Consider the following 237,570-nt stretch of genomic DNA (forward strand, 5'->3'; position numbering starts at 1 on the left):
CACTCTTGGTGTGGTCTCTGCCTGTCTCGAAAGTTGTCAATGCTGCCAATTCAATTCAGACTCAAGCCTCAATGCATGTTCCCTTGTTATCTTCAAAGTTTCCACTTCTTCTTGATCACCTGGGCATCTGTGATGGCTTTTACTCACACACACCACCCTCCACTCACACCACACAATGGTGCAGTTTCAGATAAAATCAATAATTATGAAATTGTTGTAAAGCAGGCTTTTTCTGTCCACGGCCTTCGCGTATAGCCCATCCTGCCACACAAGGCCCCTCACACAAAACCCAGATACTCAGAGGAGCATGGGCAGCACAATGCAGTTTTGTGAATGGAATTTGATCTTATAGGCATTCTGGGACTCACAGGCGCCAAGAAAATAGGGAGGTAAGCATAACTAGATAACGCCTAGCTGAATTTACAGATAAGCCTCATTTGACTGTAGCTTGACCAGTCTTAGGAGCAAGGGAAAAAGTAAACATAGGGTAATAAAACATAATTGTCTTACACTAACTATGCCCCATCTGGTCCTGTCCACGAGGGGATCACGCATACATCACGAAAATTTCTATAGGGCAGTATTGTCATACTACCTCATCACTAGCCTATCAGACCCTGCCAAATGCAGACCCTAGCATGGCATCAGACACCGAATTTTTGTATAAAAGACCCTCAATCCCTTTGTTCGACGGAGATTCCGTGTATTGAGGGCATGTGTCTTTTTTTTTGCCCGGCTAAAGGATTGATCACCCTGAGGCTGCCTCCCCACCCTTCGAATCAAACATAGGGGTGCACGAGTCCTGAGCATGCTCCAAGTTCTAGTGTGTCTTTGTGTTATCATTTCTGGATTTGTAAGTATTGCTTTAAATGTATTAGTTATTGGTTTAATTAATAGTCAAATTGTGTTAATTTCACTGTGTAATTCTGTAAAGTGTATCTAAGTTCTGTTAACCACACTGTGTAAATTGTATAATTTTGTGTTGAGTAGTAATCTTGTATTTAGGTTAAGTATAAGTGTTAGAAATAGAAGCCCCGGAGTTGTTAAGTTGTAAAAGTAGATTTATGACTAACTCCACCAGCTGTCCTAAAATAACCATAGAGGGGCTGGCTTTGGACTGTTCTTTTATTATCATTACTTTGGCTTTGTTTTTTGTATTTTTTATTTGTATGCTGCGTTGTCTTAGGCGAATTAGGGATAGTGATTTGATATAAGTGAATTGTAATCAAAGAATTGTAATCAGTTGGGTATAATTGTGCCCAAGCTTTTCTACACTGTAAAAGTACTAAGCAATTGCTAGTTTAAACACCTACTTGTTAATTGCTGGTTTTGACCACTTAATAAATATCATTTGTTTCACCATCATCCAGTAGTTTTCACTGGGTAGTCGGTTTTAACCCTTGAGGCTCCCATCACATCACCGAACCAAGGTGTAACAGAAATGACACAACTTAGTTTGTGATGCAGATAAGGGGTACAACTTAATCTGTAATGTTAACAGCTCTGCATTCGGCAGACTGTTGACCAAAGTGTGGGACCGCCGTGGAATAAGCCTTGCTACAAAGCTTAAAGTCTATCGAGCAGTAGTGTTAACTACCCTGATGTACGCCAGTGAGACTTGGACTGTATACAGGAGGCACACTAGGCAACTGAACCACTTCCACACGATTTGCCTCCGCAGACTTCTGAGGATCCGGTGGCAGGATAAGGTGCCAGACACAGAAGTCCTTTCTAGAGCAGGTCTGCCGTCAGTTTACACCCTGCTGATGAAAGCTCAGACACGCTGGGCAGGCCATGTTGCAAGGATGCCAGATCATCGCATCCCTAGACAGCTCTTCTATGGTGAGCTGTTTCAAGGGAAGCGATCGCACGGGGGACAAAAGAAGCGATACAAAGATACGCTTAAAGCCTCTCTCAAGTCCCTGGATATTGACACGACCTCCTGGGAGACCCTGGCACAAGACCAATCAACATGGCGCACGCTGATCTACCAAGGCTGTCAAACATCTGAAGCCAGAAGGACAACCATAGCACAAGAGAAGCAAGCACTCCGTAAAGCCAGAGTTGCAAAAGCTGCAACAGTGGTGCCCACACATGTCTGCCCGACATGTGGTAGAACATTCCGTGCCCGTATCGGCCTTATCAGCCATTTGCGGACACACCATGAACAGTCCATAACCCGTTAGATGTCAAGGTCCTCTTCGAATACGATGGACGAACAACAACAATGTTAACAGGGAGCAAGACCTTATAGTAACATTATCTAATCATGAGAGATAGAGAGAGAGAGAACTAGAAGCAGACAGAACTTATAAACAAGTCATTATACATCAAATCATTATATATCATACCTAGTCTTATAACCAATACTAAAATTTACATTTTTGCTACATGACAATTCAAAGTACAAGAATCTTCAGTGCTATACTGGGCATTTTTTAGTTGCAATCTCTCAGGATTAGTTTTCCTCAGACTACAGCATGTCAGCATTAATTGTTCATGTTCAAAACTGGATCAGCTAACATGTGGAGAATAATACAGCCTACATCAAAGATTTACATCATACTGCATTCATCATGAATAATATCCTTCAAGAAGTGAAATTTCAGTCCATGAATTATAGAACCTGTTGGAACAAACAGAAGCTACATTTTTCCAATCCACCATCTAGGTTTTCTCAGTCCCATTGTCAGTATGATTTATTACAATGTTACCACTTACTATATGAATTCCTATAGGTATCCTAACTAAAGGTATAATCCTAAAGTCTTTACACATGCAACTTTCACAGAAATAACAGTTTTCAGACAGGTAACTGGTGGTGTCCCACAGGGGTCCATACTGCAACTAATTCTTTTCAACATATTCATAATAGGGGTGTAAGTGACTAATTGACTATCCAATAAGCAAAAGCTTATCAGATAGTCGACACACTGACTAGTCGCTTCACTCCCCACCCTTGCTGCTTCTATCAGAAAAAGGAAAGGGGGGGGAGGAGGTGCTGGGGGGAGCCAGCTTAAAAGCCTGTTTGCCCCAGCTCTAGTTCCATGGGAGGGGGCAGGGGAACAGCAGTAGCGTTCCACCTTTGAAATGTACAAGAGTCCCTGATGGGGCTCTTGTACATTTCAAAGCAGAAGCACCAGGTGGAGCCTGGGGACAGCTGGGGTTTTTGTATATTTCAAAGGCGAAATGCTGCCACTTCTGCCTTTGAAATGTCGCAACAGCCGGGTGGACTCTTGCTACATTTCAAAGTGGAAGCGCTCATATCGACTAATCAAATAGTCGATGGAAATTCCAATTCTAAAATCTAATTTTAACATTCCTAGTTCATAAATGATCTGGAGAAAGGGGTAAGCAGTGAGGTTGCAAAATCTGCAGATGATACTAACTGCTCAAGATACTTAAGACTAAAGCAGACTGTGAAGAGCTTCTAAAGGATCTCATTAAACTAGGTGACTGGGCAACAAAGTGGCAAATTAATTTTAATGTTGATAAATGCTAAAAAATGCATTTTGGAAAATGTAATCCCAACTATACATATACAATGATGAGGGCTAAATTAGCTATTACCACTCAAGAGATTTTGAAGCCATTGTGGATAGTTCTCTGAAAACATCCACTAATGTGCAGCAGCAGTCATTAAAAGCAAATAAAATGTTAGGAATCACTAATAAAGGGATAGAGAAGAAAGACAGAGACCATCTTATTGCCTCTGTATAAATCCATGGTATGCCCTCATGTTGAATACTGTGTACCGCTGTGGTCACCTCATCTTGATATCTTAGCATCGGAAAAAGTTCAGAAGAGGGCAACAAAAATGAGTAGGCGGTTGGAATAGCTGCCATATGAAAAGAGATTAAAAAGACTGGAAGTTTTCATCTTAGAAAAGAGGAGACTAAGGGGGATATGATAGAGGTCTATAAAGTCATGATTGGTGTAGAGAATGTGAATAAAGAAAGTTATTTACTTGCTCCCATAACATAAGAACAAGGAGTCACCAAATGACATTAATAGGTAGCAGGTTTAAAACAAACAAAAGGAAATATTTCTTCACACAGTGCAGTCAACCCATGGAACTCCTTGCCAGAAGATGTTGTGAAGACCAGAACTTTAACAGGGTTAAAAAAAGAACTAGATACATTCACGGAGAATAGGTCCATCAATGTTTATTAGCCAGAAGGTAGGAATGGTGTCCCTAGCCTCTGTTTAGCAGAGGCTGAGAATGGGTAACAAAGGAAGAGATCATTTGATGATTACCTGTTCTGTTCATTCCCTCTGGGGCACCTGGCATTGACCATTGTTGGAAGACAGGATACTGGGCTAGAGGACCTTTGGTCTGACTCAGTATGGCCGTTCTTACGCACATAAATTATAACATCAGATTCAATGACTCATCAGTTCTTCAAACTGTTTTCCTTTTGAGATATCAACACGCTTCTTCACCTCACATTTTGCCTTTTTCATACTTAAAATTGTTAAATGACAAGAGACAGGATTTTCTCATTTCAGACTGATTCTCTTGGAAATCTAATCTTTGTACAAAGACATTTAAGCAGATATTCTTTCTTTAAAAACATATCTTGTCTTACTAACTTATTCCCATCCTTTGAGATAAAAATACTGCCTGATCATTTTCAGCCTCAGGAAACATGCATTTTCATATATACTGCATTATATAGCAAACACAGAAAAACACTCATACAGCTTAGTCCCTGGTTGTGCAAGGACTTATCCACATGCTTAACCTTTTGCACCATGAGAAGTCATTTGACTTAATCAGGAGGACTATTCACAGCATGTAAATTAAGCCCTTGTGTCAATGTTTGTAGGATCAGGGCCTTAGTCTGTTTTATATTGACAAAGATACCAAAAATATATTTTACTGGTGCATGCCTGACATAAATGGCAAATAATTCTCAAAATTGCTTTTGAGAGAATAGACACAGAAAAAGAACACAACTTTTCACTTGATTTATATATTTCTAAAACCTAACCTATTATAATAATGATCACTTATTATACAGATTTAAAAAAATGTGAATAGAAATGTTTTAATTATTTCGTATTTCTTTGAAAACTTAAATGTACCTGCAGTGTTAGAAACAGACACATAAAATGGTGTGAAGCACATTTCAACAGTATATAAGCTTTAAGCCATATTCACCCTCCCATGTACTGAAGCACAGCAAAAACTACAGCTGTAGTCAATAAACACTTTAAACTTCCCATGGCTTCCTGATCAACTGAACTCAGAGAAGTGTTGAAATCTTTGTTCAATTTATTTTTATTTGTATTAATTACGTTATTTAGAATGTGAAAGTATCTTAGGATCAAATATAAACAAAAAATCTTAACCTTATCTAAAAATAGCCATCTTGCAAAGAAAAACAAAGCAGTAAAAATAGGGTTTCCTTCTCAAAGCTACTAGAAATGCAATTACCACAGTGAAAAATAAATTCACTTCAGAGTTCACAGCAGAAATCCATGGAGGAACCACTTGTTACATAGAAATTGGGGGAAAACTACTTTTTTCACATATTTTTGTACAATTCAAATAAAAACGTTTGCAGTTTCACTTTTTGGCTTCTCATGCTGCATCTGTGTTGTTGATGCCGACCTGGTTTCCTCACACTTGTTAGAACAGTCCTTTCAAACTAGGCCGTGGTACAGCAATGCCATGAATCAACCTTAGCTGAATATCTGGCAAACCTGCAAAATCCTTTTCCTGTCCTATGTGGATGGGGACATATTTGTGCTGTTGTCGGTGAATGCTTTTTGAAGGAGGAGGATGGGTAGAGGTCAGGTCTAGAATACCTGCTTGGTTCATACTCCAGGAACTATAAATATCTTTCTTTGGCTTCACATGCTGAGAACCTGCCATCATGAGTTTTCGCTCTAGTAAAAGATTCATCAGATCTTTCTTGAATATTTTCCAGTGGTTTTGTTCCAGAAAGCTTTGACACAGCTCATCGTCACTGAAAGGATCAAAGACAATTGGTGAAAGCCTTACTCCATTTCAATTCAATGGCAAAACTCTCACTGATTTCATCAGAAACAAAATTTCACCCTTGAATTCTAATTAAATGAGAATGAGCTTGGGTAAATGGTAGTCAACAAGCTCTTTTATTTTTTAAGTGCTAGTTCATAGGTACATTTATCTACCCAGTCATGTTCATTTCACTTACCTGGGATACATCGTCTGTTTTTTGTGTAATTTCATTAGTGTTATATGATCTGCTAACTTCTCAAACTTCTCCTTTTTCAACCGAATGACCTCAGCTCCCTGACTGACCAAAACCATACTCCGATTATCTTGCTTATCTTCAGGTAGAAGATGCTGGCTTATCCCCTGAGGGGTAAATGAAACAATAAAAAGCTATCTGCACATCATCATATACCTATGCACATCTGAGTGTTACTGTTATGTTGAGGAGTCCAGAATTTGACAGTTAAGTTTTTTTTTAAATCATTTAGGGGGCAGTTTGAGAATTTGTAATTTTGGAAATTCTTTCTGGCTATTAGTGACATTTTCTTGCAGGCAATTTTGCTACTGTATAAACATTGTTTAGAAGAACCACCCAAGCCAGGGCAGGGAGGTCCCAATTACCACATCTGTGCACCACCCTGGACTACCAGAGGAAATTCAACTTGAGGAAGAGCAATTGACATATTATCACTTGCTGCTCTTCCTCATGGTTTCTGTCAGAAGGGAAGCAGATGTAAGTTTTGGCCTGTATTCCATAGGATTTCTGTCAGCAGAGATAGCCAAGGCAAGTAGAGGTCACTGAGTCAGAGTATGTCTCTTCCCTGGCTACCTTAATAAATGCAACACAAAATCCAGAGATTGTGGTTATGTTGAAACTGTTTTCTATGAGGTCGTCTGGCATCATCCCTCACTGTGCTCTGTAAGTATGAGACAATATCACAACACTCATCTTATGTCAGCTCTTATGTAAGATAACAAACATATGGCCTTGAGTTAACAGGCAACAGCTTCTACAGCAGCCAACCTTGGAAATGTTGAGGGTTTTCTGTGATCTACAGATCTGGAGAATACATATGATTCTTTGGGACAATGTGTTCTCTTCAGCAGGTGCAGAATTTCTCAAAGCATTCCATGTCGTCTCCTTCCCACAGAAGTCTCCTACTACAGGAATGATTGCTAAATATATGGACCATGGACATGAAGAGCTGATCTACACAAGTTCTCTGCTTCACATCATTTGGAGGAACAGGAATATGTGGCCTTTCAGAGTTTGTGAGACTGTGAGGTCCAAAGAATTTTTGCTGCTAGATAAGTTTATTAGAGCAACTTGCCTTTCTCCTACTCACCAGGAGTTCCCCTTTGTGCACTTCATCAACCTTAGTGTAAATTGCTGTAGCAACTGCAGTGGGTATCTCTCCATATGGTGTGAGAAGAATTAGTTTATTCTGGAACAACCCTAATATTTCTTTCTGAACTACTTCTCTCTCATCATCACTGAAGTCATCATATCTACAAAAACATTAACTTATTTTGAACTATCTTTTACGGGTATTTATTGTGATATCATCTCAAGCAATATAACTGTTTTTCTCTAGCTTGGTACATTCTTGCTTTTCGTCTTATCCTTCTAACTGTTCTGGGAGCAACTTTCTAGAGGCTCTACCTCCTCCCTCCCTTTCCCTGTTTAAGTCTCCAAGTGCTCTGCACTCCCTCTTCTCATTCTAGAGCAGTTTTTCTTACACTGTGTTCCGTGGCACACCAGTGTGCTGCAAGGCAGCTGGAGGTGTGCCACGGAGAACAACAGAATTCAAAATGGCCACCCTTAAAGGACGATCTTTTTTTCCTCTCAATAACTCCAACCCCCCCCTTTATCCCCCTGACTTTTTTTTCCCCCCCTCAAAAAAAAAACTTTCGTATTCCCCATTAAAAAAATTGTTTGGTGTTTCTTAATCTTAAAACGTTTAAGAAACACTGTTCTAGAGTCTCTCCATGGGTCAACATATTCCTTAACATACCTTTAACTGCTACTTCTATGCTGGCAACTCTCTCTCTCTAACCCCAACTTTCAGCCTTGTGTGCAGTCAATGATTTCCACCTGTCTATCTCTTGGATGTCTCTCTATCACACTCAATGTATATGAAAACGATCTGGTTATTAGCTACTTGAATCCTGTTTCCCTTTTTCTATTACTGTCACCAACACCACAATTATATTCCTCTTTCCCTTTTCTCTGAATAGTCAGTTCATTGGTATCCAAGTTTTTATGCCAGTCTCCTTACAATGAAACACACTGCAGACATATATAATAGGGAGTAGATTTTTTTCTATGTAAAAGATGTTCTGTGCATGCAACATTGGGCCTGATTTCAATCTCAGTTTACATCAAAATAATTACATTTGCTTCAATGAAATGCTCCTTCTACCAGCATTTTAAGCAGAATTGATTGAAACATTAAAACTTGCTAGTGATAAATTTTTAAGTTCTCATGTTGAAGTGTTCAAAAATGACCCATTTTTCTTATTTCTTAATTCTCCCCAATATTTGTAATAAAAAATTGATTTTTTTGTTGCATTAAATAAAAATGCAATATATTTGATGTTTTTAATTAATATTTCCAAAGTTTAAAAAGCAGAAAATTGTTTAAAAGAGAAAAGAAATGAACATTGACAATTTACCAACACAAAGAATCACATGTGAAAAAGGCTATTTAAAAAAAACAAAACTCTTTTTATTCAAGTGCCTTTGGCCAACTTTAAGCATTAGTGAGATGGGAAGTGGGTCCATTATATGGATCTGAGAAATATTTTGGGAAATATAACTTCATTTAATTTACTTAATATCCTGGTGTATAAAGCAAACCTGGCACATCTACTTTTATTGCTGTGGCTCAGTTATCAGTGGAGGGACCTGTAACTTATCCTACCTTATGCTGTCACCTCTGTCCTGTTTCTCCAGCTTTCTGGATGTATTTTTATATTTCCTATTAAAAGCCACATCCTGCTTTTCCAAATTTTCATCCTTCTGATGATTAAAAGGCAGAACATACATTGATTTTAGATTACTCAGATCCTGTACAGGAAAGGACTTCCACATAAAATTATTGAATCTTTTTCTGCCTGTGATGCCTGTGAAGAAAAGTAATGAAAACTCTTTTATAACTATTCAAAGCAAAATTATTCAGTTTTATAAAGTGATCCAGCAGCATGGGCCCTTATACCTGCTGAAGTCAATAGAACATGGTGTGGGCCCTAGGGATTTCAACGTGTAGATGACTACACAATTAATCAATTAACCGATAAGCCTCAGCTTATTGGTTAATCCTGTTGATTACACACATTTCCCACCCCCCGCTTGCTGCCTCTTTCAGAGGCAAGGGAAGGGGGTGTTGAGTGCTGGCTTTCATGGAGCTGCCTGCTTCACCCACCTCCATGCTGCTGCCTCTGATAGAGAAGCAGCAGTGCGCAGGGTGAGGGGAACAGGCGGGATCCGATACATGCGCAGAGCCAGCTCTACGGACTCACCTGCCCCCCTCCTTGTTGCCTTCTACAGAGGCACCAGGGGAGGGCAAGGGCGAGGGAGGCAGGAGCCAGTACTGGGGGGAGCTAGCTTAAAAGCTGGTTCCTTCCAGCATAGGCTCTGTGATGCCGCCTCCCCCTTCCTGCCTCTATCAAAGGCAGCAGTGGGGGATGGGGACAGGGGAGGCTGCTGCAAAGCAGCCTCCATCCACGGCGGGCCCCTATCCATAGTGAGCAAGTCCAAGTTCCCCACAGACACAGGCTCTTCTGGCATCCCAGGGAGCAGCCTCTCTCTGCGGCGAGTCTGGGCCTGCAACAGACAGAGGCTGCTCGGACCCCCCATGGACAGGGGCTGCTGCTGCCCTGTACTGCTGCCTGACAGCGCAGCAGGCGGGAGCTGGTCTGCGCAGGAACCTGGTTTTAAAACTGACTCCCCTCGGGTACCAGCTCCTGCCTGCTGGAGGCGGCAGCAGCACAGGGTGGCAGAGGACTCCCTGGGAGTAGGCCTGGAGTACCCTGACTGCCGGTCCCACCCCAGTGGACAAAGAATCTTGTAACTGCTAACATTTCATGCGGTTACATGACTGTTCAGATACATGCTATCTAACATCCTGAGTGGGCACTAGAGTGGTCACAGGCAGCTCTCTTTGCGGGACTGTGACTTGGCAAGCTATTTAATTATAAAATGTTGATAATACCTTGATCACCAATGCAGCTGTCAAACTAGAGGCCAATGAAACCAGTGTGAATTGTCAACTCCCCAGCAAAGGCACTGACACAATTTAAAACAAACTAAAACAAAACAAAAAACCACCAAACTCTTTGCTGATACAAATACGATTTTCAAGAATGGGAGCTGAGAAAACTAGGTTTTGACCAACTGCATTGTATCATAGAATCATAGAACCATGGAGCTGGAAGAGACCTCAGAAGGTCATCAAGACCAGCTCCCTGCTCTAGGCAGGACCAATCCAAACTAAATCAACCCGGCCAGGGCTTTGTCAAGCCGAGACTTAAACACCTCTAGGGATGGAGACTCCACTACTTCCCTAGGTAACCCATTCCAATGCTTCACCACTCTCCTAGTGAAATAGTTTTTCCTAATAGCCAACCTGGACCTCACCCACCACCACTTGAGACCATTGCTCCTTGTTCTACCATCTGTCACTACTGAGAACAGCCTCTCTCCATCCTCTTTGGAACCTCTCTTCAGGAAGTGAAGGCTGCTCTCAAATCCCCCTCACTCTACACTTCTGCAGACTAAACAGACCCAACTCCCTCAGCCTCTTCTCATAGGTCATATGCTCCAGCCCCCTAATTATTTTGGTTGCCCTCCGCTGGACCCTCTCCAATGCGTCCACATAATTTTTGAAGTGGGGGGCCCAGAACTGGACACAATACTCCAGATGTGGCCTCACCAGAGTCGAATAAAGGGGAATAATGACATCTCTGGATCTGCTGGCAATGCTCCTCCTAATGCAACCTAATATGCCATTAGCCTTCTTGGTATGCCTTGGAGACAGCTGTAACTACAGGTGCTGGCTTCCTCATTACCCCAAGGGTGCTTCAAAGCTGCTCTGTCCCAAGCCCCACTCCTACCCCTGCCTATCCCATCCCTGCTCCACCTTTTCCCACCCCTGATTCACCATTCCGTGACTCTTCCTGTCCCATTTTGCTCCTTCCCTCAAGCATGCCCTGCCCTTGCTCCTGCACACCACTGAACAGCTGATCTTGGTGACAGTAGACAATGGGAAGGTGGGGAGGGGCTGATCTGCAGGGCTGCCGGTGGGTATTGAGCACCCATAATTTTCTCCTATGTGTTCTCCAGCCCCTGAGCACCTGTGGAGTCAGGGTCTTACATCCTTACAAAGGACGTAACTCTGAAAAGTGTAGAATTAGGGCTAGATTCTATTTTGGGAGCATCTGCAACTCCCCTTTCTCCCTCTCCCACTGCTGTGTTCTAACTTGGCCAGTGTCATACAGGAAGCCAGAGCAGAATCAGATAATGATAGTCTCTTTTGTCTTTAAAACCTATGAAGTTATAACAAAACTACAGATAAGAACACCACAGAGTTATGAGTCACTAACTAATAAGTTACAGGCTGGTAATGCTGAAGTTTTCCATATTATATATGTCTGGAAATTAGTATAACACACCAGTCTCCATAGAGTAATGTGGACTGGGTTTGGGAAAATCCATTTGCTGACTGATCCACTTGTGATAGGATGGGCAAGTAGTGAGATCAACCAGACGTAAAACTTCACATTTCCCCTAGTAAAAGAGATGGAGAGGAAATAGTCAACACTGCAGCATTGCCTCTGATTTGTCATGTGACTTAGATATTATATTAGCCGTAGGCTTTCATTCAATAATAATACTTAATGCTTGTGGAACTTTTAGGTCTCCAAAATGTTGTGCAAGCATTGTTTACATAATCCTTGCAACCTCTTTCTCCCAAAGGTAGGCAACAAAGTAAATATTTTAATTTGACAAATGGAAAAATTGAGGCACAGAAAAGCTGTGTGGCCTTGGACAAATTACTTATTAATTCATTGTCAGTGCCAAGATAAGAACCGAGTTCCCCATGCTCAATCCATCAGAGCCTCTCAGAAGTCTCAATCCCATCTCTGGAAAAGGGTCTTTTCCCTATACAGATTATTGTACTGCTCATACTGTAAATTATATAGCAAACATGTCTGCTTGCAGGAACCAATCCTATAGCCCCTTAGTCAAATGAGCAGTTCCACTGAGGATAGTAGGGCTGCTTGTGAAATCAGAGAACACTTATTGTCAGAAACAAAAACCAGGACTATGTAGCACTTTAAAGACTAACAAGATGGTTTATTAGGCGATGAGCTTTCGTGGGCCAGACCCACTTCCTCAGATCAAATAGTGGAAGAAAATTGTCACAACCATATATACCAAAGGATACAATTTAAAAAAATGAACACATATGAAAAAGACAAATCAAATTTCAGAACAGAAGGGGGATGGGAGGAGGGGGGAAGGTAAATGTCTGTGAGCTAATGATATTAGATGTGATAATTAGGGAAGCTGTCTTTGTAATGGGTAAGATAATTAATGTCTTTGTTTAATCTTAGGCATAAAGTGTCAGACTAACACAGCTACATTTCTATCATTATTGTCAGAAGGTTCTTGTAACTGGGAATCTTTCCATCAACTTTAACAGGCTTTACATTAGACCTTTATAATGCAACTGTTCAGTAGTAATACATTGAACAAGGACAATCAAGCCTCTGGAATCTAGAATGGCCTTCCAAATTATTTTATATATGATTTTTTGTTGCCAAGTGACAATATATTAGGGATGTTAGATATCGTGAAATTGAATAGTCACGTAACCGTATCAAATTTTAGCAGTTACACGACTATATCTCTGGGGGCTGTGTTCCTGGCCCCACTCCTTGGGAGCCTCTTGCCACCTAGAGCTGCTGCCTCTCTATCAGAGGCAGCAGTATGGGGTGGCAGGCAGGAGCCGGTCCGTGAGGGGAGCCAGTTTAAAAACCAGCTCCCCACGCAGACCCGCTCCCGCCGTGCTGCTACCTCTATCAGGCAGGGGTGGCAGCAGCCCTTTCTGTGGGGGGGTCCGAGCTCCCTGAAGACAGAGGCTGCTCTGGTAATCCCCCTCGCACTGAACAAACCTCCAGGTTTGCTTCCAGGCTTTTTCCCAGCAGTTAATTCCCTCTTCTTCAGCTCTCCCAATAACCTGACTCCCCCAAGTGTTTGCACTGCTTCTGAAAGATGCGGGAAATATATTTCTCTATTGTACTTTAAATTACTCAAGGTTCTCTATTAATATGCCTAGTAAGGCATCTATTTGTCAAACAACATTTTCTGATTTTTGTTGTTGTTGTCTGTGTTATTACAGAGATATTTGCTGACAGGTATGAAATAAATTACCAAAATAATTGAAATAGGTGTGATTATATTGTGTCATTTTGACAAAACATACAGAATTTAAAATATTGTGCACAGAATTTTTAATTTTGCATGGCAGAATTTTTAATATTTGGCACAAAATTTCCCCAGAAACCTATATTAGGGCAAACAAGTGCACCTATCAAGGCAACAGAAATTAATCCATTCCATAGGGAAGGATCAAGAATAGGAACAGATAAAGCATTCATGGCAAAACAGTTTTCTTTCCTCTAGCATGTTTTGATAACTACCATTAAAATAAACTAGACGGTTTACCAAAAAAAAGTTACAGGAAATAGCGTATGCCTCTATGCATTTAGACACTTGCATCTGGCCTGTGCTACCTGACTCAAGCTCAAGCTAAGGGGCTGTTTAATTGAAGTGTAGATGTTTGGAAAACAGACTGAGTTATAGAACCCTCCCACTTTGCAGGGTCCTAGAGCTCAGTTATTTAGCCTGAGCCCAAACATCTATGCTGGAATTAAACAGATCCCTAGCCCAAGCCCTGCAAACCCAAGTCAACCTGCATGGGCCAGCAGTGGGATTTTAGCTGCAGTGTAGACATACCACAAAAGCTCATGATGCCATCTACATGTTTTGTTAATCTATAAAGTGCTACCAGACCATTTGTTGTTTTTTAAGTTTCCTGTATAGACTAACTTGGTTACCCCCTGAAGCCTACATCCTTCTGTTTGCTAGGATAGGTTCTGACAGCCTTATTCACGCTGAGTAATAGCTTACTCTGTACAAAATCAGTGGGACTATTAGTGAAGTAAGGTACCATGCACTGTGAGCAAAGGTTTCAGAATCTTGCCCTACATGACACAATTGGCAGAAAAAGAATCACCAAGGGGAATGTATCTGGAGAAGTGCTTCAATCCTCACTTTCACCTGTAATGGCCTCTGGTCACTATTTTAATCTGCTGGCCCAAGATGAACATAATTAGGATAGATGGATCATACCTTAGTAACAAATATTATGCTGGCTGACTCTGAGATGTCCTTGACTATCACTTGTCCATAGTGAAAATTCTCAGCTTTGCAGTAATTAGCAATTTTTTCTACTAAGTAATTAGGCCATGTTGCAAAGAGATCTAGTCCTCTGAAAATGAAATAATGCAAACATCTTTTCATATGACCACTTAAATCCAACTAGAAGACTCATGGAAAAACTTATTTTATAAAGGAAAATTTTATTTTATTTTTTACTGTTCCAGCTAATAGGAGGGAGGTGCTTTTTCTGGTTTAGTGTAACTTGCAGAAACAGGGCCTGTGTAGCTAGACTCCTGCAAATCCATAGATACACCCACTCTGTAACTTGCTTTAGATTGCTCTAAACTTGTTTATAAAGTAAATATAAAAAGCAGGATTAGGTTTTTAGAATGGAATAAAAGCACAAACATGAACTTCGGCAGACTTTAGTGCTCTAGGCCATTCATAATGGTTTTCTCCCTCTGATTTCATTCAAGATAAAATGAAACTGTACTCATCAGAATATTCCTTCAATACAACTGTATGCAAGTCTCTGCACTACATGAGATCAAGCTGTAAAACTGCAACAGCCACAAAAAACCAGCATCCATTAACCTATGTCCCTCTACAATGACTGCTATTTCATTTGCAGTAATATCTTCAGTGAAACAACAAATAGTCCTGTGGCACATTAGAGACTAACAAATATATTAGATATGAGCTTTTGTGAGTAAAATCCACTTCTCATGTGATCAAGTGGGTTTTACCCACAACAGTTCAAGATCTAATATGTTTGTTAAGATGCCACAGGACTACTCATTTTAAAATATTCAGTGAAGGCAGGGAATCGTTGCATACAACCGAAGTCACCATATTGTTTGGGCACTTGTTAAAATTAGAATGGCTTATACTGTAGGTGAGTAGCCAAACAATTCTGCAAGTAAAAAAGAAGTGGCAGAGGTAGGTGTGAGTGATCTCAATGGAAGAAATTACTTAAAAAAGCTGAAACGATACTGTGATTCTTTCCGAAGCTCCTCATCTAATTTATTAGCAAAAAAGTCCTCTTTATCCACCACCAATAGTTCCGTTTCCTCCATGCAGACAACTGTAGCAATTCTCCGCCTGGCCTTTAAAAGAGCAACTTCCTATATAAATAGAAAAAGGAAAAATTGAGCTATTGCTGGGAGATCATCCTCCAACTTTATAGTCCAAACATTAACTTTATTGATAGATGTTATATAATTATCTAACCTAGCACCTGTCACCAACAGGAAACTCTGGAGAATGTGGTATGAAATATTCTACTCCCAAGGAAAGTTTCCTCCAAGCCCTCCAATAGTTAGCTTACTGTAAGTCTTGAAACATGAGAGCGTATCTTCTTTCCAGAACTCTTGATTATTATATTTCATTGTTTAGTAAGCATGTAACTCCCCTTCCACACTTAGACAAAAGAAGTTTTACTATCAGCATCACTCACTCCAAATCCAGCACCTTTACGAAGCAAAGTTGGATCCGGATCAGTAAAGGCACTGCTCCCATCCTCATCTTCAGTAATGGCAACAGTACCAAAGTAGATGAAGTAGAAACTCTGGCCACAGTGCCCCTTCTTTACGATGACTCTTCTGCGTCCAAACCTAGAAAACAGAAACACTGATTCTATTCCCACCTTACAGAAAGGGGCCTGGCTTGAGGCTTCTCCAGGTTAGACTCCCTTGCCAGCATTGCTAATCTTTCAGGGAGTTTGGATCCATCTGGTAGCGAGGGTCTCTCCCTCTCAAGAGCAGGAATGAACTGGAACCCCAGAACTCTGGGGAACTTAAGATCGGAACTCCAGAGTGCTCAGTTTTCTAACTCAAAATGGTTTATGTGGCAGCTTTCTGTTGAAATCTGTTTTATGTACATGAAAATTTCCCCAGAAACCTATATTAGGGCAAACAAGTGCCACCAGGAGCATAACTGCTTGCACAGGTCAAAGAGCATTCTTGGTATTGCCTCTGCAACTTGAGTTCAGTTCATGCTCTCTGTCAGTCACTCCTCAGGACAGACCCTGCAGAAGAGGTGTGTCCAGCTTCTGGGAAGGAGTGCCTCCGCTTACTCTACTGGCGGGGTTCTCAATCTTCATGGCACTGTGACCCTTTCTTACAACAAAAATTATTACATGACATCAGGAGGGGGGATTGAAGCCTGAGCCCAGCTGCCCCAGGTGGCAGGGCCAAAGCCAGAGCTCACTCCACCATCCAGGGTGAGGAGGACTGAAACCCCAGGGCTTAACCCCCGCATTGGGTGGCCATGGTCTGAGTCCCACCACTCAGGGCAGAAGCCCTTGAACTTTGGCTTTGGGGTTTGGGCTTTGGCCCCAGCCCCAAACAAGTCTGAGCCCGCACTAGAAACGATCCTGACCCCCAGTTTGAGAACCATTGTTCTTCTATGAACAGTGTTAATAAAGCTGCTGCAGAAACAGTCCAATCCAGACCTCCATTAATGAGAAGGCTGGCAGTTGAGCTGTCAAGGCTTGTAGAGAAGCTGACATTGAATTGGGAGAAATGAAAGGAGTTTTAGAATTATGAGAACAGTGGAGCCCAATCCCTTCCAGTGCCACACCCCTCATAGAAACATACATCATTACATCTTTTATAATGCAGTCAAACAATGAAATAAAAGCACCATAACACGAGTCCCCTCACAGCGAGGCACACTATGAGGGAACCCATCACTTAATGAGACCCTGATTATCCTATGGAAGAATTCACTGTACAGAGGAAACTCCTCTGTTCTTCCAGGTGGGAGAAGAGAGTGATGGCCAAAAGAGGGGGAAGTAGCAAATGAAACTAGGGCTGAAGAACATGAGTGACATTTTCTGAAGGCACTGCAATGAAATGCAGAAGTCACTGGGGCAAATTCTCTATTCTATCTGTGATGGGGGAACTCATCCCCACACTCCTGGCCTTGGGAGCCAAGGCACCGCGCCCTGCGCAGAGGGTGAGCTGGCACCGGGGGTCCGGCTCGGAGGCACAAGCTGCGGAGCCGGGGGAAACTGGCGCGGTCTGCACGCAGGTGCTGGTCGGCCTGGGTACTAGCCGGCGGGCACTAGGACCCAGGAGTCCAGGGGCGGCCCAAGGAGAGACGAGGACCAGCAGGACACCGAGCGGGGAATTCAAAAGGGCAGAAGGAAGGGCGCGAGAGGGAGAAGGCCAGGGGAAAGCAGGGGAGATTCTGCTCTCAGCCTCCTCCACAGGACCCGCGAGGAACCCTGCCGAAGGCAGTGCAGCACCAGGAGCCGGAGGGGAATCAACCGACGCGGGCGGCTGACCCTCGGAGGAGGGGGACTGGGTGGAGAAACCCAGTGGCGGTGGCTTTCGGCAGACAGACAGTTCCGAGCGGCGACGTGGAGATCCGGGCGCCAATCGAAGCGGCCGACTGGGCCAACGAGCTCGCTGGGAGCCGATCGCAGGGAGTGGACCGTGGGAACGGAGAGGTAGAGGCCGGGAACAGGGGCGACTCGGGGCCGATCGGAGCAGTGGCCCATGAACTGGGGGCACCCCGTGACCACTGATGGACAACCCGGTTACACTGTCCTCCAACATAATCTAGCTACACCACTGATTCAGTGGAATTTAACAGAGATGTAGCCGTGTTAGTCTAGTCTAGCTGAAACAAAAAACAGGACTATGTAGCACTTTAAAGACTAACAAGAAAGCTCATCACCTAATAAACCATCTTGTTAGTCTTTAAAGTGCTACATAGTCCTGTCTTTTGTTTCAATGGAATTTAAGGTCTTGAAGGGAATACAAAGCCATGAAATCTGTGAGGCCATCAAAATACTAAATACTCAACATCATCCTCCAGGAATAAACATGTGCTCCAGTGCTGTGAAGACAGGCCTGTTTAGCTCGGGGTGGTCAGGCAGGAGAAGCTGGCTTTCTCTATCCTCATTGAGCGCTGGCTGGCCTGAGAGTTGACCTCTAATTCCTGCTGCCAACTTTCCTCCAACTCGAGAGGTTGGGGAGAGGGGGCAAGGTGTCAGCCAAGGAGGAGCTGTAAGAGCTGCAGGAGAGGCACATGCTGTACTGCAAGAATCCCAAAGGGAACTGATGCGCTGGATCATGCTTACAGGGAAGCCCGAGTGCATGAGCCTGCACCACATATAAGAATCAGCCACTGCCCAATGGGAGGAGGGTGCCTTAATTTAGGGCTAAAATGAGTTAAGGATGGAGGGATGTGTCCTGCTTTGCCCCAACAAGAGTTAAAACTAACCTAGAGCGGCTGAGTGAGACAGCCATAGGTGGGGCTACAGATAATTAGCTGAACCTGGTAAAAGGGCAGGGGAGGTCTGCTACAAGGAGCACAAGGGGGAAGACTGGCTGGCTTCCTACCTAGAGGGCTCCACAGCTAGCACTGGGAATGGCTTTGCAAAGTCTGGCAGACTTGAGGCTCTGAGAGGAAAGCACTTCTTGCGGGAACCAAAGGTGCTGGGGAAGTGACCCAGGGAAGCAGGCAGTAGTACAGTTATATGAGGGGCAGTGAGAGACTGCCACTAAAGGGCCCTTGGGTCAGGATCCAGGGTAGTGGGTGGGCCTGTCCCCCTTTTCTTTCCCGTACACTTGCTAGTGATGAAGATGGGCAGGACAGATTGCAGTTTGCCTCTGGAGTGAGCAGAGTCCACAGATTAAGATGGACTCAGGTCCTGACAGGGCATGGAACAGAAGTAACAGGGGTGAGACATCACTAGTAGAGGGCTCACTGGGGGGTTGGTTCTGCTAATTCCCAGCATGATCAGCAGGACGTGCTGTGGTGGTGGGTTGAACCCTGTGAGAAGGGGTCACTAAGACTCTTTGTAACAGATAGAATTCCTTTTAGACCTGTCTCATACTCCCATGGACTAATTACTTTTGCAATGACACTGAGGCTTTCTACATGCTGGTAAAGGCTCTGTAATAGACCTGTGTGTTGGAGTGATTCCTCAGTGAGTTCCTATCTTCTCAAAGTCTGGAAAAACAATCATAGCGGGAGGGGAGCCTCCACCACAAATACATTCTAAGGGCCAAATTCAGAGGTAAGTGCACACAGGAAGAGAGGTGCACAAGGAGTCAGATCCACTCAAAGGTAGCATGGTGTTCATGTTTGGCTCCAGAGCCATGGAGAATGATTTCCAGCATAAAGGTAATGGGACATAGTTAACACATTTTACTGTGTTCACTCCCTGACCTTGGCACCCCATGCTTTGTGGAGATCAGTCTCCTACCTCTGGCAGGAATAAATTCAGGTTGAAGGAGTTCCACATGGGAACACCATTATTCTGTTTGCAGCATTAATGTACCCCCTTTAATACAGCACATGTGAAAACCTCTAACAGAAAGGCAAGAAGGACCAAAGAGCAAGAAGTGGAGACAGATACAATTTAAACCTGGAAAAGCTCTTAACCTAAACATTTTTGGTTGAAGTCTCAAATTTCTCTAGGAGATCTGAATGCCCAATTCCTACTCATATTTATGAGAATTGAATATCCACATTCTTTAATTAGTGCTGAAAAATCTTACTCTAGAGTGTAAGTGAGATTAATGTGTCACTCACTACACAGATAAACTTAAACAACAAATGGTCTGGTAGCACTTTATACACTAACAAAACATGTAGATGGTATCATGAGTTTTCGTGGGCACAGCCCACTTCTTCAGATGAAGACAGCAAAAACACAGTCATCATTCAGGCTAATGTACATACAAGAGACTGAGGATAAATGGAGATTTATCAGTGTAATTGTTCTAATTTTTGCTTAAAAGGGATCATTTGAAAGCTTGAAATCCATACAATTCTAAAAACAGCTTTAAAAGAAATAGTACACAAAAACAATTACCGTTCAAAGCGAATCACTTTAGCCAGAAGCAGCTGCAGTGTCAGGCTATATCTTCGGTAGCTTTCCACAAACTGCAACCAGCTTTGTAATAACTTTATTTCCTTCTCAGTTCTCCATTCCGGTTTCTTCTTGGTTATCTGGATTGCCCGAAGAGGAAAGCGATCCTGGCAAAAAATAATATACCCATTAAATTAAGGCATTTAAAATCAAGGGGAAAAAAAAGACAAAAAGAAGCTGCAACTTCCGAAGACTGAACATCGTCAAGAGACATAACAGAATCCCAAATTGTGTTTCATTTCACTTGAAACTCAGCCAGTAGTGTCCAAAAACCGATGTATTTCTTCCAATGCAAAGCCCAAGCAGAGACAAGGAAAACAACTGTTTACAGTGGCTAAGTGATCCATGCCACCACTGCCATTGGCTACACAAAGTCTATGCAGGCACAGTATTTTCTGAAGAATGTTTCTGATTAAACTGCTTATGTTTGTGTCACACTCAAAGTCTATATATTTGTTAAGATTTGTGAAATGGTTTCTTTGGAATTATTCAGAATGACATCAGATGACAAACAAGGTTTAATAGATGGACAATTGGAAGTGTTCTTCATGGCAGGAGGGAGTTCCTCACTGCGTTTGCTGTAACTCACAAATTCCTGCTCCTGTCACATAGGGACCTTTACAATATTTCAGTGTCTTGCACTATAGATTAAAGGAGACCCAGCTGTAAAACAAGAGAAAGTGCATTCAGACCTTTCTGATCTGGAACGTATTGTGATCGAAGGACAGTTTGGTACACTTCTTATCCTGAATAAAAGAGGAATGGGCAAAAGGTTAGACATTGCGTTAGAAGTGTCACTGAGCTAGTGAAATGCACAAACATTTCAGTGATAAGGCAAGCTTCTGTAAAACTGTTGTACACACATATTCTAACTTTAGTTCAATAAAAACCATACGAAAAAGGATTTAAAATAAAATTCCATCAGATTTACTGTGAAAAACTATTTATTTACATATATTTGTACACATAGTGGGCAATGCAGGGTTAATTGTATGCCACTAGTCTCTAAAATGGAGCTTTTTCTGTGTTGGCAATTGGTCAGGTTTTAATGCTCACAGAAGCCTGGGTAACTGGTACATTTGAACAGAAGATAATGAAAAATCATATAAAAAAGAAAGAGGATAATTTAATTCTATGTTGTAAAATCCCTTACTTCTTCCATACCAAAGGTCAGGGATTCTTGGGCAGCCATATCAATGAACTGAAATCCTCTGAACCCCATCAATCCCTGCCGGAAAATCTTGCACACCCTGTTCATGACCACCATCTCCAAAGCAAACCTGTAGAAAGTCTTAAAAGAACAAGCACAGGAAATCATTAAATCCAAATAAAAGTATAAGCATTTGTATTTATAATGAGAGGCATTATGGTCTAGGACAGGTGATAGACTGGGCATTAGAAAACCTAAGCTCTGTCACTGCGGTGTTTTGTAACCTTAGGCAAGTCACTACACTTCTCTACGATTCTTTTTCCTCTCCCTGTCCTTTGTCTGTCTTGCCCTTTAGATTGTAAGCTCTTTGGTCTCTCATTATGTGTGACTCCTGCAACCTTGCCCCTTGAGGGCCCAATCTCAGAGCCACAAGTGCTACTAAAATACAAATAAGGTCTTTAAGGTTACCATTTAATTTAACTAAGGCCTTGTCTGCATTGGCGATGGCATCCATGGCAGAGTTATATTCAGCAGTGTACAGCCTTTCCCTGCAGCCTCCTCCCTGTGGCAGGGAAAGGTTCCAGCAGAAGGGAGACTGCGGGATGCTGCACTGTTAAAAACAGCAGCAAAGGTGGGGAGGCAACGCTTGCGCCAATAGAGAGCCACATAGGGTATACACCCAAAGGGACGGGTTGGTTGTTACTTTACTTGGCTAAGTAGTGCCTACCTTTACACTTAAAAAATAAATACTCTAGTAGCACCTTAAAGACTAAAGGCATCATAAGCTTTCGTGGGCACAACCTACTTCTTCAGATGACTGGAGTGTTAGAAGTTCTGATCCCAGAATAAAGAAGGGAAGGAGGAGGGGGAAGGAGAAAAGGAAAAAAAAGAGGGGAGGAAGAAAAAGAGAGACACAGTGAGTACATAAGCTTCAGAAGGGCAGACGAGTTAGTCTGTAACAGGAAAAACTTTAAAAACAACAAATAGTCTAGTAGCACCTTAAAGACTAAATAGTTACAAGAGGTTGATAAGGACCATTAGGCACCTTAATTGGTTGGTTAAGTCATTAAGATAATGTGTGAGCCAGCTGATATCCCAGTTCAAACCATTTGCATAAGAATTAAACTTGTGAATGAAGTTAACTTCCAAACCTTCTCTGTGTATTTGGCTTGAGAAATTGGTCTGAAACAAAACAGCGACTTGGTGATCCTTTAATGAGTGTTCAGGCAGATTAAAGTGTTCTCCAACAGGTTTTTGTGTATTGCCTTTTCGTATATCTCATTTGTATCCAATTCTTTCCCATAGAGACTATCCAAGTTTGGCCAATATATATCGCAGTGGGGCATTGCTGGCATTTGATGGCTTAGATCGCATTAGTGGACGTGCAATTAAATGTGCTTCTGATTTGGTGGCTGATGTGGTTGGGTCCAGTGATGAAATAGCTGGTATTTACGTGTGGGCAGAGTTGGCACCAGAGCTGATTGCAGGGGTGGGTTCCTGGATGATTATGATGGAGGTGTGTTGCATGGTTACTGGAAAGAATTTGTTTCAGGTTAGGGGGTTGTCTGTAAACGAGAATTGGCCTTTCCCCCAAGGCTTCAGAGTGAGGGGTCGTTTTCCAGGATAGGTTCTAGATTGTGGATAATGTGTTGGAGGGGTTTAAGTTGGGGGCTGTAGGTGATGAGAAGTAGTAGGAGTTCTGTAGTTTTCTCCTTTGGGCTTGTCTTGAAGTAGTTCGTGTCTGGGGACTTTTTTGGCTCGGTCGATCTGTTTTTTCACTTCTCCAGGTGGGCATTTCAGTTTTAAGAATGTTCCATATAGATCCAGTAGGTGTTTGTCTCTGTCTGTGGGATTGGAGCAAATCCAGTTGTATCTTAGGGCTTGGCTGTTGACAATAGATTGAGAAATGTATCTGAGAAGTACACTAGCTATTTATACCCATGTTAGGGGGATGTGCAGTGTAAGTACTCTTAATATTCCTGTCAGTGTAGGTGGCCTACAAATCCGGTACAATTATACTTTATTGACATGAGAAGCTTACACTACAGCAACAGTTGTATAAGACACAGATCCCATAAGTACCTTTGGAAACATGACTAAAGATTAGATCTGGAGATCCACTATTGTTTAGGTTTTTATTTTCCAATGCCTTTCTATCTGGTACCTCAAAGTTGAGGGATCACAAACCTCCGCCTCCAAGCCTTGTCACTGTTCATTAGATAAGGGCTTGGGGAGAGAGAGAGGTTTAATTAGCTTAGGCAAATGTGTTGTTTAACAATCACAGAATGAAAGTTTGTGCTCAGTTAGCTGTCAGTAAAGCTGGAGGATGGATGCCAAGGGAAAGCAGACATTGACTTCTGATGTGGTTACACACACTTTTGGGGAGACCAAAAAGTGCATTCTATTAACATTACCACTGTTATATCAGACAGGTGAAAATAGGCTTTTAACATTCTAAGCCGCTATTTGGATGGTGATGCAGAGTGTTCTGCCTTTTTTAGGCCAGCAGCAACCAATCTCCCTCACCCAACTGGGAACAAAATGTCTCCTTATGCAAAGCAAAAAAGAGTCATTCTGAGAAACTAGAGAAGCCCAATTAGCCGAACACATGCTGAATGATTCACAACCACACTGTAAGCAGAACACTGAAGACATCTGAAATGTAACAAACTTGGCTAAATAATATGAATTGCAAACAGTTCAGACAGCTCCAACTCATTAAAAAAATAGACCTTGACACAAATAGGAACACAAGAATGTCCACATTAGGTCAGATCACAGCCCAGGATCCTGTCCTCCAGTCATGACCAATGCCAGTGAATAGAACAGATAAACTTCAAGTGATTCATCCTCTGGTGCCCATTCCTGTTGTTTGTGGCAAACAGAGGCTAGGGACACTGACTCTGCCCATCCTGGCTAATAACCCTGATAGACCCACCCTCCATCAATGTATCTACAGATTGAACGTCCCTGGTTTGGCACCCTTGGGACTCTACTCCCAGCTGCCAGGTTCTGCTCTCTCCCTTTCGCCAGCAGCCCTTAGCTTCCAACCCTGACTGCCAGCATGAGCCCCTGGGCTGTACCCCCCACTGACCCTGACCCCAGTCCTGGCTGCTGAGCTTGACTCCTAGCCGGCAGCCCTCCACTCCCGGCTTCTAGCTGCCTATCCCAGGCAGGCTCTGGCCCTGTTTACTGAGCTCCAAGGTCAGCCTGGCCCTGGGACTCCTCTCCCAGATGCTGGCCTGGGTCTCTAGTCCAGCAACAACTAAGGTCCTGCTGCAATGTTTTTCCTCCATGAATGCTCCAGTCCCAGAGCACCAATAGGGTCACTGACAATGCTGGACCAGAGCCCCAAACTAGAGCGGTTCAATCTGTGGTTCTTTGTTGATCTCTGCTATAGTCTTGGCCTTCACAACAAATACATCTACAGCTGTATTGCCTCACTGCACTCCATATAAATGGCCTGGAAATCTAGGCAACCTATACCATAAATCCAAACATCTAGCTAGTTTTTAATATACAAGTTTAGACTAAAAGCAGCAATGGCTTCTAGATGCAAAGATAGTGAGGGCTCAGGATGGAAAAGATATTCGATGAGTGGCTTTTCTTTAAATAAAACCAAAAATCTCAATGTGGAAGGGATATCATCTCCCCTGCTTCAGGACTTAAGTTTTCTTTTTACTATGGGAGGTTAAAGGAAGAACTGTAACTGCCTATTAAGGGATTCTTGCACTTTCCTCTGAAGTATCCGATACAGATCATTGTCGGCGGTAGTATACAAAAACAGCTCTACCACTGGCCTAGTCCGGTGTGTTCCTAACTCTGCCAACACCCCTTGCCTGCTGAGAGTTCCCAGCATGATAGGGAAGCCCTCAGCTATTATCGTTATGGCAACTTTCCATTCACAGAATCATAGAATCAAAGAGTCTCAGAGCTGGAAGAAACCTCAGGAGGTCATCAAGTCCAGCTCCCTGTGCAAGGCAGGACCAATCCCAACTAAATCAACCCAGCCAGGACTTTGTCAAGCCGAGACTTAAAAACTTCTAGGGATGGAGATTCCACCACTTCCCTAGGTAACCCATTCAGTGCTTCACCACCCTCCTAGTGAAATAGCTTTTCCTAATATCCAACCTAGACCTCTCCCACTGTAACTTGATACCATTGCTCCTTGTTCTGCCATCCATCACTGCTGTGAACAGCCTTTCTCCAGTCTCTTTGAACTCCCTTCAGGAAGTTAAAGGCTGCTATCAAATCCCCCCTCACTCTTCTCTTCTGCAGACTAAACAAACCCAAATCCCTCAGCCTCTCTTCATAGGTCATATGCACCAGCCCCCTAATCATTTTGGTTGCCCTCCGCTGGACCCTCTCCAATGCGTCTACATCCTTCCTGTAGTTGGGGGCCCAGAACTGGACACAATACTCCAGATGTGGCCTCACCAGAGCTGAATAAAGGGAAATAATCACTTCTCTGGATCTGCTAGCAATGCTCTTCTTAATGCACCCTAATATGCCATTAGCCTTCTTGGCTACAAGGGCACACTGTGGACTCATATCCAGCTTCTCATACACTGTAATCCCCAGGTCCTTTTCTGCAGAACTGCTACTTAGCCATTTAGTCCCCAACCTATAACAATACTTGGGATTCTTCTGCCCCAAGTGCAGGACTCTACACTTGTCCTTGTTGAACCTCATCGGATTTTTTTTTTGGCCCAATCGTCCAATTTGTCTAGGTCACTCTGGACCGTATCCCTGCACTCCAGTCTATCTACATCTCCCCCTAGCTTAGTGTCATCCGCAAACTTGCTGAGGGTGCAATCCATCCCCTCATCCAGGTCATTAATAAAGATGTTGAACAAAACCGGTCCTAGAACCGATCCTTGGGGCACTCCACTAGAAACTGACTGCCAACCTGACATCGAGCCATTGATCACTACCCGTTGGCCCTGACCTTCTAACCAGCTTTCTATCCATCTTCTCTTCTGCAATTTATGCAATCCATATTCCCTTAACTTGTTGGCAAGAATATTGTGGGAGACCGTATCAAAAGCTTTGCTAAAGTCAAGATATATCTTATCCACAGAGCCAGTTACCTCATCATAGAAGCTAATAAGATTGGTCAGGCATGACTTGCCCTTTGTGAATCCATGCTAACTATTCCTGATCACTTTCTCCTCTTCCAAGTGCCTCAAAATGGATTCCTTGAGGATCCCCTCCATGATTTTTCCAGAGACTGAGGTAAGACTGACCAGTCTATAGTTCCCTGGATCATCCATCTTCCCTTTTTTGAAGATGGGCACTACATTTGCCTTTTTCCAATCATCTGGGATCTCACCCGATCTTCAAGACTTTTCAAAGATAATGGCCAAAGGTTCCTCAATGACATTTGCCAACTCCCTCAGTACCCTTGGATGCATTAAATCCGGACCCATGGATTTGTGTACATTTAGTTCCTAACCTATTCTTTCCCCCACCAAGGGCTGTCCACCTTCTTCCCATATTGTGTCACCTAGTGCATTTGTCTGGGAGCTGACCCTGTCCATGAAGAAAGAGGCAAAGAAAGCATTAAGTACTTCAGCTTTCCCCACATCATCTGTCACTAGGTTACTGCCCTCATCCAGTAAGGACCCCACACACTCTCTGATCAGCTTCTTCTTGCTAACATGCCTGTAGAAACCTTTCTTGCTACCCTTCAAATCCCTTGCTATTTGCAATTCCAATTGCACTTTCGCCTTCCTGATAACTCCCTTGCATTCTCAAGCTATACACTTATATACCTCCCCAGTCATTTGTCCAAGTTTCCACTTCTTGTAAGCTTCCTTTTTGTGCTTCAGCTCACCAAGAATTTCCCTAGTAAGCCAATCTGGTCTCCTACCATATTTGCATCTCTTGCTGCGCATCGGGATGGTTTCTTCCTGTGCCTTCAATAAGGCTTCTTTAAAATACTGCCAGCTCTCCTGGATTCCTTTCCTCTTCGTGTTAGCATCCCAGGGGATTCTGCCCATCAGGTCTCTGAGGGAGTCGAAGTCTGCTTTTCTGAAGTCCAAGGTGTGTATTTTACTACTCTCTTTTCTTCGTTTGGTCAGGATCCTGAGATCTACCATCTCATGATCACTGCTTCCCAGGTTGTCACCCACCTCTATTTCCCTTACTAGTTCTTCCCTGTTTGTGAGCAGCAGGTCAAGCTGCGCACAGCCCCTGGTCGGATCCTGCAGCACTTGTACCAAGAAGTTATCCCCAACATTCTCCAAAAACTTCCTGGATTGTCCATGTACTGCTGTATTGGTCTCCCAACAGGTGTCAGGGTGATTAAAGTCCCCCATGAGAACCAGGGCCTGCGATCTGGAAACTTCTCTCAGTTGTCTGAAGAAAGCCTCATCTACCTTATCCACCTGATTTGGTGGCCTGTAGTAGACACCAGCCACAATGTGAGTCATCCCACCAAGTCTCTATTATCCCAATCAAATCATAGTTCTTGGACTGAGCCAGGACCTCTAATTTTTCCTGTTTGTTACCCAGGCTTCTTGCGTTCATGTACAAACAGCTCAGATAACCAGCTGTTCGCCCTACCTTCTCCATTAGAATCAGGGGTCCTCCTTTGTTGCTCATTCCTCTTTGCATTTCTTCCCGGTATCCAACTTTCCCACTCACCTCAGGGCTTTGGTCAACACCCCCCAAAGAACCTCCTTTAAAGCCCTCTTCACTAGGTTTGCAAGCCTGCTTGTGAAGATGCTCCTTTCTCTCTTGGTTAGGTGGATCCTATCTCTTCCTAACTATCCTTGTGCCCTGAACAGAGTCCCATGGTCGAAGAAACCAAAGCCCTATCTCCGACACCACCTGCGCAACCATGCATTTACTTCCTCAATTCGATCTCTACCTAGACCTTTCCCTTCAACAGGGAGAATGGATGAGAACACAACTTGAGCTTAAAATTCTTTGATCCTTTTTCCCAGCGCTACATAATCCGCAGTAACCTGCTCAAGGTCATTCTTAGCTGTATCGTTAGTTCCCACATGGAAAAGCTGGAAGGGATAGCAATCCGAAGGTTTGATCAGTTTTGTAAGACTCTCAGTCACATCCTGAATTCAAGCTCCCGGTAAGCAGCACACCTCTCGAGATTCCAGGTCTGGACGGCAGATGGATGATTCAGTCCCTCTTAGGAGGGAGTCCCCAATCACCATCACCCGTCTTTGTTGAAGTTGAGGCTGCTATCAAATCCCCCTCACTCTTCTCTTCTGCAGCCTTAACAAACCCAAATCCCTCAGTCTCTCCTTATAGGTCATGTGCTCCAGTCCCCTAATCATTTTGGTTGCCCTCTTCTGGACCCTCTCCAATGCGTCTTTAACAATATGGCTTTTCTGTAGCCATGTTGGAAGGCCTGTGCTAGGCCTGAACCAAAGCCACCTTCTGTAGCCAGACTGAAGAAAACAGCAGCTGTTAAAGGTAAGCCCTGGAGTCACATACCCACATTGTCCACCAAATTTGTTACCTGCACAAATTTCTCTAACCCTTCCACGCTATAGGGACACACACCTTTACCCCAGTTCCTAGGGCTCAAGGAATGTTAATTTACATGCCCACCCTTATCCAGTTCCTCACCCGTTACCATAACATAACTGGTGGGCTGTCACCAGAAGCTCCATCACAATCTAAGTTGTCATTAATGACTGGATACTCTAACACAATGGAGGGGAATTGTATGGGACCACAATATATAACATTGACTGCCTTAAGCTCACTCAGAAACAAGAAGTCGATTCACTTAGGATCCCAGTGTTCTCTCCAAAATATGGGATACTGAAGGTTATGGGGTTTGCAAGGCAGCCAGGAGGGGACACTGACATTAGGATACTAATAGGGTTTCACTTGCTTCAAATCTGGGAATCAAGGCCCAGCACCCTGACTAGTCCATCAGGGAAACTACTGCAAATATCAGGAAACTGCACTAACACACTGTGGCAGGTGGATACCCAGGAGAACTGGGACCCCCAGAATGGATTAAAGAAACACAGGGCGGTAATTGTGCTGAAAAGCAACCTAAAGTTCAATTACAATATCAGTGTCTAATTAGTTTTCCTTGACATCCCTGCTGAAGTAGGTGAATATGTATTGCAAAGCCTCTGGGTAATATTACATTTTAAAATAATTGCCACTGAGTCTGATATGCAAAAAACCAAGACGACACCCGCTGAACGGTCCATATGTGGTAAAACTGGATCACGGAGAGTAAGTCATATCACCAATACAATCTCTAAAGCAAATTGAGCTGGACCTTACTGGGTTAAATGTGTCCAAGGTCATACCTCAATGCGCCCCATACGTACAGACATTCCATAAGGGATTGGCAGTTTGGCTACAATTATGGTATATTGACAAACCCATCAGAAGAACCACCCCCAGAGGTATATTGGATACTGTTTTGGGTGGAACTGAATTAGGAGTTGGAGTACTGGATGCCGCTAACATAGCAGTATTGGAAAACAAATTGAGTTATGTGACAGATGAAATACAAGAGCTGGTGTAGCCAGACAGACTGCCCCATCTTAAACAATTTTGCTTGCAAGAAACCCCGGTCTCAGCAATTAAAGTCTCAAGTGTATAGTATACACACACACACCACTCACTGCCCTAACCATCAGTTGGCAAAATTGGGGCACTCGTCAACCTCCTCCAGGTTGCCCGCTGCAAGGAACCCCGGTCTCAGCAGTTAAAGTCTCGGGTGTATAGCACACACACACACACACACACACTGCCCTAACCATCGGCTAACAGCTGGGAAAGCCTGTCAGTGCATCCTTATCAAAATTAGGAATGGGACAACAATTATTTTCTAGAATATTGCCAGTATGACAACAGCAAGGGGAAAAGGATTTGTTATTGTTAGCAGGAACTATGGGATCAATACAAGAAAATGTATCTCTAGCATTAGCCTGTACTCAGGCTCAGGAAATAAGTCAGCAATTGGTCATTCAAATAATCCGGGAAGCTATGTAAGGAAATTTTCCTTTGGAAATAAGAAAACTGTTGTGGGAAAATGTTACAGAAGGGGAGAGACAATTAATCGCTTGGTGGAAGTTGGTAAATTTTACCCTAAACAAAGATCAAATAGTTTTAAAAGCATTTGTAGTAATTGTACACCCTAGCCTAACTATTGATATTTATCCAGTGGTGCCTATGGAAATACAACTCACAAAAAATTTGATTATGTATTCCACTGATCATCATTCCTGGGCATATAAGGAAAACCAACAATGGAAAACCATTGACATGTTTAAATGCGTGCCCCATGACAATTTGGGATGTGTGTGAAGATCAAAATGTACAAGAAAGGGATGAATGTTTCTATGTAAAAGACAAAGGAACCCAAAGATGTATGTTTGATATATTCACTGAACAAAAATCAGCTGTTGTATATGCAGGAAAGGAATGTGTATGTGTGAGAAGTCATTGTCCAACTGTAGTAACAGATTATAAGGAATTGTATTTTATGACTCATTTAGTTCATAGCTGTTTTTGTAACATTACAAAGATTAAGAGTTGTGATTTTGAATACTATGTACCTGTATGGACTGTAAATTACTTGAAGTTTAAACCACAACTGTATCACAATGTAACACCTGTAATCTTAGGTATGAACATAGGCGTGCGCCGTATACCCGGCACACCCTAATGTCTCCGTCCGGCTAGCGGCTGCTGGAGCAGGAGAGTGATTTGTGATGGAACGCTGCAAACCCTCACTTTAAATTCCTCGCGGCCATCTATGGGGCACTGTGGGGCAGAGAAAGTGCATGAAACGCCAGGCAACAGGTGACACTGGAGAGGCCTGGCCGTGGTGTGACGTCATGACCCGGGACTTTCATAAGAACATAAGAACGGCTGTACTGGGTCAGACCAAAGGTCCATCTAGCCCAGTATCCTGTCTACCGACACTGGCCAGCACCAGGTGCCCCAGAGAGGGTGGACTGAAGATAATGATCAAGCGATTTGTCTCCTGCCATCCCTCTCCAGCCTCTGACAAACAGAGGCCAAGGACACCATTTTATCTCCTGGCTAATAGCCTTTTATGGACCTAACTTCCATGAATTTATCCAGCTTCTCTTTAAACTCTATTATAGTCCTAGCCTTCACAGCCTCCTCTGGCAAGGAGTTCCACAGGTTGACTACACACTGTGTGAAGAAGAACTTTCTTTTATTAGTTTTAAACCTGCTACCCATTAATTTCATTTGGTGTCCTCTAGTTCTTCTATTATGGGAACTAATAACTTTTCTTTATCAGCCCTCTCCACACCACTCATGATTTTATAGACCTCTATCATATCCCCCCTCAGTCTCCTCTTTTCTAAACTGAAAAGTCCCAGTCGCTTTAACCTCTCCTCATATGGGACCCATTCCAAACCCCTAATCATTTTAGTTGCCCTTTTCTGAACCCTTTCCAAGGCCAAAATATCTTTTTTGAGGTGAGGAGACCACATCTGTACACAGTATTCAAGATGTGGGCATACCATAGTTTTATACAGGGGCAGTAAGATATTCTGGGTCTTATTTTCTATCCCTTTCCTAATAATTCCTAGCATCCTATTTGCCTTTTTGACCGCAGCTGCACTCTGTGTGGAAGTTTTCAGAGAACTGTCCACGATAACTCCAAGATCTCTTTCTTGATTTGTCGTAGACAAATTAGCCCCCATCATACTGTACGTATAGTTGGGGTTATTTTTCCCCGATGTGCATTACTTTACACTTATCCACATTAAATTTCATTTGCCATTTTGTTGCCCAATCACTCAGTTTGGTGAGATCTTCTTGGAATCCCTCACAGTCTGCTTCTGTCTTGACTATCCTAAACAGTTTGGTATCAGCTGCAAACTTTACTACCTCACTGCTTGCCCCTTTCTCCAGATCATTTATGAATAAGTTGAAAAGGATTGGTCCCAGGACTGACCCTTGGGGTACACCACTAGTTACCCCTCTCCAATCTGAAAATTTACCATTTATTCCTACCCTTTGTTTCCTGTCTTTTAACCAGTTCGCAATCCAAGAAAGGACCTTCCCTCTTATCCCATGGCCATGTAATTTACACAAGATCCTTTGGTGAGGGACCTTGTCAAAGGCTTTCTGAAAATCCAAGTATACTATATCTACTGGATCCCCCTTGTCCGCATGTTTGTTAACCCCTTCAAAGAACTCTAACAGATTAGTAAGACAGGATTTCCCTTTACAGAAACCATGTTGACTTTTGTCCAACAAATTATGTTCTTCTACATGCTTCACAATTTTATTCTTTACTATTGTTTCGACTAATTTGCCCGGTACTGAAGTTAGACTTACCAGTCTGTAATTGCCAGGGTCGCCTCTAGAGCCCTTTTTAAATATTGGTGTCACGTTGGCTACCTTCCAGTCATTAGGTACGGAAGCCGATTTAAAGGATAGGTTACAAACCACAGATAATAGCTCAGCAATTTCCCATTTAAGTTCTTCTAGAACCTTGGATGAATGCCATTCGGTCCCAGAGATTTGTTAACATTAAGTTTTTCTATTTGTTCCAAAACCTCCTCTAATGACACTTCAATCCGGGACAGTTCCTCAGATTCATCACCCACAAAGGACGGTGCAGATTCAGGAATCTCCCCAACGTCCTCAGCCATGAAGCAAAGAAATCATTTAGTTTCTCCGCAATGGCTTTATCGTCCTTGATTGCTCCTTTTATAGCTCGATCATCTAGGGGACCTACAGGTTTTTTAGCAAGCTTCCTGCTTCTAATGTACTTAAAAAACATTTTGTTATTTCTTTTTGAGTTTTTGGCTAGCTGTTCCTCAAAATCTTTTTTTGCTTTTCTTATTACATGTTTACACTTGATTTGACAGTGTTTATGTTCCTTTCTATTTATCTCACTAGGATTGAACTTCCACTTCTTAAAAGATAACTTTTTGTCCCTCACTGCTTCTTTTACATGGTGGTTAAGCCACGGTGACTCTTTTTTAGGTCTCTTGCTATGTTTTTTAATTTGGGGTATACATTTAAGTTGGGCCTCTATTATGGTGTCTTAAAAAGTTTCCATGCAGCTTTCAGGGATTTGGCTCTAGTCACTGTGCCTTTTAATTTCTGTTTAACTAACCTCTTCATTTTTGTGTAATTCCCCTTTTTGAAATTAAATGCCAGGGTGCTGGACTGCTGAGGTGTTCTTCCCACCACAGGAATGTTGAATGTTATTATATTATGGTCACTATTCCCAAGCGGTCCTGTAACTGTTATATCCTGGACCTGATCCTGCATTCCACTCAGGACTAAATCGAGAATTGCCTCTCCCCTTGTGGGTTCCTGCACTAGCTGCTCCAAGAAGCAGTCATTTAAGCCATTGAGAAATTTTATCTCCGCTTCTTTTCCTGAGGTGACATGTATCCAGTCAATATGGGGGTAATTAAAATCCCCCATTATTATAGAGTTCTTTATTTTGGTAGCCTCTCTAATCTCCCTCAGCATTTCTATGTCAGTATCGCTGTCCTGGTCAGGTGGTCGGTAATATATCCCTACTGCTAATTTCTTATTATTGGAGCATGGAATTTCTATCTATAGCGATTCCATGGAACATGTTGATTCACTTAATATTTTTATTTCATTTGATTCTACATTATCTTTCACATACAGTGCCACTCGGCCACCCACCCGGCCTGCTCTATCCTTTCTATATATTTTATATCCCGGTATGATTGTCCCCCACAGATTTTCCTCATTCCACCAGGTTTCAGTGATGCCTATTATGTCTATCTCCTCATTTAATACAAGGTACTCTAGGTCACCCATCTTATTAGTCAGACTCCTAGCATTTGTGTACAAGCACTTTAAAAATTTGCCACTGGTTATTTGTCTGCCCTTCCCGGATGCATTGGATTCCTTTGTATGCAGTTGTTTGTCAGCTCTGGCCCATGTTTTGCCCTCTCCCCTCCTCTATTTCCGACTACAGCTTAGAGAATCTCTATCAACAGATTCTCCTCTAAGAGAAGTCTCTCTCCGATTTACGTGCATCTCCGCACCAATCGGCTTTCCCCCATCTCTTAGTTTAAAAACTGCTCTACGGCCTTATTAATGTTTAGTGCCAGCAGTCTGGTTCCACCCTGGTTTAGGTGGAGCCCATCCTTCCAGTATAGGCTCCCCCTCTCCCAAAAGTGTCCCCAGTTTCTAATAAATCTAAACCCCTCTTCCCTACACCATCGTCTCATCCACGCATTGAGACTCTGAAGCTCTGCCTGCCTACCTGGCCCTGCGCGTGGAACTGGAAGCATTTCCGAGAATGCCACCATAGAGGTCCTGGACTTTCACACTGTGCAGCCCAGCTCCACAAGCAGCTGAGGCTCGACTACACACGCTGGCCGGCCCGAGCTGTTTTTGCACTCTGGGCCCCGCAGCACCACCCCTTATGGACCTGGGGGCGCCCCTGCCCGGCCCAGCCGCACCGCATGGCTCCCAAGGTGCCCCCCCAGCCCGGCAGCACTGCACAGCCCCCCTGAGGTGCCCCCCCTGCCCGGCCCGGCAGCACCGCCTAGCACCCTGGGGATGCCGCCCCTCTCGCCCAGCAGCACCATGCGGCACCCCGGGGAGGCCCCCGCCCAGCCTGGCAGCACTGCGCGGTGTCCCAGCTAGGGCCTGGCCGGCCTATAGCTTGGGCCAGCTCTGACTCCAGCCCCACGAATTGGAAGGCAGAAGCCAAAGGTAAGGAAGGGAAAGGGAGGAGAGGAGGGGGGGGAAATAAGAGGAAGGGGCTTGTGCTGAGGGGGCGGCAGGTCAGGAGAAGAAAGGGGGAGGCACCAAGGGACAGGGTGGAGGATAGACAAATGCCAGGGGGCCAAGTGGAGACAATGAGGAAAAGGGCAGGAGGGCAGGTGTCAATGGGGGCGGGGGAGGACAGGGTGATGCTGGGAGAGGAGAGGGTAAGGGCATTGGGAGTTAGAGGGAGGAGAGAGAGGTGCTGGGAGAATGCTTGAAAGAAGGAGTGGGCATAAGGAAGGCAGGGATGGAACAAGGCATGTGTGAGGGCACAGGGGCATGAAGGGAATGGGGGCAGAGGGTGGTGAGGAGGTGAGCATCAGGGAAAAAGAGGGCAGAGGCAGTGAGGGAAGGGGAAGGCACCAGGAGGGTGCAGGGGTAAGGGAAGGTGCAGGTGCCAGGGGATTCTGGGGGTGAAGCAGAAGGGCAGACACCTGCAGGGGAGGGACCAGCACCAGAGGAGAGAGGCAGGGCAGGTGTGTAGAGGGAGGTGTTAGAAGAGGCGTAGCTCACATGATCAGAGTGGGGCTACTGGGGGAGTGGGCCCGGGGGGGAGAGAAGGGCTGGTGGAGGGGGGCAGGTCTCAGGAAGGTTGAGGGCAGTGAGAAGGGCAGGAGTAAGGACAGCAGAGGAGGGTGAGGGGTTGGGGATAGCAGGTACCAGGGGAGCTGATGGAGCAATGGGAGGACATGGCAGCAGAGGGAAAAGGGAGAGGTTTATGAGATATTTATTAATAACTTGGGTGCCACAGTGACACATCCAAACAAGCCACATGAACTCACTACTGGTGCACAACACGAAATTCATTCTGCTCATGGGAGGAAACTCTTAGGGTACGTCTAGACTACAGGATTTTGTCGACAGAAGTTTTGTCGACAGATACTGTCGATAAAGCTTCTATCGACAAAGAGTGTCTACACTACATTCAGTTCTGTCGACAAAGCAAGGTGCTTTGTCGACATGGCAGTGTAGATGCAAGGACAGTTTACATGCAATAACACATTCTGTCGACAGAAGACGTTATGCCTCGTAAAATGAGGTTTACCAGCGTCGACAAAACTGCTGAGTTCTGTCGACGTTATGTCAACAGAACTCAGCGGTAGTGTAGACGCAGGTATAGTTTGGTCAACAAAAGTCCACTTTTGTTGACAAAACTCTGTAGTCAAGACACACCCTTAGAGGGAACACTTCCTCCAGCCTCTCCGCCCCCAAGTTAATGTCACACACATTGGGGTAATGCAACTGCAGGATAGTTGCATGAGGAGAGTTGGGGGGGGGGCAAACTAATCCCTATTGGTAGGAGGATAGTAGGAAAAGTCCTGGGGGAGGGAGTCACATGACACCTTTTGGTCATGTGTCCATCTTGCCCAGAGAGTGTTACCTCCAGAGGTGTGGCTAATGGGAGTCAGGGGCATGGTTAACAGGGTCAGGGGTATGGCTAATGGGGGGGGGAGGTCAAAGTACACTTTTTAAAAATTCTTTGGGTTCACAACCTAATGAAATGTGCTGCGCATGCCTATGGGTATGAATATGACTATGATAAGAAAACTGTTAATCCACCCTATGTTACATTCACATTTACAGTATAGTGCACAGACAGGAGAACAAATACGTGTTGAAGTGCAGCATAACAATGCAGAAATTACTCGTGTACTTAAAACTATTGCAGATGCAGGACATCACTCCTGGTGGGAAATGCTATTAGGTTGGTCATCTTCTGTAACAGGTGTGCTAAATATAATGGTTCACCCCATTGTGGTGATCATTGGAATCCAATTGGCTTTATGAGTATGATCGCTTTGGCATTCTGGGTGAAGAAAAGAAGAGGTTACTTACCTCGTAACTGTAGTTCTTCGAGATGTGTTGCTCATGTCCATTGTGATTAGGTGTACGCGTGCCGCGTGCACAGATTCCGGAGCTTTTTTCCCTTAGCAGTATCCATAGGGCCAGCAGGGAGCCCCCTGGAGTGGCGCCGGTATACCGGTGCATATATATCCCTGCTGGCCCCTCTACCCCCTCAGTTCCTTCTTGCCAGCTCCTTCCGACACGGGGAGGTGGGTGGGATGCAGAATGGACATGAGCAACACATCTCGAAGAACTACAGTTATGAGGTAAGTAACCTCTTCTTCTTCGAGTGCTTGCTCATGTCCATTCTGATTAGGTGAGTCCCTAGCCGTGTCCCCCCTCTGGAGGCGGGGTCGGAAGGTGACTAACTACTCCATTATCATTCTGCAGAGCCCAGAACTGCCCTCCCGATGGCAGCATCCTCCCTGGCCAGTTGCGTAATTGCATAAATGCTCTGCAAAAGTGTGTACCGATGACCAGGTTGCTGCCCTGCAGATTTCCAAGATCGGCACGCAGGCCAGGAACGCTGCCGACGTTGCCTGGGCTCTAGTGGAATGTGCTGTTATGCGCGGCGGTGGTCTACCCGTGCCCTCGTAGCACAGTCGAATGCAGGAAGTAATCCACGAGGATATACGCTGCGCCGAGACTGGCTGACCACACATCCTTTCTGCCACTGAAATAAACAATTGAGTTGACTTACGGAACTCTTGTGTCCTATCTATATAAAAAGCCAACGCCCTCCTAACGTCCAGGCACTGCAGAGCCTGTTCCCTGGGCGACGCGTGTGGCTTGGGGTAAAACACTGGCAGGTAAATATCCTGGGACATATGGAAGTGCAAGACAACCTTAGGAAGAAACCCCGGGTTGGACGCAACCTCACCTTATCTTTAAAAAACACCGTGTAGGGTGGTTCTGAGGTGAGAGCCCTAAGCTCTGACACCATCCTGGCCGAGGTAATGGCCACGAGGAAAGCTACCTTATAGGACAGGTGCATCAAATAGCATGAAGCCAGAGGCTTGAACGGGGGCTTCATAAGGGCAGTCAGGACCAGGTTAAGGTCCCAAGCCGGGACCGGAGGTCTCTCATATGGCATCACTCTGTCAATTCCCTTTAGAAATCTTTTAACCAAGGGATTGGCAAAGATAGACCTTTGGCCCCCCCCCGGCGTGGAAAGCCGCTATGGCCGCCAGGTATACCCTTAGGGAGGCTGTGGCCAGGCCCTGTTTCCACAGGTGGAGAAGGAATTCCAAGAAGTCGGAACCGCCCCTTCACCTGGAGCGAGTGTCCTGCCCTCCAGCCACGAAGTAATCCTCTTCCACTTAGCCTCGTAAAGGGCTCTAGTGGACGGCTTTCTGCTTTCTAGGAGGACCTCCTGGACTGCTCTGGAGCAGGCTCGCTCCGTCACTAAGAGCCACTGAGGAACCACACTGTTAGGTGCAGAGATGGTAGGCTCGGGTGGAGTGCTACCCCGGCCTCGCAGCTCTGAGTGATTAGATCTGGCATTAGGGGTAGCCTGAGCGGGCTCTCCACAGTCAGATCCAGCAGGGTGGTGAACCAGTACTGCCGAGGCCATACTGGCGCTATCAGGATGATCTGGGCCCTGAACCTCTGCACTCTGAGGAGTGTGTCGTGGATCAGAGGGAACGGGGGGGGGAAGGCATAGAGTAGGCTTCTGGGCCAGCTGACCTGCAATGCATTGCCCCGAGAGCCCAGACCGTACCCCATGTACGAACAGAACTCCCTGCACTTGGCGTTGCTCAGAGTTGCAAACAGGTCCAGGCGGGGAAACCCCCACCTTTGGAAGACCCCGTGACGTACATCCCACCTTAGCACCCACTCATGTGCCTGGATCGAACGGCTGAGCCTGTCCGCTAGCCCGTTCCTGGTTCCCGGAAGGTGAGATGCCTCCAGGTAAATACCGTGGGCTATACACAGTTCCCATAGATCTAGGGCTTCCCGGCACAGGGGAGAGGAACGCGCCCCACCCTGCTTGTTGATATAAAACATGGCTGTAGTGTTGTCTGTCAGCACCGCCACCACTCTGTCCTGCAAGTGGGGAAGGAACGCCCTGCAGGCCAACCTGACCGCCCGCAGCTCCTTGATATTTATATGGAGGTGAACCTCCTCTGTTGACCACGTACCTTGCGTCCTGAGGTTGCCTAGGTGAGCGCCCCATCCCACGTCCGAAGCGTCCGTGACCAGCCGCACTGACGGGGACGGTTTGGTGAATCGGACCCCCACACACACCGTGCCCTCGTCCTTCTACCAGACCAGCGAACGAAGAATGTCCTGAGGGATAGTCACTACCGCATCTAGCAGCGACCTCAAGGGGTTGTGCGCTACCCTGAGCCACCCCTGCAATGGGCGCATGCACAGCCTGGCGTGTTGGACCACGTAAGTGCACGCCGCCATGTGGCCTAGGAGCTTCATACAGATCCTTGCCGTCGTAGTCGGGAACTCCTGCAGCCCCACTACCAGCGAGTGAATAGCCATGAACCTGTCTCTCGGTAGGGATGCCTTGCCCAAAGGCGAGTCCAGATGGGCCTCCACAAAGTCTATGTCTTGCATGGGATCTAGCAATGATTTGGCCTCATTTATGAGGAGGCTGAGACTCTCGAACAAAACCCTGGCCCTTGAGACATGATCCAACACCTGTTCTCGAGACTTGCCCCTTATGAACCAATCGTCCAGATATGGAAACACTTGGACCCTGTGCCACCGCAGAAACGCGGCTACCACCGTCATACATTTGGTAAAGACTCTTGGGGCTGTACACAGTCCAAAAGGGAGGACCGTAAACTGCAAGTGGTCCTGTCCCACCATGAACCGTAGGAATTTTCTGTGACTTGGAAAAATTTAAATGTGGAAGTACGCATCCTTCAAATCGAGAACAGCGTACCTTTAAAATGAGGGCTTAGTTTGGTGACCGGGTGACGGGCCTGAGCCTCTCTCAGAGTCTGACCGAGGGCCCCTACGCCTGCCTCTGAAGAGGTCAGGGTGGCTATTGTTACGGCCCCTCCTGCGACCCCTGTCATTGTTTTGCCCCCTTCTAGGGTAGGGTCTAGTCTGGAAGGAGCGCCTCTGAGGCACCGGGGTATGTATCCCTAGCAACTTCAGGGTCGCTCTTGAGTCCTTCAAGCTATGAAGCTTGGCATCAGTTTGCTCCGAGAACAAGGCTGGCCCCTCAAAGGGCAGGTCCTGAATGGTGGCCTGCACCTCGGGTGGGATGCCAGACACCTGCAGCCATGCACTACACCTCATAACAACCCTTGTGGCCATAGTGTGGGTTGCCGAATCGGCCGCGTCCAAGGCCGCCTGGAGAGAGTTACGCGCCACTGCTCATCCCTCGTCCATCAGGGCCCCGAATTCCTGGCGGGATTCAGGGGGAAGCTGGCTGGCAAATTTCTGCATAGATGCCCATATGTTAAAGGCATAACGCCCCAGCATTAGTTGCTGGTTAGCTATATGTAGCTGGAGGCCCCCCGTGGCATAGGCCTTCCGACCAAGTAGGTCCAATCTCCTGGGCTCCTTTGCCTTCGGAGTAGGACCTGGAGGCCCTTGGCGCTCCTTCTGCCCTGCAGCCTGAACCACTATGGATCCCGGAGCCGGGTGGTTAAAAAGATGCTCGTGCCCTGCTTGGGGTACGTAGTACCTTCTCTCGACCCCCTTTTGGGTCAGTGCAATAGAAGCCGGCGTCAGCCACAGAGTTTTGGACTGTTTGTCCACCGTTTTATTTACTCGACCAGGGCCTGCTGCTGCTATTATGTCCACCATAGGATCTTGGTCCTCGTGAACCTCCTCGTGCTGGACCGCAAGGTTGACCGCCAGCCTCGGAGCAGCTCTTGGTGTGCCCTGGAGTCCATTGACGGGGGCTGGGGCGCGGGGTTGGCCAGGGCCTCATCTGGTGAAGATGACGAGAACTCCCTTGAGGGGACTGCCTCCTCCTTGCCGAGCTGTGCCTCTGGTTCCCCCTGGGCAGAGATGCCCATATAGGCTGAGCCCGGCTGGGACATAGCCTCCTGCCCCTGACCAATAACTGGGGGTCTTAGCATCGCCACTATAGACGAGCTGTCTCCAGGCGGGGGGGCTGTCAAGGGGGTGGCAGACGGAGTGCTGCTCCTTCGGGACGACTCCGTCGCCGGCCCCGTAGGGGGAGGACCCTGGGCCTCGTGGTATGCCCAGGGCGTCCAGAATGACCACTGAGATTGCCCCTGCCACTGCTACTGGTCCACCGGCTCCCGGTGAGATGATCTGACCAATGAGCGAGACCTATGACGGGGCCGTGACCTGTATGATGACCTGGCCGATGCCACCGATTCGGCCTCAGACTCCAAAGAGTACTCTGATGCTGACCAGGGAGGGGCCGATGAAGCCTGCACCCTTCGCTGTGCTGCCATGGCCGATGGCTTGCCCCTGTGCACCGCACGTGGTGCTGGTAGGGGCATAAGTGGAGGTCCATGCTGTAGCGGTACCGTGCCCAGCTGCATCTGATAGGCCGGTAAGTAACCCACCGGTGCCGCCATGTGCTGCAGTACCACGGCCTGCTGCTGGGTTGGTGCTCCCAAGGTGTGAGCAGGGATCGGTGCCGGGAGAGGCATCAGCGTCGATGCCATGCGGGGCACCTGCTGTGGCACCGCGGATGGCGCATAGTACGGTGCAAGGCCCTGCACCGCCCAAGGGGCCGTCTGCGGCACCAGACCCTGCACAGGTGCCATCGGCGCTGCAAGCGCACTCGCTCCCGGTGCCGCCGCCGCCGGGAAGGGGCCCGGGGTCGGTGCTGGCGTTCGTCACGGCTCCGGTGCCGGTGTTCTTCCCGGCACCGGGAAAAACTGCTTCTGGGCCAAGGCCTGCCCTTCGCCCAGAGGGTCCCACAACCCGGCCATAGCCTGCTGGGGGGCACTTAAGGCCAGTGCTGGCGCGGTCCGCTCCTGCAGCACCGGGCCCTCTCCTTCATCCACAGCCATGTGAATGAGGTCCCGGGCCGCCTCAAAGGTTTCTGGGGTGGAGGGCCGACGGACCTCTCCTAGCCCCACGGGCTGCCCCAGGCTCTTGCCCTTGTCCGGGCTGCGCCTCTTTTTGGAGGTCTTAGAAGAAAGGTGCCCCTCCTTAGGGCGCACCTTCTGGGCACTCCTCTCTGCTGAGCGTCCCCTCGAGCTCTTGGGGGCCCTCAGCACCGGGGACTGCAATCTGTGCCTCAGTGCCTTGTCGGTCTAAGGACGGTGTTTGTCTGACGGGGGTGTCGCCGACGGTGCGCTGCGGGCAGAATGAGGCCGCTCCTCGCTCTGAGGCTGTAGTGCCGACTCCATTAGTAGGAGTTTCAGCCGGGAGTCCCCCTCCTTTTTGGTCCGGGGCTTAAAGCTCTTACAGATAGAGCAGCTTTCAGCTCGATGGGCCTCACCCAGACCCTTTAGGCAGTCGGAGTGGGGATCTCCGCAGGGCATAGGTTTGGAGCAGGAAGCACAGGGTTTAAAGCCCTGGGGCCCTGGCATGCCCTCCCCTCACGGGAGGGTTCCGCTGCTCCCCTAGCTAAATATTTACAACACTTAACAACTACTTAACTAGATAAAAACTTGTAGCCAGACACAAACCCCATCTTGTTTTTCCACAAACCCCATCTTGTTCCCCCCCCCCCCAGAGAGCAAGAGAAAGGCAGTCAGCCTTTGATGCCCTGGGAACACAGGTGTGCTGCCTGTCCCTGACTCTACCATAAACAGAAACCAGACAGTAAATGGGCTAGCTGACGACCCGGGACCTCCCGTTGCCCTGATGGCTAGTACCAGTAATTGACACGCCTGCACTGTCCCAGGAGAGGAATCTTCGCCCATCACATACCAGAGGTGCCCATTGTCTGCATTTTTCCCAGGTGTAAATTATGCTTTGCACCCTTCGTGGGAAACTTGGTGTTCAAAGCCATTTTTCCTAATTGGCCACTTGAAACCAGGAAGAAGCCTACATGACCCAAGGGGTATAAAAGAGGTTCAGCAGCCCACCCCATTTGAGCTCCAATCATCTATACCTGCTGGCAGGTATTGATTGTCTCCCGAGGTCTGTGGGACGCCCAACCTCGCCCTACTTCTTCCCGAGGGATTGAGAGAAAGACGCTGGCCAAGCCAAGTCTGGAACACTGGGGTGAGAATATATACCTGCTATGTGTCTATTTTGCATGCATTTAATAAGAGCTCAGAGAACCAAAGGGTTTCATGGTACCTGTAAGTGACTTATTAGTGTAATTTCTGTCCTGTCCTTTGTAGTGTCTGTGTTATCTGTAACACGGTAGTAGCATTTAACAGCTAAGTTTACCCTGTAACAATAAAATAGTAACTGTTTAAGCTTTAACCTGACTCCTTCAGTTGCTGTAACAGAACCAAGCACAATTTAAAAGAACTTCAGCCGGTCATAAGGGACTCACTGCCCTGACCGTCGGCTGACAAAACTTCAACTAGAACTATAATACAACAGATAAGAAATAAGCTGCTAAGAGATAGGCTATCAGCCTGAAGCATGCTCCAGCTACCGTCATGGGTGGTAAGAAGGAACTGAGGGAGTGGAGGGGCCAGCAGGGATATATATGCACCGGTATACCGGCACCACTCCAGGGGGCTCCCTGCTGGCCCTATGGATACTGCTAAGGGAAAAAAGCTCCAGAATCCGTGCACGCGGCGCACATACACCTAGTCAGAATGGACATGAGCAAGCACTCGAAGAAGAATTGTTCGAAAGATACAGGAAGCTGGCATGCAAAGTCAAATGAAGCTCTTGTTAATGGTACCCAACAGGCAAGACCAAGCTCAGCCTGTCTGAGTATTGGACTCCTGAAATAGTAATGACAGCTTTGGTAAAAGCATCATTAAAGAAGGGACTGTAACAATATGGCTTTTCTGTAGCCATGTTGGAAGGCCTGTGCTAGGCCTCAACCAAAGCCGCCTTCTGCAGCCAGACTGAAGAGCAGCAGCCATTAAATGTAAGGCCTGGAAACACATACTCACAGTCCATCTATTTTGTATTAAAAAGTGTCACATCAGGCTGTGACTTTGCCCTGATAGCTCCCCCCCAGTCACCATGTAAAGAAAAAGATCTCAAGATGGGTAAAGAAAACTTAAGTAACACCATTCTGTCTGGCAAGAAACTGCTTATCAATAGAGAATGTTGTGGAATCCTCATTATATGATCATTGTCATTACACTTTCCTATTGTTTGTCTGTGTGATCTCTGTTTGGTTTGTAACTGTTTCTGTCTGTTGTATAATTATTTTTGCTAGGTGTAAATCAATTAAGATGGTGGGGTATGATTAGTTAGGTAATTTTGTTATGATTGGTTAGTAAAATTATACTAAAATAATTGGTTAAGGTCTAGCTAAGCAAGACTCAGGTTTCATTATATAAACTGGGGTCCAAGAAGGAGATCAGGAAGAAGAAGAAGATCGGAAGTAACAGAAGCAGAAAGAAGGAAGCAAAAGGCTGGAAGAAAGTCAAAGGGAGACAAGGAACCCCAAGAAGAAGAACTCACCTCCAAGACCCAGCCTAAGATAAGAGCTGCCAGGACTCTCCTGCACAACCATCAGGGGCGGCCCGTGACTATAGGCAGACTCGGCCGCTGCCTAGGGTGCCGCTGCCCAGGGCACCCAATGATGACATCATGGGGGCACCCGGGGCACCCATCGATGACGTCAGTCCATTGACAGTCCTGCAGGCGGAGGCGCCGATCACGCGTTCCAACTGCCACAGCCAGCCTTGAGCCACTCCTGACAACCGTGACGTGCAGCAGTTAAAATCCAAAGAGACTGACCTTGCCTGGCCAACAGGGGACATCTGCCTGCCTTTTTCAGGATCGATGAGCATGACACTGTGTGCTTAGCATGTATATTCTGCTTGTTTCAGAATTGTCAATCAATAGAGAATAAGGATATTACTGTGTGAGGCTCTTTCAGTGGCTAAAGATCCTGCAAAACCCACAGGAAGATGCGCCCTGAGCCCTAGGAATTGGGTAAAGGTGGGCGTCCCTACAGTGTGAAAGGGTTAGATAAATTTGTGCGGGTAACACGTCCACATCCCTCCTGTAGCGGGGGCCCAGAACTGGACACAATACAATACATTCTTTTGCATTGCTTCAGATGAGGGTGTAACTCTACATTCCAGATAATCTTTCTGGCTAGTTAGCATTACTGTTCGATTTGTCACTTTCAGGGGCCCACTGATATATTTAAAATAAATATACTGCCTGAGAAAGCTGCTGGAACCTAAGTCAGCTATTTAATATAAAAGTCATGGATGATGAAGTAACTCACCTTGGTGCAGTAACGATGGTTCTTCGAGATGTGTCTCCATGGGTGCTCCACTGTAGGTGTCAGGTCCCGTCCTGGCGCTGCAGTCCAGAGATTTTGATTAGCCATAGTCGGCCAGATTGTGCATGCGTGGTGCAGTCTTGCACCGTTTGCATGTCTTGTCTCGTGCGCAATCTGGCTCCCATCAGTTCCTCTCAGCTGCTCGATCTGAAAGAGAACTAGAGAGCAGATTACAGAGCGGGGAGGAAGGCGGGTAGTGGAGCACCCATGGGGACACATCTCGAAGGACCATCATTACTGCACCAAGGTGAGTAACTTCTTCTTCTTCGAGTGGTCCCCGTGGGTGCTCCACTGTAGGTGACTGCAGAGCAGTAGTCATCCAGATTCGAGTACACGCTCCGTAATCAAGGTTAGTTTGGAGCTGAAAGTAGTGCTGCAGCCACCGAGGAGTCCACCGTTAGCTCATGCAAAATTGCGTAATGTTTCATGTAAGTGGCATTGGTTGACCATGTGGCTGCACAGCGTATGTCTTGGAGCAGGACTCCCCTAAGGAACACTGTGGTTGTTGCTAGAGCTCTTGTGGAATGTGCCTTCGGTTGTGCTGGCAGAGGCTTTTTGCAGATGGAGTAATACATGGTAATACAGATAGTTATCAGTTTGGCAACATGTTGGGAGGAAAGCTGCTCGCCTTTAGTGCGGTCTGCTATGGAGACCAACAAACGGTTTGTTTTTCTCCAGTCTTTGGTCCTGTCTATGTAAAAGGTGAGTGCACGCCGAACGTCCAGCATATGCAATCTGGCTTCCTGTGACGCAGTACGGGGTGCTGGGTAGAATGAACAGAGTATAATTGGTTCATTAAGATGGAATGTTGAGCATACTTTAGGAATAAAGTCTGAGTGAAGCCTAAGTATCACCTGCTCTTTGGTAAAAATAGTGTAAGGTGGTGTTGACATCATTGCTGCTAGCTCACCTACTCTGTGAGCTGAAGTCACAGCCAGGAGAAAAACCACTTTAACAGTCAGTAACTTAAGAGGTGTGGTGGCCAACGGCTCCAAGGGAGGCCGGGTAAGGGTATTGAGTACTAAGTCTAAGTTCCATGCAGGAGGTGGAGGTCTACATGGCGGGTTCAAGTTCGTAAAACCCTTAATAAATCTTTTTGTCATTGGATGTGCAGACACCGACGTACCCTCTACTGAGTGACAGAAAGAAGAAGTTACTCACCTTCGTGTAGTAACAATGCTTCTTTGAGATGTGTCCCTGTGGGTGCCCCACTCTAGGTGTTGGGCTCATCCTGGCGCCGCTGATTGGAAAATTTCACAGCTGTAGTCAGCTGGACCGTGCATGCGCAGTTCGTGTCTTGCACTGTCCGTGCCTTTTACAATGTTGCATGGTCCGGCTCCCACCAGTTTGTCTCACTGCTCGGTATCTGCAACGAGAAGAATAAAAAACAACTCCTGGAGTGGGTAAGAGGGAAGGATGTGGAGCACCCACAGGGATACATCTTGAAGAAGCATTGTTACTGCACAAAAGTGAGTAACTTCTTCTTCGAGTGGTCCCCGTGGGTGCTTCACTCTAGGTGACTGAAAAGCAGTAACCAGTGTCTGCACTCCGGGTCAATGCTTCTCTGCAACCAACAATACTGTGGATGCAACTGTGGAGTCCGTGGCTAAACATTGTACTATTGTGTAATGCCACATGAAAGAAGTGTTGGATCACCAGATGGCTGCTCGGCAAATATCGCTCAGTGGAACCCCTCAGGTGAAGGCTGTGGAGGTTGCTACTGCTCTTGTAAAGTGCGCAGTTGGTTGTGAAGATAGAGGTCTGTTCCTTATAGAATGGCAGGTGGTAATGCAGAGACCAATGAGCCTAGCAATCCGCTGGCTGGAAAGTGCATTGCTGTGCAATTGATACTATGAGTCTGTCCGTTTGTCGCCATAGACGAGTTCTGTTTATGTAGAAAGAAAGTGCTCGGCAGATGTCGAGTGTATGAAGTAAGGCATCTCTGTGAGGCGTGGGGCTTTGGATAAAAGGATGGAAGGACAATGGGCTCATTAATATGAAAAGAAGACCAGACCTTAGGAATAAATGCTGGGTGAAAACGCAATGTAACTGAATCTTTAGAGAAAGAGGTGAAAGGTGGAGTTGCCATCAGCATCACTAACTCGCTGACTCTGCGCGCCGATGCAATTGCAAGCAGAAAAACTAGTTTCATAGTCAGCATCTGTAGTCGTTCGAATGGAGGGTGCATGATGGTATCAAGCACCAGATCCAGATTCCAGGAAGGAGGTGGTGGTCTTCTCAGTGGATACAGGTATATGGCTCGATGTCGTTGCGAGAGCACCATTGTGAATATCTATGCCATTTTGCAAGGTAAGTACTTTGAGTAGAAGACTTTCTACTGTGTATCAGTATCGTTTTAAGATGGTCCGAGCAAAGGGCCTCTCCTGGTCTGAGACAGTTAGCAACCATGCTGTCAGATGTAGTGAGTCTAGCCTGGGGTGGAGAATGGAGCCGAGTTCCTGTGAGAGAAGATCTGGGTAGAGAGGCAGGAGCCAAGGTGGCACAACTGACATCTTGTATAGGAGCGGGTACCAGATTTGCCTCGGCCAGGACGGGGCCAGGAGAATGACTGTTGCTGCCTCCACTCTGATTTTCTTCAGTCTTGGGAATGAGGACTGTTGGAGAAAACGCGTACAGAAGTGTTTTCTTCCAGGTGATTAGAAAAGCATCCCCGAGAGAACCTTTGCCGATGCCCACTCTGGAGCAGAAAAGGGGGCATTTGGCGTTGTTGGGAGTGGCGAATAGATCCACCACAGATGTTCCCCATCGTGAAAGACGCGCTGAAGTTCATCCGTTCTTATTTCCCATTCGAAGAAACCATCTGCTGAGATAGTCTGCAATGACATTGCTGGTGCCAGGTAAGTAAGTTGCTGTGACGGTGATGTTGTTCTGTATGCCTAAGTCCAGAAACGCACCGCTTCGGCACACAGGGAATGAGATCTCGCTCCTCCCTGTCTGATAATGTAGTACATTGCAGCAACATTGTCTGTCAGCACTCTGACAGAAGTGCCCTGTATGAGGGAGAGGAAGTGTCTGCATGCATGAAAGATGGCTCTCAACTCTAGGAAATGTATGTGTAGGTGCCTCTCAGCCAGTGACCATCTGCCTTGTATGCATTTTTTGTTCATATGTGCGCCCCGCCCGATGTGGGAGGCATCGGTTGTGGATGGCAGAATGGAACTCCTGTCATGAGGTTTTGCACTTTTGTCCACCTGCGAAGGGATGTTCGAACGTACGATGGAAGAGCTACAATTTTGTGGATGCTGTGCTTTGTGGGCATATACACAGTTGCCAGCCAGTGCTGTAGGCCCCGGAGGTGGAGCCGTGCATGGGGAATGACGAAAGTGGTAGCGGCCATGTGACCGAGCAAACGCAGACAAGTGTGTACTGAGATCATAGGAGCTTTGTCGAACACGTGCACGAGGTCCTGAATTGCCTGGAACCTCTCTAGAGGCAGAAATGCCTTTGCAGCAAGAGAGTCTAGAATGGCTCCTATAAACTTTATACTTTGCGTTAGGGTTAACGTGGACTTCTGCTCGTTTACTATGAGACCGAGGGAATCAAAGGTCTGCTTGACTACCAACACCACATGGACGGTGTCCTGTTGCGTTGTGCCCTTAATTAAGCAGTCATCGAGATAGGGGAATATGATCACGCCTAGACTGCGAAGATGTGCTACCACAACAGCTAGCGTTTTTGAAAAAATCCTAGGGGCTGATGCCAGACTGAAGGGCAGAACCCGATATTGGAAGTGTTGGTTGTCTATTATGAAGCAAAGGAATCGCCTGTGCGCAGGATGTATGGCGATGTGAAAATATGCATCTTGTAGGTCGATGACTGCAAAACAATCATTGTTGTCGAGAGATGGAATGATCGTGGTAAGTGTCACCATCTTGAATTGGTGGTTTCAAAGGTAACGATTCAGCCAGCATAAGTCAAGGAGGGCCGGGGTTGGTGGGAGAGAGGGAGGTGAAGGGAATTGTGATCCCCGATTGTATGACCTCCAATACCCATATGTCGGATGTTATGTCCACCCATTGATGACAGAAGGGTCATAGGTGTTGGTGAAATAGAGTTTTGGTGCCAGTGATGTTTCTGACATGCCCTCAACTGGGAAGTCAAACTTGCTATTTTGAGGATAGAGGGTTGGTGGTGTGCGATATCTGGGGCCGCTTTCAATATGGTCAAAAGGACGCTGTGGTTGCCTGTGGAACTGATAGTCATATCTCTTTTGGTAGGGGAAATACCTCCTGCGCGGAAAAGGAGAGTACATCCCAAGAGTCTGTAAGGTGGTGCAAGAGTTTTTCCCCTCATCTGTTTTTTCCGCGAATAGCTTGAGTTTATCAAGGGGGAGATCCTCAACCTTACTCTGTAAGTCCTTAGGAACTCCCGCTGTTGCTAACCATGAGGCCCTTCTCATGGAAATTGCGGTGGTGATGGACCGTGCCGCTGTATCGGCCACATCCATAGCGATTTGGAGACCCGCTCTCGAACATGCTTAGCCCTCCTGTACCACGGTTCGCAAGAGTGCTTTATTGGCCTCAGGAAGATGTTGAGTGAGCTTGGTCAGTTGCGCAATGTTGTCGAAACTATGGTTCGATAATAGGGCAGCAAAATTCTCAATACGGAGAAGAAGCGTAAAAGAAGAATATACTTTCCTCCCGAAGATATCCAATTTCTTTACATCTTTATCAGCCCCTGTATTTCTAAACTGTGGGTTTTTTGTTCTTTGTATGGCTGCATCCACCACTAGGGTATTGGGTTGCGGGTGGGTGAATAGGAATTCTAGGTCTTTTGACTGCACAAAATATTTTCTATCCACCCGCTTCGATGTTGGCATAGTTGACGCTGGGGTGCGTCAAATCTCCGTTGCTGACTCCAAAATAGCCTCATCTATAGGGAGTTGAGGATGTAAGTTCTCTAACAAACTGTATTGTTTTGATTGAACTTCCACCAATTGCACGTTCTGAGATTCTGCCACTCTTTTGAAAAGATCTTGGAATTCTCTCATATTGTCCGGGGTGAAGTGTCCCCAGCGAAAATGGCCTAATCCGGAGAGGAGGATGAGAGATCCGTGGGAGAGATATCTCGGGGCTGATCATCTATGTTGGATATTTGCCCTTCTTCCAGTTCTGAATGGTGTGTTATCTCTAGAGGGGTGTCAGAAGGTGGCAATGGTGGCTGGGTCTTTTCTTGGACCTGCACTGGTGGTGAATAGTGCCAGTAAGTCAAAGAGTGACAGCAGCAGGATGAATAGGCATATGATCGAGATCTGTAATGCCTATGGGAGGTAAGATGGTGCTCATAGTAGTGATCTGAATACGCTGGAGATGATCTCCTAGACGAATATACACTCCTATGTCTACTACGATAGGTTGCGCAGGGGGAGCAAGTCAGAGAGCGAGACCTCTGGGGTGAAGACCTGTGCCATGAAGAAGAGCACCTGTGAGCGTGCGAGGTGTAATAGGACCTCGACTGTCGCTGCGGGGAACATGAGCTACATCGCTGGTAAGACTGAGATTCAACACAGGACCTCCTGTGTGGAGAGTGGTACAACTGATGTGATGGGGACGGTGCAGGAGAAAGTACTGGGGATGGAGAGAATGAAGGAAGGCATGTTTCTGACTTCCTAGCTGCTTTTGTGGGAACGGAAATGGTTCCTGTGTCAGAGTCATCAGTCAGACGTCTGTTGTAGTTCCTTGATGCGGCGTAATGGGAAGTCCAATGCCGATGAGGAAGCTGGAGACGTTTGTGGTGCCATTATCTCCTGCAGCGCCGCTTCTTCCAGTGGTGCCGCTTTGTCCAGAGTGCCGAATGCTGGACTGACAGTGCCGGGTGCAGATGAACAGACTTCAGCATGGATGATGGTGCCGGTGCCGATGTGGCATGCACCGTTGATGCCGACATGACTGGTCTTCTGGAAGAGCCCGGTGTCGAGGGCTTATAAGATTGCGGGCCGACACCAGAAGTGCCCGGCTTGTCTCCCTGGCTGACTCTTGTTGTGGGAGCAGCAGATAGAGAGCGTGTGGGGAAAGCCCATTTTTTTCTTTGAGGTTATCGCCCCCAGGGATGATGCTCTGCACTTCTGTACTTCATCCGTGTCCGGAGTAGTCTCTGAGAGCCGTAAGACATTGTAGAAGAGGATCATTTTTAATCACATTTCCCTATCCCTATGTGCTCTTGTGGTCAGCTTCGAGCAGTGGGTACACTTTTGGGGAATACGTGACTCTCCTAAACAACAAATGCATGCAGCGTGGCCGTCTGAGGCCGGCATTGCGTCCTAACATAGGCAACATTTTTTTAAAACCTGGGGAGCCAGCATAATGGGTTCAGGTCTGACTGGACCTTCAGTCGAACAAGAGACCTAACTAACACTATAATGAGAAGTAACGAGTATTAATTGTAAACTTTTTGTTTAAGCTGAACGATATAACAAGAACTATAACTAACAAACTAACTAATTAACTAACTAAACTACTACTGTACTCTAATTGTTTTTCATGTAGTCTCCTGAGGAGACGAAGAGAGCTCCGCCAGCAACCGAGGATGGTTGAGAGGAACTGGTGGGAGCCGGACTGCGCAACGTTGTAAAAGGCGTCAAAGGTGCGAGATACGAACTGTGCATGCACGGTCCAGCTGACTACAACTGTGAAATCTTCTGACCAGCAGCGCTGGGACAAGCCTGACACCTAGAGTGGAGCACCCATAGGGACCACTTGAAGAAGAAGCTGTAATTGCCGCTAGGTGTAACTTGAAGGATGAAATAGAAAGACTGGCATGGCTGAGGTATAGAATGTAGTCAAGTATGTACTGAACAGATGACATCTCGGGAATAACTCCATTAGAAGAGCACCATGATGTGAACCTGTGCCACTTAAACAGGTAGGTCTTGCGAGTAGTGTCTCTCCTGCTATGTAGGAGAAAATTCTTTACTTGGTCTGAGCATGCCTGCTCTGCTTGGTTGAACCAGTTAGGAACCAGGCAGTTAAGTGCACAGTGTGTGGCTGCAAATGGGGAAGACACCCGTGATCCTGTGTAAACAAGTCTGGCAGATTGAGCAGGACATATGGCGACCTCAGAGACATCCTGTGGAGGAATGGGAACCATGACTGCCTTGCCCAGGCTATAAGAATCATTGTGGCTTCATCCATCTTGATTTTTAGACCCTGGGTAAGAGGATGATGGGGGATGGGGTGGGAAGTGTACAGAAGTGGGCCTCCCCAGTGTAGGAGGAAGGCAGCCCCCAGAGACCCCCGTCCTATACCTGCTCTGGAACAGTAGCAGTCGCACTTCACATTCTGGTGTGTGGTGAAAAGATCTATCCGGGGAAAGCCCCAGCAGTGGAATAAACAGTGTAGGACGTCTGTGCAGATCTCCCATTCATTGTAGGGTGCAAAATGCCTGCTCAGAGAGTCTGCCATGAGGTTGTTCGTGCCAGGTAAGTACGATGCTACTAAGGTGATGTCATTTTGAATACACCAATTCCACAGCCGGACCACTTCTGTGCAAAGGGACAGAAAGCGTGGTCTGCCCTGGCGATTGACATAATAATACATGGTGGCAATGTTGTTGGTAAGTATACCTATAGTCTTGCCCTGAATATGTCTCTGGAAATGTCTGCAGGCGTTGAAAACCACTCTGAGCTCTAACAAATTTATGTGGAGAGAGAACTCTACTCCCAATCACCAGCTTTGTACCTGCATGGTACCCATATGGGCTCCCCAACCCATCAGAGATGCTTCTGTTGTGATATGTGTGGCAGGGGAAGACTGGCGAAACAGTATCCCAACTAAGTGGGGGAGGGATAGCTCAGTGGTTTGAGCATTGGCCTGCTAAACCCAGGGTTGTGAGCTCAATCCTTGAGGAGGCCATTTGGGGCAAAAATCTGTCAGGGATGGTACTTGGTCCTGCTGTGAAGGCAGAGGACTGGACTTGAAGACCTCTCAAGGTCCCTTCCAGCTCTAGGAGATAGGCAATCTCCATTAATTTAATTTAAGAGGTTGCTGGGACTGGTCCACCACTGTAGGGAGGCACATACCTTGGTAGAAGGAGAAACCAGCCTGGTGACCGGATGTTTCACAGGGACATACACGGAAGCCAGCCAGTGTTGCAGGCAGCAAAGATGTAATCTGGCATGATGGACGATGTAAGTCATAGATGCCGTATGTCCCATTAGCTGGAGGTAAATGAGAACTGTAACCATGGGACTGGTGTCTAGTACAGTCTAATGAGGTCCTGTATTGCCTGGAATCTCTGAACTGGCAAATAGGTTCGTGCCGTCACTGAATCAATGTACTCACCTATGACATCTAGGGTTTACGATGGGATATTTGTGGGCTTCTGTTCATTTATCATGAAGCCTAATGCGGCAAAATTGCTTCTTGCCATCGTCATGTGTTGTGCTTCTGCAAGGGAATGGTCTTTTATGAGGCAGTCGTCTAAGTATGGGAAAATGATGCAGTGCGCTGCCACTACTGCAAGAGTTTTTGAAAAAAACTCAGTGTTGCTGATAGTCCGAACAGAAGGACCTGATATTGAAAATGCTCCTTCCCTATTGTAAAGTGGAGAAAGCACTTATAAGCCGGGTGGATGGTGAAATGGAAATAGGCGTCTTGGAGGTCGAGAGCTGCGAACCAATTTCCATTGTCTAGATGAGGAATTATGGAAGTAAGAGTCACCATTTTGAAATGCTGCTTCTTTAAGTACCGATTTAACTTCCGTAGGTCGAGAATGGGTCTCCATCCCCCCGTTTTCTTCTCTGTAAGAAAATAACAGGAATAAAACCCTCTTCCACGGAACTCGTCCAGCACCTTCTCTACTGCTCCGATGTCTAGAAGGTGCTGAACCTCTTGTTCGAGCAGAGCCTTGTGACAAGGGTCCTTGTCTCGGGTGAACGAGAATAATACACTAAGCTCCTGCAGGAATGGGAAGGTGACATGGACATGTGCCTAGAGTGATGTCGATACTCTGGGTATGGTAACGATCTATGAGGCAATGGTGACCTGGCTCGCCTGTCATATATATATATAGTGCTCTCGGTGCCGATGGTAGTGATGGAGCTCTGGTGATTTTGGCACCGGTGGAGAGGGAGACTGTACCAGGGAGAACCTCGGAGATGGTGACATAAGCGTCACACTTCTACGCTTGTCTGATTTTTCTGGTGCCTTGGTTGGATGAATGGGTTCGTTGGTTGTTACCGGTGTCAGTTCAAACTGCAGCGCTGAGGGTCTGGGCTGCAGTGCCGACGGTGCCGATGTGGAGGTAGGCGCCAATGTGGACTGCTTCGGTGTTGCGGGCACCAGTACAGACTGCTCTGATGCTGGTAAGGTCAGCTTCGGTGCCGGGGGTGTCGGTGCAGGTGTCAGCGAGTTGCTTGGCACCGATATAGCACTCGGTGCCGACGGTGCTGTAACTGCCGATTTTTTGTGGCTTGAAGTTGGCCTATGGAAGGCGGTACTGGAGGGGCCTGGTTTGCTCCCTGTGCTACTGGGGACCGATGGTAATGATTACGACAGTGACACTCTTTTCTTTCTCGTGGGGGCTGTCCCTGGAGAGGATGCCCTCTGCTTCTGAGGAGATGCCATGTCTGACTCGGCTTGTGCAGGGTGAAGAGCCTTATCGAATAATATCATTTGGAAGCGCATCTCCCTGTCGCGCCATGAGTTTAGTGCAATGGGAGCACTTCTGCGGCACATGGCTCTCACCAAGGCACATGATGCATGAAGAATGGCCATTGGAGGCCAGCATTGCATCTCAGCAGAGATTACATTTCTTGAAGCCAGGGGAGCCCAGCATGTTGAAATTACTGTTGTCTTCAGCTTTCTTTCCCCTTTAGGAAGGGGGTTTAAGCTGTAATTATACACAGTCTGGGAGACAAACTTGTTTCTTTTAAACTAGAACAAGGAGAATGACTATGACTAACAATTAACTAACTAATACTAACTAACTAACTATTTATAACTATTCTAGGTTCTGACGAGGAGAACACAGAGCTGAGGGAAACTCCATCTGCGACCTGTGGCGGTTGAGAGGAACTGGTGGGAGCCGGATTGCGCACAAGACAAGATGTGTGAACGGCGCAAGACTGTACCGCGCATGCGCGATCTGGCCGACTACGGCTACTCAAAATCTCCAGACGGCAGCACTGCTCCCCTACAGCAGAGCACCCATGGGGACCACTCAAAGAAGTAACAGTTTATATTGTCAGGAAAAAAAGCCGAGTGATTTCTGCAGGGGAAAAGATCATACCTTAACTCTTCTTTGCTGGTTAGTCGTATCTGGCTCATCACCTACAAATAAATAATGCAGCTTGCTTTAAACAGTGCCTTTAGCATTCATTAATCAGATCTCAACATATGCTGTTGTAAGAAGATAATTATTTCAGGTGAGCTATTTGTTGCAGTTTATTCTGGGCTCAGGAAGCTCTTTTCTAGACTGGGCAAATGAAGTTTTATAGGCTCTCTGCTAAAGGCAGACAATACAGTTGAGGCAGATCCCCCTTCCCCAGTTACAGCCAAGTTCCATCACTAGGAGACAGAGGACAGTTTGCCTGGTCTCCTGAACAGACTGCCTGTTGATGTGTGTAGGGGGAGGAGTGAGCTATAGTTTATCAGTAAGTGGGGAAGTAGGCCAACAGCTATCACACAAAGTCTAGTGAAGAGCTGGCAGAATATGAAAGATATGGGAACAAGGCAGTTTCTCAATCCAGGCAATTGGGAGGAATGTCAGTTTCATCTAGTCTCCGCATGGGGCAGAAGAAAGAAGCAGAGGGAGTGAAGAAAGCTGCCAGAATCTGACACCCATCCACACTGCTAACCCCTCTTCCTGCCCACAATTGCAAAAGATGCTTTGTTGCTGTGAGTAAAGCCAAGTAGCTGCCTGCTAGTCCCTGCACCTGTGCTGGTCCTTGTTTGGAACTGGGAGTACCTGAGATGGGGGGGAAGAACCCCACAAGTTGAGTAAAAAACCCACCATCCATAAGGAAGGAGGCAAAAAGGAAAGAGAAAACACCAGTAACGAAAAGAGACAGAAAAACGGAGCCACACAGAGGCAACCCTACCAGGATCTGGCAAGAGAGGCACCCAATGACCCCTCTCAGGAAACAGAAGATTCCAACAGCAGCAGACGGGGGTTGGGTGGGGGGGGGAACAACTGCAGTAGATGGCCCTGTGACTTGTGGACTTGGAATTGATAAGGAGACAGGCTGAAGGAACAGGCCTGCGGGATTTGGGTGGCGATTGTATGCATCTGGGACTGGAAGAGATGAGACGGTAGGAATGAGGAGTTTTTACAGGCAGCTAGAGACTAATAGGAGATATTAGGCCTAGGAAGTAAGGTGTGGCTTCCTGGTCAAGCTGAGGGGAGAAGAGGTTTCTTTTGTGGGCTTTGGGCAGGGGTTTTCTCTCCTATGCTACAAGATGCAAAGTGCATATCAGCCTTGGGGATAGGAGTTTACTTCTCCCTGGTACTGACCAAACCAGGAACAGAGCTTCAGGCATATAGGAAATGAAGAGCGCCTTTTCTTGTACATGGTTGCAGCTCCCCAGAGGAACCCCTCCTGCCTGCTAGTCACAGATTCTGCCGCCATGTCAGGCCTTTGTGACAAGTTCAGAATCCAGCTATAGAACTGCAGAACCCCATGGAAACACTCCAATAAAGACTAAGGAGGTTAAATTGTATTTAATCAGCTAATTGAGTAGTCGATGGAATTTCCATCAACTACTTGATTAGTCAATAAGGGGGGAAACTGTAGAGCCACAGCAGGATTAGCTCCCAGCTCCAGGAGCTAGCCCCGCTGTGACTCTGCCTTTTAAATGTAGTAAGAGTCACCTAGCTTTTACTATGTTTAAAAGGCAGAGCAGCAGCAGGGGACCAGGTGTGAGCTGAGACTCAGCTGTCCTGGCTTGTGCCCAGTCCCAGATGCTGCACCTCTGCATCCCTTGCCCCCCTCCTCTTGCGTGGAGACTGTGCTGAGGGGAACCAGCTTCTAAGCAGCAGCAGGGGGGAGGAAAGAGGGAAGCCATTAATTGAGTAGTGACTTGACTAGTTGCTTACATCCCTAATGCTGACCACAGCAGTATCCCACTCTCGGAAGCTCAGCCCCCTACATCTTCCTCTTTATGGAGCCTCCTCCCACAACAGATGGGGCACCCAACTCCAGCTCCTTCCTCCACAAGAACCACAGCCTTGAAACACCCCTCCCATTTCTCTTCATGAACATCACCTCACAGCAATACTCCTCTCCAGGGAAGTCCACCTTCCTAGAATAGCTTTCATGGTCTTCCCTGTGATGTCTCCGATAGTCTTTCACAGGTTGCACTGTCCTGACATCTCTTTAAGTAGCCCAAATATTCCTTCTTTTGGGACTCACCTTTGCTGGTTCTCCTCCCACCAAAAAAGCCCCTCAAACAAAACACACCACAATGCAGGAAAATACAGCATGACACTGTAGTTTTTCTGCTGAGCCCTCTCAATCCTACCCTAAGTGTCAGCTGCAGCAAGGGATTGTCCTTGATAAGCATAACTCCAATGAAGCCATAGGCCATGTCTTCACTCAATCGATCTTCCAGAGTTCAATTTAGCAGGACTAGTTAAGATTCACTAAATCAAACCCACAGGGCATCTTCCAGCTGGTACTCCTGCAAGAAGGAAAGCCAATGGAAGGTTTGCTTCCATTGGCCTTCTGCTCTCGGGATAGTGGGGAAACTCAACTGAAGGTACGTCAAATCCAGGTATGTAATTAACGTTAGCTGGAGTTGCGTACCTTGATTTGACCTTCCCCTTTAGCATAGACTTGGCCACACTGCTAGGAACAAGGTGAACAAACAGGAGGAGACTGAAGAGGCAAAGGTCTTGTGCACAAACGACTTTGGTCTCCTGTGGATCCCAAACATTCAGGACTGACATCCATGGCCGGTTTGATGGCAAAATATGTTCCCTGAAGGAACACTGAGGAAGGGTTTTTTCCCCATAGGAGGCAGCAAATGAGGCTACTATGTCTTAAAACTAACTTCAGATTTCAAGCCAGATTTCAAGAGGAAGATACTTCAGCTGCACATATCAATATATACACCTAGATGATGTATAAATAATAAATGGATACTTACTTGGATGTAGGCACTTTCAAATTTTGCATATAATAGTGAGGAAACATATAACAAACTTGTGTCCATCCTTTTAAATAAGCAAAACTTCTGATACACTGAGAATGGCTCTAGGATATTTTTGTTTTATATAAGACTTAGCATTTTCAAAGTTTTTCTGTTTATGGACTATTTCAGCAGTCAATATTAATATATATGTATCAAAAGCAATTATTTTAGATAAGCAGCATTACACAAACTGCACCTCAACCTGTAGGAAAAATACAACCAAGACTTAAATTATTACATAATACAGGCTTTTTCTTTAAAAAAAAAGTTTACATTTCAACAAGAAACACTATACATTAGTTTACAATATATATAGATTTGTCTCTCTTTAAACTTTGTACAAACTGAAACATTCTTCAGACTATACAATCAAGCTTGTATCTTGACAGCAGATAAAGGAAAAGAAGGCATTGTAACCTTGCTGGTTTCTAGGCTTAAACAGGAACCATGGTCTCTTGTCTTTTTGGTGATTTTTCTGCATTTTACCCAATAGTTTTTGCATACACACAACCTTTCTGTTGAAGCAGACCAATCACTCTTCATGAGCAACTGACGTAAGGGGGAAAGACTGGTGAAAATTAGTTCATTTTAAACCATGTGGAAGTTCAAAATTAGTAGAGTTGTAAAACAAGTGTTTTGAACATGCCAAAGTTAACTTTAGAAATGTTTCTAATTCCTATTGTGAACTCAAAGCCAACTGTTTTGCATGTAAACTCACAATAAATGACTATGCAACATATTCAGAACAGCACTGGGGTCGATTCTTCGTTCACTCACAGTAGTTTAACACTGATGTAACTACAATGTAATCAATTTAGTTTATACATGTTCATGAGAGGAGAATCAGGCGTTTTATCTGTAACCTTCAATTGGAAACTAGCAGATCAAAATACCAATTTGACTACAATGAGTGGGCCTATGTGGCTAGTTCATTTTAGTCTGTGGGAAACATAACACAAGTAATGTACGTATAACTCTGTAAGAGAAAAGACTATGCTCTCTCAGAAGAAAAATGTGACATTACCAGAGTTTATATTTAGAGGGAAAATAATTGGAATTTAAAGAATTTGAAGTTCATTTTGATACTATAATTAGAATACCAGCCACAAACATTTAAAACAAGATCAATTATTTTATAATGTTCTAGAAATAAAAACCAGGAGAAATAGGATGGCAAAAAAACAGGGATTAAAACTTTTATATTAATGTGTAATTTCTTACACTACATAACTGGACCCTTTAAATTTCTCTCTCGCTGTACTTTGACAAAAAACAAAAACCCAACCCCCTCTCCATCCTTCTGGTTCTATTCTTTTCAGGGTACTATGCAATTCAAACTAGACTGAGGAAAGTCACTCTTCAGTCCGCTATTCAAAATGACCTAAAAGAGTGTTTCCTTTAATAGCCTGTATTTACCAAGAGTGAAGTCCATATCCTTTGAATTTTCTCCTGGTTAGTGCAAAAATCAGACCACATATCATATTAGGAGGAATAGTAACTGGTGGAGGAATAGCAACTGAGAGAAGAATAGCCCTTCCTAAGCATTGTCACGGGGGAAATAAGAAGTATTAAATATGCTGGTATTCAAATCAATGAAAAGTTTTACCCTAGTTTTTTATATTAAGCACGAATATAGAATGTTGTAAACCTGTCACTGGTAATTTTTAATACTAATTTGCTGCTCTGAGTCAAGATTTCAATGTCAATATCATAGAATTTTGAGAAGGGTAATCTGTTCTGGAATGTACAAATGAAACTGCAAAAGGAGCAGGAAAAGGAAATGGGATATTCAACAGTAGCTGAGTGGGAAGAAGAATCAGTTTCTAAAATACTGTTGAATATCTATTTCCTTTTCCTGCTCATTTTACAGTTTCAGTTGGTACACTATGGTCCTGAAGTGGACAAGATGTCACAAAGTTAACAGAAAAATAAAATGCACAGCAAAATATCATTGTATTTACCCCAGCAGAAATGTGTAAGGCATACCACAAAAGACATGAGTTTAAATGCAATCTATGAGTCTCCACACAACTGAAGATTTTGTAACTGCCAACATGCTGTCTCTTACTTAAAAAGAGCACACACTCCCTGTTGGAACATTCTAATTTGAACTAGAAACAGATTTTAACGTTAACAGTATCAGCAATACTCAATGGAGGTATGACCTTAACTGATGCAGCCTGTAAAGATATTTAGAGAAACTAAGCATAACGGGAGATTTCAAGAATCTTTAGCTTTAAATGCTCAAGAGTAAGGAAATTCAAGATTCATTCAGATTTCTAAGATTTAAAGATATCTGTGCATATTTCGAACACTCATTAACAGTATCAATTTGAACAGTTTTTATCCTTTACATGCACAAATCATACTTGTAATGCTTTTTCCTTTGCAAATCTGTGAGTAAAACCATAGTCAAACTGATCTTGCACGTTATAAAACCAAGAGTGAATTGTTATGGCTGAGAATGTGGATTAATAATGGATATCTGTTAGAGTTGATGCTGTAAACAACATCCAAAGCAAAGCAATTGTTATTTAATTTGGTATCTATGTTGTATCAGTTTTATTTCATTTTTTGCTTAAAACTGACTTTAAAATATTTGTAAGTATCAGTAATTCATTATGAATTCTGCATGGCACATAAGATATAAATCAGTTCTTGCTACTTGTTATGGACTTGTCTTTGAGCATGATGTGGAAAAAAATATTCTTCTGACATTAATCCAGTTAGCTCCTTAAATTCAACTGACCAGAAACATAGACCCTGTTCAGTCGTAACAGCTGTCTCAGGGAAAACCTGAGACCCATTTATTCTCTGACCACTACAAAGACATCATTAGTGACATCATTGTTTTGCTTTTCTACTGTTTATCTAGCAGTGCACCACAGATGGCTTACAGATTTCGAATATTGTTTTTAATAATGGTATCACTAATACTTATGCCATGGCCATCTGTATATTAAATCATATGCTTCAGAATGTAAAGTGTAAATATACAAAACAAGAGGGAAGTAAGCCTGAAAAATGGAACTGTTTCTTTTAGTCATTATGACCAGCTGGCTGCTGCTCTGTCAGAGTAAAGGCTGAAGGCTAAGAAAGTAAACCCCACAATAAAGCCAAAATGTTAAATGCATCAAAACATAATCCTCTTTTACTCTGCAATCCATCTGCTCCCGTTCATCACCCAATTTAATTGTCACCTGGCTATTTTACCTTTGCATCACTAACATTCCTGTCAGATGCAGTCCACATTTTTCCTGCATCCATTGCCCTTGATATTTTTCAAGTGTTGTGCCTTGATTTCCAAAGACTTTATTTTTCAGTCAAAATGATTGCCGCTATTGATGCATGTCAGGGAAGATTCTGTTTTTGGAATACCAAGAGAGGTGAGGGTTTCAAAGAGATTAGTAAGTAGCAGCATTCTGATCCATATTATTAAACTAGTGGATTTAATTTTGGAAGACCTATTGAAATTATGAGTAAACTAGACCATCTGGATAGTATCTGAATTACTCAAAACTTGGAAGGGAAGAAAGTGGAGCTACATATAGGAACTGAATGACCTGGAATTGGCAGTGAACCGTATCAGCTGTAAATCAAAGCAGCTGTCTGTCAGAACTAGTGTATGGAGCCTACACAGACTGTCACAAAGCCATTTGAAAAATGGCATTGTTTGGAGAATATCCGCCTTCTTTTCCAAGACCGAGTCCTCCGAGTTGCAAATCCTTAATGCCTTCACAGATTTAAATAGCAGCAGAGCTCTGGCAGTCTCTGATTCTATCTGCCTCCACAGACAATGCTTGTTCTTTGGGTTCTTGTTTAACTTGGCCCACACAAATGGTACCCTCTGGACTTTCTTCAACTTTAAAAGCAAAACATAAAACAAAACATTATGGTCAAGACTTGATCTATAACACTTAGCTCTTAAGAACTGTTTACAAATTACAAGCAAAATATGACTGTAGTTTGGGAAAGCATGGTGATTTATGCCAGCACATGGGGCACTGAAGATATCAGCATTCCAGTAATTTAACAAAACCATAATACATGCTTTGTTAAAAGATGAAGCAAACAGAATTTAATTTGTTCAAATCAAAATTCTGAACAAAAATCTGAAATAGTTTTACACATGAAAAGGAACAAATGAACTGGAATCTATAAAGTTACTTTCTCTAAGGAGCTCTTTTTTCATCAACATGAAGAGTTCCTTCTTTATGTATTAATCTGAGGTGTGTCTGATAAATATAGTTTGCCAAATTCAGCTGCGATGTAAGTATTATTATACTGAAGATGCTGGAGTTGTATGCAAGTACACCAAGACTGAATTTGGTATGCCCACTTAAATACACAAACCTGTCATCTTAAATAAGTACTTTTTGGGAAGAGAGTGTCTGTCAATAATAATTGTGGGCATGAAAGAGACAGATTACAATAGAAAAGTTGTTTTCAATAATAGTATAGAATTTCTTCCCGAGCACAGAGAAATGATCTTACTGAACATGTTACACATTTTCATCAAGATATTCTATTATTTAACTATCAGTTAAATTAGAGAGAAGCTGGATTGTAAGGGATGACTTTTAACTGACTTGTCCTGATGTGTGTCTCAGAATCTACAAAGTGCAGCACTGAAAAGTTCTTCTAAATTCTAAATTTGGGCCTGCCTGCCTGATAGCATTGGACTTACTGGGGGGGGGGGGGGGGGAAATTCCAGCTTTAGCTGTACATTATCTCCTCACCTGTCACTTTCCAGGAATCTCCAATACAATTATGTGGCCTCTTATAATGACAAAATATGTGGTATTTAGAAACATCTGTGAATTAAATTGTGTTTCAGAATTCAGGTAATTAATGAGAGGCACTGATGTTCTGAAAGGAATCTTGAACACTTTCCAGAACAAGAAGGATGGTAACTATGAAGTGATGGAGGATGTACAGCCCAAATAAATGAGTTATCATCAAGAAATGTGCACTGACCTCCAGAAAAATATAAAAAAGAGCTTAGTTAAATTTTCCTCATATCTATAATTTTATTCCTTTGTTCTTTTTTCTGTTATGTATAAAATATTTCTTTAAAATTCACTCAGCTTTCCACCAATATTTTGGAGAGACAGCACCATCCAGCTTGAAAGGACAGACAGAAAGACTGATGGACTAGAGAAGAGGAAATATTTTTGATGACCTCTCTGGAATCCTTATACCAACAATAAAAACTGAATTTTTAAGAACAGTAATTAAGGTCAATTGTAAGAATTTAAAATAGCTTTAAAATACCATTCCAGTGCAATAGACTGCAAAATCCAGGACAATTTTAGATAATTTAAACATTTGAGAATTTGATTGACTTAGATCAGAAATAAATGATACAACCAGTAAATGCTTCCATTGTTAGCTATATATATTCCTGCTCAACTAGTCAGAACTTACATTTCTGAATTCTGACTCTGAAAAAAATAGGGCTCCTTACAGTTATTTTTTGGCTGCCTGCACACTCAGGAAGAACAAAATTGCTTAGATCTACATCTAGTCCACATTCAGAGGGTTTATTTCATAATAATTGGAGTTCAGAACTTTTTTTTTTAAATTAAAGCCTATATTTTGTAACAATTTAATCTGTAGATGAATTCTACACCAAATTCCATGGCAGAGGTTTTGCAAAATACAACTCCTTGATAAAAAGGACTTTCAGATACTCTCTAGTCTATGAAAGGAGAAAAATTTGTTTGGCTTTACTGTGATTTTTTTTAATGTATTTTCTTTAAAAAAAAAACCCAAAAAATGTTTTAAACCCCAAGAAATTATATAATCAAAAAAGTTGTAACTACCTGTGCACTCCAACTGAACAAACTGAAAGTGAGACCTCCCAAAAGACAGTCTGAGTAAGTCTTTGATACTAGGGTGGTTTTTTTTTTGGCAGGGGGAGGAGGCCGGGGGGGGGGGGGGGGGAGAGAAGGAGGGAGGGTCACACAACATTTCCAAGTTGCTAAGGTTTTGAAGAATTTAAATACATTAATAACAAACAATCCGCAGCTCCCTAACAAAATTCCCTTGTTGTAACTGTTAGTTAATCAAAACATACATGGCTTTTGTTAATCAAAAATATCTTATTTACCACAAAAATCTGGTTTTAGTATAAGAATTGTGTTTAGCATAAAGCATTTTTCAGTAAATGAAAATATATTGATAAAGTCTGAGTAAAAAGTCATGAAAAATGCCAGAAATTGAAAAAAATCAATAGTTTGACAAAAAAATTAATAAAAAAAGACCATTTTCAGAAAGAAAAAAAGTTTCAAAAATTTCAATTAGCTGCTTAAGAAACTAAGTGGTATCCACTCATTCAGATATTTGAAGGAGTATTCTAGAGATGACAAATCCCCAAGCCGCCCCATAACACACGTGGCTAAGAAAATTCATTCTCAATTTGTGCATTTAAATATCACAAGCAGATTTAAACTTACTAAGATCTGGATGATTGTCTACAATCCGTATTGGAATGGTCTGGACGTCTCCCAAAAGAAACTGATGGATCCCTCCCTCCAGGCTTCCTGTATCCTCTACACCTCCAACAGTTACCAACTGCCCCATAGTGACCAGATTTTGATCAGATATAGGCAGATTTCCAAGAGCGGAGGCAGTACTGTTGCTCTGGGTTAGACTGGAACCTGAATGAAGGTTGTGTCCCTGACTCAGTACTAGAGAGTGGTTGGTTATCACACTCCCTAAGGAATCCAGAATGCTGGCAGGGTTGGGAGGAGAATGGTTATTTACTGCTATCAGGGCTGTTGCTCCATCCATGGAGGTGAACGTTGGTTGTAGCTGTAATCCCTGTGACAAAGACAACAGTAAATCAGTATCACCGTGTTTCTATATCAATCAATACAATAGTGTGCAGAGTGTCTCTTCCCTCAGGGCTCTGAATTGGGGGGCTGTAGGGAAACTGTATCAAAAAGAAATTTGCATTCAATTATGAAAGAAAGTCATGTTCCCCAACCGTGCTTTTTCTCAGGGAGAGTGGTTGTGAAAAGCAGAGCAGTTTGTCTCTGAGCAGCTGCTCCTTTAAGAGGAAGGAACGGGCAGTGAAAAAAATTGAGGCAATAGGCCATTTGGTCTTCACAGGAGGTGGACAGGGGCAAGCAAGCAAAATAGCAGCTAGTGCAGGGGAAAGTGGGGGTATCTAGGACAGAGGGAAATGGGGCAGTGATAGCAAGGGACCCATAAAAACAGAAGGGTCAGCAGCAGTTGATTTTATGGGTGTCTTCTGTGTACTGTAATTCCATTTAGGACCATTATAGGCCCTCAGTGATTTACTTTATTTAGGGAAGGAGAGAATTGGTGCTGGGCAACTAAAGAGGAAGTAAGCCAGAAAACAGGAATTACTGGGGTGGATGTCTAAGGAACATGGATTGGAGAAGAAGAGAAAGATTTGCAATTATGAGCCTTTGTGGAGAGAACAATGGGTTGAGTTTCTGGGATCCGGTTGGAGTAGGACAAGCCTAGGGTTCTTAGAGAAAGAAACCTACCGTTTCTGGGTTGGAGTTGGAAGCTGATTTTTGGTTTTCAATACAGTTTAAGAACTTAGAGAGAAGGGAAATAAATAGAAATCTCAAACTAGGGACATGAAAAGTTAACCATTTCACATGAAGTTACTGTTCACCATTGGGGCTGCTCCAATCCTACAAGGCCAGTGTGCATCAGAGGCAGGGGCTGCTCCAGTTGTCCCCCCTTTAATTGGTTAACTGGTTAAACAGCACATTTAACTGGTTAACTCATTAAATGGGATTTTACATTCCTACCTTAAACTGCTGTGCCCTCACATTGATGGCCTCTCCCCATAATAAAACAACATTTTTGGCCCTCAGGAAAATAGATGGACACCACTAGTGTAAGAGGCTGTGGACTTAGCTCACTGACTGCATCAATCATAATGCATCTCATCCTCTGATTTAACAGTGCTCACAGGGTAATAGCAAAATTACATGCCAAGTAAAAGCCAAAATGTGCAAAAATACAAGAAAGCTGCCTGAGAAGGGACTGACAGCTACTTCAGATCCGGCTTCTTTTAGCAAAAATGTGGTGGGCATGGATCAGTGTTCATACTGCTATTCCCATCAGTACCTGGCCCAGGCCAGTGGATGCTAGTGATCCAACCAGTGGGCTACATTTGGTAGTGAATCCTAATCACGTGGCACTTGAGGCATGTAAAATGACTACACGATTAACCAATAGGCCTAGGCTTATTGGTTAATCTGGTCGACTTAAAAGCTAGCTCTCTGTGCATATTGGCTTCCTCCTGCCCCCTCATCCTCTGCACTATTGCCTCTGTATCAATGCCCCTCCCCTGGTCCCAGCATTGCTGCTCTATCAGAGGCAATAGTGCAGAGGGCGAGGGGGCAGGAGAAAGCCAATATGCACAGAGAGCTAGTTTTTAAGCTGGCTCTTTATGTGCTGGCTCCGCAGACCTGCTTGACCCTATCCACCCCCTGCGCGGAGGGAGAGGGCAGGAGAGGCTGCCACAAATCAGAGTCTGTCTGTGGTGGGACCAGGCTCGCCATGGTCAGAGGCTGCTCCGGCATCCTACAGAGCAGCCTTTGTTTGTTGCAAGCCTGGTCCCACCAGAGACATAGGCTGTTCTGTGGCAGCAGCCCCTGTCCGTGGAGGATCTGAGTTCCCCATGGACAGAGGCTGCTACGTCACAGAGGCTGCTCTGAATCCCCTCCGCCCCCAGCCACTGTGGACAGGGGCTGCTGCCACCCTGCGCTGCTGCCTCTGATAAAGAGGCACCAGTACCAAGTGGAAGGGACTCCCAAAGAGTTGGGCTGGGAGCACACTGGCTGCCGGTCCCGTCACAGGGCTCTATCAAATAGTCGTGTAACTGCTGAAATCTGATGTGGTTACACAACTATTCAATTACATACTAACATCCCTATTGCGCATATGCTAAAAGGAGCAAAAATTAAAGTAGCGAGTGGGATAGTTAGCAGAGAGGAAGCTTTCGGTCCTCAACCTCTCCATCAGGCTTTCCAAAACTGCATAGGTTGAACTTCTGACCATCTTGGTGAAGGTGTTAGAGAACATGACTACCTGAAGCTGTGCAAATATCTTGGGGTGGAGCGAAGAGAGCGAGGACAACAGCTGAGCTGTCTCTGGAGGTAAGTTCTCCCCTGGGTGACTGGATTCCACTTTGGTAATGATTGATTCTCCTGGTGAACTCCCTGCAGCACCATAGAGACCAAATGAGCAGGGATTATGACAAAGATTCTGTTAGTTAATGGAGTTCGTAATACCAACCTGAATCTGATGAACAACACTCAAACATATCAAAACACTGAAACACATAAAAACATTTCTATTTTCATAATAAATAATCTTTATTTTGTGCAGAAAAACTTAGGTGCTAAAGGAAGGAGACTAGGTTGGATGTGAGAAAAAGTAAATACTGTAGTACATAGAGTTAGAGTTTAAATTTTTAAAAAGAAAAGGAAATTACTATAGTATGGGAAGTAACGCATCCTTCTTGTTAAATTCCAAGTTATGAATTAGTGGGAATCTAAAAGCAAAAACATTTTAATCAAAACAGCAAGTAAGTTGTTTGAACATACATACCTCCTAGATAAAAAAAACACACACAAACAGACTAGGAGGGAAGACTGAGAAAGACAAATTTAACCATGAACTACATAGTTCTTCAGTAAAGCCTCATGCTAGAAATCCTTTAAGTTTCTCCCCATTGGTTCTGGAAGTAGAGTTACTTCAATGTAGGTAACTATTTTACAAAGCTCTTTTTCCCAAAAGCCCGTCTGGTTTCCAGACTATTGTATTTTCCTATGGAAAATCCCTATATTATGGAAATTTTACTTGTTCCTGAAACTTCGTAAAATTAAGATTTACCCAAATAATTTTCCCTAAAAAAATCTTCCACTGGCTCTTCATATGTCCAGTCTCTATTAGATGCAAAACATTTGCAAATTAATTAATGACTCCAGTCAGAGACAGACATGTAGTTGTGTTGGCCCACTGTCCTTCTGAAATCTTGCAATTTTACCTCTGAAATCAACATGTGATTTATTTCCCTGGAAAGAAATCCCATAAAATTTCTAGAAACAGGAGTGGAAAGTCCTTCAACATATACTGAGTCTCAAACTTTAGCTGCTTAAGAAACAATCCCTGACTTTCTTTGAATGCAATTATCTTAATATACTGTAGTTGGTGCAGTAATGCTGTGGTTCTTATTAATACTATACAATTATTCCTTTTGCATCAGGTGAAGGGTTATTGCCTAATATCCTATACTATACAGCAGCACAAATGTTCCAGCTTCTCAGTCAGCATACTAAATACAATCATATGGATGTTCTGTAGATATTCATTTTACATCCATATTTATATGGAACATATCACAACAGATGCAAAAGAGAACAGATAAATATGTATAAAGATGGATAATTACAGGATAATTACAGGATGGATAGTCTCGGCTTGACAAAGCCCTGGCCGGATTGATTTAGTTGGAATTAGTCCTGCCTAGAGCAGGGGGCTGGACTTGATGACCTTCTGAGGTCTCTTCCAGTTCTATGATTCTATGACAGGAAATTCATGCTTATGAGAAGATAAATGGCACCAAATGCAGAAGGATATATATGCTGAAAGAGAAATGGATTTCTCCACAATCAGCAAAAAAACCCGAGCTCTCCCCAGGTTGTTGACTGATCCTTTAAAGGAACAACTCTATACTGGCATAAGAGAGATTATTTGGACAGTAATTGTCTTTTACCGTTCCAGATACTCGTGCTTGAATGGAAGTTGGTATTCTTAAAGTCCAGCTTCTCATTTTACTTAACTTTGCAGTGAAGTAGTTATCCTGTTGTGACTTCATATTCAGTTTCTGTAAAAATGCATGCGATGTCATAATGTACATTGCTATATCCAGGAAGGAGGATGCCAGCTAACTACAAACAACTGCAGCAGCACCAGAGAAGATGTGAGAACTAGCTGATTGTGAGAAGGAGACTGGCTACTGTCCATCTCAGCGAGTAGACAATGCTCCACCCCTCACCCCCACTGTTCTCCTATCCATCAAGATCAAGAACTGGTGTATACCTACTGACAACAGCAAGTATCTTGATGGATAGGGGAACAGTGGGGGCGAGAGGTGGAGCCATGGCTGAGGAGGAGCCATTCCTATGATTCACCCACCCCTGCTCCACCCCTTCAAAGCTGAGAAGTGCACTGCCCCTACACCTGAGAGGAAACAACTTAGGGTGCTGCTAGTCAGGGACTCTCTGCTGAGGAAAACAGAGACACCCATTTGCTGATCTGACATGTTCTCATGAGGGGCTACGCTGCCTGCCTGGAGTGTGTGCCTGAGACATTATGGAAAAGATGCTGATGCTCATCCATCCATCTGATCATGATCCTTTGAATGCTCATCCACGTGGCCACTAATAATACAGCCAGCTCTGACCCCGAGTTGAATAGCAGTGGATCTACAGTACTCTGGGAGCAAGGGTGAGTGGCACAGGTTGTTTTCTTATCTATCCTTCCAGTTGAGGGTTAGGGCACAGGCAGGGGCACACACATCTTGGAGATAAATGCGTGGCTGTGCAGATGGTGTTGACGGAATGGCTTCAGCTTCCTTGACTACGGAATGCTATTCAAGGAAGTTCTGCTGGGGAGAGATATGGTCCACCTGACAAAGACGGAGAAGAGCATCTTCATGAACTGACTTGCCAACCTTGTGAGGAGGGCTTTAAACCAGACTCAGAGCAGGTGACAAAAGCTCAGGTAAGTATTAGAAAAAGGTGACCTTAATAGGCAGTTATATGTTGAAGGGAGGGCCTAGAAAATTACCAAAGGGTCAAGGAGCAACAAAAAGGAAATCAGTGTGGGAATCTAATCAACATTTTAAGATGTCTCTACACAAATAAAGAGACAATGGAGAATGAACAGCAAGACCTGGAAGTATTATTTTATTGGCACCACAAAGACTTGTTGGGATAAGTCTTATGACTGGAATATTGGTATAGAGGGACTTAACTTGTTCAGAAAGGACAGGTGGGAGGGAGGGGAAAAAGAGAGGTGTGGTTGCATTGTACATAAATATATACACTTGTTCCAGGGCCCAGAAGGAGATGGAACACAGATTAGTTGAGAGTTTCTGGGTAAAGATAAAAGGGTTAAAAAAAAATCAAGATGATAGCATGGTGGGGATCTACTCTAGCTCACTACATCAGGAAGAGGTGGATGAAGCATTTCTAAGAGAACTGAAATATCCAAAACACTAAATGGGGAACTCTAACAGACATCTATTGGGAAAGTAATACAGCAAAACACAACATTTCCAAGCAATTCTTGGGATGTATCAGGGACAATTTTTTGTTCAAGAAAATGGAGGAAGAAAATGGAGGACAGCCATTGTAGACTTTATTCTGACCAACAGGGAGGAATTGGTAGCAAATCAGAAGTTGAGAGCTATCATTTCATGATCACTGTCGCCCAAATTGTAAAGGAAAGAATGAGTGCAGAAAAATAAGGGTGATGGACTTAAAAAAAAAAAAAAAAAAAAAAAGCAGACTTTAACAAACTCAGAGAACAGTTAATAAAGTCCCAAGGGAAGAAAGTTTAAGAGAATTCTGGGAAGCTGGCAGTTCCTCAATGAGATAATAGTAAAGGCACAACTGCAAACTACTGTGATGCAAAGGAAAAACAGGAAAATTATGAAGAGGCTAATACAGCTATAGTGAGAGGCCTTTAATGATCTGAAAATCAGGGGAGGGCGAAGGCAGTGCATAGAACCCCCATAGCCATTCCTGTCTTGCAGCAGCAGGGACATGGCTTCCAGGGACCCACGGAGAGCCAGGTAGGGAGCCTGCCAGCTCTGCACCAACTGGACTATAAACCAGACTTTCAGTGAAGATCAGAAGACAACACAGGCTGGAAAAAACACCATATTCTAACTACAGGCAGTCCCCGGGTTACGTCAATCCGACTTACATTGGATCCCTAGTTACAAACGGGGGGGGGCAGCTAGTGCGGGGTGCTTCCCCCACTGTTGCCGCCTCCGGTGGCGTGGGGGGCGCTTCCTCCCAGCAGACCAGGGAGACACGGAGTGGCTTTTCTCGCCGCGGAGGACGCACCGCCTGACATACTGTAGTTAATTTCACTATGGAACAAGACACCAGCCAAAAGGGGGCACTCCAGAGTGGAAAAAATAATTTCCTAGGGAACAGCAGGAGCAGCAGGCAGTGAGACCCATTGTGTTACAGTCCCCACCTTGGGAGCAACAGCTCTTTCCCTCTTCAGCACTATAGCTGCAAGTATCTTGTTAGCGTCATGTGAAATTAACAAGTTCCTTCCAGCCTGGCAGAGGTGAAGCTGAAAAATTACCCAGTGGTGTGGGTGGGCAAGAATGGGGAGGAGCAGGACAGAAGGGAAGAGGGGATAAGTCCCAACCCCACACCCTGGCTGGAGCGGAGCAGGGTAAGCCCCGAGGGGATGGGTCTGGTTGCAAAGTGGGTGAGTGGACAATGAGGACCCACCTGTGGCTAAACTCCTGTTCCCAACATAGAATTTTTCTTTAAAATTAATCCTGTGATAAATTCACACACACGCTTCACAGGAAGGGATTTCCATTTTCTGCTCAGTAGAATACAACAGCAGCTTTGATTGTATCAATATCTCACTGTGCTCTTCAATGACTATTGATTACACTTAATACCCATTTCACTGAACCATCTGTAGCAAATTCTATTTGGAACAGTAATATGCATTGAATACACTTTTTTTAATTATAAAAAACAAAGATTCTGACTATTAAATGAATAACTGGGATCTTTCAGGTACCCTAAAAGGAAGATTTGGGTATAGCAAGAAACACTGAAACTTATGATCAATTTTTAATTAAAATATCAACCAAAAAAACCTTCATATCAAAACAGTATGTGTTTTTCTTAGAATAAGGAAGTTGTATGAGAATCAGGGTCTTTTCCACCTAACTCCAGCTCCCCATCTCCCCCCCCCCAATATGTACCAGTTCCGACTTACATACAAATTCAACTTAAGAACAAACCTACAGTCCCTATCTTGTACGTAACCCGGGGACTGCCTGTATACCCAATGGAACCACACAGTTAGTTTTTGCAGAAATCTAAATAAACCCACATTTCTCTGAATTTAAGAGAAATACAATATCTCACTAGAAGTTTACATATTTAATGCACTCATGTGCTGTGGGAAGCCATCTGTGGGGCCAAAAATCAATAGAGATTTGATTTTCCTTCATTGCTGTCAGCATCCAGGAACCAAATACTTTAAGGCCACCCATTCTCACACTATTAAAAACCATTTCTAAATGGCTTCTAGAGACACAAATACCCTGTGTGCAATGTTCCCTCTCATCTTTCCCATGTGCAGAATCATTTTTAAGTGCACCAAGGCATATGAAATGTGCACCACCAGTAAAAACAAAACCTACCTGTGAGCGCACTGCTAATCAGCTGGGCAGCATTTGAATCTCTCCTGAGCAGCTGCACAAGCGCACAGCTTACAGGGAACACAGCCTTCATGTTCATCCAAAATACACAAATGCCACCAGCTACTACTTGTTTTGAGGCTAAAGGTGAATACTATGAATCTAGAGGTTCTGTAAGATCTCCCTCTTTGTAATAGGAGAGCCTTCTTGAAAAAAGGGACACTATTCAATTTAAGCTTAAAAACTGATCTTCTATACTCTGCCAGTTGCCCATATTGAAATTCTTACCTTAAGAGCTCCAAGTATAGAGGGTGTTTTTCAGTTCAAACTGATCCATTGCAGCAGCAGCTAAAATAGAAGTTAAAAACAAAGGCCCAGCTTAGTGTGGAACTCACTTGTAAATACAATGGGGTGCATATAGACTTGCATCATGAACTAGGTGCACCGGGTTATTTATGAAGATTCACACATCAAGCCAAACATTTGTTTTTGTATTTTTCCTGCTACAACAAGGATAAGAATCAGTTATGTGTGTGTAGTGATAGAAATGTAGCCGTGTTAGTCTGGTGTAGCTGAAACAAAAAACAGGATTATGTAGCACTTTAAAGACTAACAAGATGGTTTATTAGGTGATGAGCTTTCATGGGCCAGCTTTCAGAACAGAACGGGGGTGGGGGGGGAGGTAAATGTCTGTGAGCTAATGATATTAGAGGTAATAACTGGGGAAGCTATCTTTGTAATGGGTAAGATAATTAGGGTCTTTATTCAAACTTAGGCGTAAAGTGTCGAATTTAAGCATGAATGACAGTTCAGAGAATTCTCTTTCAAGTATAGTCTTAAAAGGCCTTTGAAGCATCCCCCTTCTGTTCTGAAATCTGATTTGTCCTTTTCACATGTGTTCATTTTTTTAAATTGTATCCTTTGGTATATATGGTTGTGACAATTTTCTTCCACTATTTGATCTGAGGAAGTGGGTCTGGCCCACAAAAGCTCATCATCTAATAAACCATCTTGTTAGTCTTTAAAGTGCTACGTAGTCCTGTTTTTTGTTATGTGTGTGTGTGTGTACATAACACAAGAGCTATATGCCGGGAATTCTTCAGGCAAGAACTGCAAGACAGGATAACTACTTATGTAGGTAAATCTTTAATCATAACAATATTGATAGTGCCCCTTTCTTGTGCTATGCTATAACAGAGTCCTCTATAAAATATTCCTAACAAGAGACTAGGATGCCTTGTCCCAAGGAGACAAAAGATACAAGATAGCACTAATCAAGTTCACCTATTGAAGTTAACTAAACCACAGATCCCCATGCTATAGCTTCCTTGCTAAAACTGCCAGGTTTTTTCAAGGAGGTTCATCTCAATGTGTTAAATAAGAACAGGAGAAAGAGAGCAAGAAAGGATTTCCCTCCATGTCAAATGTTTACTAATGAGGACCATGATCCAGAAAAGCACTTAAACCTATGCATAGCTTAAGGCAAGGCTATTCAACTTTGGAAGCCTCGGGGGCCACAATTATACTCATAGCATACGCCGAGGGTCACAACTTAAGTGCAGTTCCATGTATGTGCAAATATATATGAAAGTAGCTTCTTTCACACTAATAGGCATGAATACAAAGATTAAGGCAAGACTACAAAACACACAGGCCCCATTCAAGTCAGTTTGGCTCATATTAATAAAATGCAATATTTACCCGATTTCCACCCTTATGACAGCACTTTTAATGAGCAATGACAGACCAGGAATTTAACTACTACAACACATATTAACAGAAGACCATTATACTGACTACTTTTTTGTTTTGGCTCCCACCAGCAGGCCATGTGTTGAGCCCCACGTAATCCAAACCGATCGCAGACTGCAAACAAATGGGCCGCTGGCCGCATGTGGCCCACAGGCCATGTGTTGAGTAGTGCTGCGTTAGAAGATTCTCTACACAAACGTTCTAAGATTCTGAACAGATTTCCCTCTAAGATGCGCGCCTGCATGGGCATGCACCAAGAATTTGTCTCCAGCCCACCTCGTCAGCAGAGCTGTGCAGTAGATGCTCAGCTGCTATAGGGCAGGGCTGCGTGGCAGGCAGCTGTCCCACCCGAGGAGCAGCAGGGCAGCCACCATGCAGCCCTGGCCCTAGCTTCAGCCCTTCCCTAGGGCTGGAGCTGCGGGCCACATGGCAGGTGGCTGGTTCTCCAGTGGCCCTGGCTGGAGCTGCATGGTGGGGCATCCTCGCAAAGTGCTGTACAAGTGAAATGTAACTACCTTGAAGGCATCTCTAAGACTGGAATCACGACCCCAGTTTCAGGTATGGCAGAATGCCACGCAACCTATGTGTGAGCTGGCTGTGCTAACAGGTAACTGATTTTTTCTTCAAAACATTTGTGTGCTTGGGGAAATGGGAATGACATTAGCATGTGCAATTGGCCAAGTTGTACATGCAAGTATGAATGTTTATTCTTAATGCTAGTTGAATAGCTCAAGAATGCAGCAATGCTAAGCATACTTATGAATGGGGGGTTGAAAAATGCTGCAAGAGGATAAGACAGGGGCTGACATGGGTAGTAAAGAATAAACTGACGTAGAGCAGGGTTGGGAGGAGCACAGACCTAACTAGCATCTGTGTTATTTGAAACCACCCGCCATACCCCGGAAAAGGAACTAGAAAGCCTAGTGAAAGCAGATAACACTTTATGCATATTTAAAATCAATCTGTTCTTTTGTCACAAGAATTTGGCATTGACAAATTCCATTGACAGGGAAAGTGACACACTGAGAAATACAGGAATTAAAATCTGTGGGAGGTGCAGGTTCTGAATAAATTATTCTATAGACAGAGATGTTCGATCACCTGATTTAAAAAATGTTGACCGTAATCCCTACATCTATAACATTGTGGCCCAATAGCTAGTGCATATAGTTTTAAGAATGTCATAGAAATAATGTTTAAAAATAACCATTTATACATGAAGCTACCCAAACAATTTCAACAGGCTTCCACCTTGGACTCCTAAGCACAACAAAGCATCATGAAAGTTTAATATCCTCAAAGGGTTTCCATAGACCTGTATTTAAACATTTATTCTGGTCTAATTATATACTTAGTTTAATTTCATACACTTTGTTACATTATGTTAAAGGGAAGTAGTGATAGTTAGCATTTGTGCTTCCAAACAGTTAACAGAACGGAAACTGGTATCACAAGCAAATTAATTTTTACCAAGCTTTTTAGAGTTATTTGCTAACACTTTTGGTCAGACAGTGTTCAGCAAGGAAAAGCAACACACCTTCTCAGGGAAGATTCTAAGTATCTATTTTAGTAGCTAAGCATTATGTTTAGTATAAAATATTAGAGATGTACCTCAAGTGAAAATCAATGTCTATATAACAATTGCCCTATTACATTATAAACAAACTAAATTAATCTGTGCATTAAATTTAGGTTAGTAAAAAAACAAGAAAAATGTAAAACAAACAAAAAACCCTTTATTATGTTAACTAACTTAAGCTGTTAAAGATTATATTCCAACAGACCAAAGACACAAGAAGATTTCACACCACAAGGATACCGGAAGATAACAGTATACAGCCCAAGCATCATGAAAAGAAAATAAATGCTTTATATATGAGAGACTGGTCAAATACACTGCCAACTTAATTGTCCATATATGATAGACTGAAATCAGCTAGAAATTGCTATTAGTTAACTTAAACTTGGCTTCTGTGTAAAAAGCGAAGTTACTCACCTCCGGTGCAGTAACTGTCGTTCTTCGAGGTGGTGTCCCTGCGGGTGCTCCGCTATGGGTGCTGGGCTTGCCCCGGCGCCGCAGACGGAGACTTGTCATTAGCAGTGTCTGGCCGAACCACGCATGTGCCGCAGGCTCGCGGCTTTCGCGCTCTTTCTGTCGCGTGGTCCGGCCCCTCCGCCAGTTCCTCGAAACCGCCTCGGAGTCTGTAAGAGACAAGCAGAGAGAGAGAGAGGACTCCGAAGAGGGGAGGAGGGCGGGTAGTGGAGCACCGGCGGGGACACCACCTCGAAGAACAACAGTTACTGCACCGGAGGTGAGTAACTTCGCTTTCTTCTTCGGAGATGTCCCCGCGGGTGCTCCACTATGGGTGACTGCGTAGCAGTAGTCGCCAAAAACGGAAGGAGGGCAAGGAGACCCTATTTATCCGCCGTGGAGAGCATCGCAGTCACCACTGCCCCATCTGAGTGTGAGAGAGAGATAGAATAATGCTTAGCGAAGGTCCCATGAGAGGACCAGGTCGCCGTTCTGCAAATGTCCTTCGGAGATACGCCTCTGTGGAACTCTGTAGATGTGGCCATGGCTCTAGTGGAATGAGCGTGTGGTTGGGACGGAAGGAGCAACCCTCTCGTTGCGTACGATTGCACTATGCATGTGGTTACGAGATTGGAGATTCTCTGGGAAGACAGACGTTGACCCTTTGACCTGTGTGCCAGGGAGACAAATAAATGGTCCGTAAGCCTGAACGATTTAGTACGATCTATGTAGAACGCTAAGGCCCTGCGGATGTCCAAGGAATGTAGGGCCGCGTCTCGGGGCTTCGGGAAAAAGGTTGGCAAGATGACTGGTTCATTAACGTGAAAATTGGAGACAATCTTGGATAGGAACCTCGGATGTAATCTCAAGACTACCCCATCGCTACGGAAAATCGTATATCGTGGAATGGCCATCATGGCGGAAAGCTCGCTAACCCTGCGTGCAGAGGTTATTGCGAGCAGGAAAACCGTTTTCAGAGTGAGGAATTGTAAGGATACGGTTGCCAGCGGCTCGAACGGTGGCCTCATTAGGACATCGAGTACCACGTCCAGGCTCCATACAGGAGGGACTGGGTTGCATGGTGGGTCCATATTGATAAGGCCCTTGAGAAATCGTTTAGTTGTAGGATGGGCGAAGATAGAAACGCCATCCATCGGTGGTGTGAATGCTGATATCGCTGCGAGGTGCACCCTGATGGAGGCTAACGCAAGACCCTTGCTTTTTAGGTGCAGTGCGGAGGAAATGGACGGACGTGTCGGATCATGGTGGTTTGAGGAACACCAGGAGGAGTATCTGCACCACTTGTGAAGGTAAGTTTTCCTCGTGGTTTGTCGTCTACTTTGTACTAGGACGTGTTGGACTGCGGCAGAGCAGAGAGATTCACATGGGTTCAGCTAGTTAGGAACCATGCTGTTAGGTTCAGCATTTGTATCTGGGGATGTTTCAGGCGTCCTCGGTCTTGTGCGAGGAGGTCGTGGAGAGACGGAAGGCGGATTGGTGTCCACACAGAGAGGCGGTGCAGGAATGGAAACCAGTGCTGGCGAGGCCAATCTGGGGCTATGAGGATTAGCGTAGCCCTGTCCGCCTTCATCTTCTGAAGGACCTTGGGAATGAGAGGTATGGGGGGAAATGCATAGAGGAGGGGTCCGCGCCAAGTCACAAGGAAGGCATCCCCTAGAGATGCGCAGGCCAGACCTGCTCTGGTGCAGAACTTGCAGCATTTTGTGTTGGCGGGAGTTGCGAAGAGGTCCACTCGGGGAGTCCCCCAACGTTGGAAGATGTCGCGTAATATGCCGTCGTGCATTTCCCATTCGTGTTTCGAGTGGAAGTGTCCGCTCAGGAAGTCTGCCATCACATTTGTGATGCCAGGTAAGTAGGATGCCAAAGGAGTCACCCCGTGGCGAATGCACCAGTTCCAAAAGCGGATAGCTTCCGTGCATAGCGAACGAGAGCGAGCGCCGCCCTGGCAATTCATGTAGTACATGGCTGCGACACTGTCTGTAAGTATCGTCACAGTGGTATTGCGGATGTAGACGAGGAAGGATTTGCATGCGTTGAAAATAGCACGAAGCTCTAGGAGGTTTATGTGTAACCTTGCTTCTTGTGGAGACCATTGGCCTTGTACCGAGAGGGAGCCCATGTGGGCCCCCCAGCCTAGTAGGGAGGCGTCTGTTGTGATTTGGTGGAGAGGCTGCTGCGGGTGAAATGGTACGCCCGCCAGCAGGTTTGTGTGGCTGGTCCACCATCGGAGTGATTGAAGAACGCCAGGTGGCGGTGTAACGGGCCTGTGGAGATCGTATCTGGTGTGGTGGTATACGAGGGTCAGCCAGTGCTAAAGGGCACGCAGGCGTAGTCTGGCGTATTTCACCACGTACGTTGTGGCGGCCATGTGGCCCATGAGTCTGAGACATGTGATGAGTGGGACGGTGGGGCTCACGGTGATGGTGCAAATGAGGTCCTGGATGGCTTGAAACCTCTGCAAAGGTAGGAATGCTCTGCCAGTGAGTGAGTCCAGACGGGCCCCAATGAACTCGATGTCCTGAGTGGGATGCAAGACAGACTTCTGTTCGTTGAGGAGGAGTCCGAGCGATTGAAAGACTTGCATCGTGAGGTGAACCATGTGGGAGACCTCGTGTGCCGAAGCGCCTTTGAGCAGGCAGTCGTCCAGATAAGGGAAGATGAGCACCCCTTGGCATCGGAGAAAGGCCGTGACCACAGATAGGACCTTTGAGAACACCCTGGGGGCTGAGGATAGCCCGAAGGGGAGGACCTTGTATTGGAAATGGTCCTTCGCCACGAAGAAGCACAAGAACCTTCTGTGAGCAGGGTGGATAGGGACGTGGAAACAGGTGTCCTGGAGGTCGAGGGCGGCAAACCAGTCCTGTGGATTTAAAATAGGGATTATGGCAGCTAGTGTTGTCATTTTGAATCGTTGCTTCCTAAGGTATTTGTTCAGACGATGGAGGTCTAAGATAAGACGCCAGCCTCCGGACCTATTCTGGGTGAGGAAATAGTGAGAGTAAAAGCCCCTATTCCTGAAGTCCTTCGGAACTGGCTCTATGGCACCCAGAGAAAGAAGGTGGTCGACCTCTAGTCTGAGGATGGTTTCGTGAGAGGGGTCCCTGAAGAGGGACTGGGTGGTTGGTGGGACGGCTATGAGAGGGATAGGATAGCCGAACTGAACGATCTCGAGGACCCATTTGTCCATGGTGATTTTTTCCCATTGATGTAGAAAGGGTCTTAGACGGTGGTGGAATAGCTGGGTTCGCCTTCCTCTGTAGCATGGGGTACAGATCACAGCTAGAGGATTCTCTGCATCTTGGGGTCTTCAAAGTATTTGAAGGCTTCAATATCTGAGATATAAGTGAGAGGATTATTCTGGGAGGGGTGGGTGAGATTCTGTGGCCTGCACTGTGCAGGGGGTCAGACTAGATGATCATAATGGTCCCTTCTGACCTTAAAGTCTATGAGTCTATGAACGATTCATGGTGTTGCCTGTGGCTGTGTGCTCACCCTCGACCAACACATCAAATCTGTTGTTTGCTGTTGGACGGCATGTTCGTTCTGCCGTTTGGGTTTCGGCGTCGTTGAGGCCTCTGGCGAGAACGCTGATTGTCAAAAGGCCTCTGTTGTTGGTGCTGTTGTTTCCACTGGTGTCTAATGTAGGAGTAATCATATCTGCGCTGACAGGGTGAGTACCGACGTCTCTTAAAGGGGGGCGTATACATCCCCAAAGTTCGCAGGGTTGTCCGAGAGTCTTTAGAGGAGTGCAGGATTGTGTCCGTGGTCTCTGCAAAGAGCTTAACCTTGTCGAAGGGTAAGTCCTCAACTTTTGTCTGTAGTTCCTTTGGAACTCCTGCCGCTTGGAGGACAGAAGCTCTACGCATAACAATAGCCGTAGCGGCAGAACGAGCAGCAGTATCAGCCATGTCCATGGCCATCTGGAGGGATGTTCTCACTGATGTGTAGCCCTCTTGGATGACTGATCTCAGGATCGATCTTTTTGAGTCGGGGAGATGATCCATGAGAGGAGTGAGGTGTGAAAATGTATCAAAGGTATGATTGGAGAGATGCGCCGAGTAGTTGGCGATTCTAAGGAGTAAAGTCGCTGAGGTGTATACCTTCCTGCCCAGAACGTTGAGCCTCCTTACGTCTTTATCAGAGCCCTGGTGTTTGAGGTGAGGGGCTCTAGATCTCTGTTGAGCTGCATCGACTACTAAAGAGTTAGCCTGTGGATGGGCAAAGAGGAATTCCATGCCCTTTGGTGGCACGAAATATTTCTTGTCGGCTCTTTTGTTGGTGGGACGGGCCGACACTGGAGCATGCCACACCTCGCCAGCCAGTTCCAGGATGCCTTCGTCGAGAGGGATGGCGAGGCGTGAACTATGTCGCGGTTGGAGATTCCTAAAAAGCTTGTGCTGCTTATCTTTGAGCTCTTGTAGCGGAATCTCCTGTGTAATAGCTACCCGCTTAAATAATTCTTGGAATTGACGGAGGTTGTCTGGAGGAGAGCTGTCGTCGGGGTTCACTGTGTCCTCCGGAGAAGATGAAACCGGAATGGAAGACCCCGAGGTATGGTGCACAAAGGGAGTATGTTCCGGCTCTGAAGAGTGGTGAGATGGTGATGCCGTGTGATGCGGAGGAGTAAGGGGAGCCGGGGTTGGAGAGCGGTGACTCGGGGGCGGTGTTGGGGCCGGTGTCAGGGCCGGTGCCGTGGTCGGGTCCGGGGCTGCTCTCGGCGCCGGCTTAACGGTCAGCGCCGGAGGAGGGAGAAGCGGCTGTGCTGATACTGGCTGGGGAGCCGGCATCTTTGCAGACTCCCGTGGTCGCTTAGGCGTAGAAGCCGCTGAGGCAGGAGGACATGACTTTGCAATGCCAGAGGTCCCAGGTGACTCTGCCTGGCTGTCCCTGCCATTAAAGGTAGCTGGCAGGGATCTTGCTGGGGACAGGGTCGTTTTCTCCTGAAGTCCCGCAGTAGGGGAGGAAGCCCGGCGCTTGAGAGGCTGCTGATTCAAGTCAGCTTGCAGCGGCTGTAGGGCTGTATCAAAGAGGAGCATACGGAGGCGCCTCTCCCTGTCTTTCCAGGCTCTGGAGGTGAGCCTAGAACAATGGTGACACTTTTGGGGGATGTGAGACTCCACCAGGCAACGAATACATTCGGCATGGCCGATGGGAGGCTGGCATTGCCTCACGGCAGGAGCTGCATTTTTTAAAGCGGGTTCCTGACATTTGCTGGCAGCCTGCTGCTTCTTATCTTTTGTTGTTGTTAAGACTGATAGCCTGGTAATGGCTCTGGCCAGCTATCTTTTGTTCTTGTTATCTTAACAGTCTGTCTTTTTTTTTTTTTAAAAAAGGTGAACAGAGCTCTATACAGAGAAGCTGAAAGGAGAACAGCTGACAGGCGGGAGGTAAGAGCGTCTCCGCTTTCACTCCCGATAGTTCTTGTTTGTCCTTCCTCTCTCGAAAGAAAAAAAAAATTTTTTTTAAACTTTATGGGGAGAAGAGGGGAGAGGGAGGAAAAGGAGATTTATATATATATATATATATATATATATATATATATATATATATATATATAGTGAGAACTAGAAGCAGTCTAGTTCTGTGAAGAGAGGAGCGCGGTTACAGGCATCTTCAGCCTGAGGCGGTGAAGAGGAACTGGCGGAGGGGCCGGACCGCACGACAGAAAGAGCGCGAAAGCCGCGAGCCTGTGGCACATGCGTGGTCCGGCCCGACACTGCTAATGACAAGTCTCTGTCTGCGGCACCGGGGCAAGCCCAGCACCCATAGTGGAGAACCCACGGGGACATCCCCGAAGAAGAACCAACTATATTACTGTTGTATTGTATTATTGTTGTATAATATTTACAATGTGCATAACTTTGCTAAACTGTTTAACCAATACACAGGTTAAAAAAAAAAAACAATCTCAAATGGATGGCAGAAAGCAACATAAAAAAAAGGGGGAAAAAAATTGGTTAACAAAAGTTAAGTTACATCGCAACTACATATTTGGTAAACAAATTCTCTGTTAGTACCAGTCATTACTTGGATCAGTGACACTGCATCCTAACCGAGGCACATGTCATTCAAAACAATCTCATTCAGTGTCTGGATACCAATGATAAATCCTGACACAGCAATATTTGATAAATTGATTACTGTCCACTCAGTACATGATCTGAAAGATAGCGTCCATAAGAAACAACTTCATCGATGTCATCTACCAGTGTATCACAGAGCACTGCAACCAATGGAACAGAGAAGTTAACTGTTCCCGTTTGCTCCCCAGAAAAGCATGTAACAGAGGGTAAAAACCATAGTAAGGGTAACCCATAACACAAATGGATAGTACTGAGAAGTAATTAATTACAAGACAGTTATATATCAAGGCCTCATTTGTAATGTCACTACTCCAAATGTGTTTTACTTCTTATATACAGAATCTTGTGGGACACACCGTAACAATTCCTATCCCAGTATTTCAAAACACTCAGCCCACTACCAATAATAATACAGATAATAACTATAATTGCCCTAATAGGAGTGTGTGCTATCTGCAGTACCATAAGGGCCAAATCACAATACCAAATTGGAAAATAAATTGTTATAAGGTTGTATCATATGTACACATACACACTATATGCCCATATACTCTACAAATATATACATTATATCTATTCATAGATAGTAATGTGCTTCTAAGACTCAATCATAAAAATACATTCTTCAGTCATGGTCCCATGCCTAACATTCCCAGGCCCACCATAAGGGATTAAACATAATTGGGAAATAAAAACTGCCCATCAGTCATACGAGGGAATGTGCAGACTAAGGGACAGATGGGGCATGAATGTGAACGGCAAAGTAAGATGTCCACATAACATTAGCCCACTGGATCACCTTCAGTCCATGCATTATGCTTTTCCGGGACGATGGATAAACATCCTTCCCAGAAAAAAAAAAAAGTGTGGGAATGTAGTAAGATGAAGGCCTAAAGCAATAAGCACATGTAGCACAGGGGCCGAGCTAACAAAGGACAAAACATGGCTAACATAAAGCAAAGCTAAGCTGCGAGCAAAATGCAGGCCCCTTATGTTTTAGGCCTTCATCATAATACAATGTGCTCTCCTTTGTAAACTGAGGAAAAGCACAGTATGAGAGCTAGGCATTGCTATATACAGGGCTCGCCGAACCGCGGCGAGCCCCGCTCGCCAGCCACGCTGTCCGCCAATCTGCGCATGCGCAGATCTCCCAAATCCGGCTCTTCCAGGTTACAATATACTCGCCATGGGCGAATAAACTGGATGCAGTAAAAAATAATTTTTAAAATATAGAAAAGATATTTGTTAGCAACTGGTGGGTATCACGGTAGCACATATCCGAACAAACACACATGACCTCTATATTGGTGCACAAGACAAAACTCGCTGCTCTCACTAGGGTTGCCAGATGGCTGAAAGAAAAATACCGAAACTCTCCCCTCTTCCCCCCCCCCCCCCAAGAAAAAACTAAGAACCTGGATCACTGCTATCAGCTGGGAGGAAGGGAGAGTGGGAAGCAGAGCTGGCGGCGGGGTGCAGCGGCACTGGCCAGGAGGAAAGAGGGGCCAGGAGGAAGGGGAGGCGGGAAGCAGAACTGGCGGGGGCGGGGAGAGGTGCAGCGGCGCTGGCCGGGGGAGACACGGAAGAGGCCGGCGGGTAGCAGAGCTGGGGGGAGGAGGAGGTGTAGGGCGGCTGGCTGGGGAAGATCAGGAGTGGAAGTTGGGGAGAACTGTCTGGCTGGGAAGGGGTGGGTGAGCAAACTGTCTGGTGGGGAGTGGAACTGACCTGGACACTTGCTGACTGTCCTGTGCAGGGTCCTGGCGACGCACGAGTGAGGAGGAGGCTTCCCCTCCTCCTCACACTCAACCAACTGAGGGCTCCCAGCAGCAATCGCGGCCCCGCCTCCCAGCTGGGACTTCCAGCTGCTCCCCCGCCCCGCCAGGCTTCCGTCTGGTGCGCAGCCGGAAAAATCAGAAAATACTGGACATTGCACATGTCCGGTATTTTCTGTTTTTTTTAACCGGACAGAGAGTGCAAATATCGAACTGTCTGGTACAATACCGGACACCTGTCAACCCTAGCTCTCACAGATGGAAAATCTTAGAGGGAATACTGGTTCTAATCATTTCCTCCAAACACAAATTATTCTGCTCTTCAGTACACATTAAAGGAGTGGGCAAATACCAGCCCACAGGCCAGATCCGGTCCGCCAGGGTTAGCTCCAGCCAGGCCTCCACTGCTATATATACACCTACCCCGGCCAATGGTATCAGTGTGAAGTGGTGTTCTGTTATGTACTTCTTCCTGACGCTCTCACTGGCTGGGGAGGGCGATCCATGACCAATGGGAACTGCAATCACCAGTACCTGCAGCCGTGCAGGTAAATAAAGAGGTGGCTGCCCACCAGGGACTAATCTTAGTGAACTGCCACTGTGTTGTTGCCCACTCCTGCATTAAAGGCTATCATAAAATGCAGCGGCTACAGTTTTTGTCACTGTTACTTGCCATATCAGGAATTGCAACAAGTTCCTCAAATGTGTTAAGGGGTGGGAGGGAGAGCAGGAATGAGAATGGTCAATTCTTGGTGTGTTTAAATAAGGGAAGATAATGTCAAGATCTCTAAAAATCAGGCAGTATATCTGTATTTTTGTAACACATGTGACAAACAAAAATTGAACACAAGTAAGATATCAATATGCTCCTACCCTCTGGCGGTGGTGAGGCAAATGTAACAGTCACTGTCTCTGTGAGAACAGTCCCACCATCTGTGGTCCACTGGAGCTGAAAAGAAAAAGACCTCAGTTCTCAGAAATGGAAGTGTTCTGACAGGATTCCCTACAGTACTGGTACAGATTCAAACGACAGTGAAAAATCAGGGTCCAAAACATCTTATTTCTTTATAGTGAATGCTGAGTTGTGGGGTTACTTTTTAAAACACTTAATACACTGTATTTTTTAATGAAGTGTAAAAACATATTCTGTCTGGTAAGCTACATCTTCAGAAGGGGGTAGACTTTAAAACTGAAAAGAGATACATTTTAAACACAAATTATTGGAAAATAATTCTCTTTACAGGCTGGAACTTGAATCCAAAGTTCTGCATATATCAGTAAAAAGTAGACAACATCAGAAACTCCTAAGAAGGGTAAAGGAATTCTGTGCCAGTCCTGCTTTAGGTGAGATCAGCTATTGCAAGAAAAACAGATAATAAAAAAACCCAAACAAACTTCTCAGCTTCTGTGTAAAATTCATTTCTGAATTAATCTCTTAAACAAAATGTTTTTACTTATGTTTTAAACCAAACATTCCAATTCACCTTGAAATACTATGAAATTAAAGTGCCACCAGATCAGCAATACCCAGCCTGAGGTTCTTGAAATGTCACTTAGCCCTGCATGCATTGGCTTTGAGTGAGGCATCACCCAGTGTTTGTCTGGGTCTGAATCAGCCAAAAACCCAGTGGGAGTGACCAAATCTTGATACCACTTCTCTACAACATACAATCAATCAATTGATAAATAAATATTCCAACCATCCATTCTTCATTACAGATGGATAAGGAATGCTGCAACCTCATCCTCTTTTCTCCTCCTCTCATGCCTACTTAGTCTTTTTTGAATGGAATAGACAATATTTTCATCCTCACTCACTATCCAGACCACATCACTCCACACTTCAAATTCCTCTACTGTCAGCCCCTCATATAGAGTAAAAATTTAGGATTCAAATTGCTATCGTAAAGGTTATGCCCCACCTTTATCTCAGCTCTACTGTATTACATCCCACCAGAAGGGATGCCAGTCTCTTAATTTCCTTCTTATCTCCATGCCATCCAGGATGGATAAAAATGGCTTAAAAACAGATTTTTCAATTTAAAATCAGATTCTTTTGATATAATGCTTTTGGAGGAAAAAGCCTATCTAGTTTTAATTAAGATACATTATAGCTCAATAAGATCTCTCATCATGGAATAAGGATTATAAATTATAATTTTAAAGTATGAGACAATATACTCATGTAATGTTTAAGAAAAATTTTGTAAATGAGTTCTAATAGTTCATGAATTAGGGACCCAATCTTATGGGGTTCCATAGGCTTCTGCATAGACTATTTAGATTAATCTTTCTATCTACCCAATGAGACTCAGTGCTCAGTCTAGAAGACGCCATCTTAATGATGCTTAATTTTGCAGTTCTCAAACTGCAGTTACTAACAGCAAAAATATTTTTAAATACATAAATAGAGGTGAGAAATAACAGACCCCCAACCCGACTGTCCCTCTGTAAATTTATGTACACAGAGTCAATACCATACCCCTCTCTAAAAGTTTCAAAAAAATCAATGAATAGAAAATGATTGTTGGGAGTGGAATGGATCTGGACAAGGAGAAGAAGTCTGAAGATAAATGTGAGAAGGGAGGAACAGGGAGTAGAAACAAAGTGAAACTGAGTAGCATATTCCATATGAAGGTCTTTCTGAGTGGAACCTTCATTGATTTGAGATCTACTGTACCATTCTCTCACTAAAAGGGAAAACCTATAATGGCAGCAGGCCGTAAAAGTAACCCAGTTTGGGAATATTTTAATGAAGTTCCTGAGTAATACTAACTGAGCAGTATGGTAATAAAAATTAAATAACTGCACTGACTTATTTTGTTTAGGAGACTCCATCATCAACACACAGGATTCCGAACACTATCCAACATCAAGATCAATATCATTTTCTATCGTTTCAGAGTTATCTACTAATGATAGGGTTTTGGTCACATCATGTATGTCACATAGCCACAGTACTGTATATAGCACCTGTAGCAAAAAGAAAAAAAATCTCCATCCTCCAGAAACAACCATTAGATACGTTTGTGATAAGAACCATCAGATTAGAAAAGCGGTAACTGACTTAAAAAATGCCCAATTTGTTTATACAACAAACTCTTCTTTCCGTATCATTGAGACCCCACATTTCATTAACATGGTTCAGTCATTAAGACCAGGATACAGTTCATCTAACAAAGCAGATTCAGCAGCATGCAAAAAGTCTAAAAGGTAAAATTGTTAACCTGAGTCTTGATGGGTGGAGCAACGTCCACAATGATCCTTTTGAATGTGCTTGTGCAGAAGGGAATGTCTTCCTTACAGAAACAATTAATACATCAGGAAATGCACACATAGCAGAATATTTACAAGAAGTAAAGCAAGTTATAAAAACTGTGAAAAAAATTCAAAAGGTCACAAACAATGCTGCAAATGTACCCAAGATGAGAAGAAATTTAGAAGAGAGTCCCAAGCAAATATCATACAGTTGCAGTGCTCATTTGAGGCACCTCTTAGCCAAAGACTTCAGTGTTCCAGAAATAAAGACCAATGTTGTTGAAGTTGCAAAATACTTCCGTAACAACTACTTTGCAGTACTGTTCTGAAAAAAGTGGGAGGAACCAAGCTAACTCCCCCAGAAGACGTGCGACAGAAATCAGTAGAGGACTTTTTTGAACACTCTGTCAAGAACTGGCCTAATCTGATGACAGTTTGTGAACAAAGATTGTGAAAAAATAGACAACACTGTCACAGCCAAAGTTCTCAACATTGGGGGGTTTAAGAGAAATTTTGAACACATGCTGAATACTCTGAAGCCTATTTCTGTATCCATGAACAAAATGCAGGGAAATATCTGTTTTATTACTAATGCTGTTCAAATTTTGAAGGAACCGAGTGAGATTTTTGAAAAGAGAAATATATAATGATGGAGTTAAATTACAAGCTTTTAAAAAAAAACAAATGGGACAAGCACTATCTCCAGCTCATTTTCTTACAAATATTCTCAATACTCAGTACCTGGGTTAAACCTTAACTGCTGAAGAAGAGGAGCTGGCTATGACATGGGCTTCCAACAATCATCCCTCCATAATGACAACTATAATAAACTTCAGGGCTAAAAGTGAACTATTTAAGAAATATGTTTGCTGATGATGTTTTAAAGAAAAAGTCACACCAGTGAACTGGTGGAAGTCACTTGAGCACTTGGATTAAGAGACTGTTGAAGTGATAATCAAACATTTAACAGCTGTAACTTGTTGTGCTGGTGTAGAAAGAATATTTTCTTCCTTTGGACTAATTCGTTTCAAATTAAGAAATTGTTTAGAACCTGAAAAAGCAGGAAATCTTGTTTTTCTTTTTTAGATGATGAACCAAAAGGAAAATGAAGGTGAAGACGACTGCGTTAGCAGCAGGAGCCAATATTTTATGTTTCTCCTGGATGATCTAATTTTTTTTAATATTTCCTTTAACTATTTTAGTTAAAAACAATTGTAACAAAAAAACTGATTTTAAAAGTATTGAATGTTTAACTAAATTAAAAAATTCATTTGCTTGTTTTGCTAAAACATTAAGGCTGTGTCTATACTGCTGGCTTCCTGCACAAGAACATCTTGCACAAGGGTTTTTGTGCAAGAAGTCTTGTGCAAGAACACGTCCACACTGCCATGTGCGAGATGTGTTTTTGGGCAAGAGCACCCATGGCAGTGTGGATGCTCTCTTGCACAAGAAAGCTCTGATGGCCATTTTAGCCATAGGGCTTTCTTGCACAAGAATTCCTTGCCCAGCAAGAGCTTCTGCGCAAGAGGGCTTACACCTGTTATAAAAGAGCGTAGCTCTTGTGCAAGAAGCCCTCTCTTGCCACGCTGTACTGTAAATTTCCTTGTGCAAGAGCGGGCGGGCAATGTGGACGCTCTGCGGATTCTTGCGCAAGAGTGGCCATACTTGTGCAAGAAGCCGCGAGTGTAGACAGCCCAGATGTTTGCTATCGAAGAAAAAAAAATCCAGAATACATAACATTGTTGTTTTAGTTAAATAAAACAGTTTAAATGTCTGTCTGGTGATGGTCTCTTCCCAATACAGCATAGCAAGAAAATCTTTCAAATATTAATGATTAACCTGTTGAAATGGAGATAGCTTACCTCCCAATGACTCCATAAATATCTGCTTCAATTATCTTTGGTAAATTAAATAACCAAACAATTATTCATTTTCTGATATAGCTTAAAACTAAATCTGAAAAGCTTTCAAAATAAAATCACTGTTTAAAAATGGATACTGTGTACCTTCTAAAAAGGAAATCTACATCTATCTCTGAGTTGAGAAGAATATTTATTAAGGTTATAATAACCAACAAGAATGCATTTTTATGCAGAAAACCATAATTAAATCAAGTCTTCCTGACTAGTGATTTAAAATCATGATTTAAATCAAATCTACCCTGATGCCATCACATACATCTGAAAAAGATTTCCAGCATGCAAGGCAACTATTCTTCATTCAAATCATAACTAAAAATCTCTCTTCTAAGGCTTACAAACACTAACCTGTGTTAATTTAACATCCTCACCAACCCATATCTCCCAGTGTGTGTCTCTTTTCCATGTGTTTCAGAGTTTTTGTCTCATCTTTGGCTCTTTAATGTTAACATTTAGGCTCAATCTTAAGCATGCATCCAATTTACAGAACCAAAAGGCACTTGGGGGAAGGAAAGGAGGGCCTGTCTATGATGGCAATCTATAAAATAAAATCGTGTCCACGCTGCACTCAGGCGGAGCTGAGTTTTCCAGTTCCTTGGCAATTCTTTCACAGCTAATAAAAATCCTGTCTTACAATTGGAGAAATCATTGTCAATGACTGTCCAAAATTGTTCTGAATGTGAAAAGAGAATTAAGGGGCAACGTATATTGGGGTATAATGCAGTTGTACAGATTTAAGTTTTGTATTTATTATTAGACATATTTACTACAAGTACAGTAATACTTAGCATTAACTAGGGATGTTAAAATGCAGTTAATTGACTAGCTGAGTAGTTGATGGAATTCCATCAACTACTCAACTAGTCAATAGGCACTTCCGCATTCCTCCTTTGAAATGTACAAGAACCCCAGTGGCTCCTGTACATTTCAAAGGAGGAATGCGGAACTCCGCATACAGCTTGAGGCCAGCAGGAAGTCCCGGTAACTCCGGGCTGCACGCACGTATCTGCTTTGAAATGCAGAAGAGTCCCCAGCAGGGCCTCTTGTGCATTTCAAAGCCATAGAGCCCGGGGTTAGCTGGGAACTACCCAGCCAACCCCAGGTTCCACGCGGCATTTCAGTGGAACCCAGGATCAGCTGAGGACTGGAGTCCCCACCTGACCCTGGGCTACACGGTGCTTCAGTGTTTTAAAAGCACAGCTGAACCATGGATCAGCTATGCAGCACTGCCGCTTTGAAGTACCCCTTCCTCCCTCCTGTGGTGCCTCTATTTCATAGAGGTGGCGGCGGGTGGGGAGGGGGAAATCGACTAGTCAACAGACTATCTAATAAGCAAATGCTTATCAGATAGTTGACTAGTCCTTAACATCCTTAGCATTAACATAGCACTTTACACATTCAAAACACTAAGTTTGATCCCCATTTTACAAAAGGGATCTTGTGAAGTAACTTCTCCAAGGAAACACTGATAGAACTAGGACTGAAACTCAGGATCTCTGAATGCTGGGCTCATTTCTTCTACCTAACTGCCTTACATTAATGTTCTCAATATTACCTCAATATTGCATAAATTATCAATTGTTAGCAACATATATTGTATGGTTACTAAAAGCTTCAATTTAATCTAGTGTTACTCAGGCAAAACTTCCTTTAAAAATTTAACTAATGGGCATACAAGGTCAGTGGGAGCTTTGGCTGAATAAGGACCAAGTAGTAAAATTTAAGTAAGGTCTTCAGGATTCATGTCAGAGATTCGTAAAGAAAAAAGGAGAAGAGAGCATAAAGCTTCAATAATACCGTTGCTGGGATGCTTTCTGCATTATAGACCATCTCCCCATTTCCCAGGGACTTCTGCACCTCATGGATGTGGTTCTTGATATCATTCACAGTTGGGAAGAAGGACAAGTTATGCCTCTCTGGTACTTCATCAGGCTTGAATAATTCTCGTTCCACAAACTTTCTGTCAAGCATTGGAAAGGAGAGGGAGGGAAAAAAGGAGCTGTCAAAAGTTCACACACACACATACTATAATAGGAAGGGTTTCTCCCTCTTCTGCAACCATCTCTGTCTCTGCTATCAAATATGTTCCAAACATGTTAAAAATGACAAGAACAAATTAGTAGATCTCCTGACCTGGCTCCTCTCCTCTAACACGCTGGAAATTTTACAGAGCTAACTCAATAATCTGTAAATTTTCAACACTAAGAAGAAAAGCAGGCCAAGATAGTGACCTGATATAGGCAGTGTGAAGAGCTGAAATACTAAGTAAATGCATCTAAGGTAAAGTCCAATATAAACCAGCGATGATAATGCCATATGCAAGGATAAATTCATGTAATGCTATTTGTGAGGATAGATTCATGAAAGAATCAGCATTGCCACATAGTTTCCAAGTCAAATTAATGGAACATATAGTTGATTCAGTGCTGTGGAAAGAAGGCAGAATAGTTAGAGTAGATTATGCAATACCTTAGTTGTTTCCTCACTGCATAGACTTGTTCTATTCCCTGAGTCACCAGTTCTCGAATCTTATCTGCTACTTGTGGGTGAAGTCGGGAGGGTAAAGTACAGTTCTCATCTCTCAATACATCTTCCTCTTCCTCAGGAGACGATATGGGGAAAGCAGACGGTGAAGGAGGGAGGCAGGTCTCCATTTCATGATATTGGTGGGCCTGCTGGGTGGGTAATTGCACATACCATCTGACGAGAATGAGAGTTTTCAGATATAATTACAAAGCAAAGACAGTAAAACAAAATCATTTATTTAAATCCTTCCCCAAGAATGCTATTGAATTAAGTCCATCCAATCAGGCCATCAACAAGACCTGCGTGCGCGCACGTACACACGCACACAGCAGCATTCATTACTAACACACAGTTTTCTCCCATCCTTAAATAGGGACAACGACTATCTTTCCTTTGTATGACACCAAACATGTAGTTCATACTTAAAGCAACAACCAGCTTTTACATAATTTTGAGTACAATCTAAAATACGCTCCTCATATTAGTATTTTCTTTCTAGAAGCTCTACATCTGTGCCCCCAAAACTTCCTTAAAAAGAGTATAATCCTGATGTATAGATTTTGGGCTTGGAACCTGAAGGGACTATTCATTGAGCCACCCCTCTCACCGAATCACTGTACTGCATTGAGTAGTCCATCCTCACCGCCATAGCTCCTGCTAAGGGGCATGCTCACGCACAAAATTTCTTCCCCCACCCACCTGCTCTGGAGAGCTACGCAGCAACACTCATGCAGCAGGTGACTGCTCCAGCGGGCGGGGCTGGCTGAGATGGCGTGGTGAGGGAGCTGCTGATGCAGGGGGCTGGGACTTGCTGCAGCCGTGTGGGGAGGCCTGCTCCAGTGGCGGGGGCGGGGCTGCCACATGGCAGGAGGGCTGGGGTCTGTTCTGGTGGCTGAGGCTTGGAACGAGACCTGCCACATGGCTCAGGGGAGGAGTGTCTGCTCCAACAGCCAGGAACAGGACATGCTGCATGACTGGGAGGGGAGGGGAGGGGGGTCAGGGTCTGCTCCGGCGGCTAGGAAGCGGGGGTGGAGGGGTTTCTGCTCTGGTAGTCGGGAACATGTGTGTGTTGTTAAATTGGATGCCACGGAGGCACACATCCAAACCAGCGCACATGACCTCAATATTGGTACACAAACCAAAACTCACTCCACGTGTGGTTGGAAAATGTTAGGGCTAACCACTAGATTCCATGCCAGTGATCCTCTTCAACTGAAAAGTGTCTTATCGATCTACATGAGGTGTCTATTGAGCTCTTCCTCTTCCATTTCCCCAGTTCCACATAATACTCTGTAGAACTCCCTAGTCCTGATGACTCAATGATAGACGGAATCAACTGGGAATCACACACAGCTCTTCCAAATAACAATGCAGACATGCAGAGGGTGCTCAATCAGTCCATAATGGAGGCCTCTTAATCAGTGATGTGACACCACATGCTTTCTGGCCAATATGTAGATAAAACACACAAATATAGTTGCTCCCATGGACAGTGTAATAGAAACATGGAGGGTCCAACTATACCTTTCTTTTGGAAAGGCTGTGGAACAAATCACAAGAAGTGTGGTATGATCATTAAAGAAAGATTGGACAGCATACTACCAGGGTGTGCTGCTGGTTAGGCAACTGACTTGCTTTGTAGCTTTGAACAAATCATTAAACCTCACTATGCCTCAATCTCCCAGTCTATAAAATAGGAATAATAATAATTAGCTACTTTGCAGGGAAGCATGAGGCTTAATCGTGAAGTGCTTTCAGATCCTCAGATAAAAGACTGACAGTTTTATTCCACTTTTAGTATTTTATGTAATACTTTTACGTACAGCACATAAGCAAAAAATAATGTTTATATAATATTAATTTACAATGACAAAGATTCACTAACACTTCGCTCACTCCATTTTGCCTAAGTATTATAAGCAAATATGGGGCTTGATTCATCTCTGCAAACAGAAAGGGGTTAAACACTTCTTTTAACTCACAGAGAGGAGATTCCTCTCTTAGAAAAGCTAGACAGTAGTACTGCTGCTGCCCTTTGTGAGAGGGAACTGCTTCCATTTGCAGTTACTCCTTCAATAGGGCTACACAGATAGAACCCAGAGTTCTTTAGCCTTGTTTTCACCCTGAGAAAAATACTGTTCCAAGTCCCATAACGGAGTATAACTTTGTAAAATATCCTTACCCTATGACCTTTCCTAGGCAGACATTGTGCCACTATGTGACTGCATTTTGCTGGTAGAAGTGAATCAAATGTGGACGATCAAACCTTTCATGGAGATCCCAGCTATACGTATCCATTAAAGAGCATCAGCCCTAATTCAAGTTGCATTCCTCTTTACAATTTTAATATGGCTCTTGAAACTAACATGATCTTCACCAAAAATTATTAATGTTCCCCTCCTCCCGCCCACCTCACTATAGTTGTAAGCAAATAGTGTAAATGGGTTAAGTAGTTCAACCCTTTACTTGCGAATACTCCCACTGATGTCAATAGGTCTATGCACAAATGTTCTATTCACATGGATAAGGATTTGAAGGGGGAAAAGACCCTTATTCTTGTGGCTGTCAGGCTCCTAGCAGAAGTTACAACTACGATTTGTTTATTTACATTTTAAAAAGTTTGGCCCAGATCCTTGACTGTGGATCAGCAATGTTTAGCACAATTCAGCTTGGGGAAGGGTTTGTGTGGTGGTTTATGCACACAGAAAGATGATTTTATATCACCTTTATTCTCCTTTGATCCCAGGGCTACTCTGATCCCCGGGGCATAAGGAAGAACTGATCTGAGGCTCTGCAACCTCATGATGGCTGCTAACAGATGCAAGGATAAAGGACTGTTCTGACCATAGCCTCTTCTCCCAGCCATGTTCTCCCCAGCCACAGGAAGACAGGTTGGGAAGAAGCTATTATATCAACATACAGCATTTAAAGATCCTTCCATACTGGGTGGGAATGATCCTCTTACAGCCAGCTGCCTTTGGGGCACAAAGCCATCCAGGTGGCTCATTGTTGGTAATGCCCAAAATTCTATAAGTATTCTGAGCATATTTTACATAATTCCCACAGTATGATATGTTTCTTTGTGAATAGTTTTCCACCTTTTACAATACATTTTAATGAAGACCCTTTTTTAAAAAAAAAGCCAAACAACTGATTTTCCCCTCTCCCCTTTCTATTTTTCAAGTTAGAGCAATGAGTGGAAATTTCACCTGAGGACTCCTCCAGCATCTATCAAGTTCTTCTTCAGCATGTTGAAAGCTTTCTCTTGTTCCATTCTTATGATTTTCTTGTCGATTTTGGGATCAGTGGGGACTCTATACTCAGGAAACTTTTGTACCTTTTTAATATAGATACTTCCAAGAAAAAACAAAAACAGAGGAATTCAGCTTCATTATAGATCTACCTCAGGAAGGCAGAATCATTATATATTTAATTTCTGCTTACTTTTATTGCAAAGAAGCAGTAGGGAACTCAAGCAGAGAGAGATTCAAAAAGTGGAGAAACCCCAGAAGTACTCTCTAGGATTTCTCAGTCAGGTGAGAAGTGATCTAAAACAATGGTTCCCAATTGCCAGTCCGCAGACCAGTGCTGGTCCATGAACTGCTGGCTGCTGGGCTGCAGCAGCTGCTTTAGCAGCTTCCACTACGGCAGCCATAGCAGCTGATTTTGCCTGGTGGTGGCACTGGGGCTAAGACAGCAGCAGGAAGAGGCGCCTATCTCCCTCCTTCCCCCCAGGTAAGATGGTGGCCTCTCCAGGGCTCTGCGCTCCACGCTGCCTCTACCTATGGGGGCGTGAAACATTCTTGGGAGGGAGGGGGTGCAAAGGAGGAGAAAGCATGTGTGCTGCCAACGGCAATTCCCCCTGCCTGCATAGCAGTAACGGTCATACTCCCTTGCTCTGGGAAGTGTGGAGGTGGGGTGGGGTCAAAAGGCAAAGGGGTGTTGGGTGAGGGCATGATGGGGTCATGGGGCAAGAGGATGTTGGCATGGGCTGTGGGGGTCAGAGGTTCTGGGACTTAGGGTATTAGGCACTGGAGAGCAAGGGGCTGGGTTGGAGTTAGGGGTTAAAGGAGAGGGCAGGGGCTAGAGGTCAAAGGACAAGAGGGGGGTGGGTTGCAGTAGGTCAGTGATTATGAAGCCAGATGTGGCGCAGCTTGTGCTTCTGTCTCAGGGGGCAGCAGATCTGAGGGTGTCTAAGCAGGGTTGGGGGCCTCAGAGCTTGTGAAACAGGCAGTTGCAAGGTCAGTGGGGCAGGATCAGGGTTTGGCACAACAGGCAGTCATGGAGATTGTGGATGACTCCATGACTGGGAGTGGTGGGGCAGGATTTGGGGAAATGGGAAGTTGTCAATTTAAGTCAGGGGTCGCTAGTGACAGCAGATGCAGGACAGGCTCCAGGCATGACAAAGGTGCTTGCCAAAAGAAAGTCGGCAGCAGGGGGTATTGGGAAGCAGGAGACAGTGGGTGCTGGGGTGACAGGCTTGTCAAGACAGACTTATGTGGTAATGGGGTTAGTAGGATACAAGGGATATCAGATGATGGGTTTGGCAGGTTTAATAATAGGGTTGGCTGGATGGGGGTCAGAGGGTTCTGTGGTTGGAGGTAGAGTGATGTGCAATAACAAGACGGGGTCAGTGGGTGAGTGGGTTGGTGGACAGGTAACATTATTTGCATATTTATTCACATAATGAATATGCAAATTAAATGATATCAGTCCGCCAAAAGTCTGTAAATGGGTTTGATGGTCCGCAGTATAAAAAAGGTTGGGAACCACGGATCTAGTGGTGTAGAGCCATACCTGAACCCAGGAAGTTGATAGCAGAAAGTTTACGGGGGAGATGAGAATCAAGAAGATGCCACTGGAATTGCATAGGCAGAGGTGTTTGGTGAATTTGCTTATTCCCTGATAAGCAAAACTCCAAAATAAGATTTAGGAGGGTATGTCTACACTTGCTCACTCTTTCGAGAGAGGGATACAAATGAAGACATTCGAAATTGCAAATGAAGCCGGGATTTAAATATCCCATGCTTCATTTGCATATTCATGTTATGGCGCTATTTCGAAATAGCGCTATTTTGAAATAACACACTGTTAAGTTGAGGTTATTTTGAGAGAAAACCCTTCTCTCGAAATAACTGGTAATTTCGAGAGAAGGGTTTTCTCTCGAAATAACTACGTCTTAACAGCGTCTGTTGTTTCAAAATAGCGCCATAATGCAAATATGCAAATGAAGCGTGGGATATTTAAATCCCAGCTTCATACGCAATTTTGAATGTCTTCATTTGCATCCCTCTCTCGAAAGAGGGTGTAAATGTAAACATACCCTGACACCTATCATATTCTAGCCACATCCACTTTCACAGGAACTTACCCTCTTTCTCTCTAAATGAGCATCAACTCCTACTTGTATCGGAGACAAAATATAATTATAGAGCTTTGTCACTATAATGCCATGCAATTATCAGTGAGTTTTCTTGAGATCCAAGCTCTCATATCAATTACTAAAGTCTCCAGACCAGAGCCATGCCAATTTCAGCTTTGTAGCTAATGCTTACCGTGCTGGACAAGTGGCTTTGTACAACTGGCAGGCGGCATTTTCCATCTCACTAGTTTTTTTGGGCTGGAAACCTTTCCTCCTTGGCCCGTACTGGCATTCCATCACAATGGCTCTGCTTCCTGTGGACAGAAAGCAACTGTCTCTATTATTAATTCCAACAGCTACTGGTTCCTACCAGCAGATAACAACAAAATAGACTTCTGAGGAGAAAAGAGTGATTTGAAGCACTTATTTTTATACTCTTCCTGGAAGAGCACTCGGGATGCCTGAGTTACAGAATTTCTGCTTTTCCCGTAATTCTATTCAGCACTTATAACACGTCAGTTTTCCAAAGGACTTTCCAAACTAGTTAATCTTCACAAAATTCCTGTAAGATAGGTAATTAAATATTATCATAATCATTTTAGAAAGGTGAAAATTGACACAAACTTGTAAAGACAGATTCTGCCACCTTTACTCAGCAACTAGTGCTAAACGTAATATGAGTAGTCTTATGGGCTATTTAATGAATAAGTTGTTTGTACTAACAACAAGTAGAGGTGACAGAATCTGATCCTAAATTGTACAACAAATCAAAGGCACTGCTGAAATCAGATCTTGGGAGTTCCTTACTTCATATACCATGTTCAATTCTTTAGCCTTGCTGGTCATTATGGTTTGTGACTTCAATGCCAGTTTCTTCAGTTAACATATATTGCATCAATATGGTACCCAAAATAAATAATACTGTGCAAGAAACACAGAGTTCCGTAACGTTTTTGAAAACTTCATTAAAATAATTTTCTTGAGTCAGACTTATTGCAAAGAAGAGTGAAGTAATAAATGTAATCTGACAGAGCTGGGAAGAGAACATGGATTTTGTTCTGAACGATATTTAACTTTTTCCCTAGTATCCCCTATTCATAATCCAAATACTTTAGCATCTTGATTTTTAAATATAATTTTCTAGCTTTGAAATAACAGATGTGTTTCTTGTGTCACACTGCTGAGACAGAAGGTGATACAAAATGATCTAATGTATATAAAAATGTTTTTCCTGTGGGACACAGAGTGACGTCATTATGTCACTCTGACATCCCACCAGCTCCGCCCTTGCACAGCTTCCCTGCCCCAGACACCGTTTGGGGACGGCAAAGCTGCCTGGCAGGGCAGATTCTACCTTGGGGCCCTGACACTCTGGGACCCAGTGAGCAACTGCCATCTCCGGTTGCCTCAGGCCAGGGCCATGGGAGTGCTTGGGCCACCACCTGCCTGGCACTCCAGCCTCGACTGCCCCCCCCCCCCCAAGATTAGCATGCCAACACCGGCTTCCTGCAGGGGAGAGGAGAAAGCCCTGAGACTCCGTGCTGGGTCCAGTTTGTGCTTCCCCAGCACAGAGTCTCAGAGCTTTCTCCTCTCCTTCTTCCCACATAGGAAGCCAGCGCTGGCATACTAATCGTGCAGGGGAAAGGGGTGTAGGCTGCAGCTCCAGGCAGGCAGCGGCCCCAGTGCTCCTGGCCTTGGCCTGAGACAGTGGTTTTCCGGTGGATTCCGAGTGTTGGGGCCCTGAGCACAGTGAGAAGCTTCCACCCTTGTCCCCGCTGTCCCCTGGCCCGGCCTTGGCCCTCCTCTGGCAGCCAGAGGCTGGGGCTGGCTGCAATCAGGAAGGAGGATGGGGAGGCCAAGAGGCCAGAGCTGCGATTACGGTGGGTTGTGTAGAGGTTGGGGCTGGTCGCAACTGGGGAGACAGGTGGGAGGGGGGGCAGGGCTGGCTGTGGCCAGAAGGGGATGTGGGGGAGCCACGAGGCCAGGGCTATGACTGGAGGGGGGGGGAGGCCAGGGCTGGCTGTGGTCGGCACCGGGGGGGGGGGGGGGAGAAGAGGAGCCAAGAGGCCAGGGCTTTCAAAGCCCCAGCCCTCCCTGGCGGCTGGGGGGGGGAGAGCCAGTCTTGCTTACCATCTCCCCTCCCAAGCAGCCATGTCTCACACGGCACTCCCCTCCCTGGTGGTCAGTTCTGGCGCAGACTCCAGCCTTCCCCTACCCTCCTGGGTGGCTAGGGACAGGGGTGTGAAGCCAGGTCTGGTGTGGCCCCAGCCCTCCCCAGTGGCTGGGGGTTTGCTGGACTTACCTACCCCCAGGGACTGGTGTGGGCCTGGCAGCTGGAGAGGCGGGGGGCCGAGAGACTGCGGCTGGTGCAACTGGTGGCCCTCCCCTCCCCCATTGCTGGGGCAGGGACCCAAGAATCTGGGGATGGCATGACCCCAGCCCTCCCTGGTGGCCAAGGCTGCCTGCCCCCACAGACAGGGGGGTTGGCAAGCATAGCGAGCAGAGGGCACCGCCCCCTAGTAATCAAAATTATGCATGAGCATGTGACTTTAAAAAAAATCAATGCAAATAGAAATGCTATTCAGAAGGGGAACTAGATGATATAGTTGACTAAGTATAGTGACTTTTCTCACTGTAAACAGAAATTGGCTTAGGTCTCTAATAAAGAATTTGCCTGGATTACCAAGGTCTCAATTGTCCAAAATCTTAGTAAAAGCAGGGTTTGAATACCTGCTGCTTTCTGTTTCACAATATGGAATGTTGGCCCTCTTCTTCAAAACTAATTGGCTCAGCAGAAGCAGAGGCAGGCAAGAGACTGAAGAACAACTCCACTTACTCAAAGATTAGAGGTTTCACAAGAACAGCACTTTAGACCTGCACAGTTCAGGGTCTCTGCAGGCCTGAAACTGAACTTCAATTAGCCTCAGTAAGTGTGACTGACACCACCGCAATATATCTTCAATTAAACAGGAAGTCAAGTTAACCGGAGTTTGGTAAATGAGGGTACCATTTTAACCCACAGCCTCTGTTGAAAAGTAGTCTAGGATTTTCATAGAAGGGTGCTATAGACTAGAAGTACAATTCATGAATATAACAGTGTGTAGGAATTATAAAACAGCATTGCCTTTCTGTCTGGCCAAAGCAAGCAAAAGCTGGCTAAACTAATCCACAATGTTTTTTAAAACAAAATACTAACTGAACAGGTTTTTATTCTTTTTATCTGGAGGAGTCATTTGTTTAGCTAATCTCACAAGTTAGTAAAAAGATCTGGCATCTCTTGAGTGAGGGAAAGCTTTTCTGGTTTTGTCCCTTCGTATTCTTGCTCCTCTTCATAGCAGAATGGTCTTAGCTTTAAAATGGATAATGACATTTCACTTTTTCAGTTACTTTCAGCTCAGACAAATGCATCCTGCACTCAACCATGCATCATATCCCATTGGCTCTGTTTAAACAAGAGAATTGACAAATTTCAAATCTAAAGTTCACATTCACACACACACACTCATACAATACTCACTCTATGACTAAAAAAGAAATCACAAACTAGTAAATACTACACATTTATTTACAAGATTAATCTCTCTGGATAAGTTTTTTGAAAATTGTTTTAGGGTTAATTCAGACACCCTATTGGTTTCTGCTGTCCAAAGTTTTCAGCGGGATCCCCAGAAAGTTTAGTAATCCTGATGGATCAGTTCCTTACCACCCTCATGAAAACCCTGATTGTCCATGCAGAGCAGACTGGACATCATCTTCAAGGCCGCATTCAAAAAACTTCCCCACATTATTCTTAATTAACCTACATCTAAAAGGAGGAAGGGTTTGAATCACTCACACTGGAATGTGCACGTGTGTTCCAGGAAATTTAGATGTTTATAACTTGGGGCTAAACCACTAGGGGCTAACAGACCTGCCCAGCCCCAGGGCAATGAGGAGATGGGAGGGCAAGCTCAATGTTACTGAAAGGGGTGGGGCTGGAGCAGCCAGCCCGCAGCACTGCCCAGAGTGCACTGTGCCCTCTCCCTCCCCATGCTAACCCTCAGAGCTGCCCAGAGCGCACTGCATGGCGCTCCGGCAGTGATTTAAAGGGCCTGGGGCTCTGACCACTGCTGTAGCAGTGGAAGCAGCTGGGAGCCCTGGGTCCTTTTGAATCACTGGGTCCCAGGGTTACTGCCCCCTTTGCTCCCCTGTGTTGGCGGGCCTGACACTAAGCCATCCTTTCCCAAGTTTGTGGGAAATTTTACCAATACTTAGTAAACTTCTGGCAGAGTACCAAAGTGTAGTTTCACGAGGGTTCTTTTTTGGCCAACTGACTAGTGATATTGAGACTTTGAAAATAATTATTAAAAAAAGTTAATTACCTGCATTGACAAAAGGGATCCCATCATATGGGACATACTGAGATTTCCACATCAACCGTGTGGCAGGTTTGGCTGGGCTTGGAGACTGGCGCGTCCCCCACACACTTTGTGTTTGCTGCTTGTGTAGCGTTAGAACACTCTCTAATTCTGTCTCGCTCACACAATAGCCGCGGTACGAATCCCCAATTTTCTGCATGGAAAGGAGGTGAAATAATAGGATTATTCACCAATCTGACTGCTGATCAATATCCAAAAAATAAATATGCGTCAGGGACTCTGGCATGGTGGCAGGTGAGGACATTGCCTGAAATGTTTTGTGCACTGGTTGTATTGCAACCAGATTTATCATAACGTCTAACACAAAAATCAGCCTTCAGTGAGTTCATACCAGAGGTGTTTGTCAGCAATCTGAGACTATAATTAAAACATTCTGAATGTCAAAGCATTAGGCCATTATAGCAACAGTCAGAATAACCTAATTTGTTAAGGATTTGGCAACATCCAAAACCTCCAAAAATACATTTTAGGTAGTTGAGGGAGTAAGGCATGCAGTCAGGAATTGTAACTGACCTTCTATGAATTGGCATTTAGATAAATGGAATTACTCTAGTACCAAAAGAAAGAAGCAAATTAGTTACTTCACACTGGACCATTCCCTTTACTTCAGACTCTTCTACTAAAATAAATGTTTACTAAACGTCAGTGCATTGTAGAAAATATTTCTGGTGGCCCTGCTCGTCACATCTAGAAGAACAACAAATACAGGCAGTCCCCGGGTTACGTACAAGATAGGGACTGTAGGTTTGTTCTTAAGTTGAATCTGTATGTAAGTCGGAACTGGCGTCCAGATTCAGCCGCTGCTGAAACTGACCGCCAGTTCTGACTTACATACAGAATCAACTTAAGAACCCCAGGTGTCCCCAAGTCAGCTGCTGCTGAAACTGATCAGCAGCTGATTCCAGGAAGCCCGGGGCAGAGCAACTCTGCCTCGGGCTTCCTGTAGTCAGCGCTGGTCAGTTTCAGCAGAAGCTGACTTGGGGACGCCTGGGGCAGAGCAGCTGGGGTGCTGCTGGGTTGCTCCAGTAGCGCCGCTCCTCGGTGCTACTGGACCAACCCAGCAGCACCCCATCTGCTCTGCCCCAGGCATCCTGATTCAGCCGCTGCTTAAACTGACCAGCAGCGGCTGAATCAGGACCTGGGGCAGAGCAGTTGGGGTGCTGCCGGGTTGGTCCAGTAGTGCCCAGAGCGGCGCTGCAGGACCAATCGGCAGCGCCCCAGCTGCTCTGCCCCAGGGTCCAAAACAAAAGCCTGGTCTGCTGGGGGGGGGGGGGGCACACTAGCTGCGCCCCCCCCCCCCCCCAGCAGACCAGGGACACGGGGAGCAGAGCCGCAGCGGCAGCGGGGTGCCGCGCCTCTGAGGCTTTGCTCTGGCAAAGTCTCAGAGGCGCGGGACCCCGCCGTGGCTGCAGCTTCAGTCCCGGTGCCTGTGGTCTGCTGGGGACGGTCCCCAGCAGACCACAGGCACCGGGACTGAAGCGGCAGCAGCGGCGGTTCCCCGCGCTTCTGAGGCTTTGCTCTGGCAAAGCCTCAGAAGCGCGGGAACCCGCCCGGTGCCCCTGGTCTGCTGGAGACAGTCTCCAGCAGACCAGGGGCACCGGAGCAGCTTACGAACGGGGCTTTCTCGCCCCGGAGCTCGCAGGTAGCAATCCGCCACCTCGACCTCCGGGGCGAGAAAGCCCCGTTCTTAAGTGCGGATCCGACTTAAGTAAGTCGGGGACTGCCTGTAATTCAAACAGAATTTCTTCCATGCAAGCCAGTCATAGTCACTTGTATCACAGCTCCAGATGACAACAAAGGACCTCAGCAGGCTCAATCTAAAAGTTCCTCACAATGACACCACTTGCTTTTTGCTGTTGGCTATCCGGTAAACCTATTAACTCAAAACAAGACAATTCACACCTCAGCACCTCTCACGGTATCCAGACTCTCTGCAGGCGATCATCAATAGTTTCATCTGACTATATCCCAATGTACCAAGCAGGAAATAGATGAGAAAACCACAGAACAGAAAGACAAGTGTCATACAGCAGAGAGCCTTTGCCCCTTCCAGCCACCCCCTCTCTCTGAGATGCTATATCCCTCTATTCTCTACAGCAGGAATGGGCAATAATTTTTGGCTTGGCCCCGGGCCGTCCTGGAAAAGCAGGGCCAGAATGCTTCTGGGCTTCCCCAACCTCAGACCATAATTGGTCTTGGGGTGGGAGAGCCCCATTGGTCCCCACTTCCCACTAGGCACTCGTGCCCCTATCAGGGTGGGAAGAAGCTTCACACACTCCCCTGCCTCCAGGCCCTGATTGGCTTGGGGGAGTGGGTGAAGCCTCTTCCCGCCCTACCTTCACCCTGCAAGTAGCATGCAGCACTTCAAAGAGCCATGCACTGCTAACAGGGCTGGAGGAGACATCACACACTCCCCCACCCCCAAATCCTGATTGGCCTGGGGGCAGGGGAGCTGTGCGAAGCTTCCCTCGCCCTGCTCCTGCACTGTGCAAGCATATGGCACTTTGAAGTGCTGTGTGCTCCTCGCAGGGCGGGGGAAGGAAACTTCGCACGCTCCTCCTGCCTCCAGGCCAATCAGGGCTTGGGGGTGGAGGAGCATGTGATGTCTCCTCCTGCCCTGCGAACAGCACACGGTGCTTCAAAGTGCTGCATGCTGCTCATAGGGTGGGAGGAAGCTTCGCACGCTCCCCCTCCCCCAGGTCCTAATTGGCCTAGGGGCGGGAGAGCAGCAGGGCCTCCATGGGCTAGATCAATCCATTTGGCAGGCCAGATCTGGCCCTCCGAGACCTTTTTGCCCACCCCTGCTCTACAGTGAAAATAATGGTTGCATATAGTAATAACACATTTACTTTTTGGACTATTTCTTTTACTAATTATGATGGAGAATCACGCAATAGATTGTGATTTTGAGAATCTCATCATTTAACAAGCAGCAGGTTGGACTTGTTGTAATTTACTTGTTTTCCCCTAATTATTGTATCTAATTGTTTTCTTTGGGTTGGCAGTCTCTCTCTCTTTTTTTTTTAAAGTGTTACTTCAGGCTCTCTTTATTATTTGGTCAGGTTAAGTTAAGAAAAAAGTTCCACACAGAACTTAAATATTAAAAAGATGGCTGATATCTGCAATACAATCCTTCTGATATTTTTTCTTAATCATACAGATTAGGTGTCTTGACACAAGATAAGTTTGTATTCATGTTCCTATAATGGTATGCTTCCACCACAATAGTAAAGGTGTATTTTTACCAGAAGGTTATGAAAAACTGCTCTGAGATGGTTTGCCTGATGGCGGCATGGAATGTCTCTCGATTTGTTTATTTTAACTTAACTCTGAAACTGATAATATCACCTTGTATTTAGTCTTGGATGTTTCACTCAGTCAAAATCCTTCTCTACACTAGAAAATAAAATACAGAACAAGCTGACACAATGGTATACTAAACACAGGCCTCACAACCACTATCATCAGGCAAATGCCTAGAAAAGAACACACCGTGCTGGTCAGTAAATTTAGGTTCTGTGAGACCAGTGAGGGAAACAATTTCCAGAGAAAGAGAACCTCCCTTGAGAATTACCTACTTCCAGTCCACTCTTACATGAAAATCGTAGGGATTTCTTAGCTAAGACACTCCAGTTTGAGCTCAAACTATTACAGTGTTGCAAACAGGAAGAGAAAGTTTCAGGTATCCTGAACCCAGACCACATACGGTTCTAATCGTACTAAACATCTTTAATTGCATTTAGAAGTAAACTGGAAGCCCATTGTAACTGCAACATACCTTCTGCAGTTAGGTCTGCTATGTAAATGAATAGTTATATACTGCAACAGCTGAAACGTCTATGCTTTCAAAAGTAGCTCCACCTATAGCACATGGCAGCAATCCAATCTGCAATCCAGTCAAAAAGCTATGAGGCTAGTTAGAAGAACGATGTCTAGTGATAAATTCAAGTAAAAGTTTGCAATTGCCTAGCAAACACAGATGATAAACAACAGGTCTTTGGGGCCAGTTGTGCTCCCTGGAAAGCCAGGTGCAATATGGTTATCCAGAAGAGCATCAGATTACATACCTCTTTTACAAAAGGTAGGAACATGCCTTCAAAAATGGGAGCAAACATATCACCATCACACCTCCCAGATGTTTCTATAAGTAGCATCCCATCTTACTTCACTCAGTTCTCTATGTCTACCAGGTATGAGGAAAAAATAGGGAGCCACATAATCCTAGTGGCATAAGACAGACCTACAGCTGTATATTGTAAGACTTCCTCTGCAACTTTACTTACACAAAAGAGTATTCTCCTCAAAAAGGGACCTTGAGATGGTTTAATATCAATCCCTGGGATTTTTCTGAGAAGAAATAATGGAACCACAGGAAGCATGAACTTAATCTACTGCTTCAGTCATGGTCCACAAGTGAGTTATTAAAAGCTTGCACAGCTCTCCAATAAATCTGACTTCTAGGAATGCTGGGAAGCGTTCAGCATTCTGTTACACAGCTGGAAAGTATTTTGTTAATTCAGCCTATCAAAAAATCTTCAAAATGTGATAAAAACTCTTACTGTAAATTATAATCCTTCACTTAAAAGTAAGCAACAGCAAAGTGCCAGCTCCTGCCCTTCCCCATCCAATTCAGCTCAATGAGGTAAATTCACCTGGGCCATTTAAATGGACAGACAGACAAAGCTTGCTGGTTTGCATATGTGATGTGAGATAAGCTGCCTGAGCAGAACAGATGTAAAGAGAATGGCTCAGCTAGGCACAGGAGGAGCATGGTCACCACAGCACTTACTGCTGATGTTGGAAAGATGCAGCTTTTGCTGCTCCGTGCTTATTGGTCCTGCAGTCATGATCAGGAGCAGAGGCATTGGCAGCCTCACCTTCTTGAGCTGCAGACTGCTACTGGGTCCTGAGCCTAGTGCTCAAGAGAACAACAATTCTGTATTGCAGCCAGCTTCTGCATCAGCACAACAGGGAAAGCCTACATGTGCTCTTCTCTCCCAGGGCACCCATGCAGGCCCTAACATTGTCAAACTTCAATTTGTCATGAAAGTGACTGAAAAAGTGGAATTCTGGGAAACCATGTTTATTGTCTCAAGGATTTCTGTGTCAAGTGAGCTCAGGAGCAGCCCATGATTACAGGCGGACTCGGACACTGCCTACGGCGCCGCCGCCCAGGTCGCCTGATGACGACGTCACGGGGCACCTGGGGTGCCCGATGATGACGTCAGTCCATTGATTGCCCTGCAGGCGTGGGTGCCGATCGCGCGTTCCGCCTGGGGCGCCAGCTGCCACAGCCACCCTCGGGCTGCTCCTGAGTGTGCTCAGCTGAGAAACAGGGCTTTCTCTGCCAGCCAAACTTAGCTTGGGTTCTTACCTTCTAACATATCACCAGCAATAAATAGTTCTACAGGATAAGCTCAGCTAAATTGCATCTGAAAACACCAATGTGTCCAGACTATGCCTTCAGTGACTACTTTGCAACCTATCTGCTTCAATGGGCTTGCACAATATAACTGACTAGAATTTAGTAAAACAATTCTGCTGATGTTACACAAGGTATAGAATTCTGCTCATTCCTGCTTAGCTGCATTGGCTCCGCCTGTTAAAGAGCCAAACAATAAAACTTATTTTTGTAACAAAAGAGAACAAAGGGTCTCAGAATACATGTATAGAATAGTTCAGTGAACAGCAGAATGCAGATCGATATTCTCACTATTCAGAGTTGTCACAGAAGCAGTACTTTTTCCTATAATATAAGGACATTAAATGCTATATGAATGCAGATTTTAAGATTATGAGTTTAAACACAGTAGATGGAATTTTGAAAAGAGCCTAAGGGAGTCAGGGACCTAACCCCCATTATCTTCAAATAAATTTTACATAAAACAAAAAAAATGATTAACAAATGTAATATGCTGCTTATAACTATAACATGTATGACTATAAGCACAACTGAAGGGGTTAGAGATGATTATCTGTAACTTAGTGATCTAGTGGACTCTAACAACTGATTAACCATTTAATTAATCACTTATTAACCTGTCGCAAACTATGCATAAATGGAACCTTATATGAAGTATGACCAAACATCCTATCCCCAAATGTTAAGATACTGAAAAGTTAAGCTATGTGCACAGATGCAGGCAAGGGTCCTAACAGATTTTTCAGTCAATGGATTATTAAATGCAATCAAAGGAAGCAGTGTCTTCAAACAAACCACTGTGGTTTATGCAACAGCCATGAATGGCTATAAACTACTACTTTTGTATTATTTTTTTAATAGCATTGTGAAAGTTAAAATGCAAATCTACATAACTAACATTTTTATTCTGTGAATTTCTTAATCTAGATGAATTGAGTATCATTAGAATAGTTTGCAGCCCACCTCGCAGTTCCTCAGACGTCGGGCCCATGCAGGAGTGTTTGGGGGCAGCGGCTGGAGAGGGACAGGGAAAAGGTCTTCCCCTATTCTGAAAAATAATGCAACAAACATATAGACAGATCAAAACAGTGACATCAAAACCAAAGTAAAAGTAATACTGTAAAAGCTCTGTTAGTTGGCACTCAATTAATCAGCATTTTTTCTCTCTCCCAATACAAATATTCAATCTAGTAACCAGGAATGGTATACTGCCCAGCATGTTGCATATTCCGCATGTTACTTTTACACAAAAGAAAGTTGCAGAAAACAAGAAAGCAAGTAGAAATCAGAGATTTATTTTAAAAAGCAGCTTCCAGAATGTGTCTTAGCGTAATTATACATTCAGACCTATCTTCTACACTTCATCGACAAGGATAATTGATGTTGATAAAGATGACCCTGAGGCCCTGCAAGATTCTAAAGTGCCTTCTGAATCAAAGAAAAATTAAATTACGTTCAGCATAGTTTTAGTGTTAAGGGTACTTTTAGCCATCTGGGTGTACACCATGTGCTGCCCATAGTGATATGTATTGTCATAAGACAGTCTACTGTATTGAAAACTTTACCTGTGTACACCTAAGTGTTTCAAGAAACCAACTACTCTGCAGTGCAGTGCTACAACTGGATATTATTTTATACTTCATTTATTTTATTGTATTTTAATTTTCAAACCACTGGAATACCAATTTTCAAAGTATAACCTTCAATTAAACAGAATATTTGATTAATTGGCACTTTCCCACTCTCCCATCATGCCAGATGACAGAGATTTTACTGTATATGATTCCCTTAGTCAATATCCTCGTAGTGTGAGGTAAGTTAACTTTTACTGCTCAACTGTAGACATGGCAATAACACCTATAACTGACAATTATCTTTAGAAACTTATGAAAAAAATTCTTCTCACCATGACTCATAATTAAAACTACACAGGTACCAACAATGCTATATTTTAAAACACCATTTTCTCTGGCTTATGAATTCTCCAATTTACAGAATTCAGCAAAGCTTCAGAGACCCGAGGAAGAGTTCTGTGCCATTACAAAGCTTCTCTCTCAGCAACAGAAGCTGATTTAATAAGTGATATTACCTCACCCACCGTGTGAATACAAACCATGTAACTTCCTGATAAAAATCACAGCTAGAATACTTTTAAAACATACTGGTGGAGTTTGTTAAAGATTTCATTATATAAGGAAGTCTATGATAGAATTCTGGAGCCTACACTGACATTGAATACATGTTAAATGTTACTAGTTTTCAAATAGCAATTCTCAGTAATTTAAGAATTGCTGTATCAAAAAGTGCTTCATATAAGCTTCATGGTGAGCAAGAGTCAGATTTTGTTTCTAGCTCCCTTAATCTACCAGGATCTGTCTATCACTCTAAGACCCAGGTAAATCACCTACTGCCATCACAAAGACCCCTAAAAATACAACTACTTGTATATTTGGCTCTTAGGATATTTTCCCTCATAACATCTCAAAAACTTACATAGTCAGACATCTATTCACAAAACATGTTTACTACATTTTAGAAACATCTTCAATATAGTCAGTCCGTTTGCAAAACATTATGCTGTAGTGCCAAGGATATAAAAATGGTCTAACATGTTTTCTCTCTCACCAAATCCTTATGTAAGAAGGCAGTCTTACCAAATATTGCACACACAAAAGAAAAGGTCAAAATTACAATTTGTGGAGATTTTCTCTTATTTAAATACAAATTAAGTATATGAAGAGAAATGCTAATTTATTCTCAACTAAAAGTACTAAAGGCATAGTGTATTGTATATTGGAACCAAAGAGATAAGAAAGAAGTGAGAAAATAGCTTATTTTTAATTTAAAAAATTGTGCTGCATTAATATGCCTTTCAAACGTCACTTATAGGAAAACTCTCTGTTAGCAAAGATTTCATCACAGATTTTCAGAAGTCCCTGAAAAGAGCTGAAATAGGGCTTTCCCATTGATACCAATGGTCTCTCTGGCTATGTCTACAGAGCAGTGTTATTTCAGAATAAAGAGTGTGTCTACACAGCAAGCCATTACAAAATAATGGTGAGCTGGAAGATTTCTTACTCCGACTCCTATAACCCTCATTTCATGAGGAGTAAGGGAAATCGAAGGAAGAGTGTTCTCCTTCGACTTCCTGCTGTGTACACAGCACCAAAAGCCAAGTTTAGCAATTGACATAGTTCAAATTGCATAGCTTAATTCGACTTTTGCCCTGCTGTGTAGACATGCCCTCTATGTCTAACTGCCTGAGTTTTTTTCAAATTCCATTTTAAGATTCAGCTTTTCTCTTTGGCGTATAATTCCTAATAAATTTCCGCCACCACTGTGCAAATATAAGAAACTCTACTCAGCTTCACAATTCAACTGAGTCACTTTCAGATTTTATTTACATCAGTATTAATCCAGAGTAACTTTAAGTATTTAAATGGAATTATTCTGAATGTACGCCCACATGAAATCAGAATACACCTCTTGCCTCGAGCTGTGGCACATCTACAGCTATTCCCTGGCATGATATATTGTAGGCTGTAATATGTAATTCAATAGTATTTACAGACTGTAATCACTTGTGGAGTTTTCGGTGATAATGTTGCAATAACTCAAGTACAAAAAAGAACTGAAATCAATGATATAACCAAATATATGTGACTGTGGTGCAAAGTGATATTTGATCTGCTCTTTACCATCTCACCTACCTGGTTGTTGTCTTTTTGGACACCGTGAGAGATGTTTGTGGATGAAGTATGTAACGGCTTGTACTGTCTGCTATTGCAGCCACTGCTACTGTCTGCAAGTTTCCATCATTGCATTTCTCTTCTGAAATATCTTTGTGAAAAACAAAATTAAAAAAACCTCACCCTCCTGTTTAATAACTTCACAAAGAATGGAGAAATGACAAGCTATGATTTATAGTGAGCCACTGGAAAAACAAGCATTTTTGCGCATGAAATAAAGGAATGCAGTAGATGACAAAGAAATTAAATAATTATGAATGGTGACTGACTATAAAATCTAGGCATATGGATGTATCAGTTATATATTTATTATATGGCTGCACTTTGTAACTCCTATTGGGAATAAATTCCTACATAACAAATAATTTCAACAACTTCTAAAATAATCTGTCCTAAATTTTCAAAAATCTGTTTCACAGTTGCAAGTCTAATCCAGCTGGCTAAAATTACACATCTATTCAATTTAAATGTTTCTAGCAAGGGAGATTTAAGACACTAAAATCTGTTTTGCACTTAATCAGGAGCATGCAAATGGGTCGCCTCGGTTCACTCCCTTAAGCATGCAACGACATCTTCAACATACAAGAAATATTACGGATGTAAGCCCTCCCCTTGCTGCTTCTGCAGACGCAGGGGAGGGGGGAGAACAGGAGCCAGTGCTGGGGAGAGCTCACTTAAAAGCTGGTTCCTCCCCAGCATCATCTCCCAGGTGTCGACTGTCCCGTCCTTTCCTTCCCTCCCCCCCGCACTGCTGCCCTTATCTTACTACATTTAAAATTCAGAGTCACAGCAGGGATAGCTCCTGGACCAGGGCGAGCAAATTTAGTCTAAGAGAAGATGCTCTGATCATGTAGTTGATACAAATTTTATCGACTACATGCTTAATCAATTACCCACCTCTTAACATCTTTAGTAAATGATTCATCCTAAGTGATGCATGCATTGTAATTGTAGCTGTATCAGACCCAGGGTATTAGAGAGAGAAGGTGGGTAGGTAATATCTTTTATTGGACCAACTACTGTAGGTGTCTTTTCCCAAAAGAAATTGGTCTAGTAAAATATATGATCTAACCCATCTAGCCTCTCTAATCTTACCTCATGTATTTGCATATGAAAGTGGTCATATTCATAGATGTTATTTGGCTATAGACCAACAAGACTACATGGCAGGCGGAGGGGGGGGGAAAAGAGGACAAATTTTGCACCTTCACAAGGCTCGAAGTTTGGAGGGGAAAATGCCCCTCTGCCCCTGAAACTATACCCATGATCTTATTTATCACCGATATAGTTCTTTTCAGCTTCAAAATAACATTTTACTTCGCAAGGAATGTAAAAATTAAATCGTAGTAAGTTTTTATTACTGCCCATGTTATATAGCTGGGGAAATTGAAACAGCAAAAGACCACAGAGAGAATCATTGTCAATACTGGGATTATTTTTCAAGAAACTAATTTGGAGTTCATTTTTCTTTACAGAAAAGTGTAATGATTATTCAATAACTAGTCAGGATAAATCTTTCATATATGTTTGATCTAGCAACAAAAGTTTATAGATATAGCAAATATTCCTAGATTGAGACACTAATTCTAATTTATCTGCAGTTAAAGGAAAATGTGAAGAAAAATGTGAATGTAATTAAACCAGTGTTTGTCTGAGAATGAAGAAGAGAAAAACTTGGAAGATATTATGTGGTGCAATAATCATTCATTGAGAGAAGGAGTATCTCTTTATGAAATTCTGAGCAGTATAGTTTGTCTGAATTTTGGGACAAAGCCAAAGTTCAGCTAAACTTACAAGTGAGCAATCAAAAATTAGAAATTCTACTTGATGCCTAAACTGTTCTTAAGAAAATCACCACACCTATTTACACATGCAATGGGGTGCTTCACTGCATCTTACTATGTGCTTAAAATGTATTCTTGACATAACACGGGTAAAATCGTGGTCCCATGAAATCAACGGCAAAACACTAATTTTAATGTAATGAGTACCCTAAATACTTAGTGCACATTGCTTCAGAATGTTATTTTTTTAATTTCCGTTGTCTTCAATGGTCTTTGGGTCAGGCCCATAGTGCACAAGCACCAATTTGGACATTATTTACTGCTTTGAAAAGACTTATCTCCCTTTTATAAATTTAAAAAATATAACAGTAATCTCAAACGGGCAGACCAAGCAGTCAAGTTTGTCTGACTCAGCACAAACATTAATACTTTTTTCCCAGTAAAGTATTAAAGTAGATGTTATGCATTTTAAATCTACCATCTCAAAAGTCTCAATTTGGTTGCATAATAAAAATCTTTTTAAAATTAAAAATATTATGTTTGAAAATCCCAAAAATGTAATTATGTATTGTTTTTCTCTGTTCCAGCAGATTGTGTTGCAAAATTATATAAACAAGCAAGCAAGCATACCACCAAGTTCCAAGATATGCAGGATTTTATTAAGAACAGAAAGGAATCCAGCTTCTGAAGGTTTTGTTGTTTTTAAAATAAATAGTTGGGGTAGGCTGATGAATTTTTTTAAAAGATCTGCCACAGAAAATTTTCACTGGATTCTCAAATTTCAAGAAAGTCACTTTTCAAAAGTAGGACTATTTTTTAAAAACTCAAAATCAATGCTATGTACTGTAATGGAAATGCACTGTTCCCAGTCTAGATACAGAAGAGACTGCTACCAATTTGACGCACAATTGAGAAAATTTGTTGTTGTTCAGTGTTAAAGTTAGGAGGGAAGGCTCTCTTGAGTATTTGCATCACAGAGGAAGGTTGGACTAGTGTGGTTCATGCATTAGCCTGTAACTTGAGATGTGTTCAATTTCCTGCTCTACCACTGACTTTCCATGAGACACTGGGAAAGTCATTTGCCCTCACAGTGTCCTGTGTTCCTCCTTGGCGAAATAGGGATAATAGCTCTGCCTTCCCTCCCTCTCTGGGTTTTTCTGAAACACTTTTGAGATCTGTTGATGAAAAGCTATGTATTATTCATTACAAAGTTACATAAAACTGATAAAATGTAGATCATTTCCTATACAGAGCTATCAAGACAGACTCATTGGCAGCATACATCTGCTCCCAAAATTGGGACTCCCTCATCCGGCAACATCTGTGTTCTAGCAGGACCACAGGTGTTCCTGGACCAGGAAGTCCTGGCTGGGAGCCCCAGTGACGAGAGGGTTGGCGGCTCGGAGCCCAGTGGGGCAGGGATTGGGACTGGTGCCGGAGTCCCATCAGCACAGCCGCAGCAGCTGGGCCAGAGATGCAGCAGCCGGGCCAGAGACGCAGCAGCCCCAATAGCGGGGTCGTTGCCAGTGCAGTCTGGGCTGCTGTGGCCCGCAGCAGCATGGCAACCCATAGGGGAGGGAGTGGCTAGGCCCTGCAGCGGGGAGGGAAGGTGGTCTGGGGAGTTCGTAGCAGGGGACCTCCTCTGGTCTGACAGATTCCCAAGGAGGTCCAACCTCTCTGTTCAAGAGAACAGAACACACAGGAAATAACATTCCAAAACCTTGATTAAAAAGAGTCGTTACGCTCCAAAGTTATTAATTCACAGTTAGCAACTTCATGCACTGATTCTTATGGGAATGATGCTGAGGTTGCCTTCAGAGATTTTACTTTTCTCACTGATTTTTTCATCGTTTTTTTAGAATTATGGGTCTGACTCAAATCCATCTGAAGTTAAAGGGGGCTTCCCATTTACTATTGGAGCAGGTCTCAACATGGAGCACAGATGTTAAGGAGCAGAAGCCCCTAGCTATACGGAATACAGAAGTTTTGTGACATATAATGTAACTGTGAAAGTATGAATATTTTTAAAGCAGGACTTTCAGACATGTAATTTATGTGGTACAGAATGCTAGGTGCAAGACTGTTCTCTATTTAATCTGACTGCTATATCTGTTAGATCAAGGACTAATAATTAGAACCCAGGTTTTATTTTGGCTCTGCTACTGACAGACAACATAAAACTGAGCAAATTACTTATTCTCTCTTGGCAAATTCTCTGAGAATCCACACTGAAATTAATGAGATAGCATGGGATGTAAATCAGGGCAGAATTTCACTCTCAATACCTCCATTTACCCATACTACATCTCAAATGAGCATAAAATGTAATACTTATTTCCCAAGAATCCTGTCCCAACTTAAAAAAAAAAACTGTGAAGTGCACAGAGATCTTTAGATGAACAGTGCTGTAAATGCAAATATTTAATATTTTATTTACAGTAAATATTGAAGGGGAAATAAAGAATTTATAAAAATGGACCATTCAGTATGTGCTTGGCTACAAGAACGGACAACCCTCAAGTCCCAAAGGTAAAACTGACCTTGCGTACTGGTGACATCCAGAAGTTGCCCTTGAGGAATAATCACTTGTGCCATTCCTGGCTGAGTAGAAGGAATTACATGTAGCACTTGTCCATGTTCTGACTGACTGGCAACAATCATCTAATAAAATGAGAATAAAAAATACTTTGCAATAATAACTATGTAGCATGATATGGTTAACTGGTTTTCAGTGGCATTAGCGTGATTTGGTTACTACCAGAACAACAACTACTTTTGAAAATATTTTACATTAGCAGAGTAATTTGACTTTATTGTATGAGAAATATGAGGGTTTGACAGAAGTCCACTTCAACATTCTAAAAAATGTGTCATCCATTTCTAACTGCTTAAGCCCTTCTAAAAACTTAGCAGTGATGTAAAAAGTAGAGAGAAACAATTGCGATTTTGTTCTCAAATTCAAACAGCCTGAATACTGCTACCAACTCTCTTGAAAATAATCTTTTTTAAAACTATATTCACTATCTGACACAGAGAATCACTGCTGTTTCCCTAAAGTTCTAGTCACATTTAACAACAAGTACAGGCTATATCAATGTTCTCAAATCTATTGTCTTTTAAAACTGTTTTATACTAATACAACATATTTTGCAAGTACAGAAATTAGAAAAGTTTGTGGGCATTCTTATGGAAACATGGCAAATGAAAGTATTTTCTTTATTGTGAATATTCTCTGAAATAAGTAATATTTTAGCTTGTGAAAAAAAGTAAGCCTTGACTTATAAATAATCATCTTCTAACTTGTTGTTTGGTTGGCATTTGGCCTTTTTCTTTAGGCCAAACATGCAATTTGGATGAGGGAATTATATTTTAAATTGTAATTTTCTGTAGATGTACAATATATGCCAGCAAGAACATTCAGATCAATTATTTATTTTTACTTAAAAAAATGCAAGACGTGCAAGGCATTGTTATATGTAAATTAATCAGGGGAGGAAAGGAAGGGATATCATTGGCTGATTCACCACCAATTCCATAATTCTCCACACTCAGCAAAAGTGGCTCAGAGGAGAGCAGTAGCGAGAAGAGGAGGAAAGAGTTAGCAATAAAGGGGAGAAAGAAGAATGGGATCATTGCAGACTATTCTCACTTTAAGGCAGTCTTCTACTTTCTTTGAGAATATGATAGAAGCACATTACATTTTTCTGAATTAAAGTCAGTAATGACTTTTAGCTCAGGATTTGGAGACCTGAGCAGAAGCAACTGAGAACAAAATAAACCACTCTGAAATGCATCACCGTGTTCCCAGAGATATAGTCTTAAACATTATTACATAGAAACTTTAAACCACATCAGGACAATTGGTCTTAACATTGTTCTTCTTCTTCTGTGCACTCAGCATCTGTGTGGTTTTATATGTACTCACCATCTGTGTACTAGAACCCCCTACTGACTGTACTTCATACAGAGGCTGGCCATTCTGGTCCACCAGATGGAATTCTTCCGTGGAAAGAGGTTGAGCCTGGGATAGCTGCACTGGTGTATTTGATGACACAGATGAATTGTCCGAAACATGCACTGTGATGGGCAAGACTGCTGGAGAGTCATTCTGTTCAAGTGATGGATCCTTGGAATCCATGCAGGTTAGTTGCTTGTATAGGGAAAAACAATGAAACGTATTTTAATCTTTGTATAAAGTTTGTCATTTCTATTTTAAATAATAGTTTAAATATATATTATACATTACTTGGGAAAATTCCCTGGGAAACGGAAACATAGCAAGTGTTCAAGAGTCTGTTGACTAGTAATTTTTATTTTCTGTTCCTGCATCCATAATGGAAATATTACTTCCTGCTTCCTAAAATAATCAGCATCTGATACGGTTAAGCAAAACCCCTAGTACCCAAGATTTGCTGCCAAAACTTGTTACATTTAAAAACAGCATGCTTGGATTCACCTAGAAGATTTAAAACTAATAGGTGGTGCAAATGTTTAAAGGAAAAGGAGGTGGGGGTGTTGGAGATCATTAGCTAATATAGTCTTCACAAGTAATTTTTAAAAATCTCCAACAATTTTTAGTTCAAGATTCCTAAAAAGCCCTAAATATACCACTTGGCAGTATCATCAATACTTTTAATTTTTGGCTGTGAATAGAACCACAACATACAAATTGACATAGTATCTTTGTAAAATTTTATATAAGCATACAAAGCATGGCAGCAATTAAAAAAAAAAAAAAAAAAAAAAGCACACAATACAATACAAAGCTCCCTATGGCAAGACTGAGAAGTCACAGGCTATGTTAATTTCTCAAAATCTGTACTAAGATCTCACCAAAACTGTCAAATTTGGTCTAGTTATAGCACATTCCATTTTTGTTTGCGATCTATCAGCTGAAGCTGGGAAGCTTCTGCATGATTAGCAATCTGGGTGCACCCAAACACTACTAAACTGAAGGGGGAAAATGTGAAAGAAATCAAAAGTAAGACAGCTTTCTTGTAAGAAACCCATATGATACAGGGTCTTACTATCATCTGAATAACCTAAATAGAAGAGTAGAATTTGCTTAACTTATTTCAGTAATGCCAAAATAATTAATTATTTAATGAATCTTTAAAAACCAGTCACTAGTACAACAGAAAGTTTGTTAATCACTAATCCTAATATCTGGAAAAATATTTTCATGTTTATATGAAGGTCAGAAACTGGCCACAGAATGAAAAAATCTAGCACCCACTGTTGAAATTTCAGTAGTCAAAAGATTTGTGGCTACAACTAAATTAGACAGTATCGGGCAAATTAGTTGAAACAATAGTAAAGAATAAAATTGTCAGACACATAAAAGAACATAATTTGTTGGGCAAAAGTCAACATGGTTTCTATAAAGGGAAATCATGTCTTACTAATTAGAGTTCTTTGAAGGGGGTCAACATGGTTTCTATAAAGGGAAATCATGTCTTACTAATTAGAGTTCTTTGAAGGGGTCAACAAACATGTGGACAAGGGGGATCCAGTATATATAGTATACTTAGATTTCCAGAAAGCCTTTGACAGGGTCCCTCACCAAAGGCTCTTATGTAAATTAAGTTGTCATGGGATAAGAGGGAAGATCCTTTCATGGATTGAGAACTGGTTAAAAGATAGGAAACAAAGGTTAGGAATAAATGGTAAATTTTCAGAATGGAGAGGGGTAACTAGTGGTGTTCCCCAAGGATCAGTCCTAGGATCAATCCTATTCAACTTATTCATAAATGATCTGGAGAAAGAGGTAAACAGTGGGGTGGCAAAGTTTGCAGACGATACTAAACTGCTCAAGATAGTTAAGACCAAAGCAGACTGTGAGGAACTTCAAAAAGATCTCACAAAACTAAGTGGCTACGTCTACACTGGCATGATCTTGCGCAAGAACTCTTTTGTGGAAGAGTTCTTGTGCAAAACCTCTTCCAGAAGAGAGTGTCTACATTGGCATGTGCGTTTGTGCAAGAGATGTGCTTTTGCACAACAGCATCTATGCCAATGTAGATGCTCTCTTGTGCAAGAAAGCTCTGATGGCCATTTTAACCATAGGGCTTTCTTGCGCAAGAAATTCATGTTGCCTGACTACACTGGCCTCTTGCGCAAGAACAGTTGCGCAAGAGGGCTTATTCCTGAGTGGGAGCATCAGAGTTCTTGCGCAAGAAGCACTGATTTCATACATTAGAACATCAGTTTACTTGTGCAAGAACTCGTGGCCAGTGTAGACAGGCAGCAAATGAAATTTAAAGCAGTCGCAAGATCGCACCAATGTAGATACAGCCAGTGATTGGGCAACAAAATGGCAAATGAAATTTAACGTGGATAAATGTAAAATAATGCACATTGGAAAAAATAACCCAAACTATACATACAATATGATGGGGACTAATTTAGCTACAACTAATCAGGAAAGAGATCTTGGCATCACCGTGGATAGTTCTCTGAAGACATCCACGCAGTATGCGGCAGCAGTCAAGAAAGGAAACAGTATGACAGGAATCATTAAAAAAGGGATAGAAAATAAGATGGAAAATATCTTATTGCCCTTATATAAATCCATGGTACACCCATATCTTGACTACTGCATTTAGATGTGGTCTCCTTATCTCAAAAAAGATATACTGGCATTAGAAAAAGTTCAGAAAAGGGTAACTAAAATGATTAGGGGTTTGGAATAGATCCCATATGAAGAGAGATTGGAGAGGCTGGGACTTTCCAGCTTGGAAAAAAGGAGACTAAGGGGGGGTATGATAGAGGTCTATAAAATCGTAAGTGGTATGGAGAAAGTGACTAAGGAAAAGTTATTTACTTGTTCCTATAAGAACTAGGGGCCACCAAATGTAATTAATGGGCAGCAGGTTTAAAACAAAAAAAAGGAATATTTTCTTCACACAGCACAGAGTCAGCCTGTGGAACTCCATGCCTGAGGCGGTTGTGAAGGCTAGGACTATAACCAGGTTTAAAAAAGAGCTAGATAAATTCAGGGAGGTTAAGTCCATAAATGGATATTAGCCAGGATGGGTAAGGAATGGTGTCCCTAGCCTCAGTTTGTCATAGGGTGGAGATGGATGGCAGGAGAGAGATCGCTTGATCATTACCTGTTCATTTCACTCCCTCCAGGGAACCTGGCATTGGCCACTGTTGGCAGACAGGATATCGGGCTGGATGAACCTTTTGTCTGACCCAGGATGGCCATTCTTATGTTCTTATGTTAAGAGTAATGGCAATGAATGAATGAAACTATTGTTTTAAGATATATGGTGCAGGATACATGGTCACATCTTAAACTATAGAATTAACTAAGAAACATGAATGCATGTTGTCTGGAATTATCACTGACTAAAGACATCTAGATTGGAAACAGGTAATGACTGCCAGAATTCTCATACCTCAGTAGCTAAAGACTCCTACACAAAAATGAGGACAAATATATGCCACCTGATTTTCAAAAGTGCTGAACACTTGAAGCTCCTATTCATTTCAATTGATACTTCCTTCAGTGAAGGAAAATATATTTTTTTAGTCCATACAAATACATCCATTGAATACATGAAGTATTTTATGTGATTTTTCTAGTTTTGCTATCAGAATGCAAACTGTTAAGAATCATGCCCAGACTTAATTCATTCCAAACTAATCTGTATTAGAAATCAATGTAAAGACAGAGGTATATATTGTGTAAAGACATTGTAAAATAATGAAAGAAAAACAGTAAACAGGTTATCATTATATTGCAAACAATAGAGGATGGAAAGAAACCAGCTTCAAATATAGTGATGTCCCTAATAATTCCTCACCTGAATCACTCTGTCATCTGTCTTAGAGTTTCCTGTATTATTACAGTTGACACCAAGTAAATCATTGACTGTTTGCATGCTGATGTCATGGTCAACTCCATTTTCTTCCATTACAGGATAGCCTGGAAAAGTCACAGTACTTTATTTCAGCCTCCCATCTAGGTTGTACTTTTACCTCATCCTAGAGATCACTGCATTTTTATTATTTTTAAAATGTAGCTCTGATGAACTTAGGCAAAGCTTCATCCCATTTGAAGTCAATGGCAAAACTCCCATTGACCTCTATGGGACTATGATATAGTCCTTACTTCATAAGATTCCTATATGCTCCTTCAGGAAATAAAGATATATATTTTAATTCAGTTCTCACCCAAGAAAGTGTCAATTGATTTCTATAGGATTATGATTAGGCCCTTACTTCAAAAAGTTTTGCTTTAGTAAGACTGGCAGGTTTTCACCCATTGTGTTTGTGCATATATGTGTTTTATATCAAAAAGGATGATATACATTTATATAAATATCGCCTTTCACCCAGAGGAATCACAAAAACACTTCTAATGGATTTATTTAAAACAATGAACGCACAAGAATTGTTTTACTCATCTCTGACATAGAAACTCTAAAATAGCTGACTGTAGTGAATGCAAATACTTTCATGTTACTCTGTTCAATATGCTGATGCCTGTCAATACCTTGTTTGTGCTAACACTTCCACTTTCCAGTGTTTGTATCAATAGAGCTGAACCAATGGTAGCAACAGTGCTAAATTTTAAAATTTCTTACAGTAGACAGTAAATAGATTATCATTATGTTGCAAACACTTCATAGAGGATGGAAAGAAACCAGCTTCAAATATAGCGATGTCCCCACTAAATTCTCATCTGAATCACTCAGTCATCTATTTTAGAGTTTCCATGTGTCTTAGGGTAGATAGTAAACAGGTTATCATTAATAAAATTCTTGTCTGTGTGTGAATGAATATGTTTATTTAGTGCTGGATTGAAACGTGTGCTCTCTACGCAAGGCTGTCTTGGGCCCTGCACCTGCCCTAAGGACAAGTCAGACTGTGTTTCTAATCTGCCAGGAGAGGGGGGACTCACCTCCAGCTCTACCAAGGTCCCCTATTCCACCCAACCCTGCTTCTTCCCATCCCTACTCCAGTCTCTTCCTGCACAGGTCCACCCTCTCCCCAGAGCACACTGCTCCCTCACTCCTGTCCCATTCCTTCTTATGGTGAAAAACAGCCTATCCGCAAGACAGTAGACACTGGAAGGTCTAGAGGCGCTGATCCATGGGGTCCCCCACAGCACAGGGCCCAGAACGGTTGTCCTGATTCACTGTACCCAAGGGGTGTCTCTGTATATGTATCAAATACGCACAGCATAAACATTTGAAGTACCCTGTCAGTATGTATGGCAGAACAAGGAACAATAGTCTCAAGTTGCGGTGGGAGAGGTCCAGGTTGGATATTAGGAAAAACTATTTCACTAGGAGGGTGGTGAAGCACTGGAATGGGTTACCTAAGGAAGAAGTGGACTCTCCATCCCTAGAGGTGTTTAAGTCTCGGCTTGACAAAGCCCTGGCTGGATTGATTTAATTGGGATTGGTCCTGCCTTGGGAAGAGGCTGGACTTGATGGCCTTCTAAGGTCTCTTCCAGCTCGGATTCTATTCCTCAGCTCTACCTCGTAGTTTATAGCCCATGGCTATGTCTACCATAAGAAAATTTAGTACTGTTGCTACCATTGATTCAGCTCTATAGAGACAAACACTGGCGAGTGGAAGTGTTAGCATAGACAAGGTATTGACAGACATAATGTATGCAGCTTCTGCGAAGAATTGCACATGAGCATTTAAAATAAAGCTACTGCCTAAAATCCAGTTGTATGTTAGTTCTTGCAGAGTTGGCAGTAGAACTGAACCACTGTGGCTTTAATGAGAATTTTTAGTGAAGAGGGGGAAAAAAAGCATAGGCTAGATGAAAATTATGCCCATTCAGTCCTTTTATTACTCTAATAAGATTATGGTAACCAGTAGCAATGGTTCTTTTAGTAATGTGCTGTATGTTCTTGCCCACTGCTATGTAAGGAAAACATATTTTGTGTGGAACACCAAACTCTAGAGAGATTGAAAGCCAACAAGGTCAAAGTGAATTTTTCCCTTTACAGCAAACTATAGCTGCAAGACTGGTACTGTGACCAGAAAACTCTTAAGATCGGTGCTCAGACTACAGTTAATGCGTCTAGCCATTTTCTAAAATTTTATGAGGGGTTTATTAATTTCCCCCCCACCACAATATTTTCTAATTTATTTTGTGTTTTCTTTTTTCCAGCACTTCCAGAAATGTGTCATATAATACATTTAGTTATAAAATAATAGTTATGAAATAATAGAAAGGACATAACAAGCAGTGGTTACCAGAATGGCTATTCCAGACTGAAGTGACTTATTTCTCTTACCAAACCTTACTCCTGTATTCCAGAGATCTACTGTGAGGCCTATGACTAAAGGCAGTGAATGAGCAATCTCTGAAGGCAGATGGTCAGGACAGGACCCACTGCACCCCAATGTGGGGAGGAGATTTAGAATTGAACTGCTAATGATTCCAGTGACTACAGTATTTTACTTATAGAAGTTGTGAAAGGCGCAGATTGTTCCACTGTTTTGGCAGATAACCAAGTTTTACACATATTGAAAAAAATAGAAGCAAATTTGGAAAAAGACAAACACACTTCTTGAAATATGAACCATGCAGGCTTACAAAGGCACAAACAAATGTGATGTATGCAACTTTCCTGTACCAATAAAAGTTATTATGAGTAAATCCCCTTACTGCTGATCTTATTTACATATTATGGTAGAAAAAATTGTTTTAATGAAGTTAGTTACATCATACTCATGGAAGCAATTTTCCATGAAAATTTGATAGGACAATAAGGACAATATTGTCCCCAATTTTCCATGAAAATTTGATAGGACAATAGGAGAAACAGTTTGAGGCAGTTATATAGCCTGGATGGAATTAAATGCCCCTTCAAAAAAAGCATTTTGAGACCCTTCTACATACTAGATTATTAATAATGTACTCAAGTGATAGTAAAGCAATTGAGCATATTCAATAGTTATGGAATCATGAATAAATATGAGTTACATTGGCCACATAGATTTTTGTAATATCACTGACATTTTGTTCATCTTTGTTGGAGGTGGGGCAAGCTAGACTCAGAATAACTGGTGACCCACTGGTATAGAAAGGACATGAAAAGCACTATATATTACAATAATTATTCAGTCAGTTTTAAAAAAAAAATCATAGGAAAGCTATTACTTAAGTGTCTTTCTGGAATTAATTAAAAGGCACATTAATTACCCGTGCAAGTCATGTTGATTTTAACTACATATTTCTGAAGCAAGCATATAAATCTCTCATTTAAGTATCAAGACAAACCCTTCCTGCATCTTCAGGTTATCCGTAGCACCATGACACATTATAGACAGATATAGTTACTCTCATAGGGAGGCCACAATCAACCCTTAACAAGATGCAAAAGAAAAAAAAATCAAACACAAGGTATCCAGCTAAGCACCTTTTTCCAAAATGCTGAATTCATTCATCAGTGCTTTTTAAAAAAAACACCTTTTACTAAAACTTTATTTTTAGATGTTACGTTTACATGAACATAAACGTTCACCAAAGCAGATCAGTAAGTCAACCACAGTAAACAAGTACATGAAATATACCCCAAATCTTATCTGAGTAGCTCTTAGGGAATTGCACAGGGGCGTGTACACTCGTCCTGGGGACTGTCACAAACTCTACCGACACAATGTGAAGAGGGAAATTTCAAGCAAACAGTGATGAATGGGAGTGCAACTGTCTCATCGATGCGTACAGCAGAGCCCTTTATTCTGAGGAGGCAGAAGGCAGCGGGATGCAGGCTTGATACCCGGCTCTTCCAGCTCCCCAGCGGCTCTTCACCTGAGCGCCTCTCCCATCCCCAGGGTCCAGTAGGTCCGGTTCTGCACTCGGGGGTGCAGCGCTCCTGCTCTAGCTGCCCCTCTGCCCGCACCACACAGACGGGCTGCGGGCGGGCGGGGCCAGTCACGACGCTGTGGCCCGTCCCCCCAGGGCGGCGGAGTTGCCTCTCCTCAGGCCGAGCGGCCGCCCCGCCAGGAGCTCCCGGGGGCAGCGCCGGGCCCCCGCCATGTTGGCCCCACAGAACAATAGCCCCGGGGGCCGCTCCCCTGCTCCGCGGAGCCGCCCCACAGCCCCATGGCCGGTCCAGGAGGCAGGGCGCCCCGCGCGCGGGGAGGGGAGGGGAGGGCAGCCTGGGCGCGGCTCCTCCCGCCTCGGCTGCGCGAACCCTGCAGGGGAGTCGGGGAAGCGGAGGGAAAATTCAGAACGAGTCTACTCAACCTCGTCTTGGCTCTCGCAGGCACCACCATGGAGACGGCCATACAGCGCAGGCGCAGCAACGCAGTCCGTGCCGCGTCGCGGGACCCCCGCGGGCCACCGTACAACCCGGAAATACTGGCACCCTAACGCCTTTACTGAGGCTCGCGAAGAGAACCCTGGCAAACAGGTTGCCCGGAGAAAGAAGCCGCTCTCCAGCTAGGAGGCGGTGCATGGCATGTTGGGAGTTGTGGTCGTCCGCGCTCTGCATGCTGGAATGTGTAGTCTCCAGGCTCCTTCACCGCCATTGACCACCCGTCCCCTCCCCCCCCATGGGCCGTACTGGATGCTGAGAGCGGTAGTTTCCATGGAGCCTGCCATGACAGAAGATTGGGGTCTCTGCATTTGAACCTCAGAGGTTGCACCGTGGGTGCGGGGCGCGAGGGAGATAAAGAGAGTAGCCCCCGTTCTCACTCGGCCACCTACGCGGGAACCGGTGAGGCGTGGCTTGACAAGGGATTCCGGGAGCCGTCTCCTTTAAGAGCAGCCTCTACTAATCGCTGGCGGAGTATTCGATCTGCGCGGCCGCGCCGGCAGAGTGACGGCAGCTCCGAGACACGTGTTCTCTGGGCTCTGTCGCCTGTGAGGTGCGCCGCGCCGGCATCCGTAACCCACGCGCGAGTCCTCAGTCCGGCACGGACACGCGCGCGGCCCCGCCAGCCTCGCCCGCCCCTTCACCATGGCCCAGCTCCAGGCTCGGTTCTTCACCGGCAACCGCAAGTGAGTGGGGGGAGGGGCGGTGCTGCCTGGCGCTGACAGTCTCCTGCGCTCTGGCCGGGGCAGGCCGCCGCCGGGGGAGACGTGAGGGGCAGCGCAGCTAGACGGGAAGCTGCGGCTGCCGGTGGTGCTGTGTAGGGTTGGACAGCTGGGGAGGAGAGAGTTCGTTTGTTTCGTCTCTCCTGTCAAGCAGCATTTCCCCCATAACCTCTGCCCAGTGAACTGAAACTATCCGTGAGTGTCCCCCTAGGCTCTATAGTCACGACTTTTACCCAATGGGCCTCATTTTGCCTTTAGGATTATTTTAAGTTAAAGTTGCAGAAGCTGTCAGAAGCCTGTATCCCAAGAAAGGGGAAAAAAATTATAGACAGGTGTGTTAGACCAAGCTGGATGAGCAAGCATCTCAGAGAGGTGATTAAGAAAAAGCAGAAAGCATATAAGGAGTGGAAGATGGAAAGGACCAGCAAAGAAAGCTACCTTATTGAGGTTAGAGCAGGTAGGGACAAAGTGAGAGGCTAAAAGTCATGTAGCGTTGGACTTTGCAAAGGGAATTAAAACCAATAGTAAAGGGTTTTATAGCAATATAAATAGGAAAAACAAAAACAAAACAAAAAAGTGGGACCGCTAATCACTGAGGATGGAGTGGAGGTTAAGGATAATCTAGGCATGGTCCAATATCTAAACAAATACTTTGCTTCAGTCTTTAATGAGACTAATGAAGAGCTTAGGGATAATGGCAACATAACAAATGGGAATAAGGATATGGAGGTAGATATTACCATATCCAAGGTAAAAGCCAAACTCGAACAGCTTAATGGGAGTAAATCAGGGGACCCAGATAATCTTCATCCAAGAAACTCAGGGGTTGTACCATTTGACTGGAGAATTGCTAATATAGTTCCTATTTTTAAGAAAGGGAAAAAATAGTGACCCGGGTAACTACAGGCCTGTTAGTTTGACATCTGTAGTATGCAAGGACTTGGAAAAAATTTTGAAGGAGGAAGTAATTAGGGACATTGAGGTTAATGGCAATTGGGACAAATTACAACATGGTTTTACAAAAGGTAGATCATGCCAAACCAACCTGATCTCCTTCTTTGAGAAAGTAACAGATTTGTTAGATAAAGGAAATGCAGTGGATCGAATCTACCTCGATTTCAGTAAGGCATTTGATACAGTACCACATGAGGAATTACTGGTTAAATTGGAAAAGATGGGGATCAATATGAAAATTGAGAGGTGGATAAGTAACTGGTTAAAGGGGAGACGACAGCGGGTCATACTGAAAGGTGAACTGTCAGGTTGGAGGGAGGATACTAGCGGAGTTCCTCAGGGATCAGTCTTGGGACCAATTTTATTTAATCTTTTTATTACTGACCTCGGCACCGAAAGTGAGAGTGTACTAATAAAGTTTGCGGATGACACAACATTGGGAGATATTGCCAATTCAGAAAAGGATAGGGATCTCATACAGGAAGATCTGGATGATCTTGTAAATTGGAGTGATAGCAATAGGATGAAATTTAATAGTGAGAAGTGTAAGGTTATGCATTTAGGGATTAATAACAGGAATTTTAGTTATAAGCTGGGGACACATCAGTTGGAAGTAACGGAAGAACAGAAGGACCTTGGAGTCCTGGTTGATCACACGATGACTGAGCTGCCATTGTGACATGGCCATGAAAAAGGCTAATATGGTGTTGGGATGCATTAGGAGAGGTATTTCCAGTAGAAATAAGGAGGTGTTAGTGCTGTTATACAAGGCATTGGTGAGGCCTCATTTGGATTACTATGTGCAGTTCTGATTTCCCATGTTTAAGAAGGATGAATTCAAACTGGAACAGGTACAAAGAAGGGCCACAAGGATGATCCGAGGAATGGAAAACCTGTCTTATGAAAGGAGACTCAAGGAGCTTGGCTTGTTTACATTAACCAAAAGAAGGCTGAGGGGAGACATGATTGCTCTCTTTAAATATATTGGATAAATACCAGGGAGAGAGAGGAATTATTTAAACTTAATACCAATGTGGACACAAGAACAAATGGATATAAACTGGCTATTAGGAAGTTTAGACTCGAAATTAGATGAAGGTTTCTAGCCATTAGAGGAGTGAAGTTCTGGAATAACCTTTTAAGGGAAGTAGTGGGGGCTAAAGACCTATCTGGCTTCAAGATTAAGCTAGATGGGTTTATGAAGGGGATGGTTTGATGGGGTAACATGATCTTGGCAACTAATTGACCTTTCACTATCAGTGCTAAATAGGCCAATGGTGGGATGATAGGAGTTACTATAGAGAACTTTTTCCTGGGTGTCTGGCTGGTGAGTCTTGCTTACATGCTCAGGCTTCAGCTGATTGCCATATTTGGGGCCGGGAAGGAATTTTCCTCCAGGGTAGATTGGCAGAGGTCCTGGAGGTTTTTTGCCTTCCTCTATAGCATGGGGCACGGATCACTTGCTGGAGGATTCTCTGCATCTTGGGATCCTTAAACCATTTGAGGACTTCAATATCTGAGATATAGGTGAGAGGATTATTTTAGGAGGGGGTGGGTGAGATTCTGTGGCCTGCATTGTGCAGAGGGTCAGACTAGATGATCATAATGGTCTCTTCTGATCTTAAAGTCTATGAATCTTCTAGTCAGAGGCATCCTCTCTGCTTGTAGGGGGAACAAGATCAGGGTCATACTCTTAAGCCTGGGCAAAGGCGTGGCTATAAGGTGTGGGACTTTAGCAATAATTTTAATTAGGGACGTAAAATCCTGTTTAATTAGTTAACCGGTTGAACAATGTTTAACAGTTAACTGATTAAATGGGGGTGGGTGGGTTGGAGCTGCTGCCACAAGCAGGGGTTGCTCCAGTCCAGCTGGTTCTGGCTCTGCACTGGGCTGCTGGCTCCCTGCGAGCCTGCACAGGCTGGAAGCTGGCAGCCCCTTCCATTCCCCCTACTGCTGCTTCAAGGCCTAAGCAAGCCTTCCAAGGGGCTCCTGGACTAGGAGCTGGCCAGGGCTGGCCCTAGGTACTGGTTAACCCTTACCTGGTAATCAGCTTGTAAGAGCGTTTATCCATTCACATTCCTACTTTTAATATTTGCTCATTTTCTGTACTTTCCCAGTCCCACTGGCATTTCTGCTAGTTAGATTTTGCTTGAAGTTTATAGATTAATTTGGAGATACTATAGAATGAGTGCTCCAAAGCTATTGTTTTTGCTACTATTAGAGAGTAAGCTGCAAAAAAAGTGATTTGGTTCTTGCTTGGCTGTACGTGTTTTGAACTTAAGAAAATCTTGCCAAAGGGGATGATGCTTAATGGATGATGCTTACTGGGTAACAGTTAACCCAGGAGTTGGCAAAAGGGCCTCCGTGGCCTGGATCCGGCTGGCTATGTGGGTGGATCCAGCCCGGCTGCGTGCGTGCCCCCAGGCCAGTCAGGGCCTAGGGATGAAGGGGAGCATTTGAAGTTTCCTCTGCTCTGTCCCCGCCCTGGCGGGGTGGAAGGAGGCTTTGTGTGCTCCCCCATCCCCATGCCTATCAGGGGTTGGGGGTAAGGGAGCGTGAGAAGTTACCTCCGCCCTGGCCCTGCCCTGTGAGGAGCATGTGGCACTTAGACATGCGGCATGCTCCTGGCAGGGCGGGAGAAGACTTCATGCACTCCCCTGCCATCGGGCCCTTATTGGCCTGGGAGTGGGGGAATGCACGAAGCCTCCTCTCACCCTGCCAGGAGCCATGGCTCTTTTAAGCGTAATGCAGGGCGGGGACAGAGCAGAGGAAACTTCTCATGCTCTCCGCCCCCAAGCCCAGGGGAGCATGGGAAGTCTCCTCCCAGCCAGGGGCACGGGTACTTAGGGCGAAAGAGGTGGGGGTGAGCAAGGTGCTCCCAATCATGGTCTGGGGGTAGGGAACCTAGAAGTAACCCGGCCCCTCCCCCATTCCTTGGCAAAAAATTATTGCCCAACCCTGAGTTAACCAGTACTTGGGAGCAGCCCACGTACCTGCAGCCCATCACAGGCAGAGGGCTGCTCCATCCCTGTCACTCCTGCTGCACAGGGCTGCCAACTCCTAGAACTTGTGGAAGCTGGCACAGGCAGCTGCAGTGGCAGTTTTCTGCAGGGGGATTACGGGCAGCTGCAGTGGTAGTTTCCTGAAGAGGGAGTAGGGGGAGTGGTGGCAGCTCCTAGCAGGGGTTGTGAGCAGCTGAGCTGGAACAGTCCCTGCCTGTGGGGTGAGGGTGCTCTGGCCCAAACCCAGCGAGTGGTGGACTCCCCCCCCCCCCACCTCTTTTACTTGGTTAAATGTTGTGCCGGCACTGCATTTAACTGTTTAACCAATTAAATGGGATTTTACATCCTTAGTACAAGCAGGATTCTTGAAACAAGTGTGAATAAAGTATGTGTCAATTCAAACTGCAAGGCTGTGTCTAGACTGCATCCCTTTTACATAAAAGGGATGCAAATTAGACATATCGCAATTGCAATTGAAGCGGGGATTTAAATCCTCCTTCGCTTCATTAGCATAAACATGGCTGCCGCTTTTTTCCGGCTCGGAGCTTTGCCGGAAAAAAGCGCCAGTCTAAACGTAGCTTTCGGAAAATAAAGCCTTTTCCGAAAGATCCTTTATCCCTCATTTTCCCTGCACTCAGATTCATTTTAAGCGGGATAAGGGATCTTTCGGAAAAGTGTTTAATCCCCTCACTTGTGAAAAAAGCTGTACCACAGAGTTTTATATAATTTGCCTATTTTGTATCTGTTGAGCTGTGAGTTTCAGCACTTATGAATAAGTCAATTCCCATTTTCTTCCCTCTAGGTATGTAGTAGATGATGTTCCATTCTCTATCCCAGCAGCCTCCGAAATCACTGACCTCAGTAACATCATCAATAAATTGCTGGAAGCTAAACATGGTATGTGTTTGGAAGGTGATTTACCTGTTTTAGGAAAAGGAGTACTGTTTAAAAAAAACCCAGGAACATGCTAAAGTATTTAGAATCTTTTCATAAATATGTAAAACATAGAGGTTTAAAATACAAAGATCACATTCCTGCAAAGACTTACGAACATGAGTGCAGCAAAGCACATATGTAAGATTCATTAAGATCCCTTGGTTGGAAAAACAATTGTCAGTTGGGATAAATTCTCCTTTCAAATTTTTATAGAGGATCTTGCCTCCTTTAGAAGTTATTACTTGTGTTATAGTGTCTGTAAGTTTTTAGGCATTGTGCATGATTATTACAAATATAGCTCTTGATTTGCACTCAGATTCATGCAGATGATGGAAAGATTTGTGTGGGTACTGTATAGTGGTTATGTTGGCAAAGCTATGCTGGCGTAGCTTCCTAATGTAGACATAGCTTTCTACACCAAGAGAAAGTTTTTGTCAGTGTAGGAACTTCCCTTCCCCCGAATACCTTTAGTTACGTTAATAAAAGGATGTGGGTTTTTTCATAGCACCATGGTGTTTTTTCACATATAGCTATGGTGATATAACTTTTAAATGTAGACTAAACCAGAGTTTGATTGAAATTCGTAGAACCATACACAAGTATGGGTCAGCTTGCACAGGACTGATTGTATGCAGGATAGGGGGAAATCAAGAGTGTAAAACCCTTCATTGACACAATAGGTGTATCCTAAAAATAAAAACAATCTTACTGTTGCATTATTGTTCTCACTTTGTCTCACCTAGCCTTTGTCTTCCTGCATACTTAGATTGTAAGCTTTTTGAGGAAAGGACTGATCCAGTCCCCCCATTCTGTTTGGGTATTACTTATCACATTGGAAACCTGATCTTTGATTGGGCCCCCTAGACAGTGTTGTAGTACTAACAACAAAAATAATTTTGTTTAGATGATTATCCATCTAAAGGGAAAGGGGTAAAGAGAAATAGAAATAAAACTTTAACTTAGCTGACTAAAACCTTGCAATGTGATCTGAAACGCCCCCGACAAGCGGCCAGGGGAGACAGGTTCCAAAGATTGGCATCTGGACTTTGGTTAACCAACAACAGAGATGCTGCAGCAGAGATGGAGGTATAATTGGGTTCCCACCTATGACTTCGAAAGTTGTTCTTAACATCTCAAATTGCAACCAAAATTGAAGAGGTAGCCCCCTAAAAGCCTTGAGTCCTGGTTCCAGAGATGCTACTAATAGAAACTTTTAAGTGCTGTTTTCCCCAAGGCATCCCTCAATTAAACCTGTGCAATCCCTTTCAGATCATGGGCACAATTGTAACTGGGAGAAGAAGGTGGCCATTGACTTTATTCCCTAAAAATGACTCTGGAAGTCTGTCTTTTTTTGGATTGTGTAAATTAAATCTTTAAATTTCAACATTTTTTCTTGTTTGTCTTAGAGGTCCACAAATATGTGGAGTTTGATTTCCTTGTCAAGGGCCAGTTCTTGCGTATGTCACTGGTCAAACACATGGAAGTGGAAAACATCTCAACAGTAAGTTATATGAACTTTATGTGGACTGCACTGTAGGATGATGAGTTTTAAAGATCCTAGACAATTTAATCAGATTCTGATTTTAAGTTTGATCTGGCTTACAGTTCTGATTAGGAAAGTTCTCCATATTGTGAATACTCTATATATTTTTCTTCCTTAGCATTCCTTTGCCTTTCAGATGAAGCCCACATAATTTCCTTTATTGTTTTCTGAAGACCCTGAATTATTCTTTACTCCATGTGGGACTCATCAAGACTTGCTCTGGAGCCTGAATATGACTAGAGTTTGCTATTGAGCAACTTGAGGCACTTCCTTCTCCTGTTGTATGAAACCAGACAACTTTGGAGGGAAACTGGTCTCATTGTATGCCCCATCAATGTACTTTTGTCTCCTGCTCTGCTAGTATGTAATCAGTGGCCCTATGTGAGTCAAATGAGATGAAGTATTAGAGATACTCCACTGCTAAGTATAATACCATAGCGGGGAAAATCCAGAAAAGAAAAGGAACAACATTTTCTTATGGTGGAAACCTACATGTAAATACTGTATTAGCAGCAATTTGATAAGCCAACAGGTAGTGTTGATCCATAGTGATATACTTATCTCTCATTCTCCAATCCTGCAAACACATAAGCATGTGTGTGGCTTGAATCATGTGAGCAGGGCCACTGACTTCGGTAGGACTGCTCACTTAAGTAAAATAACTCATTCTTAAGCGTGTGCAGCATTGGGTCCTTAGTTATGAATGTTTGTGCTGAGTTCTGATGCATTGGTTCCATTTACCTTCTGTTCAGTCAAACATATGCTTGCCTGTCAAGGAATTAGGGCTACCTGAATCCCCATTTGCAATAGCAGTTTGATCTCCAAGGCACAGTAGAGTGCATACAGTCACATGGTAGGCAGGGGACTCTGGTTTGAACAGCTGATATCTTTGTCTTGCAAATTGATACTACTGCTCAGAGTGGTTGGGAAATGCTGTACTAGACCATAGTGATTAAAAACAAACCATGCTGACCAGCTTCTTGTATTTCTGACTGTTTAGGAAGAAGTGGTGGAAATAGAATATGTGGAAAAGTACACAGCACCTCAACCTGAGGAATGTATGTTCCATGATGACTGGATCAGTTCTATTGAAGCTACAGAAGAATGGTATTGCAGCTCTATTAAAGCCAGGATTAAGTTTCCATCTTGGTTTCTCCCGCTGATTCCATAGATCTCTGTAACAGTTTTATTCCTATTCCTTATTTCTCTCTCTAAATTTTTAACCTGTTTATATCAGTTGTTTACATACATACAGGCCATGTGCCTGGGAAAGTAGCTGAAGTTTGAGCTCCTCCATGCTATCTTGACAATAACTTTAACCCAAGTAGGAAGGCTACCATGTGTAAAAGGATGAGATTTGCTCCTGATCTGAGTTAATAGTCAGTGCTGCTCATCAGTACTGTCGTCTTTAATACAAGAACAACCGCTTGTCTTCACATAAACATTTCAACATTTTTTTACTTGAAATATTAATTCTAGTTTATAACTAGAGTTTCAAAACCCTTTGCCTTTATTATTATACTGAAACTCCCACATTTATTAATGTCTTGAAAAAATGTTTTGCTATTTACGGACTAGATGGTCAGTGTAAAGAATAATGAATTTTCTTTGGTTGGTCTTAAATTAGACATGAGTAGAGCCCTGTGTGGCTACAAATGTCTGTCTGTGGTAGACATCGGTATCTGCTGATCCTCAAGGCTCTACTCCCAAGAGACACTGTGGGCAATGGAGAGGAGCCCTGTGCTGGCAGCTCCTCCCAGCTGTGCTGCTGTACTTCCCTCTGCCCTCAGCATCTCCTGTAGGGGGTTGTACAGTTCAAAGAGCTGTTGGTTCGGGGCGCTGGCTCCTGGGAGCAAAGGGACCTCTCTCCTCTCCATTGGCAGTAGTGTCTCTTGGGAGTAAAGTCCTGCGGATCAGTGCATACCAATGTCTATCCACAGGTAAACATTTGTATCCTCTCAGGGCTGTATACAGAAAACTTCAGCATTTAATTTTCCAAAACTATCAATATTCTCACTTCATCTTTGTTTCATTTCTTCTGTGCACCTCACCAAGAAGTCCACAGTTTATTCATTCCCTAACCTTTGCTTTGAACCTATTAAAATCCATATTTGATCTAGTTTTTGCAAATAAATTAATTTGTGAATTTTATTTTAAAGAAAACTAAGATTTACCTAAGAGATTTTCTTTAGTCAGGTCTCTCAAGTGGTTATCATGCTAATATTCTAAGTTTCTCATTGAAAAGATGTTTCATGAAGCACCATTGGTTTTAAAAAAATGTTTCAATGTCTGTATCCCTTAGGATCTTGACTGGCTCTTATGACCAGACTTCTCGCATCTGGTCTATAGACGGCAAATCCATCATGACAATTGCTGGGCACACAGAGGTGGTGAAAGATGTGGCATGGGTGAAAAAAGGTCTGTACACCTTATACTAGTTGGGAGTGGGGCTAGAGGAATGTACTGAAAAACATAGAGATTAAGTTGCCTACTTAAATAGACATGAAATAATTGAGTAAAATCCCTCATAACATATGAGTAAAATCCCTCATAACATACTATTAAAACAAACTATAGTATTTTCCAATAACTATTTAAATATTCTAAATTAAATTACATTATTTTTTTATTAGTATACTATACATTTAAATTTGTGATTTACATTAATCTCTTTATTTGTATTGGATCAGTGTGTACATTTAAAAAATCTTAATCCTGTTTTCTCTAAAAGGATTTTTAGAAAGACTTCCTTAAGTAGATTTGTATGTTGACACTTTCTTCTTTACTTAGATAGTTTGTCGTGCCTGCTACTCAGTGCTTCTCTGGATCAGACTATCCTCTTGTGGGAGTGGAATGTAGAGAGAAACAAAGTGAAAGCCCTTCACTGCTGCAGAGGACATGCTGGAAGTGTGGACTCTATAGCAGTTGACTGCACAAGAACTAAAGTGAGTTACTTGCAGATGGAGGTCTATGATAAACTAATGAGTTATGGATTTTGTATGCCTTGTTTAAAAAAAAATCAAATTTTTGTCCTTGGCATGTGAATTGGTCATACATTGTCAAGAATTGTAAGTGCATACTATTTATATAAGCTCATGTATTAATTGGGGATACCAAAGCAATTAGTAATAGACTTGTATTTGATGTAATAGAAGTAATGGGTTGTGTTGAAAAGAAAAGACACAGAACCTTTAATATTGCATACAAAGATTATCTTGGTAGCAGAGGCAACATTTTTAGCAAAAATATGACTTTCTATGACTTATGTAAAAATCCAGCTAGTTCACATAATCTTTTAAATGAAAGTTTCTGTTTATCTAGTTTTGCAGTGGATCCTGGGATAAGATGTTAAAGATATGGTCTGCAGGTAAGATGAATATTATAGAAATACTTTCTTGGGGGTTTTGGCTCTAATTTTAGAATTTTAAAATGTAGTTACCTGGAACGACAAACTTCTGAATACATTTTTAACCTTCAAAATGGGTATTGTATCTTTGAAGTTGTATATATTTTCTTTTCAGTTACACCAGAAACTGTTTTGAAGCGTTACTACTTTTTCAGTTTTTGAGAGTAATGTATTCTTGTGGGGTTTTCCTTAAATATAATTGCCTTTCAAAAGTTGTGGTAGGGATTTATTAGCATCTGCAAAGTGCTATGAAGGTCTAGAGCTCTATATAAAAGCTAAGACAAACAAATACATGCATAACTTTATCACTAGTGTGAGTGGTCCCATTGAAATTCATGAGGCTATTTGTGGTGGTAAAGTTAAGCATGTACATACTTTTATTATTTGTCACTAGTGGTTTGTAGCCATGCCTCCTCGCTATGGTGTGTGTAAAAAATGCAATGCTCAGTAGGGGAATTAGCAGTCTCAGCAGTTCTGGCCTTCTGGCTGGGGCAGAGCAATAAGCAGCCTCAGGCCATCCAGCCTAAGCTGTGGAGGCTGCCAATTCCAGGCATGCAGCTCATTTCAGGGAGTGAAGTAGTCCAGGCTCATCCTACTCCACTGGGTCCCAGTCGTGGTCCATGACTGACGGAACCCTCCATCACTGCATCACAGAAACACACTGACATAGAACTCGGCCCCCAAACTAGACTAATGTCTAGTGCCCCTGGGCTACCCCTCCTGGCTTCTACCTCCATTTTTTGGGGTGGCTCTGTCTCTCTGGGGTACATGGCCAGCAGCAGTTCCAGTAGTTCCTCAAGGTCCTCAGCACTTTAGAGTTTTTACTCTGGTACAGGACTTGACAACAGTCAGGAGTCCTCTGCTCACTTCTTGCCCAACTGAGCTGTAGGGTCTGACTTTTAAACTTCCTGTCCCACCCCTTTGCTTCCTGTGGGGGTGTAGCTTGCCTGGCTTCACCCACCAGAGGTTGGGGAGTGGCCCCTCCCCATCAATCTTACAGGGAGGCCACACCTCACTATAGTCACTTATTATGATGCAGAAATAACTACACCAAGGTTGTGTTAGAAAATTCAGTTTTGACAATTAACTTCTGATTTTTCTGCAGAAATGGACACTGTGTTTACTTAAAACCGATTAAGTCCCCCAATCTGCACAGATCTCATGTGGCAGACCTCTGCTCAGATGTCATTACAGGGTTGTAGCCCAAACTTAACTTATGCAGAAGCTTCAAGGGGTAGCTGAGTTAATCTGTATAGAAAAAAAACAACAAATGATCTGGTTGCACTTTATAGACTAACAAAACATGTAGATGGTGGGCGTTGCCAATAAAAGCTCATGGTACCATCTACATATTTTGTTAGTCTATAAAGTGCTACCAGACCATTTGTTGTTTTTAACTTGTGCATTTAGATTTCAAGTATGGCTGCCAACTGGATATCTTTTTTCCAAATACCATTTACAGATGTTTAGCATTCAGTAGGCTTGTACATTTTGTAGTTGTGAACTCTTTCCCTAATCTTCTTTCAATGGCATTGTGACTGAAGGGACAATATGCTGACTAAATTGATTCTGAATAGGTTACTTAAAATAACCACAGTTTTTCTTTAGCCAGTTGAATGTGTCCTTTCAAAATATCCATTTATATTTTTATGTGAATAAATGTTTATATCTAAAATCTAGAATGAGTGTGTATAAACCATAGTATGGATTTATTTTGGGTGTGTGTGTGTGTGTGTGTGTGTGTGTGTGTTGTTTTTTTTAAACCCATGGAGGAAGGATGCTTTTGTAGATGAAAAATTCATCTGGGACGTGGAAGATCTGAATTAATTTCTCTGTGGCTGAATTCCTCAGGTGTAAAATGGGGATAATAATATTGATCAAGTGTATAGCTGGGAATGCATCCCAGGCCTTTCTAAATCAAATTTGACTTGCTTTCCATCGTAGTGCCTACAGATGAAGAGGATGAAATGGAGGAAGCTGCAAACAGACCAAGGAAGAAGCAGAAAATAGAACAGCTTGGACTAACAAGGGTAAGTCAGGATTTGTGTAGAACCTGAAAAGCATGGAAATGGAGAATATTTTTCTCTTTGATAAATATAAGTAGGGGAACATTTCTGATGAAATCTGAAATTTAATCTACATATCAAGATGTTTATTAGTTGACATATTATTTTTCCCCCTACTATAACTAATCCACTATTTTTCTGATCTTAATATTTTATTTAATTTCTAGACTCCTGTTGCAACTTTTTCTGGCCATACGGAAGCAGTCTCCTCTGTGCTCTGGTCAGATGCTGAAGAAATTTGTAGTGCATCATGGGACCACACAATTAAAATATGGGATGTTGAGACAGGAGGTCTCAAATCAACTTTGGTGAGATTTCTTTACATGTTGTCCGTTAAAGCTTTTTTTGTCAGATTCCTCACTGAATTATAGAAGATTAGGGTTGAAAAGGACTTCAGGAGGTCATCGAGTCTAACCCCCTGCCCGAAGCGAATCTAAACCCAACTAAATCATCCAAGCCAGGGTTTTGTCAAGCCTGGCCTAAGGATGGAGATTCCACCACCTCCCTAGGCAACCCATTCTAGTGCTTCACTACCCTCCTAGGGAAATAGTTTTCCCTAATATCCAACCTAGACCTCCCACACTGAAACTTAAGACCATTGCTGCTTGTTCTGTCATCTGTCATCACTGAATAGCATGGCTCCATTCTTTGGAGACCCCCTTCAGGTAGTTGAAGGCTGGTCCCAAAACCTCCCTCGCTCTTCTCTTTTGCAGACTAAATAAGCCCAGTTCCCTTAGCCTCTGGTCATAAATTACACGCCCCAGCCTCCTAATCATTTTATTTAACTCTGCTGGACTCTCCAGTTTGTCCACATCTTTTCTGTAGTGGGGATGGGGAAGAGGTCTAAAACTGGATGCAATACTTCAGATGTGGCCTCACTCACCAGTGCCAAATAGAGGGGAATAATCACTTCTCTCATTCTGCTGGCAGTGCTCCTACTAATGCAGCCCAATATGCCTTTAGCCTTCTGGGCAACAAAGATACACTGACTCATATCCAGCTTCTTGTCTACTTTAATCCCCAGGTCCGTCTTGCAGAACTGCTGCTTAGCCAGTCAGTTCCCAATCAGTTGGGGTACGTCTAAACTACATGGCTCCGTCGACGGAGCCATGTAGATTTCTTTGTTCGGCAAAGGGAAATGAAGCCGCGATTTAAATAATCGCGGCTTCATTTAAATTTAAATGGCTGCCCCACTCTGCCGATCAGCTGTTTGTCGGCAGATCGGGACAGTCTGGACGTTCCCCTGCTAACATGAAAGCCCTTTATCGACCTCCCTGATAAACCTCATCCTACGAGGCATAACGGGGAGGTCGATAAAGGGCTTTCAGGTTGGCGCAGGAGCGTCCAGACTAGCGCGCTGAGCCGACAAACAGCTGATCAGCTGTTTGTCGGCTCAGCGCGGCAGCCATTTAAATTTAAATGAAGCCGCGATTATTTAAATCGCGGCTTCATTTCCCTTTGCCGATCAGCCTAATCTACATGGCTCCATCGATGGAGCCATGTAGTTTAGACACACCCTTGCAGTGAATGGGATTCTTCTATCCCAAGTGCAGGACTCTGATTTCTTTTGGCCCAGTCCTCCAATTTGGCTAGGTCACCCTGGACCCCATGCCTATCCTCCAGCGTAACTATCTTACCCTCCAGCTTAGTGTCATCCACAAACATCATCCAGATCATTAATGAAGATGTTGAACAAAACCGGCCCCAGGACCAACCCAGTTCAGTTTGAATTTAAAACTTCTATATGAGTTATGAGTAGTTCCTAATTTATGACAACTTTTCTTATGCAGACCGGAAACAAAGTGTTTAACTCTATTTCCTACTCACAACTGTGTCGACGTCTAGCATCTGGTAGCACTGACAGACACATTAGATTATGGGATCCCCGCACTAAAGGTGAGCAAAACAAAGTGTGTATAACACATATGACTTCTCAGATTCATAATGTGTGTTGAGAGAAGGGAGTATATACATTTCATGAGGCACACACAAGCCTTGTTATTTGACTGTAACAGCATTTCGATCTGGGGAGTATCAAGGGGCGTTCTAGTGCCCGGGGCACCCCTTGCCTATCATCCCAAAGTGCCACTCCTCAGTTAGGGCAGGTTCTGCCTCCTGGGCCTAGTCCCAAAGTCTAGTTCACCCCTATTAGGGTAAATATGGTAACTATGGCTTCGTCCCAAAATCTAGTTCACATATACTAGGTTAAATATGGCCTCTCAGGCCTAGTCCCAAACACACTTCCCTTCTTTCAGGGTATGAAGGGCTTTGCTGGCTGTGCTCACAGGTATACCCCTCCCTCCGGATGAGCCGGGGAGCAGGGTTGTCCTGGTGGGGGTGGAAGGTAGTGGGACCCGGGCCCTACCACTTCAACGAATACCAGCCCAGGGCCCTGTTGGCAGTGATGGTGAACACTGCCTGCTCAGTGGGGGTTCCAGCTGATGCATTCTGAGCTAGTGGGGGCCAGTCCTCCACCCTGGGCTCCTTCCTACCGTTCTCCACATGCAGTGTGTTCCCAGGAGTGCTGATCGGTCAACTGGTGCCTCCCAAACAGCCTCACTGACCGGGGCTGTCGCTGAGGCTGCAGCTGCCAAGGCTGCTCCTTCTTCCCTGCCCACCTGCCCCAATTGAGCTGAGCAGCTCTCTCTTATACTAGTGCAGCCGGAGCACATCCAGTAAGCTAAAGGGGATGTGACCTCCCCTATCCTCTGGGCTGAGTTAACCCCCTCTTGAACAGTGCGGGGCAAATACGCTCCATCACAGGGAGCGAGACCGTTTTAGCCAAAAATTAACAGGTGCAGTGGAGAGAGGAAAAGGTGAATTAACCTGGATCCTCTCTACACTGCATTGCAAACCTGCTCACCTGACTGAGTAAAGTGACCCTCGTTCCCCCCCCCCCTTGCTCTCTGAATCTTGTTGCAACTGATCACAGCAGTAGCTCATTGAATTGGCTATTCTGAGTACTATTGCTTTTTGCCTTTTTGAGGCACACCCATTCATTTAATCCACTGTTAAATGGATTAAATGCCAGGGTGTCTAAACCTTGACTAGGAGAAACAATCTATAGAAGTGAAAATGTAGCTGATTAAATATCTGATCAATCTTTGGACTTCTTGCACATCTGCAGTGGCTCCCAATCATTGCAGTTCATGGTACTATCTGAGACAACCACACATAAGCCAGACAGGAATCTTTTTTTTTTTGTTTTTTGTTTTTTTTTGTTTTAAAGTCTCTACAAATCAGGCCAGATTTGAATCAATAATCTAGAGACAAAAGGCTCCATGTCCCATTACCCATTACAGAATGCTCCCTAGAGCCATTCTGTCGTCCCCATTAGAGAAACTCTTTAAAAGCATTTGGTAACAATAAGAGGTGGTTAGATTTTTGTCCTCTCTACAGGAACTTTTGTGCATACTCTCATGCTGCCTGAAACAATCTTATGACATGATGAGAAGGAAGAACTACCCTGCTGCCACATATATTAGTCTTGACTGCTTCTTGTAAACTGGCATATTTTATAAATATCTTAAACTGACCTGATATACGTGTCTGTAAATTAGGATAATGGTCTTTCATTTTCTCTGTCCCAGATGGTTCCTTGGTACTCCTCTCTTTGACCTCTCACACTGGCTGGGTGACATCTGTAAAGTGGTCCCCCACACATGACCAACAGCTAATCTCTGGTTCTCTAGACAATGTTGTCAAGATTTGGGACACACGGAGGTAAATACCATTCTTTAATATTCAGAGGTAGCATTTGGAATTTCACGTCTAATGACACAAAAAAATGAAGCTAAGTGGAGACTCCAGCTGAATTCCCTATGGAGATTAGACACATATAATAGAAGAGCAAGAAATGCATTTGCCTTCTGCCAGACACTCTGTGGCATGACACTGAAATCAGCCTCATTGACCTTCCCACCCAAGATTTTCTGGCAATACTGTATAGAGTGGGATATCATGGAAAGAGGTTCCATTAGTAATATTGCTAATGAGTTTAATTTTTTTTAAATCATAGTTATGCTATCAAGATTTTTAGGAGTAGAATATACTCGGTCTTCCAGAAGAAGCTTAACATGCGTATTTTAATTTGCTCCCCATTTGTGGATGTTTCATAATAAACAGCTGCAAAGAGAGGAGTAGTTTGTATCTGAACCAGGTATTTGCAAAAGCGAGACGACTGGGTCAGTGGTTCTCAACTTGGGGTATATGTAGAGCCCTGCACACATCTGTATTTGCAAAAATGAGCTGCAGATATCTGCATCCACATCTGCAGGTAACTGGATATAATATGGATATCTGCTAATTTGCATGGTTCTAGATACAAAATTTGTATCCATATCCACAGATGCAGATATTAAGCAGTATCTGCAAATTTGCAGGGCTCTGGGTATATGTACTTCTGGGGATACACAGAAGTGTATTACAGGGGTAAATATTTTACAACAGGTTACATAAAAAGCTCTAGCAAAGTCAGTGTAAACTAAAATTTCATAAGGGCAAAGACTTGTATAGACTGCTCTATGTATGATACACTGAAATGTAAGTATAATATTTATATTCCAATCTATTTATTGTATAAGTTAAAAATGAGAAAGTAAGAAAAGTTTCAGGAATAGTATGTTGTGACACTGATTTTGTAAGTGAGGTGAAACTTGCCAGACATATCAGATTCCTGAAGGTATAGACAAGTCTAAAAAGGTTGAGAGCCACTGGTCTAGGTCAAACTACATTTGACTTGAAATGGGTAGTGACTGCTTGGCTAGATGTCTTGGACTTCATAGACTTGTAGATTTTTTCTTAGTACAGTATATCTTCCCGAAAGAGCTGAGGGATAATCCCCCATCCATATACCTATCCACTTATCACAACTACTTCTGTAAAACTTCCCATGGGTGATATACCCAAACACTTATTCCCTGCTACCTAAAAACTTGCACATGTAAATCTAGGTCAATGCTGGTTATGTATGGTATGTAGCTCATTACTTTCTAAAAGATTTTTTTTTTTGGATAATCCAAGCATAACCCCAGTTGCACAGAGCCTTTCAGCTAAATCTGTGCACCGATTTCAAACATTAGCTTTAATAAAAATCTTTTAAATATGTTTGTGTTATCATATATTCCTCCATAACGGTTTCCACAACACTTCTCAAACACACACATGTCCCACTCATCTGTAACCATCTGGAGTAGTCAGTGGCCCCAGAGGAATTATCACTCTTTTTTTTTTTTTTTTTTTTTCATACTAATCAGAGCTTTCATCCTCTTGGTTTAGTGCTGCAGTGTTTAAAGCTAGCTCATCACAGAAATACAGAGAATTGTTTCCTCCATTCTGAGTTATGCAGCTACTGCTCCTGGTGCCACACCTTGAATAACTTTCTCTCTCACCAGTCCATGATCCTGGTCAGGATTACATTCCTTGATTGAATATAATCCTCAGATACTGTATAAGAACTAGCCACTCTAAGATGGTGACACTAAAGGTTTTGCCAGTAGCTAATTAGCTCTGCTTCTGTTCTCGAGGTGCACACAGAACATCCTCCATGGCCTTGCCCTGGATGCTTTGCAACTACTCATCAATAGGATTCTGATGAGACTTTCTTACTGAATCAGAAATGAGAGTTAAATGTTCACCCTAGGTTTTCATTTGGCGGAAAGGTGTAGGAAATGGCATCGCTATTCAAAGCTTGACCTCTTCTTAATCCACAATTCCTCTAGGCTTCCAGAAAGCCCTTCAAAATTTTTCAAAAAACCACTATTCCAGAGGAAATGCAACTTTCTGGTGGTATAATATAATGCATGTGGGATAAAAGAGAATATGTCTTGTGTAGACCTCCTGCACCACTGTCTAGTTACAATGATCTGTATACCTAGTGTAGGCATAGGTTTATAGAAATATATACTGTAAGTAAGAACAGCTGTTGTGCAGCTCTTCGTAATCAACGAATTCAGATATGGCTTAATTCTGTTCTCTATCTCTATATGGTTTCTAAATGTTAAAAGATTATAAATTGATCAAACCCAGAATCTTCTAGGAGTGAAAAATGGTATATATAATATTTTTACCTAATTTTAAGGTTTATGACTAAATGTGTATCTTATCAGTTGCAAGGCTCCTCTCTATGATTTGGCTGCTCATGAAGACAAGGTCTTGTGTGTGGAATGGACAGAAGCAGGGGTAAGAACTTTAGTAACAGATTTTTTTTCCCCCCCGAATGTGTGCGTTTTGGATGGGAAAGGGGGCTGATGATGGTATGTTTTGATATTTACTTCTAAACTAGAGAACAATTAATTTTTTACTTTTGGATGTCTTCTATTTGTGTATGTGGATCATATGCTCCCTTTTGTTGTGTGGCATGGAGGAGATTAGAAGGCCTTCATTATATACAGAGAGGGATTAGGGTAGACGCTATAGGAGGAAAGTGGCTATTCAGTACCAGATGGCCATCACCCTCTTCTCCAGAGGGATTACATGAAAGCTGTGCACCAAAGCATTAGGAAGAAAAAAACAAGGAAGGATAGAAGTCAAAATAGCCACTCACGGTGGCATGTTTCTTTTTCTGGGCATGGGAACTTATGATGAAAGTTAATCCTGTGCTCCTCTAAGCAGCATTTTCTCCTCTGTGGCATTAGAGCTGGCTAAGATGTGTTGCCACTTCTTTGTGGCAAGGGCAGGAGCACGGGAGGGGGGCTGGGGGGACCTGCACGTATCTAAGCACAGCACAAGTTTTGGAGATCCTAACTCCATAGTTTTAGGGACCCTTCCTCTTAGACTAAGATGTAGCAGACCAGTAAACACTTCAGACATTTTAACTTTTACCTTCCCCTAATTGGTTTTAATAGAATGGTAAGTTATAAGCCTGTATCATTTCTGATTCTGAGCCACTTAAAACAGGCTGTGGGGTTCACATCACCAGCGTTGGTTACTTCTGATATTTAACTCTTCTGAGAGAAAAATCAGACTAAGGAATTATTTAAAATATTTATTCAGTTCATATATGTTGCCCAGGTACAAAAACTGTGTGGATATTTTCTTGGTTTGATAATGAGTACAACTTGTTTTTCCCCATTACAGCTGCTGTTGAGTGGAGGGGCAGACAACAAGCTTTATTCCTATAGATATTCAGCAACAACTTCTGATGTTGGAGCATGAAAACGGATGCAAGATTTTAGAAGTTACTTTCCAATAGCCTTAAAGTGTTTGAAGCTTCTAGGTAACTTACAGTCCAGCATCTGAAGAAATCTGCCCACTGGAAACACTGCTTCTATTTTCTAGTGGAGAGCAGCCATTTATGGGTTTTGTATTATAGCAACATATATGTGTATTTATAACAGACAGAACAGTCAAGCAGTCTTGTGCTTATCTAGTCTGATATTGAAATCCAACATTTCTCCCCTTTTCTCTCATAAGGACGATATAAAGAATAGTAGAGTTTATTAAAAGTAAAGTGTTACTGAGATTCTAGACAAATTATTCACTGGACTAAATTATTTTGTATTAATTCACATTCCCTTTTTTAATAAAGGTTTTAACTAAAGTTGAGTATATTATAATCTGAGCTCAATAAGTACGTGAGTTCCACAAATCCCATTTGCTCCATTGGGGGCTGGAGGTGCTTCTTACCTAGATTCAACTCTCACCCTGAACAATGTCTGCTCTTGCTTCCACTGAAATAAATATAATTATGATAAGGTCCTTAATATGTTTGTGATGCAAATGTTGTCACCCTTGTATTTTCAAGGTGCTTGCTCCTGATTTTATTGGAAAAAAATGGAATATTCTGGTTCTTGACATTTATAAGTTAAGGCGGTGTAAATGTACACTTTGAGAAAAGTACTGACTGGTATTGCAGAAAAAAAATCAATTCATTAACATATTATTTACTATTACATTAATAGAATATCTGACTGTTAAGGAACCCCTTCTTGTGAAGTTTTACAGGGTCCTTAGTACAAACTGAAGCTCTAAATACCAATTGACAAAAAGACTGCAGACAAAGGAATGTTTTATTGGATCTATTTATTGTGAGTGTCATCTTAACTGGATGCACCAAGGAGTTCTGTGTGTATTTTTTTTCTTTTTGCCCTCATCACATGAAATTAGTAAATCAGCTTTATCTAAAATCTGTTGTCCTATCAATTAATAAGGGTTCACCACATGTCAGAGTTGCTTGAGAATCTCAGTACTAGAACACGTTCTTCTGTAACTGAGCAAGTTAAGTGCTTAGATCTTTGTTAGTATATTTTTCACATCTACAAACAACAGTGCCCTGATGCAAGTTTTCTTTACAATTTATTAGGCACAATATGTGTATTTAGGTGTGATGAGGAGGTGGCATTTAATGCATAGCCAGCTTTATTTTAGAACCCTAATCAATTCACCTGTTCTGTGGTGGGAGGAAAATACTAAAATTTCACAAGGCTTCAGTCTTCTAAATAACTAGCTAAACATCTGTGTGGGCTCACCTTCTCCCCTGCTGGTACTGTTTTAATTACAAACTCAACTGGAAGTGTTCTGCCCCATGAAATGGTCTACAAGTAATTTAGGATATCAGAGGAACTAATCCTATGATATGTCTATACTATATCATGAGCTAGTCTCTAAGGTGCCACAGGACTGCTTTGTTTTTAAAATTACAAACTAACACGGCTACTCCTCTGAGAATGCCTAGGTTTGTAGCTTACCCAGTCTTTTAAAAAGTAACCGAGGGAACTATTCTATTTTCTAATTTAAAAAAAAAATTGGAATTTAAAAAGGGTCTGTGGTTTGAATATATAGTGACAATGACATCCACACTTGTATTCAGATAAATAAGTAATGTTCCAAAGGTTACAATATACATTAATGATTAAGAAAAAAGTCGTATGCACACAACCATTTGAACTGTTATTGTGGGGGTTTTTTAATCAAAGATACTGCTGCTTAAGTTTTCCACAGTACCAACCGATAAAAAAATGGATACATCAGTCAGGGAGTATTACTTCAATTAACAGTGTGTGAATGACCTATGGTTCTATTTTCTAATTAGTAACTTTGACAGACAAAACAGTAAGTACAAGCTATCAAGAATGTAAAAATGTAACCATGTAAATGGTTAGCCAATAAGCTTGGGCTTATTGGCTAACGTTCATGATTACACACAGGCTCCCGCCCCACTCCTGGATAGCCAGCTGCTGCCCTGCTCTGTGGGTGCAGGTAACTCTGTAACTGCTGAGATTTTTCACAAGTTACACTGTTATCCAATTACCCACCTTTTAACATTTCCACAAGCTATAAGAATAATGGATGCACATAAATGAATATATAATATTTGGTTCCCCCAAGAACTCATGTTTTTAACCCTCAGTCTCATAGGCCTATGGATCTTTCGAAGACATATTAAAGTCACATTAATTTCTGTTCTTGGATTTCCCCTTTAGTACCAGAACTCAGAGTGAGCTGCTGTTTTGTGTTCTTTTCTAAGGTTATCTCTTTTGTCAGTCTTATCCTCTGTTCATTACAGTATGAGGCTACAGTAGCTACATCTTCAGAATTCTGCTCTTCCTACAAAATTTTTCCTGGGAGTACGTATCAATGTTGATGTTTTAAAGAAACAAACTAAAAGAAATCTAACAGTTAGTAGTGGTAAAATTGTATCCATTATTGGAAGCTCTGCAGTTTTCCAACATAGAATTGAGAGTCAGGTATTGAGTCAAACCTTGTGTCTGCTACATTTGCATCACTGGAGTGACCAGCTGAAGCTTTAAGTGATCTAGTATACCATTCAAAAAAGGGCCTTTTGAAATTATATTATGATGCATTGTCCTGGGTGTAAGCTATTTTCTGTTTACAAACAGGTTGTAATTCAAAAGGTTCAGGTTTTTGTTTTAATTTAGAAAAGCACGATAACAGTCCCAGTGTTATGAGACTGATGTAATCTTGTCTCCAATAATATCAGGTACCTCTCCTGCTCTTTACTTAACAATGTACATAGAGAGTAAAGAAAATTGTTTAATGGCCTTGAAAATGTTATATGGATTCTGTTCAGGTCCTATGGTCTAATTTACAAAGATCTTTATGAAGGAGTTATTTTCCAAGCTACAACTGAGGTAACCACACGCATGCTATTTGAATGGTCAGTATAAGTTTATCTCAGACTAGGGGGCAAATAGTGAATGAGTTCTTGTAACACGCTAATTCTCTGAAATTAAGGGTGCTTGGGTATCTGCACTGAATATTATATTTCTTACAAATATGTATGCTTGTACAATTTTGTGTCCTAACCACACACCTAGACCAAGGAACTATACAAAGAGAGTGAGAATTAGTTTAACTACAAGGTGAATGACAAATGATCACACTGCAGCATTTTTTCATTTTTGCCTGAGTGAGGACTATTAACAATTGAAAGTGATGGCCTAACTTTACCCCCTTACTTTATTTTCAGTACCTTTTAAATTTTGGATAGGGAAGGGGGGGGGGCCCTATCAGATATTTACTTTTCCCTCCCTTTTAAGTTAGTAAAATATTTTAATCTTCTGTAGCTAGTCTAACCAATAGCTTGCTTGTGAGTTTATTTTTTGAAGTTGGCATATAGAAAAGAAGAACGCTAATGCTTTTTTTTTTTTTTTAAAGCACTGATCTTGCAAATTATTGTGCATGAGCACAGGTGCAGGACTGAGACTGTAGTGTGGAATAAAGCATAGTCTGAGAATACTGGACTGCTTTTATGACCATTCCACAAACTTATTCAACTAGCCTATTTACCTGGTGATGTTCAGGTCCTTACCTCTGTTTTTGTAAAAGAAAATGTATATGCTTTAATTAAATGATTGTATTTAAAAAAAATAAAGTATTTTTATGAAGTTAATTTTTATTTCAGATTTCTTAAAGGGATTGTTAAAATGTTTCCATTTCTTTTCTAGAAATTTTTTAAAATGGGAATTCCATTGTGTAATTTTTCTTCATCTTTATAAACTCTTATTTGCTATGTTTTAACAAAAAAGGGCTATAGTTAATTTGATTTCCAATAACATTTTCTTCTAATTTTCATACTATAAGCAAGCTGTGCCAAAACAGAACACTACCCCAAATTTCTCAGTTTTATCTCTTTTCTGTAAGGTTTACAGAAGCAATCCTGAGAAGCAATCCTATTCTAGATTCATTCTATTTTTCTGGCTCATCTTGGTTCAATTTCAGTCTTTCAACATTTGCTGAAATATGTCGATTTTGAGGACTGTACTTGATTTAGTGGTTCTGTCTCTTTTCTGTTTGGTTTTATGAGAAGCAAGCCTATTCCAGTGCATCCCATTTTTCCTGGCACACCTGAATCCTTTCATTGTTTTGTTATAAGAGGAATTTGGTGATCCCAGCTGCTTACTGTTTAGGAAGAATTCTTGATCAGACAAATTAGACTGTTTTACTGCTGTGAGGACCGACTTGTATAGTTCACTATTTTTTCATCTGTCTTGCTCTAAGAATCAAAACTGAGGTCAATCTCTAAATTAACTGGCAAATTTTCAGTTGTTTTTGATGTTCCTTATTCCATTCAGTTGCATTGAAAACTTTAAGCAATTAGCAAAGGTTTGCTAGCAGAAACCATCTCTTAAAATCAAATAATATTATATGGTACAGGGCACTGTTTTAAAGTCGTCTTTTAAGACAAGAGGCTGCCTCCTTAGTTTTTGGTGTATAGCAATATGTAAGTTTTCTGTTTAATTTTTCCTCCAATTTGCTTTGCTTGTTTTTCTTTGTATTTGGACAGCTTTAGCTCTGGCTGATTTTTGTCGAAGGCTAGGAGAACAGCATTCTCCACAAGATTTCTTTTCGCTCGTCTTTCCCCGCCCTTGTGGCTGCTTGACACTACTAAGCAAGGCTGTGTCCAGTGGTAGCGGGAAAGTATCAAAGGGCAGAGCTCTTCTTGCCCGGAGAGCAGCCCCTGTGGCCGCTAGACGAGACCCTGCCAACAGCAAGGCCGGACGAAGCAGGGGTGCACGCACCGCGAGGGAAAGGGGAGCCCAGCGGGGCTGGCGGGAGCACAGCGCTTCCGCGCGCCTGACCCCCGGCCGCGGCGACAGTTGCTACTTGGCTCGCGCCGCGGCAGGCTCAGGGCAGCGGCTCCCCACGGCGCGGTGCGGCCAACGGCCGCGGGAATCGCCCCGGGACATCCTGTCACCAGCCCCTGCAACCCGCACGGGGTGAGTGAGCGTCCGGGGCCCAGCGCCGGGCTGGAGGCATAGAGGCGGCTCCGCACCCCACCATGAACCTAACCGCGTCCCGCACAGCGCGGCCCCTCCCCCCGCACGGCCTCCCCCACCACAGCGCGGCCCCTCCCCCCCGGCCCTGCCTCCCCCACCACAGCGCGGCCCCTCACTGCTCTCCCCCCAGCACTGTCTCCCCCACACACAGCACTGCTCTCCCCCCCGGCCCTGCCTCCCCCACCACAGCACGGCCCCTCACTGCTCCTCCCCCAGCACTGCCTCCCCCACACACAGCGCGGCCCCTCACTGCTCCTCCCCCAGCACTGTCTCCCCCACACACAGCACGGCCCCTCACTGCTCCCCCCAGCACTGCCTCCCCCACACACAGCACGGCCCCTCACTGCTCCTCCCCCAGCACTGCCTCCCCCACACACAGCACGGCCCCACACTGCTCCTCCCTCAAACTGCCTCCCCCACACACAGCATGACCTCTCACTGCTCCTCTCTGCCACACACAGCACTGCCCCTTACTGCTCCTCTCCTCCACAGCACGGCCCCTCACCACCCCTTCTCCCACACAGACTGGCCCCTCACTGCCCCTTCCCTCCACTGCCACCACACGTGGCCCTTCACTGCTCCTTCCCCCACCCAGTGCGTCATCTCAGTGCCCCTCACACATACACACAGCCTCGCCCCTCACTGGAAGTCATCTGTGGTAAATGGTGCCCAGCTGGAGCCTGCATTCCAAACTCTGGCCCCAGTTCTGAACCCATTGTGCATCTCAAGCCCGTACCCTAGCCCTGAGTCCCCTTGCACCCAAACTCTCTCCCTGAGCCTCACCCTGCATCCATCCTGCACATCAACTTCCTGCCCCAGGCTCAGCTGAGAACCCCTCCCACACTCCAAATCCTTTAGCCCAAGATCAGTGTCCACATCCTCCTCTTTCGCACTCCAGCCTTCTACCCCCAGCCTGATAAAAGTGAGTAAAGGGGAGGGAGAGAGGATGGAGTGAGCAGGAGAGGATCCTTGGAGAAGGGGTGGGAAGGAGGTGGGGCAAGAGTGTTTGGGTTTGAGGTGGATCCTGGATTGCACTTAAATTAAAAAAGTGATCTGCTTAAAAAGGTTGAAGATCACTGGTGTAGACAGTCCCTGTCCTCCAGACTTTACAACAGTGTTTCTTAAACTGTGTTCCATGGAACACTGGTGTGCCGTGAAGCAGTCAGAGGTGTGCTGCTGAGAACAAAATAGCCATCCTTAAAGGGACAGGCTACCTCCCCCCCCTCCCTTTTTTTTATTTTGCTCAATAACTTCCCCCCTGACCTTTTTTTTTCTTAACAAAAAATCCTTGGTGTTCATCCTAAAAAAAAATTGTTTGCTGTTCCTTGGTCTTAAAAAGTTTAAGAAATACTACTTTACAACCTAATTAGTCTAGCTCAGAGGCAAAATTGCCCAAATAAGCTTTTAGACTACTCTGAGTGGGATTTCTAAGGCTTGCCTCAAAAAAAAAAAAAAAAAAAATCATAATTAGTGGAAGTGTTTTGGCAAGGCATCCTGTTAATGCAGTGGTCTCCAACCTTTTAAAGGATGAGACCATTTTTTGAATGTAAGTGCAATCCGGGATCTACCTCAAACCCAAATACCTTTGTCTCACCTCCTTCGTGCCCCTTCTCCAAGTCCCTGTCCCTGCTCACTCCATCCTCCCTCCCCCATTCCCTCTCCCTTTCATCAGGCAGGGGCAGAGGGTTGGGGTGCAGGCTTTGGTCTTGGGCAAAGGGATTTGGTGTGTGAGAAGGGCTCTGAGCTGAGCCTGGGGTAGGATAGGGTTACCAGGTAGTCATAAAAAAATACCGGACACGCTTCATGGGGGGAGGGGCAGGAGGGACCTGCTGGGAGGAGAGTGGTGCTGGCCGGGAGAAGGGGGGGGGAGCCCCAGGAAACAGCTAATGGCGGGCAATGGGGCTGGCTGGAAGAGATGGGGGGGCTGACAGGAGGCATAGCTGGTCAGTGGGGAGGGGGCAGGCGGAACAGGGCTGGCTGCGGGATATCCCGGGGGGGCATGGTTTGCGGGGGCGGAGCTGTCCGGGAGAGCTCAGGAGGAGGAGGAGGATGGGAGAACTGGCCACCAGAAGAAGGGCTGGCAGAGGGTGCAGCGGGGCTGGCCGGGGAAGATCCGGAGCAGGAACTGGCCAGCGGGAGGCAGAGCTGGCGACGGGAGGGACTGGCTGGGGAAGACCGGGAGGAGAAGTCGGGGAGAATCAACGAACCGGATGGCTAGGAGGGTGCAGGACTGACCCAGGCTGTGCAGATCCCAGGGCGCTTCTGTCCCACACGAGTCAGTCTGGCTGCAGCTCCACCACGCGCTTGACCAGCGCGCAGGAGCATGGACCGGGCTACCCCTGCTCCTCCTCCTCACACGTGACCAGGGCTCCCAGCGCCAATCGTGCCCCACCTCCCAGTCACTCCCCCTGCCCCTGCCCCTGCCCCTACCAAGCTTCCGTCAGGTGCCCAGCTGGAAAACCAGGAAATACCGGACATTGCACATGTCTGGTATTTTCTGGATTTTTTTTACTGGACAAAGGGCCCAAAAACTGGACTGTCCAGTAGAAAACCAGGCACCTGGCAACCCTAGTGTAGGAGGGGGTTCAGGGTAAGGCTCTGTAAGGGAGGTTGGGTCTAGGAGCGCTCAGGGCTAGGACAGGGGCTTGGGGTGCAGGAGGGTACATGACCGTGACAGCGATTCAGGATGCAGGCTCCAGATCTAGCTACACCCTGCTTACCACAGGTGGCTCCTGTGTGGTAGTACAGTGGTGCTAAAGGCAGGCTCACCTCTGCCCTGGCCCTGCACCACTCTCAAAAGCAGCCAGCAAACTCTCTTCATCCCAAACCCTGTTGTGCTTCCCACCCCTTGTTCTGTGGAGGTAGAATTCAGGTGGGAGAGAAAGACAGCTCCAAGGCAAAGGGCAGGAGCTATGCAGCAGTGGGGGGAGGGGCAGCTGAAGAGCTGCATTTGACAGCCTCCTGGCCAAACCAGTCAAGATCACCTGTCAAAGGCTCCAAGATCCACCAGTAGATCCCGATCTACTGGTTGGTGACCACTATGTTAATTAAATTAAGTTTGTTTGCTGTAATTTTTTTAAGGGCAAAGAGAAACCCTAGGTTTGGGACAGAAAGGAAGCAGGTCAAAGTAAAAGAGAAGACAAGCTCAGCCTTTTCAGTTTTCTCCATATAGACAAATTAGCTCTTGAAACATTATCCCCATTTCATAGGTAAGAAAACTGGGGCACAGAGGTTCAGTGATTTGCCCAAGGCCACAGAGGAACTCTGTTAAAGCCTACATCAGAAGCAAAATGTCTCCTAGTCCTGTGTTATGAATCCATTTCTATCTTTCCATAAGGATTTTGGAATTAGAAGAGGAATAACATGCCATAACACCTTTTGAGGAAAGTGATGTTAATTGCAGCCTAGGAGCATTGAATTCTCTCTTTTATACTACCATCTGTGGTGGTTAGTCACAGTTAGAGAGACAGAAGGTGGGAAAGTTGGTACACTATCTCTACAGACTTCTGTGTCCTATGAATTTGATTTCTGGGCATAGAAGGAGAAATAAGGTATCTATGTGATGCAGTGGTGGGGGTTTGAGAGAATGAATAGAGTGGGGGTGGAGGTGGAGCAGGGGCAGGAGGAGGCAGGGCAGGGGTAAGACATGGGGTGGAGGGGTGTCACTCTGGGTCCCACATCCACCCTTGGCTGGGCATCATGATGCCTTATTTTTTGTTTCCTAGAGAATTGCGGGAACAACACTGTAATCCAAAAGGTGAGATAGATACCTACCTACATAGTCATATTAACATGTCCAGACTACGCTACACAGCCTTTCTGGCTCAGGTCATCAGCTTGACCTGCATCCACTCTGCAGAATGCAGAGCTTGGGTCTGAGTTACTCTGTGAGTTGGGCTCTGACTCAGGCCCCTGTAAGTGTCCTATGACCCAGATTGATTTGTGCTATTTAAAGCCTATCCCCATCCAAAACTAAAGACCCTTCCTCTCAATTGAGGGGGAGGAACAACTAGACCTGGGCATTACCTAAGTACCGGAGACAACAAATGAAAAAAACAGGAGCAGGAGTGAAGTCACAGGTAAAGCAGCATGAATTCAGAGAGGGACACCCTAACAGCATCAGCTGCTCCTCAAAGGCGTCCAAGGAGTGAGTGGACATTGCTCAGAAGAATGCTTCTCAGAGGTATGATTGGACAAGGGTCCAGAAATAGGCTCCATGTCAGACTGATGTAAGTGTGGATTGAAGGGGTCTTGGGCTCAAATCTGAGTCAGAGGCCTGGGCTTAGCATACACAGCCCTCATTTAGATTCTGGTGAGGTCCAACTGGATCAGGTTGCACATCAGAACTTAAGTTTTTTCAGTAGATGTTTGGTTAGGCGTAACAAACTCATCTTAGTAGGAAATAAGAGAGCACATTGCTCTCTTTAAAATGGTTGACAAGAATCACTCCCAAATGCAAAAGATAAGGCATGGGAAATGGATACTAATGCTTGGTGCTGTTTCATGGATTGAAAAAGTAGGTTTTGTTTTCATTACAGCTGTGTAGGAAACAAATGTTCCAAATCAAAATAATTTGAGGTTTTAAAATATTTCCCATTTCAAATTGGGACAAACATCAAAATTTCAAATATCTGTGAATCAATAATAAAAAAATTCAGATTGGGTGAATTGAAATGTTTCATTTTTATCTTTTTTCCCCTTTCTTTTATATAAATTAACTTACATTTTGAAACAGACCTTTCTGATTTAGAAAATGTTGAAATATTCCATTTAGAGAATTTGAAATTTACTTTGAGCTGAGAAGTTTACTGAAAATGAACCTTTCCTGTGAACAGTATTGGTTTTGACGAATTGTCATTTCTAAAAAAAGCCAAAATATATTTATCAGGAAAATTTCCAACTCTGGTTTTGATTTCTTACATCCACAATCCTGAAGCTTGATTTTCTGTAAGTTCTCAGCAACTTTAGTTAAGTGTGAGGTTTTTGTCGCTTTCTTTAGAAATATTGTTCTAGGTCAAGTCCCTTCTCTCCCTGCCCCTGATGATGGCATCCTGCCCAAAATATAAGAAATTTGGTTTTATTGCTTTTTTTGCTTTTGGTTCTGGTTCCTTCTGGATACTAAATATGTTTTTTCTGGAATGATGTGATGGAAATGGAAAGAAGAGAAAAATGTTTTGGTATGATATTTCCATAGGTGTAACAAGAACTACAGCAGAATGGATAACCATTCTAGGTGAGTCAAGAGTGTGGTGTTTATAGCAATATAGAATACCCAAAAGAAAAATATTGCTGAAAAAAAGAGAGCCTGTAAAAAAAAAATTGGCATTATCTTTCCAGTGGAAAAGAGGCTGTGAAAAGGCTGCACTAATGTTATAAGAAACAAAATCTTTTAAAAATGTTTCATTGGAGTAATTTCTTTTCCTATTATCCCTCTTTGGGTGCATCTTGACATCACCCTTCTGTCAAAATAAGCTACGCAATTTGCGCTACACAAATTGCTTAGCTTATTCCAAGTCTAAATTCCGAGTCTACACAGCACAAAATTTCAAAATAAGGCACTATTCTGACAAATCCCTTAACCCTCGTGGAAAAAGGATTACAGGGAAGCAGAAATAGCACGCCCACTATTTTGGGAAATAACAGGTACTTTTAAAGGCACAGCGTTGCTATTTTGGGATATTTCCAGTGTCCTGAAAGAGCAGTGCAGTCGAGATGTACCCTTTATCTCCTGTCTTATGCATTGAATATGTTTTGTTCGTGACTCCCTCTCTCACCATGTGAGTGTTCCCTGATCTTGAAGTAATTGATAAGAAATGACCTGAAAAGTGTTCTGCGTAGCACAGCCATGTGAAAAGAGAAATGCTTCACAAAGTTTTTGAGCCAAATGTAACAGACTTGAAAATTACATATTTTTAAAGGTGTTTCTCCCATTACCTTAGATTAATACAGGCTACAAAATTGCTTCCAGTAGTGGTTTTCAAGTTCGTTTTTTACAAAAAATGTAAAGACCAGTTTTGACTATAGCACAAATACTGACTCTTTCCCATCTTATCTGGTGTTCCAGAATGCCTCTCCTCTAGTATTAGGGATGTAAATAGTAACCATTTAAACAGTTAATCGATGAGCATCAGCTTATTGGTTTCTGTTACTGTTACACGCTGGCTTCCAGGGAGGCTTTGCTGTGGGCTCTGCAGTATAAGAGCCCACAGCGAAGACAGCTCTCCGGGAGCAGGGCTGGCCACCAGGAACCAGTGCCTGCTGGGAGCCAGTTTATGAGCTGGCTCCCAGCGAGCACTGGCTGCTGGCCCCACTCCTGTGGAGCCAGCTTCACTGCAGGCTCTGCAGTGTAAAGCTTATGTACAAGCTTTATACTGCAGAGCCCACAGTGCATGTAACCACTAGGATTTTTAGCAGTTACAGTTACATTTTTTAATGAATTTTTACATCCCTATCTGATATCCAGTCACCTTTCTCTTGTTTAAACAGTCATCTGTATGGAAGTTTTCCTAGGTTGTGTCCATAGGGTATAGAAGAGCTGTGACCAGTGACCCCTCTTGATCCCTTCTCAACTAGTATTGAAGAAATTTGTCTTGCTGATAAGGACAGGGTCAACACCTATTGCAGGAAGCAACTTTCGGGTAGACTTACAACTTTCGGGTAGACTTAGAATTTACAGCCTGGGTTCCATGGGCACAAATCTGTTCTAGTGTGTCAGCCTTAGCTTTGATAGTCCCTTTTTTAAAAATGTTTATTTTAACATACTGCATTTGTGTTCTTGAAGGAGATCATTTTTCCCATGTTTCTCTCTCTAGGAATTTGTCTGTTGTATATGGCTGAATATACTGCCTACCTAGTTAGATCCCAGTCTTGCAAACATACAAACACATGAATGGTCCCATTGAAAGTTATGAAATGTTAATCATATACATAACCGTTTGCAGGATTGGGGTTTCAAGTCCTAATCCTGTAAGCAGATTTTTGCAGATGTGCTGATGTGGAGTTTTGCTGAAACGGATAGGAAATTGCACAGAACAGTTTGCAATATAGGGTCTTTAATAAAAGTAAGTTACTTTTTGGTAGTGATAGCCCTAATGAGGTCTTTATGAACTTCATTTGAAAAACAGCAATGCTCAGTACCATAGTTCCTAGGCACTTATGTCTCCTTTCCAGTCTCTCTGAGTGCATGCTTTCAAGTATCCAATCAGTGCTGGGCTGGAATTCCACAAACCTCTCATAAATAGGCCAAGTTATTGGCTACAATACCCTGTGTATTTACTGTAGGACCAACTGAGTTCAAATAACTGCAGTTCTTCTCTTTGGGAGTCTCTGAGTAATGGAACAAAAAACAGGACTATGTAGCACTTTAAAGACTAACAAGATGGTTAATTAGGTGATGAGCTTTCGTGGGCCAGACCAGCTACACCATACTAACACGGCTACATTTCTATCACTATTCTGAGTATGGTATACAGTGATAAAACTATTATCTTAAAATAAGTATTGTTTATTTTAACAGTAGGAACAATGCAGTTAGAGAAAACAAACTTTAAAATAGTCTACACATGTCTGTGTTATCTAATGTCTTATTGTCACCCGATGGTAAACTAGGCAGACCAAACTTCTTCCAACATATTCAGTAAGCCTCTTTATCTCAGTCTGGTTCCAAAACACCTCTGTCTCTCTTCTCTTGAAAGAGGAGTCCTATTTAAACATGCCACATTTCTTTTTCCTGTTTGCACATGATTGTTTAACTCTCAAATGTTTGCTGAGAAGTGACTGATTTTGAGCCACTCTTTGTTTTTCTCATCCTATTAAATCTAAATCAATATACATAAATATCCCAATAACCAGATCAACATGCAGTATTCATAAATTATAGAACAGTTCCAAATCAGCTTCATCTAATAACCTGCAGGTTCAGGCCTCAAGAACCGTAGTATCCAGTAGTGCTAACTACAACACAAAGCACATCTGATCTGGTTTCTAAATCAAGCTTGGATGTATCAAATGGAGCTGTTGTGTCTGGCATCATTTTACAAGGCTTCTAGAATTGAAGGTTTCAAATAACTGACTGTTTCTTCTAACATAATATCTGACAGGATCTTAAAGTTGTGAAGCTATTTAGACTCTATTCTTTAAGATAAATATACTGAAAATGATATAGCAAAGACAGATGGTTGTGTGTAGCCCATATCCTCTAGGACCATCTATGTGCTTTAATATTTCATTATATATATATCATATATTTAGCATTTGTTGTTGTTATCAGTTATAAACAGTAAAGTAAACTGTCCACATATCTAAATAGTTGTAAGATATCTGGGACTATTCTACGAACTATTCTATATTTTTATATTATAGCTTTCTTTTGGTCCCAGTCTAGTTAGTGTTCCCTATATATCCTGTCATGTTCTAGATATGGTTTAAGATGATAGGGCCTCTGTCACATAAATATTTAAACAAGCCAAGAGGTAGAAATAGCTGACAAAGAGCGATCATTTGGTGTTCACTATTTAATTTCTGTTCTTTGCAAGGACGTTCCTGCCAATCTGATCATTTTTTTTAAAACAAAACAGGAACTGAGACATCAATAGTATACATTTATGATTTACTATGCCATTTCATTTAAGCGTTTATATAAATACACTATCTTGGGTTTATGTACAATATGCAATTAGTTATAGCCTTGGAGTACGTAATTTGATGACCTGTAGAGTGGGTGGCCCATCTGTTACACTATCCCCATTGCACTGCTGTACAATTACTTCTGTGCTACTGCGGAGAATAAAAATGTATGATTAACTAGAGGCGCCGACTTTCAAATGTGTTAGGGGGTGCTTGAGCCCTGCTGTTCCCCACAGCCTATCCCCACTCCACCCTTTCTCCACCTTGCCAAGCAAGCCCTGCCCGCCCTACCTCCGTCCTTCCTGCAAGCACCACCTGCATGCCACAGAACAACAGACTGGTTGGCAGGAGGTGCTGGGAAGAAGGAAGAAGCACTGGTCGGGTGGGGAGCTGATGAGCACCTACCATTTTTTCCTGTGGGTTTCTCTAGTCCCAGAACACCAACAATAAGAAATTTGAATGCTTAATTTCCATTCTTCAAAAGGGGGTGTCCATCAGTACCTATGTGATGGACACCCCTTTTTTGAAGAATGGAAATTAAGCATTCAAATGTCTTTCTCCTGTCTCTGTCAAAACAGAATGAGTGTTACATTGTTTTAATAAGAGGATCCAAATTGCTTCAGTTGCTAGCTGGGATTATTTTGGTCTAAGGATATGTCTTTACTATAGAGTTAATCAGGTTATCTATCCTCATGTTAACTTTTCTTAAATTAGCCTAAGGGAGAGTGGCTCTGGTCTGATGTTTCTAGCCAAGGGGAGCCACAGAAAGTGGCATGGCCTAGGCTGCCACCTCCCGCAGTTTCTCTTGGCTCGAAATGGCGAACTGGAGTCAATGGGAGCCGCAAGGTTCCAGGGCTTTGGACTCTTTAAGTAAACAAAGTGGCATGGGCCACTAGTGGCTTTCCCAAACAGAAACACTACTCTAGTGAATGTCAACCAATATTGTCAGGTGTTCACATGAGATGTGAATGGGCATGATTTTGGAGCATCTGAAAGATACAAAATTTACATCAAGTTATGTTCCTTTGACTTTGTTATTGGGGCATTCATCATAAGCCTAACTGTGGGTGCTCTGGGACTAAACATAATACACAAATATATTTCAAAGGACTTTCAGAAAGTACTGTGTCAGCACTGATTGAACTGTTTTCCAATGATAATATCTTATTAATTTCTTGCTTTTCTGAAGATTTAGTAAATTGTTGAAAAAATTCTTTGATCTGTTTACTTATCTCTTTCTCATAGTCATTCCATGGATATGTATGGACACTATCAGTCAGAAGATCAGTCTGTAGTCAGTAGAATACAGAAGAAATACTGGAAGACAAAGCAAGCCCTAATCAAAGTCACAGGAAAGAAAGAAGATGAGCATGTAATTGCATCTGATGCAGAACTGGATGCCAAACTAGAGGTACAAATTATGATTATGTGACCATGTCTATACTACACACTTTGATGCAAGTTATATTGCTGTATAGCCATCAAAGTTTGTGTATTGCTCATGTGCATGCATACTTGGTTGCTTGTGTCAGTACTGTGCGTATTCAGTAGGCATATTGTGTTGATATACAGTATGGTGCATTGGGTAGATAGCTTAGTGTGCCTCATGCTGCTGTTTGGCACAATGCTTTTGGGAACATTCTGAAATGTGTGGTGGGATAGAAATGACTTGCCCAGGAATCTCTGGGAGCTAAGGGTCAGGTTCCCAAAATCCAACTTTCTCCATCCCATAATTTAACTTGTGCAGCACTTTTTGGTACCCACCATCTCTGACAGAAGCATGGAGCCCATAGTGCTCTCTCATGAATGTTGCAAAAACAGGACACATGATTCTCCTGTATTTTCAGACAGCTAGAAAATTTTGCAGCAATATGGGGGGTGACAATTTCTTCTTGGACATTTTTCAAAGGGACTTGTCAGATAATAGTTCAAGGTTGTTGATGGGACAGAGCCCAGCTCAGATACAAAATGTTGTATTTTCATCACTATCTGTATCCACAAAAATGAGCTGCTGATATCTGCATCCACATCCATGGATACAGATACCCACAGATTTGCAGGGCTCTATTCATGGTGTTCATTGAGCAGCTACAGACAATGGAGCATTGCTTTTAGGTTCATGAACTGAGCACTGAATGGTGACATCACATCATAATTCAGGCTTGGGAAAAAGAGCAATGGCTGCATCATTTTTGGATGTGAAAGGCCACATATCTGGATCTGTCTTCTGATTTCACCTCAACCCTCGAGCCATAATGAGAGTTGCCTTGACAATGGAGAAGTGAATTGTGGTCACATTTTCGGAGCCTGAAACATTGGATTGCTAAAAGTCATTGGGAAACCATTTTGGAGTTGGAAAATCCACAGTGGGGGTGTTGTCATACAAATGTGTAGGGCCATTAATTGTCTCCTGCTATGCAGGACTCTGGTTATCTGCAACATTGAGTACATAGTGGATGAATTAATAGCAGTGAAGTTTCTGAATTGTTCTGGGGTAATTGATGGCATTCAAGCTGCTTTTTCTGGCACCAACACACCTTGCTATAGGATTCATCAACAGAAAGGGCTACTTCTTTACAGTTACTCAAGCATTGGAGACACTTCACTGAAGTTAATGTTGGCTAATCAGGGAAGGTGAATGATCCTCACATCTTCAAGAATACAAGACTGTTGAGAAAGTGGCAAACTTTGGGGAAGTTGAAATGTCAATAGTGATTCTAAGGGACCCAGTCTATTCCTTGCTGACAAAGCTGTTTACAAGCTCCAAGCCTCAATAGCATCAAAGGAAGATTCAATGACTGACTCAGCAGGTGTTAAATAGCTGTTGAATGTGCTTGTTATTCTACTACTAAGGTTCCCTCTAAGCTGTGGGGTAGCATGGCCCTGCATCTGCTTAATGAGTCCTGCACAGGAAAATGTGTGGTGACTACAAAGAAAATATGGATGATAGTTTAGTAATCAGTAGTGGTATTAGTTGCAGATGCTTTGGTTTTTGACAAGTAGGGCCCCATATAGTCACAACATGAAAATAGCCATGAAATCCATACTTTATTGCCTAAGTACATACTTGTCTGAGACAGTATGCACATATGTGTTGTGACCAGTCCCTCCCTTTCCTGTGGCTACATGGTAACTTGTGCAGAGCTAATCAAGATACATCTCCTTGAGGTGAAAATTTCATTTCCAGCTCAAAATGCAGACTTACCTTGCAAAAGTAGTCTTAATTTCTTGGGTGTGTATATCCTGAACAGGGGTGAAAGTAACTTACATTTTTTACTGGTACTCTACTATCACAACCCATGCCCTCTTGTGAGGGGGACATAAGGGCAGGGGGAGATTGCGATACAACAGTACCTGTAAGAAATTTTAGCGTGGGATGGAGTGCAAGGGGGTGGTTCAGGGCAGAGGGTTGGGGTTGGAGATGTGTGAGAGTGCAGGAGTCAGAACTGGTATATATGAGGGACTCAAGACCGTGGATTGGTGTGTGCAGGAGGCAGGGGCTTGAGGTGTGTGGGGGGAGAGTGTGTGGGAACTAAGTTAACTTAATGGGCCACTGTGGCAGATGGGGAGCTGATTGCAGGGCCTTCCCCAAGGTCAGGGTCAGAGCCACGCCGCTGCAACTATGGCCGAACAGGGGCCAATTCCATGCCCCACCCTTTGGCAGGTATGAGGCTGGTCTGGTCTGCTATGACAGGAGTCGGGTTGCAGCCAGATGGGGGCCAGACCAGGGGGCCTGCCCCAGGACTGAGGCTGGGGCATGGCTGTCGCTGATACCATGCCCCAATCCTGTGGCAGGAGCAAAGTTGGGGCCGGGCCACATGGGGGACAGACTGTGGGACCTGCCGCATAATTGGGTCTGGGCTGTTGTAGCCAGAGCCACAGCTAGACAAGGGCCAATTTTTTGCTCCACCATATGGCAGGAGCAGGACCAGGCACTATGGCCAGATGGGAGCTGCTACCAGCTGTTTGTGCCTCCCTTACAGCGCACCCCCAGCCAACCCCTTTAAATTGTGGGCCTGCTTCCTGCACAGCGGTGTGCCCATTGGCTCTTGCCAGAGTGCAGCTCGCTGTTGCAGGAATTGTGCACTGGGAAGCACCCATTTACTTTCACCTCTGATCCTGAATACATTAGGTAAGTTTGTTCACAGGTCTAATTCAGTATGTGCAACTCCCTTTGACTTCATTGTGTCTTCTTATACTACAGCTGAATTTGGTTTATAGATTCGTCCAGGGGAGCCAACAGCCTCCACAGGCCCCATAGCAAGTTGTGTGTGTGTTGAGGGGGCTCCATGCTCCTGGAAGGAATGGTCCTTGGGTTAGGGCCGGGGGCAGCCAACCCTCAGCACTCCAACAGTGATTTAAAGGGTCTGGGGCTCCAGCCATCATCTCCGTCCGACCTTTTTGAATCACTGGATCCTGGGGCAACAGGCCTGGATTCTGCCTTGAAGAATAGTTAACAATGGAAGTTTTGTATTATGTTCTTATCTATATTAACATTACTATTTCCATAGTTTTATATACTAACTCTTCTTTTCCAAGGTTTTTCACTTTATTCAGGCAAGCTGTACAGATCTTCTAAAGACTATTAAGAAATACCAAGAGAGACTCAATGGTATGCAATGACATATGGATTTTAATTTGGTTTAAGAGCCATCACTGTTTGTTTTTTAAAAAATATTTTGAATTTAAATCTATTGTTAAAACCAGATAACTGTTTAACTTAAAATAACTCATTGGCATATTTGAAACTATTTTTAATTTCTGGAGAACGTCACTATTTTAGTGTAAGATGTGAGACCAAGATTTGGGATTTCTTGATAGAATACATTAATACTACCAACATTTCTACTACTGGCAGAAAATGAAGCCATTATATGGCTAATTCAATTAGTTCTAGTGGCCCTAATTTTTGAGACTATCAGTGAACTGAAGAAGGAAGCCATTACAACTATTGTCAGACCAATCTGATAGTTTTCTTTGATAAGATAACAAGTCTTGTGGATAAGGGAGAAATGGTGGACGTGAATACTTAGACTTTAGTAAGGCATTTAACCCGTCTGGCATGACCTTCTTATCAATAACTAGGGAAATACAACCCAGATGAGACTACTATGTGGTGGGTGCATAACTGGCTGGATAACCATTCTCAGAGAGTAGTTATTAATGGTTCACAATCATGCTAGAAGGGCATAACAAGTGGGGTTCCACAGGGGTCTGTTTTGAGGCCAGTTCTGTTCAGTGTCTTCATCAGTGATTTTGATGATGGCACAGAGAATAGAATTATTAAGTTTCCAGATGATACCATGCTGGGAGGGGTTGCAACTGCTTTGGAGGATAGGGTCAAAATTCAAAATGATCTGGATAAACTAGAGAAATGGTCTGAGGTAAATAGGATGAAGTAGTAAGGACAAATGAAAGTATTCTACCTAGGAAGGAACAATCAGTTTCGCACATACAGAATGGGAAGTGACTGTCTGGGAAGGAGTACTGCTGAAAGGGATTTAGGGGTCATAGTGGATGACAAAAATTATACATGAGTCAACAGTGTGACACTGCTGCAAAAAAAGCAAACATGATTCAGGGCTGCATTAATAGAACTGTTGTGAGCAAGACACAAGAAGTCATTCTTCCACTCTACTCTGCGCTGATTAGGCCTCAGATGGAGTATTGTGTCCAGTTCTGGGCACCACATTTCAAGAAAGATGTGGAGAAATTGGAGAAGGTCCAGAGAAGAGCAACAAAAATGATTAAAGGTTAAGAAAACATGAGCTATGAAGGAAGATTGAAAGAACTGGTCTAGTTTAATTTAGAAAAGTGAAGACAGAGGGAAGAGACATGATAGCAGTTTTCAAGTATCCAAAACGGTGTTAGGAGGAGGAGGGAGAAAATTTGTTCTCCTTGGCCTCTGAGACTAGAACAAGAAGAAATAGGCTTAAATTGCAGCAAGGGAGGTTTAGGTTAGACATCAGAAAAAACTTCCTGCCTGTCAGAGTGGTTAAACACTGGAATACATTGCCTAGGGGGTTGTGGAATCTCCATTAATGGAGATATTTAAGAGCAGGTTAGACAGACACCTGTCAGGGATTATCTGGACAGTGCTTGGTCCTGCCGTGAGGGCAGGGGACTGGACACGATGACCTTTCAAGGTCCCTTCCAGTTCTAGTGTTCTGTGATTCTATTAGAAACTGTGAACAGTAATTTATGGTTTATATAAAACTTAATTTTAGTTTCCCTATATTTTCAAAAAAGCTCCTCCCTGTTTATGAAAGAAAAGGATTTTAAATAAAACTAGAGTTTTCCCATCATAAATTATGGCACAGTAATATCTCTATAAAGTTTTATAAATAGTACAAGTAACAAAGTAACCTTTAGATTATTAGCTGACAAGAATCATTGCTTAACATGCATTCTTTATGAATCAGAGTTTGATTAAAAGCATTTTAAATGTAGTAATAAATTACCATAAATAACAAGATAATAAAGTTTCATGCTCCTAAGTCTTTTGTGTAGTACTGCCTCTATATTTATCCATCTCCCCCCTACCAAAGATAGAGCCTCAAATGTTCAATTATCCCACATGAAAAAAAGTGTCTAAAAAGTCTGATTTAGACATTTGGATGTTTTACTTTAAAATGTATTCCTTCTTTTCCTTCTTTCTCCCAAAACATACCATATCCAATTGTAAATGTTGTAAAAATCTAAATATCTTTTTATGTATTCTATCACTCTAAACAATAAAGTGCTTGTTTTCCCACCCTCTGGTGACTATTTTTGGTATAATTAAATATATGGGAATTGTTAATTTGTGTATTTATATTTTTTGCAATTATTTCCCTTTATAGTTATGTCTGAGGAAGAAAATGAGCTAGGCCTCCTTTTAAAAGTTCAAGGAGAGCAAGATACTTCTGAAGCTGGCAAAATGATGGAAGCCACTGGAAAGATCCTTTGTTCTTCAGCTCAGCAAAGGTTTTCAATTATTTTATATAGTCTTCCTTCAAATATCAATAGCACCAAATATACGTACATGGAATAAGGCACCTGTTTGGTGCTTTAAGATTCTCAGGTTAGATACATGGAAAGCAATTACAATTTTATGTAAAACAAATAGACTATAATAAAAGAAATATATAGAGGAAATACAAATTATCAAGAAGTACCAACAGTAAGTGTCAGAGGAATAGCTGTGTTAATCAGTATCTTCAAATAAAATAAAATAAAAACTAAGGTGTCACCTTAGAAACTAACAGATTTTTTAGGGCATAAGTTTTTATGGGAAAACTCACTTCATCAGATAAATTGGAGTGGGAAATATAGATGCAGGGGTACATATATAAGAAAAGAAGGAAGTTACTTATCAAGTATAGGACCAGTGTTAATGATGCCAATTCAGTCAGGGTTAATATGGCTCACTCACAGCAGCTGTTGAGAAATATCAAGCTGTTGTGAATACCAATGCCATGCTGTTCTGAATACCAAGAGAGGAGAAATTGCCTTTCTTAATGTCTAATTTGTGTCCATTTATCCTTTGTCGCAGACACTGTCTGGTTTGACTAATATACATGGCAAAGTGGCATTGCTGGTACATGATAACATATCATGTTAGTTTTCTTATATATGTATCCCTGCATCTATATTTTCCACTCCAATTTGTCTTATGAAGTGAGTTTTCCCATAAAAACTTATGCCCTAAATAAATAGTGAGATAACCAATCTACATCCTTATTCAGTTCTAATTGGACTGTACTGAATTTGCAAATGAATTGCACACATCTAAACAAGTGACACCATCACAAGGCCTGAACACATAAGCCACATCTGCACATCCACTAACATGATATGTATTCATGTGCCAGCAATGCCACTTTACTGTGTATATTGGTCAAACCAGACAGTGTCTGCGCCAAAGGATAAATGGACACAAATTAGACATTAAGAAAGGTAACATACATAAAACTGAAGGAGAACACTTTGACTTCCTGAGGCATTCAGTGAGTAGTCATAAATAACAAGATACTAAAGTAGCCATCCTTCTACAAAAAAATAAAAAAATCCCTTCACAAACAGATTAAAAAGGGATACAAGTTCATTTGCAAATTCAGTAAATCCAATTAGGACTAAATAAGGTGGACAAGTTTGTGTAGTGTGGACAACACAAACTGCCTTTAGCACATGCTCAGCTGGTCCATTTGAAGCCTAGGCTTCCTCCAGGTTTAACTTGGCCAATTTAGTACAGGTTAAAGGCAGTGTCCCTTATATATAGTAGATTTTAAAATGTGTTAAATTTGCTAACATCACACCTTAAATGCCTCAGTTACAGAAGTGTAAAGTGAATGGTAGTCACAAACGGTTTGGCACCAGCACCTCTCATTGACTGCCTAACTCTGCCTCAGTCACTATTTATCATTCAGTTTGCACAATACATGAAACGGGGGACCTGTAGAAATAAATATAGCTGACCAAGTAAGTGAATTTCACCTCTGGAAAAACAATACAACAAAAATGCTTGAGGTTTTGGGGGAAAGAGGAGGGTATCTGCTCAAATTGAGACAAACAAAAACCTCAATTTCTTACAGAAATCAAATTCTGGAATATTCTGGGTTTTTTTAAATGAAATATGCTTCTGAGACTGTCAAGGGAGCCTGAAAGCTCTGGTCTCCACTGTTCCATGACTGCCTTCATCTCAGGGAAGAATCTAGGAGCCTTGGAAATTAGCCTTGAAACTTTGGGCTGCAAAAAACAAAACAAAACAAAAAAACCACTCTTGAAAGCCCAGAAAGCTTTGGCTAATTTCCTTTGAAAGTTTAGTAGAGCCTGGAAGGCCCTGGTGAATCTCTTTTCAAATCTGCAGAATATTTTGCTTTTTGCAAGTTGATATTTTTCAAGAAACAAATATTAATTGGAAAATTTTCATCTATGTTCAGAAATATAGCATGTAATTGTAGAAGACAATCGTAAGTCATATGAATGTGGGGCAAAGTTAGTTACTTTTTTAGTACTTCACCTTACGTCCTAATACTGCAAACACTTGTGCAGGTGCTTAACTTTATACTCAGGAATATTTACATTTAACATTGCATTCAGAAAAGTAATCAGGATCATGGTCTTCAATTTTAATTTTTCTTCCTTGGAATATCCTCGGGTTTTTAAATAACGAAATGATAAAGTTAATTTCCAAAAATGAATAATTATTTGCCAGGCAGTGCTGTAAGGTAAGGCTTCTGCCTTTCAAAGATGGTATAGAATAATGCAAAGTGCCTCATTAATTCTGCCTCAATGATAACTCTCTTGTGCATTGGTGTAGATAATTTTTCAACACATTTTTAGTATGTTGATCCAAAATTTCACTCTGTTCTTTTGTGCATACATGTGCAGTGCTAGTAAAATGTTGGAATTTGATTAATGATAATCACGTCCTACTATAATTTTTAAACATATAGTACTTTGTGATAGATTTTTTAAAACCTTACTGTTTGACAAAATATTTATATTGGACCACCAAAAAGCATCAAAACGTCTAGTTAGATATTACTTCCTTACCAAATATTACTTTTATTGCCTCCTGCTAAGGTGAGAACTATAATATGTGTGTTGGTATATATTAAACATAAAGACTACATACAAAAATTAAAGATTCTTATTCAGGGAGTGTCCCTGTGGGAGCTCCACTGTAGTTGTCTTGGCACCTCTGCACTTCTAATCAGAACTTTTTGGCAGCAGTACTCTCCCCTGGGGACTGGCACGCAGGCACAGCATAGCCCATCAACTGTCGCCTCAGTTCCTTCTTATCCACTCCTAGCTTAGTTGAACAGAGCAGCTCTCCTTGATCGAATTAGTTAGAATTGTTAGGTTAGTGTTAGTTGTTAGTTCTTACCTTAGAGTTTAAGTCATTTTTAGAGTTATTCACGGGTTCCCCCCCATTAGTGTTAGTATTAACATTTTTTCCCCTTGTTCTTTAGTTATTATAGTATTAGTGTAGATATGTCAGATTCACCAGGCTTCAAATCGTGCCTGACCTACAGGATGTCCATTCCTATTTTGGATGGATATGCTCAGTGCATCAGATGCCTGGGCAATAATCATTCACCAGAATCCTGTCACCACTGTAAAAAGCTGTCACCCAGGTGTCTCAAGGCGAGAGAACTCCAGCTCAAGCTTCTCTTCATGGAGAAGACTGAGAGATCAGCTTCAGAACTACCTTCTTTGACATCACCGCCTCGCACCTCTCCAACAGCGGTATCAGACCAGGGTCCAGCACTGAGGGATGAGCATCTCAAGAGAAAACATTCCTCGCTCTCCCGTGACAGATTCACGAAGAAGACATCCCCTCAGCACAAGCCCTCTCCACTCAGGGCTAACGCCTCAAGGGAAGTTCAGGTACTGGGGATGGTATGGACAAGACCCGAGGGGCAGGCTCTTCAACAGATGCACGTCCTGTGGTCTCCATGCCGAAATACAAAAAGACCGCATCTACACTGTCAATACTGAAGGCTCTGGTATCAACAAAGCCAGCACCTAAACCACCATCACAACCTCTGGCGAAGGGGCGACCAGATCTGAATTTGAAAACACCTACCAAGTCGGTACTTACCCTCTGAGAGTCCTCCGGCACCGTTGACGTCCAAGGCGCGTGACAAACCAGTACCGCAGTGCTTGCAGCCCTCAGCACTATCGGTGCCAATCTTCCTGCCACTCAGACTGCTTATTACTCAGCAGGAACTAGTGGTAAGGTCAGTACCGGGCATACTGCTCTTTGGTACCAATGCCACACTGTCGTCAGTGGGGCCCGCCAGACTACCCATTCCTGCAAGCTCGGTACCGTATTTATCCAATGACAGTGAGGATAAGCAAGACATAGCATTCTTGCCTCGCCACTCCTCACCTAAACCAATAACACAGCTTCAGCAACAACAGATTGTGCAGACACAAATGTGGCAGCCCTTCTCTTGACTCCCTCCCATCCCACTGCCACAGCCTTAGCAGGGATGGCAGTTCTCTTGGCAGTCTGCCGATAAGGTCCAAAGCCCCTCCTTCCTAGAGGCTAGGGGTACTGCTGCACAGTCACCTACAGTGGAGTGCCCACAGGGGTAGTCCTTGAAGAAGAAAAAGGAGGTTATTCATCTTGTGCAGTAACGGGTGTTCTTCAAGATGGGTGTCCCTATAGGCACTCCATGATCTGCCCATCCTCCCCTCTGCTTCAGAGCGTCAACATCTCTCTGTAGTAGGGAAGGAACCGAGGCGATGGTTGACAGCACACGCATGTCGGCATGCTCTCTGTGTCGCGGGTGGTGCACCCAGGGGTAATACTGCTGTAAAAAAGTTCCAATTAGAAGTATGGGGGTGCCAAGACACCTAGGCTATGTCTACACTTGCAGCTTCTTGCGCAAGTACAGCTGTTCTTGCGCAAGAACCCACAGAGCATCCACACTGCTCGCCTGCTCTTGCGCTAGGAAATTTACAGTATAGTATGGTAAGAAAGGGCTTCTTGCGCAAGAGCTACACTCTTTCCTAACAGGTGTAAGCTCTCTTGCACAGGAGCTCTTGCACAAGAGGGCAGTGTAGACGCTCGGTAGGGATTTCTTGCGCAAGAAAGCCCTATGGCTAAAATGGGCATCAGAGCTTTCTTGTGCAAGAGAGCGTCCACACTGCCATGGATGCTCTTGCGCAAAAGCACAGCTCGCACATGGCAGTGTGGACGTGTTCTTGCGCAAGACTTCTTGCACAAGAACCCTTGTGCAAGATGTTCTTGCAGAAGAAGCCGCCAGTGTAGACGTAGCCCTACAGTGGAATGCCCACAGGGGCACCATATCAAAGAACACTAGTTACTGCACTGGGTGAGTATCCTCCCTTTTCCAAAATCAACCATTCAGAAGTTAAATGTGAGAACTAAGATTGCTTATACAACCTTAATTTGGTCCCCTTGTATGTAGACTGTGATATACAATCTTTTAGTACATAACATGTCTTTTTCCACAGGTCCCCTACTTTATCTAGTGCAGAGAATGGATAGTGCTCACTTAATGAGCAGCTATTCAGAATTCTGTTTTATTTTTATTGTTCAGTGTGTGGTCCCACACCTTACTTTCTCCACACTGTTCAAATCCTGTTCTGAATTCAAAATTATTAATTTCTTCATGGTTTTTTTTTCCTATGGAACTCATTACTCTAGTATCTGAGTGCTTCATAAATATAAATTAATTTGTTTTCACAAGCCACCTGTGACATGAAAGGATTCTGTATTCATTTTACAGATGAGGAACAGAGAAAATAAGGGCAAAAGTATCCAATAATTTTAGGTGGCCAATTTGTGACATCCGAGACATAATTTTTCAGAGTACATAGCATTATGCAGGTTGGACTTCCCTGGTCTGACATCCTCAGGCCTGTAGATGGGACTCAAGGGAGAAAAGGGGGCAGATGTTTAACTAGTTAACTGAGTAAAGAGAAGAGTGGGTGGGGAGTTGCTCCAGCCCAGTTGGAGCTCCCTTTCTCCCCCACCTGCTGCTGGGCTGGAGCTGCATCTCTTGGCGCAGGCAGGGGGCTGCTCCAGCCCAAACAGAGAAGCCCTTTCCTGTGGGTCGCCTGGGTCCAAAAGAAATAGGGGCTTCTTTGGCCAAGACACCGGAGCAACCCCTGCCTATGGCGGGCCAGGGTGTCCCGCAGGAAGGGGCTGCTCCAGCGTCCTGGCCAGAGCAGCTCCTGCCTAAGGGTTGCCCAGGCCTACTGAGAAGAGGCAGGGAGCTACTCCAGCCCCCACTGGTTAACGTTATCCAGTAAGTCTCACTCTTAATGGATGAGGCGTACCAGTTAAACATTCAAGGTATGTCTACACTAGCCACCCTAGTTCGGACTAGGGTGGCTAATGTAGTCATTCGAACTTGCAAATGAAGCCCGGGATTTAAATATCCCGGGCTTCATTTGCATGTTCCCGGGCACCACCATTTTTAAATGCCCGGTAGTTCGAACTACATGCCCACGGCTACAGGCGGCACGGGCTAGGTAGTTCGAACTAAAGCTCCTAATTCGAACTACCATTACTCCTCATTGCAGGAGGAGTAATGGTAGTTCAAATTAGGAGCTTTAGTTCGAACTACCTAGCCCATGTCGCCTGTAGCCGCGGGCAGGTAGTTTGAATTACTGGGCATTTAAAAATGACGGCGCCCGGGAACATGCAAATGAAGCCCAGGATATTTAAATCCCGGGCTTCATTTGCAAGTTCGAATGACTACATTAGCCACCCTAGTCCGAACTAGGGTGGCTAGTGTAGACATACCCTCACACCCCTATTCACTAGTAAGGTTGCCAACTTCCCTGATCAGATGGACTGGATGCCGTTGCCATGAGTGGCATCTGATCAGGAAAGTTGGCAACTATAATCACTACACATTTTCCAACTCTTGTGGCAAATGAAGCAGGGGATGTACAGACAAGAGCCTTCTTCTCTCCACAACCCCGATTCATCCCTTGGGCATGTCCACTGTATTCAGTGACTCACGCAGGAGTCCTGTGGGGAAAAAATAGTATGTAACAAAAGACATAATGCATATGCACAAGGATTTTATTTAATTTATTAGGTTTTAAAATAGCAACCTGAAAAAATAGAAATTCCATCATTATAGCATTGTGCTGGCATCCACATGAGTCATTTGCAGGGTTGGAAAATTTAAATTATCTGCACAGACCTCTTGAAGCCAGTTGAGCTAGTAGAGGAACTGATAAAGTAGGTTGTCATCCTGTATGTGAACCAAGACTAGAGATGGATGAAACATTGACAGTGGGTTTCTCAAATATATACTTAAAGTACAGGAATGGTGAGATTCACAAGTAGTGGGTTCTATTTCAGGCTTTGCAAGAAAGTGTGTTCTAGTGGGCACAGACTCTTCTGCCCAATTACCCCAATCTTGACTCCTGCCCAGGCTCTGTTCCAAGCCTGTACCATCCACACCACTGGTCCTTGGCCTAATCCCATTCTCCTCAACTGTCCCGTTCCAATTTCTTCTCAGGCTTCTCATCCCAGTCCCAATCTCCTTGCCTAGCTATTTCCAATTTCTCCCTCCCCTACTGCTGGCTTCTTGTCCTCAGACTCCTTGTTCAGTCTGTACCAATTTCCTGCTCCCTACCTCAGCATCTTAATCTCTTTCCCTAGTTAGTCTGAGTCCCTCCTCATAGTCCTGCTCTGTTTCCTCCCTCCTATCAGTTCATAGTCCCAGTGTCTTGCCTACCCAGTCACAGTCTACCCCCAGCTCTTCATTCCCATATTGTTTCTCTACAACTCCCAGTATCTGTGTCCAGGGAATCCCAGTCTTCCCTCACACTCTGTGTCTCCTTACCCATTCAATCCTTGTATCCACATCCTTCGCAACACCCAGTCCCAATGTCCCTTTTCTCCTGCCCACCAACCTCAAGTCCCAGTCTCCCGCCTCAAGCCTCTTGTCTTAATCTACTTCCTCACATCCCCCAGTCCAGCTCTTGTCCCTGCATTCAAATCAGACAGATTTCCCCTCTGGATTCATGGAGAGCACAGGAGTGACAGACTCCATGCTTTCAGTCCAATGTGTTGCCCCAGCCTAGTGCACAGCAGCCCGGAGCAGCAATTGCTGAATCATGCCCAGTGGAGACATCATCTATGGTGAATTTAGCAGGGTAATTATCCGTTTTCCACTGATCACATCCAAACAGATTTTTCAAAGATCTTTTTAGGGGGTTATTTTTTACTTTACTAAATTTGGACAGATTTTAGCTAAGGTAGCAAAAGACAAGTGTCCCTGACACAAAGGCCATCGCTTCTGCCAAATTTAAAGTTCTAGCTCCAAAGCATAGGAAACAAAGGGTGAGAATAAATGTTCAGTTTTCATAATGGAGAGAGGTAAATACTGGGCTTCCCCTAAGGATCTGTGCTAGAAGCAGTGCTGGCCAACATATTCATAAATGATCTGGAAAAAGGGGTAAACAATGAAGTGGCACATTTAGTAGACAGTATTGAATTTCTCAAGATAGTTAAATCCAAAGGATACTATGAAGAATTACAAAGGAATTTCATCAAATGGGGTGATTGGGCAAAAAATTGGTAGATGAAAGTCAATATTGATAAATGCAAAGTCATGCACATCAGAAAACATAATCCCAAATATACATGCAGAATGACACAGTCTAAACTAACTGAATCAAGAAACAGTTCTTGAAATAGATAGTTCTCTGAAAATATATGCTCAATGTGCTGTGGCAATCTAAAAAAATAACAGAATTTTGGAAACCATTAGGAAAGGGCTAGGTAATAAGACAGAAAAAAATCACAATGTCACTATATAAATGCATGACACTCTACGTCTTGAATACCCTGGACAGCTCTGGTTGCCCCAATATATATTAGATCTGGAAAAGCTACAGAGAAGGGCAACCTTCTCCTGATTGTCTAGTACGTGGTGCCAAGAGCACAACCCTCATTACTATTGTATGATATTTTAATCCCATTTGTGATCTGAAACCTGGATATTCTAATACATTCTTGCTTCTCCTGGCAGTTTGCTACATTTCTTTTAAGTTATGTATCACCATTTTATTTTCTAAATGTTGGAGTTTGTAGCATTTGGCCACTTGGGGTATGTCTACATTTCAGCCACATGTGTGAATGGCACCTCATATACTCATGTTAGCTTTTTTCTATCTAGCTCACTAAAAATAGAATTGAGGATAAAGCAGCATGGTTTCAGCACATACTGCACAAGCAGGTATGTACTCGGGAAGATCAGATGCTTTTACAACTAAGGCAAGGGTAATCAATTATTTTTTGTCAAGGTCCAAATTTCTTGGTTCACATTTAGTCAAGGTCCAGACATTAGAAAAAATAATAAAAATATAACATAGATGATCATAAGTAAATAAAAACATTTTATGGTCTGTTCAAAAGCATCCTGTGGTGTGAACTAGGCCTGTGATTCAGTTGTTCACTATCTTTGAGCTAGAGTATGGCTAGCATGTGTACATCTATATGAGGTGCAAATTACACTTGTGGCTGCAGCATCATCATATACCCTAATTTTTCTCCAGCAAAATGGCAAGCTCCCTTCACTTATGAGAGACTCTTTCTTCTTGCATGAGGTGGTCAACACCTTTTGGAGAGTCAGGTGGTATTTTCTACATGCAAGAAAGCATTCACTACAACATGTAGTCACAGATACACAAAAATTGTAACTTGTCTCCTACTAGAATTTACTGGGTTTTTTTCTCCCAGCTTTCCCCACAACTTAATATGTATTTTCATTTGGCTTATAACCAATTCTGTTTATTTCTTTCTTTTATCTCCAGGGTAGCCCTTTGTACCCCCTTGTCTCGCCTTGGGCAAGAACTGGCAACATTCAGTCATAGAGCAGTATCTGATACTTCATTAACAATCGATCGTATGGAGCACGCCCGCATAGAATACAGAGGGGCCTTGCTGTGGATGAAGGATGTGTCCCAAGAACTGGATCCTGACACCTGCAAGCAAATGGAGAAATTTAGAAAAGTATTTATTTCTTCTTCAAGTGCTTGTTCATGTCAATTCCTATAAGGTATGCGCGCTCTGCGTGCATCACAGTGGGAAGGTTTTTCCCCTAGTATTATCCATCAGGTCAGCTGAGGTGCCTCCTGGGGTCCCGCCTTCATGGCCCTGCCAACCTGATATCCTCTTAGTTCCTTTTTACCATGACAGTTAGCTGAATACTTTTAGTTCTTGCTTTGCAAGCATGACACTCTAACCTTCATTCTCTTTCTTGTAGTTTGTAGTGTACAAATAGTGTAAAAAGTGTAGTTAGATTAGTTTTAGTTGGTCCCCCCTTTTTTCTTCCTGGTACTGAGGCATGCCTTGGTCCCAGGGTTTAAACTTTGTAGACACTGTGACAGACATATGCCAAGGGTGACCTGAACAATTTCTGCCTGAAGTGTCTGGGCGAGGGCAATCTCAACGAGTACTGCAAGATCTGCAGGGGTTTTTGGCTAAGACCCCAAAAGGGCATGTCTACACTAGGAAATTATTTCAGAACAACTTATTTAGAAATAATAACTCCTGAAATAACTGTTTCAAAATAGTGTATCCACACCACAGGGAAGCCTCGAAATTAGTCTGAGGCAGGCTCCCTTAAGGTGGACATGCTACCTCAACTTAGAGCCCCAGAAAGCACTGGAGAGTAATTATTTTGAAGTAGCAGCAGTGGGAGTGTTCACACTACTGCTATTTCAAAATAATTGTTTTGAAATAAGCGTTATTCCTCATGGAAAGCAGGAGTTATTTCAAAATAACCAGCCCTTTATTTCAAAGTAACAGGCTTAATAGTGTGGACGCTCCGCTTGTTATTTTGAAATAAGGGGAGTTATTTCAACATAACTCCCTAGTGTAGACCAGGGCAAAGAGTGTGATCAGCGTCTCAAAGTTTTGCTTATGAGGGATGATTTCTGCCCCATTTTGGACTCTCAGTCAGTGGAGTTGATCCCGAATGCCTCGACACAGGTGCACACTAACACAGAACTGCTGGGCCATGCTGAGAAGGGACTTCGCTAGAGTCTCTTGGCACCAGCAGGCAGCCTTCTTCAAAAGCTGCAATCAGTGGCTGGTCCCTCACAAGAAAAAGAGGCTATCGAAGGGCTGCTCCCCCAGATGCTCAGAGCAGTATGGAAGGATCCTGAGGCCGTGAGCTCTGCGTCATGCTACATAAGTTCAGCCTCCACTATGAGAGTCTCATTGACTCCTGCCCTCTTCTGGGGTCAGTTGAGTCCAGAGCCCCAATTTTCTTCCACTCGAGAGAGCTGCTTAAACTTTCCACCCATGCTGGAGACATATGATGCAGCAAAGAACTAATTGCTCTTGTGGAGCCACCTTCCTACCTCCCACATGAGACAGAATGCCCATGTGACCAGCAGTGCAATCAAAAGAAAACCAGCATTAATGTTATGCCAATCACCATCACCCCAGCACCAGTTTCTGTTGCCATCTTTGAGCATCTGGGCAGTGGAGATGCACTGGGCCCTAGTCCCAGATGCCACTCTCTGGCACTGATGTGCTCCACTTCTCTCTCAGCTTAGTACACAGAGTCAGCAGAAGCAGAGTCCAACTACTCTAGATCCACCAGGGGCAAGAGATTCGGGTCCTGTCAACATGACTGATACCTCCTCCCAGCACTGTGGCTGAGGCAGTGTAAAACCCCTGTCCAGTGGTCATTTTGGACCCTTTGGGCCTCCCATTAGGGCTAGAATCAAAGCCATCCATCTCCTGATCAGCTCAGGTACAGCTACAACTCTTGCAAAGCAATGGTTAAATTTATGGAACTGCTACCAGAGGATTTTAGGGCTGAATTTTCCTTTGTGGTGGATAATGCAAGCTCATGGCCTCACTCTAAGCAGCCCCCAATATGGTGGACTCAGCCTCCCCTACCATGGCATTGGGAATAGCCATGTGATAAGAGTTCCTGGGTGCAGATGTCTGGGCTGCCTTATGAGGTTCAGCAGACAACTCGGGACCTCCCATTTGAAGGGATGGCCCTGTTTTTGGAGAAAACAGATTCTAGACTGTATAGCCTGAAAGACTCCAGGATCACCCTCAAGTTTGAATCTCCACACACTGGCAACCTAGCAGAAACATTGCAGGCCATAGCCCCCATCTTATCCATACCAGCTCCAGAACAGGCAGGATTCTTCCTGCAGCTGGGGAGGAAATAATAGAAAGAGGCTGCACACATTGTTAGACCAGGGCTCTGGTTAGGCAAAGCAGTCTGCTAACCACAAACAGCCCTTTTTAAGGTGTGCTTGGGGGGCAACACACCAATCGAGATAGTGGATCCACCCTGCCATACCTTCTTGTGTCCTTTCAACTCTGTGTGGGCCTGTATTATATTGTTGGGTGCTCTGCAAGGTTGAAATGGGATACTCCCTCCCCCCAATTCTTCCACACCCTATCCTATCCCTCTTCAGGGCTCCTTCTCACAAGCATCTCCTCATACAGGAGTTGCACTTGCTCCTATCATGGGGAGCAATGGAAGAGGTGTATTAGGAACTGAAGGGCAAAGGCTCCTATTCCTGATATTTCCTAACACCAAATACCAAAGGTGAGCTCAGGCCCATCCTAGACCTGTGGGTACTCAAAGGTTTATGAAGAAACTAAAGTTTCAGATTGTCTCTTTGACCTCCAGTATAACTTCTTTGGATCCAGGGGACTGGCATGCTGTCCTCGACATGAAGGATACTTACTTTCACATTGCAATCATGCTTTTCCATAGAAGATATCTCAGGTTTGCTATGAATAACATTCACTACCAGTTCACATTTGATCTATCAGCTGCTCCTCACCTGTTTACCAAGTGCATGGCAGTTGTCTCTGCTGCATTCTTTCACAGACATCAGGTACAGGTATTCCTATACCTAGATGACCTGCTAACATTATCTATAGGTTTCCGGCAGTTCCCCACTCCCATAGAGAGGAATTGCCTGAAGCTCTTGGAACACATGGCTGCCTGTATCTCTTGGTGCAGCTCACCAGGCTCAGACTCTAGTCAATCCAGTTGTGTCTGGCCTCTGTATATTGGCTCACTTGGAACAACAATTTACACAAGATAATCAGATTGCCTTGCCCAATCCTTTTCTTTCTAATCTGAGGGCTCAACCCACAGGTGGTGTATACAGGAGTTCCCTTCAACTGCTCCCAGCCATCCCTCAAACATAGAATGCTAGAACTGGAAAGGACCTCGAGCGATCATCAGATCCAGTCCCCTGTTCTCACAGCAGGACCAAGCACTGTCTAGATTAGGGTGGTCAATAATTTTTTTATGGGGAGCCACTCCAAGAATTTGGAAAGTGTCCGAGGGCCACGCTCTTCCATGATATTAATGGAAGAGGTACAGGTCTGGGATGGAGGTTGGATACAAAAGGGAGTTCGGGACAAGGGAGGGAGTTTGGATGAACGAGGCAGTTGTGATCTGGGGCACTGGATTGAGATGTGTGTTTCATGTCCATATCAGAGAACAATAGTTATGAGAAGGCAAGTGTACAGCTTCCTCTTATAACATAAAGCAAGGTCAGGGTTTGGTTGTGCCAGTATAGTGCAATGTGCAAGGAATTAGATTGTTTCTCATAAAATATAAAGGGAGGGGCCTACCAGGAGGGAGTTATACTACAGAATGACCATTTTGATTAAAAACCCTCCTCCTGTAAGGGTCACAGAACACAGATCACCTCCCTTCACCAGCAAAGCAGCTTGCTTCATCATCTCCACCAGTTCCTGTTGATGGAGGTGTTGCTGCTGCAGCTGCACAAGTTACTGGAGTGGATGTTGCTTCTGCTGCTGTTCATTTTACATTTATTACATTTATTAAAGCAAAAATCAGAGTGTGTGTGTGTGTGTGTGTGTGTGTGCATACACACCCACACCCCCCCACGCAAAGATTTCCCAACTCAGATATAGTGCTTTGCCTCTCTGACACTTTTCTTTTTGCACCTTCTGGGATCAAACAGAGGGATGAAGGGAAGATAAACTCCTTACTTACTACAAGCCAGGTATTGCTCCTGTATGCAGTTACAAGAACAGATTGTGTTATATTCCTTCAAGTGGGCAATTACAGTGGGTACTGAAATTCTGAATCTCTTGAGTGTTTATCTTAGTTTTATGTTAACTTTAACATTTTTTTTTGCATATAAACAGGATATTTTTACCTTTTGGCAGTGAAGAAACCATAAGTAACAGCTAATTCCTGTGGTTTTTGACATTTGATTATAAATTCTTTAAGGCAGGGACAATCTCTACATTGTTTGCATGTGCAATACCTATAGATTATTCCTATAGATTGCTGTGCAATCTTGAGTTTATAGCACTCTTGCCCTGGAGAATACAGGCAGTCCCCGAGTTACGCGGATCCGACTTATGTCGGATCCGCAGTTACGAACGGGGCCGTTCCTCTCCCTGGTCTCCAGCAGACCAGGGAGAGGAAGCAAAGCGGCGGAACACGTGGGCAGCGGACAGGGCTGTCCGCTGCCCACGCACTCCGTGGCTTGGCTCTGCTTTGCCCCCCCGTCCCCCTGGTCTGCAGACTGGGGGGGGCAAAGCAGAGCAAAGCAGAGCCAAGCCGCGGAGCGCACGATCAGCTGACAGCCCAGACGCGTCTGGGCTGTCAGCTGGCCGGGCGCTCCGCGGCTTGGCTCTGCTTTGTCCCCCCCGCCCCCCTGGTCTGCAGACCGGGGGGGGGCAAAGCAGAGCCAAGCCGCGGAGCGCGCGATCAGCTGACAGCCCAGACACGTCTGGGCTGTCAGCTGGCCGGGCGCTCCGCGGCTTGGCTCTGCTTTGCCCCCCCGTCCACCCCCGTCCCCCTGGTCTGCAGACCAGGGAGACGGGGGGGCAAAGCAGAGCCAAGCAGAGCCAAGCTGCGGAGCGCGCGGTCAGCTGACAGCCCAGACGCGTCTGGGCTGTCAGCTGGCAGCGCGCTCCGCTGCTTGGCTCTGCTTTGCCCCCCCCATCCCCGTCCCCCTGGTCTGCAGACCAGGGGGACGGGGATGGGGGGGGCAAAGCAGAGCCAAGCCGCGGAGCGCGCGGTCAGCTGACAGCTGGCAGCTGGCCGCGTCCTCCGCGGCTTGGCTCTGCTTTGCCCCCCCCCCCATCCCTCTGGTCTGCAGACCAGGGGGACGGGGAGCAAAGCAGAGCAAAACCACGGAGCCCGAGGGCAGCAGGACAGCCACGGACACCTGTGGTACAGCAGCGGCTTTGCTCCGGACACCTGTGGTACAGCAGCTGGGGCGCTGTACTTGGGGATGCCTGGGGTTCTTAGCAGCAGCTGACTTGGGGATGCCTGGGGTTCTTAAGTTGAATCTGTATGTAAGTCAGAACTGGCGTCCAGATTCAGCCGCTGTTGAAACTGATCAGTTTCAGCAGCGGCTGAATCTGGACGCCAGTTCCGACTTACATACAGATTCAACTTAAGAACAAACCTACAGTCCCTATCTTGTACGTAACCCGGGGACTGCCTGTACTAGTACTGTGAAACATTTTCAGGGGTTCTTTTCTGAAAACCTGGAATATATCTATGGTCTCTTTTCCTATTATATATTTCAACATTCATGGTTCTAGGTGCAAACACAAGTGAAAAATACCAAAGACCAGTTTGACCAGTTGAAAATGGATGTCTGTCAGAAGGTGGATCTGCTTGGAGCTAGTCGCTGCAATTTGTTGTCGCATTCTCTTGCTGTCTATCAGGTATCCACTTTAACTTTGCAGAATGCCCTACACTGGACATATGGAGGGAAACCTTTGGATATACTGAGGGAGAATATTAAAGCAGAGCACAAAAGTGAACAAGACATTGTAAGCAGGAATGCATTCGTGGCAACATCCTCTTTTCTGATATTTACAGGACGTAGTTGATAGCCAATATCTTCATTGTGAAGGCAGGATTGAATACACCCACTGATTAATTTATAAATACTGTCATGACATTTGGAAATGCATAGACTCATACAGACAATGTTCTAGCTCCTTCCTTTGGGATTTTTTGGGAGAATTTCTTTTTTTAATAAGAGGGCTTTGAATACCAGTTTTAGAGAGTAAATGTATGCAGTTAAATTAACAAAGTTGACGCAGCGCTGTGGTAAATCAGGTCCAATAAGTTTGTGATCCATCCAACCTACGAGGGTCCATTTTCCTCATCTTGGTGCTTTTTGAATTTTAGCAATCTGGAGAAAAGTCCTTAATGAGATGGAAATAGAGAAGGGAATGGAAACTGGAAATATGTATTGAAGAAAGGAGTTTAGGTGGAAACAGATATATGCTATTTAAAAAAAATGGGAGTATTAGTTCAAATTAACAGGACTTTTTTTAAAGACTATTGCCATTGATGTTGTTTAGACATTTTCTCATCTTGTCCCTAAAGTTACTGTAACTGAAATATTCACAAATTCACCATTCAAAACTGAGGCTCTAAGGGTATGTCTACACTACAGCGCTAATTCGAACTAAGCTAATTCGAACTAACGCATCTAGAACTAAAAACTAGTTCGAATTAGCGTTTTGCTAATTTGAACTAGCACGTCCACACTGATTGGACGCAGGAGCGCATTTAAGGGCAGCTGAAACCGGTTCTGGCAGGGCATCAGGTCAGTAGTTGCGTTGTGTGGCTGCTGTCTGAGGCTATCTGAGGCTCGTGCTTAAAGGGACCCCCCCGGACAGCTGGTTCTCAGCTTTTCCTGCTTGCTTGCCAACCTTGCCGAGGGACAGCAAAGCGTTGGTCTCTGTGCCCGGCTGTGTCGGTGCTTCCCTTCGGGGATGCCGCTGCAGGTGGCAACATGGAGCCGTGGCTCGCCCTGCACCTTCTGGTGCATTTTCTGGACTTGCTGCTGCAAGCCTGCCAGCAATGGCTCGAGGCTGCCTGGCACCACCTGGTGCACGTCAGCTCCCTGCCTCTCCACTTGGCTGCCCTGGGGGCAGTGGAGGAGCTGCGGCGGCGCCCCGGCACCGCGTGCCCTGCCGCATCTGGCGTCTGGACACCAGCAGCGACTGGTGGGACCGAATTGTCCTGGAGTGCTGGGAAGACCGACAGTGGACCCAGAACTTCAGGATGAGGAGGGACACCTTCCTGGAGCTCTGCGAGTGGCTCGTCCCTGCCCTGTGCAGAAGGGACACTTGCATGAGGCCCGCCATCCCCCTCCAGAAGCGGGTGGCCATCGCCCTCTGGAAGTTCTCCACGCCGGACAGCTACCAATCCGTCGGGAACCAGTTTGGTGTTGGGTGATCCACCGTCGGAGCGGTGCTCATGCAGGTATGGCACTTGTCGGCCACTGCGCCGGGGAGGGGAGGGGGGCTGCAAGGAGGGGATGGGCTGCCCCAAGGACAAAGGGGGGGAAGGAGGAGGCGAAAGCGCCCCGCACCGGAGGGGTCGGTCTGTCGCGGCCGTACTACACGCCGCCAGGGGGGTTGCTTCCGGGAGTGGGGTGCGGAGCACTGCCAGGGCACGAATGCTCCCAGCCACCAGGGCGCCCCACTGATTGGCGCTTTGCTGTGTCTCTCTCCGCAGGTGGTCAAGGTCATCAACCGGGTGCTGCTCCACAGGGTGGTCCGCCTCACCGACCCGGACGCTGTCATCCGGGGATTCGGCGCCCTCGGCTTCCCCAACTGTGGGGGGGGGCCATCGACAGGACGCACATCCCCATCCGTGCCCCGGAACACCAGGCGTCCCAGTACGTCAACCACAAGGGGTACTTCTCCGTGATCCTGCAGGCCGTGTGTGACCACCGGGGACAGTTCACGGACATTAATGTGGGCTGGTCCGGCAAAGCACACGACGCCCGGGTGTACCGCAACTCCTCCGTGTGCCAGCGGCTGCAGGCCGGGACCTTCTTCCCCGACTGCCACATCAGGGTCGGGGACGTGGACATGCCCGTGTGCCTGGTGGGGGATGCCGCCTACCCACTGCAGCCGTGGCTGATGAAGCCCTACACAGGGCACCTCAATCCCTCCCGCCAGGCCTTCAATGCCAGGCTGACCAGGGTCCACATCGTGGTGGAGGGGGCCTTCGGGCGACTGAAAGCCCGCTTTCGATGCCTCCTCACCCGTCTGGACCTGGCCGAGCACAACATCCCTCCCGTGGTGGCAGCATGTTGTGTGCTCCACAATTTATGTGAGAGAAAGGGAGAGGCTTTCCTGCCAGCCTGGATGGCTGAGGCTGACCGCACGGCTGGCCACTACGATCAGCCCCTCACCGCCACTGTCTGGGAAGCCCAGCGGGGGGGCCGTCCGGATCCGGGAAGCCCTGCAGGAGAGCTTCCTGGTGGAGGAGGAGGACTGACCTCTTCCTTGCATGCCCCACTGGGGCCTTCTTCCACCCTACCCGCTTTCCCCCTTCCCCTCCCTACCTATTGTCAAATAAAGACACCTGTTTTTCAAACAAAAACTTCTTTTTATTTAACATAACTGGGGTGGGGGGAGGGAGGAATGACGGTGGGAGAGGGGAGGAGGAAACCTGGGACGAGGGAGCTGGAAGGGGAGGGAAGGGAGGAAGGGAAAGGAAAGCTCAGGGGTGGGGGTCCGGCTGCCTCTCCTGTCTCGCAACTCTGCGGGTCTGGGGGCGTGGGTGGGGAATGGTTGTGGAGGGTGGGGCAGGAGGGACGGGGGGTGTGTGGAGGAAGCAGGAGTGGGAGCAGGGGGAGCAGGAGGCGGAGCAGGGGGAGCAGGCGCCGGAGCAGGAGGAATTGGGAAGTAGTCGAGCAGGCTCTGGAGGTGGCCTCGCAGGGCACGGCCCTGCTCCTCCAGTGCCTCCAAGCTCCTCCGGCGCAGCCTCAGGTCCTCCTGGACCCAGTGGTCCTGGATGCGGAGCAGGTGCTCCAGGAACCGGAGGTGCCACCTCTGGTAGTCCTCTTGGTTCCTGGCTCTCCTGCTGGCCCGGGCGCGGGCGCGGGCGGCTGCTGCAGGCGGGGTGGTGCGCCCTGCAGTCCCAGGTGCTGCGGCTGTGGTGAAACAAGAACAGCGGTCAATTACCCCAGGGGCCCAGGTGTGTGAAACCCAGCTCCCCTCTACAAGGCCAGGGCCCCTGCAGGATCCCCAGCTGCTGCTCCGTGGTGGGCAAGGCCCAGGCGCACGGTCCCTGGGCTCCCTCTTGCCCCAGACCCCCGTACAAATAAGGGGAGCATGATGGTACTCACATGTGGACGCCTCCCCAGCCTCGGACGACACAGGCGAGCGGCTCTGTGGGGTGCCTCGGGGGTCCTGGGTCCTGGGCAGGCTGCCACCAGGCTCCTGGCTCTCAGAGCCCTCCTCCTCCTCCGTCTCTGGGAGCGGTCCCTCTGCCCCGGGGTCTATCACGTCCCGGGGGGCAGGGATGGCATGAGCCCCCAGGATGCGGTCCAGAGCCTGGAAGTGGGGGCACACCTCCGGGTCGGCCCCTGGCAGGCAGGCCCGGGAGTAGGACTGCCGCAGGTCCTTTATTTTACAGCGCACCTGCTCCTGGCTGCGCTGGTGGGCCCTGGCAGCCAGGCTGGCAGCCATACGGCCGTAGACAGCCACGTTCCTGTGGCTAGTGCGGAGATTGTGGACATTGGAGGCTTCCCCCCAAACCTCGATGAGGTCCACGATCTCCGCACTAGACCACGCGGGCGCCTGCCTCTTGTGGCCCCGGGCAGGCTCCTGGGAGCCGCCAGTCTGGTCCCGGGAAGAGTGGGAGAGGTGGGGGGCATCGGGTCGCTGGCTCATGGGGTGTCAGCTGCTGGGTGTGCTGGCACGGGTGCTGGCAGCCTTGCAACTGGCACAAACCCCGTAGCCAGCCCGTGGCCCTTTAAGGGCTCCGGGGCTGGGAGGGGGGCAGTAGAGTTTGCCTGGTGTTGGCCAGAGTGGCCACCAGGGCAAGCTGGGAAGGGCTAGCCTCCCACTAGTTCGAATTAAGGGTCTACACAGCCCTTAATTCGAACTAGCTAGTTCGAACTAGGCTTAATCCTCGTGGAATGAGGTTTACCTAGTTCGAACTAAGCGCTCCGTTAGTTCGAATTAAATTCGAACTAACGGAGCGCTAGTGTAGCGCCTATGAAAGTTAGTTCGAACTAATGTCCGTTCCCTAAGGGTATGTCTACACTACAAAGTTAGTTCGAACTAACGGACGTTAGTTCGAACTAACTTTCATAGGCGCTACACTAGCGCTTCCTTAGTTCGAATTTAATTCGAACTAACGGAGCGCTTAGTTCGAACTAGGAGAACCTCATTTTACGAGGATTAAGCCTAGTTCGAACTAGCTAGTTCGAATTAAGGGGTGTGTAGCCCCTTAATTCGAACTAGTGGGAGGCTAGCCCTCCCCAGGTTTCCCTGGTGGCCACTCTGGCCAACACCAGGGATACTCTTCTACCCCCCTCCTGGCCCCGGACCCCTTAAAGGGGCACGGGCTGGCTACAGTGCCCGTGCCAGGTGCAAGCCTGCCAGCACCCAGCCAGCAGACCCTGCACCTGGCACGGATCGAGCCAGCCACCCGATGCCCCCCAGCCCTCCCCCTCTTCCCGGGACCAGGCTGGTGGCTCCCGGGAGCTTGCCCTGGACCGCAAGAGGCGGGCACCCGCCTGGGCTAGTGCAGACATCGTGGACCTCGTCCACGATCTCCGCACTAGGCACAGGAAAGTGGCCGTCTAGGGCAGGAGAGCTGCCAGCCTGGCCACCCAGGAGCAGGTGTGCAAGAGAATCAAGGGGGTCCACTGAGACCCCCGACCCTGAGCCCTGAGCTTACAGTGGCCATCCTGGGTCAGACCAAAGGTCCATCTAGCCCAGTAGCCTGTCTGCCGACAGCGGCCAGCCCTAGGGACCCTGGAGGGGATGGACCGAAATCAGTGACCAAGCCATTTGTCTCGTGCCATCCCTCTCCAGCCTTCCACAAACTTTGGGCAGGGACACCACTCCTACCCCCTGGCTAATACCACTCCATGGACCCAACCTCCATGACTTGATCTCACTTCCCTTTAAACTCTGTTCTAGTTGTAGCCTTCACAGCCTCCTGCAGCAAGGAGTTCCACAGGTTGACTCTTTGCTTTGTGAAGAAGAACTTTCTGTTACTAGTTTGAAGCCTGCTACCCATTCCTTTCCTTTGGTGTCCTCTAGTCCTTCTATTATGGGAACTAATGAAGAACTTTTCTGTATGCACCCTCTCCACCCCACTCATGCTTTTAGAGACCTCTATCCTGTCCCCCCTCTGTCTCCTCTTTTCTAAGCTGAAAAGTCCCAGTCTCTTTAGCCTCTCTTCATATGGGACCTGTTCCCAACCCCTGATCATTTTAGTTGCCCTCCCGTCTCCCAGCCTCTCTTTTCCCCTCTCCCACCTCTTTTTCCCAGTCTCCCCCAGTTTTGTTCAATAAAGACAGATTCCATTTTGGAAGACACATTATCTTTATTTTGTACATCAAGAAGAGGGGCTAGGGAAGGGTAAGTGGAAGGAGGTGAGGGAGGAATGGGGCACGAGCCCCCGATGGGGAGGACCAGGCTGGCTCTGCGGGCTTCTGGGGGTGGAAGCTCTCCTGCAGCCCCCCAATTGTCCCCTCTACCCAGATGGCAGACTGTGGCAAGTGCAGCCGGGCTGATGGCCGAGTGGTGTGATGTGCCCAGTGTGGGTAGTCCGGGTACTCCAAGCCAGGACTGCTTTGCAAGTGGGGCACCCCTGAAAACTGTCTGTCCGGGGTGCGGGTCGGGACCCTTTAAGCACAGCCCTCGGCTAGCCTGACACAGCATCTCCACGCTCTAAGTCCTCCTCTGATGCCCTGCCGGCACTGCTTCTGGCCATCCTTAAGCCCGTTTCAGGGTCCACTTAATGTGGACATGCTAGTTCGAATTAGCAAAACGCTAATTCGAACTAGTTTTTTAGTCTGGATCCGTTAGTTCGAATTAGCTTAGTTCGAATTAACTAATTCGAACTCAGTTAGTTCGAATTAACGTTGTCGTGTAGACATACCCTAAGAGTTTGTTGTGCTCCTATGCAAAGCCTAACTGAGCAGAAGTACATACTCTTATTCAGTTGCTCAGCTGTATTTATTCTCTGGCACCTGTAGTGCTTCTGATAGTCTCAGAATTCCCTAAACCTGTGGTTCCCAGCCTTTTTTATATTGGGGACCAGCAAATGCATCCACAGATATTTGGCAGACTGGTATTATTTTATTTGCATACTCATAGAACCATAGAGCTGGAAGAGACCTCAGAAGGCCATCAAGTCTAGCCCCCTGCCCAAGGCAGGACCAATCCCAATTAAATCAACCCAGCCAGTGCTTTGTCAAGCTCAGACTTAAACACCTCTAGGGATGGAGACTCCACTATTTCACTAGGTAACCCATTCCAGTGCTTCACCACCCTCCTAGTGAAATAATTTTTCCTAATATCCAAGCTGGACCTCTCCCACCGCAACTTGAGACCATTATTCCTTGTTCTGCCATCCATCACTACTATGAATAGCCTTTCTCCATCGTCTTTGGAACCTCCCTTCAGGAAGTTGAAGGCTGCTATCAAATCCCCTGTCACGCTTCTCTTCTGCAGGCTAAATAGACCCAAATCCCTCAGCCTCTCCTTGTAGGTCATATGCTCCACCCCCCTAATCATTCTGGTTGCCCTCCGCTGGACCCTCTCCATGAGTCCACATGCCTTGTGTAGTGGGGGGCCCAGAACTGGACACAATACTCCAGGGCTGTGTCTAGACTGCACCCCTTTTGCGGAAAAGGGATGCAGATTAGACACAGCGCAATTGCAAATGAAGCGGGGATTTAAATCTTCCCTGCTTCATTTCCAGAAACATGGCTGCCGCATTTTTCCTGCTCGGGGTTTTGCCGGCAAAAAGCGCCAGTCTAGACGGGGATCTTTCGGAAAATAAAGCCTTTTCCGAAAGATCCCTTCTTCCCGATTTTAAGAGGAATAAGGGATCTTTCGGACAAGGCTTTATTTTCCGAAAGATCCCCGTCTAGACTGGCGCTTTTTGCCGGCAAAGCCCTGAGCCGGAAAAAAGCGGCAGCCATGTTTATGCAAATGAAGCGGGGAAGATTTAAATCCCCGCTTCATTTGCAATTGTGCTGTGTCTAATCTGCATCCCTTTTCCGCAAAAGGGGTGCAGCCTAGACACAGCCCAGATGTTGCCTCACTAGAGCTGAATAAAGGGGAATAATCACATCTCTGGATCTACTGGGAATGTTCCTCTTAATGCAACCTAATATGCCATTAGCCTTCTAGGCTACAAGGGCACACTGTTGACCCATATCCAGCTTCTCATCCACTGTAATCCCCAGGTCCTTTTCTGTAGAACTGCTAGTTAGCCATTCAGTCCCCAGCCTGTAACAGTACTTGGGATTCTTCCATCCCAAGTGCAGGACTCTGCACTTGTCCTTGTTGAACCTCATTAGATTTCTTCAAAAGCGACGAGGAGTCCTGTGGCACCTTATAGACTAACTGAAGTGTAGGAGCATAAGCTTTCGTGGGCAAAGACCCACTTCGTCAGATGCATGTAGTGGAAATTTCCAGAGGCAGGAATAAATATGCAGGCCAGGATCAGGCTGGAGTTGACGAGGTGGATCCAATCAAGGAGGATGAGGCCCACTTCTAGCAGCTGATCTGGAGGTGTGAATTCCAAGAGAGCAGAAGCTGCTTTTGTAATTAGCAAGCCATTCACAGTCTTTGTTTAATCCAGAGTTAATTGTGTCAAACTTAAAGATGAACTGTAGCTCAGCAGTTTCTCTTTGAAGTCTGGTCCTGAAGTTTTTTTGCTGCAGGATGGCTACTTTTAGATCTGCAATTGTGTGTCCAGGAAGATTGAAGTGTTCCCCTACAGGTTTTTGTATGTTGCCATTCCTAATATCGGATTTGTGTCCATTGATTCTTTTACGTAGGGACTGTCCTGTTTGGCCGATGTATATAGCAGTGGGGCATTGTTGGCACATGATGGCATATATTACGTTGGTGGATGTGCAGGAGAATGTACCAGTGACAGTATGGCTGATCTGGTTAGGTCCTGTGATGGTGTTGCTGGTGTATATATGTGGGCAGAGTTGGCACCGAGGTTTGTTGCAGGGATTGGTTCCTGAGTTCGAGTTATTATGGTGCGGTGTGTAGTTGCTGGTGAGAATATGCTTCAGGTTGGCGGGTTGTCTGTGGGCAAGGACCGGCCTACCTCCCAAGGCCTGTGAAAGCGAGGGATCATTGTCCAGGATGGGTTGAAGATCACTAATGATGCGTTGGAGAGGTTTTAGCTGGGGACTGTAGGTGATGGCCAGTGGTGTTCTGTTGGTTTCTTTCTTGGGCTTGTCCCGTAGCAGGAGGCTTCTGGGTACACGTCTGGCTCTGTCAATCTGTCTCCTCACTTCCTCGTGTGGGTATTGCAGTTTACAGCACTCCCAGTTACCTTTGTGACACTACGGATTTCCTGAGAAAACTACAATGCATAGGTGATCTTCCAGAAAACACCATCCTAGCCACCATGGATGTAGAGGCTCTCTACACAAACATAGAATCATAGAATCATAGAATAATAGGACTGGAAGGGACCTCGAGAGGTCATCGAGTCCAGCCCCCTGCCCTCAAGGCAGGATCAAGCTCCGTCTACACCATCCCTGACAGATGTCTATCTAACCTGTTCTTAAATATCTCCAGAGAGGGAGATTCCACCACCTCCCTTGGCAATTTATTCCAATATTTGACCACCCTGACAGTTAGGAATTTTTTCCTAATGTCCAATCTAAACCTCCCCTGCTGCACTTTAAGCCCATTACTCCTTGTCCTGTCCTCAGAAACCAAGAGGAACAAATTTTCGCCTTCCTCCTTGTGACACCCTTTTAGATATTTGAAAACCGCTATCATGTCCCCCCTTAATCTTCTTTTTTCCAAACTAAACAAGCCCAGTTCATGAAGCCTGGCTTCATAGGTCATGTTCTCTAAACCTTTAATCATTCTTGTCGCTCTTCTCTGTACCCTTTCCAATTTCTCCACATCTTTCTTGAAATGTGGTGCCCAGAACTGGACACAGTACTCCAGCTGAGGCCTAACTAGTGCAGAGTAGAGCGGCAGAATGACTTCACGAGTTTTGCTTACAACACACCTGTTGATACAACCTAGAATCATATTTGCTTTTTTTGCAACAGCATCACACTGTTGACTCATATTCAACTTGTGGTCCACTATGACACCTAGATCCCTTTCCGCCATGCTCCTTCCTAGACAGTCGCTTCCCATCTTGTATGTATGGAACTGATTGTTCCTTCCTAAGTGGAGCACTTTGCATTTCTCTTTATTAAACCTCATCCTGTTTACCTCTGACCATTTCTCTAACTTGCTAAGGTCATTTTGAATTATGTCCCTATCCTCCAAAGAAGTTGCAACCCCACCCAGTTTGGTATCATCTGCAAACTTAATAAGCGTACTCTCTATCCCAATATCTACATCATTGATGAAGATATTGAACAGTACGGGTCCCAAAACAGACCCTTGAGGAACTCCACTTGTTATCCCTTTCCAGCAGGATTTAGAACCGTTAACAACAACTCTCTGACTACGGTTATCCAGCCAATTATGCACCCACCTTATCGTGGCCCTATCTAAGTTATATTTGCCTAGTTTATCAATAAGAATATCATGCGAGACCGTATCAAATGCCTTACTAAAGTCTAGGTATATGACATCCACCGCTTCTCCCTTATCCACAAGGCTAGTTATCCTATCAAAGAAAGCTATCAGATTAGTTTGGCATGACTTGTTCTTCACAAACCCATGCTGGCTATTCCCTATCACTTTATTACCTTCCAAGTGTTTGCATATGATTTCCTTAATTACCTGCTCCATTATCTTCCCTGGGACAGACGTTAAACTGACCGGTCTGTAGTTTCCTGGGTTGTTCTTATTCCCCTTTTTATAGATGGGCACAATATTTGCCCTTTTCCAGTCTTCTGGAATCTCCCCTGTCTTCCATGATTTTTCAAAGATCATAGCTAAAGGCTCAGATACCTCCTCTATCAGCTCCTTGAGTATCCTGGGATGCATTTCATCAGGACCTGGTGACTTGCTGACATCTAACTTTCCTAAGTGATTTTTAACTTGTTCTTTGTGTATCCTATCTTCTAAACTTACCCTCTCTCTGCTTGTATTCACTACGTTAGGCACACCTCCAGACTTCTCGGTGAAGACCGAAACAAAGAAGTCATTGAGCATCTCCGCCATTTCCAAGTTCCCTGTTACTGCTTCTCCCTCCTCACTAAGCAGTGGGCCTACCCTGTCCTTGGTCTTCCTCTTGCTTTTAATGTATTTATAAAAGGTCTTCTTGTTTCCCTTTATGCCTGTAGCTAGTTTGATCTCATTTTGTGCCTTTGCCTTTCTAATCTTGCCCCTGCATTCCCGTGTTGCTTGCGTATATTCATCCTTTGTTAGTTGTCCTAGTTTCCATTTTTTATATGACTCCTTTTTTATTTTGAGATCGTGCAAGATCTCCTTGTTAAGCCAAGCTGGTCTTTTGCCATATTTTCTATCTTTCCTACACAGCGGAATTGTTTGCTTTTGGGCCCTTAACAACGTCCCTTTGAAATACTTCCAACTCTCCTCAGTTGTTTTTCCCTTCAGTCTTGCTTCCCATGGGACCTTACCTACAAGTTCTCTGAGCTTATCAAAATCTGCCTTCCTGAAATCCATTACCTCAATTGTGCTGGTCTCCCTTCTACCTTTCCTTAAGATCATGAACTCTATTATTTCGTGATCACTGTCCCCTATACTGTCTTCCACTTTCAAGTTCTCAACTAGTTCCTCCCTATTTGTTAAAACCAAATCCAGAACAGCTTCTCCTCTCGTAGCTTTTTCAACCTTCTGAAACAGAAAGTTGTCTCCAATGCAGTCCAGAAACTTATTGGATAGCCTGTGCCTCGCTGTGTTAGTTTCCCAACATATGTCTGGATAGTTGAAGTCCCCCATCACCACCAAATCTTGGGCTTTGGATAGTTTTGTTAATTGTTTAAAAAAGGCCTCATCCACCTCTTCCACCTGGCTAGGTGGCCTGTAGTAGACTCCTAGCATGATATCACCCTCGTTTTTTACCCCTTTTAGCTTAACCCAGAGACTCTCTACACAGCTATCTCCTACATTCATCTCCACTTCAGTCCAAGTGTGTACATTTTTAATATACAAGGCAACCCCTCCTCCCTTTTTTCCCTGTCTGTCCTTCCTGAGCAAGCCGTACCCTTCCATACCAACATTCCAATCATGCGTCCCATCCCACCAGGTTTCTGTAATACCAATGATATCATAGTTGTATTTATTGGTTAGCAATTCCAGTTCTTCCTGCTTATTACCCATACTTCTCGCATTTGTATATAGGCATCTAAGATACTGATTTGATCTTGCCTCCCTGTTGTGCCCTGACCCTGACCCTCCTTTCTCCTTGCCATTATAGGCCGTAGTCCCCCCCATTTCCAACCCATCTCCCAGTCCCGCACATGCAGCACTTACCTGTGGGCTTTGCTCACCTGCCCCCAACAAACCTAGTTTAAAGCCCTCCTCACAAGGTTAGCCAGTCTGTGTCCAAACAAGGCCTTCCCGCTCCTGGAAAGGTGAACTCCATCTCCACCAAGCAGTCCTTCCTGGAAGATCACCCCGTGATCAAGGAAGCCGAATCCCTCCTGGCGACACCATCGTCGCAGCCAGGCATTCACCTCCAGGATGCACCTCTCTCTGCCCGGGCCCCTATCTTTGACAGGAAGGGTAGAAGAGAATACCACCTGCGCTCCAAACTCCTTCACCCGTACTCCCAAAGCCCTGTAGTCACACTTGACCCGCTCAGTGTCACACCTGGCAGTATCATTTGTGCCCACGTGGATGAGTAGCATGGGGTAGTAGTCAGAGGGCCGGATAATCCTCGACAATGCCTCCGTAACATCTCGGATACGGGCCCCTGGCAGACAGCATACCTCTCGAGATAAGCTGTCAGGGTGACAGATGGGTGCCTCCGTTCCCCTCAGAAGAGAGTCTCCAACCACCACTACCCTACGTTTCCTCCTCGCAGTGGTGGCAGGAGACTGCTCAACCTTGGTGGTGCAAGGCCTGGTCTCCTCCACTGTGGGGGGTGACTCCTTGTCTCCTGCTGAAAGTAAAGTGTAACGGTTATGTAACAACACAGTGGGAGGGTTAGGAGCAGGGGTGGAACACTGCCTGCTGCCGGAAGTAACCAGCTGCCAGTTCTCACCCTGCACCACTGCCTCCTCCATAAGTGGCTGGTCAACAGTCCCACATCCTAGGACAGTGACCTCCGTGGACTCCACAGGAATACTGTCCAGGAATCCCACATGCAGATGGAGTACAAGCTGTTAGGAACAGTATTCCTGATGATGCCACAGCACAACTGGTGGTTGAACTCTGTGAATTTATCCTCACACACAACTATTTCAGATTTGGTGACAACATATACCTCCAGACCAGTGGCACTGCTATGGGCACCCGCATGGCCCCACAATACGCCAACATTTTTATGGCTGACCTGGAACAACGCTTCCTCAGCTCTCGTCCACTTACACCCCTTCTCTACCTATGCTACATCGATGACATCTTCATCATCTGGACCCATGGGAAGGAGACTCTGGAAGAATTTCACCATGATTTCAACAGCTTCCACTCCACCATCAGCCTCAGCATGGACCAATCTACACGGGAGGTCCATTTCCTGGACACCACGATACAAATAAGTGACGGTCATATCAATACCACCCTATACCGAAAACCTACCGACCGCTATACTTACCTGCATGCTTCCAGTTTCCATCCCGGACACACCATACGATCCATTGTTGACAGCCAAGCACTGAGGTACAACCGCATATGCTCCAACCCCTCAGACAGAGACCTACACCTACAAGATCTTCAACAAGCATTCTGTAAACTGCGATACCCACACAAGGAAGTGAGGAGACAGATTGACAGAGCCAGACGTGTACCCAGAAGCCTCCTGCTACGGGACAAGCCCAAGAAAGAAACCAACAGAACACCACTGGCCATCACCTACAGTCCCCAGCTAAAACCTCTCCAACGCATCATTAGTGATCTTCAACCCATCCTGGACAATGATCCCTCGCTTTCACAGGCCTTGGGAGGTAGGCCGGTCCTTGCCCACAGACAACCCGCCAACCTGAAGCATATTCTCACCAGCAACTACACACTGCACCATAATAACTCGAACTCAGGAACCAATCCCTGCAACAAACCTCGGTGCCAATTCTGCCCACATATATACACCAGCAACACCATCACAGGACCTAACCAGATCAGCCATACTGTCACTGGTACATTCTCCTGCACATCCACCAACGTAATATATGCCATCATGTGCCAACAATGCCCCACTGCTATATACATCGGCCAAACAGGACAGTCCCTACGTAAAAGAATCAATGGACACAAATCTGATATTAGGAATGGCAACATACAAAACCCTGTAGGGGAACACTTCAATCTTCCTGGACACACAATTGCAGATCTAAAAGTTGCCATCCTGCAGCAAAAAAACTTCAGGACCAGACTTCAAAGAGAAACTGCTGAGCTACAGTTCATCTTTAAGTTTGACACAATTAACTCTGGATTAAACAAAGACTGTGAATGGCTTACTAACTACAAAAGCAGCTTCTGCTCTCTTGGAATTCACACCTCCAGATCAGCTGCTAGAAGTGGGCCTCATCCTCCTTGATTGGATCCACCTCGTCATCTCCAGCCTGATCCTGGCCTGCATATTTATTCCTGCCTCTGGAAATTTCCACTACATGCATCTGACGAAGTGGGTCTTTGCCCACGAAAGCTTATGCTCCTACACTTCAGTTAGTCTATAAGGTGCCACAGGACTCCTCGTCGCTTTTGCAGATTCAGACTAACACGGCTACCCCTCTGATATTAGATTTCTTGTGGCCCAATCCTCTAATTATCTGGGATCTCTCCCGATCTCCATGACTTTTCAAAGATAATGGCCAAAGGCTCCTCAATGACATTGTCAACTCCCTCAGTGCCAGTCCGGACCCATAGATTTATGTACCTTTAGCTTTTCTAAATAGTTTCTAACCTGTTCTTTCCTCACCAAAGGCTGTCCACCTTCGTCCCATATTGTGTCACTTAGCTCATTAGTCTGGGAGCTGACCTTGTCCGTGAAGACAGAGGCAAAGAAGGCATTAAGTACTTCAGCTTTCCCCACATCATCTGTCACTAGATTACCGCCCTCATCCAGTGGGGGCCCCACACCCTCTCTGATCACCCTCTTCTTGCTAAACGTGCCTGTAGAAACCTTTCTTGTTATCCTTCACATCCCTTGCGAGTCGCAATTCCAATTGCGCTTTCGCCTTCCTGATAACTTCCCTTCATTCTCAAGCTGTACATTTATATCCCTCCCTAGTCATCTGTCCAAGTTTCCACTTTTTGTAAGCTCCCTTTTTGTGCTTAAGTTCACCAAGGATTTCCCCAGTAAGCCAATCTGGTCTCCTACCATATTTGCTTCTCTTGCTACGCATTGGAATGGTTTCTTTCTGTGCCTTCAGTAAGGCTTCTTTAAAATATTGCCAGCTCTCCTAGGATCCTATCCCTTTCATGTTAGCATCCCAGGAGATTCTGCTCATCAGGTCTCTGAGGGAGTCGAAGTTTGCTTTTCTGAAGTCCAAGGTGTGTATTTTACTACTCTCTTTTCTTCCTTTGGTCAAGATCCTGAAATCTACCATCTCATGATCACTGCTTCCCAGGTTGTCACCCACCTCTACTTCCCCTATAAGTTCCTCCCTGTTTGTGAGCAGCAGGTCAAGCTGCGCCTGGCCCCAGTTGTATCCTTCAGCATTTGTACCAAGAAGTTATCCCCAACATTCTCCAAAAGCTTCCTGGATTGTCTGTGTATTGCCATAGTGGTCTCCCAACAGATGTCAATATGCAAATAAAATGTTACTGGTCTGCCAAAAGCTCTGGCCCCCAGAGTACCCCAAGGCCAGCCCTAACTCCTGGAGCCTCCCAACCTTCCACTACCCCCCAGTGCCAGCCACTGTCCTGATAGTCCCCTGCACCCAACAACCCCCCTAGTGCTAGCCTCCCACCAACAGTTCACCCCCGTGCCAGTCCCCTATACCAAATGCCTCAGTGCCAGCCCCCCATCATCAGACCCCATAGTGCCAGCCTTTGGTTTCCAAAACCCCCTCAGAGCCTCTCCAGTGCCAGTCCCCAATATTAGCACCAGAGGCCCCCATACCAGCGCTGTACCCAGACCCCCCCACTTATAGCCCCACCTCAGAGTCCCCCTAGTGCCAGCTCCCGAGTCTGAATGCCCCAGTGCCCCCCAGTGTCAGCCCCCTGCTCCTTAGAGCTCCCTACTGCTAGAGCCCCCCCAGCACTAGCCCCACTCCTGGAGCCCTCAGTGCCTGCCCTACCCCCCCCCCCCACACACATAGTCCTGTGCTGCCTCCAACTACCAGATTAGTGCTGCTGCTCAGGTCACAGCTGCTCTAAGGCTGCTGTTCTGGGCTCTGTGCAGCCCTCCTGCTGCGCAACAAAGCACTCTTCTCTGGCTCGGGAGACACCCCACCCCTGCCCGGTGCTGGTTTGCTGAGAGGCAGGGCAGGACATACCTCTCCAAACAGCTACAGCAGAAGGGGAGGCTCTGGGTGGTATATCCCAGCTGTGGCCCCCAGAGTCACCGCAGCCAGGTGGTCCACGAACCAGCAGTGGGCCACGACCAGCTTACCTGAAGTACACCCAAAAGGCTTTGCACATCATTCATTAAGGAAATAGCTCATAAAGCCTTCCAGATAAAATACAATGGCCTGTGGACAAGAGAACCAATTCAAGCTATAACAACAAACCCAATACCTGAAATGAACTGAACCCAAACAATTTTTTCCTGGTTTGGATAAATCCTCTCCTGTCCAATATCAATCCTTTTCATTGCTACACTCTTCCTAATTCCACAGACTGATAAATCAGTGAGTCTCAAGTCTCTCCTGTCCATCCCTAGGTTGCTGCTCACTGCATATATGCTGGCACTTGAGAGTTTTATAAGTAAGCATGCTTCTGGCAGGAACCCTCAAAATGGAGAATCTTGCACATTTTAGGGCTTCTTGTAAGAGCAGTATGTCCATCTTTATATATATTTTCATCCTTGTTGAAATAAAAATAATGACAGAAGTTTTGCAAAATCATTCCAAAAAATACCTTGTACAGAGAAAAATCCTCCATTTCAATCTCTCTCTCAACAGAAGATTCTATTTCAACCTAGTGAACTTTTCTATTTTCTCTCTCTGTCCTGTTCACTCCACCTCAATACCTGGAAGTTTTAGCAGCAATTCTTTCATCTGTGAAACATGCAAGAGTTACACGTTTCTTTCTCAAAACATCCTTTACATATAATATGTTACTAAAATGGAATAGTTGGGATTGGGAAGAACAAATTGATTATGTCAAAAGAGACAGGGAAATACAATATAAATAGCTGTAAGAAGTAAATCTGTGTAATAGCTGCTTGGAATTTGTCCCTCTCAGATTACCTTTTTGCACTTCTGCAAGAAGACAGCAGGATTGATGTTCCAAATCCATGAGGAATTCATAGATGTCCACCCATATCTCTCTCTTGCACTTAAGGTGAAGTTTTCATTTTATTTCTGTTAGATATATGGTTCCCGGAAATTAAAAAAAAATCCAGAGAAGTAAATTTCAAATTATATAATAATTGTAATTTATTTCTCTAGAATTAAACTACTGACAAATCTGGCACAAACAAGTCCATTCCCCATGCTCATTCTGCAAGTTTGCAAGTCAAATGGATAAGTTGTACATTTATCTGCTTTCTATGTAAAAAGCATAACACAACCAAAAAATCCTCTGGTTAAGGTTCGATGTATAAAATATATAAGGGATTAATAAATAAGTGATTTTAATAAATGTTAGATTTATTATTTATAAATGTCAATTATTAGAGTATTACAGAGTTATTAGCTTATTGCTATCCATAACTTAACTCCAATGACATGCTTATAACCACAATGTATACTACTCATGTCTGTGGCATGTCTATAACATATATTAATCTCTATATAAATCATTTATAAATGGAATCTTTATATACAATATGACCAAAACTTTAGTGCATCCATGTAAACGCAGTGTGTACAGTTGCAATATTATAAAATCAGTATCGAAGGCAGACTGGGAAACTTGGCTGGGCCCTAATTTAAGGTGTGCGGGCAATTACACAAGGACAGGGGGTAGCAGCCATTGGGGCCACCTCTCTTCCCCTCCATCTTTCAAGGGGCCGGTAGATGCTCTGGCCAGAGGCCCTGGAAAAATGCAGGGAGGCTGAAGAAAAGTGAACCGCCACTTGCACAGCCCCTCTGTCCAGCACTCTAGCTGGGGATAAGAGTCAGGGGCTTGCACTGCTCTGCCTGGCACTCTTACCAGGGAACAGGGTCAAGGCACTGGGATTTGCCCAGCTACAGCACTCATGCTGGACAGCAGGGTTGGACTGCGGGGGCTTGCCCAGCTCCAGCAGTGAAGAGAGGGGCAGGCTGTGGGGTTTGCCGTGCTCTGCCCACTCATCACTTCTGCCAGGAAGCTGGGTCTGGGCACACCGGGGCTTGCCCCACTCTGGTGCTTCAGATGACGATTGGGGGCTTGCAAGCTCTTATGCCTGATCCCACTCCCCAGCAAGAGCGCTGAGCAGGAGGAGCATGGCAAATCCCTGACCTGGCTCTGCAGCTGGAGCACTAGACAGGCAGAGTGGAGCAAGCCTCACATCCTGATCCTGGACCTTGGCAGAAGCCCTGGGTGGATGGGCAAGTTCCCACAGCCCAACCATGCTCTCCAGCAAGGGCACCAGCAGGGTGAACAGGACATGCGCCGGGGTAGGAGGAGACCTGCATAATAAGTGAGTGGGCCACAACCCACAGAGGCCTACCCATGGCTACACCCATTTATAAAGTGTAATCAACATTTCTTAATTACAAAAAATGGTTGTTACAAGCAGGTAACTGAGAAAAAAGTTACTGCTATAAGAGATTACTGTGTTCAAATCATTAGATGGGAGAGGTGAATTTGTAGATATCATCTGTTCCTGCTTTTAAATTATATTTTCTCCACATCTCAACAACCACAGGAGCCCTCCCTGAACAACCCCACTGAAGCACATAAGGAGAAGACAGAGAAAGACACCATCAGTGCCAACGTTGATAAGTAAGCAGGAAGAAAAATGGTGTGAGATTGTAAAAAAATTAAAAACACACATTTTGAACATGTTTGCTGTATGCATTACAGGAGGGTCTCTGCTTCCTAGGATTCATAAATAATATTATATAAACTTACTTTATTCTCCATCTTGCATTTTAAAATCTTTTTCATTTTTTTCCATTTTGGCATTTTCTTGATTTTTTTTTCTGTTTTTTCCCTCTATCAAAAACATTATCTCATCTAAATCATTGTTTGAAGTCAGCGCTCTTAGCCATATAAGACTGTCTTTTATGATAATTTGTTTATTAGCGTATATATGTTAAAATATTTTTAAATGTCCGCTAGTGTGGACTCCATTCCTATTCCTAAACGAGGAGTAACGGTAGTTCGGACTAGGAAGCCTAGTCTGAACTACCTAGTCCATGCCGCGTGTAGCTGCGCGGCACAGAGTCCACACTAGCGGACATTTAAAAATGGCGGCGCCCGGCTATATGCAAATGAAGCCCGGGAAATTCAAATCCTGGGCTTCATTTGCAACTCTGGTTGCCTACATTACCACCCTAGTTCAAACTAGGGTGGTAGTATAGACATACCCTTGGCTAGTTTATAGAAGTGCTGATCACTTATTGAGAGTTCAACCATTTCAAGATTTCACTTTAGTGCTGTTAATTTTGAGACAAGTTGCCAGATTTTCCTCTTACTTTTACCAGTGTTAATCCAAAACTACTTGACTGAAATTCTTGCAGTTACCTAAATGAAAATTAAAATGAGAGAGAGGCCTTAATTCTCTCTCTAGCATTGAGCCACTAACATTTTCAGCACATCTTGCTTCTTAGTGCTCTGATCAATTCTCTTTGTTTTGGAATCAGGTTAATTTTGTTGGATGAGGAAACGTCTATCAGTTTGGAAAGAGAAGCAGGTAAGATGTTAAATATATCTGTATATTTTGGATTTCAGGTAATTTGATTGAATGACAAGTAACGAAGCCTCTCTAAACACATTGCTATAAAAACATTAGCTTGCTACATGCTAATCTGTATTTTAGTCCTGACCTTACATGCTATATTTTTAACACACACATACAAACTATATTCCCATATAACCTTAATTCAATGTCCTGGTGCATTATGATACTATTATATCCACAGGACTGAAATCTCATTCAGTACCTATGGTGGACTATGCTCCATAGATTTATAAAAAAGCAACTGAAAAAACAGTTCTTCTTCAAGTGATGTCCCCGTGGGTGCTCCACTGAAGGTGTCGGGCTCGTCCCGGCGCCGCAAACTGGAGAGTTTTTGCCAGCAGTAGCCCCCTCTGAAGGACCGCGCAGGCGCAGAAGTGCCTCGCGCCGTTCGCGCTCTTTTCTGCGTTGAGCGGTCCGACGCGCCAGTTCCTCCTAACCGTCCACGGCCGCAGACGGAGTTAGAACACGCTCCTCCTTTTCTGAGGAGAATTGAGATTATCATTATTATTAGTTCTATTCCCAGTTAGCCCCTTCCCTGTATTATTAGTTTTCTCTAGTTGTTAGTTAGTTGTTAAAAAAAAAAAAGAGAGTTAAGAGTTACAACAGTTAAAGTTAGAATTAACGGCCGTCATTCCTAGGCCTCTACCGACCGGCCCCTCTAGTGCCGCCATTATGCCCGGATCTCCAGGCTTCAAGTAGTGCGCCTGCCTCGGACGGCCTATGCCTGCCTCGGACGGCCACTCCCGCTACATCTGCTGTCTGGGAGAAGGCCACATCCCTCAAAAATGCGGTCACTGCTCTAAGCTGACCGCTTGGGCTAGGCATGACAGAGAAATGCGCCTGAAGATGTTGCTTTTCAATAAGGCGCTCCAACCCCCGTCAACTGAGCAACGGGAGGCTTCAGTCCCACGTTAGTCTCGGGACGGAAAAAGCTTCGCTTCCTCTAGGAGCGTAAGTGCAGGAGAAGCACGGAGCTCATCGGGCTTCCCTCCCAGACAGGGAGCAGATAAGGCACTTAAAGCCCGCAGTACATCGGCGCCTAGTTTCACGCTCTCTGTACCACCGGCACTGGCAGCGCACCCGGAGTCGGCACTGTCATCTATGGCACCGAGCCTCCACGTGGCACCGCTTACCACCACGGCGCCGCCCGCGGCACTGGGACCTCGACTGGCACCGTCGAAATACCTGCCAGCGAGGGGGGAGTCGGCACTGACGGCCGGCACCACGCCATCAGCTAAAACGGCACCAATATCCAACCCGGCGCCATCGGGACGAGCCGGTGCCGAGAGATCAGGAGGCGCGCCAATCCAACCCAACGCTGAGAAAGCAATCGGCGCCGAGACCAGCCCGGCCTCATTCAAAGCGCGGGGAGCAACCCCCACGCCAGAGCGAACACCAGCACAGCTCTGTCGCACCAACCTCTGCGGAGCCAGCTCCCGTGGCCCAACAAATTGGTGCATCAGGAGAGGATACGGCACCGCCATCCCCAACCTCGGTGCCAAGGTTGCCACACCTTTTAGGGGATGTATCCGACTCTGTCTCCGTCATATTGGTCCAGGGCAGCCCAGTCTCAATGGCTCCTCCACCTAAGAATATTCCAACTAAGGCACAGAGGAAAACACACCACGTCCGTACACCTTCCTCCAGCCCGGGCAGAGCAGTCTTCTCTCCTGAGCCATCTCTCTCACCTCGTCACAAGGGACGACATTACTGCAGTCATTCTCCCTCTCGGGACTACCGGCGATCCTCGAGACGGTCCTTCTCACCACGCTACCGCTACTCATACTATTCGAGGTCTCCATCTCACTATTCCTGTCGCTCACGATCTCCACGATCACCCTCCCACGTGTATGATCACCATCGCAGGAGCGCTACCTCATGTTCAGCTGTCTACTCGCACCACGATTATCACCATCGGCGAGACACCTCGTACTATCGTGACCGCTCACTCTCTCCCACAAGGCTCTCTCAACCCTTGTCTCTGCAAGAGCGTCAATCATATTCATCACAGCCAGAAACCCAAGACTCCATCCACTGGTGCAGTGCCCTCCAATGCCCACCGGTGACGCTTCACATGGAGGCGCCCCTCAATCCCCAGTGACAGACCAGCAACCTACAGGTTCCCCGACGGACCTCTCCTCCTCCTCCCCAGATGATGCGGTTTTTAACAATGAGCCCTCTCTGGTGGATGATTATAAACAATTTCATGAGCTTTTTAAAAGGGTCGCCTATTCCCAGAATCTGCATACTTCGGAAGCACCCCAGAAGCAGCACGCGCTCCTTAGGAATCTTCAACAATCCATCAAGTCAAAGCTGGCCCTTCCTTTCGATGTGGCAGTCCTTGAAATCTCCAACGACATCTGGCAGACGCCAGCATCCGCGCCTCCTACAAACAAGCGCACGGATAGGAAATACTTTATTGATGCAAAGGATGCGGAATTTCTTTTCACCCATCCCACCCCCAACTCCATCGTTGTTGAGGCTGCCCAATAAAAGGCAAAGTCTACACAATCTAGAAATTCGGCAGTGGACAAGGAAGTGAAGAGTCTGGACCTCTTCGGCAGGAAGGTCTATTAGTCTGCTACGGCTATCCTGAGAATGGCCAACTACTCCACCCAGCTCGCTAACCACAATTTCGACAACTACTCTAAGTTGGCTCGTCTCATACATCATTTACCGGAGTCCAAGAGAGAGGTACTAAGATCTATCATGCAGGAGGGTTACACAGCGGCCCACACCGCGCTCCAGATCTCTTTTGATATTGTTGATTCTGCTTCCCGCACTATGGCGACGTCTATCATCATGCGACGCGCCTCTTGGCTACACCTGGCATCCGTGCCCAAAGACCTACAACCCAAGGTGGAGGACCTCCCCTTTGAGTGTGCCTCGTTGTTCGCGTAGAACACCGATCAAGTGTTCCATTCGGGAAAGGATTCCCGAACTACGTTGAGAACCCTTGGCATGTATACTCCGCCTTTCAGGCGCAAGAGAGCTTGGCCCTACAACAGGCAGAGGCCTTCCTCCTCCTATACTGCTCAACGCTTTAGACCATACGAGCAACACAGGCAGAGGCAGTTCCCTCAGCGACGGTGCCAACAATCCAATAAGGCGCACAATCAACAATAACCTTGACAGCAGGTTTGACGCCCTTGTCGAGGTACTGCGCGCCATACCCCTGTTGGAACCCTATCCGCAGGTAACCAAGTTATTCCAGTATTGCCTGAGGCCCTACTACCACCGTTGGTTCGCCATCCCCGTCCCTTTTCAGGGACCCCTCTCACGACCTTCTACTGCGCCAGGAGGTCACGTGCCTAATTACTACTGGGGCAGTGGAGGAGGTTCCTTCCGACTTCAGAGGCAAAGGCTTCTACTCCCGGTACTTTCTCACGAGAAAGAAGTCCGGCGGCTGGAGACCAGTTCTAGACCTTCGTGGCCTCAACCGCTACCTGCGGAAGCAAAAATTCAAAATGGTTACTTTGGGTTCCATCATACCATCACTACATCAGGGGGATTGATTCGTGTCCCTCGATCTCCAAGACGCGTACTTTCATATCTCCGTCCATCCGGTACACAGGAGATTTCTACGTTTTACCCTAGGCACCGACCACTACCACTATGCTGTACTTCCTTTCGGTCTTTCTGCGGCTCCCAGGGTATTCTCAAAGACCCTAGCAGTTGTAGCCGCATACCTCCGATGCACTGGCATCACCATCTTCCCCTATCTCGACGATTGTCTACTCAGGGCCCCTTCTATGCAACAGATCGAAACCGCAGTTACCGTCGCGAGAGACATCTTCGAAGCTCTAGGACTGGTAATCAACCTACCAAAATCATCTCTGATTCTGTCCCAATCCATCGAGTTCATTGGGGCCAGGATAGACTCTGTAACCCCCAGGGCGTACTTACCCATGGACAGGGCCCACGCCATCCGAGACCTAGTAAATGTCCTGCGCACCGCTCCGGTGGTCTCGTTCCTCACGTGCCTGAAGTTATTAGGCCACATGGCTTCTACAACGTACATCATTGCACATTCGCGTCTCCACATGCGGTGTCTGCAGCACTGGCTCCAGATGGTACACAGTCCCGGCATCACCGCTATACACAAGTTGACATCCATACCTGCTCGCGTCAAAGATTCACTGACGTGGTGGCTCGATCCGACCAAGGTGCTTGTGGGTGTCTCATTCCGCGCTCGAGCTCCATCTCTACAAATTACCACCGACGCATCCCTCATGGGCTGGGGCGCTCAAATGCTACAACATCAGGTCCAAGGTCTATGGTCTCACCAAGAAGCCCTACTCCACATAAACTTTCTGGAGCTCAGAACAGTCTTCAATGCATGCCGTCACTTTGTTCATCACATCCAAAGTGCCTCAGTACAGATCCTTACGGACAACATCTGCACCGTATACTATATCAATCGCCAGGGTGGAGCCAGATCCAGAACCCTATGTGCAGAATCAATACGCCTTTGGAAATGGGCAATTTGCCACGGCGTCACACTCAAAGCTGCTTACCTCCCGGGCAAGAGCAATACCATCGCGGATACACTGAGCAGATCTTTCCACTCCCAACACGAATGGGAGCTCCTCAACGAGGTAGTCCGTGGCCTCTTCCAACTATGGGGCCACCCGCAAGTGGACCTTTTTGCCACTTGAGACAACAAGAAATGCCGTTCTTACTGCTCGAGAGCTGGCATAGGCAGCGGATCTATAGGAGATGCCTTTCTGCTTCATTGGGGGAAGTACTGTCTTCTATACGCCTTTCCCCCAATTCCCCTCATTCCTCAGGTGATAGAGAAGATACTGGCGGATGCAGCAACAGTAATCCTGGTGGCTCCCTTTTGGCCCCGTCAGACTTGGCTGCCGCAACTTATGCACATGTCGATGTCTCAGCCTCTCCAACTTCTGCAGCGGACCAACCTCCTCTCCCAGCAGCATGGCACCCTTCTCCACCCCAGTGTCAACCGGCTGCACCTAACAGCCTGACTGGCTCCAAGCAGTCAGAGAAGTCCTCATACAAAGCAGGTGCCAATCCACCAGGAGATCTTACCTCTACAAGTGGCGACGCTTCCAGACGTGGTGCCACTCACAGGACACGGACCCTCGAAGGGCACCTATACAATCCATCCAGGACTATTTGCTCTGCTTACGTTCACAGAGCTTGGCGATTACGTCACTTAAGGTTCATTTGGCTGCAATCTCAGCCTTCCATTCTCCCGTAGATGGATCTTCTGTCTTTGCACATCCATTCTCAAAGAGGTTCATGAAAGGATTTACCAACCTTTACCCACCATACAGGCCCACTCCTGAGCCCTGTGACCTTACCTTGGTATTGGACACTCTTACTCGGCCACCATTTGAACCGCTGGCAACTTGTGACATGCGGACTCTCACCACTAAGGTCGCCTTTCTCCTGGCGATCACGTCGGCCCGCCGCGTTTCTGAACTCGCAGCACTTTCCGCCGATCCTCCGTATACGTTATTCACCCAACAGGGGGTTATATTATGCTGTCACCCAGCCTTCTTGCCAAAAGTCAATTCATCATTCCACGTCAACGAGCCCATGGTTTTTCCCATTTTCTTTCCGAAACCACACGCTAACCCCGAGGAGGCACGCTTGCACACACTAGACATCAGGAGAGCGCTTGCATTCTACTTGGACAGAACGCGCTCTTTTCGAAAGTCCTCACGCCTACTACTATCCCTGGCAACCCGCTCTAAAGGCCAACAGATCTCCTCACAGCACATCTCCTCACATATTGTGAATTGCATCACTCGCTGTTACACCATCCGCGGCAGACACCTGCCCTGTAGACCAAAAGCACACTCGACCAGGAGCATGTCCACTTCCATGGCATTCCTGAAGAACGTTCCCCTGCGAGACATATGCCATGCGGCTACTTGGTCATCTTCGTTTACTTTCGCGAGGCATTATGCCCTGGATCGCTTTAGGGCTACAGTCATAGCAGTCGCTCAAGCAGTTCTCTCTTCTGGCACAGATAATTCCGAAGCACGGCGTCTCTGATTGGGCTACTGCTTCCTACTCACCTTCAGAGGAGCACCTACGGGGACATCACTCGAAGAAGAAGAAATTGTTACCTTGTGCAGTAACATCTGTTCTTCGAGATGTGTGTCCCCGTGGGTGCTCCACGACTCATCCTCCTCCCTGCTTCGGAACTCTTATGTTTGTATCTTACAGATGTTCCGGTTAGGAGGAACTGGCGCGTTGGACCGCTCAACGCAGAAAAGAGCGCGAATGGCACGAGGCACTTCTGCGCATGCGCGGTCCTCCAGAGGGGGCTACTGCTGGCAAACACTCTCCGGTTTGCGGCACCGGGATGAGCCTGACACCTTCAGTGGAGCACCCACGGGGACACACATCTCGAAGAACAGAAGAACTCACAAGGTGAGTAACAATTTCATATTTCATCATATGCAATCATAACAACACCCAAAGGCATCATTTGCAGGATTGAAACCTTTTGATCCATAGCAGAGACCTTTGCTGCTTGAGCTAACCAATACCGGTAGTAGATGGTCATCCTTTATGTGAGCCAGTCACCAAGGAGAATGAGACACAAACTTTGACAGGGCATTTCACCGGTATTTTCTAAAAAGCAGAAGAATGTTGACATTTTAGAATTTTTGGTTTTATTCCCCAACCATTCCAGGTTTGAAGGGCAGTATGTCTAGTGATCACAAATTCTTCTGCTTAATCCTCCCAAGCCTGACTTCTGACTCATCACCTCCAGCCTCAGCTTGTTTCATTCCTGTCTCTTCCCTGACTCCTCATTCCAGTTCCAGTCTCTTTGTCTAGCCATCCTCTGTCTTCCCCCACCCCAGACTCATAGTCCCAGTCTCCCCAACTGCTTGTTCAATCTTAGGCTCCAAGTTCCCCTTGCCTTCCTTCTCCCTCCCACAATGGCGGCCCGTTTCCTCGTCACCTTCTCTAGTCTTTCTCTACTCTCCAGCCCATACTAGTTTACAGTCTCCTTAACTCCCGAGTTCTAGCTTCCCCCTCAGTTCCCTGTCCCAGTTCCTCCATTTAGGTTTCTAAGTCCAGCTTTTGTCCTTTCTGCAATCAACTCAGCAGCTTCCTCCTCCACATTGTCTGGTGAGGAATGAGACGATCATCCTGCTTTCAGTTCCTGTGCACAGTGCTACAATAGCAATTTCAGGGATAGTCCTGCTCAGACTCATCGTGCTGGGCTAGAAGATATTCAGTCCACTGGAATCTTCTGAACATTTAGTGGCCAAATTCTAACAAGTTTCTACTGAGCATATGCAAATACATTTTCAATGGCTCATAGTTTGGCCAAATTTGTGTACTTTTTCATGCAAAAGGCTTGAAAACACATTTTTGAACTAAACAGCTTTAAAAAAACTGACATAGGCAAAACAATGATTTGTTCCCACAGCTCATTGCAATATTCATCTAAAAGGTCATATGAAGCTCCAAGGAAGAAGTCCATTTTCCCCACAAGGATATCAACCTACTTCCTCTCAACTTTCCACTTCAAAAAGTTAGTTCTGATAGGTTGGTTAAGAAGCCCATAGAAGACCCTCCTCAACACCACCTGATGCTAAAAAACCTCACCCATCCTTTTGGATGCCATCGCACCCCTTTCCGCAGCACCTGGGAATGGATAATCTCCAACAAATGGATTCTGGAGATCATTTGAGATGGGTATTCCATTTCACCTCTCCATCTCTCTTCAGGGACCTTTCTCATGAGAGCCTCCTCTTTTACTGTCTTTACTGCCGTCTCAGCACAGGAACCATAAAGCCAGTCCCCACATCTAAGAGACAAAGGCTTTTGCTCTCATTATTTCCTAATATTGAAAAAAGGGAGGTTGGAGGCCCACACCAGATCTCAGAACACTCAACAAGTTTGTCCAGGCTCAGAAGTGCATGATGGTCACATTAGGAATAATTATTGTAATATCAGAAAAGGAAAACAGATTTTTTTGCCCTCAGCCTTCCACATGCAAGTTTTCACATTTTGATCATACCAAGTCACAGATGATATTTAAGGTTTAAAACTGAGATATTAGGCCAAGACCACTACCAGTACAGACCACTCCCTTTCTGGGCTCTTGTGAGCCCCTCTTGTATTCTCTAAGGTTGTCTTGGTAGCAATGGACCAAGGGCATCATGGTTTGTCTTTACCTAGACAATTGTATCTTCACAGCCTGTTCCTTTGCCAAAGTCCAATGAATCACCCATACCACACTGGATCTATTTGAGTATTTGGACCTCCAGTGCACAAAAATCAACATTACAGGGCTTAGAATACATAGAAATCAACTATGTCTCCATCCGGGCAAGGGTGCTCCTTCCACATTGCTGGGACAAGTTTCTTCCAAATGTGAGAATCAATTGCCTTTCATAGGTCATCAGCACAAAAATGTCTGGCTACAATATTTTACCTTGTGGGTATTACCCAGGAATTGTATATTTGAGATACAATTCTGGAGCCAATATTTATAACTTCAGATACAAAAATGATACGTTCATATAAACAGGATCATTATACATAGCAAATCATAACTTTTACATTGACACCTTACATGACATAATTTGTACAAGATTTGTTGCAGTTATATAATAGTGATGATAATTATATATGTAGTCATATTTGAATCGTAGAGTATCACGCAAGGTAGGTGAGGTAATATTGTTTATTAGACCTGATACTGATGAAAGAAACAAGCTTTTGAGCATACACAGAACTCTTCTTCAGTTCATTCTGTATTCAGTCATTAAAATAGATTGTGAAGAGAAGCATATGTACACTTCAAATTGATGGTGAAAATATCTTGGTGTGCAAATCTCATACTTCAAGGAAATTATGCTATTGCAATGACTGTATGGTGATGTGTTTGCTCATGTTTACTATAAACTTACATTCTAAAATAACCATATTATTTTTATTACTAAATGTTTAGGATTTGCATGAACTTTCAAGATGGTCCACATGAAAAATGGTCTTAAAAAAAAGCTATAGTTGCATCTTGTGATTACAAATCAATTTCCTACAAAATTAGTGTTTAATTCTGCAATCTGACCTACATGAGCAGAGCTGGTGGGACCCACTAGCTTTAGTAAAACTACACAGGACTGAGTCCTGAATGAGGTACACAATGCATTATGTTGTCTTCTAGTCGGTATGAATTCATATTTTGGGCCAAATCCTGCTTTCAGTAACAGAAATATAAGTCAGAATGAATTTATGGGTACATCGCTTTAACAGAGCAGAATAAAAAAATTAGCAGGAATTTTGTAATCATAAAGACCATAGTCTGTGCTATTATCTTCTAAAAAATACTCTTCCAACTTGTTTTCTTTTCTCTTTAAGGTTCAAGCAATTTGCTGGTAGATTCTTTGGAGGGAGAAGATTTTGAGAAACAGCTGTCATTCCTGGATAACGTATTGAGTCCCTGTTCTTCAAGTGCTGGACAGATCACACAGGAATGTCAAAATGTGTCTGGGAGTCCTCATACCAATCGCATTTTTCAGAATACTCCTATAGAGTCAGAACCTCTGCCTAGTTCTTCTGGATTCCTACCTTCACAGATTCTTGACCTTGGCCTTCATGCTGCTGGAAGCTACAGGAGTAAGCATATGAAATAGTCATACTACAGACCTTTTTTATCTTTGTCCAAAAGGCCAGATGCTGCTTCCATTTAACAATGATGGCAAAACTTCTGTAGAGAAATTGGGTGCAAAGGTATTAGGATATGTCAGTAGAGGTTGGGCAAGCACTACTTTGAAGAAGCTTAGAATATTAACTAATTCAGCCAGGAAATCTGTAAATTATTATGAGGGCCCTACCAAATTCACAGTCCATTTTGGTTAATGTCATGGTCATAGAATTTAAAAAAAATGTAATTTCAGCTATTTAAATCTGAAATGTCATGATGTTGTAATTAGGTTATTGTAGGGGATGTTGTAGTACTGCTACGCTTATTTTTATGCTGCTGCTGACTTCAGAGCCAGATATTTGAAGAGTGGCAGCTGCTGGCCAAAAGCACAGCGCTGAAAGCAGAACTGGCACCAGCAGCAGCAAGGATGACATGGTATGGTATTGCCAGGTTTACTGTTGTGTGCAGAGCCTGGCACTCAATCAGCAGCCACCATTTCTTCTTGAAGAGGTCCCCATGGATATTCCATGCTTGGTCTTGGTGCCCCCCCCAGCGCCTGGATCAGAGATTCTGAAGCAGTCCTTGCGTGGGCTGTGCATGCATGGTGCCAATTGGCATGCATCCAAGCACGCATTACCCTAGTTCTCTAGATCCTTCTCAACTGCCCTTGGCCTGAGACAGAGCTCCATAGTTCTCTGCTTTCTTCGACATTTCTGAAGTAGTTTTCATAGTTTCTTAGTTAGTTCTGGTTGTGTAGTTAGTTCATTAATTGTTACTAAGTCTTTCAAAACACCTTTTTCACTATGCCTGGCTCTCCAGGCTTTAAGCGCTGCAGAGAGGCAATGCCTATTTCCGACGGACATTCACAATATTTCAGATGTCTGAGAGAACATCATTCACATCAAGATTATCTTCACTGCACCAAACTCAAGGCCAGGACTCACAGGGACAGAGCCTGGGCGGGGAGAGGGATAGCTCAGTGGTTTGAGCATTTGCCTTGTTATGAGTTCAGTCCTTGAGGGAGCCTTTTAGGGATCTGGGGCAAATCTGTCAGGGATGGTACTTGGTTCTGCCATGAGGGCAGGGGACTGGACTCAATGACCTCTCAAAGTCCCTTCCAATTCTATGAGATAGGTATATCTTGGACATAGATTTTTTTATGTGAGTAAGACTTGCACAATTAGGTTCTGAATTTTTGTCACGTATATACAAGAGCTTCTTCAAGGAGTGTCCCTGTGGGTGCGCCACCTTACGTGTTTTAGCCCCTTGTGCTTCCACTTGGAGATTTGTGGCAGTGCTCTTGTTGGCCACGCATGTACAGAGGCCACCTCATGTGGCAATGAGGGGCTACCCCATGTGCACAGCCAACTGACTCCCAGTGGGAGTGACATCAACACCTCAACTTTCCAATTATTATTACCTTCCAATTTTTATTACCTTTTCTTTACTTTTTCCCTACAGGGGACAGTTTCTTTTTATCTCCCTCACTTTAAAAAAAATGATTTTCATTATCTCTCAGCCACCAGTGGATCTTTTTGCTGCCAGGTGTTTACAATGGGCCATCCCGTTGGTCCTCTTCAATCCACCAGGATGGCGCTGAGCTATGCCATGTTTGCCTAGATTTAAATGCTGCCTCTCCTGCAGGTTAACCATACTAGTTTCAGATAGACATGCTCAATGCATCCTTTGCTCATCCCTCAAGTGTTTCTCCATTATAAAAAGCTTATGGTCAGGATATTAAAAGCTCATGATCTCTAACTCAATTTATTCATGATGGAGAAATCCCTGCAACTTCTCTCAGACCTAGAATCCACAATGTCTCCAGCATGGTAGTCATCTACATCTGCTAATACAAGGGCTCCACTTCCACATTGTAGCTAAGGACCCTGGTCCCCAGAAAGGACATCAAACTTCCGGCCCGATTGTTATGTTTAAACAAAGCACATGAGATCTTTTATAGGGGAAAAGGCAGTATGCTGCATTAATTGAGAATACAATAGTTGGCTATGCTTTGCAATCACACACACACACACAAAACATCATGCATACAGTCCAGATTCTGTATCAATCTAGTGGCCAGCTAGATTGAACACAGGGGATCAGGGCCTTTGTCGGTTGATGGATCCGATGCTCCTCTGGATTTGGTGCTGGCAAGACGAACCCAAAGTTCCATAGCAAAGCACCCTGCTTTTATAATCCTTTTCTCTGTTTAAATCAATGTATTCCGCTGTGTCATTCTGTGACCGGAACATTATCTTTTTGATGTCAGTGTTCCCAAAACATTTTCCAAGGCTCATCCTATAATCAGTTGTCCTTCGGGAGTGCCCGCTTGCTTCAAGGCTCATCAATCTCCCAATATCCAATCATCTTGAGTCGGGGTACGCATCAATGGTTATAGATGGCTTCTCTGTAGCCAGGTTGTCTCGTCTTCACCCATGCTTGCTCCCCTCCTTCCTTGGCCATCTGGTTCTGAGAAATAACTTTGCACCTTATCTCGACACATTCATACCCCTTTCACACACATAAGCAACGTTACAAAGACTTTCAAGGCTATGCGGCACATCAGCATCTGTATTGGTAAGACAAAGAAGTGTCATAAATCAAGCAATTAAGGCTCAGCCTTTAACATTGTTATAATCTTCATTAACATAGACACAATATTAGATCCTGCCTCTTTACTTACTAATACTTTAGAACAAGGAAATATAGGCGATGTATACTTTACTAAAGATTTTGACTTACTACAATCTTAAATATGATTATATGTTGCCTTACATTACTAAACCTAAAATACAAATATAAAAAAGAATAAAACTTTCAATCCTAACACAATCCTTGCCACACCAAGACACGTGTAAATTAAAATGGTTTCTAGGCATGAAATCTACTTCAGTACTGATGGTACCAAAAATCTCAGACTTTAAAGCACTGGGCACATCTGCACATCCGGAAGAGACACTCTCTCACAGGCAGGTTCTCATGGTGGTGCGAGAGCAAAAACCAAGCCCCCCAGCTTGACACCAACAGTGTCAAAGTTTGTCTTAGCACCTACTGGTGAAGTAGTGCCATCTCCTGCAACTTCACAGCCTTGCAAAATCTCGGCATCGACAGCATGCACTAATAATGACTGCCATCCCCAGAGCCAATCTTCTTGGTACCACAACTCTTCACTAGACCTGTGGACCTGGTTCTCTTTTCTGTGCCCATCACTCCCCTGTTCAGTATCAATGGCATCTCATTTTGGTTGGCAAAGAGCCATGCCATTGTCCCCAGCCCATTGGCACCACCATTCTCCAGCGATGAGGTGGAGGAGACCAAACCAGGCCTGCATATACCTCGACACTCCTCTCCTAAATCTGGTCTCACTATCAGCCAGTGGACATCTGTGCATGTTCACAGCACTCCTGGCTATTACCCCCTATGGTCCCTCCAATTAACCAGCCATACTGGTACCCTTGGACCAGGACTAGGAGTCTCCAACTTACCCCAATGCATGTCTTCTCCTCCTCTCCTGATGATACCATCATGCCAATTCATCAGATTCTTCATATCTTTTCAGGACCTTTTAAAAAGGGTTGTGGACACTCTTAGCAGCTCCTTGCAACCCAACATAAGTACACAGACATTCTGCCTTCATCCCCATTGGCTAAAATAGTATTGCCAATTAATGTAGCCATAAGGGATCCCACTAAGACTATATGGCAGATGCCTGCAAATGCTCAGGCAAAAATTATTATATCTTGGCCAAAGGGACTGAATTTCTTTTTACTCATCCTACCCCCAACTCACTCGTCAAGGAGATGGTAAATCAGAGGGGGGAATAATAACAGTCTAGGTCTACCCCCTATAACAGGGATGGGGAACTGTCAGGACAGGCCACCACTTCCCACAGCTCCCATTGGCCTGGAATGTTGAACCATATCAACTGAGAGCTGCAGGGCTCTGTGCCTGTGGACACTTAGTAAACAAACGTTCTTCTTCGAGGATGTCCCCGCGGGTGCTCCACTGTTGGTGCTGGGCTTGCCCCGGCGCCACAGATGGAGAATTTTCCAGAAGTAGTAGTCGGCCAGACCGCGCATGCGCCGCTAGTCACGGCATTCGCGCTCTTTTCTCTGTGCGCAGTCCGGCCCCCGCCAGTTCCTCTTGATCGCCTTTAAGAAGCATATTCCACTTCCCATTCCATCTCGTGCTCATTCTACTAGAGCCATTGCAGAGTCCACCACATTTTTAAAAGGGGTTCCCTTGCAGGACATATGTAGGGCAGTCACCTGGGCTTCTCACCAGACCTTTGCTAGACACTGTTCTCTATTTCAGGCGTCTGATGGGGCTCTGACGACTGCGGTTCTCTCCACGGCGAATAAATAGGGACTCCGGATCCCTCCTTCCATTGTGGTGACTACTGCTACTCAGTCACCAACAGTGGAGCACTCGGGGGGACATCCTCGAAGAAGAAAGTGAAGTTACTCACCTTGGTGAGATAACTGTCATTCTTCGAGATGGTGTCCCCCACGGGTGCTCCACTGCCCGCATTCCTCCCCGCTTCGGAGTCCGTTTTCTGCTTTCTTTTTCAGACTTCGAGGCGGCCTCGAGGAACTGGCGGGGGCAGGACGGCGCACAGAGAAAAGAGTGCGAACACCGTGACTAGCGGCGCATGCGCAGTCCGGCCAACTACTACTTCTGGAAAATTCTCCATCTGTGGCGCCAGGGCAAGCCCAGCACCAACAGTGGAGAATCCACAGGGACACCATCTTGAAAAACGACAGCTATATCACTAAGGTGAGTAACTTCACTATCTTGCAGCCCACCAGCAGCTAACCCTGATGAAGCACATGTAGCCCTTGGGACAGTAGTTCCCCTCCCCTGCCCTACAACAAAGACAGGAAGAGGCTCAACCTATTTTTATTCCTTCACCATCCTCCAATTCCACATTGCAAATTACTTTGCACGACTCGTGAAGTACACACACACAGCCTCTTCACAAAAATGTCATCGTTTATTGAACACATCTTTGAGGGCTCAGTCATTGCCAGAACAGGCCTCTAGGCTTCTCTTGACTTGGCCAGTACAGCAACAGTTTCCATCACAACCTTGATTGTCATGCACTGTAGTTCTGGCTCTACCTATCCAGGTTCCTGAGAGAAGTTCAGGCCATGGTTGAGGATTTGCCCTTCAAGGGCGAAAAGCTATTTGTGGAGGGACTTAAGGACTCCTGAGTCACCTTCAGAACTCTCTGCAGCTACATCCCTGGCAACAGAAAATAAAATCTGGAAAAATTTTATAACCAAAGTTCTAGGCAATGTTCTACTCCCAACCTCAGCAGCCCTACTCCCAGAGCTGCAAACAGAAGCAGAATGGACAGAGGCTAATTCCAGACCAGCCTTCCACATCTCAGTCATCCAATTCTGGCCAATCATTTTGAAAATTTGGTCATGGATACAAGACCAGTGTTCCCTCTAATTTTTTATATCTATGTGCAGAATGAATTTTGTTATGTCTACCAATATGGAGATGAAATACAACACATCACCTCCCATATTGGTGCACATAACAAAATTAATTCTGCACATGGATGATCTGTGACAATCTGTGGGGCTGAGAGGGTTGCAGTGCGGGAGTGGACTCGGTAGGAGTCTGGGGTTACAGTGTGGGGTCTGGGCAGGAGTTAGGGTGAAGGAGGGGGCTCAGTGTTGGGGTGTGGAGTCTAAGAGGGAGTCAAGTTGGTGGAGAGTTCTCGAGCCTACAGCAAAGGATTGGGCACATACCTGGGACAGCTCCTGTTTGGTGTGGGTGACAAGTGGCTCCATTCTGCTCCATGATCACCTGCAGACATCACCCCCACAGCTTCCATTAGCCACAATTCCTGACCAATGGAAGCTGCAGGGACAGAGCTTCCCAATGCTTGCAGGGACATGGCTGCAGCTGCGCCAGGGCAGGGGAAGGAAAAGACAATGCAGAGCCTCCTCCCCCTCAGCAGGAAGGGCTGGCCTAGGGTCATGGGATGTTTTTTCCATCTGTGTGAAGAATAATTGTTTTGTCATTTGCTCTGAGACATGTGCAGATGTGCATCAATAGAAACATGCTGCCAGATGTGGGCTCTGTGAGCACTCTGCTAATCAGATGGGTGGCATTTGAATCTCTCTACTCGGTGGCCACCCAAACAGTCAGCTTACAGGGAACACTGGCACTGGGCTAAGAGAATTCCTTCAACCTGGGACCCTGGGGTGCAGACTCTAAAGCCCTTTTCTTAATTCAGCCCTGCTGCTGAAGCCAGAAGAGAATACCTCCAGCTGTGGCAGCTCCCTGCTGGGGCCAGAGGTGTGCACCTCTCCTCTAGCCTCAGCAGGGAGCTGCCTTGAACAGGGGAGAGGGGCCTTTGCCTTGACCACAGCAGCTCCATGCGCAGCAGCGCTAAATCTTAAGCTTAAGCTTAAAAGGACCCTGGTACGAGACTTCTCCATTCACCAATTCCAAACTGATGTCCCCAGCTTTTGGGGACCACTTGACATCCTTTTACCTAGTTTGGAATGATATTGCCACAGACAAATGAGCCCTAGAAATTATTCAGCGGGGTTATTCTATTCCTTTTATTTCTATTTCTCCCATCTTTCCCCCTTTCCAGTCCATTTTCAGGGACCCCTCTCCTGAGCTTCTCCTACAATAGGAGATAAACCGTCTCCTGGAATTAGGAGCCATAGAACTAGTACCACCTCCTCAATACAGGGGAACAGGGTTCTGTTCCTTTTATTTCTATACAGAAAAAGAATGGGAGTGGTAGTGATCCATTCTAGATCTACACAAGCTCAATTAGTTTGTACATACCCAGCATTTCAAAATGGCAGCCCTCACAACCATAATTCCAGCAGAAGAGAAAGGAGATTGTCTTGTCCCTCAATCTTCAGGATGCTTATTTTCCCATCACAATGTATCCTGCGCACAGTTTCTTTGTTTTACACTATGCCATCAGCTCTACTAGTATAGAGTCCTATCTTTCAGCTTATCAACAGCCCCAAAAGTGTTTTCCAAGGTACGTGCCATTGCTGCAGCTCACCTTTGCAGACTCAGCATCATTATTTTCTCATACCTGGATGACTGTCTCATACACACTAAACCAGCCATCAGCACTTCAGGCAATGCAACACAAAGTAAACCTTTTTAACAACCTGAGTTTCCAAATAAACTTCCAGACGTTCCAATGGTTGGCCTATCTTAACTGCCTTGCTATCTCAACAATGATATCTCAATATCCTACCCTAATTGCTACCATCGAAGACAGCCTTCAAGTATCTTCCTGGACATGTCTACGGATCCAGATAACACGTGGTCAAACATGCCAGGCTTCATATGAGGTACCTATAGATCTGGCTCTGCATCTGCTACCCACCACACAGGCACTCCCTTTTCAAATAACTTACTATGGAAAAGCCTCCCCCTCCAGTGGTGGCTGCAATCACACAATATTATGCTCCAGCATCCCATGCCAAAGATGAGCCCCTGCTGCCACTATTACAACAGGTGTTTTTTCTTGGGGTGGGTGCTCAATTAGGCAACAATACTATCCAGGGATGTTGGTTTCCAGCAGAAACAACCTTACATAAGCATTTTAGAACTCAAGACAGTCAGAAAAGCATGTAAGCACCCACTTGGCTGGGACAAACATAGTTTGCCTATCTGACACTGATGGTGGAAGCAGTACCCCTAATTCTGCTGCTACTGTCCCACTTTCTCACAAAGGATGTGGGTTATGTCCATTTCAAGGCCTGGCTACTACATGGATAGAGGACATTGATGCTGGCTATTCCAAGGAGGTGAAAAATATCCTTGTGAATAGCCGTCAGCCAAATACATGCAAAATACACTTAGAAATGGCTCCGATTTGTCTCCTGGTGCAAGGCTCAAGGCACGTCTCCTCACTACACTCCTTTACCCATGGTCCTAGTCTAGCTCTTAAGTCTAAAATAAAATAAAACCAGGCCTTTCCAACAGCTCCATAAAGGTGCATTTAGCCACAGTCACCTCATTGCATGACAAGGTGGACAGCATCTCCATCTTCAACCACTCCACTACCAAGTACTTTCTTAAAGGTTTAACCAATCCCCACGCAGGACTTAACCCTGTACTCTGTACTTTTCTGGCTAAACCATTTGAACTCCTAGTGACATGTTCTTTCCTGCACTTGTCTATGAAAGTCACTTTCCCCAACCATCACATTGGTGCGGAGGGTGGGAGAATTAGGAGCACTACTGGTTCATCTATCCTATAGCATATTTCATAAGGATAAAGTAATCCTATGCCCTACCTCAAAGTCATAAATGAAGTGGCCTCTCCTTTTCACCTGAACTACTAACCCATATACTTAGTGGTGTTTTTTCACAAACCACATACTAATGCCAGGGAGGCCTCTCTTCACACGTTCAGTGTACAAAGAGCTCTCTCCTTCTACCTGGAAAGAAAAAAAAAACCATTTGGAAAGTCCCCACATCTCTTTCTGTCTACCACCAAGTGATTGAGGGGCAAGGCCCACTCTAAACAGAGACTATCAAAATGGATTTCTGGCTGTTACCAAGAGAACGTTGTCCCTGTTCCACTGCCACAGCTCATTCCACCAGAGCTCTCTCAGCCTCCACAGTGTTTCTTAACTACATGCCCATAGTAAACACTTGTAGGGCTGTTACTTAGGTTTCCACTCACACTTTCACCAAGCACTATGCCCTAGAATTGGATTCTGCTACCCGCACTTAGTTCGTATCTTCAGTCCTATCTACTGTCTATAGCAGGGGTGAGGAACCTCTTTTGGCTCAGGGGCCGCTGACACACAGAAAAATGAGTCAGGCACTACACACAAGTAAGAAGGGGGAAAAAGCCACATGCTCACTGACGTGGCCCCTGACTGAGAAGGAAAAACACTCCCCATATTCCCCTTGCACACTAGAGCCTAGTAGATTTTGGGTGCTGCAGCCCCAAGGTGGGGCAGAGGGAGGTTAGATCTCCAGTGTGGGTTCCCCAATGCTGGTGGGGGGGGCGGGGGATCATGAGGCTTGGGAGCTGGATCCAGGCAAGCAGGGGGTCCTGAGGTTCCCCGTCCCTGGTCTAGAGTCATCTGAAGCTCTTCCTTTGAGGGGCTCTGCTCCATAGTCACCTAAGGTGGAGCACCCACAGGGACACTCCTAGAAGAAGAGGTTACTCACCTTGTGCAGTAGCTGACATGCTTTGAAATGATTGTGCCTGTAGGCGCTCTATCCACGTTCCCCCCTCCCCCTTGGTTTGGAACTCACATTGATCCTCTCAGGCAGAGAAGGAACTGAGGGGTTGGGGTTGGTTGACTGCACAAGAGGTAGCACCTCACAGCCATATAAGATGGCCTGCATGCACGTGCAGCCAATCAGGGCACTGCTACCACAGATCTCCTATTAGATGTGCAAGGCATCAAGACATTTAAGGTGGAGCACCCATAAGGACAACCATCCAAAGTGAGCTTCAGGGGATAGCCGAGTTAGTCAGTTACAGAAAAAAAACAACAAATGGTCTGGTAGCACTTTATAGACTAACAAAGTTAGCACCCAAAATCTACTAAACTTTGTTAGTCTATAAAGTGCTACCAGACTATTTGTTGTTTTCATCCAAAGTAAGTTACCTCTTATGAATTCACAGAAAGAAAAATCTGTTAATACAATAGCACATGTTGAGAAAAATCTCCAGGGGCCTTATTTTTATGACCACACATTCTGGCTGTGTCTACACTGGGCCACTTATTCCGGAAAATCAGCCGCTTTTCCGGAATAAGCTGCGAGCTGTCTACACTGGCCCTTGAATTTCCGGAAAAGCAATGATGCTCTACTGTACAAAATCAGCCACTATTCCGGAAAAACTATTCTGCTCCCGCTCGGGCATAAGTCCTTATTCCGGAACACTGTTCCAGAAAAGGGCCAGTGTAGACAGCCCAGTAGTCTTTTCCGGAAAAAAGCCCCGATTGCAAAAATGGCGATCGGGGCTCTTTTCCGGAAAAGCGCGTCTACATTGGCCACAGACGCTTTTCCGGAAAAAGGGCTTTTCCGGAAAAGCAGCCTGCCAATGTAGACGCTCCTTTTCCGGAAAAACTGAAAACGGAATAGTATTCCATTTTAAGCATTTCCAGAAATTCATGCCAGTGTAGACACAGCCTCTAGCTATTAAATACATATTGTTTAGCTATTTTAAATATTTGTATTTTCTGGTTTTTAATGTTTAGGCCTTTATAATATAGTGAAATGCTGAGTCTGAGTTACTCTAGAATTTCCAATAAATCTTCTAGAAAGTTAAATGAAAATGTTGAGGCAAATTCTTCTCTTGGTTACACAAGCATAAATCCAAGGTTACCCTCAGTTTATCTTGGTATACACTTGTGTGATAGGGAACAGAAATAGCAGGATTATATATATACTTTGGCAATATTAAATATCTTGTTTGCAACTGTGGGACATCTAGCACTAGGTTAAAGAGTGGGATGGGATTGCTTGTTGATACATTTAACAGTGGTTAATATTTCCTTAAGCTATCCAAGGCAAAAAATCTGAACCCTATCACCATTAGTAAAGATTAATAATTAATTGCATGTGCTACAAAATAACCAGTGTTCTATGTGGGATCTATATTTTGCATTCAAATGATGTTTTATAGTATTTTCGGTGTGTGGTTATAGCTCCATAATCCATTACTTTTTCCTCTAAGGCTGGACATCTCAGTCAGAATTTGTGCAATCTCTTATCCACTTGGTGCCTGGTAACCAACCATTTCCTTCACACAGCACTCCAAAGCAATCACCACGATGTAAGTTATTTCTGTATCTTTGCAGCAGCAATGTTTCTTCATAAGCAATGTTTCATACCTACTAGTTTTGGCTTATTATTCAAAACAGAATAATTTGCTGGTAAGAGACAAGATAACTCTGAAAGTGATTTTTTGTCATCATCTCTCAGCACTGATTATTAAAATTGAAACAGAAAATTACTTTAGCACATGGATCTGTGAACACTATTCTTTCTATGTTTTCTTTCAAGATGCTAGTACAGGCAGTCCCCGGGTTACGTACAAGATAGGGACTGTAGGTTTGTTCTTAAGTTGAATCTGTATGTAAGTCGGAACTGCTGCTGAAATTGATCAGGAGCTGATTCCAGGAAGCCCGGGGCAGAGCAACTCTGCCTCGGGCTTCCTGTAGTCAGCGCTGGTCAGTTTCAGCAGCGGCTAAATCAGGACGTCTGGGGCAGAGCAGCTGGGGTGCTGCTGGGTTGCTCCAGTAGCGCCGCTCCTCGGCACTACTGGACCAACCCAGCAGCACCCCATCTGCTCTGCCCCAGGCGTCCTGATTCAGCCACTGCTGAAACTGACCAGCAGCGGCTGAATCAGGACCAGAGCAGCTGGGGTGCTGCTGGGTTGGACCAGTAGCGCCCAGAGTGGCGCTGCGGGACCAACCGGCAGCACCCCGGCTGCTCTGCCACAGGCGTCCGGAGAAAAGCTTAGTCTGCTGGGGGGGGGGGCTACTAGCTGCGCCCCCCGCCCACCCCAGCAGACCAGGAAGACACGGGCGGCGGACCGAGACGCACCGCGGTCCTGCCGCCTGGGTCCTCCGCGGCTTTGCTCCCCGTCTCCCTGGTCTGCTGGTGTCTGGGCTGTCCCGCTGCCGGCTTCCCCCGCGGCTTTGCAAAGCCTCGGGGAAGCCGGCAGCGGAGCAGCCCAGGCGCGCCTGGGGTGCCCCGCTGCCTGAGCCCCCCCGCGGCTTTGCAAAGCCGCGGGGGGGCAAGTAGGGGGACTCGGGCAGCCCAGGCGCCCCTGGGCTGCCCGAGCCCCTCTGTGGCTTTGCTCTGCGTCTTCCTGGTCTGCAGACCAGGGAGACACAGAGAAAGCCCCAGAGTACACGGGCGGCAGGACCGCGAGGTCCCGCAGTCCGTGTACTCTGGGGCAGCCCCGTTCGTAACTGCGGATCCGACATAAGTCGGATCCGCGTAAGTCGGGGACTGCCTGTATCTTCCAGCAAAAACTATAGCATTGTATCAATATAAGCTCATGTCTATTAGCACCAGTAACAACTGTAAACACTTTTAAAATGATATTGGAATTTGGGAGTCTGACTTATAAAACAACCACCATACCTTAGGGCAGGGGTTGGCAACCTATGGCTTGTAAGCCAAATATAGCTCACTGAGGAGCCAGATATGGCTCTTTTGGAGCTCCAGCTCAGCCCTCCCCTAGCTCTCCCTGCAGCAGGGAGCCAGCGCTGGCACTAAAACCTTACAGCTCCCTGCAAGATTGGAACATCAGCACTGGCTTCCTGTGGGGAGAGGGGAGAAACCCCGAGCCTCCCCACTGGATACAGCATGCAGGGAACAAGTGGAGCCAAAAATGACTTCATGTGCTACTGTTTTCCTTCCCCCAGATGGGGGAAATGCCTTGCAGGGATGCACTTCCTGGAGGCTTCCCCTTTGCTCCCATTGGCCAGAATCTGGCAAATGGGAGTAACAGGAGGCTGTGTTACATGGTTTCTGTGATGCGGTGTGAAAGGAAGTAAGTGGCCCCTCACCCCACACTCCACCACCCTCATGCACTCTCCCCACCAAGACCCTCAGTCTGCTCTTGCCTCCTCCCCTCTGGCCAGACACTCTGGCCCCAGCTCATGGCTGCATCCTACTTCCCACTCATACCTTGTTCCTGCACCCCCTCCTGCATCCCATCTCCCACCCAGCTCCTGCACTGCCATCCCATTCACTGGCAGCCCTGTTCCACATACTTACCCCTTTATTTTTAGCCCCACCCCAGAGCCTATGGGGGCCCACAAAATCCACTAACCCTGGAACCCCAGAAGAGTAAATTTGGCCTTGAAGCTTAGTCCTCCCTCCCCCCACCATGGGGCTGGAGCACCAGGAGAGTGAGGTGTTTTAGTCAGGGGCCACATCAATGAAGGTTGGGGGATTTTGGAGGGTTTTTTTTATTTCTCACTTGTGTGGTCTCCGACTGATTTTTCTGAGGGTTAATGGCCCCCGATCCAGAAAAAGGTTCTTCTTCGAGTGGTTGCTCATATCCATTCGAATTGGGTGTGCGCACCGCATGCACCGCGTCTTCCAGAGCGTTTTCCCTAGCGGTACCCGTATCGCCGGCAGAGCGCCCTCTGGAGTGGTGCTACCATGGTGGGGCATAAGTACCCCTGCCGGCACTCCCCCACCTCAGTTCCTTCTTACCGCCCGTGATGGTTGTTGGAGCGTGTATCTCTGTTAGAGCAGTTAATGGTTCCCGTTTTTCTCTTAATGTTGTAAATAGTTCTAAATAGTTCAAATTAGTTAGATAGTTGGCAGTTCTTTGTTTTTTCTTCTCCCTCTTCGGGGGGTGAGGAATGCCAGGGCTGCAAGACTTTAAGGCGTGTGCTGTGTGTGCAAAGTTTATGCTCAAAGGAGACCCTCACGATAGTTGTCTGAAGTGTCTGGGTGAGGGCCACCTAACAGACGCCTGTAAGATCTGCAGGTTGTTTAAGCTAAGAGGGAGAGGGACTCCCGTTTAAAACTTCTCCTCATGGAGGCGGCTTTACAGCCGGCACCGGCTGGACACTCTGTGGTGCGCAGTGTACCGGCGTCCACGCACAACACTCATCTCTGGAGCGGGCCTTGGTATCGAGGGCTCGGCACCGTTCTCACTCCCTGGCACCGAAGAGATCAGGAATGTCCCATGGTAGGTCTCCGAGCTGCAAGTCCAAGTTGGGCCTACACCGCAGTGCTGAGTCTCCGGTGCACATGTCCCCGACTACCACTGTGTGGCGTAAGCGAGCGGGACAACCATCCAGCCCAGGGCAGCTACCCTCACACCGTCCCTCCACGCCGGACACTTTTGAGGCAGCGCAAGATCTCATTAGCCTCACTACCTCCCCTCCATCGTCGGTTGAGGCAGAGAGGTCAAGATCGCCTACGCTGGAGGCCGTGCTGTCACTGGCTTCGCCTCCGCACCGGCGTGATCAGCTGGCACCAGTCGCTTATGCAGCGGGACTGTCCCCTGTGGGACCAGTACTGCTTGCCTCTACCTCGGCGATGGTCTCGGTGCAGGCCGCCAGGCTTCACCCGGCGCTCGACTGGGCTCGACCCCCCTCGGTGCTGGGACCTCTTCCAGACCCCATCTTGGCTGCACTAGTACTGTATCACCCAAGCCTTGCATCACCGTCTACGGCACCATCATCGGTACCAGCGCTGAGCAGCTTTCCCGGGGTGCTGCCCCAGTCTTCGGCACCAGGCCCTTCGACATCAAGCTTTTCGGCACCGATGCAAATTCCAGCTCCGGGCTCTTCGGCACTGATGCAGGTTTTGGCACTGTTACAGGCAACGGCATTGGCCCCGTGGGCCATGCCGATACCTCCATCACCCGGTAACATTGATCTTTTCGAGGTTTGTCTTGGCAGCTGTAGCGCTTTCGTTCCAGCCTGCAGTAGAGTCTGCAGGAACAGCGACGGGGCTGCTGCCAGAAGGACAGCTGGCTTTGGGGGTTCCGCACCCACAACCAGTACCGACTTCGACAGCACAGCCATGCACCGTGTCTGCACCACAACCGGCACCAGGACCTGTCTTCCCAACACCGGCTCCACTCCCGGCACTGGGACCTGTCCTCCCAGTACCGCAACTGGCACCGGGACCTGTCTTCCCAGCGCCGGCACGCCCTCATCGCATGCACGCAGGCAAACCCGAGTCTATGACCAGGTTTGCCCCCCCGTTGGTGGCAGGGCATTCGTCATCTGTGCCTTCCTGGCCTGAGTCTGACTACCCGTCGGATTCTGATGCAGCTTTGTTCAGGTCGGAGTCCTCAGGAGCTTCCTCTTGTCAAAGATCCTGTTCCCGGCACCAGTGTGATTGTTCGCGTGTGCAGAAGACTTGGCCGCCTCAACCACAATGGCCCTTCTGGATGCCGTGGGCATACCACCAGTGGCAGGGGCACTGAGCGCAGCCATTGGTGTCGCTGTCACAACCCCTTCCTTCGCCCCAGAGGTCTGTTACTACAGATGCCGCTACAGAGCTGCAAGCCTCGGTGCTGGAGCCGCTCCCGCAAATGATGCCGTCTGTTCAGCTGGCTTCTCAGCGGGCCCTACGCTGGATCCAGTACCGATCCAAGAGTCGTCGTCGTCTTCATCTCCTGATGAAGCCTTGGTGGACCCCTCACCGGCGTTGCCTACTGCAGGTGTCTGGAATACCTCCGGACATCCAAACCACGATTCAGGACCTGCCTTTTGACGGCAAAGCATTGTTTTCGGAGCACACTGACTCCAGGCTCCATACGCTTAAGGACACGAGATCTACTCTCCGGCCCTTGGGGATCCACATGCCAGCCCCTCAGCATCATCAGCTTCCCTATAGACAGCAGGGGAGAACACAGTCCCAGGTCCCCCGTGGGGATTACTGGAGACGCCATCCTTATGCCCCCAGTGGAGGCCCGTCGTCTGCAAGGGGTTGTCGATGCCGCCCAAGAGGGGACAACTCCCATGGGGTTGGTCAAGGCCCCTCTCAGCAGCCCAAGCACCAGTTTTGATGGGCTGCTAGAGAGTTGTGCACCAGCCTCCCACCCTGGCCCCCCGTTTGGGGCCAGGTTATCCCGGTTTGCCCACGCCTGGGCAGAAATCACCACATGGGTTCTAAAAATAGTCAGAAATGGCTATACCATTCCCTTCCTGGGCTCGCCCCCTTCCAACCTACCCACCCCATCCCTTTTCAGGGACATCTCTCACGAAGGCATCCTTCATCAGGAGGTGTTAGCGCTCCTCGAAAAGGGAGCCGTGGAGAGGGTCCCTTCACATCTGAAGGGCAAGGGGTTTTATTCCCTGTATTTCATTGGACGAACCCCACCCTTGGGTTTTGGGACAATCTTAGATCTCAGGGACCTCAACAAGACGGTGGTGTAATCCAAGTTCAGAATGGTAACCCTGGCCTCTGTTATCCCAGTTTTACAGTTAGGAGACTGGTACGCAACTCTCAATCTCAAGAACGCTTATTTCCATGTGGCAATAAGACCCAGTCACAGGAGGTTTCTCCGTTTTATTGTTTCCCAATGCCACTTCCAATTTACAGTGCTCCCATTTGGTCTATCAACAGCACCAGGGTCTTTACAAAATGCATGGCGTTCGTAGTGGCGTTCCTCCGCAAAAAAGGGGTACATGTCTTTCCGTACCTAGACGACTGGCTGATTCGTGGTCGTTCCTACGACCAAGCGGAAGCCCATGTTTCCCTCACAAGGGCCCTCACTCATGCTAAATGAGGAAAAGTCATTGTTGACTCCCTCTCAGCACCTCGAATTCGTAGGTGCCCTCCTGGACACCAGGGTGATGAGAGCACTCCTTCCCAGAGCCAGGTTTCTGTCCATAGTGGAGCTGGTCTCTGAGTTAACCCGGTTCCCCATCATGACCGCCTGGGTCTGCTCGAGGCTGCAGGGACACATGGCGGCATGTATGTATGTGGTATGCCATGCTCGAATGAGGCTCAGGCCTCTGCGGGCCTGGTTGGCAAGGGCATTCAACCAGTCCAGGGGTCTCTGGGACATGGTTCTCACAGTGCCTCCGGAGGTGATAGCCTCCTTACAATGGTGGACTCAGGAGGCGGTGGTGTGCAGCGCGGGTCCGTTCACTGTACCTCCCCCCTCGCTTACACTGGTCACAGATGCTTTGGACCTGGGTTGGGGAACACATCTGGGGTGTCACAGAACCCAGGGTTTGTGGTCTCCTGCAGAGTGGGCTCTGCACATAAATGTCCGGGAGCTCAGGGCAGTCAGGAGAGCCTGCGAGACCTTCCCGTTGAAGCTGTCTCGCTGCTCTGTCCTGGTCTGCCTGGACAACACAGCAGCTGTGTTTTATCTCAGCAGGCAGGGGGGAGCCCAATCGCTTCCCCTCTGCCACGAGGCTTTGTGGCGCTGGAACCTGTGCGTAGCGCAAGACATAGTTTTGCAGGCAGAGTACCTGCCGGGGTGCAAAAACTTGCTGGCCAATGCTCTGAGCAGGTCCTTCAGAGCTCACGAATGGTCTCTCAAGGATTCGGCCCTTTGTCAGGTCTTCCACAGGTGGAGTTGTCCTCTAGTAGACCTGTTTGCCTCGTCACGCAACACCAAGTGCCAGAGTTACTGTTGTGTTGGGGCTGGGGGAACACTCCAGGGGGGATGCCATGACTGTGCCGTGGCCGGCGGGCATCCTCTATGCTTTCCCTCCATTTCCCCTAATTCCCAGGGTTCTGACCAAGGTCAAGACCTTCAGGTCCACGGTCATCCTGACAGCCCCTCGGTGGCCCAGGCAGTTCTGGTTCCCTATCCTGATGGATATGCGCAGCGAGGAGCCTATAATGCTCCCGCCAGCTCAGGATCTCCTGACCCAGCCTTGGGACGGGGGCCTCATGGTTCACCCGAATCTCAGTTTTCTCCACCTGATGGCCTGGTTTATTTGTGGCTGACCCAACCGGAAATGGAATGTTCCCAGAAGGTACAGAAGGTGCTCCTAAGTAGTAGGAAACCAAGTAAGTATGCAAACCTAAGTAGTATGCAGCCAAGTGGTGGCGGTTCTCGTTTTGGGTGTCCAGAAGGGGAGTGCACCTGTCCTGTCCATTCTGGACTACTTTTTTGAGCTTAGGTTTGGTGGCCTATCTACCTCCTCTATCAAAGTCCATGTGGCATCTCTCTCTGCTTTCCATGTTGATTTGGCAGCAGTCTCTCTGTTTTCTGACCCTGTGGTCAAAAGGTTCCTTAAGGGTTTGGATAAGTTGTACCCCTCGGTTAGAACCCCTCTCCCTGCTTGGGACCTTAACCTCGTGTTGTCTAGACTTGTGTCGCCCCCCTTTGAGCTGCTGGCCATGTGTTCTTTGAAGCACCTCTCTATGAAGGTTGCGTTCATTGTGGCCATTACGTTGGCTCGCAGGGTCTCCAAGCTGAGGGCGTTAACTGTAAACCCACCCTACCTAGTGTTCTCAGACAATAATGTGAAGCTCCGCCCTCATTCGGCATTTCTCCCCAAGGTGGTGTCACCATTCCATTTGTCCCAAGAAATTTACCTCCCAGTTTTCTTTCCAAAGCCCCATGCCTCCCCTAAGGAGCAAATACTTCATTCCCTGGATGCTAGACATGCGCTAGCTTTTTATATTGACAGGACTAAACCCTTTCACAAATCCAAACAATTGTTTATTGCTGTCGCTGACAGAATGAAAGTGCTTCCCATATCGACACAGAGATTGTCCAGTTGGGTTGCAGGGTGTATCAGGGAGTGTTAAGCCTTGGCCAGGAAGGTCCTGCCCTGGGTTACAGCACATTCCACCAGGGCGCAAGTGTCCTCTGTGGCTTTTGGGGTGCAGGTTCCAATCACTGAAATCTGCAGGGCAGCCACGTGGTCGTCGCTCCATACCTTTACGGTGCACTACGCGCTGGCACAGCAGGCTAGGGAGGACGCAGGGTTGAGATCTGCAGTCTTCAGCTCTGTATTGTAAATATGTTTGTTTTATCTGTACCACATTGCACTTTTCTACAGTTTTTCTGTGTTCTCTTAGTTGAATAAATTTGTTTGGGTTCAACTTGGATAGACTTCTCTTTCTGAGTGCTCCAACCCCTGCTCCTTGAAGTAGGGTTGGCTTGGAAGTCACCTAATTTGAATGGACATGAGCAACCACTCGAAGAAGAAAAGAACCGTTACTTACCTGTAACTGTTGTTCTTCGAGATGTGTTGCTCATGTCCATTTGATTTCCCCCCCCCAACTCCTCTTCGTTGGGGCATCCGGCAAGAAGGAACTGAGGTGGGGGAGCACCGGCAGGGATACTTATGCCCTGCCATGGTGGCGCCACTCCAGGGGGGGCCCTGCTGGCGCTACTGGTACTGCTAGGGAAAATGGTCCAGAAGACGCGGTGCATGCGGTGCACACACTTAATTCGAATGGACATGAGCAACACATCTCAAAGAACAACAGTTACAGGTAAGTAGCCGTTCTTTTCCTCAGTCCTGCCATAAATATAGACAATGTTGAAATCTTTTGTGCTGGACATAATATTTTACTTTATTTAAAAATGAAGTCTGGACAACAAGCACCCAATTAGGGACCAGCCCCCATCTGGCGGCAGCATCATAACACTCCTTCACACCCCCCCCCCCCACATGAACCCTGGGCCCATTAGACACCTGAACCCCCTGCCTTGAGCCCCTCATACTTCCACATCCACAAACTCCTGCACCCCCACATCCCGTCTCCTGCACCCCCCCGCCACACACTCCAACCCTGAGCCCATCATACACCTGAACCCCCTGCCCTGAGCCCTTCATACCCCTGCATCTCCAGCCCCCTGCCATAAGAATGCCTGAAGACACCCTGAATGCGTGCATGAAGCTGGATTTGACCAGTTATGATGTAAACTTCAAAATGTGCAAAAAGATGCAGCAGCAGAAGTCCCATTAATTAAAGTCTGTGACTACAATGTTTCATTTATGCTATTATTATGTCAATTATCAATACTATTAAGTTGTGTATTTTCAGTCATGCAAACAGGCATTCTTATCCGGCTCTTTGTTGACCACTTGTTCTGAATTTTGTTGTAGTTTGGCTCTTTGGTTTGAAAAGGTTGCTGACCCCTGCCTTAGCCAGTAAACAACTGAAAATATGACCTATCTCAACTAGTGTCATGCTGTCAGCAGATGTAGAGTCCTAAGTTATTTGGAGATCTAAAGTTTATACAGCAATTGCAGTACACGTACTGGTGTATAACTAACATGTCTCAATTATATGTGTCTGCATGTTTCACTTGACTTAGAGACAGCACATGCTGTATACAGTGAGATTTATTTCAACCAAAGAGCAAAAAGGGAGCTTTCTTCAATAGTGAAAGGGATGATACAATTTTTATTACTATTTTATTTGAAATTAATGCTTTACATAGCCAGTGTTTCTTTTTAAAATGAAGTTACATGAAATGGTTTAATGTTCCAGTGTTTCACCAGGTTTCTAAAACCCACAGATTTTTGATAAACATAAAACTACCATTTATATGCAAATTAAGTGTACCTCAGAAAATTCCAGAAGTGGCACAGATCTATTTTCTTTCTCAACATCCAAATGCGCAAATCAGATATTATAGGGGCAAGCTGCAGCAGCACGGAACACTAAGTGGCACTTGACATGGGGATAAAACTGGACTTACACGTTTTTATATTTCAAGAGTAAAACAACTAAACACTCTTGCCTACTATTTCATATTTGCCACAGTGATACACTTCAGTAATATACTGCAGCTTAATGAGCAGAGAAAAAATTGATGTAGATTGTGTCTAAATTTTCAACTCTGCATTATGAACTGTTTTTGTGGGGATAGTAATGGAGGTTTTTGTTTCAGTAACACTTCAAAACATTTTGCATTTCATTTATTTAAATTAACTTGCATGCACCCTGTAGAATGGCAAATGAAGATAAGTTATTAACTTATCTTAATAAGCTGCTCTGCGTTAATTTCAGTATATATGGACTTTGATTAAAGAAAACATACAGCAATTATCTATTTCATTTGATTAAATAAATGTGATAAGGCCAACTGAAATATTTTATTACTTAAAAGGTCTGGTTGGGTCAAAGAGCAGTTCAACAAAGAATGTAATTTTATTGTTTTTTTCTAGCTATGGAGAGCAGTAATCAAGATGTGTCAGCCTGGTTCAGTCTCTTTGCAGACCTGGATCCCCTTTCAAATCCAGACACTATTGGACGCTCAGATGATGAACTCCTCAATGCTTGAGTATAGTTACCCACTGGATACGCTCTTATGTTTCACTGCAGCAGCCTTAAAATATTACTTCCCCATGCCTTTCTAGAGAAGATTTTAGATTCTAGTCCAGATGCACAACATTGAAACTGTAATTATAATGTCATACAGTAAGGCATGACAAACTACAGAGAAAGTGTGTTGGATGTTGTTTGAGAGCATTAGAGAAAGTCCCATTATTTTTGATGTCTTGGTGTTATGGCTAGTTTCTGGTGAGCTGTTCATGATCAATACTGAAAATTCTTAGTTTCATCAAGACAAAATTACAAGACAAGCAAAGCTAGATCAAGATAATTACTTCCCCCCCCCCACGCACAAAAGAGTTACCTTATTTCAGTGTAAAGATGTTAATTCCCAGAAAATACTTTCAGGTCACATAGTACCTTGGCTCTTCCATAGGACACTCATTAAACTTCAAGAAGATTGTACATCTGGAACCAGACCCTCCAGTCTGTCCAATTCATGCATGAGGCAGGACTAACAGGGAAGAAATAGAGGTGACTTTAAGTTAGCTTTGAGACTTCCTAATCCTGGGTGACAGCATGGGCATGTTTGGCTCCCAGCCCAAATTTGAACAGTCTCAGAGCTACTCTGAGTTGCACTAAGATGCCTGCAGTTCAAAAGGGCCAGAGCGCACGAGTACATCAGCCATATCCACTTCCCACAGGACATTCCCTCGGCTAGGGCATGACAGGAATAGAGGCAGAACACTAGCTGAGACGGATCCCTAGATAGGTGTTTAAACTGGCTTTACAGCCACTTTGCACTGTCAGCAGCACAAACAGCCTGTGTCAAGAGTAGGACACATCCTATTCATTCAATTAGCTTTTCAGAAGAAAGCCCAGGCCAAATTGTGTCTTTGTCTGCAACTGCAGGTATTTTAGAGGGGCTGCAAAGGTATAATCAGGACTAAAGTTGGCTAACAGCATATGCCATTATTTTAGCCTCTATTTTAACAAGGAGCCTTTTTACTCATCAGATTCAGAATCTTAGTAGAGATACAGTCGAATTACCCAGCCATTCCTCTGTAGCAATAGAATTTTTCTTTTCGTTATATCGTAAATAGAATTAAGTATTTTGTTAAAAAGGGAACAAGAAGAATTCACCTGTATGTTTTGATCTTTTTGAATGGAAAAGATTTACCACCTCATTTTGGTGATCACTTGGAGCATGTTGGACAACTTACTCCACCTGTAAGGAAACTTTTCTAATTTTTTAAATTTTGAATGACAAGTTAGATTGTGTTGGACAAATGTGTATCTATCTTTTTACCTTCGGCCATCTGCATGCTCTTCAGGTAGCTAGGTACTGGAGTTTCTACTTTTCTTCTCATTACAAGACAAAGGATTCCTGGTACCTGTGTGACTGACAGTCCCCCCTCCCCCCCACTGCCATTCTAGCAAATCATGGCTCTCTCAGCTCTGGATCACAAAGACACAGCAACTAGCATGTTACAGGGGATAGAGGAAACCTATTTACAAACCAATTAAACACATCATTCAAATAGCCACGCATTGTTATGGCATGGAAATCTACAGTGCATTGCTAAGCAAATGTCATTCAAACATAAAATATGAACCAAAGATCAGTCATGTTGTTTGAACATGAACACGGAGAGGTAGGAATTAATGCTTGGCAGGATCAGGATAAACTTTGGACTGGAACTACATTTTGCTTTCAGCAATTAGTTTTCAAGCTAGCATTGAAAAACTTCATAGAAGCCACTATACCAAAAGGGACATAATAGTGTTATCCAATACAGATGTGCTTCTGTATTAAAACAAGTCCAAGACTCTGATCTGTGGCAAGGTCCTGGGTTAGGACTCGGGACCTTTTTGCTGTATGCTTAAACACAAGGGCTGCGTCTAGACTGGCAAGTTTTTCCGCAAAAGCGACTGCTTTTGTGCAAAAACTTGCCAGCAGTCTACACTGGCTGCTTGATTTTGCGCAAAAGCATTGATGTTCTACTGTCTGAAATCAGTGCTGCTTGCGCAAATGCTTTGACGTTCCCATTTGGGCAAAAGCCCTTTTCTGGAAACGTTTTTGCACAAGAGGGCCAGTGTAGACAGCTAAAAACTGTTTTGCGCAAAAAAGCCCCAATGGCGAAAATGGCGATTGGGGCTTTCTTGTGCAAAACCGCATATAGATTGGCACGGACGCTTTTCTGCAAAAAGTGCTTTTGCGGAAAAGCGTCCGTGCCAATCTAGACGCTCTTTTCCGCAAATGCTTTTAACAGAAAAACTTTTCCGTTAAAAGCATTTGCGGAAAATCATGCCAATCTAGACGTAGCCAAGAATTTATATATCCCTGTATGCAGAAGAGGTTCGTGTTAATAGTGCTAAGAGCTTTCCTAGTTCCTACCACACATTACATTAATGAAGGTCTTAGAATAGTTCTACATGGTCAAGGTAGATCTGGCAACTGCCTTTCTTCTACTCAAAATCTTCAAGGAATTTGATGGTAGCAGGGAGGAGAAAGGAGAGCAAGTAGCATACCAGAGTTAAACTCTCTTTGGCTATGTCTACACGGCAGGCTTCTTGTGCAAGAACAGCCATTCTTGTGCAAAAACTTGCAGAGTGTCTACACTGCATGCGCGTTCTTGCGCAAATAAATTTACAGTAAAGCATCGGAAAACAGGGCTTCTTGAACAAGAGTTATTCCTCTCCCCACGAGGAATAAGCGCTCTTGTGCAAGAGTTCTTCCCCAAGATGGCAGTATGGACAGGCAACAGGGGATCTTGCACAAGAAAGCCCTATGGGTAAAATGGCCATCAACGCTATCTTGCACAAGATAGCATCCACACTGCCATGGATGCTCTTGCACAAAAGCATATCTCTTCCACAAAATCACATGGCAGTATAGATGCGCTCTTGTGCCAGAATTTTTCCACAAAAACTCTTGCACAAAACAGTTCGGCTGTATCTAGACTGCACCCCTTTTGCGGAAAAGGGATACAGATTAGACACAGCGCAATTGCAAATTAAGCGGGGATTTAAATCTCCCCCACTTCGTTTGCATGAACATGGCTGCCGCTTTTTTCCGGCTCGGGGCTTTGCCAGCAAAAAGCGCCAGTCTAGACGGGGATCTTTCAGAAAATAAAGCCTTTTCCAAAAGATCCCTTATTCCTGATTTTAAGAGGAATAAGGGATCTTTCGGAAAAGGCTTTATTCCAAAAGATCCCCGTCTAGACTGGCGCTTTTTGCCGGCAAAGCCCCGAGCTGGAAAAAAGCAGCAGCCATGTTCATGCAAATGAAGCGGGGAAGATTTAATTCCCCGCTTCATTTGCAATTGCGCTGTGTCTAATCTGCATCCCTTTTCCGCAAAAGGGGTGCAGTCTAGACACAGCCTTCTTGTGCAAGAAGCCTGCAGTGTAGACATAGCCTTTGAAATCCTGGCACGCCGCTTAGAGAGCAAGGCTATACTGAGCCCAGGGTTGCTAGCTGGAAGTAGAAGGTTGTGGGGCTTGGATGCTGCTTACGAATTGGGAGATGAGGCTTGACAATTCTACTGTGGGGAAAGGGGAAGAGAACTGGAGAAAAGGTGCAGTGATGAAGTAATATTTCCACAGGTGTCCTGAGCAAAAAAGCTTTCACCTGAATATTTCTTTCAACTGTTGAGGGAAATGGGAAATCAATGGATACTCCAAATGACACTTGGGCTCCTATAATTTATCCACAGGTGATGGCTTCAGATAATGTAATCACAATTCTGGAGAGTAATTAAAATACAAAAATGGGGCATCCTCACTCAACCCTCTATTGAGCAATAGCAGAAATACAAGTCTGAGCAAGTCTCTCAGTTAAACTTAGTAAAAATATTCCCTCAAAATTGTTCTGATAACAGCATCTCCAGAGTTGTTATAGCTGATATAAAAATTGTGCCAGTTTTTCAGCTGGATGCAGTAGCCTTGGCCAGCGTGAGGGAAGGATAATGATCTGGCAGTCATGGAAAGGAGAGGTCACTTTGCTGAGAAACTCCCCAGCCATCTTTCCCCAATCTCATGTCGTCCTGTTAACATGCAGTTAAGTTTCCTGCATAGATAAGGCTCCTCGCTGGGATATTGACCTAGCAGAGTAACGGCAACCAGTAAAAAAGTTTGTATGGAGAGATGGAATGCTAACACTGAAATCAGAGGGTTGAAACAGTGAGCTATTAGGACTTTCAACACTAGTCCTAAGTTCTAATTTGGTCAATCACACTTATTGAGGAACCTGAACACTTGGGAATTCGTTGGTGAGGAACACAAGGATCTTGCTAATAGAACCCTACTAATCGCTGACACCTGGCTGAAGCGTTTTTCCAAATCTTGAAAGTAGCAATCAACCGCTTGATATCTGCTTGGTGGTCAGTGTCAAGTTAAGTGCCCCAAGGATCTGTTCTAGGGATGATTTTGTTCAGTACCATTATTAATGACCTGGATGAGGGGATGGATTGCACCCTCAGCAAGTTTGCAGATGACTCTAAGCTAGGGGGAGGGGTACATACATTGGAGGGTAGGGCTAGAGTCCAGGATTGGGCCAAAAGCACGCTGCGGAGGTTCAACAAGGAGAAGTGCAGCGTCCTGCACTTGGGATGGAAGAATCCCATGCGTTTATTATAGGCTGGGGACAGACTGGCTAAACAGCAGTTCAGCAGAAAAGGGCTTATAGTGGATAAGTTGGATATGAGTCAAGAGTGTGCCCTGGAAGCCAAGAAGGCTAATGGCATATTAGGGTGCATTAATTGGAGCACTGCCAGCAAATCTAAACAAGCAATTATGCCCCTTTATTCAGCACTAGTAAGGCCACATTTGGACTACTGCATCCAATTCTGGGGCCCCCAATTACAGAAGGGAGGTGATGCAGAGGGTGCAGTGCAGGGCTACAAAAATGATCAGGGAGCTAGAGCACACGACCTATGAAGAGAGGCTGAGGAATTTGGGCTTGTTTAGTCTACAGAAGAATGAGTGGGGATTTGCTAGCAGCTTTTAACTACCTGAAGGAAGGTTCCAAAGAGGATGGAGAGAGGCTTCTCTTAGTAGTGACATGGCAGAACAAGGAGCAATAGTTTCAAGTTGGAGTGGGGAAGGTCCAGGTTGGGTGGTGAAGCACTGGAATGGGTTACCTAGGAAGGTAGTGGAATCATCCTGGCAGGGATGATTTAGTTGGGGTTGGTCTCCATGACCTCCTGAGGTCTCTTCCAGTCTGAAATAGCTGGGATCCCTGGACATTACTGCACTGTGCTTCTATCACAAGACATAGACCATTGCACAGATGGAGGAACAGGCTTTTAGTGCAGACTCTTTTGGACGAGAGCAAAATCTTTCAATTTTGGAATGGAGGCAGTGTAAATAGCAGGAGTTGAAAGGGCAAGTGCCTGCCCAGCGGCTCCCAGGCAACATGTTAGTGGCAGGGCTGTGAGATGCAACTCCTTTCAATTGCTTCTGTTTAAAGGGTTCATGCCTCCCAGGCAACATGTCTGCGATGGAGCCGGGCACCACGGGCCAGATTAAAGTGCTGGGGGCATCCAGCCTGCAGACAGCATCTTACCTAGCCCTGAACTAAGCAAAAGGTCTCTCATCCCATGCTTTAGCAGCTTTGCTTTGTGGAAGCCAGACAGGACCCCTACCCCTCAGTTTACTATTCATTTCCTTTTCCTTCAGGTGTTGATGCTGTGTGCAGAGATGAAGATAATTTTGGACATCTGTTCCCTGTTATATCTTTTCCCTCCTGTTTGTGAGCTACTTGCTTTTTTCTCTCAAAGTGTAAAATCAAAATTATATTTTTGACTATAAATATAGTGACAATTCAGTTGGATGAAGTAACAAGAGATTATTTTTGAAGCTGTAAATGCTTGCAGGATACACTTCCCATGAAAATCTGATTTAAAATGTTTATTTCATTTTTTGGGTAATTACCTTTCTGCAATTCAGACAAATAGCTCAACCCCACAAAAACTGCTACTTTGCCAAAGATAAATTCTTTAGCAAAGTTGAAGTTCACAAAACAGTGTAAAAGACTAAATGAATCAAAGAAAGCAGTAACAGGGTTTCATTTGTGCTTGAACAGTCAATAATCATTTCCTGTAACTATAGACACAAGCCAACATTTGCAAAAAAGTGTGTTTAAATCTAAATTTCTAAATATACAGAATATATTTGGGGGAAGGGATAGCTCAGTGGTTTGAGCATTGGCCTGCTAAACCTAGGGTTGTGAGTTCAATCCTTGTGGAGGCCATCTAGGGATTTGGGGCAAAAATTCATCAGGAATAATACTTGGTCCTGCTGTGAAGGGCAGGGGACTGGACTTGACCCTTCAAGGTCCCTTCCAGTTCTAGGAGATAGGCAATCTCCATTATCATTATAGCACCCTCACCTCCTATCTAAATGAATGGGAGCTGCAAGATACAGCATTTTTAAAATGCTCTGATTTTAGGTGGCTGTGACTATCCACAATCTCGTAACTAAATAGTAACTAAATTTAACTCTTACACAGCATTTTTTCATTACCTTTACTAACTTGTTGAATTTTATCAGAGAAAAACAGCTTTGGTCCTGAGAGCTCTCAACCCCGGTTTGGTAGAATAGGTGTGAAGGGCATTCAGCACCTTGACTTCAGGACTGGATGAAAAGGCCATGAGCCTCTACCAACAATCATTTTGG

At 44.8% G+C, this 237,570-nt stretch overlaps 5 protein-coding genes and 1 long non-coding RNA gene across 13 annotated transcripts; 4 read left to right on the forward strand and 2 right to left on the reverse strand.

The window, feature by feature from the left end:
• Nucleotides 1-5,270: 5,270 nt before the first annotated feature.
• On the reverse strand, nucleotides 5,271-58,435 carry CNBD2 (cyclic nucleotide binding domain containing 2). Its single transcript, XM_025188392.2, has 13 exons — nucleotides 56,889-58,435; nucleotides 55,665-55,705; nucleotides 21,479-21,616; nucleotides 21,018-21,071; nucleotides 20,269-20,432; nucleotides 15,892-16,048; nucleotides 15,408-15,559; nucleotides 14,406-14,544; nucleotides 11,660-11,774; nucleotides 8,911-9,112; nucleotides 7,333-7,495; nucleotides 6,186-6,349; nucleotides 5,271-5,975 (listed from the first exon to the last, which is right to left on the reverse strand). Exons 1-13 carry the CDS (start codon nucleotides 57,001-57,003, stop codon nucleotides 5,636-5,638), a joined length of 1,944 nt encoding a protein of 647 aa, XP_025044177.2. The 5' UTR covers nucleotides 57,004-58,435; the 3' UTR covers nucleotides 5,271-5,635.
• Nucleotides 58,436-58,639: 204 nt separating this feature from the next.
• CARF (calcium responsive transcription factor) lies at nucleotides 58,640-125,605 on the reverse strand. 3 transcript variants are annotated; one of them, XM_075933834.2, is made up of 16 exons: nucleotides 125,359-125,605; nucleotides 120,944-121,065; nucleotides 117,058-117,282; nucleotides 115,673-115,793; nucleotides 111,310-111,439; nucleotides 108,563-108,647; nucleotides 102,121-102,310; nucleotides 97,953-98,073; nucleotides 95,607-95,750; nucleotides 92,341-92,571; nucleotides 91,669-91,831; nucleotides 87,922-87,993; nucleotides 85,568-85,643; nucleotides 67,649-67,779; nucleotides 65,026-65,392; nucleotides 58,640-62,429 (listed from the first exon to the last, which is right to left on the reverse strand). In XM_075933834.2, exons 1-16 carry the CDS (start codon nucleotides 125,603-125,605, stop codon nucleotides 62,311-62,313), a joined length of 2,544 nt encoding a protein of 847 aa, XP_075789949.1. In that variant the 3' UTR covers nucleotides 58,640-62,310. The 3 variants fall into 3 exon arrangements, with proteins under 3 accessions (XP_075789949.1, XP_006130566.2, XP_075789953.1); XM_006130504.5 differs by lacking the exon at nucleotides 87,922-87,993 and having other exon boundaries at nucleotides 58,642-62,429; XM_075933838.1 differs by lacking the exons at nucleotides 58,640-62,429; nucleotides 65,026-65,392 and adding an exon at nucleotides 73,323-73,382 and having other exon boundaries at nucleotides 67,648-67,779.
• LOC112546994 (uncharacterized) lies at nucleotides 69,936-86,071 on the forward strand. Its single transcript, XR_012905261.1, has 4 exons — nucleotides 69,936-70,072; nucleotides 78,045-78,128; nucleotides 82,173-82,226; nucleotides 85,938-86,071. It is a non-coding gene; the product is annotated as an uncharacterized LOC112546994 (long non-coding RNA).
• A 264-nt stretch (nucleotides 125,606-125,869) lies between the features above and the next one.
• On the forward strand, nucleotides 125,870-148,908 carry WDR12 (WD repeat domain 12). Its single transcript, XM_006130507.5, has 13 exons — nucleotides 125,870-126,114; nucleotides 130,909-131,003; nucleotides 132,449-132,543; nucleotides 133,586-133,692; nucleotides 134,888-135,003; nucleotides 135,376-135,530; nucleotides 135,907-135,952; nucleotides 137,936-138,021; nucleotides 138,225-138,365; nucleotides 139,848-139,953; nucleotides 141,648-141,780; nucleotides 144,165-144,237; nucleotides 145,135-148,908. The coding sequence occupies exons 1-13, from the start codon at nucleotides 126,074-126,076 to the stop codon at nucleotides 145,210-145,212; spliced, it is 1,272 nt and encodes a 423-aa protein (XP_006130569.1). The 5' UTR covers nucleotides 125,870-126,073; the 3' UTR covers nucleotides 145,213-148,908.
• A 123-nt stretch (nucleotides 148,909-149,031) lies between these two features.
• On the forward strand, nucleotides 149,032-236,708 carry ICA1L (islet cell autoantigen 1 like). Of its 6 annotated transcripts, XM_075933841.2 has the most exons (15): nucleotides 149,032-150,236; nucleotides 154,022-154,053; nucleotides 155,491-155,529; nucleotides 160,167-160,332; nucleotides 163,461-163,533; nucleotides 165,764-165,887; nucleotides 175,224-175,422; nucleotides 181,000-181,125; nucleotides 197,881-197,979; nucleotides 199,490-199,566; nucleotides 200,430-200,479; nucleotides 209,888-210,145; nucleotides 220,878-220,976; nucleotides 230,788-230,903; nucleotides 236,572-236,708. In XM_075933841.2, the coding sequence occupies exons 3-14, from the start codon at nucleotides 155,513-155,515 to the stop codon at nucleotides 230,901-230,903; spliced, it is 1,404 nt and encodes a 467-aa protein (XP_075789956.2). In that variant the 5' UTR covers nucleotides 149,032-150,236; nucleotides 154,022-154,053; nucleotides 155,491-155,512; the 3' UTR covers nucleotides 236,572-236,708. The 6 variants fall into 6 exon arrangements, 5 of the variants coding, with proteins under 5 accessions (XP_075789956.2, XP_075789957.1, XP_075789958.2 ...); XR_012905258.2 differs by lacking the exons at nucleotides 230,788-230,903; nucleotides 236,572-236,708 and adding an exon at nucleotides 214,488-214,949 and having other exon boundaries at nucleotides 220,878-220,982; XM_075933842.2 differs by lacking the exon at nucleotides 155,491-155,529.
• Nucleotides 181,134-183,834, forward strand: LOC142830265 (uncharacterized). Its single transcript, XM_075934394.2, has 2 exons — nucleotides 181,134-182,683; nucleotides 182,939-183,834. Exons 1-2 carry the CDS (start codon nucleotides 182,191-182,193, stop codon nucleotides 183,832-183,834), a joined length of 1,389 nt encoding a protein of 462 aa, XP_075790509.2. The 5' UTR covers nucleotides 181,134-182,190.
• Nucleotides 236,709-237,570: the final 862 nt, after the last annotated feature.

The sequence above is a fragment of the Pelodiscus sinensis genome, chromosome 7 (genome assembly GCF_052426305.1).
Source record: "Pelodiscus sinensis isolate ZL-2025 chromosome 7, ASM5242630v1, whole genome shotgun sequence".
Taxonomy (NCBI): domain Eukaryota; kingdom Metazoa; phylum Chordata; order Testudines; family Trionychidae; genus Pelodiscus; species Pelodiscus sinensis.

Bases quoted from the DNA above. Each gene is read 5' to 3' on its own strand.
- CNBD2 (XM_025188392.2), bottom strand. From the start codon at position 57,003: ATGGCGGCAGAATCTGTGACTAGCAGGCAGGAGGGGTTCCTCTGGGGA. The intron at 21,617-55,664 runs GTATGATCTTTT...TGTTCTTTTAAG, and splicing joins ACCAGCAAAGAAGAGTTAAG to ACTTTCTACAGGTTTGCTTT. The intron at 11,775-14,405 runs GTATGATCCATC...CTCTTTTACTAG, and splicing joins GCATAATATTTGTTACTAAG to GGGAAATGTGAAGTTTTACG.
- CARF (XM_075933834.2), bottom strand. From the start codon at position 125,605: ATGCAGAGCGCGGACGACCACAACTCCCAACATGCCATGCACCGCCTC. The intron at 92,572-95,606 runs GTGAAATTTCCA...CATTCTCGTCAG, and splicing joins GATGCTGGAGGAGTCCTCAG to ATGGTATGTGCAATTACCCA. The intron at 65,393-67,648 runs GTAGTCATGTTC...TCTTTGTCACAG, and splicing joins AGATATTTGCACAGCTTCAG to GGATTACAGCTACAACCAAC.
- WDR12 (XM_006130507.5), top strand. From the start codon at position 126,074: ATGGCCCAGCTCCAGGCTCGGTTCTTCACCGGCAACCGCAA. The intron at 133,693-134,887 runs GTATTGCAGCTC...TGTATCCCTTAG, and splicing joins ATTGAAGCTACAGAAGAATG to GATCTTGACTGGCTCTTATG. The intron at 135,531-135,906 runs GTGAGTTACTTG...CTGTTTATCTAG, and splicing joins TTGACTGCACAAGAACTAAA to TTTTGCAGTGGATCCTGGGA.
- ICA1L (XM_075933841.2), top strand. The intron at 165,888-175,223 runs GTTTTCAATTAT...TTTTATCTCCAG, and splicing joins TGTTCTTCAGCTCAGCAAAG to GGTAGCCCTTTGTACCCCCT. The intron at 175,423-180,999 runs GTATTTATTTCT...TCATGGTTCTAG, and splicing joins AAATGGAGAAATTTAGAAAA to GTGCAAACACAAGTGAAAAA.
- LOC142830265 (XM_075934394.2), top strand. From the start codon at position 182,191: ATGCCGCTGCAGGTGGCAACATGGAGCCGTGGCTCGCCCTGCACCTTC. The intron at 182,684-182,938 runs GTATGGCACTTG...CTCTCTCCGCAG, and splicing joins TCGGAGCGGTGCTCATGCAG to GTGGTCAAGGTCATCAACCG.